Source organism: Strix aluco, chromosome 4 (genome assembly GCF_031877795.1).
Source record: "Strix aluco isolate bStrAlu1 chromosome 4, bStrAlu1.hap1, whole genome shotgun sequence".
NCBI lineage: Eukaryota > Metazoa > Chordata > Aves > Strigiformes > Strigidae > Strix > Strix aluco.
Window position 1 is genome coordinate 100,884,386 of NC_133934.1, and position 288,358 is coordinate 101,172,743.

General features: G+C 36.8%; 1 protein-coding gene and 1 long non-coding RNA gene across 5 annotated transcripts; one reads left to right on the plus strand and one right to left on the minus strand.

Moving 5' to 3' along the window:
• Positions 1–12,354: 12,354 nt before the first annotated feature.
• Positions 12,355–163,145, minus strand: PRKD1 (protein kinase D1). Of its 4 annotated transcripts, none has more exons than XM_074824539.1 (19): positions 162,810–163,145; positions 91,078–91,216; positions 62,633–62,764; positions 61,739–61,899; positions 58,581–58,604; positions 46,636–46,846; positions 44,952–45,029; positions 41,297–41,501; positions 38,620–38,743; positions 37,751–37,828; positions 36,517–36,796; positions 34,152–34,204; positions 32,722–32,794; positions 31,648–31,754; positions 31,076–31,237; positions 29,130–29,228; positions 27,712–27,979; positions 16,535–16,620; positions 12,355–13,334 (listed from the first exon to the last, which is right to left on the minus strand). In XM_074824539.1, exons 1-19 carry the CDS (start codon positions 162,999–163,001, stop codon positions 13,116–13,118), a joined length of 2,691 nt encoding a protein of 896 aa, XP_074680640.1. In that variant the 5' UTR covers positions 163,002–163,145; the 3' UTR covers positions 12,355–13,115. The 4 variants fall into 4 exon arrangements, with proteins under 4 accessions (XP_074680640.1, XP_074680639.1, XP_074680642.1 ...); XM_074824538.1 differs by lacking the exon at positions 162,810–163,145 and adding an exon at positions 102,102–102,359; XM_074824541.1 differs by lacking the exon at positions 58,581–58,604.
• A 4,836-nt stretch (positions 163,146–167,981) lies between these two features.
• LOC141922407 (uncharacterized) lies at positions 167,982–184,099 on the plus strand. Its single transcript, XR_012622978.1, has 5 exons — positions 167,982–168,930; positions 169,834–169,924; positions 170,608–170,735; positions 180,480–180,638; positions 180,898–184,099. It is a non-coding gene; the product is annotated as an uncharacterized LOC141922407 (long non-coding RNA).
• Positions 184,100–288,358: the final 104,259 nt, after the last annotated feature.

Here is a 288,358-nt window from a genome sequence, read left to right on the forward strand (position 1 = left end):
CTCATATGCTGTGGCATATGAGAAATACAAGTTTGACAACAGATATTGGTAACAAGAGATTTTTTTGTTCAACTGTTTTTTTGGCAGGAAGCAATGGGGGAGGCATAAAAAAAAAAAAAAAGAAAAAAGAAAAAAGCTGTAAACACTAGATCTATATAATGAATCTTTTAAACCAAAATACATGAAATTTAGCTCCCCGGGTGCTGAAGCAATGTATATGAGACTAGTTACTATGATTCCCAAAGAGCCATCTTGCCATTTAAGTACACTTTCAGCTACAGCAGCTGTTTTGATTCATAATCTGTGCTATAGGAAGGTTTATTTTAAAATACCAAGCAGGGGCAGGGCACTCAAACATCAATTACTTAACCCAGAAGATTCAAAACCTGAAGTGTTTGAAACTGAAATGAAACACATGGCAACTATTTTGCTTCCTGTCACACAAGGAATCCGATCCTGCAAGCTGCGTGAGTGCAATGCTCCAGTTTTTCTACAGTCAACAGGTGAAATTCTTATATTATGTCATTAACTGAAATCTTTCCTTCACCTTCCATGGGTCTGATTTGGCCACAGGGATGTTCTCTGGGCAGGGTAGGGTAAGGTCTCAGAGTCTTTAAATTCTTATCATTTTAAGTTGGATTCCCTACTGGCTTGTAAATATAAAATTGTTTAATGTTATTCTTTGGAGGTGTTGGAAAAATGACAAAAAATATCATACCTTCAGTCTCGAAGAAGGAGTGTTTGAATATTTGCATTCACCTCTTGCAACTGTAATTGGAGCCAGTCCACTCCACATCAGCGCTTCTCTGAGAATTTGCATTCAGTTCTTCATGCAACTTAGTTGCAGCCTATATATGGCAGAGTAAGATAAAAAAAAATAATAAAACTATACATATATATATATGGACATATATGTATCCCTATATCCCCTCAATCTCTTTTCCAAACCAATATGTAACTTATCAGGGAGGAAAATACTGGCCAGTAACTAGTCTCTTCCTGTATTTGGTAACTCAGCACAAGCCCTGATCTGCCGACCTGAGCAAATAAGTCACCAGTCAGACAGCGTGCAAGATGCTTTCACCATCCCTTGGATCACTCACATGTGAGGATTGCTTGGATAAATGATTTGCCGGATCGGGCTCAGAAAACACCTGGAATTGTCAAAGCATTCAGACATACAGATGGTTGAGAGAGACTTATATGTGGCACTCAAATTATTTTGTTAATGGTGCCATCTCCTGGTAGCAATTTGCTAAACTAATCTTTGCCCCACAAACTTGTTAAATACTTATACTTTCCATTTTAATACCATAACACGGAAGGAAGGTAAACAAAATAATTTAGATTGCTTTGTCTGCTAATTTTGGTTTTATTATTTAATAAGGCATATTCAAATAGGAAACAAACTCTTATTAAACAGTGGTGCATTTTAGAACATAACTTGCAGGATACAGACCCAGTGCTTTTTGAAACGATTTCATTTTTTCCCACTCAAGTTGCTTTCACTTACTTCTTTAAAACAATATAAAACCTAGTAAACATAGATGATACTCACAGAAGGCAATGGGTCTGCATACCAGTGCGGATCCTCAACCACCACATTTTGGGGAAGCAAGAGTGCAGTTCAGAGTGGACTCAGGAATGTTTGACAGACGAACAAAGGAACTATACACTGCAAGAGACTGATGGTATGTCTAAGTCAGTGAGGAATATGTCTTCAAATTTTGATGGAACTAGTAATGTCTGAATGCCATGTTCAGGGCCTTGCAAAGGCTCACTTTTCAGGAGATCTAAGAAATGAAGTGCTGTTGAATTTGGAAACACTAAGACATCACAGTGGAACAAGTAAAGTATCCAAGTAATGGATCTAGTTATCTGATATTACACTGAGGAAAAATGTTTTCCTGAACCTATCCAATAATTTCTTTCACTGATACAAAAGGATTAGTACTTTTGTGTTGTGGCAAAGATACGGTAAACTAATTTTCTGGAGCTCTAGATCTGTTTCTGTTCTGGTTCTGCCACAGACTTTGCTGTTACTGTGAAAAAGCTGCTTACCTGAGATACAATGTTTTTTATCAACAGAAAGAATTTGTAACAGGAGTGATGGTAGTTCATCTTTCACAAGACTTCTTAAAGATCAATAAAATAAAGCCTGCAAAATGCTTGTATACTAGCAAGTTCAGAACCACACAGTAGCTAATATAACTTCTAATACAATTCCTGTAAATAGGTAAACTTCTTATTGATGCTATTTTTTTTTTTTTTTTTACTGTACTTAGATTTGATACACAAATTTCTGTAGGATAACCGGTCAGCTACCTTTGCAGACACATACATATTCTCCTGAATGTATGGATAAGCTTCACTTACAGTCGAGAATGGACATGCATTCTGTGTAAGGACTTTGCTGCTGCAGATTCTATTTTGATGCAGTATTTGTTCTTCTTCACATTTCTATGTTTGGAAACCAGCACCAAATTTATTCTACTCTGCCCTTGAACAATGTTATCATACCCCAAAGTTTAAACAGCCAACAAACTTTAATCAGCCAAACGAAGCCTCTGTCTTTTCCCAACTGTGCCTCTTTGACTGGAGGAAAGCAGTCTTGTGTTTTCATTTGCCACCTCTTTGCCCATATTTTTTCATGCTCACCCTGTTGCCATGTAGTATCTTAATCTTCCCAGCTAAAGAGAAGGAGGAGATGCAAAGGTAATCCAGTACCAAGCGGGCCGCTTCAGAACTGTAGCCGGTTTGCACTGACAAATGTAAAGACCCTCTAGCAGAAAGGCTTTGTTGGAAACAGGTCTTATTCAGTAAATACATAAAGAAGCCCAACCATGTCCAGTTTTGGGAGAGCTCACACAAGAAACACACAGGAAGATATACCAGGGAAAGAGACCATTTCTATCACATGTGATGCCTGAGGTGCAGACAAACTGAATTAGGGAATTAGGGAAAGAACTTACCACAAGTAGTGTGTGGACTACAACACAATAATTTGCAAGGGAATGGAGGATTGAACTGCACAGCTACTGGGAAAAATCAAATTATATAAATGGCAGAATATTTACTTGGGGAACTCTAATGGTGGATAGATGTGAGCTACACACTAAATTGCTCAATAGATTTGGCTATCTAGTTGTTTTTGGAAAAACATAGCTGAAGATGGACTTTAAAAACACAGAATTAGGAGGACATTACAATCAAAATGGTGAATAACAAAGCAGACTGCTTTTCAACATAGATATACTAGAGGCCAGATACTGAACAGTTTGAAAGCAAAAGAGTGGTGGGACCGAACAGGAGGACTATCGAGAAGTATAAAGTAAGCAGGAAAAGGAAATCAAAGAGCAATAATCAACTCACATCAATTTTTAGGTGGTTTTATATCTTACCTTTCTTCTTATATCCCCAAGTGTATCTCATTACAGTTTAGCTGTGGTTTTTAATATGTTTTTCCACTGTGCTGCTATATTTCAGAGAAAAATCACTTAGATCTAGAGACAAAAACATTGCATTTGGCTTCTGTGGATATAAGTAAACCAGATTAATTTTTACTCTTATTAGTACATTTTTTCTTTGACCAACTGTTCTAAAGCACTTTCAGGATCTTATTTATATTCAAATCGTTTAAAGATTTTTTTATGCAAGCTAACCTTTTTACTTCATACGGACTCTTTGAACAATATGTTAATTATCAGTTAAAGGGCTAGTCATTTCAATGGATGTATTTGAGTTATATATTTTACTATTGTCTTGTGACTAATGCTTTTGAACTGAAAGTGGGGCATTCAGCACTCTTTCTATGCAGCATTATCTTAAAATTTAGCTGGAACTGGCTGCCTGTGAGTAGCTTGGCAGCACAGCACTGTGAACTCTGCTGACTAGAAGCTGCCAGAAGTACTATATTGATTCCTAGTTGCTGGGCATCTGCTTCTGTGTTTAAAAAGAAGTTATTGCTTTGCTATGGAATTTGAAGGCAGAGGGGAACCTTATTGTTCTAAAACACCATTAGCAGCAGTGGTGGAAACTGAAACATGCTGACATCAGACAGGAGGAGACTTAGTACCGATTTTATCATGAATGTCATAGTAGGCTGGCATATTACATACTTCGAATATGCCTAAGGCTTTGTAAAAACAGAGCAATCTCTGATTAACTTTGAGAAAAGCCTCAGGCCTTCTTATGCATCTCAGTTAACTCATTTATGCAGATATCCGAGATGGCCAGAAGGTGGCAAGGTACACAAATACACAGAGCTGCTTCTGTGGCTGAAAGGCTACAAATGGTATGAGAACTGCTTCGCAGTAAGCCTGGAAGGACTGTAACACCAAAAGCCATCTCTCTACTGATAGATGTCCTATAGAATTTCAGCATTTTCAGTTTTCTCTAAGGATGATTCCTTATTGACTACTACAGTTTAATAATAAAGTCTGCACTGAGTTGAAAGTAAGTTGTAAATAGTATCTATCTACTACAAAAAACAAAGTATGAAAATATATTGGGAATGGAGTAAAACCACACAGTCCCTTACTGCACAGTTAGCATGCAAATCAGACAGCACAAGGTCTGGTTACTGGATGGCTCAGAAAATTGTTAATACTCTGGCATTTCTGTGTTTGATCACTGGTTTAGTTCAATCTAGGATGGTAATAGTTACCCACTTGACTCAAAAGAGATAGCTTTGGTGGTTTCGGACAAATGCACGATTGTCCACATCACAAAATGATGACAGCTACTTGGTAAAGTGATTTGAAAAGGGAGAAGGCTTTGTTTGAACAGTGGAGTTGTGTTATGCAGATTTAGTTAAAGTGATATTATTTTCTGGATCTAGTCATACTTGTATACTTATTTCTGTATGAGTAGGGATTTAATCTCTATAGCTATAAGAGACTTTTGTGCTCATATAAATATGTCTACTCTAGAGGCTGTGCCGATATAATTTTACTGGTAAAAAGCCCCAGTTTAGCCAGCAAAAGAGTACAAATAATGAGAGATGATTAGAGTAATAAATTAATAATTTTGTCACTCTTAAGGCCATGAATAAGTCTGCACAAAACAAATTGGACCATGATTTAAATATCTGTTGTAGCAGAGTTATTAAGCGTTAAAAATACTGCAGTATTTATGATATTAGTCCTGCATCCTCTGCACTGCCTAGCCTTCCCACTCTGTTGTCTCCTTCACCAGAGACAAGGAGGTATTATCTTTATAGTCTGTCTGCTGTAACAGTGGAAGAGCTGGTAGGTGATCTTCTTCCTTCTCTCCAAAAGCTGCCTGAGCATCCTTTCAAGCAAAAGCATCTATCAGATCTGCAGTAAATCTGGAAACAGTGGAGGTTTGTGAGATGTAAAAGGAACTGGGTGGATGCAAGGGCTTGTGCAAGGGCAAAAGACCCCAAGGTTTTCAAAGGAAAGGCAGGGAGTGTCCCTTGCCCCAAGTAATGGAGCCTCAGTTACAAGATGGGTACAGGGTACAGGCAAGGTCAGCTTTGCTGGAAGGCTGGGAAACAAGAAGCAGAAGAAATAGTAGTCCTAGTACAGTCACTGACACCTCTATCCTCTTGATAAAAAGAGTAAATTATGTCATGCAACCATGGCTTTTTTTTCATACAGCACTGTGAAGGATTTGAGTGCTATCACCCATTGGTGACACACTAGTCTGTGTGTGCATTCTTCGTTGCATTGAATTGCAAGATTGGTTTCTCGATATTCATTGAGATATGCTCTACATTTTGCATAGGGATAGGAGATGCACAAGTGCAGTTTAATCTAATGTACTGTGAAACCATATCCTACTTTGTCATGGTACTTTGTCAGCAACATGCTAAGAGATTTGTGCTGAATGAGGTCAGAAACCCATGGCTCTGCCATGGCTATCTAGTGACTGTTATGAGGACTTCAAGGGCTGTGCCTTTACTCAGCATCTAGCATGTGGACACTGTGACCTCTGAGGCAACTGTGGTTGTAGTTGCAGGAAGTCTGTATATTTACAAGTTCTTTAAATGTCTGACAAAAAGATTTCTTTGCAAATTGATTGTAATTCCTACTTCACACACACAACTTCTGCCTTGTACAGAACACCTCATCTAAGGGTGCATATTCTTTGGATGCATCCAAGTTGACCTGGAAATGTGAGGAAACATCACCTAGTATGCCTTCCTTTTCTTGGCTTTGAGTTCCAGACTACTGCTTTCTGCTCCCAAGTCATTAATTTAGTTTCTTTGTGAGTTTGCCATCTACTAATGGAGTTAAATATAGAAACGTAATGGGGGACTGACTGAGAATATTGTACATTCCTGCATATTTTTGAATGTTGTATTTTCCAAGTGTCATTAATTCCATAAGAAAACTAAGATATAAGTCAGGATAATGTCTGCCTGTGAAGGTATTCTTGTTTTGAGAGTGCTTTTGAGGCTGATTTTTTTTTTAATGTGAGCTTGTTTTGAGCAAGCTAGTTCATGTATTTAAACCTATGTTACCCCAGCTGTGAAGCATGAACAGTGGAATTTGCCTACTTTCTCACAGACAAGTGGCTAATAGCCATAGATTTTTAGAAATGTAAAAGTATTGTGCATCTCAATAGTTGTGAAAAGGGGAACACAATTCTGGATATCTAGCAGTTTTGCTTTCTGCTCTTCCCATTTCTAAGTATGGATTCATCACCCTAATCCTACAACTTTCTCTGAATTTCCTGAAATGTTAGGACCTTGAAAACCAAGTCTGTGAAATTTTTCCTTCATTTTTTACTGAGTTCTGAGAATCAGAAGGGGTATTTCGATTTTAAACAGATAATGCTTTCTCATGACGCTTTGCATGTTTAATAGGAACTCTTCCAACTTTCCACTAACATATATGCATTTTTTAGGCAGAGGAGGATGTTTTCAGTCCAAAGTGAATATGAGAAGGCCGTTATCAGACTCAAAGCAGTTAATCTTGAACTGGCCCATTTTCCAGATGGAACTTTGATATACAAAACTTCCCATTAGGATTAAGGTAAAGTTGAGTTTAGCCCAGGAACTTATTAAGAGCTCCTTATTTCCCTGTGAAAGACTACAGTCACTACTAGTAGGTCTCATATTGCCTATTAGAGGTTTTCCAGTCTGGAGCTGTGAGCCAAATGCCTACTCTAACTTTTCACTACTTTGTGTCATGAATATGCTTGACTGTACTTGCTTTTGAACATACTTCCTTTTGACAGATTAAAGTATAAGGCCTGTGGATATATTTTACATAAGCATGGGTTTTTAACATCACCTTAATTATTTTTTTTTATTGAGATTCCTATTCATAACACTTGTAGTGATCATCTGTGGTAAGTACATGTAGAGATACAATGCCATGAGTAAAAGTGGCAGGGTTAGATACCTCAGCAGTCCTTAATTACTCACTGAGGACCTTAAATCCTTTTTCAGAAGAAATCAGGAAGCCTGAGACACCTAGAAATCCTTAGGGATTCAGGCTTGCAAGCTCATAATTCACTTTTGAAAAATGCAATTAAGGACTCTGACATGTGAATTCTGGCAAACCTGGCTACAGTAGTGCAATACTCTCACTCTCCCTCCTGCCCCTTCTCCAGATGTCTCCCTGTGACAGAGCTGGCAGAATGGAGCACGGCAGCTCTAATTCACAGTTGGACCAATTAACTTAAACATTAAGATAAAAATTGTGTTTAGGTGCTTTTGAGTGTCAACTAGAAAAGCTGAAATGTTCTGTTTTCACTCTGTTATAAGGCCAGTAACAAACAGCTGGGAGTTGAGACAATAATATCTTAAACTGCTGCAGCTGTTTACTTGGTAAGTGTGAGCCAGGTCCCTTAAGTCTATTTTTTCTTAAGAATATGTCAGTACACTTTCCACTTATTAAATTTAGTGACCTAACTGCTCAAAATTAACTCGTGTTTCTGTATGCCTAAGTCAACAGAGGAACCAGAATGAACTACTTGCTATTCAAAGGGTAGTTATTAGGACTTTCTGAAAAATCAATCCCCATTAAAAGTGTAAGAGGTCGTCACCAATAAGTCACTATTCATTTTGGAAGTTATAATGGAAACTATTTAAGTTATAGTTGGAAAATGTATCATAAATTCATATTGGAAAATAGTTTGTCTGGAGAGAAATACTTCAACAGAATCTGCCAATTTTTGTCAAACTTTGGCAGCACACACGTGCTTACAAATTTCGGTATTTGCCTTAAAGGCACGTTTTCATCGTGCCTGTTTCCCTTGTAGCTCCCCTGGTTGGCGTCTTGCCTGGCAGACTTCTACAGCATGAGGCCTCAGGCCCTCCAGGCTCACAGCAGAGATAGACACCCTAGGGTGTAGGACCTTAGTGCTTGGATGCTCAAGCAAAACATGGGACCTTTCAAAATAGCAACTTTTTGGTCTGAAACTTGAGTTTTCTTAAATTCTTAGTTTGCAGATGTGGTTAGTGAGGCAGCAAAATAGTTTACACTTCTCATAATGTATGGACCATATATATTATGAAGAACATTTGTTCTTCAACAAAGCAAAGCACAGCAAAGATTCAGGAAGAAGCACAGACAAATATTAGCTCACCCAGTAGACCCTGATTTCAGCATTCACTTGCTCCAGTTGCTAGGAACAAGCTAAACAAAAAGCAAGGTGAAACTCTGCATACCATTCAGGTGTCAAATTTGTCGCCACTGAAAAGTGCCTGATCTACCAAGACAGTTCCTCTGGTTTACATTTGATTTGGTTGAGGTCTTCCCCATCTGGCACATGCACAGTAAACCCCAGGAATATGAAACTTGGTTCAGATGTCATAGGTCTGGTCATGAGGTAGAAGGTGGCTAGTGCAGTATGTGGCTGGCTTCCTTTGTTGCTAGAATTTCTGGGGGAAAAAAAAAAAAAAAGGCATCTCTAGGAAAGTGATAAATTGAGCAAAGTTTGGGATCCTGAACAGCTACAGGGACAGGTCTCTGGCTTATCTGCATGAAGCAGACCTTTTCCAGGGTGTCATTATTTTGGTAGTCCTATCTGAGTAGTACAGCACCATAATCCATAATTACTGAACTCTGATGTTTCTCCCTGTGTTTTATGGACTGAAGTAGTATATGTGGCTTAATCTGCCTAGTGATTAATTCTTAAAATTTCCCTAAGAATTTTCCTTTTTTTTCCTTTCCCCCTAATTTCATGGGATGTCAAGTATCTGATCCCGTTAGTCCAGTAAGGGTTTGGGGTTTTTTTCAGGTTATTAGTGTTTTCCATGTCACCTCTGTAATTTCATTGTCCAGGATAAGTTCAGGTGTGCAGAAGAGGTGCTGATTTATTCAATAACATAAAATAAATAACTTGGTTTGTTTAACCTCTCAAACAAAAAAAGGACTGTTGACACAAAAACCAGATGGTTATTGCCTTGCCATGATGTCAGGATTTACAACTTTCTAACTAGTGGAGAGGTGAGATTCTAAGAAGGCTTTTCAATAGTGAGGTGTAGAGGGGAAAGAGGAGGGAAGAGGAAGAAAAGGGGAAGGCAGAATATCCAACTAGTTTTGAAGAGATCCTACTAAGCTGAGAACAAGGAGGTCTGATGTGGTGTCTGAGACAATGGGAGGCAAGGCCCACTGACAGGAATTCCCCTCCATCCTACAGTTTGAAGGTGTGGATGGATGGCCACACGTGGCTGAGCAGCTGTGTGACAGTTAAGCTATACAAGCTGTGCAAGTGCATGCTTTTTGCTCACCTTGTCTGCTGAGTTAAACTGTCTGGACAAGACACTGGATAAAGAAGAATGAAAAAAAGAAGATGGCAGAAGTGAAAATGGCAACTTAACATAAACCAGAAGTTCTAGCTTGCAAGTACGTGTTGGCTACTTCACTCCACAGCTAAGCTTTGACACAATAAACATGTCTACAGATGTATGATTATGTGTACAAATGTGCTTGATATGCATATGATATGCAGTAGCACACAGAAAAGGAAATACCATCATGTCAATTTAACATGATCCTCAAGTCAGTATTTATGTGCAGCATAACCATTGTTGGTTTTGCTTCTGTGATACATGTGCAGGAACTGTTGGCCTAACGGAAAATGTAAAGGCCATGGAATTATTACTACAGAACAGCCTACCATTCCTTTTTCCTGAGTAAAACAAGCAAAGGAAAATCATGTAGGACAACACAATTCCAGTTTTACTTCAGTACACTTTGATGCTGATGTGTCTGGAAGAGCAAGTTTCCATTTAGGCTTTGAGTTAGGAATCAGTGAATTCATCTGTCTGGCTGAACTGCAACAGTTCAAATTTCACAGTGCAACAGTTTTGAAACGCAGCAGGGAAAAATTTAATTTATTATATTGGCTAATGGCAGATTATTTTTTGAAAAGCAATGAATATTTGCACAACAAGTTCCTTAAAGCAATGAAGCAAGCCTCAGTGCTCAAAAAACCAGGCATGGGGAGAAAAAAAAAAAAGTATAATATGCCCCTAGTAATAAAACAAGAGTTCCTTTGAAATGATGTTTAGTAGCTAGTCAAAAAGTTTCTCAGAGTAATAATTTTACTTTTGTCTCTGTTCTGTTGGCAATTTATCAAAAGTGCTCCATGAGATTAAGTATGTTTACCAACAGAAGTCTGTCTAGTGTAAGTACTGTGTCCTTCTTTTATTAAAAGTTGCACTGTTTTTAGTTTTGTCACCCAGCTTTAGAGACGCCGGTGCTGCAAAGTAGTTTTACTTTCTCTTTTAATCTCTTGACTAGTGCCCCTGCTTGAGAACAGAGTGCCAGCACGCTATTTGATATTTTTGAGAAATATTTTTGAAAAAACTGTGTTGTTGAAAATTACCTTTCCTCAAGGGTCGGTACACTAATTGTAAATAAAACCAAGCCACTAATAAAATCCTGACTCACCTAAATTAATCAATATGAAAGCAGAGCTCTAAATATCTGTTACTGGTTAACATAGAGGAATGAGACAGCAAAATTAAGGCACTTCTATGAGGTTATGGCTCCTTATGAACAGTCATGGTACCAGCATTTGAACAAAGTCTATATGATTCCGATAATTTCCCTCAATTTAATTTTTTAATAGTTAATTTGGCTTGACTCCTTTATTTGTCAATGAACAGAATATAACCTTTATATATCCGTGAATCCACCACTCCACCTTTAAGTAGACTTCCTTTTAAATATATACACACATATACACTTTTACTGACAGAAATTTGATAATCAAATCAGCCTATTTTTATCTTTATTTTACTGCCAATTTAAGATTAAGGCTGAATGAAAAAGAAACAATGGCCAGTGATTAGCCAAATTTAGCCTTGTCGGAACATCCTGACTGAAAACACAGACATTACAGCATGGCAGAATAGTCAACACATTTGAACTCTGCCCAACCAGAGCTGTTTCAGAACATGTTACAAGACCAGCATTATCAGGAAGCTTCCTTCAGGGTCCAGCTGAAGTGGAAGATTTCTTTTTTGGCAGTGGGAGTTGGGAAAAGAGGTGCAGAGGAGGGAGAAGAGATTTATAAGTAATTTTTCACAATACTTTTTTATTTTCTATAAAATATAATCTTTTCTGTTTGAATAAAGGTGCCTTTTCTTCATTTCTTCTACAGTACAAACTATCTGATCAGCAGAGGAGCAAAATACCTAAAAAAAATTCTGCTGGCTTTGGCCACATTATGTATCTGGCATAAATTTCCTCTCACAAAGCTCTTCTTTGAGGAAAGAATGGATTTATGTACTGAGAAGCTCATGATTGTAACGTAAAGCCAAGATTTGATCAACAGAGGTTTGTCATATGTGGTTATTAGCTCTTATCATTGCATACTTCTGCCTCTCATCCCATATGTCCTTTCTTTTTTAACCTCAATACCTGTATATCAACTGTTTTCTTCAGAGATATCCTGTCGCATAGAATAATTTTCAGCTTGTCACTGGCACATATTTTACAGTGCAGCCTGAACCTCTCTCACAGTTAAAGCTAAATGGGTTAGTGTTGGAACACTAAGTTAGAAACGAAAATTAGTATCTTTAAAGTTCTGAAGGGAAGGAGAGCAGGAAAGATCCATATACCTTGTCAGTTCATTGGAACTCAGTGGAAAAGCAGAAGCAGCACATTTCTCTAAAAACTAAATTCCCATTAACGTGTCCTCAACTTCCCTACTCCCCTAGTATGTTTCAAAACTGATTGAAGTTACAATATAAAATCAGTCCAAGTAGGTTCTTACAAAATAGGTTTTACAAGTACGCAGGTTAGCTGGCAGCATTTTCCTGCCTACCTCCACATAGGCTTCTTAATGATGAACTAATTTATTCCACCTACTTTTGATATAATTCTGATATATATTTTAAACAGAAAGATTAATAAAATGAACCTATTTTATTAATAAGACTTTTATTGAAAACATACACAAAGTCAACAAGTTATTTAGCTTCTGAATGTACATATTAGAGAATATTCATATTAGAGAAGAATACTTTAAGAAAAGGGAAAATACAACTGACATGCTGCAGTTTACATTACTAAGGCATTTAGGCTTAAGAGCAAGTTATATTGTGTGTATGTGTCTGTGTATCTATATACACAAACACACAAACACGTGCACACAGGTTATCTGATTTGAAACTGTACAGTACTATGCAATTTGTTATTTTTTGCTTTTTCTATTTTTTCAACACTAAATAAAGCTTTTATCCAAATGGTGGAAGTTGTTCACAGAACAGCAGTTATAATCTACTCTTCAAGAGTTTGCTTACAATTACAATACTAACGATGCACAAAAAACCCCCCAGATCTTCATGGGAAAGTTCTCTCTTACCAAAATGAGGCTCAAGTAAGAAAAACACTAGCTTGCAAAGGCACCGTGGAGACAGGTTTTAATACATTAAATACAACATGAATCATTCACAATAACAAGTTTAGTGTTTCTGGGAACTTTTGTAAATACAACACAGTTGGTCACACAAAAATGTTTCTGTTGATTTGTCTTGGCAACTCAGATACATCAACAGTGTAACAGCATAACAGCTTTGTTCCCATCTGACAGAAAATAATGGCAGTTCTGCAAGGCAAACGTTAAACCTGACCGTATGTATTTATTAATTCCACAGTGTTTTGACAGATTATAGGGGATGCAACTTAAAGGATGCTGACACGCTCACTGAGGGCTTTCATTTCTGTTTCTTCTAGCTTGGTGTTTTCATTATGGTTAGTACTTGGACTGATAAGGTGTGCTGGATACTGCAATCCATGTTCTCCTGAATACTCTTCCCATCGGGAGTCATCACTTTCATGGGTGATGTAACGTTCCCCCATTTTACATTCAAGTTCCCTTAAATCTAACCAGGTTTGATAGTCCTGAAATAGAATAACAGTATTAGTTTTAAATTTCCCAAAATAAATGACATTCCCTTTTACTACCAATAATATGCAAAGTGCTATTAACTCGTCAGTCTAAAGGTCATGCATCCATATTGCTCCATAACGGAAAAATCTTATAATTAATAAATATGAAATCTGCCTATAGAGATAGGTTTCATCTCTAGATGATTGTTTGATAAATTAATTTTATTAAAGTCTGTCATAAGTATAGTACGAAGATATTACAGGTTGTTTTGCAGAATGTATGGATAGTCTACAGATTTCCGTAATATCTAAATGAGGCATGGTGGTAAAATGATTCCTCACACTAATCACAGCATGAGTAAAGAAGAAGAAACAACTTTAAATCATACATGTACATCCTAGTGACCTATATCAGATGGTCAAGACAGTTGCTTCATCTCAGTAGAATGGTGCAGGATATGAATTCAGCTTGGGCTAGGAAAAAATCTGCTTTTCCAAACAGGCAATTTACTGGTGTGCTCAAAGAGACATGTGCATCTAGACGTCAAGGTACATTTGAACTCCATGTTGACAGTCAACAATAAAGCTGGAAACTGGTTTGGTTCTCACGCTGTTTAGACCATCATGCTCTGCAGATTCTGTTCTGCCTAAAGCATATCTCAAGTTTAATAATTAATTTTCTTATTTCCACCCAAAGCATACATGAAACTGCAGTAATAAAGCCAATCCTAGCCCCATGGAGACTAACCTCTGTTCACAATCCTGTATCCAGTTGTCTTTTTTCTCCTTCACCTTGTCTCAACCTAAGACGCACTGGTCACCTAGCCAAAGCACCAGAAAGCCTGCACACTGTAAATGCACGCAAGCCTTCAACCTTAGTATCTCACATCCTTTGGTCCATTTCTTACACAGACATCCTCTCAGAAATCACCTTGAAGTCTCACTGCCCTGCACCACTGTTATCTTTCTTCAGCCCACAAGATTGGGCTCTTCTGGAAAGAGGACTCATCTCATCTGTTGTGCTAGAGCTGCTCCCATACTGCCTCACCTTGCTTCACCTCCGCTCACTTTTGCACAAGTGATAAAAGTGGATGTACATAGAAGGACCCTGTCCCATCATGTCAGACAACCAGCATCCTTGCTGCAGACCTTAGCCCAGATCACCTCTCTCCCCAAAGGCTCAGTCAGACAAATGCATTCTGCAATGGTTGCCAGGGAGAAGAGCAGTCTTGGAGAAAAAGACTGGAGAGTGACAGGAAATCTGGGAGGAAGAAAGCAAGCCCAGGGGAAATGTCCCTGGAGAAGGTGGGGTGCAGGGTGGGAAGTTGCAGCCCTTTTCCTCCTATACCAGCAGGTCACCCTCTACTTTGAGAAACAGTTGTAGCTATAAGGTACTGGAGTAGGACTCAGTTTTCAGTTTGGATAAAGACTCCTTTTGTATTGTGGATTATACATCTGATCTGTGCCATGATTACCTTCCTAGATGGAAATGTGGATACCTTGGAAGATCCTGCACACTGATGTCCCAGCCTGGCCTCAGCCTGTCCCTGTCCCCAGGGAGAGGCTCAATGCCCTGGCCTGGGGCTGTCCCCTGCCTGCCCTGCTCCCTGGCTGGGGCTGGTGGGACAGGCCCTGGCTGCTCACTGCACTGGTTCTGTGTGTCGGGTTTGTGTGTGGCGGGGTTTTGGTAGCGGGGGAGGGGGCTACAGTGATGCCCCCTCAAAGCTCCCCCGGCTCTAAGTCAGACCTGCCTCTGGCCAAGGCCGAGCCAATTAGCAATGGTGGCTGCACCTCTGTGATAACATATTTAAGAAGGGGAGCCTGGGAGGAGGAGTTGGAGTTTTGAGGGAGATACCTATGCAAATCCCAAGGTGAGTGGAAGACAGGAGGAGGAGTAGTGGGGGAGGGGTGCTGGAGCAGAGACTCCCCTGCAGCCCATGGTGAGACAGCAGCCCATGGAGGTCCATGGTGGAGCAGATGCCCACCTGCAGCCTGTGGAGGACCCCATGCCAGAGCAGGTGGATGCACCCAAAGAAGGCCAGGACTCTGTGGGAAGCCTCTGCTGTTGTAGTTTGGTGGTGAGAGGATTGTAACATGCAGGAGGGACATACACTGGAGCAGTTCATGAAGAACTGCAGCCTGTGGCAGGGACTCACGTCGGAGAAAGTTCATGAAGAACTGTCTCCTGTGAGAGGGACCCCGTGCTGAAGCAGAAAAAAAGTACAAGGAGCACTCCCCCTGAGGAGGAAGGAGCTCCAGAAACAATGGGTGATGAACTGACCACAATTCCCATCCCCTGCCTCCTGCACCACTGTAGGGGAGGACGTAGAGAAATCGGGAGCAAAGTTGAGCCTGGGAAGAAGGGGGATGGGGGAAGGTGTTTTTTAAGATGTGGTTATACTTCTCACTGTCCTACTCTATTCTGATTGTTAAATTAAGTGGTGGTGGTGGTGATGTTTGAATTAAATTGATGTTCTTCTTCTTCCCCTAAGGAGTCTATCTTTTGCCCGTGACCACAATGGGTGTGTCATCCCTCCCTGTCCTTGTCTTGATTCCTGAGCCTTTGTTTTATTTTCTCCTTCCCATTCCTGAGGCTGTGGGGTGACCGAGCGGCTGCTTGGTGCTCAGTTGCCCTCTGGGCTCAAACCATGACATTCTGGTTTAGGTCTTTAACTTGCAGTGATTTGGCTGCTGCCAGGATAAAAAAAACACCATATGAGGAGCAGAAGACAGTGGCTGTTAGCATCTCAAAAAATCCTAACAGTTCAGTTTTTAGTTGAAGATTTCAATTGAAGGTGGGTAATGTATTTTCCTGGAAGGCATACAAATTCACTTCTGATGACTGTGAAGTGAAAGCCCGTTGATTGGTTTTAATAAGAAGTGAATCAGGGTAGACTCCAGGCAATGAGATAATGTAAGTCAAATGACTATAGAGTTTATTTTAATATACATCAACTTCTCAGTGGACAAACAAGATAAAATATTTTTGTAGTGTATTTTGACAACGTGAGAGAGTTTAGTATTGGAATCTAATACTTCAGAAATTAATGAGAATCTACAGGTAAATTGGTGAAGGAGTATGAGGTTCTCAGGATCTGAAAACATATTCACATTTGTAGATTTGCTTAGATTCTACCATGTTTAAAAAAGAAAATTTGTTATATACTTAGACCCTAAATGCATAAGAAAAAACATGGAATTTGTAGCAATACCTGTAACCACGGATGGCTTAATGTTTTGTCCACACTGTAGCGCTTTCTCATTTTCACTTGCAACAAATTATTTATGAGATCAATAGCTGAAAAGAAATAATATTGGAAAATTTCAGTTTAAATATATTTATTTCAACTAGGACATGCAAACAGAGAGACAGACATGGCAGTTGTAGAAAGAGTACAGTTATGTCTTCTTACTCCAGCTTTTCACAAACTGCAGTCTGTTGATGTCCCTGAAGGTACCCATGCAACCCTTCCTCTTGGGATTCCAATTGTTTTATTAAACAGTTGCCAGCTAGCTAGCATATTGTCTACCTCTGTGTGTTCATTTGCAGGTACACAGCAAAGACTGAAGACAATTCTCACTCAGTTCCTGCTCAAGTGAAACAAATCTCATGTAAGTGAGGACTACAGTATTTCTTCAGGTACCACAGTAAACATATATATATATATGTATATATTTCTCTGAGACTCTCAGTATCACTTTTAGAAGACTGACAGCAGCACCTTCCCAGGCACTGAGTGGAAGAATCAGGTTTTGTAAGTCACTAAGTTGCAATGCTATTCTTTTGAACTGAGCATTGCTTTTACCTGCTAGTCAACAGTCACGTTTCATAAAGGCAAGACAAATGTCTTATTTCTATGTTTTTGAAGAGTCAATGATTCACTGAGGTTATAGGTATGTGTGCTGTGGTGCCTGAAGGGAAGAGGCCCATGAGTCAATGACCAGTGCATGGAGCTGCACTGAGTGATTCATTTGGAAAAATCTCTGGGATGAGATTGCTGAACTTAGAATGCATCTACTAAAGCCATTAAAAAAAAATTTAAAAATAAAAAATGACGGTATAATGAAAGTTTAAATTCTATTCTAGGTGGTGCTAAATGTTCAGCATGTGTTTTGGGGGAAGCTTATTGTTATAGAATAATTGACTGGCCACAACGAATTATAAGATCACTGCAATTTTCCCACTTCATCACAATATCCCTTGGCTTGTCCAAAGTATGCTGGTTTACATCTTTATTTCTTTGTATATATCATGGTGACAGGGAAAGTCAGTCTTGAAAGTAACACAGAAACATGGCATTACCAAGGGGAACTGGGTCTGAAACATGTCAGACGAACATTGTTGCCAGCTGGGTATTGAAGGAGCTGAATAATCGATCTTGTCTGTTTTAAGAGCAGGAGATGGGACAGAATTGTTTAAACTGGTCCATCTCTGAAGTTGTATTTTGTGCAGCAATATGGAAAAGCTTTTCTTTTTTTAACAGGGGCTTCCTCTCCCCAGGCTCAGTTTGCCAACTAGAGCCTTCTGTGTGTTTCTGCCATGCGACAGAGCACAATCAGCACAATGTGCAGGAAAATGGGACTGTATATGGCAGCCTATCTGGATGTATGCAGTAAGTTTGACAGACAGACCTATTCTTAGCAATAGTGGATGATCACTAAAGTAGCCCTGACTTTGTGGTGCTGAATATTATCTTGGAAATCAAAGCAATTTTGGTAATGAGACAAAACAAATCTCAGGAATTCTGACAAATAAGGCACTGCCAGAGGTTCTGAGCCATGCTTTACCTGGAGCAGATGGTCCTAATTTTACTTTTTCTGTTGTGGACAAACAGATTTTTAGCTACTGTCTCTTTTAGTGTGAAGCACAGTTCATGCTGAATTCTCTAACTCATGTTTATTTTGTGCCCTCTCAAATTGTCTGTGAAGTGGATGTGGGATCAGAAAGCCAGTGGATAGCCAATACGACCACTACTGATAGATGGTAGCACTCTGAAAACTCATTTGTTTTCCAAAATAGTTGGGTTGATCTTTTTCCTCTTTACTGGTAAGAGAAGTTCTCAAGTTCCAAGCTATGAGGAAGAGACAGAAAGTCAGTCATACACCACAGTTCAGTTACAGAGTGACTTCTGATATAACCTGGGAAAAAGTAATGGCCATTGTTTTTATCTGATGCTTGGAAGAGGAGAATATAGTCCTTATGCACTGCACTAAATCTGGGTATCGGCAAACATCAGCACCTTCTGCAACACTGTCACCTTACCCTTAAATTCAGCAGAATTACATTAAGACTTCAGTCTGGTTTTTGATAAATATGCCAGTACTGAATGTGAATTTAATAGGGTTTCCATTTGTTTATTATCTTCAGTGGTATTCAGGTGTATATGATCTTCAGAGATAATTTTTAATCATTTACTATGAATCTCAGTTTGGCAAATAGGTCAAGAACTTGATGAGAGCGTTGATTGTCCCGGGAACTGATTTCAGTCAGCCAGCTGTTGAAATATAAGGGCATGTTTCCCAAGATGTGCCTCTATAACTGCCAAGTACCTACTGAATATTCTTCCTGCCATGGAGTACTGATAATGTCTCTATTATGCATCTTCTGTCCAACCCACTGGAAGCAGATATGACTGTAAGCCTTACAAGTGATGAAGTTATACGTAACTATTCAGCCTCCCTCAAGTTACAACAGGATGATGACCCCTTTGCCCTTTTTTTTTCCTTCAGGACAGTGATATATTACATGTAATAACATATTTGTATTCTTGGGAGAAATTGCCAATGGCTTGTTGAACGGACCAAAAAGGCATTGGTGTAGAAACAATCACAAGAGAAGGTACACAAAGAAGGACTGAGAAGGAAACTAAGATGAACATGAAAAGGCAGCTTCACCAGATGGTCAGAATTGTCAATACTGAGCAATCATTTGTCCTTGAGAACAGTTTACACAGATAATCTGCTTGTTTCACCACTGGAATATTGCTGCATCTGTATCAAGTTTTGGTGTTTATTTTTAGTTCTTTATCTAGGGTTCTTTTCACCAGGGAAGTTTTGAGTATCACTTGCCTTTTAGCAATAAAAACCCACAAATGTAATGTGACTATTATGAAGACTTAGGACCCAAACTATCCGATACAATTCCATTCACTTTAACACTAAAAGTTTTCAAATGTAGGTGAAGAAAGAGATCAACCATTTCAACAGCAAAAAACATTTGCTATTTTTCACCAGGAAATCATGCAATTCAGGAAAAGTCACTTCTCAAGTGTAAGAGTTCTGAGTATCAGAAGTGAAGGTGCAATTAATACATATTGGCAAGGCAACAAAAGGACAGTGCTGTGTAAAGGAAAGCAGAAGCTAGGGAGTTCAACACAGACAGGCTGAGACAGGCTGAGTGCTGGAACTGAAGGATTAAAGGATTTCCTTAGGGATCTGGAATAGTCTGTTAATGAGAAAATTCTGAAGTTAGCTGGTGTTAAATTGTAGAGGTTCAGACACTGAGAAGTTCTGTGGGACTATTTAAAGGAAATGAGGAAAGATCCTGGTTATTCTCTCTGTTTCAGCTTACAGAAAAAACACCCTGTCCTGACAGCCACTATCTAACATAGTCTGGTTTGGCTACAATTCATAGAAGATGTACAAACAGTGAGATTCATGTTGACTCAATTTCTGAATTTAAAAAAAAAAAAAAAATAGTTTGATTATTACATTTTGAGTTGCACTGATTAAAACCACTGGAGATAAAAATTTGCAAGGTATTAACATTTAGTGTAGACATACAACTCACGTGTGATTCAGGGGACCAAATTAGGGCATCAACTGTTAGGAAATTAAATTTTCTGTCTAGGAAGATAAAGCAGTTTTGGGGAGAGGGTAGCCACTACACTGTATTTTAAAGTAAATTTTATGAATTTTCACTAGAGATTGATTTTTTTTTTTTTTTTTTTAAATCAGGTTTTAAACTAATCCTTGTCAGACATTTTAGGAGTTTATTAAGTCTGACAATGACAATGGTCTGCACATCATCTAGGGAATCCAGCAGGTCATCATCAAGGAAGCAACCTGAATGGAAGTTCTGAGAGGATTATGGTACTGCTTTTTCAAACACTTTTATGGGCTCCTGTTTACTTCCTATGATTTAAGGATAGGACAAGCAGCCAGCTGAGGGCTTATCAAGTTCCAGGAACTGGAGACTTTGTTAAAGGGGATAAACTAGCCAACTACTCCAGTAGCACGACTACTGGTCATTTAGATAGGTTTAGAATTAGATAGATTCAGCAGAATCCCTAACATGAAGATTCAAATGCAACTTTAAAAAGCTGTATGTCCCCTTGATTTTAGGAAAGATTGCTCTTTAGTTGCATTTTTCTGGAAAGAACCTCCAGAGTCAGGATGTTGATGTTTCTAAACTGCTTATGGCAGTTTATTAGTATGGCAAATAATTGCAGTAAAGATACAGTAACAATTTTCACTCTAACTATCAAATTAACATGATAATAACAGTTTTCATAGGAACGACTGCTTTAACTTGATTAGAATGTGACCCACACATTAACACAAAAGTTTACAAAATATCTCAAAACCCTATTATGAAGCTACCATTCATTTAGTCCTACCATACAGTCCTACATACCATTAAGCTTTTCACTTAAGTTACAAAAAAGAAATCACCTTAAGAATATCAAGAAAAACAGTCCTAAATTAACAATAAACGTATACTTGGTCCAGAATTTTTAAAGTACACCCATAATATTAGTTACCTTTACAGCCATCACTTGTAAAAATTTAAGCTGCTGCCATTAATATAAAATTTAGGACTTCCTAGACCCTGGATTTTTTTGAGTATAGCTCTATTGATTAGTGGTATAATTTTTTCATACATGTAAACTCCTTCCCTACTGCTGATTAATACAGATTTGTGACAAATGCTCTAGTGTACATGCAGTTATTCTGGCAAAAAGTAAACTTCAGCTGGCAAAGCTTATTATTTTCAGTGACATGGATTCTTAAGCTGTACTACTAAAAGAAATCCTTGGCAATTATAAGATACACCTTTACAAGAGAGGTTTTCTAATACTAATCTATACTAGCAAATGTGTAAATAGAGCCAAGTCTTTAGTTTAAACAGCTAGTTAAACATTTACTGAGGCAGAGAGCATCTTTGAGCTATAACATGCATTTGACCTCCTCATACTTAATGTTCATTCATGTGACTTTCCCATTAATACGTGAAACAGAGTTTCTATTCACATTATGCTGAAACAAGTCTAAATAAATACTGATTTGAAGGCAGCTGTGGTATTTATTTCTGACTCAGAAGCACTATAACAGGCACACCATGATCAAATTTAATGTATGGAAGAAACTGCATTATTTCTTCCCAAATTATTTAATATATGAAGTAATGTGAAGCACCTAATCAACAGTGTGCACATTACATAGCTCATCAGGCTAGTAGTAATAGCTGTGTTGGTAGCTGAGGAAAAAAGAATTATGAATACAAAGATTTATGAAAATTCCACAACATAACAAAACACACCAAGCTTGACATAGCACATTTTAGGACCACGCAGTTCAAAAGAACAGCCACCACAGTGAAGATACATGAGGTAAAATACACTAATACGCAGAGAGACAAAATCTTTAAGGGACCTCTGTCTTTATATTTAGCAGTATTTATTTTGTAGCCTGTAGCTAAGTCAAATTACATCTTTTGAAAAGATGCAAATTTGGTGGACTGGAAGGTCAAAGTCAGAAACAAACAGTAATGCTGTTGAAAATAGGCTCCATGTTTGACAGATTTGAAATTTAAAGCTATAAAAAAGGGAAGAATTCTGCAAGTAGATTCCTCTGTATGAGTATCTAGTAAAATTCCACAGTGAAGTCTGAATTAAGGTCAAGTTGTCATATAGCAATTCAATGCATTTGAAATGTAAGCTGGCTTGACAATCACTGAAAACCAATTAGAAATAGCAGATTGTGTGATGGAATGTTGAATGGCTGTGACAAAACCTGTTTTTTTACAAGACATCCAAAGTTTACCACAGAAACTACCTCTCTACAGTAATGTCTTACAATTCTATTTAGACATACAAACACAGTTTTGGGGAGTATTCTTTCAAAAGAGAGAAGCTATTGGAAAAAGGTAGGAAAATGCAGCCACTTAGTGGGGGTGGAAATCAGAATTCCCCATGGAGGAATCTCTAAAATTGTATGTCCACACACAATCTCTGACAAACCTTAAAACGTAAAGCAGTTGGGTTTGGTGAAGTTAGAGAAGGGATTTTGTGCATGAAGGCTAAGCTTTGGGAAATAACGCTCGTAGAAATGTTCTGAATGGATAATCAGTTTGGAAAATATACATTTCTGAGAGCTATAAAAAATTAAAAGGTCTTAGTTTTTATAGGTTATATTTTAATGGGGGAAGAGGACAGACAAATCATTACATAAAAAAGCTAGAATTCCTCAGCAGGAAGAGTTGATGAGATTAATCCAGATGTTATAACACCAAATAGACACATTATGGAGAGGAAAGAGTCATAGACAATGACTAGACCACAATCCCGAGTGGCAGAGAAGATAGAACTGTTGATAGCGGCTAAACGACAAAAAAAATTATCCTCAAATGGATTCTGCCTTCTTTCTTGGCTTGTGACTGTAGATTTTTATAATAAAAATTGCTAGAAAATGCTATAGAAAAAGTAATTCTCCAGTAAATAAACTAACAGAGACCACACTATTACATTCATGACATACTTTTCCTCCAAAATACATTTTTTTCCCATATGTTTTTGCTCTGAACATGCCAGACTTAATATTTTAAGTGTATTATTTATATTATCAGGCAGTTTAAACTGGTATGGGTCATGTGTTTTCACAAATCTACTACCTCATCAATGCAGTTTAGAATTTCAAAAGTTAACTGAATTTTACCTTAAGATCAATAATTGAATAAGGAACACAGAATGAGAACATTTAGGCTACTTTACCACTGTTGCTGCTTTTCCAGACAACAATGTTTAGGTATGACCTATCTCTTTTTTTTTTTTTTTCTTTTAAACTTTTGCTACCTTCTGCATTCCAGCTCCAAAATTAACATGCTGTTGCATGGCAATATCAGAAAAAGTATCTACTAAGTACTAAAACCAAAGTGGTGATAAACACAGCATCATTCACTCTAATTTGTGCACCATCCATTAAACGGCAAGAAATATGTGATTTTGCTAAAAAGTAAAATAGATGAGCTTTTAATTCTGCTCTGATTACAATAAAAATAGAAGTAAACATGGCAATAACTAAGTTTAGCTATTCTTAAACTTTTTACATGAGTAATGGTCTGAAAAAAGTGCTGAAATAACTACAGTTGCAAGTTTTACATCCAGTTTGGCTTTCTGACCCAGAGTAACAGTCATAAGCAAGAAACAAAAGGTTTGAGTAACAGTCGTAAGCAAGAAACAAAAGGTTTAAGCACTGTTCTGCTTTCCTCAGCATTGATTTTTGCCATAGGCATGCAAAAATTCCTAACACTGCTTTCATTAGCCATTCTGTGACAAATTATATGCCCTTTAATAAAATCCTTGTTGCACAGACATTGGCAATACACTTGATTGGCAATCACTTCCCTTAAACTAAACTGAAAATTGCGTAAGAAGATAAAAAACACACAACTTTTGAAATTTATGGTTCCACTAAAAGTACATACAACAGAATTTCAAGCAAATGAGTTCCTGTGATTTAAGAAGCAGCTAGCTCAGGTATATCAGCTGCCTATGTTTGTTATCCTAACCTGGTACACTTGTGAAGTAATCACCTGCCCCCCCAATTGTTTTAGGGCTGTCTGTCTTATCTGCCATCACTTGCTTTGCGCATCAAGCAGGACTGTTGATATAAACAGCAATAGGGTTGAATAAACATTTCCTTCTCTTCTTTTTTTTAGCTCAAACTGATATGGAATTTTTTCTACTACTTCTCACTGTTCTACAACAGTGTTTCTAGGATTGTTATGAACATTCATAGCAACCAGTACTGACAAATTTCAGCAGTAAAAAAAAGGAGAAACAGTCATGCATATTGCATTTTATATGGTCAGAGAACCAAGCATTTTTACTGGCATGCATAAATCAGAGTTAATATTAATTCTCTTAGATGGTAGCCTAGCTCTTCTAAGTTCACTGAAGTCTCAGTTTCTGCCTGCTATTACCGAGGCAAGTAATATAGCCACTGGATGAAGGTACCACTTTTAAAATCTAGCTGTAATGTAAAATTCATAGAACCCATTGTTAAAGAGTGCTTGGACCCAGCACTGTCTTTTGGATGTATGAGAAGAAAGCAGTAAGTAATGGAGAAAGAAAAAAGAATATTCATGTCAGTTTTACTTATGGTAACCTTTTGACAAATGGCTCCTATTTTTCAAATTCACACAGCATAACACTTTAAAAAGATCTTTCTTATCTGCATTAAAGATAATATTTATTTTGCCTGTGACAATGATACTTGTCTAATCAATTCTGGTTTCAATTTTTTAATGCTATAGCAATGCTGCAAAATTTTGGTTGAAGGCTTCTGTGAAGACTGTGGTTGTTTATTATGTGTTAAAGTTCTCTTAAATATTTGTAAAATTTTAAAATGTCAATAATTAAATTGAACTACCAGCTGGATCTTCAGTATTTTTTCTTTCTTACAAGAGAAAATCACTTCAACGATTTTGTTTTAATTTTAAAACAAAAAATAATGCTTCTTGCAAGAAAATATCTGTGTATATCCTTCACAACAAACAGCAATTTCAATCATATCAGCTTGAAAGAAATAGGCTGATCAATGTTTATTGACAAAGACCTTGCCAGATTCTGTGGCAGTATCACATTCCACACTGGAATATAACTCCCTTACAAGCTTGCATGGAAGAACTAGTTGATGGTAATTATTGTCCTCTTGGGAAAATTACTGTTATGATACAAATTCCAGGAAATAGTTAAACAAGAATCTACTGTGCCTTTAAAATAAATCTATTATGGATCTTTTTATATGAAACTTTAAAAAATTTTAGAAGTAATCATAGTCATGAATGTTAAAACTTCTGTTGAAAAATGTTCAAGGATTAAGAATAATTGGCAAAAAGAATAATGGAAAAGATATGGCAGGCAAATAACCAATTCATTAGTTTAACCTGTTTGGGAAGCTGGAAGAGCCTAATACAAGCTAAAGGAAGATTTTCAAGTGCACAAATGCAACTTCTTGGGACTGAAACTAATTATCTGTCTAAATTTTGTAGATTTGTAGGATTTAGTGCAAAGAAATCTATGAGCCCCAGTGAAACTGAAATGAGCTTCATGTTACCATAGTTTACATTTAAGTACACGTTCCTTTTCAAATTGTTTTTACTTGCCATGTTAAGTAAGCAACTTCATAAAATCTTTAAAATCATCTGTGTTTCCCCTCAAACGCTTCAACCATTTGTAGCATCAATTATCATGGCACTGTTCAGAACTGTAATCCAGATTAGACGTGTTAGGACACTGGATACGGATTTGCATTTTAACCATGCTATATGGTCACAGGTAACAGCAAGGGGATGGCACCGGCTGGTGCTCAGGGCCCATGCACCTGCCCTCATGTGACCTGCGCAGGAGTGTGCACCAGAGTAGCTGACCTGAGAAAACCGTTCCTTTATTTCCCCTACATAATCCGGAGTCTGAGTTCAATTTTGAGCTCTAAAAATCAGCATTATCAAGAAATACTTGGATAGAGATCTAGACTCCAACTCCCTGTGTTAAATAAACATAATGGATCTGTTCAGACTTTTTTCAGGTTTTTGTTTAGCACAACAGAATGGCTCATCAGATAGCAATTCAAAATACATAATAAAATCACAATGTATAAGCAGGCTTTAATTTAGTAATTTGTTAAAGTGTGTTCCTCCCCATCCTTCTGCATGCTTGCAGCCTGATATCTATTAACTCTTAATGAAGGCAGTGATCCTACAAAAGGAGAGATAACACCCCAGTAGGTGAGTTTTCTGAAGGTGCTCTACTGAATCTTCACCTTTGAATGTAGAAATTGATCTTATGTCTACCACAGTAGAAACTTGTGGGAGACAATTTCTTGCAGCCTCTTCTGTGTTGATTGCTGTTTGCTTATCTCTAGCGCCAGAGAAAGCATTGCTGCCAACAGATTCTGTCAGCTTACATATCAGAAGTGTGTGGAGGTTCAGGAGGACTTCAGTGTGTAATTGTGCAGATTCATAGCTTTTTTTTTTCCCCCCTCCAACAGATCTCATCAAACTTCATCTGCCACTAAGATAAAATAACAGACAATGCTCTCAAAGCATTTTTCAGCTGACAATCTCACATGGGTATAATATATATTATAGTAAGCAGGAGGCACATTTCTCTAAGCTACACTTAACATGCAAGTTAAACATGTCACCTGAAACCCAGAAAAACTGTAGTGTAAATAATGAAAATTGTAAATGCTAATATCTTTGGTACATATTACAATTCAGAAAAAAAGATAAGGATCTGATGTTTATGTTTCCTTTGCTTTAAGACTTATGAAGCAATCTTGCAAAAAGTTAAGGACAAAGATAATGATTAAAAAAAAAAATCCCAAAGAAAATCAAACTGCCTGAAAATGTTTGGTATGTACAGGAAAATGTTGGTGGAACCAGAACTGGTATTTTTGTTAAATGCCCTACTTTGTTGTGTTTAGAGACACCTTTAATAGAATTCATTTACCTTCTTTAAAGATGTTCATAGTGAATTATTCACATTGTTCTTTCACTATCAAAAGTCTTTGACGCCATTGACCAGAATTCTAGTTTCAAAAGTCTCACTGGTTTTCTCCAAGCCTTCCCTCCCTGCATAAAGTCTCTTCTATGACACATTCTCACACTGTTCTTGAAACCCCATCTGCTTGGGGTTTTTTTGTTCAGTGTTTTTTATCTTCTCCACAGAAAGACTATCAGGGTACAGCATCCTACTGAATGGAAACTAAATTACTGGCACAAGTAGAACAAGAAAAAGACTGCAGAGGCACTAGAGCTGAAAGAAGAGGTACAGAAGTAAATATAAGCAACACCAGTTCCACCAGCTGAGGTTTCCCACAAGGTTCTATAGCAACCCAATCTGTAGGTGGCCATGTGCCTCCTTCAACACCTCCTGGAGATATCCCATGCTAGAGGATTACGCCATATGCAGTCTATACATGCTCTGCAGGAAATGTCTAAAGCAGCTGATAGCACAAACCAGAGACATTACATTATGGTACATTACAGTACCTTGAAATTTCAAATCTTTTTTTTCCCCTTTATGTACAGGGGAAAAAAAAAAGCAAAACACAACTACTCTTTTTTAGCATTTATATAAAACCAGCCACAAACAGGTATTACCTTCATGAGAAATTTCTTTCCATGGATTAGGTGGGTACATGAAAGCGGCATTCTGGATTTGGTCATGTATATCTTCATCTTCATTGAATGGAAAGGTACCACTGAGGCTTACATAAATGATGACACCCACAGACCACATATCCAGAGATCTGTTATAGCCTTTGTTTCTCAGCACTTCTGGAGCAAGGTAGGCTGGTGTTCCTACAACTGAACGCCTAAATGATTTCTCTCCAATGATTCGGGCAAAGCCAAAATCACAAAGTTTTACCTGTTTAAAGAAAAACGCTATAGTAAGACAGACATTATTTTTATTATCAGATACATAGTTGAGGAGCTTTTATCACGGTTTAGTTGCAAGATGCATCTCTACTGTTCCTTCAAGGATACTTTTTTTTTAAGCTCCTCTTTGAGAGGAATACCCTTACTCCACCATGACATTAGACCAGATTACCAGTCCATTGCATCTCCCTCTATTCCTTCACTTCATGAATAAACCACAGGAAAATCAGTAACACAGGACAGCTTAGAATGAAAGAAATACTGTTTTGGATGGGCCTAACAGCTCAGGCTCCTGGCTGAAGTAATACTTATTCATTCATAGCACAAGAACATGGCAAACAGACAAAGTGTTTTATCTACAGCTGTTTCCTAAATCAAGCAACTTGACAAAATTCAGTTCTTGAACTTCCACCTTTATTTTACTGTGAACCTCGTTACACCCTGCCTCTCTACAAACTTCCTTGTCCGATTTCTTCAGAGGGACAGATTTAGCTGCTTAAAAATTCTCACTTAACACTTCAGTATAGATCCTTCCTTTCCAATTACTGATATTGGTATTATTTACAAATCATCTATAGTTCTCCTTTTGAATACGGGCAGTTGGAGGAGATCACAGACGAACTCTGCAGATCAAAGACAACAGGAGCTGATACAAATACCTTTAATGAGAAATACAGCAATGACCCAGAAAGTATATTTAAATATTCTGCAATCTACCTGGCATTTAAATTCATAAAAGTAAAGAAGCACCTCTTGAGCTCTACGCTAACTTTCAGAAAAATAACTGTCTTTCTGGTGACTGCTTGCAAATTGTCTCTTATCTGGACCAAATCAACCAGACAAGTAATTTGTGTTGTAACGGTGAGCATATTAGAAACAATCCACAAGTAATTGTGTCACGCTTGAATATCTCGTTGAATATTTTAGGCAAATGACAAAAGGCAAGGATTTTCAAACATATCTTCTTTGGAAAGTTTTTTCAATAAGTGATTAGTTTGTTCATATCTAAAAATTCTGTGTAGTTTCTGGGGGAGTTACAGACAGGCCACTAATCAATTTTTTGTTTGTTCATAAAATAATCATTGCTAACATTTGTTAATTTGAACAATTTATCTTAAGAAAGGGCATTTTCTACTTGCCTGTGGGAAAGGATCAGCTGATGCCAGTAACACATTTTCTGGTTTGAGGTCACAATGAACAATGTTTTTGAAATGAAGATGTCTTAAAGCAACAAGGATCTATGAAGAAACAAATCAGAAAGAAATTCAGGTTTAAATGTCATACTTTTGTTTGTTTTTTAATGTTTGGACAATATCAGCATTCAAAGAAGCAAGGACCAGTGTAGAGAGAAACAATGCAACAAGAATTTACCTTTTACAAGAATGACTACAGTGGAAAAAAAAAAAAGAAAAAGAAAAAAATATCAGCTACTATTTGCTGTGTCTCCAGTTTTCTTGATCACAGAATCACAGAATCATCTAGGTTGGAAAAGACCTTGAAGATCACCTAGTCCAACCATTAACCTAACGCTGACCGTTCTCAACTACACCATATCCCTCAGCGCTATGTCAACCCGACTCTTAAACACCTCCAGGGATGGGGACTCCATCACTGCCCTGGGCAGCCCATTCCAACACCTAACAACCCATTCGGTAAAGAAATGCTTCCTAATATCTGGTCTAAACCTTCCCTGGTGCAACTTGAGGACATTACCTCTTGTCCTATCGCTTGTTATTTCATTAAAGAGACTCATCCCCAGTTCTCTGCAACCTCCTTTCAGGTAGTTGTAGAGGACGATGAGGTCTCCCCTCAGTCTCCTCTTCTCCAGACTAAACAACCCCAGTTCCCTCAGCCGCTCCTCGTACGACATGTGCTCCAGACCCTTCCCCAGCTTCGTTTTCTTTCTTTGGACACGCTCGAGTAATTCAATGTCCTTTTTGTAGCGAGGGGCCCAAAGATGTTTCACTTTATGGAATATTTTTCCCTCTCGAAAGACTTTGTATTCTAAACATTTTTTTAAAACTGGGTTCTAAGTACCAGTTTGCTTTTTTGTGTGTAAACTCTTTGGATGCAGAAACATTTGCAAAATGACCTTCCAGATCTAAATTCACTCAAAAAATTTCACAGAAATATTATATGATCCAATTTAAGCATTTTTCTGAAGAGAGAAAGCATAAGGAGCATTGCATGTATTTTCATTCCATAACACACACAAGAACATGGCAACAGAGTGTAACAGATATCCATCCTATTCCTGTGGCTTTAACACCATTCCTTTTGTCTGGTCAGGGGCTCACAGAATTTCCCACTGTATTAGAGCAGGGAATGGCCCTGCTGAATGACCCTGGGAAGGCAAGAAACCAAATTCTGAAGCTGGTGGCAGTTTTGCCCATGAAATCCTGAAAACTAGGGAACCTGCTACAATCTACCCCAAAGAATAAACTTCCACCGTAACACTGTTGTTCCTCCTCCTGCTCCTCATTTCTTCTTCCTGACTGCTGAAACACAGGCTGCTCTAACTCTGGGGTGGCTCACTACTCAACTGTGTATCTAAATTTAAACCAGTATTATGGGAAGCCAAAGAAGCAATATGACAACAAGAAGAACAAAAAAAACCCCAGATCATATTGTTAACAGAAGTCATACAGGAAACCACTCATTTAATCAGAGGTAGTGCGGAGATCCAATCTCAGCACAGAAAATATGCACAAAAGTGTATAGTACAAACTGCAATGGTTAGGTATAGGGCAGTTCAAGAGGCTCAAATTTATTTGTGTGGGTCTTCAAGAGTTTGCTGTTAGTGCTTTGCATCCCTTTCTTGTGGTTCATTCTTCAAGCATATGAGAAACTGTAGCTTGACGGCCCTTTCATCCAGCAGCCAGACAGCTGTACATGTGTCTAGTTCTAGGTCCTCTTAATGGTTTACTACCTATCAGATAATGTACACAAAGCTGTCTTACCATCCCTGGTATTACAGTTCAGGCTTTCATAAGTCTGACAAGTAAATTATGCCAAAAACAAAACATACGAAACAGTGGTAATATTTGATCTCAATCTCCTTCTAGGCGTATTATTAATTTCTTACCTGTGTAATTAAAAACTTTGTTATTCTCTCTGGTAATCTTCCCTTTTCACTTGATAAGATCATCTCCAGCATGTCTCCATGGAGTTTTTCCATAACAACAAACACTCTTTCCGGCGTCTCAAACATACATTCCAGATTTACAACCCCAGGATGATGAAGATTCTATTAAAGATAAACACAGCACTAGATTTCCCAACATGACCAGTAGGTTTTGTCATTACATAGCCAGTTTTCAGACTCCCCTTAAACCAGACAATGTTTCAGTATTTCATAATTTAAACTGTGTGCCTAACCTGTAGGCAACAGGCATGAAATTTCTAGGGACAGTACAGGAGAATGGATGAACTTCAAATTAGTTTAACAAATACACATTTCCTTTATTGTGGCTGGTGCTAAAAACTACAGAAATTGTAAATCCTAATGTGACATTGCCAATACATTTGGTCATGGCTGTTTATGCAGATTTAGCAGCAAAAATACTAGTGATTATCAATTAAAATAATTATCATATTATCTGGTACTTATAGAAATGTATAAATGGAGTTAATAAAGTCAAAAGAATGAAAAAATACCTGTAAAATTGCAACTTCATTACGAAGTTGACTTTCCTGTTTAGTTGGAAACCTTAGTTTGTCAATTATTTTAATGGCAACATCTCTTCCTGTTTTGCGATGTTTTCCTGCATTAATACAACAAAAGGCCTCTATTAATTAACATGATTACTTCTGAAAAGTGTTCCACTTTCACTGGATTGTACAAATGGCCACAACCAAGTAATTCTCAGAGCAGGTTTACAGCAAATTAAATCATTAAGTCATTAATAAGTTTTCTGTCGTTTTCCTTCTTTCTACTCTTTGACAAGAGAACTTTTCTTATTATCACCTGACAAAGCTGTTTAAACACATAAGAAACATACACATATGAGAAAGTCAGCTCTGCATTTCAACAGTATAGATGCAAAGTTAGCTCTCTCATATATATATATGCTTGTTCATATACTTAACCTGCATGCTCTGCAACTGGCAGGTTGTAGGCTTAGTCCTTCGATAGTTGCTCCAGACTAGCAAATAATGAAATAAGTGATTGCCTTTAAGCATGTGAGTGCATGTCCCAAGATTATCAGAGAGCCATAGAGATTCTTCAGTGAGATATTTGTTGTTAGTTCTCACTTCACATTGTCTCAATCAACAGCTGTACCTAAATACACCCCCAAAAACTGCTGAAAAGGAGGAAAGAGAGGAAAAATGGGTAAGAAAATAAAAACCAGAAACAATTCTAACAAACTACTGAAAAACAAAGGAAAAAAGCTCACAAAAACATGCCAACAAAAACAGCAGGAAGAAGAATTTTTTTTTTTTTGGTCCATTATAGTTCTCAAAAAGAACCATTTTCTGTACTTCAGGGTCTTCTTTACTAGAACTTATAGAGCATATGAAGCTATTAATATGAACTGACCCACTACTGGGTACAAAACTACAAATTACAAAAAGACTTTGTCAACAAAAACCAGTTTCATTATTTAATAAATACTGCTTATATAAAATAATGGGCAGCTGATTTCTGTAACAAAACATTTCAGATTCCAAATTCACCATTCAAGAAATTTTCTATCTTAAGCATAATTGTACAACACACCAAAGTCTTACCTCCATAAACAATTCCAAACTGTCCTGATCCCAACACCTCATCTGGGAAGATTTGGTATACAGTGCTAATATCCTGTTTATATAAACATAACAAATATTAAGCCCTGAGATATGGAAAAAAAAATTTATATTTCATTTGTTTTTCTAGTGGCAAGTAACATACATTTACTATAGTACATTTCAAAACGTATTATCTGCCAAAAACATTCATATAGGTTTTCTTAAAAGCTACATTAACTGCAATTGCTGTAAAAACTGCTGAATCTGATAGGTTTCAGCCACTGCCATCTTCCAGGCAAGTAACCCTCAACGTGTAGCATTACACTTAAACTTTGTGAAAGCTGAAGATGAAAGTCTTGTCAGCCACGTTCTACCCAGATGTCACAGGATTCCAAATCTCAGAATTACTGCTCAGTTTTATGAAAAGAGAGAAATCACAAATTAAAAATTTTCTTGGAAAAGTTCCTAGGTCAGCTCATGTCAGCCATGGAAATGCAAGTGGTTTCTCAGTTTATAAGAAGCTTTGTGAGTATCAGCAGTTCTGGGCTTTGGCTTTTTGCGCTTGTCCACTGAGAGGGGTAAAATATTCCGTCTGTGCCAGAGGGAGTCTCAAGTCTCACTATTTCTTAGTGCCTAAACACAGGCTAAAGCACAAACTTAGCAGATTCATTTGGGAGACTCAAACAAACCTCAAATCTTGGAGCTCAGTTTCAGTTTCCTGATATTTAACCAGCAGCATATACAATGAAAAGTAAAAGAACGCAAACCAGTTGATAATAAAGGCTGTCTTGCTTTTTCTTAGGAAACAAATGGACACATCCCTAGCAGGCAACCTTTTTCTGGCAAATATCAGAGCTGCCACAAAGCTTTACTTGGCTGCAGGGAGTCCTGTTTATTTCCCCTGCCCATGAGACAGAAAACCAGTGGTGTGACTGTTTACCTTATCTGCATGTCCTGTGTCTAACAGTCCTAGCGTAAAAGAAACACAGAACTCTTTACGTATGAGTAACAAAACATGTAACTCTTCCTTTGGATAAAGTTCCATCTTCGTACAACAGAGACTATCTGATCTCTCAGTGATGACAGGAAATAGTATAGTTATCAAGGCTTGTGATTAGCTTTAGAAAGTTCAGTTGACAAATTCCATGAACTAATAACTTCTACATCTCACTTTTCCTTTTGGTAATTAACATCCTGCAAGGATCCATAGTTAAATTTTGTGTGAAGTGAAATTACTCATATGCAATTCTTGCATCTCAAGAAAAGGTGCCATGAAGATGACTTTTCTCAAAAGTTAGCAAAGCTCATTCTACAAAAAAATGAAAAATGGCTGATGAGAACTCCTCTAACATTCCTCTTTGCAAAACAGATCAATGACTTTGAAAGTTTAATCATAGCATGTCTAGCAACAGCATCCAGAGAACACTCACCACATTTTCTTGAACTTGGCAGTTTGACACAGAAATACTGATGGATATATCCCCTGGGGAAGAAAGTGAAATATACTTTAGATTGCTGTGCGTTTAGTTCAAACATGTAGTAATAGGAAATGACATTTACATTACATCAATATCTACTGACAGTTCTAGAAATTGGACCAATTAGGTCAGCTTGTTCATCTACCAGTCAATATAAAATTACACCAGTCCACAAATATGTGACTTGAACAGCAGTTTTGCATTGTATGGAAAAGAACAGAATTATACATTTCATTACTAATTTTTTAATAGTGGAATCTCATGATTCCCATTTATAAGTTTATTATTGTTTTTTTCCACTCTGTTTTGGAGCTTTATATCTCATGCAAGTACATAACTGCAACTAGGGTAAACTCTTTTTATTTAGTGGATTTGATAATAATTTTTATTTACAGTGTCACCTATGATGTATTTGATGCTATTCAGATGAAGGCCAATATGCATTCAAATTGGTCTGCATACTGTTAAAAGTAATACACGTTTCAACTGGCTTAAGAGACATCATTAAAACATATAATGGAAACAAAAACTTGCACTTGTGCTTTAATACAATAAACATCAGATCCAACCTCTACAAATTCAGAGCTTAGGATGCTGCCATAAGCATTTTGGACTGCAAACCTACCGAGGGGTTCAATAAACTTAAGAATATGCCTATTGCTAACCATATTACACAAAGACATAATTTTGGGGAGAAAAGAATGATTCTCTGGAGCATTGCTCCTTGTCTTCTACCTCTACCTAAAATCCTGTTCATGCTGACTTTTCATTTTCTTAGTATGGATTTCAGCCTCATCAAAACCAGTGTCTGCTATTATAAAGTCTGTACTACACACTGAAGACACTTGCTACTACCCATCAGCACCTCCCCTAGTGGCAGTAAGAAGCATGAGTAACTTCTGCCCCATATGCCCCCTTGTCCTTTCCTTAGGAACAGATTGGTTTTGGAATGGAATGTTTCAGTTATGTAGATGCTTTTTATCACTGCGAATTTGTTTTCAAATGTATGTATTGCTTTGTGTTTACATGAAAAAAAGCATGGACAAAGACATGGCTGAGTCTTACATTTTGAGCAGAAGACAGAAAGTTGCTATCATTCTCACTCCCCACAGGAATTTGTTCTAAAGATCTCAGTTGACCTTAATTTTTGCACAAAAAACCCGAAGGTAACTACTAACTTGTAAAGAAAATTTTCAAACTTCCCAAGAGGGATAGAAGTCAGCTGTCATTCCCAGTCCAGCATTTTAGGCGATTTGTCTAGCTATGCTGGGCTCAAACCAGGGACACTAGGCAACTAGCCTGACTGAAGTGACATCCAGAATTTGACACTATTTTATGCAGGAACCCAATCGAGAAAGCAAAGGACAGAGCTCATCTAGTCTGGTAAGTGAGCTGTTGTGCCTGGAGATGTAACGCCATAGCCTGTTGTATTACTTGGTTTCTGAAGGGCTTGAAGTCTCATTAGCATTTTGCACTGCATTAATAGCATCCAGATGTCAAGTGCTAAAGTGGGTGTATACTGCAAAAAAAGGTGTAATCCAAACTGTGTAGACATATCCAAATTTGCTTTACACCAACTAGGCGGAGTACAAGTAGCAGAGCAAACACATGCCTAGTAGTGGGGAATTGTTTGCTCTGTGCTACTTTGTTATCAGTACCTGAGCTAGATTTAAACAGTTTCATGTTTGGTTTATAAACTGTCATCTTTGTTAGAGAATTACCCAAAGGTATGTAAATTGGAGGCAAAGATATATTCGGTCCTTTTGGTCCTTGGTAACATCCATGCCTTGTTGTGCTTAGAACAGCTGTTCTTCACACTTGAGCTCATTTCATCTCAGCATGGGACAATGTGGCAGTTGTACAGCCAAATGTGATGAAAGGGAGCGTATCGTCTATGCTGCAGTAACCTAAAGAGTGAAGAGCTGCTTCTGCAGATAGCTAGAAGCATAAATTACAGTCATGATGGGAAAAATCTATCAATTCCCAACTGGAGCTTAGGAACTTCATGCCTCTGGCACAAGGAGGCTATTACTCATGTTGACAACACAAATGTGGATGAAATGCCTTTACTGATATAACAACTGTTTGTTCACTAGCAAATCTGCATCTTGCATATTAATACAGATGTCCTATTAATAACTGGAAACATAGATTAGAAACTGTGGTGTTTAAAATAATATGTAGACAGGTGCTAAGCCATGACAGAATAGCCTTTACTAGTTGTGCAATACTTCTTTTCAATGTGTACAGAAGATTGAGCAATGTCATTTGTGATACGACTCTACTTATCTGAAATGGAGGAAATGAATAAACTTACTGTGCAGGCTGGGTCCTGACCCAGTTGATGCCCCTTTAGGGATGACGGGCATCAGGGCGTGCTGTATTGCCATCTCCCACATTCGTGCCACATCGATGCCAATACCACTGGTGATAACACTGTTATTCAGTGGAACACTTGAGAGGTTTTCTATGTTTTCCCCAACATAATAGACTATATTTGCTGTGCTTATTTCAAAACAATGAGGATTGGCTCCTTGAGGCAGCAAAGTGAAAGTTTTTGCAGGTTCCAGAGACAAAATTTCAGACAATGGGATTTCCTAAAATGAAAAAAAATTTTACTTTCTGTGTAAAGATTATCATCATATAAAACTAAAGCATGAACTTTATTTAACTAATTTATGATATTACCCGTCGCTTTTAACCACATGCTTCTTGAACAAACAAAAAGGCTCTTGTAACCTGAAACTCCATGACACAGAGGACTGTTGATGGGAAAATACTACATGTTTCTTTCTAAGACCAAGCAGAACTTTAATTATTTAATTAAACTTATCAAAGAAAGCAATGAGGTGCCATCAGAAAAGAGCAGGACCATCCACACATCAACAGAACTCCACCAGAAAATGAAACCCTGTTGACTCCTTATTTAATAAAATTTATTTGCAATACATTATTTGCAGAATAAATCTATTCAACATTAAGATTCTAAATCCACCTTTCACATAGGTATAAACTTGATTGTTTCATCTTGAGTAACAGGGCCCATTTCACTGACATATTTCCCTGAGAGGAAGCCATATGAAAAAATTACTTTCCATTATTAAAATTTATTGCAGTAATGCCTAAGGAGTTTAACTGCCTCAGGTAAAAGGATATGAGCATTAAAACAATCTTTTACAATCAAAATCACAACATAATGTCCAAAGGACAGAATTAAAATAATATATACTATACCTAATTGTTTGGAAAGAATTTGTATTATGAATGACAGAATATCAGATGAGTTTCTTGGCAGAGTTTGTTGCTGGTACTGGCCCTGTATAAAAACCTTCCATCTCCTCAATATGTATTTTACAGGTCCTTGTTAGCTGACACCTTTTTGATCTGAGACTTGTTTGTGAAAGGCAAAACACACATATACAGCTTAAATAATGAAAACAAACATAGATTGAAGTTATACAACTAGCGTACTTTTAGAAAGTATTTATAAATTCAGCAGTTTAGTAATTATATTCTGCTGGTACAAAAAGAGATCAAAATATATTTCTTACTTTGTAATATTTGCTTCCAGTATCATTTTGGAAAAGTGTAATGCATTTGCTGTCCAGTCTCCAGTAGTGTCGTTTCCTCTGCAGTGAAAAACAAGGGAAAAATCTTTCCAGCGTTTTCCAGGTAAATTAATGAAATGTAAATTTCTCAAAAGCATCACTTCCAAAATGTTTCAGTTAAGTTTGAAGAAATGAATTGTGAATGAAAAGATTAATTTGCTATTACAAGATTTTTATGAGGACTTTATATTTAAGGATATAATAGGATTTACATGGCCACCTTCTGTTGTTTCAGTAATAACCTATCTCTGTTCAAATTGTCTAAGTTTTAAAAATTTAAAATGTATCTTCAATGTCTGCATCACATTCAGCACAATTTGCTACAGGTATGCCACTAAAATAATTAAACTTTCTTTTTGTATCAGTTGTAACACCCCAGCTCACTTTAGAAGGCCACATACTGAAATCTTTATTCATTTTAGCAGGTTGGAATGAAAATAACTTTGTTCTACACTAAATCTATTTTACAAAAGTCTTAATTCACCTAGCAGTAACATATCTAGGAGACTGCAGCTGGAACGTAAAGCTACTTTCCAGAACCGCTAACTAGAACTTCCTTGAGAATGTCTTCACATTTGGCTGCCTATGATAATGCAACTGACGTATTCAGACATTTTTTGTGTGTTTTAACTGTCTCCTGTGTTTTACAAGCAGTGCCAGTCCTCAGTTATGACAAGAGTCAGGACTTTAGGAATAACAAATACTGTAAACAATGCCTTACATAAGTGACTGTAAATTATTATTCTTAGGATCTGATTCTGTACTATCATATAGTATGTACAGTAAGATGGGTCTTCCTTAACATTTCTTACCAGCGTGTCCTTGCTTGTATAGTGAACCATCCAACCCTCCTTCATTACTGTGCTACTTCTCCTTTTTGTGTGCTTCACAGATTGCACCACTCTCATTAACGGAATATTGTTGCTGGTTGAAGGGCTTAAGAATAAATGCATAAAGGCTTTTAAAAAGAAGATAACTTTGGACAGAAAGAAAAAAATCCATTTCAATCATTATATATATATAATATATATACACAATATAATATATAATCTATTAGTACAATATATATATCCAATATCCACATTTGTATTTACCATCACTATCAGACATGGACTGGACTCTATTTTGTTTTGTCATTCCAAGTATCTTGAGATTACGAAGCAAAAAAATTGTAATGCTACACCAGGAGAATGTCACAGACCTTCTGAAGGCTTACACACATACAGACATGCACACACACACTCTCCCAAAAATACTCCTAAAGATGAGCTAAGAAGATGGGCAAATGACTACAACCTCAGCTAGGGTGTGGGAGTCATAGCTCAAGCCTGTGCTATGCATGATTCAGACTAGAACTTGATCTTGAATCTCCCATAACCTAAGTAAACATTGTCCATCAGATTACTGTCCTGTGATCTTTCTTGGGTTCAAACACACAATGGAGTGATCACGGTTTACAGAGCAGAAAATGTGTCAGCTGCCTAGCTGCACGTACCCTGGCAGGGCACATCAGATAATCTGCTTGAAACTCTCAGAGAAAGAGGTTTAAGCTAATATATCTTCTTCTCAAAGACCTAAAGCGAAGTCCCACTGCCTTGCACTCTGGGGTACACACACTGAAACTTTCCATGACTCAGCTGATGAACAGTAAGCCGGGAAGGCATAGAAACTTGACAGTATGCCTGATAGTGCCATCAGATAAAATCTGGAATATCTAGTTGTAAGAAGTAACCGTGCCCATCTTCCCACTTTCCTTGCTGTTAAAGTTAACCATTCCTAAAGCAGATTCTGCATAATGGAATATGGACTCACAATCTGCTTCAATCCTAAACCAAAATGCTTAGTTATTTCTGGCAGAACTTCAAACGGTGATGCTGTATTGTACGTGAAAACATAGCACAGAATGCTCATGTGTTCTGCCCTGCTGGCAAAACTATTGGTGCAACAACTCCAACAGAAAAGGGCAGAAACTGCACAAGAACAGTATCTTAAGTTTTCAGAGTTGTTGTGACTGTGGATATCTGCACATGGCCCTGCTTCACTGTAATAATGTACCCTGGAAATAAGAAACATTTTATGAATTGGCAGTTTCCAATCAAAATGCAAAAAGTGTGCTGTCTTAAAGTTTCATTAAGACTGTAAGGTACAATTAACATCTCCTTTTTGCCCAAAAATGATCAATTGAGCTGCAGTTCCCATTTAACTATATTTGTCTGTACTGACAAGAAGTTTACTTTTTTATTTGCCTTTTATAGATCACTTCAAAATAATCCATGGATATGGAGACTATCTTTAGAAATAACTGGGGAAAGGTATTACTGGAAATACAGGGATGCCCCTCAATTAAGCAAAATATGTACCTTGGTTATTAATGCTTTTATTAGTTACAATTGGGTATTTATATTTTGAAAACCTGCAATGCTGTCCATTTAGTACAACTTGGACATTCAAAATGTTATATGACACTGATTTTGTGATATAAGCACAGGCTTACATTCCAGTGATACAAGGTGACTATATATAGCGTCTATGCAGATGAATACGACAGTAGGAAAACCAGTTCACTGCTGCAGGAGGTAAAACTGTTGAAATGGATTGCTTTCTATTAGTGCAACAGGTATATGTTACTAACAGAGAGCTAAGGGAAATGTGTGACTGAAACAGACTCCTAGTAAGCAAAATAAAAGAGGAAACTGCAGGTCAAACTGGGAACTGTGAAAGAAAAATATTCTATAATTCTTCAAGGTACAGATCCCTTATATCAAGGAAATTACATATGAAAGGGTCTTAATTCATTTTAGGTTCCCTGAAAATGAATAATCCCTACTTTCTTCCCTACTATTCTGTACAGTTTCAATAAGTGAATAATGTTTTCTTCTCTTCAGACATTCCAGAGGTAAGCTGCACAACTCAATTACTATTTTCCTTCCTGATTAGTCATTTCAAACCACTACTCTGTTTTGTAACTTGCTTCAAACTATTACTTCAAGTTTGTGAAACTTTCCTTCATTCTAAAGGTACCTAAAAATGCAAACAATTCATCAAGAACCAATTATACCATAGACACTTGCACCATTTATTTTATTTTTATTTTTGTTCATTTAAATGACCAGGCATTGCACTATAAGTCAGGAAAAAAATGCTTGGGAAAATAAATAAGTAAAAAAAAATAATTGTTCTCTGTTGTTCATGCACAAATAGTTTCACAACATAATTTTCGTAAGAGAACAGACCTGTAAGAGTTACTTGTGCATCAGTTTTCAGCTGCTACTTCAATTTGACAATAATTTTTAAGCTTCTTTTAAATTCCTAATGCATATATTCAGTGAAGCAATCTCACTGCAATTTCAGAACCACCACATAGCAGTAGCTCTCTCCATTCTCAATGAGTAAGAACAGTGTCCGTGTAGATTCCCCCTTGAGTCCTAAACATTATACTTCAAAGCAAATACAAAAGAAGATGAAAGGTACACTCACTCCCCAGCTCACCTGATCATCCTGTTCGACTCATCGTGATCCGGATCAGCATCCTGCATTTCCCCATTGTCACTGTGGCATCCTGTCATTGACATCTCAGAATCATGAGCTATAGATTCTTCCATGTCATCTATAAAACCACTGTTTCTTTCGCTGTCATTGTCATCACTCCCTTCTTCCATGACCACATCAGACTCAGCCCCAGGACTAAGAAGATCTGCAATATAATTTCTGAAGTTATTATCTGAAAACATACAATACTCCAATCATAATATATCCTGACACACTTCGAGCTTCAGAAAAACTCAGGTTCTCTTTGTCTGGGTCAATTTCTACTCTACATGTATTGGTGAAGTGTGTATTTTAACCAGTCATTTAGAAAATCACTACAGAAAACTGGAAATGCATCAAACCAAAATATTTTCAGAAATACAACTTTCTATTAAAAAATGCCAAAGTCAAAGCAGAATTTCTTATCCATGGACTTTTATCAAACATTCTATACTCATGAGCTTTACTTCTGAGATCTTCCAGCAGATTTTCTACACGGCTTGAATGTTGTGTACTGGCTTGATGGCTGTTGGCAGGCTACAGCTGCAAACTGATGCTCGAAGAGCAGTAATTTCAAAACTAGGAATTTTGTAATATGATGATGACATGATGATGAACTACGAAAATAACTCCCAAAACAATTACTTATAATGTGAAATATATTTTTTCCCAAAAAATATATTTCCTTTGCACCAGTGTTCTCTGTGAAGAATGCACAATATGGCACAGTACTCCATACTATTGAAAAAATGCTCCTTGACTCTATCAAAAAGTCCAATGTAAGATAGCATAGAAAAAATATGAAGGTTTAGGATTTGAGTTATTTGACTATGGCATAGTATTAATAGTACCTGCCAGCTTCTATTTAAATTATGTTAAACTTTCCAGTTCCAAGATTAGATATACCTAAGCAAGATGAAAGTATTTTTATTATATTACTGCTTGTGAACGGATTTGTCTGGAAGACAGAAAGGAAGAGAAAATTTATTTACCTAAGGACTTACATTACAAAAACAAACAAACAAAATCCCAAGCCAAAAAAAACCCCACCAAAAAAAGACATTTTGTTGAAACTCAACCTGCTGCTACACAGGCTGTGATCTAACATGTCAAAATCATTAGTCCTGTCAGATAGTGACGACAGCATTAGTTTTTCTGGGATGTTTGCAGCATTTCAGAAATCTAAAGTAAGGTTAAAAAACATGGAAGACACCAAATATTCTCATCAAGAAACTTTCGCCTAATTCTGTCAAGGAAGGTTCTTGACAGTCAATCTAGATGATGCCCCCAAAGAAAAACCACACTGAACTGGCTGACAGCAAAATGTTTTGAATTGATGGCATTTCACTTAAATTGGAAGTGCACAGCTGAAAGGTCTGTTCCCATGTACAGTAGTCTTAAAATATTTGGATATAAGTTACTGATGTGTGATTAAGGGACACATTATACTTCATCTCTAGCAGAAACAGTCATCCAGTCATGAATGACACTTTACAGTGCAAGGCTCTCTCTTTGCTATTCCTATAACACTTTTCTAATCTCTATTTTTAATAAACACATAATCAGTTAAAAACAACCTCCTACATTTAGTATATAATGTGTTTATTAATGAGAGCATACTTGGAACTTTATTGCTTCAGCTCTTCCTTCACTATTTTGGGGAAGATATATCACACAGCAGATGGACAGAGTGAAAGATACTGTATTTTACTTATTAAGTTTGAAAATAACGTGAACCAAGTTACTGTAAAAATACAAATAAGATACCAGTATGAAATTGCCTTTGATAATCCTAAAGGCCCTATATCAGTCATTTAGGACACACAATTAAGAGTTCTACTTTGACACTATGGATACCATACTATGGATATTATCTGCTGGAAAAAAGCCAAATTCTACAAATTTTAAGATGGAGACCTTTGAGTAGTACACTTGGAGTAAGCTTGGAGTACATGTTCTCACCCCAAGTGGCTTTGCACAAACTTTCCTCACTCAGCTCCTCCTCAGACAAGCCATCACTCCTCATCAGGCCAGCAACAGATCCATGTGTAGGAGACAAGTCAACAAAAGTAGCATGTTGCTTGTGGGGCAAAGGCAGGGAGGAGGCACAGAGGGTGTGTTGGAGGGATGAAATACAGCTGCCTCAGATGGAAAGAGGGAACTTCAAGAAGTAATTCAGAAACAAATACAAATTTTGTTCATTTAGTCCAGCTGTCCAGAAACAAGGCTTGCCTTCCTGTCTTCTCTTGGAACTTTTGAACAATCTTGTTTTGCACTCCTCTCTAAAACTGCACCTATGCAGGAAAAATTTTAGCACTTATAAGCAGATTTAGTTACTTTCTCTGACTGCAAATCTCAGGGAAAACTCCATACTGTTATCAATGGAATGAACATATCGTGGTATATGGATATGAAATTGGATTTGAAAATCAAGCCATAAACTTCCATAAGCATTGTTACTTGCACTCCTGAAGAAATAGTTGTTATGGGATGGTTAATGGTTAAGTGAGGTATACATGGTGTAAAGATAAAAAAATAATAATAGTGACTCCAAGAGTCCAGTTTGAGGTGCATTAGAGAGGACATGCAGTAGGAATGCAACATCAACCTTCCAGAAAATCATGCACCTTACCACATTTCAAGGTGGATACTCAGCATCTGAAATATTTTTGCCTACACTAATTGCCATTAAACAGAAAAACTGCAGTAATGACTGCAGTCATACTACTACGAGAAATACTATGAAAAATACTACTTAACATTCCTAATTTTGAAAATTCTTGACATCTCTTCAATAAAGTAGATCACCAATTTAAAGTTTGAAAAAGGATGCCTAATAAGGCAATACTTTATTAACCTCAGAAGCAGTTTAGGCTGACAACTTAACATGGTAATATGCATTAGAAACTGAACATTCGCCACGTTTCTCATTCCCTTATCACATAGAAAAGTGACATTTTCAAGGCAATCAACAACTCATCTATAACCACCCTTTTTTTCCCCAGTACCGTCTGTCAAGCCTACCCATACATTCCTATACTTGACACAAAACCGACAGCACATGTATGGGAAAATCGGCAGATACTCAAGCCTTTATTTCTGCAACTGATATGATTGGTTTCATGCCAACAGTAAGCAGTGGAATTGTTTCCTGAAGGGCCTTCCCAGTTCTTCCAGGTATGCTCTTCCTTCTCAGGAATAGTATCCTAAAACAAACACTTTTGCATTTTCCCCAAATTAAAAATCAACTTTGTGCTTGTATCTGACAGGTGAATGCCAGCTTCTCATGCATGTGGCTTTTTGCTTTACTCTGGCATTCTGCATTCAACAGGCCATGCTCACCCAGTCATTTTGCTGCTGACACCACCTCTGTGGCACAGCTGAGCCTGAATAGTGCCACCTACTTGGAAGACACACCCTCCAAGCTGAAGGCATATGAGCCACTCATAGCATTCAATCCCACCTCATCTTCAACATTACAATAGAAATATTGAAGAGGAAAGGCCACTCCCAAGCAACAGAAAAATGTGTCTTTGTATATGTCACAGTTTTACACTTCTCTTTTATTTAATTGATGGTTTAAACAATGACAGACACAATTGTTAAGGCAACTTACCTCCATTAATGGCAACTTCCCCCAGACAGTTATTTGGCACTTTAGGAGCACAGCGCTTGTGACAGTTGAACCTACAGTCTGTTAAGAATAAAAGGGATACAGTAAAATTATTTCTGTCACACAGTTATATTTTTTTCTGCTATCCAGCCTATAAATGTCAAGCCCTAGCATGTCACTCATGCAAAGTTAACATGTTCAGAGGGCATTCCTTAGCCTGGCTGCACACCACCTGCCAGTGGAAGGGACAGGGTGAAAATGCTAGAAGTGGAATGAAAGCATTACCAAGGGCAGCTGGGTGGAGGCACTACCTGCAGCTGAAGCGTGTGCTCCCCTCTTCTAGGGGAGCAATCAGGCTGCAAAGCCAGAGATGCTTTTCTAGTGAAAGAAGCAGATCAGGCTGCAGTGTATCCACTGCAGCTTAAATGGCTGACTTCAAATCAAATGCTGAAGGCTGGAAGTTGAAACAGCAGAACCCTAGCCAACAATTGTAAGCAAGAAAATATTCATTCTTTGCATCGCAAAGCAACTTCTGGACAGCTTTCAGTAGAGGGGTCCTTCAACACCTCATTTTCCAGACATTTTTATTTCACTCTACCTTTACTTGTTTTATATGTGTAAGTAGCACTTTATTATATGTCATCTTAACTGTTTTCTTTTGGATTATGGACAAATATTACTTAAACTAAGAGCTGTAACACGCCTGGAAAAGCAAAGAGCCAGGAAGGAAGAAATATACTAAGGATCCTCGTAATTATTTAACTTCACATTGATCCAAAAGCCAACTGAGGTACAGCAGTGCCAAACTGTAGTAAATATTTTTTAAAAAAAATCAGGTTAATATTTGCTTATGTCACTGGGATTCAAAATGAACTGAAGCAGGTGATGCTTTCATAGAGATTTTGGTTTAGTAGAATCACATTAAGTTAAACAAATGCAACTTTGAATTTTTGCAAGGTGTTAGTTCAAAGAAACAACACAGAGTATACTAATTAATTCTATGGTAGTTATTTATTTTAATAGAAGGATGGTGATTTTAAGGATCTGCTAGCCAACGTTATCTAACACCACAGCATGCACAACTCTTCCTATTTATGGGCACTCTAGCTGGCAAAGGTGAACCAGTAATCTAGGCTACAATCTAAGGGGCTTGATTCACTTTGGCACCTGCTAAGGTACAACACCATAAGACTTGAGAGCACATTAGTCACACTGAAAAAATGTGTTTCTAAATTCTCATATAAGCTCATGTTATTTTATTTCCATCACAACTCCCCAAATCCCTGAATTGCTGGGACTCCGGCACATGCTTCAATTCAAGCATAAGACTGTGGATTGAAAACAATTAAGATAAGAACACAGTCCTTTTGTGTTAACTAGTCTGTTGTAACTGCCTGTAAGCACACGCTCACCCAGTGCCAAATACAAGATAATTTACACCTAATGAAAAAGATGTGAGCTACTGCAGATATACCTCAGGGTAAGAATGAACAGCCACGCAGCCAGCTCCTGCAGAACAGCCATTACTGTAATTTTGATTCCAGCTTAATCCAATGTAATTGTACTTGTGCCTACACCCAGACTTTAGTGAAGTAATCATGAGTAAGGCTACATAGTAACTACTCAAACGCTAATTTACTAATTTTATTATGCTTAGCTTTTATGTTCCTAAAGGGTGTTTACTTACCTTTGCACTGCAAACCCTGTCTAAAAAGCCCTTTGAGAAGCTTCTTACAGTACTGGCAAACTGTTGGCCGTGTGTAAGAGTGGATGACAAAAGTGTGAGGCACTTTAACCTTCGACAGTAAGATCTTGTCTAACTGAATAGGTCGTCCAATGTAGGACTGTGAATTTGATCTCTTCTCTCGCCCAGTGAATGATTCTGATGGTGTCTTTTGCTGTAAAATATATAAAAAGAACATTTGAAATAATCATGATTTATGCATTTTTAAAAGAGCATCATATTCATACACACTCACCTCTAGAACAGTAAGTCGTATGTCATAAAAAGTAATGTGCTTTTACAAATTAATAGAACACAGAACATACCCCTCTCAGACTGCTTTTGAAAAATTGGATTTGTACCAAACAACATCTTTGCCAACACTACTATAATACATTTAACATTGTGGATGAAATGGGGCTTTGTTTTTTTAAAAAAATAACATTTTTAATCAAAATATTCACTAAAGATTTCACAGAAAAGCATTTTGCATTCTAGTAAAAATCCAAGACATTTTTAACTCTCTTATTTTCTGTTTTGTATCACAGGTAACTTTGAAAGGCTGTATTTTTTTTGCATAAACATTAAGAAAATTATTACTTTAATCTATGTGCATGCAGGTTTTGATAGAAAACAGATTAGTGTTTTCCATTCCCTTTATTTATAACTTTTGCTACCGCTAACCTTACCACATTTAGAGTATGAACAACAGATAATTGGGTAATAGTAGGTATTTAAATGCATATATATTAAGTCTAAGGTATGGAATGCAAAGAATCCCTGAAAGAAACAAGTTACCTTATTTTCTCTACTAAATTCATTTAGATGTAAATATGGTAATTACCCTAAGGAAACAATTGACCCAGAAAACTGCCTTCCCCTACGAACTGCCCTTGAGAAACAACCCAACTACACCCACAGTTAACATGGAAAGGAGAAAAAAAGTGGCAGGTGCAGCCTGATCATTTAAAACTCAGCATCTTCTTGCCACCATCTGCAAATAATCTGAAAATTGAAGGCTAGAAAACGAGTCATTCCTTCCAAAGTTCAGATAGGTTTCTCACTGTAAAGATCAATTCTTTTGGTTATAATCTAGAACTGTCTTTCCAAAGAAGCATATGCGACAGATTTGCTGAACATTAGAGCTACCCTGCTAATTGACAACAATGCCAACATCACATGCATATCCATTGTACAAATGCAGTCCTGTCAAATCAAGGAAAAATATGCAAAATACATTGTATGAGACAGGTACATATTGTCACCATAAACAAACTAGATTGAAACAAGCATAAGAAAACATGTATTTTCTTTATCACAAATAATAGTGGAAAAAGTATGAGTACCTACTTTGGTAGTTTTAGATCTTCATACTCTGTAATACATATATGAAAAAAAAACCCCAACAAACTAGCCTCAGTTTACAATTAAATTTATTTAATATTTGTTAGTTAGCAATATTGTTTGCCTAGTATTTCCAAGGCAGATTGCATGAAGTCTTATTAAGTCAACATGAACAGGATAGGGAGGGCAGAAGCCCAGCACAAAGGAAAGGATGAGCCCACATATACAGCACAAACTGCATTGATCAGCTTGTGCAAACTACCTGCAAATGACAGCCCTCAGTACTTGTGGACAGGACAAAGCTCACAGGAGGAGCCAGAAATACTTATATGATCCTCTCAGTCTTTTATGTAGAATGAGGACAGTTTTGGCCCAGACTGATGCTCCTTCAGTCTTAGTGCAGTGCCTTACAAGTTACATCCTCAACCCCATGCTGTGGTCAGATACCTAGCTCTGAATTTGGTCTTCAGTGCTCACAAGAACAGTTATGTATGTGACATACCACATTTTAATAGAAATATTTTCTTTTTGAATAAAGTAATTCTTTAATGGTTTGCCTTAATTCTAATTACTCCCTGCAAGGCATTAGTCACAACACTTTGCTGTCTTTGTCTTGAATACGGACATTTGGTGGACTTTTCACATGTAGTGACACTACTCTCTTAAAATGTACTTTAATTGAAAAGGACTAAGAATTTCTTAAGGGGAAAGAGGTCTATTGCTTGTTTTCATTATGTCACTGCAACAAACTAATATATCCGTTTACTGTTCCTACCACTAGAGCTATTTATAGATCTATTGTCTGACATATCAGTGACAAACATCTCCTAAGATTATGATCTCTCTTAGAACCCTATCTAATATCACCTAAAACTACTTCGTGTTGCCATTCTTTGCCTTCATTTTCCAAATTACTGCCAAATCAAAAATTATTTTGGCAACTGAACACTGCTAAAAGTTTTTTAAAAGTCCGAATTACTTATACCTAGTTAACCTCATGCTCAAAGGATTTTAGGAAACTGGTTTGGCCCAGTTTTTCTCACCAAATGCCTTGCAGATTTTAAAAACTTCAGTAGTGTTGCTGTAATGTACTGAGACTAATCTTAGGCACTTATATGATTAACAGAGAGAGAAAGGCTTCCCAACAGCTTTGTCTTTGACCACTGACACAGGCTGCCTAGATGATGTCTGATCAAATCACAGGTGTGGTACAGTATGAGTGTGGGACTAATTATTTGCTATAATTTTTGCTTTTTCATCTTGATGGCAAGTTTTTCAGTTTTAATGTGCTAGTATATGCTTCTGGATGCTTCTGAGAAAAGGTCAGGTTGGACAAAAAGTGAATTCTAGATGCTCTACATTGAGTGAATCCTTTCTGAAAAGTAACTCTGCAACAGTCACTCATACCATGAGTTTTGATCAAATACGATGTTACCACTGATAAAGTATTTGTCCTACTGTTTATTAAACTTGTTTCTCAAAATTTCTATCAGTCAACGCACAGTTATAATTTTTGAAGGATTTACTTGAAGTCTCATTTCACATGGCTGCTGAGTAATGTTAGAATAGGCAATTAACTACATTTTTGCTAGTAAATTAGAAGTGTTCTCTACAGTTCAAGTGATAATGAATACTAAAAAGATAAAACACTGGAAGTCCTATCGCAGGATTTCAGTCTTCAAGACTGGTCTCTAATTTTTTAACATGACTTTAATATTCAAACTGTTGTTTGTATTTTTGTTAAAAATAATATACTGAGAATGCATAACAAGCTCAATAACAAATGAACACAACAATTTCACCACCTTCACCTCAAAATGAGTGAAACTAAATAAGTAGGCCTAAATGCGCTCTAACAAATTCTTTGTAGACAATATCTGTCATTTTTTTTTCTATTTACAGTCCGATTTACAGAAAAAGTATTTCAGCTTTTCTTTGTCATTCTGCAAGCACGCACACTGCGTAACACACCAGCAATTCTTAATTTACAGTGTCATCAGGTCAAGTAAGAGGTAAAGCTGAATTTCACCTTCTCCCACACTAGAAAAGACATCAGCAGTCCTGGATCTGGTCTCTCTCCTGCATGCCCAGGCCTGACATGCCAGACTTGCACTCCTTCCCTCTTCCAGCCAGAGGCAATGCAGCCCTCTGCTCCTGCTCAGCGGCAGCAAGGGAAGGGAAGGTGGTGACAGAACTCATGGCAGCAGCAGCCAGAGCATCACTCCACACCCCTCTGATGACTGATTAGGAGGAGGAGTACCTCCTCCCTCTTGTCAATGATGAGCTTCCCCTCCTACTATATTCCAAAACTCCTGTCAGTATCCCTCAACTTTAACTTCCAGCACTCCCAGCACCAGACCAGATGCCACAATTAAAGTCCCTGAAAGAAAAGTAAACCAGGAACTATCCTGCTTTCACTGCAACAGCAAGAATCTCTTCCACAAAGCACCTTCTTCTTCGGCCAGTGTGCCTGGTTTGTTACAAAGATAAATTAGTTTTTCCTGGTAGTCAGCCAGACTACTGACTCAGCAAATCTGGAAACTTCCCAGGAAATGATTGCTTAACTGGATTACACCATGGAAACTAACAGCCTGCCTCCAAAACACTAAACAGTCCTTTAGAACAATCACCCCATCAAGGTAATCTATACTTTAACAGCTCAGAATATGATTTTCTAAGTCACAACAAACATGAAGAAACACCTGCAGATATTTAACTGTATGGATGTCCAACCAAGCCAATGACACTGATCACATCCAGAGACTTCAATTCAATTATGCCTTAAAAGTATGAGAATACCTAATAGAACCCAGTGTTTGCTTACTCTTTTATCTTGAAAAAAGTTTTTTTTTCATTCCAAGAAGGGAGAGGTGCCAAGCTTTTCCCCAACATGGGGCATTCTGCATGACTCTTACTAGCTGATGCTGTCTGAAGCGACTCATGGTTTATCTGGTTAAAATCTATTCTGGGACACAACAATTTGTCTACAGTGGTCAGAAGCACAAAGACATTGTACATAACCCTGTCATTGCAGGAAGGAGATGGTCCTCCAAATAACTGCTACCCCAAAGGTAAAAATAGCTCATCTTTCCTGTTTTTTTTTACCTTGTCCAAATCTATTGCAAAATACAATTAAGAAACTGAAATAAATACTGATTCTCAGCCAATGGATTCAGCTGTTCTTACTACCAGGGTGATAAGATTGTCTTCTAGCACTACATCTATCCCTCCCAGGCACAGAATTCAAAGAAACTTTAGGGAGATGCTGAAGGGACTAATGGGAAGCAATAAAAGCTGACTGCCTGGATGCAGAATTGTCCTCTTGGGCACAAAGACAAGTAAGGACCAGCCCTGCAATCCAGCTGCACAGGCTAGGCTAAAACATAAAACAGACTGCTGTTTGCCTGACTTCTTTCTAGAGGTTTCAACATTCCCATTAAAAATGTCCCAGGGAGTCTGACAAAACTTTACTGAAGAGGCTCATGTTCTAGAAGAGTCAGAAAAGAAATACTTCAATTATGACATCTGATCATCTTACTTTAAATTATGCTTGCAGAAACACATTTAAATCAGTAACCTTCACTCAGAAGAGAATAGGCTACACATCCTATACTCTTCTAAATGTATAATTTTTCAAAACTGTTCACAAAGAAGTGCTAACTTTTTCAGGCTCAGTATCTAAAAAGTATTGTGACATTATTCCTGTATGTTACACTGAGATACTCAATTAAAAACAACACAGGTATTCCTACAATTTTGAAATGTTTGCCTTAAAAGAAACAATCTATCATGAGCTAGTTTTTTTTTTATTTACTTGGACAACCGAGAAAAGTGATGTATATTTAAAAAAACCAAACAGCAATAACTGTCTGCATGAAGTTTCATTTTCAGTGTTGAAGCATACTTTTGAAACATGCATTTCCTTCCTATATTGAAGGTAGAGGATAAAGACTTAATATGTTCATATACAATTTCTTCGCAGGAAGCTACTGTCAAATGAGATGCTAGATATCTATGTAACCACAGGAACTACTACGTTTTTAATGCAATGCAAATGTTGACTTTCTTTTACAAATTAAACTATGTGACTGTAATTAAGTGAATTCAAGGAAACAAATCTTCAGTTAAATATACTGAAATACCACACTTAGACTGCAATCAACTGTGTTGTCTTTCGAGGCTTCTTGTACTCTTCTTTTTAAGTCAAGAGTATGATTTAATCCTACAAGCACCATAGTTAGATAGCTATGGTCTGAAAAACACTTCAGTGTCACATGTGTAAACACATCAAAGAACTGAATTCAGTACAAGCTGTTAATATTAAAACTATCCACAGATGGAAATTATTATGTACCCTGCTCCTCCACTCAGACATCAATACCAGCAAACAGTGGTTTGAATGCTCTGTCTGTAACCTGCCTTATTTTGTAAAGTAACAAGAGAAGATTACTGGGTTTCAGCAGTCATTGTGTGCCTGCACTGACTTCTCAGAGTCAGAGATTTCCCAAAACAAAAGCCCTTTGTTGACAAAGGATTTGCTAGTGCCAGCAGGCATAGTAGGGCTTATATAGCACAGAGCTTTTTTCCTGCATCTTACAGACCCAAGTTCCTTCAAAAGTACTAGGTTTAGCTTGATCTTCTATTATGTGCTTCATAATTTAAGTATAATAATTTAAAGTAATAAATTATTTCCATGTAAGTCTTTTGCACTACTAGAATGCCCACATCATAAGCCAGACTCAGCAGCTCTATTGTGCCTAGTGCATAGAACTAATAAGAAAGAAAAAAAACAAAGACACATACCATGAAACAAAGGTGTCATAGCCAAGTTAGAATTCAAGGTAAAACCCTTCAGAAAATCTTTGCACAATTCTGGTTCACCCTATCACATATGAGTATTGCCTTTCGTTGGTTTTTTTTTTTCCCCACAATGTCTGTGAAACACATCCCATCTGACACTGTCTCCATACCATCCTTACTGAATCAGGGATAACCAGCAAGTCTTTGAGCTCAACCACAGGCACTGGTTTGGAAAAAGTTTTGGCATTGGACAGAGGAGGTCTAGACAAACCAGTTTGGTGAGGCTTGTCTAACGAGAGGAAGTTTAGGGGCAGTAGGATGTCACCAATGCATGCTATGCTGGACCGTGTTCTCACCAACAAGGAGGGGCTGGTGGGGAGTGTGAAGCTGAAGGGCAGTTTTGGCTGCAGTGACCATGAAATGGTGGAGTTCAAGATCCTTAGGGCAGCGAGGAGGGTGCACAGCAAGCTCATTACCCTGGATTTCAGGAGGGCAGACCTTGGCCTCTTCTGGGATCTGTTTGTTAGAGTACCATGGGATAAAACCCTGGAGGGAAGATAGGCCCAAGAAAGACGGTTAAGACTCAAGGATCACCCACTCCAAGCTCAGGAGGCCTGCATGGATGAACAAGGAGCTCCTGGACAAGCTCAAACACAAAAAGGAAGACTAAAGAGGGTGGAAGCAAGGACAGATAGCCTGGGAGGAATACAGAGAAATTGTCCAAGCAGCAAGGGATCACGTTAGGAAAGATAAAGCCCTGATAGAATTACATCTGGCCAGGGACGTCAAGGGCAACAAGAAAAGCTTCTATAGGTATGCCAGTGATAAAAGGAAGACTAGGGAAACTGTGAGCCCTCTCTAGAAGGGCATGGGAGACCTGGTTACCCAGGACATGGAGAAGGCTGGGGTACTCAATGACTTTTTTGCCTCAGTCTTCACCAGCAAGTGCTCCAGTCATACCACCCAAGTTGCAGAAGGCAAAGGCAGGGACTGGGAGAATGAAGAACCACCCACTGTAGGAGAAGATCAGGTTCCAGAACACCTAAGAAACCTGAAGGTGCACAAGTCCATTGGACCTGATAAAATGCACTCACGGGTCCTGAGGGAAGTGGCGGATGAAGTGGCTAAGCCACATCCACCATATTTGAGAAGTCGTGGCAGTCTGGTGAAGTTCCCGCTGACTGGAAAAGGAGAAACAAACCCCCCATTTTCACAAAGGGAAAAAAGGAAGACCTAGGGAACTACAGGCCAGCCAGTCTCACCTCTGTGCCCACCCAAATCATGGAGTGGATCCTGCTGGAAACTATGCTAGGGCACATGGAAAATAAGGAGGTGATTGGTGACAACCAACATGGCTTCACTAAGGGCAAATTGTGCCTGATGAATTTGGTGGCCTTCTACAGTGGGGTTACAGCGTTGGTGGATAAGTGAAGATCAACTGATGTCATCTACCTGGACCTGTGCAAAGCTTTTGACACTGTCCCGCTTGACATCCTTGTCTCTAATTTGTCCTGCATATGGGTTGGGGCAATCCCAAGCACAAATACAGGCTGCGTGGAGAATGGATTGAGAGCGGCCGCGAGGAGAAGGACTTGGGGTTATCAGTGGATGGAAAACTGACTATGAGTCGGCAATGTGTGCTCACAGCCCAAAAAGCCAACTGCATCCTGGGCTGCATCAAAGAAGCGTAACCAGCAAGTCAAGGCAGGTGATTCTTACCCTCTACTCTGCTCTTGTGAGACCCCACATGGAGTACTGTGTTCAGCTGTGGGGTCCTCAACAAAAGGACATAGACCTGCTTGAGAAGGTCAAGAGAAGGGCCACGAAGATGATCTGGGGGTTGGACCCCTCCGTTATGAGGACAGGCTGAGAGAGTTGGGGTTGTTCAGCCTGGAGAAGAGAAGGCTCCAGTGAGACCTTATAGCGGCCTTCAGTACTTAAAGGGGGCTACAGGAAAGATGGGGAGGGACTCTTATCAGGAAATATAGGGATAGGATGAGGGGTAATGGTTTTAAACTGAAAGGGACTAGATTTAGATTAGATATAAGGAAAAAATTCTTTATTGTGAGGGTGGTGAGACACTGGAACAGGTTGCCCAGAGAAGCTGTGGATGCCCCTTCCCTGGCAGTGTTCAAGGCCAGGTTGGACGGGGCTGTGAGCAACCTGGTCTAGTGGAAGGTGTCCCTGCCCATGGCAGGGGGGTTGGAACTAGGTGATCTTTAAGGTCCCTTCTAACCCAAACCATTCTACAATTCTATGAAAACAAGTTTATATATTACAAGGGTAAGCATCATTGAACATGTTTGGGCCAGGTAAGTGGAGATAAAAGGTTGCGCTGATTGCCTTTATTCCTCAAAATACAAATTGCACTTTGGGATCTTGTACCATTTCATAAGACCCAGTACTAACATTAATGATGTTTCAGAGATGCTATAGGAAAGTTAAATTTGTGCTGCAGGGTTTGCCACATTTTTTTATTACTTAGAAACTATAAGAACTTAGCTCTGAGTGTATGTTTGCTTAGACATACCATACACTCCTAAAGAACTCCTACTGTCACAGTCACAGAGCCTACAAGTCCTCAGTTTAAGTCATGGTGACTTATATGATGGATCATGAGCTGACAACTGTTATTATTTTATGTGTTTCCTAAAAACAAAATAGCGGATTTAAGAACAAGTGGCAATTACCTGAGGACAAGAACAACCTGAACCTCTCTCCTCTTCCAAGCTGAAGAATCAAATACCCATAAAAACTTTCCAAGGAATCACAAACAAGTTGCATTCAAAAACACCAGCAGACATGGCACATATGAAGTTTCAGAACATCTATATCTTAAGCTGCTTACCATTTTCTCTTCTACCTATCTTCCTGGATATCTGGAAAATATTAGGTGCAAAACTCATGCAATATTTAACGATTCCTAAATATACATCTTTTAACTTAAAATAATTGTCTTGATCATCTTTTAGATCTCATCTAGCTCTAATGAACTCCTGAAACGATCATATTTGGGCAAAAAAGCTCAGAAAAGCTCTAATATAGTTTGAATTAAGTCACAAGAAATCCAGTACCACAGTATTTAGTGCATGGCAGCTAGTACAGGGACTACTATTATTTTATGGCACAGTAGTGTGTATGGTAAGCCATTCCAAGTTTATTTTCTGTATCCCACAGTGTTTTAATTCAGGATTCAGTTGGACTTTGAATGTCACAGAGATGCAATACTTTAAGAAAAAGGGGAACTACATTTTAAATAGTTTTGGTTTTTACCTTTAATATGTTTTAATATTTTAAATAATTGTACAAAAGCAAAACTAAAAAATTATACTTAAAAGATTGTGGAATTAACTGAAACTCCTATTTAAATATTTAACTTTCAGTGTCAGGTTCACTGAGTTCTTGATTCTCAAGTTATGTTCAGTGCATGACCCTAGATTCACCTGGTGAACCTGGCACTAAATCAATGTAAACATTACTTAGGATTGGTTAAGTTCACAGCCTATATTTTACATTTTTTTTTTATTTTTAAATAACATGTAGATTTTTGACCTCAAAAAATTTCTAGGAGCACTCCCGAAAATAGTATAAGGCTTTTTATTAAACAGATGAGCACACTGAAACTAAGTTCCCATGAGACAGAGAGGAATGTCCTGTGTATATCACTGGAGCATGGAAGGACCATTTGGGGGTGACAAGAAAGAACCTAACTATGAGTGGTATTAATTCACAGTTAACTTGAGTGTCTGCCTTCAGGAGGAAATACTAATTTTGCCTCTGAGGATCTTCAGTCCGATGAACTTTAGTCTAGCCATTAGAAAAGGACTCCTACTAATTACAACTGGCTTAAGGGGCCAAGTTGCTCTCGGCTGCAACACCCTAGCTCTTCTTTAAATCCTACTTCAGGGGCTCTTTTTTCCAGTCCAGTAAGCTGTGGAGGCAGATGAGGCTCTATAGGCACTGAAATTGGGAAAAGGAGATGCATTTTCTGTCTGAGTGTGGAAAAAGGAAGCTTCGTAGAGCGGGAATTTTTGAGTCACTGGAAATGAGGGAGTCCTTATTTCAGCGGTGTAAGAGAAAAGAGCAGCTGTATTAAGAGCTGGGTACAAGGGAAGATAGAGAAAATGGCCACCTACAACTCAAGACAATTTCCTCCCAGAGACTTTACTGTCGTAGTTCTGCAAAATCACTCTTCTATATATAGCTGAAAAGCCTCAAGCCATCTCTGCTTATAACAAATCTACAGAGGCAGGCAACACCTGATGTTTTGTATCCTGTCAGTGATATGCAAATAGGCTTTTCAACTAAAATTATTTGCATTTTATATTCTTTAGTAAAAAATAATTCCTGATTCTTCATCAAAAAAGCAAAGATACTACATAAGTAACTCTGAGACACAGCATTCCTATTTTAAATGCAAAGCTCAGCTAACTTTTTCTGAGAATGACTTCCAATGTGTCTATAAAATTACCTTAACATATCAACATTCATTGTTTCTAAAAGAATGATTAAAACTTACTAAAATAGTGTAAAAATATATATAAAAATAGAAATAAAAGTCTACTGTGTCATATAAATGTATTTTAAAGTAAAACCATAGATGGTTAACATTTTCTTTTTACAAAAGAAACACTATTTTATTTTTCCTCCAATTACCTTTTTTTTTTTCATTACTACTTTTAAATACTGTTAATTTAGGGTAATCTATCACCATCCAGATTGGTGGATTCATAATTTTTCAGATAGCACATGCTTAGAATAAAATTATCTTAGATATTAAAAAAACCCTGTTCTATACGTGCTTGTTTTTATTCTTTTATGGGTATTCTATGGAGCTGTAATTCTGGTGCATACTACAATAAGAATCTATGTGCTTCAGAAAGAAATAAAGTTACTTCTTTTAAAGAGATATATGTTTGGGCATGATAATCTTGATTTCGGCATAACAAAATATTCCTCAGATTAACTACACAGTATTTCTAGAAAGGAAAACATTTGCAAAGCCTGCTCTGCTCTGGCTGCAACTCAAGTATATGCTGCAATGGAAAGATGCCAACATTTCACAGTTTCTGTAACTTTTGAAACTTTAAACATGAAACAAACTTCTTTGGAAAATCCATATTGAAAGCCAAAGAGGACCACCTCTGACATGAAACACCCATTAAAAACAAAATAATTGTTTTCTCATTTAGACTTGATACTCTTCTTATATATAGCTGTAACTTAGTTGTACACTGTTCATGTTTATTTCCACAGAAATACAGAATCCTTGGGGTTTTTAACGCAACCAAAAAAAAGCTACTACACTGCATTATGGTATTAGAATTTTATTGCTGATGATCACTTAAAAGTCAGCTTTTTTAGCTTAAAATAAAATGTTTATTTTCTACATTACTCCAGCAAATACCCAATGTCCTGAAAGTGAAGTTAAAATTTTCTTCCCATGTGTTACTACCAGTAAAAAAGGACTTCAGTCCAACCAATGATGCCTATGAAATGAAAAAGCTACTTTTGTATCAAAATATTTTAATGTTAGTTAATTTTATTGTTTAGTATAAGAACTACGACCTTCACTTTGGAATCTGAACTTTGCAGTTTCACACTCGGTATCCTCTTTCTAAAAGAAAAACAACAGTTCTTGAGTTCTGAAGATTCCAATATACTAATCTGATTAAATTCCTGAATTTATTCACACTGATACTGATAATCACAAAAAAGGATGTTCCTGATAGTATGATAGGGAGTAGAGTAAATTCAGTACATACCTCATAGCCAGGGCTGACAGGAGACTGAGATAGGAAGTTGGAAAGAAGAAAAAACAGAACAAAGAATAAGGGGGGGGGGAAAGATAGACAATAATGTTACTTTAGAAGCAAGCATGAATGTGTTATTATTTTATACTCTCATTCTATGTTATAGAATAGAATGCAAAAGACTTGCATTTGAGCTATGACAGATAAAAATCTGGGTTACATAGCATCCTCCCAGTTCTACTTGTTCTTAGCATTTCTGTTGATGAGTTTTATACTACTAAGTTAAGAATCAAAAAAAAGGATATTGCCCAGATTTTACTCTTCGGAGATTTTTAGATTTTTAAAGCTGTACTCAAATATAGTCCCCAGTCAATTTTCCACTCAAATGAAATACTTTATTGGCTAATGAAAACACTTATACCCCAACTGAAACTGTCTGTGTGTGGTGGTTCTCTAAGGAAGGATAATTAAAGTATCCTTTTCAGGATTCCACATTATCCTGTATCAAAATATTTTTTTGAATGTCACAATTTCATAAGTTAGGGCATAACTTCTTCATTTCATAAGTGGCATTCTTCCAGAAACCAGACTTACAAGCTAAATTCAACACCATGAGCTAAGGCTGGATTCTTTCTGGTTCACACAACATCAACAAAAAGGTTCTGAAATCATAACTTAGTTAATAATCCCATCTATGAAAGATCTCCAGGAACACCTTCTCTCTGAAGTGCTCTGACTCTACATAGCAAATAGGGGTAAAAATAACATTTGTTTTAGTCCTATTTGAGGAATTGATAGATAGCTGATTGAATTCAGTGGTCCCAAACATAGGTTCTATTTTGCTACCAGTGATTCAAGTGCCACATCAATACTAATAATGAATGATACAATTTTGTGAATGAGGATTATGTTTCTTAGTATATTCACACAGACTGTAGAAAACCGAAACACATTCCAAAGTACATGCTTTGATTGGTACCACAGTATAAACTGCCATAAAACTTATCTCACAAGCACTGCAGGAGAATGGAGTCCAAAGGACAGATCTGACACAGGAGAACTGACAAAGCTTATGCACACTTAAAAAAAAGGGAAAAAAATTGAAACACATTCAATGCAAAAAACCCAAAACAAAACAAAAGAGAGACAGAAGGCGTATGTGAGAGCACTTCCGAAAATCTGGTAAATGACACCATGATTTCCTGAAATAAAAGTGAAATCAGAAAATTATTTCACTTGTCTAGGCTAATGCCCATCCCTGTACCTACTGCAAAGGTATTGTTCACGCACTTGTGTGTGCATGTGTCATGTTCTGAATCACCAGCATGGGTACACTGATGATTACAAGTTCTTTCAGAAGTATAGCCTGCAGTACATATGAAATTTACTGTATTTCTTCACTGGCAATTTTACTATTTTCAACAGTTTTGAAATACGTAACTTTGCAAAACAGGTATTTCATGTAAGAATGTATCAGCAAACAATGCAGTCATATAATTAAAAGTGTTTTCGAATTGAAATTTTTTGCTATGTTGTAACTGTACAGTGCAGTGAATATTTATAGAGAGTATACCAGGGTGCTCACTCATACAATTTTTTCAACCCAAATTCAAGAAACAATTCAGAATTAGGGTCAGCCTTCCTCAAAATTTTCTGCCTTGGTCTGAATAAGTCAGCATTTTTGAAACAACCTACGAAGAATTATGAAGATTTCTTGCTGCAGTTTTTGCAGAACTTAAGCGCCTTACGCATTTATGCAGCTTTTCAATTAAAAATACAAATTCATAATGTTAACCTTAATTTCCAAGTAGCTTTAGGCTAATGATAATCAGTAGCATAAGTACATAATTATGGTTCATAGATGGTACTGCATATAGCACCAAGTCTACATCATTTGCAATAGTGTCCTTTTAGTATGTCAAGTTTAATAAGTTTAATATTCTAATTGAGAGGAAAACATGATAATTATTGTGTGTACTTACAAATTCTTTCCTCTCTTTTAAACCTTAAGGTTTTCAAAACTTTCACTTAGGAGTGGATTCATTTACACACACTGTAAATTCTTAACTATTCAAGTATATTATGACCATGAGTGTTAAAAGGAACAAATGTACCCGAGATAAAATATATGTATCATTCTAATTCACTCCAGTCATAGAATCATGGAATGGTTTGGGTTGGAAGTGACCTTAAAGATCATCTAGTTCCAACCCCCCTGCCATGGGCAGGGTCACCTTCCACTAGACCAGGTTGCTCAAAGCCCCGTCCAACCTGGCCTTGAACACTGCCAGGGAGGGGGCAGCCACAGCTTCTCTGGGCAACCTGCTCCAGTGCCTCACCACCCTCACAGTAAAGAACTTCTTCCTTACATCTAATCTAAATCTAGTCCCTTTCAGTTTAAAACTGTTACCCTTCATCCTATCACTACACTCCCTGATAAAGAGTCCCTCCCCATCTTTCCTGGAGGCGTTACATTTTGTTCTCAGAAGAGCTGTTTTCATGATGGAAAACTACTATATTAATGCATATAAAAGTATACCATACATTCATGTGTGCTTGTGTGTATGCTGTACATCTATATATATACATTTACACACCTACAGACATACATATACATACGCTCACCACAAAGGTCTGTTTAGGAAAATAATGGAGATTTCTCCTACTTTCTTCTAAACACTTAGAAATATGCTAAATACACAGGCTCCAACTAGTTAACTATAGCCTTGCCTGTGACAGATAACTCAGTTTGGCACCATGGTGTTTGGGTCACAGTGCTCCTGTGGCAAATCTTTTCTATATCATAAACGAATGGATATAATGGTCTGATACAGAAGAAATTCAACTTCTAGTTCCAGAGAAGACATCCTCCAAGATGCAACTACTCACATTAGCATGGGTGGCAGGTTTAGACCTTCAAAATAACCTAATTCTTGACAAAGGGAGGAGACTCCTGGGAGTATCAGAAGTGATACATACCTTAAACCCACATACTTTAAGCTGCTGACCTCCCTTTTACATCAAGATGCCTCTTCTCACAGCAATGCTTTATAATTTACATACCACCCTCCTCTGCAGTCTGTAACAGGCAAAACCAGATCCTATAACACCAAATGTCATTGTTTCTTATCAGCAACACCCATGGTGTCTATGGCTAGGGAATCCCATACCAGAAGGGCTTCATCCGGCACGCTGGGTGAGGGTTCTGCAGAAACTGTCCGAACCGTGCTGAGTCCTGTTAGGGACACATTTGACAGGCGCCTTTTACGTACGCCACTGCAGTTGTTAGGGATTTTAAATGCACATCTCTTATGGTAATTTAGACCACAGCCTGAAAAGATATGTAAAGCCATCTGATTATGGTTTATTACTGGAAAAAGCAAAGAATTCCCCCCCCCCTCCCCGCCCCCAAACCAACAAGAATTCAAAACTACCACCCTCATTTTTGATTAGACTTTTTTCTCCATTCTGCTGGTTTAGCTCCTATGTTCTACAAATTTTTAGAGAGATAATGTTATAAGCTCAGAACAGTTATATCTATAATAAGTGTTTTTTCTTCACTTTTTCAAAAATCTATGGTCTTAAAGTGCAGGAAATTTCTATGATCAGCATTTGAGAGAAGTCTTTCACTGCAAATGGTATATTCCATTGGATACAGTCTGCCAGGAGTCCAATAGTTGTGGCAAGATGAGAAAAGATAGCTATTGCAACATCATATGGACTGACAGTAATTTCAGTTAATGATCTGAATTAACATGATATACAATGAGATACAGGCTCAGGCTCATAAAGGAAGTGTAAGACACAGAAAGCCTTTTCTTAAAAATACATACAGACCAATTTGTTTGCACTTCAGGTTACAGAGCCATATCTAGGAGGCCTCAGAGCAGTCAAAAGGATCAACTCTTTAATCAGTTAATTATTTTGATAGTCCTTACTATCTCTACCTCCTGCCATTTTTTTGATGCCTAACCAATTTAAAAGCAGCATCAGAGACAACATACATAACTGGAATGGATAGGTCTCTTCCTGAGACTGAAAAATCACATTTCACTGCAGCTTACCTTCACATTTGAGTCCCTGACGCACCAGCCCCCACAGCATTTCCCCACAATGGTCACAAAAGGCTGGCGCTCGATATGAATGAACAAAAAGAGCATGGGGCCGGATTTGGAAGTCTTCAAATGTAGCAGAAGCTGTAACAACAAGATCATTCCAAAAATTAATAAAATTAGTAACATAACCAATATGCTCCATTTATGTGGTACTTCCGTCACAGAACAAAGCAAAACTCTGTTTGGTCACTATGATGATGAACTTTGAATTTTTTATTGGTCATTGTACTTTATTTTGAAGATAAAAAGATTGATGATATACCTTCATACTACAATGACCACTGGAAAAAGAATAAAGTTGCTTTACAGACTTGCAACAATAACTTCTCTGAGAATATTTTTCCAATAAAACACAGGAGGATAATAGTGTATAAAACATTTATCAGAAATTGCCAGAGTTCAGTCAAATGTTGGAAATTTTTCAACATACTCTTTTTACAGACTTGACTCACTACACCTGAAGTTATACATACATAAGATAAACTGAACATATCTAGTAAAGAAACTTTTTTTTTTAAAGACAAGTAAAGGAAAATGTATTAAAAATGGGCTATTTCAGATGACCATTCAGTGTACCGGCTCCAGCAGCCTATGTTGTTATCAGTGAACTGATTGCTCAAGTTGAAAATATACATTAGAGTTTTAAAAGAAAACATGTAATTATACACCAAATCATCAATAAAGACAAAAACCTTGCAGCGCAGTCCGGAAGACTGCTGTACTTTTCCTGAAGCACCAATCCTTTCAAAGTGATGTGAGCCTGCAACTAGTATAATGGTTGCAGAAGCTATAGGGGCTAGTTAAAGGCACTACTGTAAAATAAACAATGACAGTGTTTTAAGAACTATTTAGTACACAGAGATAGGCAGTACCACAATACTTTTAAAAATATACTTTAACAAAATCTTTGTCATTAAATATGTTAAGCTTGTATCAGATAAGCTAATGAAAACCAGTATCTGTCTAATGTTGTTAAACATTAAGCAGGTATGCAAACACGATCTCATTCAGACTGCCATTTAAACAGGTAATTTAAGTGTGTGCTTACTCTTCACAGATATGCTTACTCTTCACAGATATGAGTATGAATGAACCAGGTATGTAGCCACTTAATAAAAATGCTTTGTCTCTCAACAGAAATACACTCCTGATTTGCAAATGAGAGAAAAAAACCCTGTTTTTTTAAATGGTTCAGTTCAAATGAATTTCTAAAAGATCCAAATACCCTTAGCCCCTGGCTTGTTCCTTGTGTATTAATGAAAAGGGGATCAAAAATCTGTATACTGATCAAGAAAAGGTTTTTAACTGATTGGAGCAGAGTACCAATAAAGACCTATGCCCTGGACTTGGTTCCTTCTGTGCACAAAACTGCTACTCTTAGAAGAAACTTTTCCAAAAATGTCCACAGAAAAATATGTTTCTAGTCTCGACCAGTCTCGGCATCTTTTAACAGATGTTTTTGGAATACCATCACAAAAGTAGGATTCAATGACTTCAATGATATCAAACCTTCTTTTTTTAATTTTTATTAAAACAATCTAGATCACCTAAACAGTTTAATTCAGGATTTAACTTTCTTTTCCCAGAATTATTCTGTTCCTGGTTTTCATAATTAGCTATGTTAAAAAGCTTACTTAATTCATAAAATTACGACTTCATAAAACAGTCTGGCATGTTAGAACATCCTGAATCTGAAATAAAATAGCTTTACATTTTATTTAGCAATGTTAGACCAGGCATTTTCTTCAGCCTCAAGGGCTTCCAAACACATAAGGATACTTGTTCAAGTATGCTATTTTTCTATTTTTTTCCAGACTACAGCAGTCAAGTTCACTGTTACGGCAATGCTCACTCTGTAACAGCAATGCTCTCCTTGCTATACTAGAAGACAACTCATCAGAATGCATTTTAGATGTTGAACAATATGCTTATGGTTTTATTTTGTCTAGGTCTTACAGTCAACCATCTTTTCTGTGCATATAGTCAGATGTTTTTCTGCAGTTCCAACCAAATCAAAGAATACATTGGAAGGATCAAGCACTCAAAGTTTAAAATATATTTTGATGTTATTTAAAATATAAAAATACATATTTATTCTTCACTTGTACAAACAGAACAAAATACAGGCATATTAACTTCCCTATTCAATTTCATATTGAAGATAAATCATCAGAACTAGGACAACACTTCTCCAGTAGATCACTAGTTTGTGGAGTTCAAGAAGGATTCATTCTTCTGGGTGTCTCTATCACCAGCATGCAGCCACCAGGAGGAAAAGGTACCACTATCAGGCTGGTCCTACCACATACAGATACCAATTGAGCTATAATAGCCCAGAAGCTAGAAGAGATCAAGGTACAGATGAAAATCATACCTTGATACTAAAGAAAAGTTGAACTGGAGATGGAGGAGCAAGGAAAACAATTCCAGGAGTTCACAGCCATGCTGTAACCTTTCTGCACAGAAAATACTGTGCTGGTCAGCCTACAGTTTAGGAGGTTGGATCCTCCACTGTTGTCTCATATGGAAGCAGCTGACAGGGGTATTTTCTGTCATTTGTTCTCCTAGAGACTATCAAGGAGTCATTTTGGGTCTTGCTAATTCACACCTTCCTCTCCTCTCACCTGATTTATGAAATTGTGATATACACATGAAGACGTGGGTCTTAAGCATTTTGGAAACTCCAGTCATACAGCATGCTACAACAGAACTTCTCAGCAAAGTGGACTGCTATAAACACATCACTAAGCCTTCAAAGGTGCTGAAGGAGCTGGCTGGGGTGCTCGCCAAGCCGCTTTCCATCACTTACCGGCAGTCTTGGCTGACCAGGGAGGTCCTGACAGATTGGAAATCAGCCAGTGTGACGCCCATATATAAGAAGGATCGGAAGGATGATCCGGGAAACTACAGGCCTGTCAGCTTGACATTGGTGCCCAGGTGTGATGGTTTAGCCCCTGCCGGGGTCTGAGACCACGCGGCCGCTGCCCCTCCCCCACAAAGGCAGTGAAATGCAAAGCCCCGAGACTGAGATAAGGAAGGGTTTAATACAACAGAGCAACAGCAACACAACAAAAAATAACAATAACAGCGATAACAATGAACAGAGCAAAGTATATACCGATACAGCAGTGAGAGAACTGGCTGCGCCAACCCACGCGATCACCGATTCTTCCCGAGCTCGCGCCAGGATGTGACGTCAGCATGATATATGAATAACCCGGCTAGAGCTTCCCCCCACTGCTGGGGAAACTTAACCCTATCCTGGCTAAACCAGGACACCAGGACACTGATGGAGCAGCTCATCCTGAGTACCATCACACAACACACGCAGGACAACCAGATGATCAGGCCCAGCCAGCATGGGTTTATGAAAGGCAGGTCCTGCTTGACAAACCTGATCTCCTTCTACGACAGGGCGAACTGCTTATTGGATGAGGGAAAAGCTGTGGATGTTGTTTACCTTGACTTTAGTAAGGCCTTTGACACCGTTTCCCACAGCATTCTCCTGGCAAAACAGGCTGCTTGCGGCTTGGATGGTCCCACACTTCGCTGGGTAAAAAACTGGCTGGATGGCCGGGCCCAAAGAGTTGTGGTGAATGGAGTTAAATCCAGTTGGAGGCCGGTCACGAGTGGTGTCCCCCAGGGCTCGGTTTTGGGGCCACTCCTGTTTAACATCTTTATTGATGATCTAGATGAGGGGATTGAGCGCACCCTCAGTAAGTTTGTAGATTACACCAAGTTGGGTGGGAGTGTTGATCTGCTCGAGGGTAGGGAGGCTCTGCAGAGAGACCTGGACAGGCTGGAGTGATGGGCTAAGGCCAACTGTAGGAGTTTCAATAAGGCCAAATGCCAGGTGCTGCACTTCGGCCACAACAACCCCCAGCAGCGCTACAGGCTTGGGGAGGAGTGGCTGGAGAGCTGCCAGTCAGAGAGGGACCTGGGGGTGTTGATTGACAGCCGGCTGAACATGAGCCAGCAGTGTGCCCAGGTGGCCAAGAAGGCCAAAGGTATCCTGGCTAGTATCAGAAATAGCATGGCCAGCAGGGACAGGGAAGTGATCTTACCCCTGTACTCACCACTGCTGAGGCCTCCCCTTGATTACTGTGTTCAGTTTTGGGCCCCTCACTACAAAAAGGACATTGAATTACTTGAGTGTGTCCAAAGAAGGAAAACGAAGCTGGTGAAGGGTCTGGAGCACATGTCGTACGAGGAGCAGCTGAGGGAACTGGGGTTGTTTAGTCTGGAGAAGATGAAGCTGAGGGGAGACCTCATCACCCTCTACAACTACCTGAAAGGAGGTTGCAGAGAGCTGGGGATGAGCCTCTTTAACAAAGTAACAAGCGATAGAACAAGAGGTAATGGCCTCAAGTTGTGCCAGAGCAGGGTTAGACTGGATATTAGGAGGTATTTCTTTACAGAACGGGTTGTTGGGTGTTGGAATGGGCTGCCCAGGGAGGTGGTGGAGTCCCCATCTCTGGAGGTGTTTAAGAGTCGGGTTGACATAGCGCTGAGGGATATGGCGTAGTTGAGAACGGTCAGCGTTAGGTTAATGGTTGGACTAGGTGATCTTCAAGGTCTTTTCCAACCTAGATGATTCTGTGATTCTGTGAATCTCCCTACTTGATTCCTTCTGAGTTTCAACCTAAGTTCAGAGCCTCACTCCTGTTCAGGACTCTTGATTCTGGATTTTGCACAGCATATCCACCCTACAGTTTTATGAAGAATATTGTGATTAACATTTCCACTTCTTCACATAACAAAATGATCATGGAAAAGCAATGCATCTGGGAGCTTTCTCAAGGATAAGCACCAGAACTGAAACACAATGCCCCATTGGCTTCCAACAAAACTGCAATGTACACTTTTTGCTATTGTGTCTCTAGAGTCTGCACATAACAAAAAGCTTACTAAAACAAAATACTCAGTGAGCATGCATTTCTCCCCAAGGGAAAAGGCAAGGAAGACCCTACTGTAAGACTCCTCAGACATGAATTTTGGAAATATATGTTTATAAAAAATACTTCCCTAAGGTTGTTTCTAAAAGCATAGAGAGCACATAATCGGAGCAGTATTAAAACAAGAGTGATATGTAAAATAAAAAGTGTAAGTCTCAATCTAGCAAAGGATTTAAGTGTCTATGGAAGTATATGCCTATTTACTTGAATACCTACCTAAAGTTATGCATGTATTTAAATTCTATTTTGAGTGGGTAATGTTTGCTAAATTGTAAGATTGGAGAGAAGTTTTACATGGTTTTACTGGGTGTTTTTTCAAATAGTATGAAGAGTGCAGTAAAAACACAACTAAGCTTAGAAAAAGCAGTAACTTCAATTTAGCTTAATAATTTAGATAATGGATTAAAAACATTGTAATATACCTTTGTATTAAAATACTAGTTTTTGCGAAAAGTAAATATCAATATCTCTGTAGAAGCAAATCTGAAATTAAAACCTCCCACAAGCAGTTTTGCCTTAGGGATTTGATCATTTGGCTCTCCTTCCTGTGTCCTGAATTCAGTCCCACCTGAAGGTGTTAAGTGGATGGGAAGTATTTTCTTGTTGACTGTCATTCTACCAAGTCCATTTTTGTTGTACTGGTCTCTTCTCACCCCACTCCCCCGCCCCCTTCATAAATGGTGAAGAAATAATTGATATCCTTTCCATTACAGCTGTAACCGAACCTTCCTCTCTATGCAAATTAATGGGCTACCATGGCTCATGCTCTTGTAATAAAAAATGTTTCTACTCCCAAGGCAAAAAAAGTAATTTAGAAACAACTTTATTATATCGTTTGTTCAGTTCATGTTACAAATAAATACCACACTTAGCAGTAATAACATTAATGCAACTTTAGGGAGGCAGAAATCAAAGTTAGTTTAGGGAGGCAGAAACCAAAGTACTGAACATGAAGTTGTTGTACCAGTTATTGTAAACACACATGCAGTATTACGTATTTAGGGTTTTTTTTCATCTAAATGTCCTCCAATTTAAGTGTCCATAAAATCTTTTGTAGAGTTGCAAAACAGAGATGATCAATTTTCAAAGAAACTGCCTTTCAATGAAAGCTTAAATTTTGCCAAAGTGTTTGACTGATTGTTGAATTAACATCAGGATTTTTTTCCTTGACAGAAAAGTAAATTGTCTGTACTGAAGTATAGCTGGATTTAAATAGCTCTGCAGCAGGTTAGGCTGTCATTTCCATGGTGAACTGACCCTCCTGTATGTGTTGTATCTGCTACAACACTAAGTAAATATTGGAGTTAAAACTCAGCAGGGATGAGTTGACTGGCAAAACTTCACCTACCATGAACTGTGAGAACAACTGAACCATATTTCTGTGACGTTAAGGGAGCAGAAGCTAGTAACAAAGGGTCCACCTGAACTGAAGGGGTGTGAAAGTTATGCTTAAAAGCTCCAGAGATCAAAGACAAAGCGCAGAAAGGGAGGAAACAGTTTCAGGGAACAGTGAAGGATTGTTAGAGACTACCTGAGGCAAGTTCTAGGATGCTTCCAGCATTACCATTAGTATCTTTTTTTGGTAAAGATAAGCAGTGATAAATATCATTCTTATTCTACATTTCAACCCTCCTGGCTAAATAAGTGGAATTTATCATATCGTTTTATATAATGATATATTTTAAAAGCCATATCACTTTATACTGACATGATAAATATTTAAAAATAAAAGGTAGGGAGGAAAAATGCATTTTACTTTAAGAAAGCTTTAAATTTGGCAAGTACTGCAGAATACAGCAATAAGAGAATACAAAACATCATTCTTTCTCCTTCTTTTGAAACTTGTTTTGGCAATGTTCCATTCTGTTGAAAGGCATGGAACTGGTTTGGATTTTAATTTTTAGTGTAAAAATAGTGTTTTTCTAGGCTCCAGATTTACATGTTCTCATCAGGCCCTGCAGACAGCATTCTGTTTTCTTGTCTCATTAAATGTTATTCCAGATCACTATTCACTGAAACTAGTGTGTCATTAGAACTTGATCTGGAAGAACTATGTTAACCAGCAAATTACACAAATCTTTAGTCTGTATAAACATGGCTAATTCATATTTTTTGTTTTGCCACCTGTATGGCATAGCTGACTTTCTATAGCTAAACCTAGCACAGCTTAAATTTTCACAGCATGCAATTCCAGAAGCAGTCATATACAAATTAGGTTCTTCTAAACTTCTTCCATCATCTTGTAATTTGTTTCTTTTTAAAATTACACGTCTAGAAAGGCCTTTATATAGCCACTAACAATCAAAGTTTTAACTTTCAGAATACTCTTGTGTTAGTGACTGAAAAAATAAAAGCCCTGCTGCTGAAGAGAAAGATATATATTTTTTTTCAAATTAAATGGAGACCTTTCTTATTAACAAAAAAGCTTCTGTAATGTCAGGCTACCCTTTTGCTTTGACAGAGCACTGATGCTGTGAAGGCAACTTTCTGGCTGTACTTAAAATTGTACAGTAAAAAAAGAAGGGGTTCCAAATATGTCTACAACCATATCCTGAAAAACTTACTACTCTGCAGAAAAGCCTGCAGTATTATGTTCTTAATATGATACTGTTATACTGTTAACTCTCAGGCTAACTTGTCATCATCTATTTAAGCATTCTTAGTATCACCAAAACACAGACATTGAAACTACAACAGTTTTGACAAGACTGTTTCATCAAGTCTGTTAATGACTTGGCTGTTAATGGCTAGTACTCCTTGTTCTGGGCTCAGGAGCAGATCTATCATTCAGCACAGCTGGAAATGAGAACAAGAAGCCATTGCAACTCACAGAGGCAACCTCCTGCTTTCAGAAAGAGGCAAATGATTTACCAATCGTTTTGAGTTCCAAGTCCAAAAGGGCTTTGAACTATTAGCAGAGGTGAGATCCTGCTATTAAGAGCAACAGAGTTTCACGTAATGGAAGCTGTCATCTAGCATCCACGCCTCATAGCATAAGAAACCATCAACCACATGATTTGCAGTATCTTGCAGCTATGAAAGCAGACATTCTCCTGCTACCCTCTCCCATTTGGCTTGCCTTTAAGAGTAATGCATCCCGTTGACTTCCCACAGGCACTTATAACCGAGTCCTTCCCTACAAGAACTGCTTGGCATTCACCAATTAAAAAATAAATAACACATACATTATACACTATTCCACTTCAAGCACTGATTAAGCCATAACAATTAACGCCTTTCACTGGGCTAAGAGAAAAGAAAGCATTTTATTCTTTTTGCTATTCCATCCTGACAGTCTAAGACAGTCTGAGTTTTCAGAGTCCCATCAAAGTCAGCAGAGCTAGGGCAGTTCATACAAGCCAAGTATTTGATCTCTGATCATCTTGAAGTCTGATTTAAAAATTAAACTAAGATTATCAGGTCCCTAATACACAATAGAAATTACAACTTCCTAAAATCTAGACATGTACAGATTTATAATCACTCTGTTTCTTTATTTGTTCTGCTCTGAAATAAGGAAACCTGGATATGGAAAATTTGGCTCCAATGAGCTTTCTGGATGGTATGTAAGTAATTCAGCACTCTAAATTTTACATGCAGGAAAATCTTTCTAATCTAGTAAATTTTGTTTTGTTTTCCTTACTATTGCTTTATCCCAATGTTTTAGGTGAAAAATAGCTTAAATGATGAATACTAACAGTTAGGTAACTGGCTGAAGGAGGCAGGAATAGAGGGGGAGATAAATTTTCAGAATTTAATTTTGAACTCTCAAGCAGAAGCCTGCTACTTTCTAACTACAACTGGTACAGTCTAGTTGCTATTTTTTGTAACACCCAGACAAAGCAAAAGTGGCACGCCCTCAATCCTTCAGTGATAGATAGGAAACCAAACTACCAACTACAAGGATGATCACACATTGTGCTTCTGCACATGGACTATTTAGACTGGAAACACTGTGAGCTTGGGGATCTAGAAAGAGGGGGTGGAAAAGAAAGGTCCCCAAAAAGAAGCCATCATCTCAGAAAGAAGATGGGAGCTGGAAAGACAAAGGTGAAGATCCTACTTAGAGGTAGCATGCAGGAAATGGGGGAAGATCCCAGAGATCAGTGAGATGGAAGCCAGAGGATATCCTTGCATTTTGGTCAGTGATGCCCAAGAGTGGTAGCTGCAAGCAGAGGTACAGCAGGAACAAACATGACTTTGTGACCAGCCTTCCCTGGCCAGCAGCTACCTCCTTACTGGGAGGGGCACTGGGGAGCTAGTGAATGTAAGGCTTGGAAGGGAGCAAATGAGCCAGAGAAGGAGGCACTCAAGTAAGGTAAAAGCTCTGATCTCCTTGGGTCTTAAATAAACCCCAGTATCCAGACTCACTATGGGTTGTTTACATTGTCTCACCTGTGATGTGAGATTGAAGCAATAAACCATAGGAGATAATAAACCATTTGCAATCATTTTCCCAGTGCTAGCTCAGACTTGTACGGAAAGTTTTATTAAAAGATTAATGTTTATGAGTCAACATGCTTGATTCATCTGTACATTCTGAATTTTTAAGGTTAAATTTTAATGTGCTTCTATTCATTTGAGAATTATTCCACAGTTTCAAACCTACAAACTATACAGCACAGTAGGTTTTATATTCATTTGAAATCCCAGCACAGAATTTTTTATGAATTCACCCATTTTTCACCAAAGTGGAAGAACCAGCAATACCTTAGTTCACAGATTTGAGGCCTGTTAATCATAAAATTACACTGCAGAGGTATTAATTTAGCATAGGAAAACAAAATTAAATACTCCGCAAGCTTACTGGAGTTATTGACGCAGTGTTCAAAATTAACTCTGACTACTGGCAACAAGGAGCAGCTCCAAATTAAAAATAAAGCCTCTTGCTCCTTTTCTGTGCTCACACTGATGTAAATTAATATCATAAAGTAAACACTACAAGTCTTTTACATCTTTATGTCCTCTGATTTTGTTTTGTAAGTTCTTCACACAGTTCTTTTCCAAGGCTTCTGAAAAAATCAAGTGATGGATTACATGGTCACTGTCAGAATCATACATCTTAAAAAGAGGTGCTCAAAAACAATTAGTAGCACTTGTAAAACTTACCTAATTCCTTCAAGCTTCTTTCATAAAAGGTTAAGAAAATGACTTGTTATATGGTGAATAAATGCTAACAGCTAAAAGTATAATGGAATTAAAAATACAATCTTATACTGAACTCACTAAGGAACCTCTGTATATGTGAGACTATTTTTAACACACTTTAATGTGAGGATCTGCAAAAGTTTAGATATCTCTTAAAATTACCCTAAGAATTCATAAATACATATAATTATATACAGAATATACACAGGTAGAGGGTTTTTTGCATGGTATCATTGGATGTCCATGGGCCCTTGATGGGCTGCACCAAGAAGTACTGGGGGACCTGGCTGACGTCACTGTGAGACCACTCTCAACAATCTTTGAACAATCATGGCTGTTGGGAGAAGTGTCCAAAGACTGAAGGAAAGCAAATGTCACTTCTACCTTCAAGAATGGCAAGAAGGAGGACCCAGGGAACTACAGACCAGTCAGACTCACCTCAAGCCCTGGGAAGGTGATAAAACAACTAATCCTGTAAATATACAACTACTTCTGGCACGTACTTTAGTGTCTGCCTAATAATAATTTCTTCATGTCTCAGATCTTTGATATGGGACCGTCAGACACAAGGAACAGAAGCATGACTGTATATAACTGTTGAGTTCTCTTATCCCCACTTTAATCATTCTAGAAGAAGACTAGAAAAGGGGAAAGGGAACCTAACAATACTAAGTAAATGGGCAATTTACACATGAAATACCCAAGATGACATAACCTGGAAGAAATAAATGAATTATTGCTCTGAACCGTGGTTAATTTTTTTTAAATGGATTACAGCAATTCAAGAATAACTCATCATGGAAACATCTCCAGTGCCTGGCCAGGTAGATCTGAAAGTCAAAAAGATAAGCAAAATGTTTACAGAATATATCATTGCTCCACTAAAGATAACAAAAGAGTTCTACTGACTTAATAGGTTTACTTGGGATTTCACCCATGCACATAAATAAATGGAATTGAAATTAACATTGGGAAATGGTGATACTAACATTCCTCACTTGACATTCTGTGTTAATTTTCTGTGAGACTGACCCAAAAAGAAGTATAGCAAGCGAGAAGAAATGACGGATGAGAAAAACCACTGGAGGCATGGAAGAAACTTCCATATAAGGACAGATTAAAACACTGGAATTGTTTCATATGCAGAGGAAATGAGTAAGACTTTACCGGATTCAAGAAGAGGAGGAAGGCAAAAAAACAGACAAGGAAACAAACATAATGCTTGTGGTATAACCTTCTGCAGCACCAGAGTGATAGGAGTCTTCAAGTCGTAAGAAGCAGGCAAGCTCTCCAAACTTCTTTTTGGCAACAAGTTACACCTTAACTAGATTAACAGAAACATTCTTGGGGCCTCTTTAAGAGCCGGAGTGAGACAGATTTCAGTCAGCATGACAATGTCTCCAGGCTTGAGTCACATTACCATCCAGATACAAAAAAGTAGCAGATTGCAACCTGCGGCAGTTCCTGAGTCTCTTCCTCCTTAGTTTCCGTTTCAAACTGTTATATTCCCCAAGGGAAGGAGGTTTGCTTGTTTGTGCAGACCTGCTTTAGCTACAAACCTCAAGCACTTCCTAAAAGAAGATGTGTATCTTACCACAAAGGGTTGCAAACATCATTTACTGGAAATAACCACAAGACTGTATATTGTTATTTGCTCTTTCAGAATACCAAAGCCAGCAGTCAGCCAATGAAAGTAAATTCACTGAGTTTAACAGTAATATTGAAAGATATATTTTTTACATAAGCCATGTTTAATTTGAAACCTACTGGAGCAATGAGTTATTGAGACCGTGAATTCAGAGAGACTGAAAAAGTAAAGAGATTCTCCAAACGGTACATTTTTTTCCTGACGTATATTCAAGTAGTGTAGAATACACTGTTGAGAGGTTACCACCACTACTAGTCTGATGGACAAGTTATTCCAAGTGGGTTACCTTTTATTTTTCATTATGCTCCTTTACATTTAGAGATTTCATTTACAGCTGTTCCCCATCCAAGACTCACTAGTATCCATTAACAAAAACACTGATAGAAATGTTTGGTCAAGCATGTACTGGTCAAAGAAACTGTCAAACAAATGTATCAAATAAAAACCTGTATGACAAACCAAAGAATCTTCTGCTTAGCCTAGGCAAGGCTTCTTCCCCATTACATGCTGTAGCTAGTGAAAATTAAGTGGGAGAGGAAGTTATTTGATGGAAGGGTACAGAGTCTGGTGAGGAAAAGAGAAATCTTCAAGTTTTGGCAGTTTTATGATTAGACTCTGTGTTAGTAGTAGCAGCAGCAACTGAAAGAATATGAATAACTGAGAAAAGGAGAAAGAAAATTTAATTGAAGTTCTTACATACTCAAAAAAGGCAATTTAAATTTTTTAGAGGTGAAAAATTTTTTTCTAATATACAACTTCAAGTGAACCTATAACAGTGCTCTCCAAAGTGGGGTGCACACACCCCTGAGTGTGCACAAGACAAACCATTAGGGTGCAAGAAAAAAAATATTAGAACTTCAGCAACACATGTAAGTTATAAATAAATATGAATAAATATAAGGAGTTCCAGACAGTAAGTCAGCTTCATCAGGGGCCCAATTTAAATGCCTCTATGCAAACACACACAGCACAGGGAACAAACAAGAGGAGCTAGAGACGTGCACACGCCTGCAGGGCTACGATCTTATTGGCATCATGGAGACATGGTGGGATGGCTCCTATGACTGGGGTGTTGGAATGGAAGGATACAGGCTCTTTAGGAAGGACAGACAGGGGAGATGAGGAGGGGGTGTCACCCTCCACGTCAGTGACCAGCTGGAGTCCCTGGAGCTCTGCCTGGGGATGGATGAGGAGCTGACCAAGAGTTTATGGGTCAGGATTAAAGGGAAGACAGGGACAGGAGACGCTAGGGTGGGGGGCTGCCACAGGCCACCTGACCATGAAGACTGAGCAGATGAGGCCCTCTACAGACAGATGGGAGCAGCCTCATGTTCAGAAGCCCTGGTCCACATGTGGGACTTCAACTACCCTGATATCTGCTGGAGGGACAACAATGCAGCACGTAAGCAATCCAGGAGGTTCCTGGAATGGTTTAATGGTAACTGCCTTCTCCAAGTGATAGAGGACCCAACAAGGAGAGGTGCTATGCTGGATCTTGTTCTCACTAGAAAGGAGGGACTGGTGGGGAATGTGAAACTCAAGGGCAGTTTTGGCTGCAGTGGCCATGGAATGGTGGAATTCAAGATCCTTAGGGCAGCAAGGGGGGCACACAGCAAGTTTCAGGGGAGCAGATTTTGGCCTCTTCAGGGATCTGCTTGACAAAGTAGTATGGGAAAAAGCCCTGGAGGGAAGAAGGGTCCGAGGAAGCTGGTTGGTATTCAAGGATCACCTCCTCCCTGGTCAGGAGTGATGCACCCCAACAAAGAGGAAGTCAGGCAAAACACCAAGAGGCCTGCATGGATGAACAAGGAGCTCCTGGACAAGCTCAAACACAAAAAGGAAGACTAAAGAGGGTGGAAGCAAGGACAGATAGCCTGGGAGGAATACAGAGAAATTGTCCAAGCAGCAAGGGATCACATTAGGAAAGATAAAGCCCTGATAGAATTACATCTGGCCAGGGACGTCAAGGGCAACAAGAAAAGCTTCTATAGGTATGTCAGTGATAAAAGGAAGACTAGGGAAACTGTGAGCCCTCTCTAGAAGGGCATGGGAGACCTGGTTACCCAGGACATGGAGAAGGCTGGGGTACTCAATGACTTTTTTGCCTCAGTCTTCACCAGCAAGTGCTCCAGTCATACCACCCAAGTTGCAGAAGGCAAAGGCAGGGACTGGGAGAATGAAGAACCACCCACTGTAGGAGAAGATCAGGTTCCAGAACACCTAAGAAACCTGAAGGTATACAAGTCCATTGGACCTGATAAAATGCACCCACGGGTCCTGAGGGAAGTGGCGGATGAAGTGGCTAAGCCACATCCACCATATTTGAGAAGTCGTGGCAGTCTGGTGAAGTTCCCGCTGACTGGAAAAGGAGAAACAAACCCCCCATTTTCACAAAGGGAAAAAAGGAAGACCTGGGGAACTACAGGCCAGCCAGTCTCACCTCTGTGCCCACCCAAATCATGGAGTGGATCCTGCTGGAAACTATGCTAGGGCACACGGAAAATAAGGAGGTGATTGGTGACAACCAACATGGCTTCACTAAGGGCAAATTGTGCCTGACGAATTTGGTGGCCTTCTACAGTGGGGTTACAGCGTTGGTGGATAAGTGAAGACCAACTGTCATCTACCTGGACTTGTGCAAAACATTTGACGTTGTCCCGCACAACATTCTTGTTTCTAAATTGTAGACACATGGATTTGATGGATGGACCACTCGTTGGAGAAGGAATTGGCTGGATGGTCGCACTCAATGAGTTGCAGTCAATGGCTCGATGTCCGACTGGAGAGCAGTGATGAGTGAAGTTCCTTGGGAGTCAGTATTGGGACCAGTGAAGTTCAACATCTTTGTTGGAGACACAGACAGTGGGACTGAGTGCACCCTCATCAAGTTTGCCAATGACACCAAGCTGTGTGGTGCGGTCGACACGCTGGAGGGAAGGGATGTGCTGTCCAGAGGGACCTGGACAGGCTGGAGAGCTGAGCCTGTGTGAACCTCATGAAGTGTGAAGTTCAACAAGGCCAAGTGCAAGGTCCTGCACATGGGTCAAGGCAATCCCATACACAAATACAGGCCGGACAAGAGGAGATTGAGAACAGCCCTGTGGAGGACTTGGGGGTATCGGTGGATGGAAAACTGACTATGGGCCAGCAATGTGCACTCGCAGCCCAGAAAGCCAACCGCATTCTAGGCTGCATCAAAAGAAGTGTGGCCAGCCAGTCGAGGCAGGTGATTCTCACCCTCTGCTCCGGTCTCGTGAGACCCCACCCGGAACACTGTGTCCAGCACTGGGGTCCCAACATAAAAAGAACATAGACCTGCTCAAGTGGGTCCAGAGGAGGCCACAAAGATGATCAGGGGGCTGGAGCACCTCCCCTATGGGGACTGGCTGAGAGAGTTCAGGTTGTTCAGCCTGGAGAAGAGAAGGCTCTGGGGAGGCCTGTGAAGTAATTTATAGCCATGCCCAAGTTTCACACACCATAGAGTAAGGAAAGACTAAATAGATTAAATGAATTTGTAGAACAGTAAACAGAATTGATTCATCCTTTGATGGAAAGATGTTTTGTATTAACATGCCCTTTTGTTTTCTCCATCAATGCCCTTTTAATTATAAGCATTTCATATTGATTCAGAATGCTAATCAGATGATACCATCACATTAAAAGTCCCAATTAGCATAGAAATACCCATTAAAATATAGGACAATGTACCACAGACTCCAAGTTTCATTCATCACCTCCAGTCTTCTGAGAAAGCATCACTGAAGTGAGGACTGCTGAACTATATAATACTTGAATAATCTATTGAGCTACTGTTACTAAGTTGGTTGTGTTACAGAATCGCAGAATCATCTCAGTTGGAAAAGACCTTGAATATCACCTACTCCAACCATCAACCTAACACTGACCGTTCTCAACTACACCATATCCCTCAGTGCTATGTCAACCCGACCCTTGAACACCTCCAGAGATGGGGACTCCACCACTGCCCTGGGCAGCCCATTGCAACGCCCAACAACCCGTTCTGTAAAGAAATGCTTCCTAATATCCAGTCTAAACCTTCCCTGGTGCAACTTGAGGCCATCACCTCTTGTCCTGTCGCTTATTATTCAGTTAAAGAGACTCATCCTCAGCTCTCTGAAACCTCCTTTCAGGTAGTTGTAGAGGGTGATGAGGTCTCCCCTCAGCCTCCTCTTCTCCAGACTAAACAACCCCAGTTCCCTCAGCTGCTCCTCGTACGATGTGTCCTCCAGACCCTTCACCAGCTTCACTGCCCTTCTTTGGACACACTCAAGTAATTCAATGTCCTTTTTGTAGTGAGGGGCCCAAAACTGAACACAGTAATCGAGGTGCAGCCTCACCAGTGCCAAGTACAGGGGTAAGATCATTTCCCTGTCCCTGCTGGCCACGCTATTTCTGATATAAGCCAGGATACCTTTGGCCTTCTTGGCCACCTCGGCACACTGATGGCTCATGTTCAGCCAGCTATCAATGGACTCAGTCAAATTGATAATATCTAAAACCTTTTAAAGAAGGGTAAATGTGATGTGTATAATATTAAGAAAATTGAGTAAAAGAGGAAAAAAATTACCTCACCAAAATTTTTTTGAAGTTCAGAGGTTTTAACATATATACCTACTATATAACATAAAATGAACGCCAAGAATTAATTAGGTCTACTTTAAATCTGACAGGCATTTTTTTAATGCATTAACTGCAGTGAATGTAACTGTAATGAACTGTAATCAAGTTCAATCCCACCTTTCTTGGAAAGCTGGCTATACAGCTTATTGATGCATAATAATTAAAAATCATGTAACTGCTTATTCTACCTTAATCATAACAACACAGAAAATTTGCAGGCATTGAAATGGGTTACCACTGTTAAACTGACGTAACTTGAAAAATGTTTCTTTTCAGTGAAATCTTGTGGTAAGAATACAAAAGTGTAAGAATGACTGGATCAGACCAAATTCTACTAAGCCTGGAATCCTGTCTTTCAAATAGGAGTTCCCAAAACAGCAGCAGCATCTGGTGGTATTTCCCCAGACCACCACCTCAGATGTCACCTCAGAGGATGTCACAAAGACAGATGATACAAGGGCAGTGACACTACAAGTGTGTTCTGTTTTGTCTCTATTCCTTTCCTAAGAATTCCAAGACTTATATTTGCTTTTCTGGACTGGTACTGAGCACTAAGATGATACTTTCATATTATAACTTGAACTTCTCAATTTTTGGTAGTATCAACTAACTCAGAGCCCCTTGCTACAGAGATAAAAATCAAGACATTCCGCTGATGCTTTATATTGATCTATACTGAATTTCATCTGGAGTGACACTGACACTTTACCAGTCATGCTTTCCAGATCATTTATGAATGTATTTAACAGCACCGACCTAAGAACCTCTGGTAGTGACCTGCTTCCACTGTGAAAACAGCATGTATATATACAGTTTGTTTCCCAAGTCATAAATAGTTACTAATCCATTTGAGCATCTATCTTCTTCTTTCATGAAATCATAGTTTCTTTATGGGCCTTTGGAAAAGAAAGTGTTTGTATGACTTCTGGAAAACCAAGTATGCTATTTCAACTGAACAGAAAACTTGCTGTTTTCATTAAACAGCTCACAGATAAATTGAAAACGTATTGTCTCCAAAAATTGGACAATTAGAGGTGTACAACGTAGTATATCTGATCCATTTAGCTTGCCATGGAACAGTGACCTCTCATAAAAAGGACCTGTCATGACAGAAGAATTTGTGTAGCTTCTTTCAAGGAAAATTCATCTTCCCTATCAACAGTATTTTTTTCCAACATTTAGTTTAGGTTTTTTTATAAATAAAAAAATGACATTGTTTATGATTACCAAGTACTGAAGCTTTAAAATGACATCTAAATTCCTGACATCAGTGGGAAATTATTAGGGTTCAAAAAGCTTACTTAAAACTGTAAAGCTAATTTTGTTATTAATTATTATATAAGAAATACACTGCTTGTTTTCTTGCAATCCATGTTCACAAGAACTTACAATTATTTCAAATTCTCTGCTGCTGAAATAATCATTAAATACTAAAAATGTATAGAAAGACCCAGGGAAGAATAACTAGCATGGCCTGTATTTCTGCAAGAGGGCTAGAAGTAAAGTTGACACATTGACTGCTTCCCTACTAACATCTGCCTGTTGCATATCATTTTACTCAGTGTGTACTGTTGATGATGCAGTCAGAGAACATAAGGAAGTGATGTTGATAGGACAGCTATTCTTTTTTCCTATTTTTACCTACTCCCTCCTGCAGCGGAAAGGAAAGAATGGTAAGGCAAGAAGGGAGGGGGAGTTCAGAAAGATTCTGCTGATGCAGAAGAAAATACACATCTTGAAGCCTCTATCCAGAATTATAACAATTATGAGCTGAAGAAAAGACAGTGAGGCAAAACATAAACAAAGAAAAGAATCTTCTAGTCCTAAGAACTTCAAACACAAAGTCATCTATCTGAAATTCATGATCCAAGAATGATGTAGGCTAACGAACAGTGAGGGATACAAAATTACTCTACTTTAACCTAATCAGTAGTGAGCCTTACTTCTACAGAAACAAGAAAGATGACAGTTAGAGACAATTAGAAGGAGATAGAGGAAGAATAATTTTAAGAGATACCATCTTGGACAGGATAAAGATAGAAAGACACAAGAGGGCGTTAATGTAGCCATGAAGACACCAAGAGAATGATGCTTTTCAATCACAACAAAGCAAAGTTGCAAACTATAGCCAACTATATAAGTAATATAGAATTATGTTCAAAGATATAACGTCATAATGTTTATCTCAAGGAGCTGGCAGTTGGACTAACATTACAATCCAGCTGATACACGGCATTTGCTATAATTGTATAGTTATCCACAGCTTTTATCCAGTTCAATATATTTTATCATATACAAGACAGTATAAACTGTACTGAATACAAATACAACGTCCACATCTAACAATCAGATGGTGTACCATCTATGTGATATTAGAACAGAAACAGCTTCTTAACAAAAGCAGTGGATCCATTCCCGCCCTCATCAGTTCAGTAAGGGAACGTAAAATAGCTGATATTTGACTTTCTTGCTTCAGGAAACCTGTCAAGTTAAGCACAACTGCTCACATCAAGCAGATGAAGTACATTCCACTAATTCACACAAGATGTTAACATTTCATCATCTGCCTTCCAGTGGCTGGCAAAGATCTCTTACATCCCAATGTAATTTTGCCCCAGTAAAAATAGATAGATTTTTTTATAGGCAAACTCATATTAAAACCATAAATATATTTTTTTCCCCTCTATATAACATGAAAAGACAGGGCAAGTTTTTAATAAATTCTGATGAACCAGGTATAGCATAGCACATAAACTATGCTGACAAGAACAAAAGTCTGAAGGCATCTAAAGTAATTGTTTCCTTGAAGGCCTTGAAAAGCAGAACTCAAAAAGAATCAGAGTACAGAAGTACAGAGCCACAGTAGCTCTCATTTGTCATCTTGTTGAATAGTCTGTGTCTCCACTAAAGGGAAAAAAGGGAAATATACTTTTATCTGGAAAAGGTCACAAAAACACAGCTGAAGTGGTGGCGGTTGCATCTACAGACAGCTTGAAATAATATCACAACCTTTATTTTAGAAAGGAGTTAACTCATCTACAATCCAGTTCTCATGTAATAACTTCTTAAATAGTTAACTTCTCCAGAAAGAAAGGGTACGAAGGACTGTACTTCTTGATCTTTAGTATCTCTTTATTGGCATTAACAAATGGCAGTTGAAATAAGTAATTTTTAAAGGCTAGTCAAAAGAATACCAAACAGCTTCAAAAATTAGGAGTTAAGCTTAAAGAAGCCAAGTTTATCACAACAAACATATTCCATTCTGTTCAAATCTATTGTGAATTTTTCATTATGTTATGTTGGTGATTTGCACTTGCATCCTTTATTTCATGAGTGGAACATGAGTTATCTTTTCACAGATCCAGTTGAAGCTTGTAGCAAATACTACTTAAAGCACATCAAGACTGAAGAACACTTTTCAACTTAAGCTCACCTTACATAAATTTACTTCCTTTTCTTGAGCAAACAATAAGACTGCATTTTAGAGAGAAACACCTACAAAGGTGCAACCTTTGGTTTCTCTTCCTTTCAGTGTTTATGAAAGACTGGCTGCTCTTTTACAGCTGTCTTTGATTATAACCAACTGCAACTTCTGTAACTGCTTTGATTATAACCAACTGCAACTTCTGCAACTGCTTCTTCTTCCTGGTTTGGGCTGCCTACTATTTTTTCAGAGTAATCTAATTAAAAGTAACCCTTCCTACAAATACAAATTGATAAAATCACCTCTCCAAAGATTCGGACCCTTTTCCAGTTTGAAACACAATTTAATTAAGTAAATGTTAGATTCAATGAACACATTAGTAAAGAATTCCACAGCACTAGTAGAGGACTTTCCTCTTTTGTGCATCAGGAGACCAGATGAACTTTTCTAATATTTTGAAGATGAAATAGAAAATGCACAGCTAAGAAAACAGCAACACAGCAAGCAAGATATTACTGACAGAATGGTATTAGTGATACCGTTCAATGAATGCCCAAGAGTGCACCCTAATAAGGCAACTGGGTTCAACATATAAATTTGTGAGTTTAATACATTTCTCAAGTGTCCCCATATCTGCTATACAAACACTATCAGAATCTCATGTAGTCAACTGAAACAAACTGTTAAAACAGGCAAAATTTTTTAAATACATAAAAGGAAGACGACAATTTAAGAGGTAAAAAAAAAACTGTATTTATGAGGGCTACTAATGTTCATAACGAAAGTTTGTTTTTTCCTCTTTTAACGTGCAGCTGACTGAATCTGTAACTCAACATACCCTTTAGCTTCCACTCTCATAATAATGCCTGAACCTTCACTTCTAAAATGCCAGAATCTATATTGACACTATAATGACAATTCATTTGGCTGACTGCAATAGCCTGTGCTTATCTCCTCTAGACCCCTCGGTAGACAGACACATAACATTTGTTCAGTGAGTTACGCGATTCTTACACTTCAGTTAAAATTGGCGCATAATGCACCAATGCAAAATGCAAGTAATGTTCATTATGAATATAAAAGCACAGTAGGTGCTGCATTATGAGCTGATTAAATTTCCTGTGTTTTACCAGAAACCTCTAGCTCTACCACAAACTGTTTCACTTGTACAACATTCACAGGTACCATTTTCTTCCCTAAAATGGATTAAAGTGCTTCAGCTACAATGAGCAACGCCCCTCAACCATAAATTTTTCTAGATAAATTCTCATATCTAAAGAACCTGCAATATGAACTCTAAACTAGAAGACAATCGTATTTATTATTCCTTAAACTGACAAGAACATAAGTACAATAAGAAAAAAAAATTAGAAAATGCATATGAACTGATTGTATAACCCCACAGTACTAGGACTGACAGTTCAGCTTTCTTTACCCTGACCAGTATCGACATGTGCAATAAAAAGTGAATGCAGTAGATCAGTATAGCTTTTGACATCAGATATCAGTGCCTCAGGGGATGTTTACCCATAGCGCACAGAGTTTTCAGCAGCAAAGCCGTAGCAGTAACACTATGTTCTATTGCCTCTTTCAGACACGCCGTTCAAAAATAACAGCCATAATATACCTTGAATTTACAGAACTTTAGAATGCATTTTCTGTTTAGAATGTTTATAATGTAGGCTAGAACTAAAACAACCAGTTCAACATAAGCATCTGAACATATATTGCATTTCTTTCATCCTTTCCACTGCTCAAGTGTTCAATATCATCCACTGTAGTGCTCCTTGACAATCTCTCCTGTTTTCAGAGGGTTTTTTCCTCCCTTCAAAACAAATTTTCAAGGCATAGCCGAAACATTACATATCACAAAAAAACCCCTCATATGACCCTGTATCTAGGTAGACTTTTTTTTTAATTGAAAAGGAAAGATAACCCATCTTTAGCTAATTTGTGATGCAATATTGCCAAAATCTATAATAATTTGAAACTGTCTGAATATATTTCAATAAAAACCTGCCTGCATTAGTTTGAATACTTCCCCGAACATTACAGACTATTTATATAGTTCTTTCTCTTTGCTAGTGTTGCAGAACTGGGAATACTTATCATTGTGGAAATGAATTACTGCATTTAGTTAAGGTTCATCTGTGGGAGGACACGGATGCTGTGTTTATGGAGGAAACGTATTTAATTTCTTATATAACTTGAGACATCTGACTGAAGGTCTTCATTTACAATAGTGTAATCATCAGCCAGCACATGACATGTTACAAGTTTCATTTGCTGTCCTTTGCATTTAGATAGCAATAAAATCTTCTGAGCATAGTATTGTCTAGTGAAAAATACTGAACTATACAGCAGATGAGTCTAACTAAATTCAGAAATTTCTGCAATGTTAAAGTTCATGAGTAATTTTGGGGAAAAAATTCCCCATTCTTTAATATTAGAATAGGTACTGCATGGCTGATTTTTTATTTATGCTTGCTGTAGCATTTAGGAGTTGATATTACAGCATGTCAATATAGAAAATATGACTTAGCAATCAGTCTTCGCAGAAAACTCCTGCAGCAGGACAGGAGGAAGAATGAAAATAGACACAAGTTGATGAAAGCTGGGATTCCAGCTTCAGGAAATCACACAGAGGAATGTGATATGACAATGCAGCCGAAAAGGTGCAAACAACTGACTCACCCCTTTTCTTGGGCTTCAACTGTTAAACTCCTTGAGATATCACCAACTGATTGACTGAGTGTTCTCCACTCCTCCTCCTCTAGCAAACCTCAGTTGCTATCAAGGTTTCATAATGAGATCTCTTTACATAGCTAGATGGGTAACAATTTTGTTTGTTTGTTTTTTCTTTAAAAGCTGATTTCAGTATTTTATTAAGAAACAACGGTTGGTCTAAGAAGCAGGTTGCATCAATTAACTACATCACTTTAAAACCTCATACATTCAACTGTACTAACAGAAAGGCATTTATGTGTGTGTAATCTACAAAGACAAGCTGCATGAAGAGGTATGAGGAATTAAATGATATTTCTTGCTGAACTCGTATCATTGTAATTGGGGAGGGAAAAAAAAGGCCTCAATTCCAGAACTACATGAACTAGATACTTAAGCAGTGGTTCTCCATGAAGACCCATGTAATTTCTGGATTATCAAAATAGTACCAGAAGAAAACACTTTTTTGGAGAAAAAGAGGGAAGAAGATTTCTAAATAAAGTTTATTAGTCTATAAGAGGAGTTGTGACATCTTACCTTTTCTTTCCCAGTACCTTAGTAAAGTAATAAGCAATAGAACTGTTGCCTTCAGAACTCAAATTTGGATAAACTTTTAATGTATTCATTGCTTGAAAGAACAAAATCACAAAATTCCTAAAATTTCTTTGCGGTTTTGTTTGTATCACGTAAGAACCTTACAATCTTACACGCCAGAAAAAGCAGCGTATTTGAAAATAAACACCCATTTACATTTACAGAATAGTGTTCAAAGATGCATTATGCATTTCTTGAGGATCTAAAGTTCAGAAAGTAAGAGAAAACGAAATTTTGTGATTGCACATACTATTGCAATAAATACTGATACTGGATATAAAAAATTAAGATGCATATATTTTAATTAAAAACATTTTGTTGTAGATTGATAGATCTGTTATTAAACACTTATTTAATCTGATACTAAAATATTAAAATAGGTTGGGACAAGAAAATGAAATAATTTAAATATTGTTTCCTGACTGCTTTAGTCCATTCTATCTGAATGGTGTTTCTAATATTTATAAACTGTTACCTGCTGTAAAATCCTTGGCATCTGTTTAGGTCATGCACAAGAAATGTCATTTTTATGTGAAGTTCTAATAGCTTGTAGAAGATTTTATACAGTGATATTCTGAAACTCCTGAAGGATCACTGGCATACATGGTAGGCATATAGTTAAAAGAATCTACAAAGTGGTACAAATAACTTCAAAAAAACCCACAGGCATTCTTGTCAAAGAAGGGTGTTTATTTGTTGCAAAAAGACTGGAACATTAATGCACTAGTAGCCAGAAAAGCCAGAGGTATACTTTGGTCATCTGTGGTGATATGATGACTTGATAAAGATTAACTGAAATCATCCTTACAAAAACAATTTTTGGAATAAAAATGTGGAAAAACTGTTGTTAAAGGATATGAATTCTCTTTCTCAGTTTTGTTTCTTAAAACATAACAGGAGTGAAAAATGTAACTAATAACATACATAAATCAGCTTTCTTACTCATGTGAGCATACCCACCAAAGCAGAATAGTTCAAGAGCAGAACACTGACTCACACAAGAACTCAGGCAATGGGGGAGAATAGAGAAGGTGAAGAACAATATAAAAGGAAAACTAATATTTACATGCGTTACCACACAGACCTACTTAAAGCATCTGCGGCGCATGCTTGTAACCTCTTTTCAGTCCCATTTCACCATATTGTGCTATGATGATTTCCACAAGATTAACAGAGAATACCATTTGTTTAAATATGACGGAACAGTAAGCTTCACCTTCTTAACTAAAGCAGCAAAAGGAAGAGGAGGGAATATGTGGTCCCATTACTGAATGGGACAGACAACCTGGTGACAAAGGCTAGGGAAAAGGCCAAGGTAGTCAGTGCCTTCTTGGCCTCTGTCTTTACTGGCAAGACCAGCCTTCAGGAATCCCATATCCCTGAGACCAAAGGAAAAGTCTGGAGCAAAGATGACTTACCCTCAGCAGAAGACAATCAGATTAAGGAACATTTAAGCAAACTGGACATACATAAATCCACTGGGCCTGACAGGTCACACCTGTAAGTGCTGATGAATGTCATTGCACAGCCACTCGAGTACTCTGCACTGTCCAGCTCTGTACTGTGTTCAGCTTTGGTCTCCCTAGTCCAGAAGATAAATGGACTTAATCTAAATAATAATCTAATCTAAATCATAATCTAAAAGTAAATAGTTTTCTGTCTTTTGCACAGGGTCAAAGTACATTTCTGGTATGCACCATCAAACATACTGGATGAATATTGTGCAAACTTGCTGAGTTGAAAGCAGTATCATTACTTAGGGCATAATTTTTCAAGTACTCTGTACTGTTCTAAATCTACTGCCTCTGAAGCTAGTTTAAAAATAAATGATTTTAAAAAGAATACTTTGTCAGCTTTGCTAATATAAAATACTGTAAATACAGATTTATTTCCTTAAGAACTAGAGAACAATTTTTCATTGCTAAGAAAGGAAAGGCCCAAGGTAGAGTTTCAAATCTTTTCGCAGAGAAGAGAAAAATGATTACTTCAATTGTTCAATAAAAACATGGAAACAAAATCATAGTCTTTGGGCCATATGGAATTAAGAAACCAGCATACCTTACCAGAAGAGTTAAGATTCTTCAAGTCTGGCTTGTAAGTAAAAAAAGCCACTTTATTTTTGTGAGGACATGAGTGATGGTTGTAGTGAAGATTACATAAATTAGACACTCTCAAAATAACACATGAAACAACTTTTAGCACTGGACTGGTGGCTGGTCAAAGAGATAGTAATACTTCTCCCTTATATTTTACAGAAGTAGCTTTAGCTATACGGGGTGTGGGGGGGGTGGGGGGTGGCGAGAAGATGGGACGGGGCAGGAAACAGGATACAAAACTCAGAAACTAAACAAAACAAAGAAGCACGAAGAAACTAATTCTATTAGTAACTACTGCTAATAGATAAATGATAAATAATAATAATGATAAAACTGAAGCAAGAACTATTCTCAGGGATTAGAATTATTAATCACTTTCAGTGAAAAAAAGTTAATGAAATCAAGCATTAAATACTCAGAAACACTATGACCATGCAGGTGTGATCACACCCTATTTCCTGTAAAACTACAAAATGGTTATACTTAAAACTAAAAACTAAACTAAAAATAAAACTAAAACTAAACTAAAAATATAACTAAAAAATTGTTATCGTTAGTTCTCAATATATCATAATCTTACATATGTGTTTTGCATTGTAAATTTATTCAAGATGAAAATTATTTTCTTAATCTGTGAACTTCCTCCATTATAATGACCCCTCTATAAGATTTGGATACTCTAAATTCTCTATTTTTCTTTTTTTTTTTTTTCTTTTTTTAATCCATCGTGACAGACGGCTATAGTTCCACACCTTTAGCTACAATTGATCCAGTCAGGGCATTGCAGAAGTGAAATAGTCCATCACAAAACCAACATGAATCAGTAACAAGGTAATAAACAAGATAAATTTCTTTCATGAATTCATCATAAATAAAATCATATAAAATGATACAGCTGATCAATACTGTCAACAACTGTATAACACAATTATTAGGAAGTGCGTAACAGCGCACTTTGGGGATTTACCTTTAGCTAAAATTTGGTTACTAGAACAGTACAACAGTACTTTGTGATATTAAACATTCAAAGCCTTCAGCCAGCAATGTATACTCTAAATTGGAGGGTGAGAGGGAAAAAAAATGTATGGATCCTGGGCAACTGTAGGTACCACCCACACTTTCACACAATGCTGATTTAATAGTCTTCCTCTAAATATCGCAGAATTGCTTACGCTTGATCATTTTTGTGGAGAGACACTTCACCCAAAAAGTAAAACCATAAATCCTCTAATGCTCTTAAACTACAGTCCTCCTTTATCACTTACAAGTAGTACATAAAGTGCTGCTCTTGATTTAAACAGCTACTTGCCTAATTTTGGCAAAATGGAAGATATGGTCTCCATTTCAAAAGCATATAAACACATCAAATAAAGCACTAAATTCCTTACTGATTTTTTCCCACTGCATCTGATTTACTGATCTGGAGTGATTATCTTCTGGGGGAAATGTGAAATACTGATTACTGGTATTTTTTCTAAAGGGAAAAATTTGTTTCCTGATATGGAAAAGATGAACAATGACTTACAGGGATGAGTTGCATTATTCCTTACTGTACTTCTTCCTATTCTAATCAAACAGTATGGAATAGGGTCCTATAAAAGAAACCTATATTTAAAGGCTCAGTTGGCTTAAATTATGTGATCTAATTCTTAGCTCCACTTTTCAGCATCCATTCGGAGTTTGGCTTTCTCTTCACTAAACCTACACTCTTCTGTAGATTCAATTTCTGCTTTTATGAAACATGTGTCTTTCTATTTTTAAGTGCCTTTCCAGATGCTTTAAGTGCATCTTCCAACTGCAAAAATAAAGCCCTTCAGACATCTTCTAAATTTTATTTATCAAACACCACCTTTACATCTTTACAGTTCCATCATTCTCTGTATTGCATACCCTTGTAAACTTTGCACTAGTCACATACCTCATCCCTTCTTACAGCTAAGCTTTTGGCACCTAAGGGCATCCCCAGACTTCCTCTACATTCCAGTAACATAATTTGTGCTTATTTCCTACTTCAATTAGAATAACCCACTCTTTATGGCCAGTCTGCTGGCCAAACATGTTCCTTAAATCCATTTGTCATTTCATTGCCTCCAAAATTTGGCCTTTCACCTCATGAGTCACTCATACTACGTATCTTCTTACATCCCTTCACCTGCTAGTCACCATCAAACTATAACTTTCATTCTCTGGCTTTGCACAGATTTGTATTATCAACTTGTCTCCTCTGACTTTTGTATTTCCTAAGCCCTAAAGTTTTTTTCTTTTGTACCACCTTTTCACCTTCCATACCATCATTTATACCTGTCACACAATCAATAGCCCTGTACAAGAAGCATCCAGCACTCCTCCTGGACAGCTATTCATAAATAATATACATTTCTATAATTTTCTTTGCTTCCCCACCTAGAATTTAGATTTTTCCTTTTCCTTTCCTTTCCTATTTTTAAAAATAAATCATGTCAGGGGTCAGAGCAGTCCTGTCAGGCATTGTTACGTAGGGCTTTGAAAAAGAAGTTACTCTATTTCCAGTGGACATTTTCATGGCACTTCACATAAGGTAAAAAAGCTAAAAATCCTTACTTTCAAAGGAGCCAGGTCACTGTTAGTAAGAACGGCCTTGACAATTTCTCCACAGGTAATTATGAACTGACTGCATCAACTAATAGAAAATGTGCACTCTAGCCAATTAAATATTAAACTGTTGATACTTCATGCCAGACGTGAAGAACAATTCTAATTTTCAAGCTACTCTGTTAATGAAGTGTTAAAATATCTATTCTATTTTGTTTTGTATTGTATTTTGTCACTTGTTACATTTTGTTCTTACAGTGCTTCTTTGAAAAGGGTTGTGGTGCCACACAGGATTATTTTTTTCCTCTAAAAATGTAGAATATACGTATTTCAAATTGCTTTTTAAAAATTAACCCGTTGCTTAACTAGTAATATGGACAAAATAAAGTTGTTAAAAAGTACACAATGCAATAGGAAAAAAGAATTAATAGGCATAATATGCCTATATACGTCTAAGAAAGATTTTGACCCAGTGTAGGTGAAAGTCCATATGAACAAATTTTCTTTTTTCTTGAATCTTAACTGGGACAAAAATACTGTGGATATTTTCAATTGCAAAAGTACGACAGCAATTTTCATTGGTTCTTAGTTACCTGACAAGACAACTTCAACTAGGTCTCCTTCTTGGATATCTGCAGCTGATTTCACCAACTGGAGAATGTTTTCAGAGGTAGGGTCATGACGGAAGAGCAGAATTTTGTCATACATTCCGTAGAAACCACATTCAGGAAACTGCAAATACAAACCCATGAAAATTTAACTACACTGTAAAATACAAATAATATATAATTAAATTTTGAGGGCAGACTAGACCATTCCTCAGACTAGTACCAAACAGGATAAATATTTTTTCATATGTGACAATACTTATCACTATATTCTGAAAATGGCTTTTCCCCCAAGCAAGTAAGCTCATTTGCCTTTCTCTTCCTCTGCAAGCAATGGGGTATTCACTAGGAAATGAGACAGAAATAAGTGCATCCCTTAGCCACTGCTGATAACTTTTTCAAAGACAAGTTCCTGAGCAAGGTGATCTAATTAGACCCTCCTGGAGCAGGTGTTTGGACTAGATGACCTATGGAGCTTCCTTCCAGTCTATATTACTCCACGATTCTATGATCTCTCCACATACTACTGCCAAAAAGATGCCTTGAGGCCAGAAGAAATATTTTTCAGCTCTACTTAAGATGCAATGCCTAAATGATAGCTCATTAGGAAATACCTATTTCTTGAGACTAAAGTTACTAGACATATACTACTTTAAGCTACTAGACACATAAAACAATGTTTCCAAATTTAATCATTTATTTTGATGCAAAGAAGCTGGTGCTTTGAAAAGAGATTAAAACCTGTTTAAACTAAAAATGATTTTAAAAAACTCAAAAGTTACAATCTAAACTTGAGATTATTATTGAAGCAGCATTTTTTTTCAATTTTTTTTCCTGCAGCACAAAAATGTGAGTTTTTTTTCATGCTCCCATCTTAAAGAAGTAAGTTTGTTTTGAAAGCGCAGCCAAGAAATCCTTTTGCAATACAAAAGATTCAATTTAATTTTATATTACTGAACTACTCCATGTGTTATTTGGCAGTTTTATCAACATGCAGTGAAAGAAACACAACTCAAGATAAGCACAGCTCAGGATAAATTGGCAGGTTTTGAGGTTATAATTACTGTGAAAACAATATAGAATAGAAGGAACCCAACAAAAAGTACTTTAAAACAACGGATTCATTAGTGATTACTGGAAGCTTCAGAACCTATCCAAGTATCCCAAGAAATTTATGCTTTTTTTAAAGCTTTAAAGCATGCACTGAAAAGAGAGAGACAAAACAGTCAGATTCCTGGTTTGAATGAAATCTAAATCTCTGAAGTTTTGTCTGTCTTATTCCAGATTATACCGTAAATACCAACCCACTGCTAATTCTTGGTTGGCAGATTACCTGCCTGAAAAAAAGATGCTGTATATAGTTATTCATAGAGCTTTTATACTGAACGGAAAAAATTTCCAACTCCGAAACATAAAACATTCTCACAGAATATCTGCAAAATTCTGCTACAGTGCATGTGTTTAAAGATGCAGAATTTTTGTTCATGTGCACCGTGCACGATGTTAAAAATCCTAGACAGATCCCTTATCTATGTGACATGAGATTCTATTTCAAGGCCATTTCCTTGAGCACTAATGCTAATTATGAACCCAAAGAGTTGGCAATCTATTGCCAAACTTGGAGAAATTTAGCACCAACATCAACACCTGTACTTCTAAACAGGCATTACAATTCCATACATAAGAGATACATATTTGTAAAACTTTCCTAGTAATCAGTTAACCATTCATATTCACAACGTCAGTTGACTGGATAGTCACAGTAACAGCAAGGTATACTTTACCATGTTCATAGAGCTGAAAATGGCTTACTATGACATGTTCAATTCACATTTCCAAAATATTTCCCATTGATGATTACCATCTCTATGGGGACCAAAAATTTGCTCTCTAAAAGTTTGATCAGTTGCGTTATGCATGGTTTTGTTCTTGTTAAGGGGAGCAAAAAAGGTATTTTCTATTTTCATATTCCTCTGCAAAATAATGAACACTGAATAATCTAGTTCTGTAAAAGATATGCATTACCATATTCAAAATTTACAGAAGCAACACCAGGTGGAATAAAATTAGTCAAGATGGATACTGAATTTTTATTTAAAATAGAGTTTTCATATAGGTCACACTTTTAATGGAGCTGTTAGCCAGCCAAAAGTCACATTTTGTCATGAAGTAACCAGTGAAGCAATTAAATGCTGCTGTATTTGGATGATTCCACTGTGCAGGCACCTTCTCACTGTCCTTAGAAAAGTGCCTTTTCCTGGGAAGCCAGGAACCATTCTTGACTGTACACGGGCATTATTACTGGTGCTTACATATCAAAACCATTCATTTTTTATTCAATTACCAAAAGACATGTAATACTAAGGATCTACATTAAGTTACTTTGAAGTTTACCAAGAAGGCAAAACAGCAGAGTTTTAGAAAGAAAATTTAGACAAAACCAATTTTCATTATGCATGAATGTGAATCTGCGCCTTTGTGTCTTCCTGATACTCTATAGATATATGTTAATGCTCAAGTAATATCCTCTATCATCTTAACTAGACTTAAACTTTCAGTATAATTGAAATCAACTCCTAAATATAGTAAAAACAGTAATTTTCACCTAAGGAAGTAATTTCTGAGAAACAGTGCAAAAATCCTAAAATCAGTTCTCTTATATGGAATATTCTTAATCTCGCAGAAAGACAACATAACCTAGATGACATTTTCTCCCACCGTCCCAAATGCGAAGATGACGTATTTCAACAATAACATATTTAAGATGTAGTAAATATTAAGGATTAAAACTGTAAGAATAAGCCAAATAATGCTGAAGGGCCTTAATTCTCAAGGTATCATTGTTTCCAAATTTCATTAAAATAATGAATTATTCAACCTAGTGCCAAAAGCATTTTTCTAGTTCAAGAACAAACTAAATTCATGTCTTAGATGTGAAATAGTTACTCTAGTTTTTTAAGAAATTCGCTTTACACTAAGCATAAGTGTGAGTGAATCAAAGCTTTTGAGAGATGTAGTGGGAACTGCAATTACCCTCTTCATCCATACAGGTGCTAGCATAGCCTAGGTAATAGAAAAGCAGATGATGCAGGCACTAAGAGACACCCAAGTGTCTTACAGAGCCATTCAGCATCTGACCTAGAAGCACTGAGCTGAACCCAAAAGGCTGCTGGAGCCACCTGATGCCTGTGTCATGGCACTCCATGGCTGGACAAGCTCTTCCTCCCTCACTTCAGCACTTGAGCTGGCAGCAGGCAGACTCACTCTTCTCCTAAACATTTTAAATGTAGAACATGCATGAGAAAGTAATTCTGGTGAGATTATAACTTTAACAGATTCCTACCTTGCTACAGTATTCAAGCCTGATGGCATGTCGTAAGAATGAGAATTTTCTTTTACAGAGGCAGTGAAAAAATTAAAAATATCTTTCAAAATGGGCACTGCTGATCCTTTTCAAACACTGAAAGAATCTTCTCATCTCATTGGATATCAGAGATACTACAGACATTTCCCTCTAACTCATTATGGACTTGTTTATTCTCTCTTTATATTCCCATTCCATTTGCTCCTTTCAAATTAGCTTTATTTTTTCTACTTATAAAAGTATTTGCTACATTACATGTATTCTGTATGTATATATAAATATGTGTATTTTGAGGTATCATTTATTACATTCTGTATAGAAAAATAAATTCAATCACATTTTTTGATAAATTATACACAAGAATTATCTTCTGGGTTCAAGTTAGTTTCTCCAGATAAACTACTCTCATGCCAAGAAAGCCATTTTGATGGTACGATTCTCCAAATAAAACATTGTGTAAGGACCAACTGTTGCAACAGTGACAAAAATATTCCCTCAGCTAAGCTTATTCCTGCCAACAATAATGTTGATATGCACAAACAAAAGTAAACAAAAAGCAGCCACATTGCTTGGTACTACAACACTATAAATAGCATTTATTTTTGCAAAATACAGGACAAAATAGGAAATTCATACATGTTAAGCTATCTAAAAGCTAACTAAAACTAACTTAACTAAAAACGATGGTATTGGATCTAAATTCCCAGTGCTAATAAAAGCTCTTGTTTTGGTACAACAGCTGCTTAAAGTGGAATTGGTCATTGTAATTGCAATAATGAGGAAATTCAGTATTTCTGTAAGAATCAGGAGAGTGGAAAATTGTTTACTTGGGGTTCATAAATAGGATCTATTTCTGGATGCAAAACAGCCATCAATAGTCATTAAGACACCACAACTGTGTCCATATACACGTTGTTTGCCTACTCCAAGTGTGAAATAAAATTAATCTTAAACTGCTTTGAGTGTGGTTTAATTTAAGGTGCATTAGTTTACAACCAGAACAGGATAAATGACCCTTTACAGCATAACTTGTTAAACTGCCACAGTTTAGCTGAGTATTTCAAATCTGCCGCCCTCTTTTTTTCTTTTTTTTTTTTTATAAAGATCAACTCACTAACATGACTTATATCACTTACAAACAATTCTGGGTTCCAGGTTTGCAATTTAGCAAAATTTCTGTATTAATGTAAGTCTATCCCCAGTCTTGATGTTGTTATTTATTAGATACTTTCCAGTGTAAAGAGAAGAAATATTGCACAGCGTGCTTCTAAAAGACTTAAAACTACAAAATGCATTCGGTCTAAGGATGAAAGGTTCAGCACACCTGAAGGTAAGTTGAAAATTTGGTTCGCCGTAGACACTAAAGTTCTGGAAAATCTTAAGAGTATTTCTTAATAAAACCACTTAGGAAAAAATCAAAATACAAGTAAGAAGGAATGCAATTACTATTGAAGAGAATATCCAATGTGCAGTGTGAATCCCTTTTAAGAGCCTTATTTCTATTTTCCAAACCTGTACTTTCAACTTTGTTACTTAAGGTCAATTTATGAGAGATGTGTAAGACCATAAGAAAGATACAGCATATTAGATATATCCTCCATAAAAGGAAGGTTCTTTAGCCTAGACACATGCAGTCGTTGTCTCAGATCCAGGCATACATGACTACAGTCTTCAAACACTGGTGCTGACAGGAAGGGTATAATCTGTTTCTCCTCTGCATGGAACATTAAGGATTAGAAAATCTAAAACACAGGAAGGGATACAATACAGGGAATTTGACTGGAGACAAGGAAAGATTTGTAAGGGTAAGAATTAAAAAAAAAATTCTTATTGTTTGCCTAAGAAAGGGAATCTCTATTACTGGAGTGGTTTTTAACAGAACAAATTAAACAAATGTCAGAAATCTGACCGCTGATCTTTCTACGTTGGGATAGAAGGATAAAGTAGGTAATCTCATATGACCTAACAGTCATTATACTGAAAAAATTACTATCTAGTACAAATGGGGGCGGTTTTTATCAAAAGTATGGCTAAATGTGTATGAGAATTTTTATATTATTGATTTACTTATTTATTAAGTACAAGTCTCTCTGTCCACAAGCGATGTTAAATCTTGCTTGTGCCTATCCACAGTGTATTAGGCCAAAACAATGCTAACCTTGGCATGACTGTTCTCAATATAACTGTCATTATCACAGAGGAAACTCTGTATTATACATCCACAGGTTTTGTTCATTAATTTACTAAATCAAAGGTAACTGATGCAAGAAAATTTTTTAAAAAACAAAATAGAAACTATCCTAAGAAGATGTACAAGTATTAGCTTTGCTATAAGAGCAGTTAATGTTGTACAGCCTTGCTATGTAGATGCTATTCATTATTATGTTTGTATCAGTGCAACAGACTTATAGTGAAAGCACTGTATTGGTCTCTCATTCTACATTACTGGTAAGCAGTCTGTAACGTACCAGAGGGATATTACACTATGCTGTCAGAACACTGTTGCAAAGGTAATCTCACATTTAACCAACTACTACTCTCAAACTATTATCTAATCTATAACATGCTCTTCAGTAAAAAAGGAAATACACTACTGTTTTTCATCATACTGACAATGACATTTAAAAAAAAAATAATCACTCCCATGAAGAAACAAAATTCTGGTAGTGAATAAACTGACTGTTTACCAAGCTTAAAATTGCAAGGAAGATCTGGATTCTGTGTCCTGTAAAGCTGCACTGAATTGACTTACAATGTGACTACTACTGATCAGTGTGACTGTTTATGAAGCACACACATCTAAGTTTGCAGGATAAAAGGTTTCAGTTATTAGTGTAAAATAGCATTCATGTAGACAAATAATCATGTCACAGTAGAGTTAAACTGATTTCAGACAGCTTGAAGAGGAAAACTTGTAATTTAGAGATCATTTAAAAACCACTTTCACGGATGGCAGAGAGGGACTGTTTGAAGTTTCAGCAAGGTGATGTTTCTGGATCAAACTGCAAGTTTTTTTTTTTTACTCTTCCACTTTAAAATGGAAAATGAAATATTCTATTAGCAAGATAGTGTTCATTACTGTTGTTTGTAGTGACTACAAGTGTATTACAATTCTGAATACAATCCATTTCTTGTTGGGTAATAGTGATTTAAATATTAGTTTATTAGCTTTTAAGCTATTAACATTTACTCAATGTAGATACAGTGATCTTTCACAGACTGTGAATACTACTTTAGAATTACTTTAATCAATTACATCTCCACAAGAAATAAGATGTATATACACATACCTCTCAAGAGGTGGACTACCCTAAGATTTACTTCTAAAAATTTCAACAACAAAGACCTAAATGTCAGGTTTTCAGCATTTCCACTCTTGGCTTTTCAACGATGTTGGTCTTCTATTATGCCCATAGTTTCTCCTTACAGGTACTGTAATGTTACCCTAATTAAAGTGTATTATTTGGGAAAAGCATAACAGACTTTTATTCCAAACATTAAGCCTTAAAAAATTGCTGTCTAAACATTCATATAAAACATGTTTCATATGATATTGTAGCAGCTTTTATGGTAAAAACAGGAAACACTACTAGCATCTGAAGTTGCCCATAAGCAGACTGAAGTTGTGTGCTTTTTTCATTTCCTGAAAACGTCATGTAACCGTTATCTGCCCGTAAGACTTAAAAAAAAATTTAAAAAAAAATTAAAAATTATCACTTTTTTAGATGAAAAAACCTGCTGATCACGATCTCAAGTAATAATTTGGTATTGCCCAGCTTGCTGGTACTATGGCAGCAGATTATCCATAAAACACAGGGCAAAAGGAGGCTCGTCACTAACCTTTCCTCAGCAGATACCAAAGTGGAAGCAATCACTGAACTGTTTCTGCCCTTGGCAACTGTAAACAATCCCAAGAAAATCCACCAAAATATTTCACCAATAACTGGATAGAAGCCAAATGATTATGCAAATTCTGGGGTTTCACTTTAAAAGACTTCAAGTGATACTACAAAAAAATTGCAGACTCGTATTAAATTTCAACAACTAGAACCTCTAAATATTCAGTAATTCATTTAATCCATTATCCATTGTATTTGTCACTAATTTCAATGGCATATGTCCATCCACATGCAGACACAAGCTGAACTATGTATGTCCATAACCATGCTTATTAACGACTGCTCTCAATACAAGGTTCAAAGACAAACTGCTGAAAAAAATTGGTGATATTTAAAACTCTATCCAATTACTGTGACAATTGTATGGTTTTATTATTAAAGAAACAGAACTTTAAAAGACCTGACATACCTAAACATTAACATATTTCCAATATGAATCAGGAAGCTTTCAATAATTATTAATAATTAATCGTATACATAGTTATATGGATGTAGAACATATTCAGTCTCCCTCTTTGCTGTAGTAAAGCACAATTTCTAATAGAAGTTAACTAAAAGGAAAGGTGAGACTGTCTAAGGTGAGACAACTCTCTCACTAGTTGGGTTTAATAATTATGTATTTGGAAGATTAGCGCAGTAGATACCTCAAATGAAAAACTGATGAGAAATAAATTTCTTCCACATAAAGAACTTTATCTGGAAGAGCTGGAAAACACATGCTCTAAACATTGATGTTGGTTTCAATGTAATTCCTAACGTAATCCAATAGTCAAAAAAGTGTGTTGCTGTGATCACTTTGCAAAAATACTTCTTTCAACATACCAAAATTGTCATGTTTTTGTAACAGAACAGGTAGATAGATTCTCAGTGCTAAAGGTGCAAAAGAAAAAAAAAGTCCTGTTCTTGTGTCTGTCTTTTTGTATGTTACTACAGTTTTGCACATTGCCTGTAAGGGATAGTTTCTGTTTCTTTATTCTAGGAAGTAATGAGAGTTGTCTTTTTAATCGCAGTCCTCACTGATCTTTTTCTTAACATTACATTGAACTATGTCTCTTTTAGTGATAATTATTTTGTCCTTCTAAAAAGTACCTATTTTTTCCTTCAAAATTTGTTAGGTTCTTGCAAGCCTTCCTCTTAGAGAAGTCCTTAGTGACTACCATAACAGCAGGAGAACCCTGGTAAAACCTGGAAGTCTTTCACAGCACAGAGATAATGATCCAGCACACATAAGGACTGTAGGCTAAACAACATCTTCACAGCATGTGGAGAAGCTGAGTCACACTGAATGTTTGTTGACCTAACCTAACTTGCTAAAACAAAAGTTAGGTTGACCTAACCTAAACAAGGTTGTTGACCTAACCCTAACTTGTGTAAAAATAAATAAATAGTCTTACATTGATACAGCTGTTTTAAAATATATAAATGTACGAAATTTTTGAAACGATTGCATTCACCAAACTGAAACGTTCTTCTTTTGCATTCTTAAAATAACAATGCATTTTATTTTTAGAAGTCAGGATTTCCTTTCTCTACAGAGGTTACAACACAGCAAATTCATGATACTGAAAACCAGAGAATTTTTGGCCAAGAGGACTGCCTAAATTCTCACTTAATTGTGGCAGTCACTATTAAGTCACTTGAAACACTCAAGAGATTTTTAAAAGGCTCTATTTACCAAGCACAAAGCTATCATGAAAATATTAGTCTTTGCTTTAAGCATAAATAAAATATCACATCACAGTTTTGTTGTAAAAAACATGTTAGTATTCAAAGACTTTCTTCGCATACACCGTTAGTTACTACAAACTAACACAAACTCTGGAGTTCAAATAGAAGTTCATACTATGGCTATACAGAATATATGTTGTAACACCTGAGTAAGAACAGGAGCTGGTGCCTGCTCCGTCAGCAGTGGTATTTCCACCTCATTCCAGGATGTTTCACACTGTGCTTAAGACATCTAAGAAATGGTGACCCTGTAGACCTTTCCAGCAATTTCATCTGCACTTGCCAGGCAGCCAAACAGCAAAGGCAGGCAATAAACACCTACCTCATTTCCTTTCTTTCCTTCTTTCTATTTTATTTTCCCCAGGCAATCAGCTTGCAGTTGTATAGGAAAGAAAAGCTCAGAAAACATAAAGAGTAGTACTGACCATCTTGATACTGCTTACACTGCAGTACTACCCAAGACAGGCTTAGGTCAAGCCCACTTGTCACAGGCACAGAAAGGAAGACAAATGACTGATGAACAAAGATCTTGCACTAGAAAGGTAAAGAAGCAACCAAGAAAATCTTGAAAGCTTAGGAAGAGAGATGACCACAGCAAGGAAAATACACTTAGAACAGAGGCACAGGCAAGACACCAATGTCTTGCGAACCTTGAGGACAGCAGCAAGGAACCAGGTTTGCAAGGGTTAAAGCAGTGAATGGGAACAGCAGTATAGGTCCTTGCTTCCTTTTTGCCTTTGCGTTCCCAGAAAAGTATGAGAAGGTTTGCTTCTGATCTAGTTGCTCAGTGAAACTGAGAAGTTCCTAAGGTTATACCCACTAAACCAGCCAGGAGCCATTCTTTGGATCCAAGGCTAAGTGGCAGGGAAATGGCTCACTGCCGTATAGCTAACCTCTTTCCCCAGAAGCAGGGAGATGACATTCCCACTGCTTTCAACAGTCCCTTACACATGTTAGGAGCCAAACCACGTTTGGGCATCATGTGAAATAGTGTTATATGGTACAATTCAAACTGTATCAGGAAGCACACAAATAACTAAAAAGCTTAACATGATTTTGGGCCAGTGTTTGAGCCTGTATTTTTATTTTGGTTTAGTTATATTTGTAGATATAACTCCAGAGAACCATCACCATTTGGAACATTCCTAACATACTAACACTTTAATATAGGTGGCATCTTTCCCTATTTACAGTATTTATTCTTCTTTTTACTTTTTTACTACAATCCTTGATTAATTACGTTTTATAAAGCACAACATGATACCTGCAGCACAGAAGTTAATAAGCCTTTTACAAGTGGGCTATCAGAATGGAGCAAACCTTTACCATTAATCACATAAACAATATTTTAGATGACAAATATGCACATACAAATATTTATCTAATTCTCTTTGCTGCAGAAATCAGATTCATCTCTCTCAGATCAGGAACAGAGTACTTTACCCACCCACCCTGACTTGGACTGGCACCAAACTGCAACTTTTTCTGCAATTGCCATCCATGGAACAACGATGACCACAGAGCAAAAATACGGCTGAGCTCCCTCACAGAAATATCAGTGAAACAGATGAAACATGACCATGGTGAAACACAGGAACATGGGTATTTTGGAGAGTGACTGACCTCTGAGCAACCTTTCTGTCAGCCTCTTTCAGTAAAGGTTGTTCCCTGTAGCCATTCAGAGCAGAAACTGCTTCCTTTGCATAGTATCTATAAACAAACATGTTCTCTTGCTACCTATATCTCCTGTCACTGCATGTCAGCTTGCCTTCTGTCACTCAAATTGGTCACTGCCAAAAATGTTGAGTATACACCACATTACTCAAGTTCCTTGTATGCAGACTTTAAAAACTCCCATTCAGGGCAAGCAGTGAGAGATACAGGCAGAGAATCAAAATAAAAGCATCTTAACAATACTACATAGCATTATTTCAAATCTAGACTCTTTTACCAAACAGCAAATGGAAAGCAAACTCGACACATCAGAAACATGGCTCAAAAAGGTTGATAAACTTTACTTGTGTGGTTGCAATTGAATACTTCAGTAAAATCATGGTGACTTTGTAGATCCTGATTCCTGGTAATGTTGCTTTAGTGTTTTTTAAAAAATCTGATGACTGGCAGCTGGGGTAGTTTTCTCTCATTGCTCCTGAACTGAGTCTGGCAATTGGCTGCTGGATGGGGTCAACCCACCACAGCTCTATGCAATTAAACATGACAGATCTTAAATAATAACACTTCTCTCTCAAACAAAGACAATTTTAGCATAATTATTTGTCCTGGTTTCGGCTGGGATAGAGTTAATTTTCTTGAGCTGGGAAAGAGCACAGCTGGAGCATCCAATATGGAGTTTGGCTACGATAGAGTTAACTTTTCTTGAGCTGGGAGGGAGCACAGCCAGAGTGCAGGGCCCGGATTGGCCATTGGAGTATTCCATATCATGTGATGTAATGCTCGGTATATAAAGGAGACGGGTTCTCTCTGCTTCTGGTGGTCTGTGATGGTGGGATCTTCCTTCTGTCGGGATTGCTGCCAGGGGCGGGCTATGTATTGGTCAGCAGGTGGTGAGCAATCCCATTGTGCATTACCCATTTGGACTTCCTATTATTATTATTATTGTTTTGTTACCATCACTAAACTGTTTTTCCTTTTTGCCCCTCCACTATTTCCTGGGCCAGCAGGAAGGGTGAGTGACCGGCTGCATGGTGTTTGGCTGCCGGCCGAGTTCAAACCACGACATTAGTGTAACTTTATTTGTGCTACCACAAGACATAATATAACTTTCTCCGTTTCGATTATAAAGACTGGATTTTTTTTTTTTCCATTGAGACTTCTGTGGAAGTATTTCATTCCAAATTGCTGCATGTAATAACCAAAAATATGTTGATTACATCTTGGAAATTGATTTTCACTAATACCATGTAAAGACTAATTTAAAATAACCTGACTCTTAAATGTAACTTATCTTCTTCAAGAGTTAGCTTTTTACTGTTACTTCCTCAGCATTTTGTGAATATGCTATTACAGTTTCCAATGCAATGAAGATAACACAGTCAAACAGATGTAAAGAAAGAGTTAAGCCCAGTAACTCAGACACAGAGAAAACACTCAATTTTGTCTAGAAATTTGTGCCATCCAAACCAAACCACACAGACTATCATGCTGATTAAGAGGTTAATTTCACAGAAATACTTAGAAAAGTAGTAAACACACAACAGTGAGACTCAAAGAGAAACTGGTCTTCATGTCCTGTTGGAGCCAAAAGTATTATCACATATACCACACTGCATATGCTGCAGAATTTCCCTGAAAATTTTCACTGGCAGAAGCACCAAGGGAGAGCACTAACAGTTTGTGCCTTCTTGGTTATTTCATACTGAGAGTTTGGGAGCACTGTTCTACTAACACCGATCCATTAATGCCACATTTCTCTAAGGCAACACAGGGATCTCAGCAGAAAGGCTCCCACAGTTCCTGCATACATTCTCTGTGCAGCCCAACACTGTCCACCTTAGTACACAATTATGGAGCTTCCTGCAAATCGTTCAGGAGAACAACGTGACAACGACAGTGTCAGATTGTTGACAGGCATCCATTTATGTAGATGCTTCATGAACAGATTGCAGTTCTCACCAAGGAGGTTGAGAACTGGGGCAGAAATTTTCAAGCCCTTCAGGGAATAGGCGGGAAAAGGATGATGAATCACTAGCAAAACCAAGTATTTTTTTTTAGTTCCTTTAATAAAAAACCAAATACTTAAGACAGTGACTAAAGAGTCCCTCGCACAAATCCATTCACTCTGAAGCTGCAGTCTTACTAATTCTATGTCAAAACAAGCTCCTAAATTAAGAAAGATTAAAAGAAACCAATTCAAGAGCCAATTCTACACATTATTTAAACAAACAAACCCCAAACCCCCATTTCTTCAAGAATCTACCACCACCTGTGTTTTAGCTGCCTCTAAGCAAGCATTACATCAATTGAGGAGACTCAGTCATGTACATAACTCAATAGACTACACATAGAACAAGTGTCTTTGATCTTTTACAGATTGCACAGCACATGAACTACTTACATGCAAAGTTTCTGTGTATGAGGCAAGTGATCTAGACAGATCTAATAAAGGTTAGAGATCTAGAGATAATTCTCACTTGTTTATACCTCTACTCTGCTTCCAAAATACACTTCATTTCCTTCAAGATAGATGTCAGTTTAGGTAATTGCTTAAAGATAAATCTAAAACTTTTTTTTTTTTTTGCAAAGAAACAGAAAACAAAACAGCTCTGATCAAAACTACTGTTTTAATTAAAGCATTCCCAAATATGTGGTTTCTTCCTGAAAAAGCAGAACTCCCTTACATTTTGAATAAAGTGTTAAGAGAGATTTTGAAAATTACTTTTTCATCCACTCACAACATTCATTCTGTATTCCAGGAAATACAGTAAGAGCCATTTGAAAAATACCTGTAAAGGGCTCTCTTCCACTGAATTTGACAGAAATGTGAATGTTTTTTTAAGTATAAGCAGCATATTGGTTCAACTTTTAGTACTAATAACTAATTTGCTCCTTGGCCAGTTGTCTCTTTTACTTCCATTTATTATTAACTAGAATCCTTATTAATAAAGGATAAAGGAACACCACCAAATAACAGGATTACTGGTCTTCCTAATCCTGTAAGTAATATAATCAGGAGGGGATTATAGCAGGAGAAAAGGCTGAGGGTGCTTATGTTGGACACCAGTTCAGCATGAGCACACATACCTAAGAACCAGGTCTGTACAGGGAGTCCGATGTTCTTATAAATAAGAACTTGGAATATCATGTTATATACATTAATTCCCCATTCAAAATGCGGCTTAGAAAAGCCAAAATACTAAGAGGAACCTGGGCAGCACAGTCAGTTAAGAACATTAGGACAGAAGCATCTGTAAAAAATTGTTTTAAGCAAATTTAGCAGCTCTTTGCAGATCTGAGTAAGGCATGTCACAGGAGGTTTGGTATTCATTGTCCATGACATCCAAAAGGATCTTCCTTGCCAAACACCTGTTTGGGGATAGGAAAATGGCACAAAAAAATGGCAGCTTTTATAGAACACTACTAGAGACATATATAGACTTCTAGATAGTGAGTCACTCAGGAAGAGGCCATTCGGGTTTCTAGGCCTGTCTACCTGAAAGTTTCAAAGCTGGACTGTCCAACTTCTTGAATACTGACCTAATCATTAGGCTAGGACAAGATCACTAAAGAAAGAGAAACCACTGAAAGATGTATGGAATCACAAACAGATCACAACAAAGCTCATGTCGCCGTAATGGGCACTCAGCAGAAACTGGACAATGAAAAGATTAAAACCAAAAAAATCCTCCTGAGAGCAAAGGCCTAAACTAAGATTCTCCTCCTCAAACATCCTGTCAGCAATAGTTTCTTAACAAAAATGCTTGTAGCTGCTGTGTTTCCACACGCATCCAGTATGCCCCTTAATAACACATATGTACTGCAGAAAAATCTCTCAGCACACTCAGGCATAAAGATTAAACATTATGTTTAAGTTGTCTGTGAACCTAGGAACACTTTCACAGAACTAGGAAAATCATTTAATGATACCCACATGAATAAAACTCACGGTTAAAGGTTTTTAATTGATTTCAAAAAAATAAATGCACTAAACACAGAAATTGCCAGGTTGCAAAGGGAGCTTTAAAGTATATGTCTCATACATACAGAAGTTTAATGTTCAAAACAGAAAGTTGACAGCAACAGATATAAATAGAAACTTGAGAGTTGTAGAAAACCACTAAGGAAAGCCAGAAGATATGCAGAAATATCACTGTCAGCACACTTAAGGCACATTAAAAGTTTTGCTAATACTTGAGGAACAAAAAGAACTACAATTCTACCATCCATAAATATTTATCAATCATTTCCCTTTTTTTCCCCCCACATTTTGAGAAAAGGCAGTACTAATGATGAAACACTTTGTATTCTAACACCGGTTGATATGGATGTTGAAGAGGACCCACTGAAGCTGCACACTTACAACTTTAAAGCAAAATTAAAACAACTGTAAAGTCAATGGCTGAGTTCTGGAGCAATCGAGAGGAGAAAAACTAATGTGCTGCTTTTTAAAAAGGAAAATGGAGCTACCTGCACAACTGTAGACTTCTTAAAATAATGGAACAAAAGATACACAGTTCAACAAATGAAAACATGAAGGACAGTACTACTATTTAACTACCACCTTGGCTTAAGAAAAACCAGGTAACTTAGTAATGTAATGAGGAGACTGCACAAGCATAACTTAAAAGCGACACAAAATCAGACTTCACAAAATATTATGTAAGGCCCTGGAAACATGGAATGCAAGCTGCTCTGATGTAACAGGGACTCTATTCTGAAAAGCAACGATGAAATTTAGCTAATGTACTGGGTAATTAGATGAACATGCACTCTTAATGAATTGCTTTTGCCATAAACTGGGGAATATCAAAGAAGAACATGGATTTATTTCCTTTGCTTTTGGCACTGAGGCAACTGCAACTGGAAGTCTACTCATACCTAGCATTTAAAATTCAAAAACTAGTACACCAGAGAAAGGACTCAGGGAAGAATGATAGAATAATTAAGGAACCGAAAAACATGCTCTCCTGTACGTAGCAGCAGGGGATTAAACTGTTTAATTTCTAAAGGAAGGTCAGGATGTGATTTGATCATTTCTGATAAGCATCAGTACGAGAAAGTGAAATCTGATTATCTATTGATTCATCTGCCTTGCAGACAAAGAAACAGCAAGTTCCAATTTCTGACAGCTCAGGCTATGTAGAATTAGACTACACAACAATTATTTTGCTGGTCCGATTTCTTTTTTTGCTTACTTTAAGTAGCAAGAACAAATGTTTACTGAAGAGCAAATATGGTAGTGTTATTTCCATATTACTGGATTTTTATTTCTAAAAGAGACACTCTGTTTGAAAAGGAATTAGTTCAGACAACTCCTATGGCCTTTCTTATACAAAAAAATATCAGAACAAATTACCATGATGTCATACTCGGCAACAATACTCACAGTCAAGCTAAATGGAGAAAGCTAACAGCTTTCCCTGGACTCTTCTCAGAGCATCTTTTTCTTTTTTCTTTTTTTTTTTTTTTTTTTTTTTTTTTTTTTTCAGTCTCAGGATGACAAAACAGGTATTTAATACATCAGGTATCTGACATTATCCTGGCACTCATTTTGGCATTGCCAAGACCTCTAATGTAACACTATGTCTAGTTCTGGGTGCCCAGAGACAGTCCAAGGACAGCACCAAAAAAAGAGTTCTGTAAAATGATACAAAAGGAAAGATTTAAAGAGCTAAACAATGATTAGGGGACAGAAAACAGACTGAAGGAAACTCACAGTCTTTAGTTTTGTTAATTAGGCAGTAAAGAGTTTATACAAAGGGAATTTAAGTTAAATGTTAAGAATTAAGGATAGTTTAAAAACTGGCAATGAGTTTTTGTGGAGGCTGTGGCATCTCCATCACTGGAGGTTCTTAAAACAGGTTAAGCAGAGCAGGGTACAGATGCAGCTGATCCTGACCTGAAACTGGAGGAAAGCCTTTTGGGTCTTTCTATCCCTGTATCTACAAGTCTTCTGGAAGACCTTTAAAAAAAATTTATTTGCAGTTCAGAGTAAGAAAAATAAACTACGTAAGCCACATTCCTACAGTTTAATGTTCCTTTCTGTAAGCCACATTCCTGTGACTTTCCTGATTATCTAAAATTCCCATTGTAAGTTCAACTGGATAAATACTTCCCCATTTTTTATCCCGAACTGTCGTGTAGAGCTCCTCTGCAACAACATTACATAGCTGCCACATTTCGCAAGGGAAGTTTTTGCAACTCAGTGTGGGTGAATACATGTCCACCCCCACCCAACTAATACTGACAGATTATTTGACAGTTTAATTTCAGTTAGACCTATCTGCCTCAAGCATATTTTTAAACATCAAGACAAAAGTTACCTTAGAGTTTAATACATCTGGGATGTGCATCTGAGAAATTATATCTCTAACAGATTAAATGAACACACTGTCAACCCTAAATTCCTGCATGGGTTTCCCCGTCTTCAACTATCCACTCTCATCTTGCAATATTTAAGTGTTTTATTTTTCCAGTACCGAACCTCACACTCACTAAATCTCATCTCTTCTCATACAATGGGATCAATATTCAGCAGTATTGTTCTCAGGGTCAACAAGCAACTGGAACTTTTCTCATGGCTCTGCCCCTCTGATGTTGGACTTTAAATAGGTTCCCTATTGGTTTTGACAGGACTGAAGCTCTCCGGGTGCTAAAAGAAATTGTAAATGCTTTTGTGAATACATACTGTCTTAATCATGTCTCTGAATATTTAATTTCAAGTGCTGGCTCTTGCCTTCTTGCAAAACCAGTGTGACTCAAATTAAAAAAATTATTTTTTAATGTACTTTTTATTCATTGTTCAGTGCTACAATTTTGAGTTGCAGAACTGTGTTCCACAATTGATAATGGAATTATAAGAAAACATGGGGTTTTTTACAGTCTTCTTAACAACGGCTTAAACAAGGGCATAAGGATGTAAGATTTTTTTTTTTTTCTTACTTAAAGTCAGAACTGTTAACCTATAAATGCTGCAGAAAAGAAATTTACACTGAGAACAAAAAGGTAAATCAGCTCCTTGAAGCTCACAGGGTAATTTCACACAGAATACCATATTAAAAATATATTGCTTACAGCAAGGAAATTATCATTTCCTGCCTTTTATACAGAAACTGAAGACTTTGGCACAAACCACAATATTTTGAAGAGCACTACAAGCAAAGTCAAAATTCTGTTCCTGCCAGGGGAAAAGCAGCTGTCACATTAAACTAAGAAAACTTTTCAGACCTTCATCTAACATGTAAAGAAACCCTTCTAAGTTCAAATAACAAACAAGTCATTGTACAATAATCTCATTTGCCTGAAGTCTTAGCCATTTGGCACCCAGCCAGCTGGGGGTGAAGAGCCAGACACTTAATACACTAAGATCCTAGCAACTAGGAGTCTGCAGGGAGCAGGAGATCGTATTACTGGCAGCTGAGTGAACAAGATCTCAAATATTACAGAGGAATATACAGAATTAAGTTTTTGTGGGCCGCCTTAGTCTTTTGCAATAGATCAGAAGCAGGAAGATGGGCAGGAAGGTTCATAGCCAAAGGGGGCTGTGATCATAAAAACATTTAATGATTGCTTAGAAACATAGATCTAAGTGCTTTCCCACTATATGTTCAACTGTTTTGATTCTCTACAAGTAGCAGTGCTCTTACTATGCATCACCAAGCCATGAAATAATGGATGGATATGTTAAGATTATGATGAAGACATACCTTTCATTGCACGAGATCCTCTGTAACTGCAAAGAGAAAATTTGGGGTTTTTTCCCTTGCAATGTTTATGAAAGTACTTTAGAGATAATATTTGTGCTTCTTGAACAGCTTCTCTTTTTTCCTCACAGCAACAAATACTTTTACTCAACTATGTATTATCAGCAGGTAATTTCACCTCAATTATTTCTTGCCTCTAAAACTATGGTGAGTGCACAACTGTGTGAGAAGCTATAAACATTTCAAATAAGCACTGATCTGAGTACAGTGATCCAGCATGCTGTCTTGAACTGCCAACACGTATGACTTCAATAATAACAAATGACATTTCAGAACCCTAAAGCAATCACCAAAGAACGCTTCATGGGTTACGTCACCTTTGATTCACTTTATGCAATGTATCGTTAGAAGCATACATTAATCATTAATTCCTATGCTCCAACAAGGTAAATAAGCACTTGGAACAATGCACTGACAGACCAATCTGACTTTTTTGAATTTTTGACAGGGTAAAATGATCAAGGTTATGATTTTTAAAAGCATCTGGTAACTGCTCTTATGCGTGCTAAGTTAAAATTTACTTTTAGGAACCAGATTCTCTTGGTTCACATTCATTTCTTATTGCTATGCTGACCATTTGTAACCTGTACCACACTAAAACCTACAATGTAATAAGAAAGCTAAAAAAAAAGTGGAAAGAATCAAATATATAACTGTCCATTAAGAGGATGCATGCAAGCAGAAGTTCTGTTTGGTACAATCAATCATGTTTTCCTCACCAAATGATTCACCAGCATCATTTCCACCATTGTATCACTTACACAGATGAGAAAGGTTTTTTTATTATTCACAAATAAAATCAAAATCCAGTAAAATGAACAACAAATAGCAGAAAGAAAGCTTAATGAAGTAGAAATAAAATGTCTGTGTTATTATGGAGAGTCAAATCTGTATATAGACCAAATTACTGGGGCCAGAAAAAATTCTGCATGCACAGATGCAGATTTCATATCCACCGGCAGGTGCACATTCAAATTACAAGCAAGTTTACATTCTACTTACTGGTTTCTAACCGTTCCCTCCTTCCCGCCCACTGGTCCTTCTTTGGACCTATCTGATTAGAGACTGCAGATCATCTCAGCCCACAAACACAAATCTGGTTGTAGCAAGAAGCTCTGTTTACAGCCTGCAGAACTCTGTGCAGATACCCTCCTTCAGAAAGCCAAAAAATTCACCACTCTGAAAGTTACATTACAGAGAAAGCCATAATAACTGATTATTTCCCATGATAATGTACAATATACAGATATGCAAGGTGGGCCTTCTAATTTCAACCACTTACAAGATAATTAAATATGGAGTAGTCTAGAAATCTTCTTTGCAACCGTTTATTTTTATTTTCTCGTAAAGGGAAGAAGACAAAACGTTTAATGCTCTTTAGTGCAATGATAATACATCTGTCATTCCTCAGTGTCATTCAGTATCATTCCAACTTGCAAACTTGCCTGTATTTTGTTAAAATCGTTTGTCTGAAATACAGGTCAATTCCTTTTTTGCTCTAAAGTTTTTACAACCATGAAAGCAGAGGAAAATGACCACTCTGCAGTGGTTGTCTCAGAAAAAAAAGTATGGGCAAGGACAAATCAGCAGTAGCTTGGTCTGCCTACTGGGTATAAGAACCCAAGAGTCCATGCCAACTTACCCACATCACATCAGCCTCCTCCTCCCTTCCCTGTGAACTACAGCTGGCTTTCAGAGAAAAGCACTTGATTTCACCCAAAAGCCAACACAACCAGAACAATGGAATCATCTGATTCTGAATGGAACTGGTTGTATTTATGAAAAAGCTGAAAGGAAAAAAGAAAGAAAAAAAAAAAAGAACAAAGTATGTTGTTAAGAGGAATTTCTAAACAGAAAGAGAAGTCTTCACACTGGTATTTAAAAAAGTTAAAAAAAAAAAAAATCATTCTGCCAATGATTACTTCTGCCAAACTGGAAAAAATCCTTTGGGTTAAAATGAAATATGCATAAATATACCGGAGTGACAAAAGACTTTTTTTGCTTTCAGAGCACTATAATTTTACTTAAATGGTAGGTGTTCTTTCTAAACAGAATGGCATTTCAAAGAGACATCCAATCCTGTATTTCAAATGCAGCAGTCATCTTTGAAACAGGGTCTTTAAGAAAACTTTAAAATAGCAAGAAGTAAATTCGTGAAAAAAACTTACCAACTGTATTTTGAATAAAAACATAATCATCAGGAAACAAATGCACCTCTCCCTACCCCCTTCTCCTTCCTCCAGAGTTTGTGCCTGCACAAAGATACAAGAAGCCACTAAACCACAGAGTCCCACGCCTGCCGACCGCAATGGCTAAATAACTCACCATGTATCAGCATCATTTTGCATGAATGCCTTCCTTTGAGATTTGGAAATAAATAAAAATGTACATAGCAAAGTGGTCACTGAAATTAAATGAGAACATTTTAAAATCTACATCTTTTAACAATTAATTATTCTTTACTGAAAAAGGTGAATTAATGTCTTTATACTAGCATACAATGCATCTCTTTACAGTGGCTTGAGTAGATCATCAGGTCAAAGGGCTTTTTTCACTAATTACAAAAATAGCAAGCTTGCTACATAGATGATTTTATTAATTGATTCTAATTGTTTAACCTTCACAACTATGATTAGAGGCAGAAGAATAAGGAGGGAATATGGAAGATGAATTTAAATAAGAACAGTAAGTTTAGCCAAACCAGTGAACAAGTGTGATGAGAGGAGAACAGGGCACAAATTTCCTTGAACACTGATTCCAGAACTACAATGAAAGAGGATTTGGGTCTCATACCCAACTATTTCAATCTCTCCTATCCCTAAAGAAGAACAGAAAGGAGCATTTTAGACTCCCGTCTTCCAAACAGGGTTCTTTGTGAGGCCTGAGAGTGAAAAAGGGCACTTACTTCACATTTACATCCACAATTATAGTATATGAAAGGCCACTGATAGCAGTTCAAATTCAAACACTTCTTGTTACTTTTATTTACCTGTTTCATATATGTCATGCTTACTTTTTAAAAGTATCAGTGACTTCCTTTATGCACTGCTACCGAGTATAACAGCTAATATACCCCTTCAGCACTAAAAGACAAAATTTTTTTTTTTTTTTTTTTAAATATACTGATAAAATCCTAGCACACCAGACCTGGCTAGGCAGTGGTATATTTTATATGGCTTTTAGCAACTACAAGGTACTGCAAATATCCTAGGAATGGATGAGACAGTAAAGTAGAAGACAATCTAGTGGTGTTACAGACTGCTCAAAGGAAAAGAAAATGATAGGTTGGAAAACAGGACAGACACACATGTGGACTAAATCCAATGGCCAGCTGACCTCACAATCAACAGAAACTGGATCATAAAAGAACGTTTCGAACTAGATTTCAGAATTCAATTAACAAAAATACCTACTGAAATCAAAAGATTCGTGCTAATTTACAGCAAAGCAGAGCCCAGACAGAAACACCTTTTTTAAGATATGTTATACAAGGATACAAATATGATGTTAACTATGATATGATACGATATGAAGTACAGTGTTGCATTTGATCTTAACTAAGTATAAAACCTAAGTATGAAAATGGAGGTGTGCCTCAAAAAAAAAATTCTATACCTTAGGTTCTAGGCATATTCAATAGAGAGGGATCTGTTCATGTCATAGCCAAAAGAACTGGTAATACTTCAGTGTGGGTATGATGCATAACCCCTACACTCCACTGTCAATAAATAAATGAATGATCAAATTGACTATTTGGAAAGAAGATAAAACTACTATGATGAAGGAAATGGGTAGTTTATCTTACAGGATGAGACTAAGTTTTCTTTCGTTAATCTGTCTCAACCTGAAAGAGAGAATAATAGTAGCTTACACACATATCAAGATCTAGAACAGAAGGAAAAGAACAGGGAAAAGCAAGATATAGCCTTACAAAAGTGAGTATCAGGTGACCAAGAAGAAAGTCAGGCTGCATATTTAAAGAGGACTCCTCAGCTTCAAAGAAATTTATCTTTTAGATAGCTTTTCCAACTAAAGCCCCAGGGGCAGAAAGCAAAATCTTCTTAAAAGTCAAGTTTGACAATTTTATGACACAAGTTAAATGATATGATTGTCTGCAACACCAGACAGTAACACAGGAGATCCTTTTCAGTCCTAGAATCCTATTTGAATGTAAAGGAAAAAGCATGTCCATGTTGCTTCTAATCTTACCAAAATACTAAATTATTATTAATCTCTTAATCAGTTTTATCCTCTTAGAAGTAGGCATAATGAGTAAGCTGCTGAAGCAACACAAAACCTTTTGAACCAAGTTGATATTAAAGCCAAAATCTGCTGAAATCTCCCAGAGATAAATTTTCAGTGTTTTATACTATCTTGTGGTAAAGAAATAGTGTAGAAAGCATTAACTTTTACTAATGTGCAAATACTTTAATACATATGATAAATAATTCAAATAATGCAAGTTTTCCTTCAGAAAGTTCTTAAAGATTAATAGAAATATGAAAACAAATCCATTAATTCTATTTTGACCAGCCCAGAAATTTCTGAGAATTTCTGTAACTTTTTCCTATGTAATATACCTACCTGTATTACTATAATGTCTCTCTGTTGTTCTTATATCTGTACACATTATGAAAATTTAGTTTAGGTATTTTTATAACAAGCTACTTCTGTTAATGTAAATACCTGATTTATTTATGTCTCACAGGTACACTGGAATTACAATCTAGACTGAGCCACCAGTGCTGGCAAATAAGCTGCTGGCAAAAAGAACGGGAAAAAGAATAAAGTCCTGCTGCAGCTGTGATGATGTAGGAATTAAAATAATCCACAGCACTGCACAAGCAATAGCTACCTGTCTTTCTCTCTTACAGATGTTAACAAACTTATTGACGCTTCCTTTGCTAATATTTCTCTCTGTCCACAGGTTCCAACTCCTTTTCACTGAAACTGTAACACAGTCTTAGTGTAACTAAGACCTCAACTGTACTTAGTAAAGCCACCGCTTTTGTTTTAGCCCTAGTGAAGGGCTGGCATGATTTTTCCAAACATATCAGTTAACACAAAAAAACTTTACCTCTTCCTACTACAGAAGTCAAATATCACAGTTCTGAATGTTTTTTGTCTTGGTTTTGAGTTTTTATAATGAAACAATATAAACCCTTGTGCTTTGGAAAGCCTTCAGCCACCCCTACCACAGAGGCTACCTTCACTGGGCTTAAGTACTTCTTTCCAATAAAGCTTCATTGCTACCACTGGCATCCATGCCTTCTGTGGTGTTTCACATACCATCCAAATTGTCATTATTTCTCGCTTTAAGTTTTATAATCTTCTAGTCTGACAGTAGTTTAGTCTTACGGCTTTTTCAATGGGCTCGATATTGCAATTTCCCATATCTCTATGCAATTGCTACAAGACTTTGATTAATGCTCTCTTCATTCTTCTGCATTCTTCATGAGAGTGATTTCACCTGCTTATAGAATTTTAATTATTTTAATATTTATTAATTTATTTATAATTTTAATATTTTGTAATTTTATAATTTATGTTATTTTAAAATAATTTATTTGTATGTAATTGTTTTCATAACTGCTTATTTTGCATCTCCAGCAAGTCTTCTGACAACTCCCCCACATGCTTATCAACTTTAAGACTCACTGAAGCTATGCTTCCACACAATGCTAAATACTTACAGAGCTAGATCACCAGTTTCTCATACTATTACATCCAAGAAATTATTTCAAATCTAAAGCCATACAAGAGCACATGGTCCAAGCCTATAGTGTCGACAGCCCTACATCATATCCTTCTATAATATACATAAGTTTCCACGGGGATTTATGCTGCTTGGCACTTATCAGAGCCATCTTTTAACAGCATGACTGAGATATGACAAGACAACACTAAGCTGTGAGGTTTGCTGGGACCACTCTGGAAGGCTAGACTATTTAGAGTGCATCCGATGTTGGCAAGATCATGTCCACGCTTCATCTAGAGGTGAAACTCTACTTACAGAAATCTACTCTCCAACTGCCTTTCTAAGGGAACTATTGACAACAACACAGTGTTAAACAGTCAGTGAGAGAAGACATATCTGCACGTTAGATTTCACTCTAAGTCACTGTTTCATCGTAATATTCCTGTTTCCATTGGTAGCTGGGGAATGCATTTCTTACACCTTTTCTGTGTCAATGATATAGATTATACACCACAGCTGCAAAAAAAGATTTTAAGTCTCACAGCAGTATGAAATAGTTTGGAAGAATAAAGTTGGCTCTATTAGCCAATAGCATAAAACACGGACTTTCAAAACACAAGTTTTTAAAGCTGAATACACGGGCAACGCAATGTAAATACTCTGAAAAAAAAAATATTCTGATTTCCTTCACTTACTGAAGTCCCCTTTCAATGGTCTGACAAATGATAAAGCATTTTCTTGTTTTTAAAAGCACAGTTCAACACAAATTAGGCATTACATTGACTAATTCCCTGTAATCTTTCCCACTGTATTCCTTCCTTACAGATTTTAGCCTGATATTCTAACAAGATCAAGTCATTAAAAATATCAGAAAGATCTTTATTCCAAAGTGATGGATGAAGATTAAATTGTATCTTTTCTCTGTAGCAGTCTTGAAAAAACCTACACCATCTTGATAAGTATATTACACTATCAAATCTGGAACTTGACTAAATTTTCAGGTTTATTAAATTTAAGGTGGCCATATACTAAACAGGAATGTTTTATGATCAGTTACCACACTCCCTAGATATATGTTATGGAAAAATCATAAGCAATTTCTGAGTGTTTTCATGCAAAGACAAAATACACCTGAATATATACTCATAATCCCTATGAGCAACACAGATGTCATTAAATGTCTCTTTTAATGAAAAGGATTGCAAATTGAGAGGTTAAGTACCGCTAACTCAAAATTGTGAATAAATGACATATTATCAAGCCATATATCAAAAAACACAGCTGTTTTCAAGGCCCATGGTCTGACATCAGAGGCTTCTGAAAAACAAACAAACCAAACAAACCAAAAAAATCAACACCCAACCAAAAATCTACTTGAACAAATTATGTACATAATCCATAAATCTTTAAAAACCAACCAAATAAAAAACCCACACTGTTTTCTCAGAGGCCCATGGCTTAAAGTCTTCGCTCAAACAATCTTAGTATCACAACACAAATATTATCTTGTATTCCTGCTCTAAAACTGGTAAGAGAAAAACAAATTGCTAAAAGACATTAATAAAGAAGCACTATGTAAAATGTTAAGTAACTTTACAAGTTTTAATAAATATTCATGTTGGACTATCCCCTGCTACAACAAAAAGAAAAAAAAAATAAATATGCTTTCAGCATAAAACAATCATTAATTTCAAGTGGTACTTAATTAGTGAGTCTGGAACAAATTTACATAAATTCTCATTACAATATAAAGCACATTTATTTCAACCTTCTAAGTAAAGCTAACTGTGGGTAAATTAAGGGTTTGACCATCCTATGTCAGCACGGTGGTTAATGCTTCATCTCCTGTTTTCCAAAGTTTCCGTTTCCTGACACTGTACCTTCTGCAAAGACTCACAACCCTATCTAGCAAAAACCAGCTATACATTGACAAAAAACTGCCAGTGAATTCAACATCTTTTAACAGAAAGAGTAATTTTAGCAACTAATGATGATTTTATTAGTTACAATTTTCACAAGTTTGCATTTAAAAAGCTGCTGTGATGCCATGTAATTCCCACGTGTTACTCCCTCATCCAGGATAATTTACTACAATGGATTTGGATTTATGGCACCACAGCGCAACATTCAGTTTATACTTGCTGATGTTATCAGATGGAGGATTCACAGACATGCCCCGAATTCATATATCTGAGGCATTTTATTGCATGTTAATAATAATTTTACACAGGTGAGAGGAAACCTGTGTCTTGCCTTCCATTTTCTAGCCTGCAACATCAGTCCACCTTCCCCAATGTTTTCATTCTTGTTAGTCCATTACCAATTCATTAACAATTAGGCAGAGCTTTTCCTTGGGGATTTAGCATCATATGCCACATGTTTACCAGAACAGCACTCATATTCACATTTTCTGTCATGTACTAAGTCATGCCTGCATCTTCCTCTCAGCTGGGATCCCCCAGACTGCTGCTACTATGTGCCTTGACCAACCAATTGTTCTACCAAGCAGTTTTTTGCACTATATTCCAAAGACAATATATGCCCATGCAATATATACCATTATGTCTTTTTTCCTAGTTTCCAGAAGTTTAAATTTCAGTTATCTTCATGATACCATCCCATATTCACTGGAATATTTCAGGATATAAACTAATATTAAAGGGTAGCATCTTTCCAAACACAAGCATAGAGAAGGAGCACCAAAATCCACAGCATGGCTTTTCCATCTTTGCTGATCCACGAGGAGCAAATAACAAACAGCTGGAAATATAATAAACTGCCTGTGATTTGACATGTCATGGAAGTTGCCCTTACTTTAACTCCTACACTGCAAAAAGGGGCACAACACTGCACTTGTTTCAGATGCCTTCAATTTTGTTGTCTCAAGACATTATTTTACAAAAGACTCATATAAAAAGTACAAAGAACTTATCACACTAATCCTTATTTTGAAGTACAGGTATTATGAATCATTTAACTCATTTATTACTGCACGTGACTAAAATCCAAGTTTCATCTTTAGTGAAAGTATCAGAAAAAAAGAAAAAAACCCAGAAAACTAAACATACCCAAAAGTAAAAAAACCCAACCAAACAAAAAAAACCCACACCCACACCACAAATCTGATCTTTGTATTTCGTAAGATTGTTTGGGATTTTTCACTTGCTTTATTTTTACCATCTTTGAGTGTTTCAACAATTATATCAAGACAGCAAAGCTTTAAAATAAAGTCAAAGCTTTGAAGAAAAGCACCGCCACCGTGAAAAACAGCAAGCCTCTGAAAGAGAATGACAGCATAGCAACATGTACTAGGCAGTGATTAATATCAATTTACTGTAAGCTTTCAATGCATGAGCGGCTAGTTTACTGTCTGTACTTCGTCCTGTAATGAAGTAACTCAAAATTTTGTCATTTGTTTCCTCATAAAATTTTCCACTTCTCATCTAGCACCAAGGACAGCCCAAAATTTGATAAAATGTTTTGCCAGTTTTTGTACACAAAATCCCATCTTCACTGACATAGGTTTATATCGACTTATTTTCACCTCCTGTACAGCTATGCAGAATATGCTATAAATGTAAATGTATCTTGTGACAGTTTTACACTTTGGCAGATTGCAAATGCTGTCAGATTAGAGTTGGTGTCTTCTATAAAGTAAATAAGTTACAGGGAATCACTACAGGAAAGGGCAGTGGGTATGAATGCCCACATTAGTACTTGATGCTGAAGCTCTCAGCAGCTGAATATTCATGCCTAAAGGCTAGGTGTTGCTGCTCATCATATTCAAACTCTGCTTTACATAAAGCAGTGACATATTTAACTTTTGCTTTTATAACTTTTTTAACCCCTGTACAAAGGCTCCAGTAGTTCCCCACCAGGTATATAAAACGGAGAAGAAAAAAAACCCAACCCACAGTATAAAAAAAAAAATCCATGCACACAAGGGTGGGAAGTAGAATCATAAACAAGCTATTCTGAGGCTCGTTCCTTCTTTTAATACGAAACTCATTGTTAGCCCATAGCTGAAGCTCTGCAAATACTCTTGCAAACTGGCAAATTTTCTATCATTTCATATTGTTGTTAAGATGATGACAGAAATATTTATAGCAACAGACAGGAGACAACCAACCTCCTGTGACAGCACCAAGTATTAACTCCTCAATGGGTTAAAGGCAATAAAAATACAAAGAAATATATATATGTGTGTGTGTATATATAAAAACACTAAACATCTTGGGTGACAGTTTTCTATTTAATTTCTGACAAAGTTGTATGTAACAACTTCAAGCTGTTGCTTAAAGGTGGGTGCTATGAACATGTTCCATGCAGTTATCACCAATACACACCAACATTTACCTTCAACAAATGCTGAGGAATTCCCTTGACACCCACTGGGAGTAAGCAAATCTGCAGACTTAGAATATGGACAGATGGATGAGTGTATTCAGAAATTAGTTTCCTACACTTTCTAATTCCAGAAATGGTTGTACTGGCACACAGCAGTGCCTGAGAAGAGATCTGCATACAAACAAGTTTGGACCACCAGTTATCCAAGAAGGCCACATTAGGAAAAAAAGAGAGTTGTGAACATGTGGAGTATGAAAGGAAAGGGGGACAAATCCGTAATCCCCAATTGTTGCCTTCATGCCTCTTATCCCCCTCTACCTCTAGGGCTTTTTTGTTTTGTTTTGTTTTTCCCTCAACACCTAACATGGCTTGTTTCCCAGAAGAAAATACAAATTTATTTTCTTCATTTATTTGTACACTAGCTTAACATTTCTTACCACCCTATTCTCATCTTACACAACTCTTTTTTTTTTCTGCTTCGACTTCTCTTCTCAGATTTCTTTCAAACAGTTGCCCTCCCTGACCTGGTTCCTATCATTTTACCTCACTTAGCGTCTCTTGAGATCAATTTTCTTCTGTTCTCCACGAAAAGACTACAGCAGATGGAAGTGCCAAGCTCCAAATGCAGGTAGGTCCTCATACTATCACTAGGCTCTTTAATCCCATCGCCATTTCACCAGGGAGCTGCAGCACCACCACAGCTTCCACAAACAACATAGCTTCCTGCATTTCCACTTTGCAGAACTATCATTAGAAGGAAGCCTTGCTGATAGCGAGACTGGAGATGCTTCTAGTCAGTCACCTGAATTCTTCCCATAGAGAGTTCTGCTGTAATTGACCCATGGAAAGCATCTACGGAAATATTATGGTATTGCAGAAAAATATTCTACTGCTTATGTTATCCTCTTAGCCAGCAAGAGTTAAGGCATGAATCAGAAGATCATCTATTAGCCTATCCAAGGAGCACAATGAAAGTCACAAAACTTTTTGTAATGTGACATAATTGCAAACTGTGCAGTTTTTATACAGTTCCCCAAATAACAACATACTCCACTGAAACACAACAGTTAACAGGGACAGCTTACCTTAACATACACCTTCCTATTATCTACAGATCTTTTCTAGATCACAAACATCTTGTTACTGCTGTTCTGAAGTAACGAATTGTAACCTGCTGTTTTTCAATCAAGAAAATCTAATTTAGCTTAAAAATATACAGTTGAATGTTCTGAGAAAAATCAAGTGGAAATTATATCAAATTAGAGAGAAATCTATGTTTGGTCCAGACACTAGTCTTGAAGTTGTATACCTAAGGAAAACCAGGCGTGACCTGTATGAAAACAAGAACTTTCTAAGAACACATTAATTTTAATGCAAGTGTTCAGGCAGAGCTAAAATTACCATCAGCATTAATTCACTTAAAGACAACAACTGGACAGGAGGGAAGAACTAGGTGAAGTCACTTTAACAGCAGACTTTGTCACTGCATTAGCCAAATGTGCTCTCCAATGAAACCAGAAAGAAATCAGTTTTCACTTTATCCAAGTTTATGAATTCTCAAATACTCTCTCTGCAGTAGAATAAACCTCAGATCTTAAGAGTTTTACAGAAAGAAAAATACATTTCACACCAAAACAGCCTACAGCTGCTCATCAGCACTTTCAGAGGGTTTGAGAGCCTATGTTTTGGCTCTAGTGCTCCCCAACTCAAATTATAAATTTCAATTTGTTACTATATTCCCACAGTTTTTTTACAGTGCAATTCCTCCTTGTTGAGCACCAGTAATTCCTGGCTTTCTGTTTTCACTTAAAAAAACAAACAAACAAACAAACAAAAAACCCCACCACAACCTACAACACAACTCTGTCTAAATCAGTGTAAAAATATCCTTAAAAACAGATATTAGAGTGAAAAACCATCTGTCAATTATGGCACAATAACAGTTTGTATTGATAACTGCAAATAACAGTTCTGCTTTTGGGTCATTTTTCACACATTTTGATGGCTTCTATCACACACACTGGCAGGCTTGAAAGTTGAAAGGTATGATAGTGAAGCTTTAGTGAAATCAGAGCTATCTTTCATTCTGAAGTAGTAAATGCTGATCTCTTCAGCAAGTTCGTCTACTAATCAGGAAACTGCAAGCAATCTTACTGAAGTCCTAGTAGTCTCTAACTCATTTTTAGGTACAAGAATTTTAAGCCATTGTGAGTATGACAGGAGAGGTTTGGGGTTTTGTTCTCATTAGTAACTTCATTTGCAATCTAATTTCCTTAAGAGATAATAAAGAAAGCTAAACTATACTGCCAGCCATTTGCTAGCAAGAGGGTTGGCAAAACAGTTCTTGAATTGAGCATAACACTAATTCTAATTATTTTTAACTTCAATGTTAAATACATGTATAAGTAAAAATGGTTATGGAATAGTTACCAGATTTTAGACTGTAAGTTTACTATCCATTCAGTAATAACATTGAGAACCTTATTTAAAATGAAAATTCAAACCCAATGTTGGTCAGAAATCTTCCACGTTTCGAAACAGTGACTCTAGCCAACAGCTAGATTTTCTTAAAAGAAAAAAAGCCTATTCAGTTTACATAGAATTTCTCTCTTTGCCATGTAAAATCTGAAATATGTATGTACTATAAAAAATAAAAGCCAGGAAGCAAACCACGTCTATAAACATAAAGAAACACACCATAGAATAAAGAACTACTCAGTTTCCTTCACCCACAACTCACACCAATTTAGTGTCATAATCCATATTTATACAAAATGTCCATACTTGTAATCAGTAACTGTGAACCAGTGCTGAAAACCAAGTGACTCCGATTCTTTCTACATTTAAGGACTGATAATTCCTTGACTCTACCAGCATCTAAACTCATAGATTATACTCAAGTCAGTTTTCTCCCATCAGCACAGAAAGCAATCTAGTTTTCTGGATGAAAGATTTGAATAAATAATGCAGAGTTGTTTAACACAAAGTATTCATTACACTCAAAGAGCTCAGTCAGCACATCAAATTTAGTAACTTCAACAACTAGCAGAGTGGCTTTGTAACACCGTCTTTTTTACCCCCGTAAGTTTAAGAATGTGATCTCGTATCATTTACTGACAGTCATCTGTCCAACTTAAACATCAACCATGTAGTTTGCACCTTAACAGGAAAATAGGATAATCTATAACAGGATTCCTTCTTTAATTTCCAATTTCATTGTAATAATTAATTTTAAAAATAACTAATGCTCCTTCTTTAGAAACTGCTGTCATGTTGATAATCCTTCAATAAACAAATAAGAGTGCAAATAAGATCACTCCAGTAAAAAAAGATACAAAAATCTTAAAGATCTTACAAAAAGTTACCCACCATAGGCAAAACTGAGGATAAATTTAGCCATGGCAGCAGCATTCAGTAAACTGTCTGGTTTGTGTTCTGAGTTATATAGATAGTGTTTATACAGAAAGTATATAAAAATTGAACATCTGGACTATTAACTATGCAGTAATGCCAGGTTTTCGCTTTTTATTCAAAAGCCCATTCGCACCTGAGAACAGTAAGCCCATTTTTCTCCATTACCATTTTTGTTACACAATTAGTACTGAGCAGTGCAATACCAAATGTCTGCCTGTTCTCCATGAACTAACTTCCCAGCGTACACTGCAAGCAGCAATCAGAACGCGCACAGCTGGAAGTCAGCGCTCAAGGCACTTCAGTAGTTTAATCAATCCATGTGCATTTTAAGTGAGTTATCTGCAACAAGAACGGTGATATATTCCCAGCAGTTGTTACAAAGTTATAGTGTTATTCTAAGCAAACAACAGAAAGCAAAAAAATGTTTTCATATTAGGGAAATATGAGGTATGGGAAAAAGAACACAATCAATTTTTTTTTTTTTTTTTTTTTTTTTAAACATTCTTTAGGTGCTTTCAGTGGTCCACTGACACTTCATTGCCTCCAATTCCTCTGTGCATTCAACTCATGGTCTGTGCTGGATGTGTAAGTTTTAGCCATCAGAAGCATGAGACTACTACAAGTTATTAAGACACTTGGTTTGTAGGCTGACAGTACAAATCTGATATATCTGTATCATCAGTTCCAACAACTGCAGCCATGAAAATGCTGGACTGCTCAACGAATAGTGAAGCTTAGTCTTCAGGATGCTGATACTGCATAATCTTAAATTGGAAGCAGTGCAAAAATATGTCTTAAGTCACCTTTCTTTTTTTTTTTTTGGTTTGGAGATTTTAATTATTTTTTGAGTGTTTTGCTGTGTTCCAGATACTCAGCTGAAAAATCTCCAAACCAATACAGGCAAAAATGTCAACAGTACAAACCATTTCACACTCACATACAAGTACTCTCCGGTACTTAAAGGGTGCTCCAGTACTTAAACTGCGGCTACAAAGAGGACAGAGGTTTCCTCTTCACAAGGAGCCACAAGGTGAAGACAAGGGGCAACAGGTGCAAGTTGCCTGGGGAGAGGTTCCACCTCAATCTAAGTACTCTCTCCAGTGAGAGCAATCAATCACTGGAACAACCTCCCAGGTACATCATAGTCTCCCCATCACCAGAGGTTTTCAAGATGTGACTGAACAGGGTACTAATCTCAGCTAGGCTCCCTTTCCCACAAAAGGTTGGACCAGATGATCTTTCAAGGTTCCTTCCAACCTGGGCTGTTCTATAATACTATGACATAAAAATCTAGCAATCAGAAAAAGAAAATAAAAAAAATACACAAAATATTGTCAGTACTGCTAACAAACAACCAGTAATGATTTTGAAACTCCACAATCAGTTAAATCAAATTAATAAAGCATTTTTTCATGGTTGTCACTAGAGAAGGATAAAATTTTAATATAACAATGTTACTTGACTCTCTTGGGTTTATGTACATTTGTTTCTGTTCTGCCTGCAAGTCTGCTCTGTAGCTGTCCTCCATCAATGTGAAATGTACTGGAACCACCTGAACTCTACTTGTATTCAGCAAGGCTGTAATGTCGTAACATATGCAGACTCTTCTGACCATGTATGATGGAGAAGAGGTCCACAGAGATACAATTTTTATTAAACCAAACTAAGTTGGAAAATTAAACCATTACTGACCCGCCTGTCATTCTTGAGTTTAAAAAATATTTTGTAACATACTCAACTGCAGTACAGATAGCTCCTACAACAGAAGTAAGGTCTGTATCACATTGGACTGTTAGCAACTCGGACATAAGCCATTAAAAAGCCGGTTTGGGTTAGCTTTATTGATTTCTCATAAACTATCTGTGCAACTTGCTTGTTTGGAAGTAAATGCCTTTCATCAGAAAAGCCATTTAATAAACCTAAGTTTTTCTTCAACCTAAATATTTGAAGAAAAGCACACAGCTTCGAACTTAGTTCGCTGTAAATCAGCTAAATCAGGTAATGCAACAAGACATCAATTCAACAAGTACTGTTTGTTAATAAGAAAAACATTTTAAGACAACTATATAAAATTAAACATATTTTAATCCTATTTTTAAAGACTAACAATTACACATTGCAAATTATTTAATAAAAACATATTTTTGTAAGAGTTACAATTACTAAATTAAAGCAAATTGAAAATACCGTTCCAACTGGCAGTGAAGCAACCTATCTGCCAAAAAACTGTAAAATTTTGAGTATCTAAACAAACAGAAAGAAGTTCTACTTATAATTTAACTATGTTGATTATTGTCCAAAATTTGCTAATCAGTCCTCGGTGATAACAACTTGTACTGCCCTCCTACTGAAATAAACAAACAAAAGAGGCCTCTGATTTAGATACTCTTTGTTGTTGACAGAAATCACATAAAGCTTTTATTTATAGACACACACATATGTATATAAAATATTAATGAACTAACAGTGTTACATGCAGACGTTGCCTACTTTGTCTCTTTCACTTGTAGATACATTTTAAATGAGCTAATTGAGACAACACATTTGCAACTGCTGTGGCTTTTTCTCCAGCTTTTATTCACAATTCAAATCTTAAAATAGCTAATGTACAGCATTCTAGGGATAAACTATGGATACTGTACTTAAAGTGCATTGTCTGAGCATCTGGAAAGCTAAAAATCTACTAAACAGCCAATCCGCTAAACATATGATTAGAAAATAAAAATCTATCTTAGATCTGTTCATAGAAATGGCTTGAAACACTATATATTGCAAACTGTACTTATTTCTGCTGAATATGTTTTTTTTAAAAAGTATTGATTTCATTTAGTCTTAATTGAAATCTGGTCTGGAAAAGGACATTTGCCTCATCAAATTAACTTACTGAAAATTTAAATTATTCCTGTTAAGAAACTATTCAGGAAATGTGATTTTTAAATACTAATTTAGCTCCAAGATATCGTATATCAGTCTGCCTTAGTAATGTCTTTGTGCAACATCTGAATTAGATGCCATTCGAGGGGCATCAAAATATTAATTTCCAGACATTAGTCTATAGTCAAGGTTCAACTAGTTTTAAGCACTGTTATTATTCCAATAAACAACAACACATTACGGGTAGATTGTTTTAAGGTTGTTGGACTTTAAGAAAAAAATGTAAGATCTAATGTTTTACTCATTTTAAGCAACAGTGTTACTGCAATTACTATGAAGAATGGGGTTAAAACTGAAATACAACTGAAGAGAAAAATCTCTTCACAGAGTTCATAATGGCAAGATGACATGCATTTTATTTAAATTTTGCTCACTGGGACAGCCTCATGAGATGCGTATCGCATTTAAATAAGGACATTTGGATGACAATTGTAAAATTTGACTATGAAATGTAATGACTAAGCTCTAAACTGCATGAACTTAGAGACATAATTATTCAGCGTGTACCATGCAGTATAAGAAAATGAAGTGAGAAGACATATTAATCATGTTTAAATACAATGATAGTGTGGTACAAATGACATCCAGCAAGTGCTATAAATAATATTCTGCAAGCAGTAGAAACTAAACTCCTCTATGATCTAATATTTATTGAAAAAATTCTCGTCATTTGATACAACTGACCCCCACCACCAGCCCAGGAAGGCAACTACTTTAGAGGTCATATACAGACCATTAGGGCAAATCCAAACTTCAGTATTCTAAATTGCACCGTTCTTAAACTTACTTCCCCCCATCACTATGCAGGAAAGCCTAGATTATTTCAGGTATCTCTCTTCAGCATCCCCCCAACCCTTACAGCTGACCTGCTTACAGGGCTACATTTCTACCCCACCAGGATAGAAAACCTGTTAATTGTACTACCATTTATATGTATTTTAGCTTACTGCAACTTGACATTACAATATGATCTCTGCAGACATGGAAGGAATTAACTTCATACTAAGAAAAAATTCAGTTAGTCTCATAAGAGGAGCTATAGTATTGAAAGGCTTAGGAACACCCTTTTAGTTTTTCCTGTGTATTTTGATTCTAAAACAGTGGTTCTTGGCTTTCATCACACTAACTCCATGTTACAACAGATGAAAGCACTGAAGCCCTTATCCATTTAATCATAACTGATTGAAGGTCAAGAGGCTACCTATATTTATTATGTGTACAAACACATTTTTAAATAAAGTATACAAAAAGATTAGAAGACCTGCTGACTAACTCGCTGATCAAATAATTACTTGTTTACATAAACCAGGGGCAAAAGGCAGAGGGATCAACCAACCCAAAGCACAAATTTCTTAATCTGTGAGTCAACTTCAACTTCTGTAGCAGCTGGTTATACTTCCTGTGGAGATGAGGCTCCTGAAACAGACATGGTTTTCAGGTTGTAATACAATTTTAGGAACCAATGCTGCAGTTTACCTCATTTCTTTTTAAACACACAAATATCCTCATGATTAAAGTATCCTAAGAAGCTGTGAAATTAGCATATCTAGTTTCCACTGAAAACATTAATATGCAAATTGATGAATATCAAACGAGAAAAATAATGGAGTTCACCTTTGTGTAATCAAACATTCTGGGAAAGACATTCTTTTTCTCCTCAAAAACGGAAAAAAAAGGAAAGGCAACGTAGGAATAAGGCTACCATCAGTCTGTCAATCTAAGTAAAAAAAAAGAAAATTAAGTAAATTTACTACTGGTCATCTTTAGCTACATGTTATTTGCAAATGAGAATATCAAACGTACAAAATTTGAGTTCTGTAAAATACCTTTAATTTTCATGGTAAAATCTGAGGAAGCAGTTCAGATTGTGCATATCAGATATAAATGCAGTATATATTTGCAAGGCAACCTATCAGTAAACAGTATACTCAATTGCTCCTCGTCCAAATTTACCAGGACAAGCAACGGTGGCTCATATACTGTATTTGTCAAACTATTCCTTCTAGAAAAGTAGAAACAACAAGATATCCACAACACATCACCACACAAAAACCTAGCGAAATGTAAGCAAGATTTGGGAAGTCTCCATAGCATTAAAAAAAACCAACCAACCAACCAACCAAACAGTGAAATGTCTTGGAAAAAATCTTTTCATAGAAAGTTTGCACTGTAGAAGTAAAATTATATTGAAAAACAAAGTCTGAAAAATAAAACTGAAATTGATAAAGTGTCTTTGAATACAGATACGTATCTCCTTCCTGAATTTTGGCATTAGTGGTAGTTCAGGCAAGCAAATGTGCCTTTTAGTTCCATTTTTCCCACACAAACTTGGTTGACTATTGAGGTTCTTTTCAAGGCTTGGTGCACCCATTAATGTACCCTCCCAAAATCAGACCTGCTACTCCTATACTTTCATTGAACTAAGAAGATCTATGTGGACTAGACATAAAAACAAACTTGCATATTTATTTATTCTTGTATTGACATGGTAATTCCTTTCCTTAAATTCATTAAGAGACTGGGACTTCGGGACTGTAAGGAACTTGGTCCCTTATTCTTTTCTTATTTCTCCCCAGAATTTACACCAGAATTTGGCTTGCTGTATATGAATGTAAAAAAGTCACACACTATGAACTTTAGTTATAGGAAACCCTGTCTCTGTCTCTCTCTCTGTATATACATTCGTATAACGTTCTATCATTGTACTTTTACACTTCAGGAATCTAGATAGCACGATGACAGGTCTTCAGCAATATCTGAAATGGATACTCAGATCTATAATTTACCCATACCTTGTATAGGTACAATATAATAGGTGTGTACATGAGAAAAACTGTATTCCAAAACTATTTTCCAAGGTGATTATAGCCCAGGAGATGTAAAAGAATACTAATGAATCATTGCTTCCAGAAGAAAAAAAATATCATTTGCAAGAAAAAAAAAAATTGCTGGGAATGTTATCAATATTTAAGTAATGAAACTGAAGAACATCCAAAGTCCTCACTACCTACTGCATCTTCCATCATTCATAGGGTATGAACTAAAAATACTGTTTTGCCTGACAAGCTAATACTCACCTTTCAAACTTGTGTCACTTTTTAGGGAAGAGGGGAGCTGGAAGGGGACAGGAAAGAGATAAAATGAAAGCAAACACTGTCGCTTGTACACATGTTGCTTAGCAATGCACCGTATGAAAATAGCAGAAATGGTGACACTGGCCCCCAGTTTAATTTACATAAACACTAAACGTGCGTCACTAAAAGAGGTGCGAAGGCAAAGTGTCAGGTATATAACCTATAACGACAATAGAGACAGTAGCACGCAGATATGTGTTAGAATTCTAAAATATAAACAGAAATGTCACTTCTTTATAGTATAGAAATGCTTAAAGCAGCAGTCTTTCCCTTTTATGATTTGGGAACTGATATGAACTTAAATTCAAAATGATTTTCTTTTCCTGATAAGCACCATAATATAAGAAATTAATTGTATTCCTATAACAATTATTAAATACATATATTGAAAACACGCATTTCCCATAAATAAGCTCTGCCGTCATAGCATTAGCTTTTTCTACACACTTTATGAATCACCTATTCTTATTCTGAATAAAGTTTTAAAATAGTTAAATACTACTACTATTACCAGTAACACTTCTGTAAGCTCTGCCCACTGATCTCAAAGCACACAACTGTAAAAAGAGTGAAATATACTTGTCCTTTCCAAAGGTGAAAAAATAAAGGCATAGAGTGATGTACTGACTCAATCACTTACAGGAAAGTGTCAGAGTAAAACTTTCACAACAGAGACAAAATATTAAAAAGAATAGTAACTTAGTGTCAGCACTTTCATACCACATTTCACACCACAGTCCATATATAAGGACAGTTCTATGTACAGCAATATGTCAAAACACAGAGATCAAAGACTTAGGGGAGAATGGCTTACGTTTAAAAATTTTTACAGGTTTTAGACACACTTTTAAACACATTATCCACACACACATAAAACAAGTGTGTGTATATTCCCTTCTTCATTAAAACAAAAACTTTAGAAAACAGTTGAGGAAATTTCCTAAGCAGTTTCCTAAAACATACTATATAAATTAAATATTCTTTACCAAAGCAGAAGGAAAAAAAATTTAAAATATAAAAAAAAAAAAATCAGGAAAAAAACATTTTTAAAGATTCAATATGAAATAGTATATGTTTTGATCCCAATAACATGCAACAGCCAAAAAATGATAACAAAAGATACAATAACTTTATATTGTAATGCCTTGTTGCTACATAGCCAAACTTCTTAAGAACTACTTTTCAAGCAGTGATTGAAAAGTTGAAAGGTCATCATATGACACTAATTCTACATTAAATATACAAAGTAAGAATGTAATCTACACAATGAAAAAACAAATACCATTCTCTATCTGTAGATAAAGCCATTAACTTTTTTTTTTTTTAAAGCAGTGTTTGAGTAGGGGTTTGTATTTCATGATAATTAAAATTCATATGGTCTATTTCTATTTCCACTTACTGGTTTTCACATACATAGCAATTAGTTAAACAGCTGAAAACCAAAAAAAACCTGCCAGATTGTCTTTTTCAGCTGTGGATCCATATTTGTAAAGCACATGTCACTGAGTATTCAGCCTGGTAAGACAGATGCAATGATTATCGATGGTCTTTTCGGGAGGGTGGAGATGAAGAGAAATGCATAAAAATCCTCTTCCTGACAGCCTGCCCAGTGCCACTCTGAGTGACGCAGTCACTGGGACAGTCATCCTACCACCTTGAGAGCAGGCAATATCCTCACTGGCCTTCAGAAGGCAAATCCCTACATTACTGCAGAGCAGACATTCCCTTTATTTCCTCATCTGAAACAGCTGTAATTGTCCAAGCCACTCTCTTTTTCTGACAGCTGATCAACTGAGTTGGAAAAATGATGCAAACTTGAAATACATCAGGATATAAAAAATGCTGCAACTTGTGGCATCCTGAAACTTTTCTTCTGAACAATTTAGTCTCTATTCTTTACATGTAATAATAAACATAATTTTAAAGCAAGAATGTTTGCCAGTATTTATGTTCAAGTATACCTATTTCTTCCTCTTCCTCTGAATTAGGATGGCTCAAGGACACATAGTAACACTGAAAAACTTAAGGGAACCATTTCATTTTCTATTAATCACCCAGCAGAAATACAAAGTGAAAGTAAGATGTATCACTGAGTTCACTATATTAAAATAATCTCAAAATCATTACACAGTGAATTGGAAACTGTATGACACATACTCCCAGCTAGCTAAAAATGTAGGGAGGCTTTTCATGATCTTTTGAGAAGCAACAATTACAGTAAATATACAGGAGACTTCTGTATATGTTATCACAGTGAGGCATCCCCAGTATTGAGTTTTTCAAGCTTCCTGAAGAAAACTGAAAAGTCTAATATTCTTGCAATACTCAATTTGGGCCCAAAGAATCCAAGTCATGATGAATTTTGACTGATGGATAAACAAATGATTGATGTTTACATTGTGGCTTAAACAACATGTTTTACTTTGCAATTGGGATGGACTAAAAATACACCAAAGGATCAGTTACAGCATTAAATGTGATTGAGATAATCTAACCATGCCTTATTATCTGCCCTCACTCCAGCTAGTTCATACTAAATCAACCTAAGCAGACTTAAAGTAAGTGGTATCTAATCCTCAGATACATATGACCATCATACCCTAACCCTAACAGTAGTGTCCATCATGAGGCAGAGGATGACTGCATTTTTTCCCCACATGAAAACTGTACATGAAACTGTTGAATAGCTGCAAGGATCTCATGAAAGAGGGTGCAAGGCACAGTTACAATGTACCAGAACAACTGATGTGGCTGCATTCAGCACTCACTTTATTCAGGCCATAGTTCCAAAACCTTTTGGTGTATTCTCAGAACACAGTATAAAAGACTCAAGAAGACTACAAGATAGGAGAAAACTATCCTTGATGAGAGAACAAGATTTACACACACATCATCAGTTCCAACTGACAAGCGTAGACAGCCCTTTCCCTGTAACTGGAAGTAGCACTCTAGCAAGAAATGCCTCAGGTTCCTTAAGCACAGAGTACACAGATTTACAGAAGATTTGTAAGCTCTCTTTATATTGCATACAGGGATCTTCTGGAATTTATGGCAGGAAAGTGTGGAAGCAGAAGTATCAACAGGATCAAAAAGGCATTAAACAAATAAATGGACCACAGGTCCAAAACTGATCCTATAATAAGAATGGATGTGCCCTCTAAAATCCCTAATCAATGATATGGAGTTGGAGGGCAGTGTGGGAAATAAACTCGTAAAAGGGGCCAGGCTTGAGTTGCCTCCTTAAAGGGCTTCTCCCAACTACTACTGCTGAAGACAGGTGTACTTGGCTAGACAAACAACTGGTCTGGCTTGTGAGATTTTTGATGTGCCGAAGTCCTTATGTCCAAGACACAGACTGGTGCAGTATGGTGACCAGAAGAAAAATGAACTATCATGTTATAAAATTTAAAAAACAGAACAAACATTTTAATTGTTCACCACCAGGGCTACAAATGGGATGGTCATTTCAATCCACTTCCTATGTTCCTCCCTTAAGCAAAAACAAGTGATCGCAACTGAGGAGAAAGGAAATAGGATTTCTACTGCAGCTGTTTTAAGTAGGAGAATGTCAGAAATGGCACGCACATTTTATGTCCTTCGTGAGGCAGGTGATTTTTCAAAGGTTACTACCTTGTACAGAAAGTACTTGCCTCAGGGGATCCAAACAAAAGAAAATTCCAAGTCCTGCACATATTTGCAGAAGGGACAACACATCTAGTTGCCTAGAAGTAAAGTTAATTGCACCATGACGTTCCAGATCATTGGACTGGAAGAGTGATGAATGGACTTGATGTGAGATTATGGGGTTGAATTCAATTTACTCAGGCTGCTCATAAGCATTAGTTACCATATATAATTTGCTCCCATATATAAAATGCATTCATTTAGGATACTAGTGCTCTTAAACCTAATACACACAATATATTTTAAATTAGAGGATCTGAGCACAAATTAGAACCATTTCTGAATATGAATCTCATTAATGTAAAGAGTATAATTCAAAAGAACCATATGACTTAATTGCAAAGTCTTTGTCCTGGCCGTGATTTTCTTTAGCTATGCTGTTCAACAACTGACCCCGGAAAACAGAAACAGAAACTCTGATCACTTGAACTACGTACCCAAAACCAGTTTGGCAAAAATATTTAATTATAGCACTATGTCAGAATTTTTCCAAATGTGAAGTTTTTACAGGTATTTTCTAAACATACAATATTTCATCACTGAATGTGATGACATGACAAGCTGCAGGATGAAAACAGAAACATTACATGTATTTGTCTAGATTTTGCCAGGTCAACTGGCAAAACTGCAAGAAGGGTTCAAGGTTTCCAAGCCTAATGATAAAACACACGGACATCCATACAAATAATTTCCCTTTGTAAGTTTTTGAACTAGTACATCACACATCTGAACACACACAAAAATATTTTTAAGTTTGCAAAGCCAGACATTTTAAACTTCAGAAGTGCCACAATTAAGGCTGCCTATGAAAACGTCATCTGTTTTGCAGGACCTTAATACTGATAGCTGTTACAATTGTAATCGTACTATTTCTGGCCCCTCCATCACTCTGTGCCTGAGACCAAGTGGTTTGTTTTCTCCTTGCTGTTCAGATACAGCGTGGAACAACTCATTTTAAGATGCAGATTGGGTTTTTTTTAAATAAATGTTGGAATAAATTCTCTCAATTACTTTTGTATGATACTCATTGCTATAGTATATTAATCTTTCCAAAAATATTATTGTGACAACAGTCATGTGAAATAAGAAATACAATTAGGTCTGTTTGAATTATCAGGAACGTAGTCAAAGGAAGAGCAAACAGCAAGTAGTTGCCTGTGCCCAGTTTGATCTTACATGTATTTGTTAATTTGTTTTCCAAAATACTTCCCACTACACATGGCTGATATGTATAATGCAAACCCAGAAATGAAGGTGGCATATCCTCTGTGTCACAAAATATAAAGAAGGGATGTGATTGAAACCACAGCATGAACAGTGGGAGAAAATGCTTTTCACAGCACAGCAAGTTTTAGTGATGAAGGGTAATCAAGAAGATAAAGCCACAATAGCTTCTTCCCTTTTGCTCCTTCCCTACACCCAAAATAAGTCTGTATTTGTTACATGGTGTTCAGTTCATTCAAAATGAAGCACTCCATGTAGTTGTAGCTGCAAGCCAGGTCTCACGGTTTGACAGGATACACAGAAAGTGATAGTGCGGTATTAGTGAAAAGTTACTTGACTTGCTCCACAAAGCAATTCAGCAGCAGGTATGGGGATGAATACAATCCCCCAGAATGGCATCCAACTTTATAAACTATGCCATTACCCCTTCTCTTGTTCCACTTTTTTCTCTGCCTCATTCACCACATACACTTCAAAATTTGCAACAAATGAAGATGATTTCATGCTGGCAACCTCCCTCACTATTCAGTCCCAGTTCAACCCCAGAGCTACAGCCCAAACGTTCATACATATCTGTATTCCTCTGGGTGCATTCCAAGTTTTGGTTTAGTTTAGTACTGAAGTATGTGATACTCCTCTTCTGGAGACAGTTCAGCTCACCTTGTGTTCATTAGAAAAAAAGAAATGGGAAATGCTTTCTTTACCAGTGGAACAGCTGGCACGGACCTATCGCTTTAGATCTACTAGATCTTCAGTACTTCAAGGTATTTGTGCAGTGAGCCGTACAAACGTGATTTCCTGCTCTAGTATTGCAAATAAATTAGGGCATAGCATGTAAGTTGTTCCAGATACAGAGGTTGCATAGAGAACCAGATGTCAACAGTTTTACAGCTCTGCCCTAATCGCCTTTAGTATTTTTGCAAAGGTCAACCTTAGTTGGTATATTTTATAGAATACCTCATCCTCAGGTTAAAAAAGAAAAAAGATATTTTTCTAAAACGTAGAAAGGTTGGCTACACTTCTTCATGCTTGATTTCAGCCAGTAAATTTCACTATGGTCTTGTTCCCCATGTTTCCCTCAAAAACCTCTAGTCACTTATCAGATGCTGGGGAGAGGCTCTGAAAAGTTTTCTTCCAACGGTTGTGTCTTGCAGTTACACTAGTACATGCACTGACAAGTAAAAATTTACTCTCATGTTACTTACACCTCTTAAAACTGAATGTCTAAGTATTTCTACAGCTCTGAAAGAACTGCTGGGCTTCCATTGAAAGAATCCTAAAGGTAAAAGAAGAAAAAACATCAGGTTTCCCAGGAAACAGATTCCTTCTGTGGATACACAATCTGAAGTGCCCTCAAGTGCTGGCTGACATTCAGGGAGCTATGCAAGAAGCATGCATGTGCAAACACAGCATACAGTTGACGGAAAAACAAACACAGAATAGCCTAACACTGGAAGTGTGTGGCAAATTAAAAAGTTCACAGACAACTATTTCTCCAGGCTTGCAGATCAGATCTAAATGACCACTTCCATCCCGTCTCAAGTATTTATTTTATTGTTGCTTAACTTATTTTAAGGAATGCGGGAGACCATCCTTATCCTGACAGAAATGTAGAAAATCTGTACCAGTTACAGAGAACACTAAGGAAGTTAGTTGTTTGTTTATAATCAGTAAAAGAATTGTTCTGAAAATAACGATATTTTTAAAGACATACAGTCAAACCACAGTAACGCTTCAAACTCTAACCAAGCTAGAAGTGCAGCATGTTCTAAATCAGATTAAACCCATTTTGTTCCCCTTGGAAAAATGCAGTCAAGATTAAAACACAACATACATCCTGAACTAAAATTGTGCGCAGCATTTTCTTGCATGTTTTTTAGCACACTATTTCTGAGTTTAATTATACCTTGCACATTCCATGAAACTCAATATCTATGCTTGTCTACAGGAGTAAATTACATCCTCTTAACAAACAGGAAATAAAATGTAACTGATATCTTGTTATGCCCCTCAGCTTGAGTTTTAAAAGTTTCTTGACTTAAACTGATTTAATAAATTGAATCTTTAATTTATTGCAGAATTTTTCTTCTAGAGTCCCTTTGTAAAGACTACAACATAGACAAACCAATATGCTCCAAAACTCTGTATCTAAAGTAGACCCATACTTCTGTGGTTTAAAAATATTGCCCTTGTTCTCAGTTATAAAAATAAATATTTCCAAAACACAAATACAACCCCATCTATTTTTTCTCATCCAGCTCCCTACTTTTTCCTCTAAGTTACCTGTTCCAATTGTATCAGTCACTGCTAACTCAACTGACTGATTTCTCCTTGCATGAGAACAGTTTCTGCTTCACTATTACCCCAAGAAGGTCACACAAATTGTAATTCTTTTATTAATTGGAGAGAGAAAAAAAAAATGGGTGCAATCAGAAATGATTAGAACCCTAGTTCAGATTCCCTCCACATTTCATGAGACAAATAAAGACCAAATTAGGTTTAGTGTATGATGAGCAAAAGCACACCCCTTCAGCTGCAGCTCTTTTTTCACAGGCCTTCATGCATATTAATATCATAAAAACAAAATGCTAGAGTTGAAGACAACTTCAGAGTATCTGGGTTTTGTTCAAAAGATTTACTATTATAAGAGCAAGTATCACGACAAACAATCTTAAAATTACATTTTACTGCTATATTGTAAGGTATCCAATATACTGAAACGTGAACCAATTTGTCCTATTAAACCGTGGCAATTTTCTACATATTTTTAGACATGCCAATAAATTTAGGTCAGAAGATTCTGGAAAACCATTCCATCTTGTTGCTTTCAACCAGAAGGATTTTTCAACCTTTGAACAAGCAACCTCACAAATACTAAAAATTTAATTTTTAGTTTTCAACTGAAATACAGTATCTCTTCCAATGTGCAATATCTCTGCGCCCACTGTTTTACTGCTAAACCTAACCTAACAAGCCTTATTCATCTTGGAGACTTTAGAAATAGTTAGGCAAAAATCATGGCTGCACTTTTCTGAATCTTGTCAGATAGGAGAAAGGAAACCACTTAGAATCACATTTGACAATCGTAGGATGCAGGTGTCAAGCTGCCCGAGTAGGTATTGTTCAACAACCATCCTTTACTTAATAGTTCCTACAGAGATTATTGATGGATTAAAATTTGTGACTCAAATGTCTGCATGTTGTCTTGAAACTGACAGGTTTGTAAAATTGATTTACACTTTTTGATTTTGTGGAGGAAAGATCACCTTTAAATTTTTATATATGTATAGATATCTGTTGATAAATCCTATTTACATTCATCTATTTAAAAAAAAAAAAAAAAAAAAAGACTTCTATAGCGTATGTACCACTGCAAAAATAGCATATTTTCATGTTTGATTAATATGCAAAAAGTGCAGCCAAAGCTTACTGAAAAAACTCAGCAAGGTACAGACATCCTTCAGGGAAAATACAACTGATTTCCACATAATCCAGACAAGATAATCTACTGTTTCAGACGATCCATAACTTCACTCAAATCCATAACATAAAACCAAGTAGTGGAAACTCATGTGGGTAGATAAAAGATTCATCATCTTCACCTCTTATTAAATTTTTCAGACTCCTTTCTCTTGGTCAGCTAGGGTTGAAATACAAACTTTTTCTTAAGAAAAGGGGTCAGCAAGGCCATCATGACACTTTAAAAAATTGCAACAAATATTTGGTAGTAAAAATAATGCAAGATAAACCACTCACTCATTTGCTACCAGTAGCAAGCTGGTGTTTGCTGGTGGAAGGAAACTATGTACGTAATTTTCAAATCTTTAAGTGGGACCAAGAAAAGTAGAAAAGGAGAAAATTTTATTTTGAAAGTCATGATGCTACATAACTGTATAAACACTTTGAAATTAATTATTTGAATTTAAAGACATTTTTGAATAACTACACCCAAGATGCCTTCAGATTTATGAATCACTTGATTCACTTGTAGCAATCCATTTTAAAAATGGGTTGGAGAATGAACTGAGGAGCTGCAAGAACTTTTAACGAAATACAGCAGTGTACACATTTCTAATCCTTATGCTTTTTTACATACTATTAATTTACATGTTTGAATATTTTTCTCCTGTCTGGATAAAGTGATTACAGGCAGATCACTCTTTCATTCCCCCAGAAACAGTCTGATTAATTTTTAAAGCACCATTTTTCATTAGTTATGGATTTGACAGAAGCAAAGACAGCTGAGGCACATTAATGTAGTTTCAGAAAGCAGTGGGTGGAAGATAAACAGAGTCTGAAACTCTGGGACATAAGTGGGTCTGCACACAAGGAAACAGAAATGTGAAAATAAACACAGGTGAAGTGGTGGAAAGAGGTATTTACTTTTTGACTTTTTTCCCTGGCAGAAGAGAACAAATATCCACAAAGACAAATAACCTCATCCAAATCATGTTCTTGTTTCTACAGCTGCTAGCTGAAATTAGTCTTTGTAGCAATAGTGGCTCACTTACCTGGCTGTACTACAAACTTGCACATAATTGAAGACAGAGCAAATATATATATTCCATAAAGAAAACAAATGTGCCGCACTTTTTTTTTTTTAACCAAAAATCAACCAAAAAGTCCAAAACCCACTTTTTCTCCTGAAGATTAACTTCCATAAACATACTCAAGGATTTTTGTTTCTTTCCTGTATTTAACAAACATTATTAGTTGATCATTACCTAAAAACATGGGCAACGGTTGCCAATATGCTGTTCACTTTTAGTAACACAGTCAGGGAAGTCTCCAGTGACCATTTATCTTTCTTCATATAATTGCTGCCCAGTGCCTTCCTGGGCTAGAAGCACCAGACCTCATTTGCACTCGGAAGCCCTGGACCTGGCTAGTACTTGAACACCACTCAGGAATCCTTGACATCACACGTAACCTAAATAATCAAAACTTCATGAACATCAGCCTACAGATACCAAATACAGTAGTGGCGGGAGTGGGGGGTAAAAAAGTCTAAAAGTAAGACTGTAACAACTGAGAATGTTGCCTAGAACATTTACACATAGACCAGACACCAGAGAAGGAATATCAAGTGAGGAACGGAATTTAAAGTCCTTTTTCATTTTTCAGGAAATGGACAGCTATGTTTCTGCCATCTTAACTTGGACTAAATTCTAAGAAATGACACAACTTTAAGTGTAGAACAGAATGCTTTCCTTAATGTTGATATAACTCAGCATGAACAAGCAGATTGTTTATATTTTTGTAAGTGACATTTAATGGGTTTTCTGTCTCTCTGTTACACTTGCTTTTATATTCTATCTTTAGTGAATCACTAAATTAGATCTTTAATAAATCATGACTCCAGGTATGTATCTGGAAACACTGCTAAAATTCAAAATTGTTTCTGTAAGCATAAGTAAGGAAAATCATTTTTCTGATAGAAAGTAGAACTTTACCGATATAACCATTGAAAACACAAATGTTTACTGAAGTGCAACCACAGGTAGAAGAAAAGACACTGCCTTCTACATTTTTGGTGAACAGATAAAGTTGAGAGTCAAGATTACATCTTGCACATTTACTGTATACATTTACTTTTAGATGGTTTACTAACTTGATAGACTACTCTCTATATACCTCCAATTGGTATAAATTAATTCCAGAATTATAGTTTCAAATACTGCAGGTATCACAAAAAAGCTCAAAAACTCTATCGCAACCTGCAAGAAGTTATTTTTCATCTTTGCATCAGTGTACTATTCATAGAGCCAGTCCCATAAGCTGAATAAATATGCAGTGTTGGGTACAACAGCAGCATGGTCCCTCAGTAGCGTGGCCCAGAATTCCTTTTTGGACTATTCTCTTTGACCAGATTTAGAAAAAGGTTGTAAGCTTTGCATAAATCACAGTACAAGCAGACAAGTGAGTGCCAGTCCAAACATATTTGATCCCATAATAATAAATCAAATAAGTCTATCAAATTTGTGGACACCTGCCACAAATCACTCACTGAAACACTCCAAAAATGCTCAACACAGAAGTCCAGGCAAAATGGCTAAATTTCCAGGAGTCTGACTGTACCTCAACAGTTGATAACACTCCACTAGGATGGCACAGGCCACAGTTTTATACTCCTGTTCCTTATTTTCACAGAATCACAGAACAGTTGAGGTTGGAAGGGACCTCCAGAGGTCATCTAGTCCAACCCCCTGCTCAAGCAGGGCTACCTACAGCAGGTTGCCCAGGATCATGTCCAGGCAGCTTTTGAGTATCTCCAAGCATGAAGGATCCACAAACTCAATAGACAACCTGTACGAGGTCACCCTCACAGTAAAAAAAGTGTTTCCTGATGCTCAGACAGGATTTCCTGATTGATTCCTGATTTGAGTTTGTGCCCACTGCCTCTTAACCAGGCACTGTGCACTGTTCATGACTGAAAAGAGCCCGGCTCTGCCATTTTTGCACACTTCACACTGGTATGTGATATTGATATGTGTACATACCAATGTACAATATTCCCCCCCAGCCTTCTTTTCCCCAGGCTACAGTCCCAGCTTTCTCAGTCTCTCCTCTTAGGAGAGATGCCCCAGTCCCTTAATCGCTGCTGTGGCCCTTCACTGAACAATCTCCAGTATGTCCATGTATCTCTTGTACTGGGGAGCCCAGCCACTGGACACAGCACTTCCAGGTATAGTCTCACCAGTGCTGAGTAGAGGGGAAGGATCACCTCCCTCAACTTGCTGGCAATGCTTTGTCTAATGCAGCCCAGGATACCATTAGCCTTCTTTGTGGCAAGGGCACATTGCTGGCTCATTTCTGTTTAAAAAAAGTGAGGAAGTAGTGACAAAGCTCCACAGTGAAGATTAAACACGCAGAAACATGTATGAAACAGGATAGAGATGTCTACTCATAGTAACATTACAGGAGAAAAACAACCTGGAGACCTCATGCAAAACAGCTTAATACGCAGAGTATGGAGAATAAACCAGAAAACATGGACGTTGTAATGCATAATTGAGACTTAATTAGCTTGGGAAATGGCTCACATGATTCAAAAATGAGCCATATCTGTCCTCTAAATAGCCAGCAGATTAATTCAAAGCACAGAACTTAATTTCTTAGGGATTTGTGAGAAAAGTACAGCAGGACACATTTAGGTTAGCAACTTGGTCTACTGATGGGATTCTTTCAGGTGCAAATGCACCTTACATCCATTCTTGGAGTTACACAGTACACAGTGAAACACATCCCTTGTGCATTCAGCAGTTTCCCCTCCAGCGGAACCAAAGCTGAAGCGTGCACTGGAGCAAGACAGACAAAAGGTTAACAACTATACTAGAAAGAAAGTGTACCTTCTCAAAGCTCCCCAAGCAGTATGCTCCCTGTGCATGCACAGAAATCTGTATAGAAATCTGCTTTGCACCATTCACAAATGTGTGGAACACACCTAGGACTGACACCTGGTGCAAATTTCCCGTAAGTGATAAACATGCAATGTGAACGAACATAAGCTCCTAGACCTGTAACAGTCTGCACAAATAAAATCCTGGTTCCTTTCTCTTTGCATTTTACTAGTCACTAAGGCACCAGATTGTCCCTCAAGTTCTTGGAATGCATTGGTAAACATTATTAGAAGGTGAAGAAAGTAGTAAAAGCCTCTTCAGATTCTGAATACAACCAATACAAAGGAAATGACTGAGAAGGAGAAGATGAAAAGCACTTTGGCAAAGAGCAAGTACAGCATGAGAGAGTTCACATTCCTCAGAGAAGACAGGAATGAGAAGAATAAAATGAAAGCAATAGCCTTGCAGTTCTCAATAATCTCAGAGTTGAGAAAAGTCTAAGGAGGAACCCAAATCTGCAGTTCCATTAAAAAATTAAACAGGCTGAAGAAAGAAAGTGTACTAAAAGACTGAACTAAGCAAATCATGTGGTTTTGATGGACCTCAAACATAAAAAGAAGACTTTCAGAAAGTGGAAACTTGATTTAATTAAGAAGGTTGAGTACAAAACAACACTATAAAGGCCAGACCAAAAAAAAAGGCACAAGAGACTTCATTAGTAAAAAGTATCAGCAATACCAAGTAATAATTTGGCTACAGTCGTATAGTTTTAGACATGTAACAGAAGTTTGCCTGCTACTCCATGGAGACATCACAAAGGATAAATTTTCAAATGTTTTTCTTCATCAAGTGTCATTAAAAACATCACCAGAACAAAGATGACTAACCCAGGACAGAGAAAAAGAAATTGGAGTACTCACACAAAGTCGGTATTTCAAAAAAAGGATGACTCAAGAACTTCATCTAGCATTTTATAAAGCAATTCAAAGCAATTTTAGTACCCTTGGCAATTGCATTTAAAAACTCATGGATAAATGCAGTAAGGTAGGACTTAATGGAAGACTATTAGATATAAAAGTCAGGGGAAAAGAGAGGAATCTGGGAATTACAGACTGGTCAGCCTGCATCCTAAAAGTACTGGCTCTTAACTACCAGATTACTTATATGAACATGGAAGACAGGAGAGAGGTAGCAAACAATCTACATATGCTTAGAACATATTATTACAAAACAAATCTAACTTCTCTGACAGGATAATGTGAGCTGTAGAGTTAAAGAAGCAGCAGAAGCCACCTATTTTAACTGTGACACATCTTCAGATACTGTTTGATATGATATTCTTAGAAGCAAATTTGACATTACTTACCTGAAATTGTCTTAAAACAAAGACAAAACTGAATGGATAACTTAGACCCAAATGGAGTCCCTAGCACTGTCAAAAAGCAAGGACGTGTTGAAGAAGGCCGAGAAAGGCAAGTTACAAAGTGGAACCTAGTCTTGGTCCAGTTCTTCACAATGATTTCACTATCTGGATGATGGGTCGGAGCAACTTCTTACCAAATTTTCATTTTATTTGAAACTGAGATGGACAGCAAGCTCATTAAGAGACAGGATTAGAATTCAAAAATATCTCAAAAAAAAAAAATACGGAGAAGTGACTTGAAGAAAAGAGGATGAAGTTTTACAGGGACATGTTACTGGAGAAACAGTTTGAGACAAGTAAGCATGAAGAACAATCAGTTAACTAGCACTTCTACAGAACAGGGTTCAGTGCTTATATGCTGAATAAGAACAAAGACATAAATTTTGAAAATATCAAGAGTAATAGTAGGAAAACTGATACTGCTTCTCTAAAAACCATTTCCTGACATCTCAATCCACCTCCAAAAGAATCATTAAAGAAACAGATGCAGGCTCATGTCTGGAGGGCAGCTATTATGTCAGCTTATTCACATAGGCTTGTTTAACAAAGACTTTAATCCCGTACTCAATAGCAGACTAGCAAAACCAAATTAAAGATGAAAATTTTACACAGAAACAGGTACCTTTATCTATTAACTTCCTCTTAGCAGCTGAGAGCATTACAGAAGTCAGTTGATTTCATCTCATTTTTGGCCTTTGTCTCATTTACCTGCCAATTATGCAGAGTTATTTGGTTAGTTCATGGACTGGGACTTGGAGGGCCAGGGAGGGTACCACCAACTCTGTAAAAATATTTGATTTATTCAATATATACGCTAATTACACCTAGTTAGATTTTGCATGATCAAAACTATTCTATCATACAAAAAAAGTTTCAATTTCACACAGCATTGTAAATCTCTCCCTCTCTCTCACCCTAGAAGAACAGTTCCATCTGACAGTTGTTACAGTGCAAATCAGTACATACTAGGTAGTCAAAAGTATATTCATGTTTTTTAAAATGGTATTTTTGTGAACTCAAGTACAGCACATCACTAACTAAACCCTCTTCTTATCACAGACATATTTCCTTGTGAATGTCCAAGTATTAAGAACAACCTATTCCTAGAGGTCAAGTGTTAGGTTCTTCACTGCCTTTTTGAAAAAAAAAAAAAACAACAAACCAAAAAACCCAAACAACCCACACTGTCATGATTTAAACCCAGTTGGCAGCCAAACACCATGCAGCCACTCGCTCACCCTTCCCCACCCAGGCAATGGGAGAGAGAATTGGAAGGGTGAAGGTAAAGAGACTGGTAGGTTGACATAAAAACAATTTAATAATTGAAATAAACAAATAATAATAGAAAATACAAATAGGTAATGCACAAGGAGGTTGCTCACCACCCGCCACTGATGACCAGACCATTCCCAGCTAGCAATCCCAGAGGAGAGAAGATACCGAAACTTCAATCCTGGAAACGAGAGCTTCCCAGCCAACCCTCATCTATACACTGCACGTGAGATTACATGATATGGAATATACTGTTGGCCAATTTGAGTCCGGTGCTCTGGCTCAGCTCCCCCCTCAGCTTCTTGTACACCTGCACACTAGCAGGGCATGGGAAGGTGAAAAGTCCTTGATCTCTTAGCAACAACAGAAAACATCAGCGTATTACCAACATTCTTCTTGTACCAAATCCCATCCTGAATCCACAACACGGCACTACTCTAGTTATTAATAAAAATTAGCTCTATCCCAGCTGAAACCAGGACAAACATGAAAATTCTGTTTTCATATATTCTGTCAATTGTTTAAGCCCATGTCTTAAAAGACATTTTTCTTGGTATCTAGCTTACAATCTGTTACCTCATGAAAGAGCAGATATAATCCATTTGGCAAGCATCTTCAACTAGCAATCACAAAAATCTTGTATCAAAAGATGACATGTCAGCTAAAAAAAATTCACGTCTAACCTCAATGACTCTGTGTGATTCTGTGATATCTTCTTAAAATATACAAGAAAATAAAAGTATTTTTCTTAAAACTTAAGAATATCTTTGGCATCAACACAAATGAAACTGTACTATTAAAAACATATAAGCTAAGCAATTAGGTGGAACTGCTACCTGCAACTAGGTTTAGTTGCAGCTCTCTCATTAGGCTAAAACTAGCTTCTATTTGTGGTGCAAACAAACTGTAAAAATAAAATGTATGTCCTTATTTGAAATTGTATTTTTACAAATGTCCATGAGCAACAAAAACAACAACAACAACAACAAAAAAACCACCACAGAAATATGGTCATGATTACTTTTCTTTATCAAATAGTTTCCAGAGAGGATTTTTGAATTATTTCTTTGACCATAAAAAATTGATTCTGCTGGATCGTCTATACTATTATGGATGTTATAGTGAAAATTTCCAAAAGTCAAATGTGCACGGCAAAAGACAGCAAACCAACTTCATTTTTCATGCTCTCCAAGTGAGATATCCCAAATTCACTGTCTCAGCAGTATCAGTCACTTTTTCATTGAGCTGCATTAGTCTATGTAACAGGTATCACGTTCAATATATACTGTTGGGCAGGTGTGCTCCAAGGTGTGCAAGGGACCTCTCCAAGCACAGCCCATATTCCCAGGCCTCCACCCACCTGCCTCTGAAGCTGGGAAAGATTCCCAGTCTAGCATAGAAGAAACCTATGTTAATGGACCTTTTACAATGCACAAGTATCAGTGGTAACTTATGCACTTTCAAAATATTGCAAAATGTCTTCCACATGCATTTTACCTATATTCTGTCCCTTTATTGCATAAAGCAATATTATGCAACAAAAATTTAGAATAGTGGGAAGTCACTGACAATTTCTTTTAGCAATAATGTATTATTATGTAATATAATCTATTTGCTCATCTTTATTTATGCAGTATTTTTTACCTCATTCAAGATGTTTCAGAGAGTATTGTAATTAGCTATTTTGCCTTATTTTTCTGGAAAGTCAAGCTAACTTTAAAAAAAAAAATATGTAAAAGTCATCTTTAAGAACCTAAATTTTCATGTTTCATTAATATGCTTCAGGCCATGTCTTTGTTATTATACAGATTCCAAACAAAAATATATGCACACAGATAATTTTGAAAAAATGTTTTTCATTAGGTGCCCTTCATTTTTGTCCAGCTTTCCCAACCCAAGTCCCTGTATGACAGCCTTCAGTACTTACTTTCTAGAGGAACATTTACGTGCAGAATTCTTCCTTCACCTATTCATTGTTGTGTGATTTTTAAAAAGCACAAGTTGTCACCATGTCTTCACATGAACTACAAGAACAGGAATTGGACCTTTCATTATGAATGCTCTTTGGCCTGAAGAGGCGTTCTATAAAATACTATAGGTTCCATGTCCTGTATAACAGCCCTGTATATGTCTACATTCCCCTTACCGAAAGTCCCATTTTCCAAGCAATAAGAGAAAATTAATTCCAGAATGCAACTTGGCAAAAAAAAAAAAACAAAAAAAAAACAAAAAAACCCCAAAACCCTAGTTTAAAAATTTTATTTCAAAAGCAGTTCCATTAATTTCTTGGAAAAAATACAGAAGAATCCACATAGTTAATGTTTACAAATCTGACAGTTGTCCTGTGAATTTCAGTATGCTTATGAGATTTTTTTTGCACAACATCCATAGTAGTCCAAATGTATAATGCAACTACATAAATATTTGTACAGAGTTGTCCTCATATATAAATAACGCTGCACAAAATAAAAAAATGATCACTTTACTGTATAAAATAAGAGAATTAAAAATGAGAAGTAGGATTATTCTATTCTTGTGTGACTAAGCTATACACAATATATTCTAAAATTAACAAAGTTTTAATTACTATCATTATACTTTACCAAAATAATCGTAATAAAACGCTCCTATCAGAAAAGTGTAAAGACATTAAAGTGAATTGTAATCCAATCTAACCATGGTTTTCTGGAGCATGTGAGGTTGCATATATACCTGTAGGAAGAATTATTATAAAGTGTCTTTAAAGTGTCACAGATTTTTTATTTTCTGAAAACTCTTGTTTAGATGCACATCGATCCTTTATATGATATTTTCATTCAAATTTGACATTATGAATCTCAAAGTCAGCAATACTTGTAGCAGAATTTTAAGGGGGTCCATTCTTTTGAGGTTTTTTGTTTTGGTGGCCTTCTTTTCTAACAAAAGAAAAACACCAACACAAATTGTATTCTGTCTAAAACTGCACATTGGAACAATACAAAAAGATGCCAAGACATAAATCTGTGGTGAGAAGGGGCAAGAAAAGTGATCTTGCTCGTTTCAGAAAAATGTCTGTCCCATAAGAGTCATAGCCCAGATCCTGAGATCCTAGGAGAGACAATGTGATGAAAGATACCTAGAATAAATAACTAATTTAGGAAAGCTCATTAATATTCTATCAATATTTAAGAATTTACATATAACTAGGGAACCTACAAACAGCTCCTCTAATTTTGTCTGCGGAGGCAAATTAGAAGGCAAAAGAGAATCTAAGGATGCACAATGATTTGCATCCATTTAACCTAGTAATAATAAAGCTTGATTTCCAATGCAGTTGTCTCACGATTGTTTCTAAATCCCAATGTAAAATTTTCTATGCCTAAACTAGTTGAAATGTCTGCCTCCTGTATGAATTCTCTGCAACCTAATAAACCTGAGCTCCAGGGCAGCCTACCTTCAGTCAGGTTACTTGGCTCCTCATTCTACCCAGATGTTGGTCTCTTTGAAAAAACAGAAGAACTAAATTCTCTTTGATATTTCTAGTCTTCCATCACATGTAACTGAACCCAACCAATAGGAAAAAAAAAAAAAGTGGGGTGTGTGGAAGGGCTGAGATGACAAAACAACTAACACATAAAGTCTTAGACTTAGAAAACCAAGATCTGGTTTCTTTCAATAGGGTCCACTCCATCCACCTGTCATTTGTTCCCATTCCCCCGCTGACTTTCCAGAGCAGTTGTGAAGTAAGCTGGATCAGATGACCAACAGAGGAAAAGCTGAATACGTGCTTAAATGCTACATACATAATATTCAGTTCAAAATAAAAATTAAGTGTTGTGAAAACCCAAACATTTACATACTGAGCAACTACTCTAATCACTATTATATGAAATAATGAGAAAATGAATTATGTTTGAATCAGATGAAGAGACTGTCCGGATTAAATATCTCCATATATAGTATATATAGTTAAACAGAAACTCTTACTTACTGAACTGAAAAGCCTTTGCTGTAGAATTTTTAAATACCAAGAAAAATTGTAAGCGGTAGAGAACAGTAGAGTACCTCAGGGAATGGAATTATCTTTACAAATAACAGAAAATAATAATTTCTCTTTTTAAACATTTTTCCTCCTTATCTTTATAGGAAACCCAATCATGAAGATACAAATAACTTAGGTAACAACAATTTTATTCTAGCCTTTCCCTGAAGGTTTAAACAATAATTAAAAAAAAAATCCATAAATTATTTTTAAAAATATAAATCCATAAAATACTATTGAAAACCAGTAGTTTACTTCAAAAAGAAAGATTAAATGGCATAATAAAGCACTCAAGGGAAACTGCAGCTATTTGCAACTTGAGGGAAATTCAATATAAAATAGAAAAAACAGATTCCAATATGAAACTGCAAGCTGTGGTCTTCAATATTACCATCTAAGAAATTGCAAAGAAGGAGTAAATTTAAATTATTTCATTGCATAAAACTACAGACTGCTAAGCAGAAAATGTAAATTTTTACGTAATAAGGGAAATAACTCTTTTTTCAATTTTTATCCCTTGTAGCTGCAGAATTATTCAGGCTGGAAGAGACCTTGGGAGGTCCTCCAGTCCAATCTGCTGCTTAAAGGAGGGTCAACACTGAATTCAGATGAACTAGAAAGCTCTAAATTAGAAAACTAAAGGTATATAGGTCCAAAAAGCGGAGTCAACCACCACATTAAGAGTTTACAACAGCAACTTTGTGATGACTATAACAACTGTATGCCCCCTTCTGATAATAATGGGCAGCTAAAAATAATTTTCCAGTGAGGTTTTAACTATATGTACTTCCTCAACTACACATCAGCTTAAGTCACAAGAAATGTGAACCTGCAACTAAAAGGTTTTGGCCACTTTTTCCTCACACTGGCAATGTGATAGCATCATAAATAATCATTTCTACTGTTTTTTCCCCATCCTGCTTACTTAGGGGCAGATGTAGCAAACTCCTTGTTTCAATGAGCAGAACAACCTCTGCGATGTAAAGTCTTCAATAAAATATACCCTGTCACATAGTTCAAAACAATGTTTCACTGATCAAAGACCAAAAAGAAGAGAGGTCACCTACCATAATCATGCTGATGTTTCTGTATTTTTCACTATAAAAACTTCAGTGACATTTTACTCTGATAATACGAGAGCTACTTCTGGCTCCTTTAAAAATCAGAAAACTATAGAAATTTCCAGGGCACCAACAGCTGAAGCAGACTCTGGAAAAAAATCTATCCTTAAAATTAGGAATTAATTTGAAAAATTTTTTTAAACAAAGAAAAAATAATAAGGGGAAAAAAATCTTATTTTTCTACACAAACATAAAAAGTAAAATTTGATGTATTAACTTATTTTTAAAAAAAGTTATGTGAAAGCACCTTGATTTTTCCTGCAAACTGACATATTTTCACACTTAGAAACACCTGAAACAAATTTGTATATCCACATCCTGATACAATCACAAGAAGAAACAAGTTTCAAAAACGTCCAGTAACACTGTCATTTCAAAGTGTCTATACATAAAAAAAAAATTATCAATACAAGAAATGATTAATCTTTTCTTGAAAAGGGTAAGATATACTTTGTTGACATTTGCTTTGTACTGGCATTTTAGTCACATTTTTCTGTCTTACAAAAAAAACATTACAAAAGTAGTCTCTTCCACAGTATATCTCTGTCTTTGGAAATTACTGAAGAACACCACTAAGAAAATACAAATCAGAAAAATTTAACAGTATACTGGAATGAAGGACAACTGTGCTCCAGAAGAAACAATAATAAATACAGACCCAACTTTAGAATGAGTATTTGACCCAAGAGTTCATTCACAGAATTCTGACAAGACTTTCATGGTCAGAAATGTGCCTAAAAGTGTATTTTACACTCCATACAAATTTCTCATACAATTTAAAACCAATCTTCAATATACACTGTAGTTAATACTACTATAATTCATTGTAATAATTTTTATTTGTTATTTGCAACTAGCAAGTTATCTATATACTAACAATTATCATTTCCTAACATTTTAGAAACATTCTAAGGATATATTACATAAATATTCGTCAATATTTCTGGTTGTATACACACATCTTTGCACTGTAAATTCTAAGATTCATCCAAAATTACGTATTTATAAGCTTCTACATATGAAATTCTTAAGATATTTTACACAGAGTAAACAATTCTGTTAAGAATATTCACAGTCAAAATCCTGCTTTATTCATATTTAGTCCTCCTCAGTATCAACAAAACATGCAGAAATATGTTAGGGAAGAAGTGACTTGGCCAGTGGCATCCATGGCCAGCAGGAGTCAGAGAAATGATCAAATACACATTTCTCAGATTCAGTATTTTCTGTATCCCTTAACACCAAAGTTTGTAAAGCCAGCACAGAAATGCCTTTCTATACACCTGAAGATGCAAACTTCAAAGGGTTAATACTAGTGCTTATGCTTCTAATTCTAATACAAAGGATTATTTCCACAATACAGACAAAATAATGCCTGTGTAGCGAAAGCAAAAGTTCTTTCATAACGCTGCATTCACATACATAAACAATTCTTTTTACATCTAGAGAAAGAACAAAAGTACAAGTTATTCTAATTTAAAGCTTCATGTATTTTCAAATTGTTGCAGAGCTGGTGGATCATCTAATTCATGAGGATCTGAATGCAAACTTTGGAATCAAATAATAGCATCTGCCTTGGATTAAAAGAAATTGAATGGTTATCAATCTTTATAAATGTATTTGTAATTATCATGAGGTTCAGTCTCAAATTTTTTTGTTAAACTCTTGTCCTATTGTTTACCTGTACTCATATAAGCATGACATCAACATGGCAAGTGACATTCAGCATTTATTTCTGATTGAAACACATTGGGAAAAGAAGGGGGTAACAATCAAGCCACATTAGTGAAAGATTGTTATACACTCCCATTGAAAAGATGGAAATTAAGCTTTGACTTGCCCTTTGTGAAGCCTCTCTCTTGTTATATAATGATTTTTGTTGTTTTCAGAACCTCCCTGTTCTACTGCTGAATAGAGGGGGAAAATGGTGACATAAGTGCTCAGAAATTGATTTCTTAACAGAAAAAATACACCTCCTAAATTAAAGGTAAACAATGCAGCTTCACTCATCAGCAATGGATGAAATACACTCAGTATTTTAGGGAGACCCACGAAGGTTTGTTTTTTCTTTCAGATCTTTTCCTGAGGCATCTCCAGATACATTCTAGCAAGTTTTTACATATTATTTACCTCTCAAATAAGGAAGCAGACATTTGACAACCTTTTAAACTGGCTAAATCAAGTTTTTTGTTCTTAGGCCACCTTTGAAAAAACGTCTGATTTTCAGTAGCTTTAAAAGTTTAGAAATTCTTGTTTCGCACTTCACAGTCTTCAAAATGGATTTCATCCTTATTGTCTTATCTATGTTATACCCAAAAAAGTGAAGCTTGCCAAACTGCCAGCAAACTGCCACAAATCTGTTTTTCCAACAACACAGAGCACTTACTCATAGGCAAACCAAGGTATTTAACAAAATTACGTGACTGCAGTATGAAACAGTACTCTGAATGTTATCAAAATTTTGTTAACATTCTTAAACATACAACTGCACATACAATTATGTGCCATCTATGAATGCATAGCATGTTAAGATATGTTGAACAATCAGCAGCCAGATTTTAGCTTAGACTGTATGCCCTTAGTTTACTCAATGACTGTCTGTCAGTCCAGGATACTAACATTAGATGCCTAAATAGAAAGAGCCTGTAAAGAAGCAAGAACTAATACAACAAACACTAGCTTGCCATCACCTTGGCCTTCCTTCTAAGCCCTAACAGCAAGGTGGGGTCTAAATAATACATCTTTTTTTTTCCCCATGGAACATCTCTAACATGCACACGTCCTCCCTGTGAAGACAGATAAATCAAGCATGTCCTCATCAGTTCACTTCAACCAGTATTTCCTGCCTTCCTTGAAGCATTACACATTGTTCCACTTAAAGTAGTCTTTGCAGCAGATGGATATACTACTTCATTTTATCATTAGTCCCTTTCATCTCTGCAGAGACTGACCTTTCACCATTCCATGAGGACAGATAACTCAGCAGGCCCCTCCCCTATCTAACACTATTTTTTATTTCTAATCCATAAGAGCTGAGGTCTTTATTTCATATTGAAAGGGATGGTGGTTTTTACTAACAATTTTTGCTAACCACAGGTTCCCATGAGGAACTTTAGTCCTTTTGCCCACAACCTAAAGTGAATTTCTCATAGGGTTTTCTTCAGAGATACTGCTGATAATCTGCTGGTTTTAATGCTGAGATATCATTCCATGTGGTTTAAGATGTGGTGTAATTACCAGCTAACACCTTGTAATAACACCTTGACTGCAAAGTACTGAAGGGAGGAACTTCTTCCCTGTACACAATATAGCATATAAGATGACTCTATCATAATACAGGCTGCTTAATATCTATTAGGCATTAATGCAACAAATATACACACATAAAGATTCAAAAGCACTGTTAGAGATGGTGTTTTCCAGCTGTTCTCTATCTCGTCTTTAGTAGGTATATTTAACTATCAGCTATAACTTTTAATTTTTATCAGATATAACTTTTAGATATTCAAATCAGAGACTAACAAGAAACTACAGATACAACACACGAAGAAAAAAGAATAGATTGATTAAAGCCATATATAGGCTGTGTCAACTGCTGAATTTTAGCTGTGTCTGATTGGGGAATGCCGTTACTTTACTTTGAGTATTAGTTTAATTATTGACCACGGTGAACTGCATACTCTGAGCATCACAGAAACACTGAAACCTCTAGAAGTTATCTAGTCTGACTTCTCACTTAACAGCAGGACTAGGTCCAACACAAAATTTTGTTTGCCCAAGTACAAAAAGAAGGATGAAGTTTCCAGCACCTTCCTGGGTACCTGTTCCAATACTGCACTACTCTCCTAGCAAAATTTTTTCCTAATGTCCAGTCTGAATCTCTTTCAAACCATAATTTGCAGTCATTGCTCTTTATTTCAGCTTCTGTCACTAACTAGAAGAGTTTAGCTCTATCATCTTTGTAAGTCCTCTTAAAGTACTTAGTTCACATCAAGAACTAATTCAGCATGAGAATACAGGTCAGGACCTCCTCGGCTCTGACTGTTGTCAAATAAAAGAAGTCAAATGGAAGGAAGAAAGAGGAGGTTTACATTGGATGATCCTTTAACCTAGATTAAGAACTGAAAGTCAAGACAGTGGCATTTGTTTATAGGTTTGAAAAATGTGTCATTCTCTGGGACAAGTTCACATGGCATGAAAATAAAAAGCTTGATCATAAACACAGATTGAAGATATACTAGAGAGACATTTCTAGATGTAGAGCACAAGTTTTTATTTTCAAAATTATTTGATTTTGTCATATTTTCTGCCTAACGATCTGTTAGCTGGTTACTTGAACTCTCTCTGCTACAATGACTTACCAAGCTTCTTGTGACAAACAGGCCAGCAGACATAACAGAAGAGTAACACACAGACAGCAAAGTTTAATTTTCCTTGGGAAATGAGGATAAAAACACATAGTCTAGATAGAACGAAGAGATCCTCTCCCCTAATTTAATCCCCCCCCGAACCCCACACAAGCACACACACAGACTCTTACCAGATTGTTTCAATTTTCACTCTACTTTTTTTTTTTTTCCTAAATTTTTTGTGCAGGACAGCCAACTCTTTGGGAAAAAAATGCAGTGAAAACTATGTGGGTTTGGAACTGGACTGACTCCTACTCATATTCTACATATTTTGCTGCATTCCTTCTTTTTAGAGGTAGGTAGAATAAATGTACCAGAACAAATGCGTAAATTCACACATATTGCAAATATCTGAAAGGTTGCATTCTATTATTTTAGTGTAAAATTTTCGCATTTTTCTAGATGCAGTTGATTTTGGTGGCAATATGAAATCCTCAGACAGACAAGATCAGCACTTACAACATTAGAGAGCATGGTCAGCACATCTAGAATCACGTCATGTAAACAGACAGCAAACCTGTAATGCAACCCTTTAAAGTTCATGCAGAGGGGACTGAACTCTAGAGCAAAATGCAAAAATCATTACAGCTAGACTGAAAACTGTCAATAACTCATACTGTCCTCCTTATCAGTGGGGTTTCCTTCACCCCACAGACCCATGGATCAAAATCACAATCTAGAAGGTTTAAATCACATAAACAGCCCTTTGTTACCCAAGGATCTATGGGGCTTTCAGGACTGTTTCAGTCTGAATACAGACCCTACCCTAGCATCCATAAATTACATAAGGACATATGATGTTGCAAAAAGGGAGACCATGTTATAACTTTACTGTTATGGTCCACATACATTAGTAATTTCTATTTTTATATAAAAGGACTTCTCAGGTGGTAGGAAAAAGCTAATGCAACATGAAGGTTGCTGGTTTTAACGATAAGCATCTTTTAGGCAAATTGCCTCATAGCCAGAATGTTGCTCCCGGTGCCAGCTGTGTCTTGTCTGCGCTTTTGCAACTGACAGGATGCTAACAAAAACTACTTCTAACACTTGAAAAAAAAATATATTTCTCAAGGTTGACTTTTTTTTTTTTTTTTACAACTTAAGAGAGAAAAAACAGAACATACTTTCAGACTGCACATGACATGTTCACAGAATCACAGAATCACCTAGGTTGGAAAAGACCTTGAAGATGATGTAGTCCAACCATTAACTCAGATACAGTTCTTTTAAAGTGTACAAGATAAAGGTTTAAAGCTGGGAACTGTGGTCATGGTTACAGCTTCTCTTCATATACCTGCATATACCTTGTGCTTAAAATTACACTGGAAAGACCTTTTTATGCTGACCACTAATAAAAGCCTCTAAATACCTCCTTTCTTCTCGTAGGAAACAGCTGAGATCCAGATTAGATGAAGTACATTCATGCTTCTTACTTTTTTAAAAAAATAATAAAATTTGGTATTTGATAAATTTTGATCAAAATAACCAGCTATGTTCTAGCTTTAATGCCATAACCGTTTCTGAGCTGGTTCTGACTGCAGAAGAGGCACACACAGCAGGCTATGGCTATGTAAGAGAGACAATCACACCACCAATATACTTGTTGCATGGTGAGAGAAGTGAAAGCTTACCTCTTGACTGAGTTTTTCTCAGCTGAAGAAGAAAACGGAATTACAAGGAACAAATACACGGAGGAAGAGAAAACAAAAGACAGCAATATACACTGCAATTTATGTCTAGCAATATACACTGCAATTTATGTCTATGCATATACCACTGTAATACGTCAACACTATTACCTCCCCATTATAGTGTGATACACTACACTACCTTTCTAATCTTCACACATTGTTCCAGCAGATAAAACTAGAAGAGGATTTGGAAAGCAAAAATCTGTTTCATGAAGTAGCTGACTTGAAGTGCATACTTCAAGGTTTTATGCTTTAAAAGTTCAAAGACAGATATGTACAAGTTATTTTAATCTCATACACAGTTTTTGAGTGACGTCAAGTCTGTCATCATCTGACTATTATATGGATAGAAATATTTAAAAGGAAAGAAAAGGCCCCAAAAGCAAGAGATCATTTAGAAGTACTAGAATTCTTGTATAAGGAAGAAGAAAGTTGAAAGCCTGTGAAAGAAATCTGGTTTGGTCTGCAAAATCCTGGACACTCACAGGAATGCCACAAGCCGCGAGAATGTAAACAAAGGTGATGTCCAGGCAATGCACCGAGAAGTTCATGCTGGGCATCCAAGCGCATCCCAGTGAGCGGCCCACCAGTCAAGCATAGAAAGGCATTGCATCAAAAGTCTCCTCTCATAAAGTGGTAAAGCACAATGAACGTAACATGTATGGGCAGGAAATCACTGTCAAAGATGGGGCAAAGGATCTCTCAACTAAATGGGGATATTTTTTTTTTAGTTCTCATATAACCCACATTAGTTTGGAATTAATGAGACGTGATAACAAAATTCAGGTAGCCCTTCTAGTAGAACCTCTACAATCAACGCTGTGTAAGAGACACTGAAGTCTGACATTGAAAAATGAAACAACTATTTTATTGGAACACACGCTGAAGCAGATTTCAAATCTATCCCAAAACTGACAATTTGACATTATGCAGGAAGCATATAGTAGCTCCAGATGACAATTTGAAAGAGAAGTCCTGCTCCAAACAGCAAGAGCCAAACACAAGTCAACTGCTAACACTGACTAAAGACACATATATAGCCACATTGCTGTGTGGGGAGTATTAAATATTTCTAGAGAATAGATCACCTACACTCTGGATAAAGACTTGGGAGACAGATTTTATTTATATACTTAATTGCATGGGTATAACTGCAGCCATATTACATAATGCCAACATAAACCTGTCTGAAGTCAACCAGAGGGCAAAGTCAAGAAGTTAGTGATGGCCTGTAGCATTGTACTGAAGTAATTAAAAAAAAAAACCTATAAACAATGCATGTGCATATCACAGGTTACTTGAGACAGACTACTCTCAGTCTCACTGTACTTCATTTTTCTTTAGCAGTTGTAATTTTTAATTTCATATAGCCATAACTTAAAAATTCCACAGATGTCCTTGAAATAATTGCTAGCATAGTATAAAATCAAACATACATTTGGCAAAAGTTTTTAATTTAAATAGTTTCATATACAAAATACAGTAAAAATAAGAAACCAAAAGTAACAATACACAGACTTCAAGAAGTGTGTTTGCTGCTTTGCAGGCAACCACAGTATAACACACATGGTAACCACAGCCAGATTTCTCCAAACACTGCGGGGGGGGGGGGGGGGGGAGGAGCAGAAATCTGGATAAGAAGAACAAATAGTTTTGGTTGTTTGTGAGGGACTTCCAGAAATCATGGGAAAATACCTGTGGACAAAGTCTGCCCAAAACCATACAGGGATTTGACACACCAGGTGTTTCACACATAATCCACAGCACAGATCGCCTCCTTGGTACAAGCAGTACACCCACCACACCTTCAGGACACACTGGGCTTGCTGTGAGTTCCCACCTCATCTCTGTGGTTTATGCCTAGTAAGTCTTGTATTGGACAGATAGTCAGACCTCAGGTATTTCAAATTCACTGAGCACATGTCATACTATGTCCACATATGCACTTCTGACTGGGAAATGTTGCTATTTCAATAATAAATTCCATCCTTTCTCTGGCAACAGAGCTGCATCTCATTGGCAATGAGATCTCATATACTTACTTATCTTCTACTTTTTTTTGAATCATTATGGAAATGACGTATTTCCTGGGGGAGCCATCACTAGGACTAACACAAGATCAACACAAGACTCTTTTTGTAATTCCTTTAAGAATTAAAATGTCAACTGCTTTGGTTACAAGCTTTTCCTCTATCCAAAGCTCCATCTTACTCTATGAGAATTTATTTGGTAGCCTTTTATCTTTGGCAGGGAATTTCTCAAACGCTCTAGATGAGTTTGTAGCATTAGACCCATTTTCCTCATCTGGATCACTGACAGGACAGATAACAAAGTATTTCTTAAAAACCCCACAATTTCTTTAAACAAATTCAGACTGACTCCCTCTCATCAAAGTTATGCCTCTCCTAGTGTTTTCTCACACATGCTCCAAAAGTAATTTTAACTAATCTACAAACTAATGTTACATACACTGACTTAGAGTTTCCAGGGTGGAGAATAATAAATGTAAAGTCAATAAAAGATTGAACGATAAACACCAAAAGTCTCACTTGAGTTTGTAAGAGTGAGATTATTAGAAAAGTACTTTCACTTTGGAATATGCTTGTATGCATGACAAGGCACCTCGCATTCCTCAAATGAAACTTAACAACTTGGTGTTTTCATAACACAGGTAGAAGGAAGCATTCAGTGCAAAGAAAGACTCACTTCAGGGAAAAAAGTTTAACATTTTGTTTCCAGTGTACACCAGTTGAAGATTCCATGAGAATGTAACAGATAAACAGCACATCTGTACTAACTTTTCCAGAACACGTGAAGACTGTGACCACAGACAAAAATGTAGCAAATATATGAAATGTCTAAACCCGTTATGTATAACTGAAGGTGTATGAGTTTTGGTCAGCATAGTAAAAACCTGTCACAGTTTCTCTGTTTATCCCAAGGCTAAAAATATTTCTTTCTAGTACACTATTTACCTTGAGTCCCTATCCTGCTCCAAAGGAAATTATTTCATTACCACCAGGCTCTTATTTATTTCAGGAGAGTTTGTAGGTTTGGGGGGGGGGGCGGGGGATGAAATACATCATCTGTATAAACAAACCTGGTATGTTTTCCACAGCTGCTTGAAACCCTTGCAGAAAAGATTAAGCATATTTTCATGTCAACCTTTAGAAAAGCCCTTTTCTTCACTCAGACCACAAGTTTAGAGATTCCAGCCTGAGAAAACAAAACTAAGCTTATTTTTGTTTTCCTGTTTTAGTTATTTCAGAACAACTTATATTTCCCTTACCAAGTACAACCAGAAGCACAAGTGGATACATAACCTGTTCCTGAACATGTTTGGTTCAATCCTCAGGAATACTTTAAAAAAGCTCTTTGTTTGCTTTGTGTCAATTCTCCTAACTTAACACTGAATACCTTGTATAAAGATGAATCTGGGCTGCAGTATGCCAATCGAACCACATTTTCATTACTTTTTTTTCTGTCCTTTCCCCTTCCTGAAATGGCCTACTTTCTGTTTATTACTTTGGGTTTTTTACCTACTGTGAAATTTCAGAATTATCCAAAGCAGAGAACCATCTACAACACTACTTTTATGAATCAGTCTGAACTACACATGGCCTATACAGATCAAATTTTGTTTCCTGTTTCAGATCAAGTTTTGTTTCTTGTATTTGTTGTGTTCCATACTCCTCACAACTTCTCTGCCTTCAAATGCTGAAGGCCTAGGCAACATCATCTTAATGGCTGACCTAAGGGCTATTTTAAAAGACTCACATTCTCAAGTCAAATAATGCTGCACCATAGATTTACTTGAGAACTCAAAAGCTTTCAAAACTTAGCAATGCCACTACAGTAGCCCAACACATATGTGAGGTATAACAATGACAAAGAATTTCAATAATTAATTTCAATAAATAATAACCAGTTTCCCCTTTGAATTAAATTTTTATGAATTTGTATTAAAATTTGTATAAAAATTCATTCCTTTGTCTTTTGTTAGTCTTTGGTAACATGATAATTGCAGACAATTAAAAATATGCCATGTCCCTACTTCGTGCACTTTGTGTTACACTTTTGCCCTGGAGAAGTGGTTCTATTGTGTACAGCTAACCCAAAAAGGGCAATAATTCAAACTATTTATCTTCAGAAAACAAAGACTGTATTTTACAATATCCTCCCACTGTTATTGTGGGGGAGTCAGCCTAGAAGTCAAACAAACACACATTTTGCAGTTGATCCTTATTTCTTGTCAACCACATCATCATTTAAATGCTAAAATTCCATCTCAGCTGAAGAAAAAATAACCACACATCAACAAGTCTCAAGGTTTTCATGTCACTGGTTCTAAGAAAGACAAACAAAATACACAAACTCAAAGGAATCAAATTTCATCATCTTCAGAGCAGTTCTTAACAGATTTAAATGTGTCGGAATTTATGCCTGAAACTGGTACATACCATTTGATCTTCAGATTTGTTAAGAAAATTTACATACAGCTATCTCAGGATGAAATTCCTGAAAGAATGCTTCTTATGGACAATGGAAAAAGAGATGCACTTTGTTCATTCCATTTTTCACATCATATACATTAGATTATTAGTATAACTATACTCTCTACCAAAATTAGAAAACCTAACCTTGGCACTTCACTTTGCTGTTTAAAGTTCACTAGTGTAAATATATGCAAATATTTGTTTATATTGAAATCTAAACTTCTAAATTATACATACCACTAACAGTTTTATATATGTGCATGCACATGTATATTATTTATGTATAAAACCAACATATAAAGATATACAAATATGGTGGGTTTATACATATATACACACATACATAAATACATCTATATATACACACCCTCCCTCTATATTAACATCCTACTCAGGCTTAAATACGCTCCACTTTGCACACTCTGAGAAGCGTAGTTCAATTTAACATAAATTTTGAGCAGCACTAAATTAAGTTGGTGTATAAATCTGTGCAGAATATGGGTCATAAATATCTTGAATCAGGTAAATCCACATTATCATAGAAGAGGCTCTCTATAACAAATCATCTGACACTGCTACTGAAGAGAATTCAGCATAATCCTAAAAATAAAGTTGTGTACGAGATGACTGCTTAAATATTTAACACACACCACAGAGTTGATTTTAGCAGTCTAACATGACAGCCGAAGAGAAAAACAAAATCACGTTTTCTCATCTTTATATACTGCTTAAACTATCCAGGCCAAACAGAGACTTTGGGACAAAATTGTTACCTGATAGGCCACTACTTTACAGAACTGAAAGAAACTTGAAAAGAGTGTGAGTTCTCAATAAGAATTCTTTATAATCTCCTGACTGATTGTGATAAACAAATACATCTTTCTCATAAAATCAAGAGTAAGCAATGCTTCAAGCCATTTCAGAAAAAGAGAAAATCATGAATGTACAACACACAAGAAGTTACTTCAACGGTTCTTGACACCACATAATTTTTTTTTTGAAAAAAAATACTCTGCCAGTATGCCAAGTAACTTTGTAGATGCAAACCATCCCGTCATGTTTAGTGAAACGATGTGTTAGTGAAGTCATGTATACAGATATACTTGCAGGTTTAAGCTTAAAACAGAGATTCTGAGGACTACACAACATACAAATTAATCTGCAGATTGAAGGAGGTAGAGGCCCCCACCTCACAAGAAGAAAAAAAACAACCTAAACCTATCTTTCTTGCAGTTTTCCCTTTCTTTGAGCCACTTCCTTCTCAACAGCCTTGGAAAAGCAGACATTTGGGCTCTGAGAAACTGTGACTAGAAGAAAGTTCCTCATTCAAGTGTGCTCTGGAGAGAAGCAGCCAAACGATGCTCTCTTTTATGTAGGTCAGCAAACTGCAACAAATTGAAGTGTCAAAAACTTTTATGTCAATACTTACACTCAAGTAAGTCTGACTCCTTTGAGCTCGAGCCAACGCATTTAGTTTTCTTTAGACAATGGTACATTGTTAGGAAATTAGTATTAGACTCAAATTTATAGTAAACCCATGAAATTAATAAACTACTCAAGCATAAAAACATAAACAATGCATGCAACAATCTTAACGTTTCCATTATTGCTAGCACAATAACTTATGAATGGTGAAATATTAAAAGTATTTGTTTCTGATGTTACCAAGTAACAAGTTTTGGCCTAGCTTTGAAAGCAAATATGGTAGTGTTAAACAAAAAGTTACACCTTTCTTCAGAATTGAATTTAATAAAGCTAGTAACCATTCCTTAAACTAAGAAAACCACAAAATTTAGAAATGAAGGTGCGTATTTCAACACTTTTTTGAAAACACTTCATTAGTTGCTGTTCAAAAAAAAAGAAAATTCCACTCTTTAGTGAAGTTCAGATTGATGGGAGCTACAAACAGATGTAAGGCAAAGCTATCAACTTTAAAAAAAAAAAAAAAAAATCCCTGCCTGAAATTATTTTACCTCAGCAAAAACAAGGGGGAAAAAGCCAAACTTTTTCCATTATAACCATCCCGAATATTTAGCCTTTTTTTTTCATCCTTTGCAATCACTATGATACTTTTATGTGGGTCTTTCACACAACAAACACCGATAAAGTAAAACTTTATTTTAATATACAACATGACTGTTAGAAATCGGAACTGGCAAAGGGCAGCGGAGGTTCAGAGGCAAGCGCGATGGATTTTAGCGTGTTGCGCGCACTTCACCAGAGCCCTGGTGAGCTGTGCCTCGCACGGAGCCCTGGTAAGCTGTGCCTAGCAATGCGACCGCTTCGGAGGAGCAGCGGCGAGTGCCACCCCGCAGGCGGTGCCAGCCTTGTTACCCGCGGCCACCGCAGCGCCCGCCGCTCCCCGCCCCCCCGCCGCCGAGCGACCCACCGCCGCCCGCAGCAGCCGCCAGCGAGGGCAGGCTTAGGCCCCTCCTGCGCCGTGGCCACTTGCCAGCTCCCGTGCTGGTCCCCGGCCCCGGCTCACGGCCCCGCCGGGCTGCCCGGCACGGGGAAAGGCGTGCGAAGCGCTGCGCGCCGCTTTGAATCCTGGGCTCTCGGGGTTGGTTTTTCCTTGTTGCTGTTTGCCTTTTTTTTTTTTTTTTTTTAGTGGAAAGTTTCGTCTCCCGGCAGAGGCCGGGACAACGCGCAAACTGCCCCAGGGCGCCGCGCTGCCATCACAGCTGACAGGTTTCTACCTCTCCCCCTCCTTCCGCAGCACAAAAAGCAGGCAGATAGATCCGGCTGAGGGTTGTTTTTAATAACAGCTATTAGTACAGCTAATTGCATCCATCGGCAACAAAATAAAAGCCAGGCTTAGAGGCGAGCATCCCGCACAGAGCCTCGTCGGCACCGGGGGGGGGGGGGGGGCAGCAGAGGAAGAGCAGGGGGCCGGGGTGAGGGGAGCGAGGCCGGCGGTAGAGGAGGAGGAGGAGGAAGAGAGGCACAGGAAAGTTGCGATCGGTCTCGTTATCCTCAGAGCCGGGAGGCCGAGGAAAGTTCACAGCCACCAACAGCGCCCGCGGAGAGCGGGTCCGGGGGGGCGGCGGGAGGGCGCTCGGTCGGGGCGTTTCTTCTTACCTTCTGGTCGACGATGGAACAAGCCATTTCCCGGACGTGGGCGAGGCTGAAGTCCCCCGAGGAGTCCTGCAGCAGCAGCACCGGCTCCCGGCTCAGCCCGATCTGGAGGTGGAAGGCGACGCCGCCGCCGGCAGCAGCAGCCCCGGGCGGCGGCAACGGGCTGGGCGGCCGGATCAGCGGAGGGGCGCTCATCGAAAACTTCCCGCCGGAGCCGCGGGGTCAGGGACGGAGGCGCAGAGGCGGGCGCCGCAGCGAAAAGTTTGCGGCCGCCCCGGAGGCGCCGGGCGAGTTCCCCCGTGAAGTTTCAGGGAAGTCCCGCTGAGCTCCTCCCGGGTGAAAATGGCGAGGGGGGGGGAGGGGGGCGGAGGACCAGGCAGGATGCAGACAGGAAAAGGCGGTGAGAGAGACGCGCAGGGCGAGGGGGGAGCCCGGCCCAGCGCCGCCGAGGTGGTGCCGCCGCTCGGGCTGTTGGCGCCGTGCGCGGCGCGGGGGCGGGACGGGCCGCGCCCTCCGCCGGGACGGGCCCCGCCGCCCGCCTGGGCCGTGCCGCGCCGCCACAGCCGCCACCGCCACACGGCGGCCGCGTCCCGGCAGGCGGCAGGGACCGGCGCGGCCCCCGCGCCGCCCAGGCCCGCCGAACCTGGTGGCCCCCCCTGCGGCGGGGTTTCGCCGCAGCCGCCTCTGGTCTCCCCACCCGGCTGCGGTGCTGGGGAGGGGAGAGCCGCCTCTCCCCCGGGCAGCCCGTCGGGCGGTATCTCAAAGCCGCCTCCATCCCGCCTCGCGCGGTCCTCTGCGCCCTCCCGGGCCGCAGCAGGAGGCAGAGTCTGAGGGGAGCCGGGGTGTTCCCGCGCCGGCCGGCAGCGCGGCCTCTCCCGGGCAGGCTGGCGGCAGCTGCCCTCGAGGACGAAGAGAAGCGCCAGGGGAGCGGGAGCTGCGGCCCGGCCCCCGCTCTTCTGCCTGGCCTCGGCCGGGCGCTGCGGCCAGCACCGGGCCGCCGCCTCCTGCAGCCCCCGTAGGTTTGGGGAAGGAAGCAAGCGACAGCTCGCACCCACCTCTTCTCCAAAACAGCCTCCGGTTTCAGGTACAGCCTGCGCTAAGGAGGAGCTCCCTGCCACCGAGAACCAGGATGAGTTACTTTTCCCCGCTCTCGGGATCGGCATGAGCCCCATCCCTTTGCGCCAGCAGCACCGGTGGCAGGCAACGTTTAGTCCGAAAAGTCCATCCCTAACCTCCACTTGGAAATCTGTGATGGCAATGGAAACGTGAACTGTAAATATTTTAGATACTAACAGAGGAACTCTTAACCCACATATATGGCACCTGTAGGGATGGCAGTACTAAATGTATGTTTGTAAGTGCAGTGGTTGATCAAATTGACAAACTGCTTTTTTGACCAAATGTACAGCTGCAACGTTGTTTCATTTTGATCAGCTGGCTTATTAGGACTCACTTTACTACTGTCAGCTTGTTTCCCACCTGGGATTTGCACACATACAGCACCTTACTGTCTATTAAATTTTTGAATCTGTTTATTGTTTGGTGAATCTTCTTTTGAAATTGTTGCATGTTAGCATTTTCTACAGACTACCAAATCTGCTGAAAATGTCAGCGCTCTAGAATGAAATGATTACTAGTCATGCTTAGTAGAGTTTTTCTTATCACATCAGGAGTAATAATCATCTTCAACCATATTCTTTGGCTTTGCTGTTGAAAATCATACTTAATTTTGCTGTTGTCTTCAGTATTTCCTTAGGAATGAATCCGTCTCAGTGCAGTAGTGTACCTTGGTTATGCTGGTTAGCATTGTGATGGGCTGTTTCCTAGCAGCTCCCCATATACTAGATGTTTTGATGCTCAGATATTTTGGAGCATGTATGTTTATACACCCAGGTGAAACCCTGCTGTGGCATTATAATTACCACAAGCTTCCCACGATCCCACAGCCCAGCCAGCTATTCTGTATGGGATTCAGCACAGGAGGGCTGTGTGAATCTGGAGCAGGAAGAGCATGTCAGGTTCAGGTGCCATCCCCGAATGGCTGTTGTAAGTTCAAATGCAAGGACAGAGCCACATCAGGTAGCTGGTGGTAGTTTTTTTCTGAGCGCTGTAGTTCCTACTTCTCTGTTGAAAGAAGCATACTAGAAGACCTTGCAGCCTTGCTGCATTGTTCTGGTGGTCCTTGAATGCAGTAAAGTGTCATAATTGTCATCAACTACTCTGAGTGCTTCTTCCCGACAGCTCACTGTGGCAAAAGCAGATGTGGCTCTGATGCAATAGGGGTGGTGAATTGTCCCCCTCTTTCCTACCCTTGCCATATTTAATTATAGGGTCACATAAGTGAGCATTTCACATCATGAGTCACATGATGACATTTGCTTTCAAGGGAAAGAGTGGAAAAATGACAGCTGTATATGACCTTAGCTACTATACGCTGTGTTACAGCTCTTCTGCAACTGTTAAAATAACCAAAGAGGAGAGGTAGCAGTAGCAATGCTGAGAATTATATATCCTTGGTTTTCTCATCTATGTGAAATCTAGTGATAGACCTCATAGGCTGTGACTCACCCACAGATCTGCATGCCCTGTGCAGACATGGATGCAAGTTTCTTCAGAAAGATTACAGTATTTTCAAAAAGTTGTAGGTTGCTGAGTCGTTTGGTTAGTGTATTGGCCATGCTGAATACACCTTTGTAATCAGAATAGATGAGGGCAGGACTTCTTCAGCACCATGTCAGCCAGTCATATATAAATGCTCTTTATAAAAGGGTTCAGTGAAATTACATGATGTGATCTGGATTACGACCTGGCCTGTTGTACTGACTGAAATATCATCTCTTTCATGATTCTTCTAGATGGGAGAATTATTGCGCCGATGCCAGGGAGGGGAAAAGACCATCCATAGCAGTCTGTTCTCTTCCCTGTGAGCTGATACAGTGTGCATGCCTGGTTGAGCCAATCTGTACATGCAGTTGGAAAAACCGCTGGAATTTTAGGTTTCACTGCACCTGTACAGATCAATTAAGCAATAAATGAACTGCCACATGAACTTGCAGGGGAAAAAAATGAGTTTGCCACACATGGCTATACAGTTTATGCATCTAGCTATGTACAGGAAGAGGGCAATCAGCTGAGGATATCACTGTAATGTCACATTATGAAAACCTCTCCCAGCTGCCCCCAAGGAGCAGTTGCTGTAATGTTACTTCTAATTACTCTGGATTCCTACACTATGAAGGGTGAATAGTGGTCTCTCTATGTTCTCGTGGATTGTATACTTGACCATCCACTTAGATGCCTTTCTGAAACCGTTCTCTTTCTTCTTTTCTTTCGGCTTAGTACACTGTATAGACAGAATTCTATTCATTAAGAATAAGAAAATCCCCTTCATGAAGTTTTTATTGCTGTCTGCATTTCTTTATCTGTGATGTAACCGGTCCTTTCCGAACTGCCAGTTACCCATTTATCTTTCTGCTCTTTAACACAAGCAATTACATGGTGCCTATGTTTTAATTTTAAAAAATCAAACACATAGCAAAGAATAATGCAGAATATGCCTAAACAATGGAGAATATTCTATAAGGCAGTTTCTTTGACATAGATGGTGTTAGTTTTTAGGTCAAAGTTGTTGACCTAAAATTTAGTTCCAATATGTTTATGTAGCAAGTAGAACACAGGTGATTACAATGACATGATTACTACTGGTTTTGTGAGGCAGATAGTGGAATATCATATCTAGTTCTGGGATCAGTATTTTGAAAAGCAGGTTGCTTGACAGTGTACTCAGTAGTATAGCGTATCTTGGCAAGGAGAAAAAAAGAGGACTAAAGCAAAGAAAGAAGTAAGAAGAAGCAGTCTCTGGAAGCTGGATAGAAATTGAGGCTGGAAATAAGGCTCAAATTTTAGCTGTGAAAATGATTAGTCATTAGAATGAATAAGCAAAGAAAGTGACACATAACCTTTTTTAATGTTTTCAAATATAGACTGAGAGTTTACTCACACACAAGTTTTTTAGGCTCAGTACAGTGGTAACTTTGTTTTCCAAGGTCAGAGAGGAAGATAATTGCCTTTAGCTGTTTCTTACGTTCCAAAAAGGACAGGCAGATTTTTTTATCTGTGTCAGCACACACAAATTCAAAGATGTAAAGATAGTCATCTTTCTTTCTGCCTTGAAAGAAGTGTATCTTTTCTACCTCTGAAGGAAGGCGTCATCTGTCCAGGAAGAAAGTGAGTTGGCATAAACCCTTTGTTCCTTAGGTCACTTCCACTTGTTCACCTCTACTGGACTCCATAGGCTGTTCCATGCAGAGCATGAACCTGTGGAAGAGGGACTTTTCCAAGCTGCTGCTGAAAATAACAGCTTTCATCCTTGAAAATTTACCTCCTCAACCTGCAACAAAGATCAAATGTTAAAGTAGGCAAAGACACTTCTTATTGCTGAATCAGGCCGATACCCATTTTTGCATTCTACCACCAGAATTTTTTGTTTCCCTCATGTCACACATTCCTGAACCATGCACACACCTCTAGGTTCATTGCTTTGATCAGGCATCCTAATGCCATTTTTTCAAACAGTCTAGCATCTTGGCATACTGATTTGCATCCAGAGAACAGTCCATTATAAGCTCCAGATCTTTTCCTGCTAAGTTATTATTTTGTTCCTATTTCTGCATATCTGAAGTTGATTATTCCCGCACAAGCATCCTACATTGCACATATCTGTATAGAAACTTATCCTGTTTTTCCAGACTGTTACACATATTTGTCAAGATCATTTGAATTCAAATCACAAGTGCTTCCATGGCATTTGCTGTCTGGGCTCCTTTTTGTATAATCCACAAGTTTAAAAGGTATAGTCATTATTCAAGTCATTAGTAAAGGACTGAATAAACCAGGATGAAGTACAGACTCCCATGGAATTCCATCACACCCATGCTCTTTGAGTGTTATTACCCAACTAGGTTTGCATCCACTTTATAATATTTTCTTCCTAGCCTGATTTGCTCTGTTTACTCAGAAGAATGGTTTATGAGACTGTGTCAAAAACATCATCAGTCAGAATACATCACACCTATTGCTTATGCTTTGTAACAGGAGGAAATTTGATTAGTTTGGCATGATTTGTCTTTTACAGCAAATCAGTGCTGGCCTGATACTGATTCCACTGTTGTCTTCCAGTGTTTACGGGTTTTTTAATTGTTCTAGACTACTTTCACACGTCAATAATGCCCTAAACACATTTTTTCTACTCTGAATCGTCCAGTATCTCACCCATCCACTAATCTTCAGAGGTAAGTATTTATCATTTTGTAATTGCTTCAGCAGGGTATTTAAATAACCTGACATTCTAGGTTTATCAGACACTATTTGAAAAATTATCTAAATACTTTATAACTTGTTTTGCCCCCTACTAGGTTAATTTTTTTCATTGTTATTAACAATGTTACTGCACTAGCCACCTGCTTGCAAAAAAGGCATTATGGATGACAGCGTTATCCAATGTACCTTTTCTGTTGACAGTGTATCAATATTTGCAGAAGATACTTTTCATTATATTAGGATCTGCGAAATGCACGTAATGTATTGTCTATTCCAATTAACAAACTTGAGCAGAAACCTCAAGTTTTGCAAGAAGTAACTCTCACATCTAGATGTGGTTTACATATTCTTTATACAGACTTATATTTTAACACTGAACTTTCAGCCAAATCTGTTTATGTTAAGATATGTGAACTTTTCCGCTTTCTACAGTTGAGTACAGATTGTGGTATTTGCATTCTTACTAAGCAGCAAAACAGACTTTATTAAAGACAGGTCTACAAAAGCGAAACCATTTTTTCTTTCTGCTGTTTTCAGATGCTGAAATGATGTTTCAAGTGGACCACATGCTCCCATAACTTCTCTCCTGAAGCAGACACTGTTGGGGGGGAAGTTCTTTGGTTCAAAAGCAGAGCATTGAAACAAAAAATTAACCAAGGAAGAGAGAGAAAAACAGACTGATAAATACAATGGAAAGAAATTTGTGAAGAAATGTGGAGACTGTGATGGAAAGTAAAAGGACACTAGAGTTGGAAATGCAAATGTCACTGGATCTGGGATCGGTACAGTGTTAGGTGCTGAACTGGTAAGTTAAATGGAGCTGATATCTGAAATACTGGAAAATAGTTTTACAGATAAGCTCCTGGGTATTTATTTGGAGATAAGAAGCAGATGTTAGCTGTAGAACTGGTTAGGAATTTTCTGATAAGCTACTTATTTCCATGAGAAAATGATAACATTTTAAGTTATAACTGGTTGATGTGAATACTGTTAGTAAATCTCCCAAATTCTTTTGTTTGTTGTTTTGGTTTAGTTGTTTTTTTAAAAAATGTTTCCAATTGTTGAAGTTGCTTCAGCATTTCTAAAAGGAACGTTTTAGAGTATTATCTTCCATGACTTTCTGCTAAATGTTTTAGATAATTAGGACAAAACATTTAAAAACATTAAGCTTAAAAATTTAAAACTCAAGTTTAAAAATCTGAGACAACTCAATGTAGTATTTTTTATAAATGGATCACAAAAAGATATATATTTTTTTAAAATATTTTGGAAATGGAAGTTAAAATCTGATTTAGACTGGCAAAACTGTATTCTGCTTATGTAAGTTTATCTCTAGACAAACTGACCATAGACATACAAGGTAGATTAACATTAAAATAGTATCTGAAAGATTTCAGGATAAAGCTTTCTTATGTCAAATGTCTGCATACCCTGTTTCTTTTCTTTGAGCAAAAAGTGTGCTGGTTTGGAAGGGAAGAGGTTTTTTTGGTGGGTTTTTTTTTTTTTTTTTTCTCTGTGCTCCAAACTGACCTCACTATAGTTGAAAAATTCTGGGATAGGACAGGCTTCATTTATTGCAAAGTATGCTTTGAGGATGTTTGTTATGGCTTGATGATAGAATAACTGATGCATTCAGATAAGCATGAGTATCTTGGCATTGTTGGTGCATATTTGTGCAAATTGTCCTCACTAGCTCTCTGGTTCTTAGGAGCACAGTACTTCTGGAACAAGGCAGTCACTGCTGCTTAAAACTGCTATCTGAGAGACGTGCTTCCCATTCTGAGGATACTGGAAATGAAGTAGTCATTGTACCTTAAAGGAAGATGCAGCACAGGTTTTATTCAGAAATTTCATAATGCTACTTCTTAGATGATTTCTGAATAGTGTATGCAGTGTGAAGGACACTTTTTTTATCGCTTACATAGCACCATTTCACTAAACAGTCTCCTGAATGTCACTGTCATACAATTCTACAGAATTCTCGGCTGCAGTGACCTTAAATTTCTGGGTCTGAGAGTCAGACTTTGTAATAGTTTATAACAGCTGTTTCCTCTTCAGAAATGATTACATGATACTCACTATTTAGCTGGGGATAATTTTCAACAATCAGCTAGTGTGTTTGCTATATTTTGGTAATTTTCTTGAAACTAGATTGATAGTAAAATACGTGTGCTACTGAAAATCAGTTATACTGTATTTTAGTTAAATGTGGTTTTTATTATAGCAAAGTTCTTGAAGTACTGTTCACTTATGAATACATACAAGCATAACTGATTTTACAAGCTTTGTTCCTTTACACATCAGGAACCTGTTATACTGTTACTTAACACTAATATTTTTGTGGCTGCTGTCCAGGCGTCCATGTCATTTCCACAGAAATTCTTTGGCAGTTCAAAAAATAATCTAGGTCCTGGGAATGAGAGTACTGCCCATGCAGAATCAGATATGTATGTTGTAATTTATGCATGATTTTGACCTGTAGGAATGGGTGTCTACTACTTCTGGGAGCGGATACAGCCTAAAGAAAGAGATACAAGCTGTTAACTATCCATCAACAGCTGTCTGCAAAGCTTATGGAGTCAAAGCAGCGAACATGCAGAATGACCAAGGGTAAGTAAGGATGTCAGAGTTTATTTGTGATCTAAGCAAAGTATGGAAAGGATATAGGTTTACAGGCAGTTTTAAAATTGAGCTAGAAATTTATCTAGAAGCTAGATATTTCTGAAATGACTACTGACTTCCTACTCTGATATTTAAAAAGATGCTAACTGAGCTTGTTAGACTAGTTAGTCCCACTAGGACTAGTTTTACCATACTTCTGTGTGGTTTGGTATTTTTATCCACAAAATTTGGCATACAGTATAATTTGAATAAATTAAATTACACTTAACCTAAATTATTTAATGATTGCTGCATGAATACTAAGACCACATACAGGCCCAGGTAATACTTTGGTGGGATTATTGAGACAACAAATATAAGACAATTGATAAACACTGCTCCTCTATTGTTTTGTGTGAATTTCCTCACTTGTAATGATTTAATGAGTTAGGAGAGACTGCCCATAGGAACAGGGAATCAATAGATTTCTTACCTAAATTGTCATTGATCTTTTAATGTTTATTGGAGTTGGTTACTGCTGCTGCTTTGGTTTCACTGCATGAAACTGTAAAGCTAGAGCTAAGAATGACATTATGGGGGAACCTAGTATTTTACACAGGAGGGGAGAGGATGAAGAAATGGAATGGTGCAGGGGATCCCAAGGAACCTGCAGGAGAGAGGAAGATAAAAATGGAAAGAGGGAAGATTCACAGGAAAGGAATTTATTGCAAAGAGCACTACAATTGTGCATCACAGTTTCTTACTTGAAAATGTTCGGATTTAAAAAATTAACCTTAACAATTCGGCAGGCTGGGTTTTAAGATAATTAGAACTATATTCTCCTTTCTTTTACAGTCACGGCCTTGCAATCTTAACTTCATCTTATAGCTGAAATTCACATTAAGAAACATTTCATTTCATTTTCATATGCAACAAATAAAAGACTGGTAAACTATGTAACCACATACTACATACTGTATGAACACTAAAAGTTGTTCCATACAAGCTTTGTAAATGGCTTAATGAAACTTCACTCTTACACTAATTGCATTGTATTTTTATTTAGGATAACCTTGTAGAACTAAATACACACAGGAAACAAAACCCCTGTTCCTGTGCCTTGCTCCAAGATAGGAAAAATAACTGCACATAAAAAAGACTTAATTGCTGAATACATCCTTAAGTAATAAAAGAAAATGCCCTTTCATTTAAATCACATTTGAGGCTTAATCACTGGAATAAAAGTGTATCTCTTCGTTGTCATAGTAGACAAACATCTCAACATGAAGCCCTATACAATGCTGCAGCATTGCCATCCTGGGTTATATCAACAAGGAAATCATAAGATGGAGTAGGAAGACATTTCAAACATATTAACTGTGTTTGATTATGCTTAAATTTAATTGATCTTGACACAATGAAACATGTGAAGAGAGTCTTAAAGATAACTTGATTAGAATCATGTCTTTCAGAGGTATAAGAGAATGTAGCAATGTGAAATTAGATAGAAATATAGATAGACAAACAGGGCCATGTAAAAATAAGCATAAGTAATCTGATCTTGATCATGCTAAATATTATGAAGAATAAAGGATTTTTTAGAAGAAAAATGACATTAAAAAAGCCCTGAAATCAAACTTATAGAAAAAAGGCACATGTTTTCATCTTTCCCTTTGGAGTCTCTCAAAGAGAGTGGAGAAATTTATATGTTGATATCTTCCAAACAGAAGTGGATGATTTTCTAAAAGTTGTACATTTTGTACTACACATTATTAGGTTCAACAAGAAAGTATCAGGCCATAACATTCTGGGTCTGTGTTGTAAAGACGTGATAATATATTTGCCTCAGAAATCTCTCTTCTAGAGGTCTATAAAGCAGATTTGTTTCTCGTTTATCAAGAACTTCTTATCAACAATCTTCTGCTAACTCCAGAACTAGGAGAGAAAAATAGACAATTTAAGATGGTCTTTGTGAATATCAAACTCTTGGATGTATATATCTTTCTAACCACCTATAACCTATTTCGTCTTTTAAATACAAATAATAAATATTTTTATATTCCAAGTGTAGAACCCAGTCCTCTAATTAATTTTGCATAGATAGCAAGACAAGCGAAGAGCTTCACTGGATTCTTTGTGAGCACAAAGATCCAACCGTAGAACTTGAAAATGCTTTGAGGATCACATCTCCTAGAAAAGGAAGCATAAAAAGGAGCCTGTGGAGCCTAGAGAATTTTCCATGCAATCTTAAACTGAGACAGAGTAAAGAACTTAATCTGAATTTATTATTCTGAGAGGTGCTTTTAGTTGTTCTAAAGCAAGAACAACCTACATCTCAAGAAGTATTTTGATGGCTACACCTTCTCCAAACAGAGATAGTGGTGGAATAGCAACCAGGATCATCAGATCCTGAGAGGACGTTGACCAACAGCAGCATGCATTGATGACAAGCATCATGCACAGCCGTGTACCTGATGTCATCATGTCCCTCAAATCTCTGGTGTTCATCAGTGACCCATTCTGGCTGTGCACTGCATTCACTCTCCTACATTCCTTTCCTTCATTTTTGTCCTAATAGCTGTACCATTTGTGAATGAGTCATAGGACTACCTGCAGCTCTGCACCATGGAGACAGAGTGAAAAGCCGAATAAGAATGGCTGTTACTAGGGTATAAAATGTTTTGAGCTACAGATATGCCATTGCCTGCACTGACCCCCATGTGTCCATTTGGTTTTGAGATAGGTATTTGGCCTTAAATATAAACTTACATGGAATCTGTTCCTTCTGCCTAGAATGAATGAAGTCAAAAGTACCATTTTGAGTGTGTTGTTTATCCTCAAGGGGAAATTTGCTCTGTATTGTTCTCTGTACAACACTGAAGCAACTCAAATTTTCACCTGGAGGCTCAGCCAATAAGGCAGAGAACAGACCTTCGTTGGTGAGATTCTGCGGGGTACCAGGACACGTATGTACAGAAAGAACAATGACAAAGCTTTAGCTCCTGATATGGGTTGCTCTACTCCTTCTCTTAGTAGGTATCCACCTGAGTCAGGCAGTTTCCTTTCTGTAGGTTGTAGGAGCTGGAACTTGGTGTGTAAATGTCTATAGACAATCAGAAAATCTGGTCTTCAGGGGGTACCACCAGTGTCATTGTACCTTGATAGTTTCAGCACAGCTGCATAGTAAGACATTAGAGATGCAGAAAAGATTGCTAAATATTTCACCTTAGGATCTCAAATTTCTTTTGGTTTAATTTTTAACCTGATTCTGAATAACTTTTGTTTAAACAAATTCTTCTTAGTCACTTAAAAATGGAAAAAAACAGTTAAAAACTGATAATGCACCTGAATCAACAAGGGTATATCTGTAAATATCTATTCCCTAATACCAAAAGCATAATCACGGAATGCTGCGCTTGCACAGAAATGATGCTATGGTGCATAGGGGTCAATTGCACTGTCACAAGAAAATACTATTTATTTGTTAAAGCTTATTTGTTTCAATGAACAAACTATAGCCAACTTTGCAGGCTGATCATGGCTAACAAGAGTTTTCAACAACCTTTGTGATGTTAGGGTTAGTCTTCATACATTATGAAAGCAACACACAATACATCTTCAGGAAGTTGCTCCAAAACTTCTAAAGAAAAGCCACTTCCTATTACAGTTTAGTTCAGCAACTGTTGAATTATTTGAATTGTACAGCTGGAAAAGGATTTTTGCTTTCAGAAGGGCTGTAAGTGGGACAATCTGAATATAGGGAGCTTTTCTGTGATGTGGGCAGATAACCTACCTTTGTGATTTAATCCAGCCTATGGGCTATATGCTTTTTTAAAATACTGTTTGTCCCTTTGCCACCAGATTATTTTCATATAGTAGTTATGGGTCAGGGTAAAGACTAATCTTTAATATTTCTAAAAGTAGGAAAAAATATCCTTTTTCTTCATGCTTTTCAGACCTACTTTGAAGACATATCTTTGCTGAGGACACAAATCAGTGGACTTCCACTGGCTACCTTGCAGGTATTAGAGTAGCAATGTATTAGAATTCTTTGAGGTGTTCATCCCATGCTATCTGAATACCTCACTGTTTTTGCAGCAGCTTTGCAAAGCAGAGCAGAACTATTATTCCCATATTGAGAGTTGTGGAATGAAGCACCTTTGTAATTCATAACGCTTTGTGAAAACAAAGATAGGCAGTCTTGCTTTAAACTAATATACATATAAGCTTTATACTTTGCAGTTAGCCAGCTACAGGGACACAAATTTATTTAAAGCTTAATTTCATACCAGTGCACTGCACTTTACAGCTGAGACAATTTCTCATAAATTATGGAACACATTGTTCTGTGATAGAGCAGGGAACTGAATTCAGGTGTCACCAATATCAAATTAGCTCAATAACCACTTGCCCCCCATGTGCCTCATGCCAAGAAAGAATGAATACGCTTTCCTCTGAGGAGGAGAAGCCTGTGTATGCATGTGTGTTGGTGCAAACCTTCAGCTACTTCTTTCAGTTCAGACTTGAGCACACAGCATTGTGGAGAGCTCTTTATAAATATCTAGATAAATCTGTTACAAGGGGTTTTTTTTTTCATAACTCTGATCTAGTTGAAGAAATTTGATGAAATATTAGTTTTAGGTACCTATATCTTCTTTCTTTAAGGCACAGATGTGAAAGTCCTTACAGATGTAGCAAAGAGCAGGCATTTGGCTAAAGCTTGACTCATTAAAATCCTAGGTGGTCCTGTTTGGCTGGTCCATATTAATTGCAGCAATGACAGTTGGGGTCAGGGGATCATGGAACAGCCGGTCTGTATTACTTTGACTTAATCTCAGGTGATGTGGTCTAGGAAATAGTTAATTATATTTATCAGCACTCCAGTGACTCACATCTTTAATATTAGGGTGATTGATCTTTATGCTTTGTAGACCCTTGCAGCTATTCCTCATCATAAGCTTCCTCCTCTATATTCACCAAAACAGTCAAATACATTCATTTAAGTTTCATAAATTCTGTGAGTCTTCAACCAGCAAACAGTATCTCAAAGTAAGCAAATACAAATCATACTGGTACAAATCTGTAGTGGAAACTCTTTAGAGACTGTGGTGGGAAGAGAGGAGCTAATTATCAGAAAACATTTTTTTCTCATCTCAATCAATCCCCCCTCCCCCAGGAGCTTTAGTTAAAGCTTCGAATATGTTACCTTTTTAGACATTTTGCAGTAGACAAAACATACAAACCATGAACTGAAAATATCAGCTATTAATATATTTAAAGATTTGCAGTACATTTAAAATACAGCACTTCATTAAACTGAATCAATAGTTGGCAGATTACATATGTGCTTTCCAATGAAAAATCATCTGTTTTTCCAAAAGCCAAAACAATTCAGTGTGGAATGCCAAATATTATATTCATTACAAATATTTATGTTAATTCGGGAGGATGTGAACAGTATGCAGAAGTCAGGAAATTGAATTTTATATTTTTCACAGCCACTGTCACTTAACTGCATTGTAGCCACAGCAGCATATACTCACAGCATTGTTCTAATAAAATTTTACATGTCTGCAAAGGGGCTCAATGCCAGCAGCTGTGAGAACCTGCATTTTGAATTTCCTGAGTCTGGCATATTTAAATTTTCTTCTATAACACTAGATTAAATTAAATCTTTATGTTGAATATATGGTAAGAAGCTGGATTAAGCTCTGAATTCTCTAGTTAACACTCACAAAGTGCTTCTTGAAATAAGATCACTTGGATCATTTATCCTCTATACTGTTCATGAAGATAGATGTTCAACATTTCCGCCAGAATTCTTCGTCAAAAGTTTATTCTGCCTGAGATAAAGTTCAGCTGTTGTAACTGAAGTGTTTCATGGCAAAGTTTCTGAGCCTGCTTCCCTTATTCCTTTCAGGAATACAATAACACATATTTGGAACGATAGGAATCCCATGATGTTCATGAACATTATCCCACAGACTGCTATTTGCAGAAGAGAGACGGGTTTATGAATATTTTGAAAATGTATTCAAAGTATTAGCTGGGTGTATAGAATTTTTTTTATTTTTGAATTCAGTGACTGGTTTTAAGTCTCACTTAATTTTATTAAAACTTGAAAGCTCTACAGAAATATTTGACAGAGATTTAAAAAATATTTCTGAAATACATTTTAAACTTTAAATAAACAGATTTTCATTCATATGCATATATATTCTGTTCTTTTTCCACAGTACTATGTATTCTTAATGAAATAATATTTCCAGAAAATCAGTAAACTTGAACAATCACAGTCATATGTGCATATAATATCAATTACAATAAATTCATCCAATTAGGGTTTATCTTAGATATCACACTTAAGCAAGAAGTTTGGATAGCAAATGTTAATGTCTGCTCATGATAAACAGAAATTTAAAAAGTAGTTTGAAAAGAATCAGGAGGTGATCTTGGCTGAAGAATGGATTGAACTGTAATCTGCTTAAAGACATTTCCACAGACAGAAAGCTTTCTGCAAAAGGAAAACAAAAAATAATTTCATAATTCTTTGAGATCTTTTAAATAGTCTACATTTGAAAACAGCAGCTTTTATACCAACATGATTCTTCTGTAATGAGTTGCTGGTATTTGTGAACATTGTGCAGTTTTACTTTTAATATTAAAAACTTCTAAAACATTCTTTCTGGATGCAGTTGACCTTTTTTCTAGTTGAAACATCCATATTGCAAAGAACAGCCTACGCAGGGTAGCATTTGTCTGGCAATTTGTCCTCTTTTAGGTTCACTGCTTAATTTGCAGTGAATTAAACATCAGAGATATAGAATTAAAGGAAGATCCACCATGTTTCCTGATCAAAGTTTGATACATGGGTTGCTCTGCATCAAAAATCTTCATAATACTGGTAGAGTTCTGCCTTGAGGAAAATGGGGACATGATAAGGCCAGTCAGTCATCTGTTTTGCAACACACAGCTCTTTATTACGTGCAGTTCTTAATTAACAGACCAGAGACTTTTTTATTTTTTCTGACTACAACCTGACCAAAACAGAAGATACAAATTGTGATTTGGCCCAGTTCTGAAACATGATAAAAAATTCATCATTGAAACCTATGGACTGACAAATCATTGTATTAGAAATATCCAACTATGTCGCATCCCAGTCTCTGACACTTGAGACTCTATAATAGACACAGGATAATTTGTTAGCAGGCTTTTCTGCAAGAATTGCCTTCATGTAAGACAAGGCATGGCAGCTGGATATAAATGTCCTGGAAAAATTGGAAATTAAATTAGCCCCAATGAGGTGAAGACAAATTTAATAGGTTAGTTTATGTGCAAACCCTTCAGATTCCAGGTCTATGTCAGAATACTATGACCTACAGACAATTTATTGGACTTTAATGTAAGAAGAGAAATAGCTTCATTTACTTTATTTTACAAGCAATTAATTAAAAATTAAAACTATTATTTTCTCTTTCTTCTATTCCAGGCCTTCTTACTAGGTTCACCTCCCTAGTTAGAGTAGTTTTACTCAGTATTGAAGAGATCGTTAAGCAAATGTATGTTCCATAACAGTAATGGATCCATGGTGATGTGATGATTAAAGCAAGTAGGCTTTCTATTCTCAAAAGAATAAATGCATGGCCAGGATTATCTCTGGTTATTGTAACATCATCACTTCAAATGTACACTCCTTTCTTCATTCTGTTCTCTTTCATATGAAAAAAAAATGAAACCTCTCAACAGGGCTGAGAATATTTGTTCTCATTTGATGCTCACATTTAAAATTCCAGTCTTTGTCATATCAAGAAAATTATTATTTTTCTTTTCTCCTTTTAAAAATTGTCTCTATTCTGAAAAAGATTGACAGAGAGAGCCCAGATATCAAAGTCCGTGCACATTAAGCTGGTTTGTTTTTAATTTTTTGCTTTAGTGTTCCTTCTCTGTTCCAGTGCTATTGAAAAGTCATCCAAAATTCTCTTATTTGGTCCACACAATTGCTGAACGACTTTATATCCTGCCCCTTGGACTTTTTGAACTCATGAAACTAAAGATCCTCTTGTCCATTCATTCAGATGAATCCCATGGTTCTTAATGCACTTAAAAGAGGCTCCTAAATGAATTAAGTTCCTTAATCAATGGTCAGAGATATGCACCTCTATGTGTTTCATGAACTGACTCACTCTATAGAGCTGCTTGTCTCTCTCCATTGTCGGTACAGGGACATAGAAGTAAACATGTTTTCTAGTCCTGTATTGTACTATCATTATTTGGGGAATTTGTGCCAGCATTCATGCTTTTAAAAAGTTTTGATAGTGTTTTCAAAATGGTCTTGTTAGTCTGGTCACACTCAATTTCAGAGAGAGCTAGCTGCTGTATTTCAAATAATGATTTTGAAAATTCCAGTAAATGTCTACTTCAAACTTTTTTTCCTCACAGTTCAATGACTTAATTTCCTAAGACTAATGGCTCCCACTTCCATGCATGTGTTTGTGATTAGATTTTTGGCCAGAGCCTCTAGAGAACAGGAAACTTACTTTTGACATCTACAAGTAAACAAGAAGCCTTGGGCTGCTTTAGAGCTCTGACTGGGCAGAGCCTCCAGAGGTGGTGATACTCTCTGCTGCATTTGTCACTGAGCAAGGAGGAAAACTGATTAGGCCAGGCCTTTCCACTACACATGTGTAGCAGCTTGGAGCATTTCAGTTAAAGCAGATCTTGTTTGGAGAAAAAAAAAAAAATTTATTATCCTCTGCTGACAGAACGGGTGACAAAAGAAACAACTGAATGTGCCAGGGGAAAGAAGACAGTACAACTGTTTGTGCAGCTTTTCAGCAAAATGAATCTAAATACTGACAACCATGATTTGTTGGGGATTTTGGTTTTGGCTTTCGGATCTGCTTTTTGGAGTTTTGTTGTTATTTGGGTTTTTTTCCTAGACTGCTGCTAACACCGGACAGTTTCCCAGTGCAGTTTATTGAAACTACACAAACAAGATTTGTTGGCTGGTTATTTTTTTCAAATTTCAGGAACTTTGCAGTACTAGAACAATATTTAAATAATTTCGTCTTATAATATTTACTGATAATTCCACATAGCAGGATATTTACGTTGAATTTGAAGTACACAGGATATTCTCTAAATTAATTTGAATTCAGATATCCCTGTTCATCTCTTTTGTGTTAGTCTTTGTCATGTATTACTATGTATCTTTTTGGGGGGCTTGCTGCTTTATGTACTGGTGACATAGTGAAGATTTGCATTATAGGAAAATCTTCCTGCAATTTTCTGTGTTGCGGTCCTACTGAGTGGTAATGTGAAAAGAAAAAAAATATGTAATGGAAATGAATTCCTCAGGAATATTCCGCAGTTCATTGTGGCAAACAAAGGAAGAGCATGCCATGCTGCAAGAGAAGCATAAAAAAGTTATTGTTGTATAGTGTTATCCCTAAGTACACATTCGGAGCTTTAGTTCTAGGTCTGTTTGACATATTTGGAGCATGTGACAAGATCTTCAAAAATTTTCCACTTTCTCAACTAGCCTTCAACACTTGTGAAATAAACTGACTACAGAGTGCCATGTTAAAACTCCATTCTCTCTTCCTTGTCTTTTTTTAACAGTAATATGTTCACAGGGAATAGATTCAAGACTCTGGACTGAATCAGGCTTGCAATATTATTAAGTAGTGAACATTGTTTTGGCCTACTTCCTGAAATCTTTTATTGCTTACCTCTTTTCTATATTCTCAGGGAAAGATTCTTCTTCCCATGTGAAAAAAAGTGACCAAGAATATGGAAGACAGCTGAGGTTAATAGTGCTACTCGGTTCTAATGAAAAATCATGTATTTTCATCAGCATTAAGTATCTTTATTGTCCAAAAAGATAATGGTCCTTTTCACATTTGTATGGTAAGTGTAAATTTGTTATCTTGCATAACATGTATGTATGTAACATGTATATGCAGTAAGCCATTTAAATGAAAACCGATTAGCTAGAATTTTTAATGATTTGTGCAAACTCAATTTTTTAATCTAAGGAAGTTCCACTTTTAAAAAGCGCTAAATATTAATGACACATTTCTTGGAAAAGTGGCTCTTGGCTGAAGACTTAAACAGTTCAGGCTGATCTATAATTAGTGTCTCTATTTTTTATTATATTTATAATTAGGGGAAACCTCTCGATTTTTTTAAAAAATGTATCTAAAGATGGACAGATGAAGAGATTGTATTCCATGTTTTGTCTATGTATGTGAGAGTGAAGCAGCAAAAAGTGCCACAAAGAATGAAATGCTACAGAATTCCAAAGAAATGCCAGGAACCTGATCCTGTGATCCTCCAAATCAAAAAAAAAAAAAAAGTGTTGGAGCAGCTTTTTGTTCTGATTGCTATCTGCAGCATGACAACATACACAAAGATAACATCTCCTATTTTGTTCCTTCTGTGTACAAAAAAGAGATTTTTTGATAATAAATAAGACTGGATTAAAGACATAGTTGGCTTCACTAGAAATTCCTCTTCTACTCAAACCAAACCAACTCTTGTGATCCAAATTATGACCTCAGTGCAATGACCAAAGCAGGAAATAGGCAGACTACAGATGAAACACTGGGGAAGTTATGAGAAGGGGTTTTTTCTGTAAAGCTATTGCTACGCCATGTGCTTTGTATGAACACATATTAAATGAAGAGCTGGTATCATCACCTGTTAAAGTTTCCTGCTTTTTATTAAGGTTACTTTTCTATTATCTGTTGCATACAACTTTATGTAATTTATCCATTTCACTGAAATCTTTCATATTTGGCACCTGCATGAGAATTTATTTTGTTTTATTTTTTAATTCAACCAAAACTAATTGCATGGTTTCCAGGAATGAAGCAGAGGAAAATAAATCAGCGTGTAAAAAACCTTGCGCTTTTCCTTGAAAAACTCTACAGTTCACATATTTATAAGCAGAAAGGGAGATTTGACATCTTTCCTATTCATATGGAAGTCTTCTCATTTCCTTCAAACATGAGAATTCATTCAGGTAACAGGCCTTTAGCAAACTTTATTTGTACATGCTCAGTGGATGCTTCATAATGTTCAGTGTTGATTCCATAATCACTTAATCTCTCACGCCTCTTATTACTGACAAGATTGGACTTTTGCCATCTTCACAGTAGGACCGAGCAGGCAAACTTTAGAGTACGTGACAAAAGCCAGGCTTCCTTGCACGAGCTTTTCCATTTAGGAAGAGAGTCAATATTAGGCCCTGGACTGAAGAGCGTAATAGATATTGATGTGTTCATGATAATCTGTTACTGCTTTTTTTCATGATATAACATAATACCTTGTTTTGTGAATTCCAGACAATAGAAGAAAGGAAAGCATTTCATTCAAGGCTGGCATCTTAGAACTGCAATGAAGGGACTCATAGCACCTGAGTCTAGGAGAAATACTGAGGGTAGAAGAAGGGAGTCAGGTGTCTAAACTGTGAAACATTGAAGGTGGGCAGTGAATTGCTGTTAAAACCAAAACCAAAACTGATTGTGTAGGAAGATTGAAACAAGATAACAGTGTATTGTTTTCAGGAAAAGTTGGAGGAGGGATAGGAACCACAGAGGAACATTTGACCTGACTTAGAATGTGGAGGAGCAAGTAAAATAGTCTGGCAGATATATGGACATGAGAAGCCAGGGAGAAGGTTGGATGGAAAGAAAACAAAAAGGAAAACAAATTAATGCCAATATTGATTAGAGGACAGGAGGGTTAACTAAGGACAAAGATAAACCATCTGGAATGTAATGAGAGGTGGTTGGAGGATATGAGCTGCAAGGCAGGAAATAAGCAGAATAATTAATATTCATATAGTGAGTTTGAGCAGAGAAACCAAGATCAGTAAACACGCTTGTGGGATGACTCCACCACCTTCTTTCAGTGCTATGTGACCAAAGAGCAGATGCCTAGGGAAACCAGCTAGAAAGTAGGTGCTCTTCTGTTTTGTGCAGAAGCTGGAACAAAGCACAGAATAGAATGAACACAAGATGTTTGCATTATGAAGATGGGGAAACCTGCCTGGAAAATTGTATTTAGATGTTGATTTTAATGGCAGTTTGTGTGTGATGTTAGTCTTTTCCTTTAAACTATCGATCTCAGAAATTTTCACTGGGTGTGCAATTGTCTTTTTTTGCATTCGACTTGCACTTATGACTAAAATGAAAATTAATAAAGATTGTTTTTAATATATTTGTAATGCTATAACACTTAACATGCACCACCACTGCCAAAAAACGTCAGATAATTCAATGAACATTTGCAAATACTTTTGACCTTAATCTCAAAACATCTCAGTTTTCCCCTTTCTAAAACAGAGGTGATATCAGAAAGTCAACCCACCAAACCTTGGTCAAGATAAACTGGCATTCATGACATTATGAAACTGATGAGCCCACAAAAAATGCGCTTACAGAAAAGTACTGTCAGAGTAGTTTGAAGTTGTAGCAGTGTGCAGTGAATAAGGCATGGGGTCACATACTGACAATGGAAAGAAAATGAAAGGTTTTGTCCCTAATCTGTAACTGAGTATTAGTGATCCTGTGCTCTGAGAGAGGGGGAACTTCTCTGCTGCAAGTAGGATTTTATTACTCAATCTTGAAGTTAAAAAAAAAAAAAAAAAAAAAAAGTCATAATTTCTTCTGTATGTTGATTTTGGTTTAGCTGACAACCTCACTGCTGGAATCTCTGAATTTGTAAATGCATGACTGTCCTTTCATGGTTCTTCATTTTTCGGTGACACATAACAGAAAATTGAAAGTTCCTTTATGGAAAAAAATATATCCATTGCCTTAAAAAGAGGCAGATTTATGAAAAAGAGAAATAAATGCAAAGTTTCTTATTTCGAATTCCTATTTTAAGATTGCCAGTTGTTTTTATTTTATTGTGAATATTGTTCTGATCATTCCAGTTCTCTGTAAGTGTCATTCAGTGTGTTCTATTTTTATTACTTTATAATTTGCTTTTAGTATTTAATATGTTTGTATTAAACATTCCTTTTCTTCTTGATATATCTTCTATAAGAATATTAAATGTAAAAATACATGTATATGGAAAGACATTTGTATTATAAGCAAAATTTTGCAGATAATAGCATCTTATTGTTTCAAAAAATGAAGAGTTTTGTTGAGTTTTTTAAAGTTTGAAGTACTATACCTGCCATCTACTGGAAGTACAAGGACGATGCATTTAAGTTATATTATGTTAACTGTTCAGCCAGTAACATTTACTTACTTTATTATTTGACTTTTTCTGGTTAAAAAAAAAAAATGGAATGAACTTTAACCTGCATTATTTCGCTTGTTACTTTATTAAAAAATGGCAGTCTTAAAATTAAACTGAAGTTTAAACTTCTTAACTTTCACAGATTTTTGATTAACCCACAGTAAAATCTAAACAAGTATTAAGAATCAAGTGTAAGAAATATATTTGCCTTGTTCTTCTGCCCCATTCTACATGACCATTCATTTTTACGGATCTGTACATCTTGCAGTTGGAGTAGGGGTGGACTGTGTATGGAGAAGTAAGTTTTCAGATATTTATGTATTTCTTTGGCAAATAATAGTTACAATATTTTAAAATAACACCTTACATAAGAAAGTGGTTTTGTTGTTAAGGTTTTTTTCTTTTTAATGTGGGACACATTTTTAATTGACTGGTAAATTACGTTAGATTCATTTTCACCTCTTCTTGACTCTTAGTTCTTGTACCATAAACCACAGTAATCTCATTCCAGCATGGTCACTTGGACTGATTAAAAATCAAAGTCATGTAAAGGTGAAGAAGTCCATTAGTCTTATGTTGCCACTGAACTTGAGACAGTCTGATTTAAATATAATTTGATTTGGTTTAGTAATTCAAAAGTACTTGTCAACAGAAAGAAAATAAATTAATGATTAGTTATGGCTGCCAGGAGATATGAATTCCCAAGGTTGCATACAATCCAATAGAATCCATTTGAAATGAGAAACAGTATTTTGTCTGTATATTAACAGCAAAGGCTAATGTAGATTCTTTGGTAAGCCAGGTTTCCATCAGATCAAACTATGAAAAGGAAGAGAAATAATTAAGTGTATGTTTACCTTCTGAAAATCTATTGTTAACCAAACCAAGACAGGCCTAAAAGGAAAACAAAGAAAGTCACCAGTTGTCATCAAGGAAATATTGCTGAATTCCTAAGAGTTTATTGTGGAAATTAACCTTTTCATCCCTGGGAAGGTTCTTTTACAAGACTATAATACTGGATACCATTTCATTTTGGGCACTACTCAGCATAATTTTTATTGTCCATTATTAGACACTCTCAGAGTATTACATTCTGAGTAATTTATGGCTAAAATTGTTATCCTTTTCTAGAACAGTTGCTAACCATAAATTATATATTTATTCTGTTTGCTGTATTTTAGTTTATTAACATCTATTAGTAGATATCCTATCACTTACTAGAGAAAGAATGATTAGGCAGCTAAATTAATTTTCACTCGCTTTAAAATTGAATTTCTTCTTTCTCAGACTGGGCTAGGAATCATTTGAAATCTGTATGTCAAAACCAGGCAGGCTTGGACAATAGTTACTTTCAGTGGAAAATATAAATGCTTTAGGCAAAAAAGATCTTGAACTTTTGCCTTCTGTTTGAACTGTATATATGCTAGTTTAATTATGGAAGAGTACACAGTGTCTGGATTCTATAATATTCAATTTAAAATTGATTTACTATGGTAGGTATGTTATGTTGGCATTTTCCCATCTTTCTAGCTAATCAAATGTCAAGTCAAAAAGCATAACATTTCTGAAATCTTTTAAAGCAGTATAAAAAAAAAAAAAGAGATAATCCTTTTTTCCCCAAAATGGAATTTTATTGAAAACTTTAAATGTAAGAATAGTTATTTTCTTATTAAAATAAACTTACTCATTATGAATGATAAACATATTTTATTAGTGTAATTTATTAATAACATATGTAAAAAATCTTGAATAATGGCAAATTCCCTTAATCTGAGAGACGGAGTTAGGCTCCATGCTGAGGCTGGCATTCCTCTGTGCAAAGCTAGCCACATACACCTAAACATCTGAAAATCATAGACATCTAAGATACCTTTTTCATAAATTGTGTATGCTCCCCTGACAACCTCTAGCTCAACTTCAAACTCCATTGTAAGGTATTCCTGTCTTCCAGACATTCTAATACAGGTAATGCTAAGGCTGCTAGGCTTTTCAGTATGAGCTATAAACTTTTTACTTTCTTTCTCTGCACATTCTGGGAAAAAGATATTTCATGTAAACAATCTTCATATTTTCCAGAATTATTTTTTCACTCTCTCTTTGACTTTAGTGAAGAAAGAATTGAAGGGAGGTAGAGGGGTTTTTGTTCATGGAATTTTTTCCCAGAAATGCATAGCTCTAGGCCAGACCTGGTTAGCTATTAACAGTTTAAATTAAACACTTCACATGCATAATAAAAACCAGGTCTCTTGTGTTGCTGCTGAAGCAGAATGGCTCTTTTTATTCAATATGTGCTTTGATAGTATTCCAAATTCATCTTTTTGCATTTAGATAGGTTAAGTGGTGCCTGAAGGATGATTCTCACATTATTACAAACAGTGCAGCAGATAGTCCACAGCAAAAGAGGAAATATTAAAAGTTGTTTTTCTTTTTTAAGGAAAATGTCATCCAAAGTTTAATATCCATGTGGAGCAGACATATGCTCATTCTACATTTCCCCATCAGAATTGCTCTTTAACTTTATGTCAGGCAAATTTCTGTGCTATTGGCTTCCCCACAGATCTTCATCTACTGCCACCTGATAGAAAATATCTCACTGCTATCTACACAATTTATTCCCTCCAATGTTACTTTAAGGTTCTGTAATCTTTTTGTTCTATAAATCTCCAGAGTTACTTTTTCATCATGGAGATCTACTGTGTGAGATGTTCCCAAGCATGCAAGAGTCTTACCAGTTAGATTTATTAAAATCGGAGGAGAAGCAAAACAAAATGCTTCCATTAACTTAATCAATGCACATTTTTATTTCTACTGAACTAAACTAGACTAAACTAAACTAAAGTTAAACTGTATAAGCCTCTTTTCATTGAGTGAATGGTTTCTTTCCTTTCAGTATCCCAGGTATTCAGTATCTTCAGTAACTTTGGATTTGGATTCTAGAAACAAAAATCAGTAAGAAAATGCAGTTTTATGCACGTCCCTTTAACACTGTAACTCTATTAACAGCATTTTCCAAGTTACTTAACCTCTGAATTTTTTAAAAGAAGGTATGACTTCTTAAGGTTGCTTTTGTCATAGACAAACATTTTTTCCCACTTCTGTTTTTTTTGCACAGATTTTCTGCATTAAATCTTTGCAGGATAGAAAGAGAATAAATTATTTCATTAGTGTGTTTTTCTTTGTAGAGGAAGTTCAAAATTGAAATTTGATTTATGCATCAAGGTTTTCTGCTAGAAGGAACTATGTATTTGCTGGAATGTATGATCACACTACTTTTATAAAATGGAATGCTTGGAGAAGCTTTGAGAGCACACTGCTGAGATCTCTGCTACTTGCACTGAATGACTCCTTTCCTTATCCCTGACTGAAGATTAGAAGACTTCTCTAAAAATTACAAAAATACAAAAAGATACTTAGAACTAAGATTGGTCAAATTAAAAAAAAAAAGAGGAAATGCTATTTTTAAAGTATTCAAGCAGTCAAGAAGTCATAACTTGGTGAGAAACTTGTACGTAACAGAAGTGAAAAATAGATTAAAGGAATCTGTAATATCTTAAATCAGACTTTGGCCTTAGTTACGCCTGTAGAATAAGCATTCTGGGCTGACTCTACAGAAAAGATTTTTTCCTGAGGTGCCCAGTAGAACATGATCAGCCTTTTCTTTGATAGAGATAATATTGTTTCCCTTGTTGAGGCCATTCAGAACCAGATGCTGAGGATTGCACTTCTTTCTGGTATGTGCCATCTGTAAGATGATAAAAAGGGTAAAATCATTAATTCCATGTACCACATTTCACCAACTTGAGTGGGTGATAAAGGCTGGAAGAAAATTAACGACATGCTAAATGGTTTTTGGAACTAGCAATGGCATGCTGGAACAGCTGCATTTACCTGGTTAGTAAAAGAGCATAAGAGAAGTGGGAAGACAGCAGATGGTTATGTTTTGATTACAGCAAGAAGCCTATATGTCCAAACTGCATTTCCAGATCTCCCACACTTGTGTGACTTTGAGCATGTCAGTTAATCTTTCATATATGCTCCACCTTTGTACCATCAGTGATGATGATATTTTTCCCTATCTCCCCAGAGTTCGTGGGAGAACTTTCTGGCAAGAAGTTCTATGTAGCAATGACAAAGCAAAATTTTAAAGTTGCTTTGTGGCTTTAGCCAAATAAGAAGTAGTGCTCTTTTATGATATACATTTCATTTCCATCTAAAGCATTTTTAAATATAATGATAATAATCATCATCATCATCATTATCTTGTTTTGAATAAAACATTTATTTCACCACCTTAATTGCTAGTTAAAATTTCTGTTTCATTTAAGTTGATTATTCATTTAAGGTATCTAGTAATGTGGGTCATTTACTACAAAAAAGTTATAAAAAAGGAACCTAATGTTTTCTCCAAGTTATATCTGGTTTCCTAGAAAACCATTTCCCTCTTTAGAGCAGCTTTCATACAGAAATAAGGTTTCTTTCAGCAATAGTGTATCTAGGATAAATTACACTTTCCACCTCTGTATTTTGTTGGGTTCTAGGAATAACGTAGATATCCAGCATCTGTATTACATATGAACTCTTACAGAGAATCTCCCAAACACAGTGAAAAGATCATTAACAGCCCAGATTTCAATCTTCTTTATGCAGCTTGGGTACCAAATGAGTAATTTGCTGTCCATATCTTTGAGAAGCTCAAACATAAAAGCTACAAGAGACAGGGTAATGGTATCTTAGTGATTACACTGTTTTTCTAACTACTTCCCAGGCTTTTGCTTTCAGTTCTGCCTTAACATAAAAGGTAAGCCTGAAAACAAGCCAGGTCCTTATTAAAAGCATAGCATATGTCTAAGAAAAAGAGCTCTTGCTGTTCAGATTTGTGTCTTTTGGCAGATTTATAAGGTGTTTATGTCTAGTAGATGTGATCCTGTGGACACGTGCTGAAGGCTTTGCTTAATTTCATTAAGTGTTTAGAAATTCTGATTAAAAGAAGTTCTTGGTAATAGATTTAATTCTTAGTAATGACACTTTTCAAGACCAAAGAAGGTGGTGCTTTTACCTTATTACAATAAGCATGTTTCACGACCACAGCTGGAAGGGGCAACCAGTGAGGAAAGGATGGGTTACACGCTGCATCTGTCCAAACTTTGACATACTCTTGCTCTAGCAAACATATAATTTATCATCATTTTTTATTCAGACATATGCTCAGTAGGCAGTGGGATAAGATCATGAATTCCAGACATTTAGCTCTTATAACTAGCTTTGTTATAGGCAGGGATTTATAACAAGTCTCTGCCAAAATAGGTCATAGTAATTAGGTCATAGTAATTAAACCAGAGTCAACTATAAACATTTCTTCCAGATACTTTTAGTTAAGAAGAACAGTACTTCAGGGATTTATATTCTAAGTATACATAATCTGGATATCACAAAGTATATGCATGCTCAAGTGAAGTAATTCTGAAAAGGAGAGCATATGAAATGTATTAATCCTGTGATGTACTGCTTTTGCTTGTTTGCCATAGGGAACTGTTTTACCAGTATCTTTGGTAAAGGTCGTGGAACATAGGCTTAATCACATGGTTAAATCTTTGCTTGTGACAAAGGATAATCAAAATGACATGTTAAAAAGGATCTAACATATCTTGCACTGAAGATTTGCTACAGCTCTAAATGGCAGGTTTAATATTTTTGAGGAAATCAGAGACTGCTTTGTAGATCACTTTTTATTCTGTAAAGACCAGAGAAAAAATGCTTTTAGATATTACTGTTCTCACATTGCTACACAAGTCATTACTTTTTGTTCATTTGGTGAACTTGCAGATGGATTGTAGTACTGCAAATAATGGGGATGTTTGAAATAAAATGTAGAATCATCCCTGGAATACCTAATTATTTTAAAAAGGTTATATATGAATATGAGTTTTCAGGTATGATTTTTCTCCTGCTGTCTTTGTTACGGTATTTCTTTCCTCTTATTGTTCTCTATATGTCTACAAATAATGGCATAAACCTTGAACATTTTCAATATGCAATTTTTCAATCTTAATAGTTCTATCACCACTTAGAAAAAGAATATGTGGAAAAAGCATTCAAACGCCTTTTGTCGTAAGACTATGTTAGTATTTCAAATAAAATTCATGGGGAAATGCACAATAGAGATGGCCACTAAGGCAAAATAATTTCACCACAATGTTATTCCATTATATTTTTGTCAAAAGCTAGCATTCTTTATCATGCAACTAGAAAAAACAAATCAAGTCACTCTTCCTGTATATATTTAAATGTTTGTAGAGCATTTCAACATTTAAAGCACTTATTTTTCAGTTTTCTTTTATCAATAAAGAACAAATAATGACAGAAAGAGTGCTGTCTAACAATCATTTTTAAGACTGGGACAACACTAGCTTCATAAGCCTTCCTTTTAGAGTTTTTATTGAACAAATCTTATGATATCAGTAAGTTGTATCTAAAACAGTGTAAAATATTCTGTATTTTGCCCCTCCCTCTGCTAACCCTAAAATTCTCTACATTTAGTCCACAGGGTTGGTAGAATGGCACTCCTACTCCTCTCTCCTCAGACACCATTTCTTGTCATCCATCACCAGTTTATGCATTCAGTTGGCAATGGTTTCAGCTTACAAGTCTGTGCTCCACTGTGATGGGAATCTACAGAAAGCCTGAAGTCTTGTTAACAAAAACCATGTAATATCTCAGCTTAATCTAGTGCTCCATGTTTGATTTCTCTGGTGTGATGCTGTGGACATCTCTACCGGTTTCTGTGCAAAGCAGGTTGTTCATTTAGAAGCAACTGAAAATGTGCTCTGATGAGAGAAATAGATATCTCTCTGCTATTCTAAGCAATGTTATCAGGGCTTTTTAAAAATTATTTTCTTTGTTTATGAATCTCTAAATGTCTCTAGACTGTTAATGCAATTGTGTGGAGAAGTAGGAAGAGAACACTAATTCTGATCTCAGTGAAGTCAATGAGAATTTGGAGGGTTTGCGGAAATGCAGATTATTATGTTTAGCAAAAAAGGTACTTTTATGAAGGGAAGAACATTGATAGTTGCTTAGTGACAAACTATGGGCCTTAGAAGGCAAAGGTAAAGTCAAGATAAATAAAGCTGTGTAGTTAATTAAAAGTGTACTCAGCAATCATAAATCACAGTCCTACTTTCACAGGTGCTACTACTTGTAACAGAAACCAGGTATATGAAATCAAATATAAGGAAAAGGATGAACCAGAGACATCAAAAAAACTGCTAACTGCTCTTCCTGCATTTTAAATGTGAAGGGCACATAAGACATACAGAATGTCCCAGTTCTTTCTTCTGAGGAGAAGTATGCTACTTCCCGAAAAAAGCTAAATGAAGCATCATGTTTCTGTTAGATATATGTAGTATACACTTATTTTTGCAGTGCATTTTTCAAAACTATGTGGCAGATTGATAGCTTTTAAAAACAAAATAGAAAATATTTTGATTTTCTAGGGCCCTAATTTAATGTGAAATAAACCTACATATAGCAATAAAATTGCTGTGATTTACTACAGAGTTTTCTGAATAATTTTATGTCTTGAAGTCTGATGTTTTAGAGGTACCACATTTCTTCTTATTACCTGCATCATCTGATTAACTTTAAAATCTTTGTGATTTTTTCTAAATTGATATAATTTTAAAGAGAGGGTTTTGTACCTGTAGGTTACATTTATAAAGCTTAAGAAATAACAAGGCGCATAATAAACCCAGACTTCAAAACTATGTTTACAGATTTAGAGACATTCACCATAACCTCAGATTGTGAATTTTTCTTGGGTTGAAGAACTGAATACTCATCAACAGTTTCCTTATAAACTATACCAAGTAACAGGTGAGCAAAACTTCAGGGACTAAACTGAGTTAACTTCAGCTGTGTTGTTGGTGGTACCAATAACAACATTTATTAAAACAATTGATGATTGATTATAAAAATACTCAACTAAATTAATCAGGCTAATAATCACCAGTGCCTAATATTGTAAAACTTACTAATAATTGTACAGTCATACTGAAATTTAATCTTAGTTTTTAAACATCTGTAAATATTTTGTCATAAACACTTCATGTTTCAGCTAAAGCAGTGTGCTATTTCTTTTTTAAGCAATGCAAGTCACAAAATTTATTGTGCATGTTCAGTGTTGAGTGCAAACAGTTGGATTTCCAATGAAAACTACATGCTGGAGTTTGCAAATTAATTCCCTGAGATGTGAAGTCTTTTATTCGTGGTGAACTAGGTCCCAACCTCTGGGTCAAATGTCACTGTGAATTATAATAATTGCAATTTATGGTAAAGACTAGAGTAAGGTTTGAAACCTGTCAGTACATATCATGAAGCAGAAATAAATTACAGCTTGTCATAAATGACAGACTTCTGTTAGGTGCTTTCTTTCACTTTGACTGCATCAGACCTTTATCCACCCAGCAATTAACTTTATTCACATTAATATTCAGCAGTGTTGACAAGACTGACATAGTAAAACTCGGTTTGTATAAAAGTAAAGACAGTTTGATGTAGAGTTATTATATTGTCTCATAATTCACTGTTGAGAAGTAGATCTTGATAAATGAAGAACAAAGCTATTGACTCTGGTGTTGACTTACTGTGCCAATAAGGACTCTGATTTTCTGTTTTTCAAGGTACACAATTTTTTGTTTGGAAATAAACAGTAATTTTATCTAAAGCGTTAGTAAAAGTAATATTAATACACTGGTATCATCATGTTTATTATTTCCATATATTCACTGGTTTATTATTTCCATATATTCATTGGTTCCCCAGATATTTTTTGAGTATTGAGAATAATTATAATTCCATATAATGTTAAATAAGGCCAATCATATATTTTAAAGCATGTAGTACTGCTACCCCTGCAAAGGTTATGGCCACACAAAAGGAAAAAATAGCTTTTAAACTAAAGTGGAAAGGAAATAACTACTGAAAACAAAAAAGTCCCCAACAGTTGGTGTATCCATCCTGTATAATATTACCCAACAAGAAGTGAAGTTATTCATGAGAGAGAGCAGGTTTCCCTATGTATAAAGGAAGCATTACAGATGTCAAGAGATTTAACAGCTGGTCTTTTTAAGTTTATAACGTTTACTCAAACTGCATTTACAAAATTGCTGATGCACAGTTGAAGCCATTACGCAGACACAAACTTTAAATTAAACTACAGATACGAGCTTTCTTTTTGTACCATTTTACTTTCACAGAGTCTTTTATGGAAGAATCAGAAAGTCGTTAATTAATCAAGCCTTATCTCAGGCACAGCATTTGAATTAGATAAATAAGGTATTACATTTCAGGAGTTGACAAAGAGACTTCTGTACAGCTTCTTGCTGAATATGTCAATTTCACAGCACCTTTCTCACCAGGGTCTCTGAATGGGATGGAAATTATAATAATCCATACCAGCATTGCCTATAAATTTAGTCATTTTCCTTCACTGTTTTCCATTGAATCTGTAGATTTAGGTGGAGGAAATTTACATAAAACAAGTCTGAGTCTCTGTTGCGTGATAGCCTTCTATTACTACTTCAGTTTAATGAGAGTGCAAGACAGGTAAAACAAGAACATATTGGAGATAACTCATGAATCCTCCATAGTATATTTTACTGTGTACTAAACAAAAGGGAGGTAAATGTTATGGCGGAATGACTGAAACCTAGCTTATTGTTATTTCTTGGTGTCAAAAGGTTTCCTGCAGCAAGACCAGCTGAGAGCAAATTGGAGCTGCTCCTAAGATGTTGTAACGTACACCAACAGATTTGTGTCCTAATAATAAAGGAAGCATTAAGCTTACTTAAAAACTTGTTTCTCCTTTCTACTTCTCATTGTATCCTTATTAAACAAGGAACTGAGTTCATTTTCTGTACCTTTTAAAAGACCTAAGGAAGGTTTGTCATCCCTTCAGAGTTAACTTGGCCACTGAATCTAGGAGTTGCTGATCATGCTACTCCTGTTCAAACACCCAGTCCTCTTACCCAAGTGTGGTGGTGCTTTGCAGCCTGGACCACCAACCCCTAAAGAAGAATTTGATATTGAGGGGAGGGTGCTGTGGTGTCATTCTTACCTCCAGGACCCCAGGATGAACATGAAATCTTTGTTCAGAAGAAATCTGTCCCTTTGTTTGCCACATACCAGACTGTTAAGCAAAAGAAATATATCATCACTCCTCATCAGTCTTGTGAATCTAAGATGAAATTTTATTTTGGTTAAACTGTTTGATAAATTTATAAGTAGTTTTATGATTAATTATATGAATGAATGAATGAATGATTATATTTTTCAGATAAGCCCTTTACTACAAATGCTCATGAACCTGTATTCCTCTGCCTGAGGTTGCTATGATTTCATTTCATGGACAGAAATAATTTTCTTGCTATTTTTAATCTCTCAGTCTTTGGCATTATGTCATACTTACTTATTCTCATTTCTCTTACTGAATTTAATCATAATTTTCACCAGTACTGAAGACCTTCAGAACCCACTAGAACTTGTTTGGAGACGTAGGTTGTGAAAATGAGACTTACAGTCACAGTAATGAAGGACAGACATAGGCAATTGCAGCCTTTAGCTCTCAACTGTGTTCAGCATACAAGAAATCTATGTAGTACGTAGTTGAACCAGATTCACAAGAGCCACCAAACCAATCTTGGCTACTTTGGGGACATTATGAGCCACACTGGATCTAGATATTTATAGAAGTTCTGGTCTGCCCTGAGGTGATTAGATTTGATCAATCCTTTTTCAAATGAGGAAAGATGAAAGGCAATGTTATATTATTACCAATGCTGCATTCAGGGCTAGGCAACGTATTTTTAAATCTCCATTCTGCACATTTTGGAGGAATACTTTGAATACAGGTCTCTAGAACATGGAGCAATTGTGAAGCTCCTGGGGACTCTTAGATGAAGTTCTCTTGGTCATTCTCTTTTTCTCTTTTTTGATTTAATATGGATATATGTTCACACCTGACTTTCAATAGCACTGCAAACACTTCTGATCGCTAGAAGATAGACTTAACCTTCTGATTTTCTCTTCTTGGTCCAACAACCACAAAACTATTGATCCACTATGAAAGTTTGACCCAGAATGCCTTATAATCTCCGTGGGTGTTCTCTCTGTGCACAGAATAACAGAAATGAGAGCAGGCTGCTTAGATGCAAGGCTGATCTCAAGCGTCTTCTGTCTGCTAAGTGAAAGTCCTAACCACACACTGAACAAAGCAGGACAACCTCATTACCTTCACAGATCTTGTCTTTTGGCTTGAAGACTCCCTTTTCTGTCATTTTACAAATGTCCTTTACTGTCACTTTAACTGTCAAGTTCCACTTTGGATGCAACATTTGCGTGTCTTTCTCAGATTAACAGGAACAGGAAGAGAGAAATATTAAGCACTGGACCAAAGCACAAGTATGAAAAAAACCCAAGGAGATGGCTTGGCTGGGCTAAACTACTTTCAAATTCTTTATAATGTATTGGCTATTAGAGCAATCCTTTTAAACTTCACACAGCCTATCCTGTAAATCTTTTTATAATTTTCAAGACTAGTGCATGTGAAAATAGCTATGAAGGAAGAGCACTTTCATTTTTATTTTTCTCTGTTAGCAAAGTTATCATGATTAAGTTTCTGTGAGTATAAACTTTCTAATTGTTATCCAGCTGTTATGCCAACAGTGTTGACCATATTGTAATCTGAAAAGCATTGTTGGTGTTCTGTAACAGTGTAAACATTAGAGTATACAGTATGGTTCTTAAAGGGTATCATGAGGAGTCATTCAGTTTTACCCTAACTTCATTAACATTAAACTTTCATTTACATATTAATCTCTGTTGATTCAAAACCACTTTTTCTCAGGTTTCTGGCACCAGTATTATACCTTCTTCTCTTTCAGGATTTGAATGATTTGCCATAGCTTTCTAAATTTATTGATTCCCCTACAGGGGGAGCCTTGGAGCATACTTGTATGAGCATTGTCTGCCTTGCTGCTTCCTTTTCCACATTGAGGTAACTGTGAATCAACAGCAAGACAGGCCTCTGTGACTTTTTGTGTCTGCTGGTTGATGTTATGCAACTCTCTGTTCACCTAGAGAATGGTAGAGTTCTTATTTTTTTTTTACTCACTACTGTCAATGGCTGGGGATGGCTGTTGTAAAAAATCATCTCTAAGATCTTCTCATCCATTCCTCCTGCTCCTCCTTTACCATGAAGATATTGTTGGCTAGAATTTGTTTTTTAGTGGCAAACTGATTAAACTGTAACTTAGTTAAATTTCATAAACCACAAACTGGCTGCAAGCCTGGAAACACTGAAACTTTTGCCTAATTGGAATCAATTGCTTCTGTATTTATACTGGATTACAATGTTATTGGCTCAATTCAGTTTGTGGGAAATAAATTGTTGACGGTTTGGCTGAGCAGCTGTAACAATGAAAAACAACAAAAAAAAAGATGTGAAGATAACAGGCACAGCCTGTTTAGCATTGCTAAAGCCATTGACATTATCATGGAGAAATGGCTTCAAGCCAAGAGAAGCTCATTTGGACAAGATGTAAGAGAAGAATTGTGGAATGTTACTGAACGTTGCAGACTCAAAAGATATGTTTATGCTGTCACATTGGCCCACTCCCTGTTTAATGCCAGGGTCCTAATCCACTATTGTTCACGCTGCATAGATGTTAATGTGCACACAAGCTCCATTCTGGGATGAACTAAGTGTTTCTTTTGAGGGGAAATCCTGCCCATGTGATCTCTGCCATAAAGGCTAGCGTATGCTGATTTCTTAACCCCGCAATATACACTAAGAACATAAGACATGCTAGCTACCCATAAAGGACCTCTTCTTATGACTTTGGAGAGATCTTATGATCTTTCTAAGAGTATTAAACCCATATGCCCCATTCCCTGCATTATGTTATAAGAATAAAAACCTAGCAGCCCCAGCAAGGAATAACTTTTAGCAGCTTACTAAAGGAGTCAGGTTGGCTTCTTCTTTCCCTCTTCATCTCATCAGCACTCACTAGAACTCTCTTTTCCTGCAGTCCAGCAGAGCTCTGCAGAAAAATGAGCACTGATCTCAAGGCTCTGCCTTCTAATTTAAGTCCTTGCACACTTGCCAGTATGTCATCTTGGACCTTGGACCTCTTTAGTAATTCTTCTCAAAGGCTGCAAAGCAATAGAATTATCTGGGCCTAGGCAGCCACTTAGACATTTGTGAAGTTTGCTCAGGGTTGGGTATGGGGCATCTGTTGCATGTCACACACATTGCTTTCTGAACAGCAGTGCAGTACATCATGTGTTAACAGGCATATCATGTGTCATCAAACACTACCAAGAACTGGTGTACTTGTTTGTTTTAACTCCACTTACTGATAGTGGAGAGCCTTGAGCTCTGAGTGTTTCAAGAGTAACTTTTATAGTAAAATGCAGGATTTTGCATTAGTAGGCTGCTCACTGTAGGTCTTGAGATGGAACAAGGGAAGAGCAAGAGAAATCTTTCACACCCAGGCTAGGAAGGACTGGGGTGATAGAGACAGATGTGGACAGACATCTGCAAAGAGTGCAGAAAAAGTTACCTATGTGAAGGTGGCCTGAAAGGCAGTGTGATTATATGTCTACACATGGTGTGAAATCTTTCTTGAGGCAGATTGTGGAGAGCACAGCAGGCCAAGTGATATGGATAGCTTCGAGTACAGTGTCAAAGCCATCCTTGAGGACCTGCCTTCCTTCTGCCAGGCAGCTAAGTTCATGCCTGATGTCTCTCCCTAGAAGTTCCAGATTAAGTATCTTAATGGAGTGCAGTCCTGCCTCTGATGGAAAATGCCAGTGCTTTGGAAAACTAGGAGTGTTATACATCTGACATGAATGTGGTAAACCAAGGATTTTGGACTATTACTGACTGGGGAAAAAAAGAAAAAAAACAACCTACATCTCTGGCTTGAGCTTTCAGCTGAGAAAAATCAGAAACCCATCCTACAGGACATACGTGCTTCTTTGCTTTGCTTCAATATTGACGCAATGGTATATTCAGATTTCATAGGTTTTAACCTTAACCTTAAAAAGAAACCCAAGCTGTTGAGGTTCTTTCAAAACATAACATAAAGTAATGCAAACTGTGTTTGCAGACAGACTGAAACCATGACTGCAATATATGAGCATTTCCCATCTGTCATTAATCTCATTGTGATACTTAGCTCCAAAGCCTGATGATGTTCTGTTAGCAATCATATTCACTGTCTTAGGAGTGATTATTTTAGCGTACAAGTGCAGAAGGAAAGGAAGTGAAACCATTGGGAAATATTAAGACTTTTTAATTGAATAAAATATAGAGGAAAGGACTGAATTAGGACAGAAACGAACATGAAAGAATTGAGAAAAGGAAAAAAAAAAAAAAAAAACAGAGAAAACTATAACTCTTAAAAGGAACCCTTTTTTTCACAGGGATCTTGCATGTGACATAAAGGTACTGAACAAAGGTGATGACAAAACCTCAAAGTCTGATATCTTCCTTAATCACTAGGTTTGTCACTGGTATCAGAAAGCATTTCCCTAAGAATTGAGAGCAAACCTGAATTCATCCCCAGCTGACAGGAAACTCAACTATCCCCTTAGGAAAAGTTTAACATTCTTGTCCTAGTCTATCTGAAACAATAGCTCTGCAAGAGACTTAGGTTTCCCCTGTACAAATTAATGTGGTGTTCTGTGAACTCTGATTATAATTACTTAGCTCCTAATACTCTTAATTACTTCAATGCTGAAAGATGCAGCAGATGTATTTATCAAATGTTTTTATCCCTCACATATGGACAGACCTGCCACATCTTAGAATTCCACTCACCTGAGCAGATGTTGTAGAGAAACATGCAGCCACCTTATTTAAACAACACTGAAGAAAGCTTAAAAAGTGACAGGGAAGTGCCTCCTTTTTGCTCTCTACAGCTATCTGAGGAGGGGAAGTGGAAAGGGAGGTGCTGATCTCTTCTCCCTGGGATCCATCAAAGCTGTGCCAGGGGAGGTTTAGACTGGACAGTAGGAAGCATTTCTTACCAAGAGGGTGATCAAACACTGCAACAGGCTTCCTAGACAGCTGGTCAATATCCCAAGCCTGTGTTTAAGAAGCATTTGGACAATGCCCTTAACAGCATGCTTTAACATTTGGTGAGCCCTGAAGTGGTCAGGCAGTTGGACTAGATGATCATTATAGGTCCCTTCCAACTTAAATTATTCTATTCTATTCTATTCTATTCTATTCTATTCTATTCTATTCTATTCTATTCTATTCTATTCTATTCTATTCTATTCTATTCTTAGTTTTTCTCTTTTTTCTGAGACATTCCCAATTTTCTCTGTAAATGACTGTTAGAATTCCTAAATCCAAATTTGGGCATAGCACTGAAATGAATACAACTATATCAGTTTACCCAGATAAAAACATGAATATGGATATCCATCCATTTTCAAGTGTATTAACGTCAAGTGTGATCATGCATACACATTGGTTCAATAGCACAGTGGTCAAATTATCAATTTTTATTGTACATTTTTTATTGGCCAAAGTTTTACAAAAGATGGGGAAGGCTTTTAATTTTATTGAGTAGCATTACAACTTCTCTTTACAATACATGTCAAACAAGAAAATAAAATTTGAAGAAGTGTAATGATAATAAAGTTGTGACCAAGAAATCTGAATTTTTACTTCAAATATCAGTTTGAACACTTATTTTTCCAAACTCTAATGAATATGTTGCCATCTTGAAGATGCCAGTTCCCAAAGTACTGCAGGAACAAGAATGTACAAACAGATAAATTACATATGTTTTTCTAACACCTTCTCACTAAACTGATTTAATTTACTATAATTTAAAACTTCTTTTTAATAACTTGTATTAAGATGTACTTTACCTGTTGGTTCTAGTGCCTGTGCATTTTAACAGCTAAGTGATAAGCCTCTAATGAATCATTGTCACACTAATGATTATTGCAGAAAGGAAAGAATTGGACAATGCCATGAACACTTTCCTCACTTTCCTCTTTCTTCCTTCCCTCTCAGACAATAAACATGTCCTGGAACCTGTTAAACAATTATATATATCTCCACTGCTTGAAAAAGACATTTAAATGACAAAACTGCAGGTATATGCTAAACATTCTGTGAACAGTTTCTTACTATTTATTTAAGAAATTATTACTTGTCACAAAAGTGAAAACTTATCTACTCACTGTGTACCTTTACAATTTCAACTATGTAGCTTGTGCCAGGACCCTAAATGGTCTTGCGGCTCTGTCACATGTTTACTTAAAACTCTTCAGCACACTGAGGATGCTCATTTTTGTATCCAGTAAAACTATGTTTTGTTAGAATGTTAGAATTAGCTTTTGAGACAGAGAGGACTCATACCTGCTAGGTGACGCCTGAAAGAAACTTTAAAACAAACGAAGAGGTGACACAAATCCCTCCCTGTGAGGCCGGTTCACGTCCCCCGTGTCCATGCTGCCCCAGCCAGGTGGACAATCTCTGTGGCAGAGCTAAGTGACAACAGGTACTAGTCCAGCAAATGAAGCATTCCTGTTCTGCAAGGTTTAAAGGGTTGTTCACTGGTGGGATTAGGCATTCAGCACATACACTGTGCTTCAGAAAGAGATATATTTCTTTTCCTTGATTGTCATGATTTATGCTGTGGTTCTCCTTACAGTTTAAATTTAAATTTCTCTGTAGTCAGGAGACTGGTGTCAAATACGCCAGATTATCTGTTGCTGCTAAATCAATTTGAAATGTAAAAATCAAAGGTACTCCACCATTAAGAATTGCTAACCATCCCAGTGAGTTAGCTGGTAAGATGTGGGGCTGAGTTTCATAAGAAGTGAGGAATAGAAGTTACCATGCTAATTTTCAACACCCAGCTGCAACCAACCTCTATAGGTTTTTATTTTGTGCTTGCTTTATCTAAAAGATATTTTTTAAGTCAAAAACTCCACAAAGCAGTAAAAAATACAATTCTGGTACCTTGTATTCTTAAATTTAAGAAAAGTGAGAAAGCCTTAGAACATTAGAATTTTTGTAGCAAAAAGTTATTATGCTGCAGTTAGAGACTGCTGGTGGGAATTTTTTTTTTTTTTTGAGTGCTTTTCAGTAACCATGCACCAAGCACAATAAAATTACCTCTATTCAATTGAATATTTGCTCTTGTCAAAGGTTAATAGAGTAGGTTCAAATTCAATCAGTGTAAGAGGCCTTAGCTTTGATGGGTTTCAAGGATACTTTCAGCTTGCCAATGGAAAAGTATGAATCTCACTTTGGCCTTGAAGTAGCATTAGGAAATTTTTGTTCAAACTTTTGTGCTTAATAAAGTTCTTTGCATTCAAAATGTCACATCTTGACATCTGTTCATTTTCCTTTTGTGTCGCTTACTTTTTCTCCTCTGCAAGGCGTACACAGTGGGAAGAATAGTTGGAACTTCAGAAGATTTCAGCTGGGATTTCAAAATTATGAGACCAAAGTGCATCTGTCAAAACAAAAGCTTTGAGACCAAACTAAACACATTGCAAACTTGATAATGAGTATATGTTGTTATGAATAACCACTGTGAATTCACTGAAGCTGTATAGACTAGGTGTTTCATGTTTGCTGCTGTTATGAGTCATGGATAACAACAGGGCCTCTGGCCATTGCGTTAAGCTGGCATATTTGTTAAGCTGTTGTTTTCCCAACTGTCCTCCCTATCACAGCCAATATGAATCCAGCATGATCATACATAGTTGTGTGCAATAATATGCCATATTTGCATTTGATTCCTGCACAGACTTTTTTGAATCTTTAATAGATTAAATACTGTTTGTCTTTGTGTTTTTCAGAATACAAGTATGAGAATTGTTTATTTGACTGACCATCTATAGCTGAACATCTTTAGAGATTTTTTTGGCTGGATTCGATCTATTTAAACTTCATTTACAGTTCTGAATCACAAAGACTTATTTTTAATAGGGCTGTAAAGCAGATAAAAAATGAAAGCAACCAGGGTTGAAATGGAAATGCATCAGAGCATAAATAATCTTCTTTTCTGTGTAAACTGAGCAATGGCAATTTTTATGCATGAATTTACGTAGGAAGATATTTAGTTATGTGAAAACAACAAAACAAGGCAGAAAATGTTGCAAAGTTGGTAATAGATTAATTCACTGTAAAGAAACAGCATTGAAAAGAATAAAAGGAATAAAAGTTCAAGTCCTTAACTGAGTTCTGAAGCAACTGTAAACACTCGGGAAAAGCTTGGGTATCATGACAGACATTGCAGTGAAAATCTTTTCTTGTATAATGTTCTTGTTTCATGTATAAATGCTCAAAAAAAAAAGAAAAATGCTAGAAACAACATTTGAAAGGTAAATTCAGACTTAGTCTTATGGACAGACAGCTAATTTTCTGTTTCCCAAACTTCACCTCAACTTCTCCCTTTATTTTAAGGTGATACTGCATAAGACTTTACCTATCACTAGAAAGACCATCAAGATCATGGTATATATAATGCTAAACAATCTTTGTTTTTAATGCAGTGTTTCCCACGCATGACACATCTGCATTTGTGTGGGTGGATTTCTTGGCAGAGCTGGCTTTACATGGCTATAAATCTTATCTCAATTTAGCTGTCGTTTCATGGATCAGTAATTTATTTTTAGGAGGGGCTTTTACCTATTCTGAATACATAGGGGCATACCTTTAGAACAATCTTTTAAGTAATGCTGAATGAGGACACCAAATGTGGTAAGAACTGGCATTTTTGGTGTGCGTATAGATAAAGGATGATGATGAAGTTCTCAACTGTAGAAGACAGAGGGAAGAAAACGAACATCCAGTAAGGATCCCTTGCTATCCAGAAGTCACAGATCTGAAGTCATTGTACCTATAGTGGATTACTTAGTGTTTGCTATTCAGTAACTGCAGAGTGCTTTGTTAACGTTGTGTGTTGTGTTTTGATACAAATGCTAAGAAAGCTCTAAATATCTCAATTACCTGTGTTAGCATGATTAACATAGGCTATTTTAAAGCTGTGACACTCTCTATCAGAATGAAATCTTGCAGAACTGAAAATGGGAAACTACAGTATCTGGCTTTTGTATTTTAAACATCCTGCTATCTTTCTAAATCTACAGAAACATGAAAAACTAGATACCTGCAAATAAATAAAACATTTTTAACATTTACTTGGATTCAGTGGGGAGATTCCCCTATTATTGCAAAAGGGCAGATTTTTTTTCTTGGTTTCTTGTTTTAGATTAACCATACACAAAAGGTCCAAACCAATCCATGTGAAACAGGTTCATGTGAATATCACTATTATTTTATTTTATAGATTCCAGAAGACTGTAATAAGATTATAAGGGCAACCTAATTTTCTTATTTGGCATTGTAGACTATATTTAAGGTTTATTTTATCTATTAGCTGAAATATATAAAGCAAGTATAGGAAGTATTGGTAAGCAACCTTAGAGAAGAGCATATGTGCTAGAGAGGCTTGAAATCACTCATGAATAGTCTTCTGCTGAAATCTGGTACATTTCTATTTAATTTCAGAATGGTTTCAGACAATCATAAAACTTTTTCCTACCTGATCCTGATCTATAATTCAAGGAATTTAATATATTATGAAAGATACCTTCTTGCAAAGCTTTAAAAATGGCATGCTGTTTATCAGTTTAATTATTCTTCTTTCATATGATAAAATTTCATTTTATCCTACCCTAGAACTTAATGATGAAAGATGTATCTTAAGATTACAGTTCTTTAATTTTTGCTGGCTTTTTAAAAAGCTAGGACGTTTTTATCATAAATAAAATGTTACTAGACTAGTGTGAATAAAATCTGACTCAAGAAACATCAGTGTTTGAATAACTCAAGGGAAGCAAAACCAGATATATAAAAATAGAGAGTTTTTTAATACCTGCAGCATTATTTTACATACCACAATCAACCACAACTCAGCTCCATCAGAAGGCAAAGTTAAGTTCTAGCAAATGAACTACATATGTAATCATTTCATCAATTCCAGAAACAAGTGTAATTGGAATCTAAAACCAGCAAGGGACAAAAGATTAGTTTGTTAGAGATTCACTGACTGAAAAAGTCAGATAAAAATCTTTTGTCTGATACAAATGTACCTCCCAAGCACTATCAGTGAACAACAGGCATGTTGCTAATCACAAGGAAGAGGTGTTTGCATTATTAGACTTATAAAACATGACCATGGCCACCACAAGGTTTGAAGGCACAGATCATCAATTATTGCACTAATTGTTTGTTCTGTTTGTGTCTCAGGCTAAAGGGAAAGAGTCACTGAAGCAAAAATGAGACACACAGAATTGCTACTTCAGTGACAGTTCAGTTTCAGCATCTCATTATTCATTATTTGTTTTGTTGTGCATATGTGACTTTAAGTTGAATGTACTCATGTATACTCCAAGATGCATACTGTGCAACACTTGTGAAATCATTATGTACATATTCTGCAACTCCAGGCATGAAAGCTGCTTCTTAAAGTTCTGCCAGCTTCTTGCTTAGCTTTTGTTTCCAACACAAGTAAGAAATACCAAAGCTACGCATTTTAGGGTTCGGATATCTCTATTTAGATTTGAAATCCAGGTGTTAGCAAGTGCATCTCTAGGAGGAAGATACCTCCATCTAAACAAGGACATCTTTTGATACATTCTAGAAAATAGATTTTTTTTTAAGCCTTAACTCATTCATCCCTATATTTCTCTTCTGAAAAGGACCCAGCTGCAAGATCTTAACAGTAGCATTGTCTGAATGATAAAATACTGATCTAAGAAAGTTCAAAAGATATATTATTGACAGTGGAAACTTCCTTTATTATGACTACTTCTTAGAATGAAGCAAGAATGATAGCATGCAGACATGAAAATTAACAGTCATATATTTAACTTTTTTCCTAAGTTTCTAAAATTTATCTTTCACAATATAATGTATTATAAACATTATAATATATACTAAATACATAACAAAGCATTGCTCTGGTAGCAGATGTACCTGCTTTGCTATCTTATAGCTAGAGAATTATGGTCCACCACTAGCAGCACATCATGCTGCTCTTAGCTTATATCATTTTCTTTAAAGTTATACTTGGCTTCAAATCCTACAATTTCTTTTTTCTTTCCAAAAAATGGGTCAAATAGATGATGCCTATAGAAGAAAGTATACATACCTAACTCTAAGATATGTTTTCAATGATATGTGATAGAAAGACCAAGGGTTTATGCGAACTCATGTACAAGAGACCTTCCATTTTTAAAAAAGCAGGGATTCTTCTTGCCTACTTTTATTAGAGGAATGAATGTCTGATTTTGAAGAGTGGGTAGTAATACATCTGTATATAGAATCTTTCTAATTGTCCCGTTCCAGCACTAACAAGCCTTGCTTGAAAAACATCTGAAAAATACAATTCCTATCATATTCAAATTATATTCAGGCTCCAAAGTCTGAAGAAAATATTTTCTTGCCTCTAAGTTCCTGTGGTTTCCTTGCAGAAATTTCTTGATAATTAATTTCTAATTTAAAGAAAAAGTATAGAGTTGCAAACATACAAAACTGTTACATTCATTTGGTTTTCATTTCATATTCAGCAACTGCATAAAAGTTCTAAATGTTTAATTCTATAAAATTTTGTGTTAAATGTTTGTAATTAAATTCTCATTGTACAACTCCAACTATGGAATACATAAATATTTTTATTTATAATTTACTTTAAAATATACCAAATAACGCAGACATACTGGTTATCTATATCTATGTAGTTACACAGAGATAAGTATTACATTCAATAATAGCCTTACATTTTATTATATATCATGGTCTGATAACATCAGAGATATTACACATATCACTTGAATGTTCAGAAAGAATTCACACTTTGAAGAGGTATCAAAATTAGCTGATATTTTTTATGACAGTAAGTTAAACTTTTTTGACAATGCACTTGCATTTCAGTGGTGAATTGCAAACCAATCCTACAATTATCTGAAAGACTATTACTCTTTAATATTCTGAAGTATACCTTTAAAAATGGCTTCCTAATATGGATGAAAACTCTATGTGAAATGTGAATCTTCTTACTAATCATATTTTATTTCCTCTCATTTGAGGTATACACTCTGGGGTATTAGGTGATTATTTTTTATCTCCCATGTGCTTTTTGAAACAAAACGTAGATTTTTTTTTTTAAATGCACAGAACTGACACTGTTCAAAACAATATTGAAAGACTGGTCATACTGATTCAGATCAAATTTTTATCTAGTCCCCTTTCCCTGCTTCTACCCGGACCTGCACAGCAACAGGGGTTTCAGACAGTCATCCTGCTGCTGAGTCCAGGCCAGACTGATAGACCTCAATCACTTATCAAAAGCTCTGACCAGTCAATATCAACTGTTAGAAAACAGACTGAGCTGGTGGGCTGCTCCTCCAGGAGCAGGTCAGGAGTCTTTAGACCCAGGGTCACCTGCCTTTTGCTAGTAGAGGCTCACTGATCTGAAGGGGAAAAAAGGACTGGCTATAAATGGATTTTGGGGGGAAAATAACAGGGCAAGCATGTATCCTCGTAATTCCCTTCTTATACGTTCCCAGGCTGAAAATCCTCTCAGTTTAGGTGATTTCCTGAGCATTATGCAGTTTGTCACTGTGGTGTGGTTTATCAGTGACAGAACAAGAGGGAATGGCTTTAAACTCCAACAGGAGAGGTTCAGACTGGACATTAGGAAAAAAATTTTCACAGAAAGAGTGGTCAGACAGTGGAATAGGCTGCCCAGGGAGGTGGTGGAGTCACCATCCCTGGATGTGTTTAAGGGTCGTTTGGATGTGGTGTTGGGGGATATGGTGTAGGGGAGAACTTGTAGAGTAGGGCTGATGGTTGGACTCGATGATCCCAAGGGTCTTTTCCAACCTGAATGATTCTGTGATTCTGTGATTTACAGAAGTGCAAATTCACCAATAACAGAAAGTTTGTAGAGATGTCTATGACAGTGTAACTGGATCAAAGAACCCTGCAGAACTGAGAGCAATGTCCAAAGAGGAAACTTATCTTTATGTTTATAAAACTGGAAGTTCCAGGAAAAAACACTTCATTTGTAATGGATCATGTTTTATTTGGAAGTCATTCTACTCTTGTAGGTTTGACCTAGCTTAATAAAATTCTTAAATGTGATAGTAGATAATGTAATTTAGATTCTTTTCTGAGTAAACTAAGTTTAAAGACTCATCTACTGTATGCATATCAGAATAGTAGTAATTCAAGGCATAGTTTATCAGCATCAACTTAAAGCTTTTTTCCTTTTAATAATTGTATATTTGAAAAAAAAATGAGCATAAAATAGTAGCATAGGTTGTACAGGTGATAGTGTTTACCTTTCCAATGAAATGCGACATTTTCTTTTTTTTTTCCTACATTTACCAGTGACCCTGGGTAAGGGTTGAAAAAAACAGCATTTAGAGATGGTTTTGTTGATCTCTTAAACATAATTTTCTGAGAAACTCTAACTCCTCATAGTTTTGCTATATGTACTTGTAGTTTTGTGGTGAGAGCCAATGTGGTAAAAGTCATGTGACTTTCATCATCCATATATAAAGGCACTGAAATCAGGCCAGTGGCTAAATCTGTGAAAAATCTCAGTTCACAGAAGTTCTGCAGAGAAAAGTTCTTAAAGTTTGTCTGTACAAGGAAAACTTTTGTATTCACTTTCTAAATGGACAGTTTCACGACACTCCTGAAGGTAAATTTAAAGTCATGACAGGAAAAGAAAAATTGACAAAGCAAACCCAGAAAAGATCTAGGGGTTTTGCTGGTAAACAGGAAACTGCCTTGGTGCAGCTTTCATACAAAATTACTGTTCTGCCTTGTTTACCTTTAAGCACATAATCAATGCATCTGGGTACACTAGGTCAGACATGAGAGACTAGTCACGCTCTGTAGCCAAAATTTTCAGTAGTGTTTGGGACTGAGATGGCTGTTTCCAGCAGCTAAAAGTGAGATTTCTGAATTTTGACTGACAGCTTTCATCAACAGTCACAAGGGGACTGAAGTTTCCAAATGGGAATGGGAAATAATTGTGCAGAGAAAGACAAATATGCTGTTCCTCATTTTAAAAGACACGAAAGTGAGAAAGAAAACGTGGTGATGGGGGACTATAGGCAAGAACATTAAACTGGTGCAAGATCAAAAAATATTAAAAGCAGGAAGAGTCTCTGTGATTCTATGCATAACTGTTTCACTAGCCAAAGTATTCAACTTCTCTGCATTAAGTAGTTGCTAAATTTCCTGAAAACTCTTTCCAAATAGAGATGGGCAAGTACTATAATTTGGAGCAGATTTGTAATAGCATACTTGGGCACTGATAATGCCTCCCTGACATTTTATCATGCTTCAGAATTCCCCTACAACATGCAATACAATGAAAACACAAAAAAGTAGTGAAAAAAAGTTGGTAGGAAGTGTAAAGAACAAAACCAGAATATATTGAATTTATTTTATTGTTTAGAATTCTACACTACTTAATTTTGTTTAGTATATTTTGTGCATTGTCTTATATAGCTAGTTGACTTTTAATTGTCCAGCCACAAATTGTCAAATAAAACATTATGTGTCAGAGAGTTATAAATAAATACCTGTTCTTGGTTTGCAACAAAATTCAAAAAAGCCCATATATAACCTGAGAATCACAGAACGGTCGAGGTTGAAAGGGACCTCTGGAGATCATCTTGTCCATCTTCCCCCATTCAAGAAGTCTGCAAGAAGTATATTCTGCTCTCCCCTCATAAAGGTGTTCAAAGCCATTTCACTGACTTACTAGAACAGTACTGTAACTAGCTAGATTTGACTTAGGGATACGACCAGACACTCTTATGGACTGAGTGATCTTTTCATCACTCTTAAAATTTTGTTGAGCTTTTAAGTATAACTGATTAAAGCAGTGAACCTGACATGTTTCTAGTATGTCAAATGTCTTCATTTGAATTCCCTTTCTCTAACTCATTAAATAAGTAGTACCTGCAAGATAGAGCAAATAGGTCAGGATGAGCAAATGAGATGAATGAGTCCTTACAGTACAATATAGTGGACAGAACATATTGATGAAGTCTCAGAAACCCTCATGAAGGGCCTGAGGTTTTCCATGTTTCATGTAAGAGATTTATCCTTTGAATGGTTAAATAAATGACAAACTACCATCAGTAGAATAAAACTATCATGTAGTATTTATTGCACTCTGAAAATTAAATGTTTAGACAGTTCTTTTGCTTGTGTTTTGAATTTAAGTGTTGTGTCACTTCCATTTCCTCTAAAATTGACCAGTAAATTTGAATCAAATGTGCTGAATGACTTCATTGCCTTGATTATGCTTTGAAACAGAAATATATTTTACTCAGAAGCTATGCCCTTCTCTAACGAAAATGTTTATTCATGTATTTTTTAAATTATGCACTATTGTTACCATTGTAATTTATTGTTATTTTCCACCTGCCATATTTTTTGGTTACTCTTAGAGGTATGATTTCAAGTGTACAGAGCTAAACTAAAGGAAAGCCTCTAGCTATGATTTTACTAGGCCTGAGTAGTTTCACAATTTCAGTTGTTATCCTTCAAGAACAACAGTATCACTCACAGTGATAAAAATAATAGTGCAGATAAAAATCTAAAAACATGAGATCAGTCTTGGTTCTGGTTAAATTCTGTTAATCTGCCACACTGAGCTGGACATTTCATAAGAACACAATATTTCTGCAAAGTTTTAGTAAATATCACTTTGGCATAGTTTTCTGGCATTTCTATTTACAATCTTGGCTATAAGCAGTCCATACAGAAGTATAGCTGGGGAAAGGAAGAGAATTAAATCTTTCTCAAACATATCCATTTGTTCATTTAGGGGTCTATAAATATCAGTGTTACACTGATGTGAATTTTCACCAAGTGCTCTTTTGCAAACATTTGACTTTTTTATTTTGTTGTCCCTTCTTTAGTGCATATGACAGTTTGAATTCTAGCTCTTGAAAGCACATATTTCTGTGATTTACCACAACAGAAAATGGTCTTTATTCTGCCAGTAGGGCAAGAATTATACCATTTGTTTTTTAATTTATTTCTGCAACAATGGAAATGAAGCAAAATACGTCAACTGTCAAAATAAGTTCTGATAGTCTAGGATGCAGGCTAAGAGACAGCACACGCAAATCTTCAGTGTTGTATTTCTGTTAGATTTACATGAATTCTGAGGTTATTATAAATCAGTTTTAAGGCTTATTAGAAAGTAAAGCATGGTATCCTCAGATCACCATATGGGCACAACTTAACAGAAAACACAAGCTTTTCAGTAAATACATTGTCTTTTGCAAACTGTAAATCATCTGTGAGCCACTACTGTTCTACTAATTACAGTAAGAAGCTGTGCTCATTAGCTGTTCTCATCTGGTTCACTGCACGAGCTAAATAGTCCGTAAATGAGCCAGCAATTATTGCTGTACTACTGCTACTAGCTCTGTTCATATCAAAATGTCTTCACCAAATGTTGTGCTTCTTGGTATTATCACATTAAGAATTTCACAATTTCATGTTGAAGCAGTTAATTAGGAGATTGGTCTTGGAAGATGGAGGAGCTTCTAAAACTTCTATGAATGACTGGCTGTCATAAGTATCTTCAGACCATTTATGACAACCTCTTAAACCAGGCAACTACACGAATAATGTGTTTAATGAACTAAGAAAGAAAATTCACACCTTGTTATTTATCCTCAGTTCTTCTTCTAATAGTAAACTTTAGTAAGGTACTAGATTTAAACATTTAAATATGAAGGGAAAGCTTTATGGATTTGGTAGCATTCATAGGTGGTGTGATAAATTTATCATATAAGAGTTGTTAGTTTATATACTGTTTTAATAGAAAAGAAAATATGAACTTACTGTTGAATTCCCACTGGCACCTTCTGCAGCAAGATTTTTAAGCCAATAACCTGTGTGCCAAATCCAGCCTGTATTTGTATATAAGTCCCATGCAAATGTCCTGCAGATGAGTTTGCAGACAGGGAAGTGTGCTTTAGACTCAGAGGGAGAGGTAGGAGATATGAGCTTCCCTTTTCTTATGTCCAGTCTCACACATATACTAAGCTGTAAACACTTGTCCCCTGTTGGTTTGGGTACATCTTCCTCTGTTTCCTGACTTGCTCACATTTAAAAAATTCTGAAGTTCCTTGCTGTGGTATTTATACTGAGTCTGCTTAGGTTGGTTAAAAGGCTATCCATTTGCTCTCCCCATTTTTTATCAATGAATTTCAGACTTTGCTTTTATAGTGCCTGTGTGGTTCAGGAGAGTTTTGCCACAATACATAATTAGAACCATTTTTCACATGGGACACTTTCTGATGTTGCTGAGAAAGAAAGCATTCAAGGAGGAAATAAATATTGGTCTTAAAGATATGGCTTGTCTCTCAGAAAGTCGAAAAGGCATGCACTAGAGAAGCAATTCCTAAACTACAGCACATTTCATGAGCTTTGTAAATTTGAGGATTTAAATAATGCAATAGTAGCAGGATTTTAAAAAGTAGTTACAATTTCCATGATGTTTCTATAAGAATGTAAGAAGTTGTGAAAGTATATGTCCTTTAATATGCAAGAACTGCTCTATACAACTTCAAACAACACAAGCATCATTAATTCAACTCAATTGGCACACACAAACATCTCTCACTTCTTAGTTCTGGGCTTAATCCTGCTGGGCCAAGGCTTAGGAAGATAGGAGCATTAACACAATAAAGCAGAGACTACCATGAATAACTGGATAATTACAGCTATCTATTTTCAAAACAAGCTCCAGGATTGCAGTGTGCTTCCCTGAGGTGCCTTTATTACACATGATCAGTGACACCTTTCCCTACCTGGAAAGTAGGGCCTGCCTAGCAGTGGTTGCTATCCTCCTGTGGCTGCTTCTCAGCGAGGGATGTTCAGCATCAGGAGCACTTCAGGTGAGCCATGAGACAGGATTGCTCCAAAGGACCTCATGCTGAATGAAGAAGAAACAGAAGAGCATCAGGAAGTGGTCATTTGGAAAAGGAAGGAGGAAGAAAGCATTTTGAAATACGGTGATGGAAATACTCAACTATTGAGGTTTCCAGGATTCCCAGTTTATTAGAATATTTATTCTCTTCTTTATATTTTGGCAGCTATGAGCCAAGTAAACCAAAGGAAGATTATTTAATTATATAATTATTAATTCATTATGATAAATTTATTATTATAAATCGTTATTTACTTATTAATTTATTATTAATTATTTAATAACCGCACTACACTTGGGCATCATTTTAATTGAGGATTAACAGAGTGAAAAAACCCAACATTCTACATAATTTATATTTTTCATAATGTTTTCCTAATATGCACTTGCAATAGGATTATATGCTATACATATTCTGAAGCCACAGAGTCTCAGTACATATAGGAGAATAGGTGGAAACTGTTCTCTTGAATAGCATTCAAGTGTATCCTATGTCTAATATTAGTTATACTACCCTAATTCCCAAACCCTCTGCTCTTATTCCCATTAAAATACAGCAAGACTTACAGATTGGTGATCAACGGTCACCATCATTTCTTTCTGTTGTGATCGTAAGTGATTGTCCACATTATTTTCTTGGCAGTTTCTTTAATACTGTTTTAAATCATGACCTGTCCGTAAATCATACTTGTATTTTTCAGATAGTTCTGAAGCTTGTAAAACTGTTTTCACCCTGCATTAGAATGAAAGCCAACCCTTCCAGAAATAGCACGAAAAATAGAATGGGAAAGGAAGAGGTGTAACGCAAAGGAAACAGAGCTCATAAATTAGGGCACCTGTCTGGATATGGGAGTTGTTATGGAAAATCTCATATTTAACTCTCCTGAAGAAATTATGTATTTATGAAATCATTTACATTATACTGAAGATTATATTTTTAAATTTAAAGCTTTGTTTTCAGTGAAACAGTTTTCTGATGATAAACATGTTGTCAAAACATTCCAAAACAGCTCTGGTTAGGACTTCTTCATATCAGGTGATTGTCATGGATTGTTAAACATTATTAAACCTAATGCGGTGGGTAGACCCTGGCTGGATGCCAGGTCCCCACCAAAGCCTCTCTATCACTCCCCCTCCTCAACTGGACAAGGGAGAGAAAATATAACAAAAGGCTCATGGGTCAAGATAAGGACAGGAAGATCACTCAGCAATTACCGTCATGGGCAAAACAGACTCAACTCGGGAAAATTCATTTAATTTATTAGTAATCAGGGTAGGATAATGAGAAATAAAACCAATTCTTACAAACACCTTCCTCCCACTCCTCCCTTCTTCCCAGGGTTAACTTTACTCCCCATTTTCTCTACTTCTTCCTCCCCAGCGGCACAGGGAGATTGTGAGTGGGGGTTGTGGTCAGTTCGTCACATGTTGTTTCTGAGACTCCTTCCTCCTCAGAAGGAGGACTTCTCACGCTCTTCCCCTGCTCCAGTATGGGGTCCCTCCCACGGGCTGCAGTCCTCCATGAACTTCTCCAGCATGAGTCCTTCCCACGGGCTGCAGTTCTTCATGAACTGCTCCAGCGTGGGTCCCTCCCATGGGCTGCAGTCCTCCCAGTAACAGACTGCTCCAGCGTGGGTCCCCCACGGGGTTGTGCCTTGTGCCAGCAAACCTGGTCCAGCGGGGGCTCCTCTCTCCACAGGCCCACAAGTCCTGCCAGGAGCCTGCTCCATCATGGGCTTCCCATGGGGTCACAGCCTCCTTTGGGCATCCACCTGCTCCAGCGTGGGGTCCTCCACAGGCTGCAAGTGGGCATCTGCTCCACCGTGGACCTCCATGGGCTGCAGGGCACAGCCTGCCTCACCATGGTCTGCACCACAGGCTGCAGGGGAATCTCTGCTCTGGCACCTGGAGCACCTCCTCCCCATCCTTCTTCACTGACCTTCGTGTCTGCAGAGTTGTCGCTCTCACATATTCTCACTCCTCTCTACTGGCTGCAATTGCGCAGGGCTTTTTTTTCCCCCTTCTTAAATATGTTATCACAGAGGCGCTACCACCATCGCTGATGGGCTCAGCCTTGGCCAGACGTGGGTCTGTCTTGGAGCTGGGTGGCTCTGGCACTATTGGACATAGGGGAAGCTTCTAGCAGCTTCTCACAGAAGCCACCCCTGTAGCCCCCCCACTACCAAAACCTTGTCATGCAAACCCAATACAGTTAATATATTGAAACATTTGATATGGCATTCCAGAAAAAATTCTAAAGTACATATTATGACAGGACCTGGGGTTCTGTTTGGAAAATGGTATACCTTTCTGGCCTAGCTACACTCTCAAATTCTTTTCAATCCCTTATCTACTCTTCAAAAGAACATGCTTTATGTAGAAACTATTCTGCCTGGAAAAATGAAGATCCTGCCCGTTCCTGGGTGTTTGTGCAAAATCATATGAGTTCAGTGGGAAAGGACTTAGAATGATCATCTAGTTCAACTGCAACATAGCATAATCTTGTTGATTTTGATAATTGTGTGAATCATATCAAATGAGTATTGAGTTTATTGAACTATTCACATACAGAAAGCATATTTTTATATAACATCAAAAACATTCTAATAATATGATGCTGACATCAGATTACTATTTGTGGTACCTTGATTTACATAGCAGAAAGGTAAGTAACACAAAATCGTGAACCATGTATATAGAATGTTCCCCTGTCACCCCAAATGGTAACGTACCATTTTCACTCTAGTACAAAGAAGACTTAATGCTGCATCTACCTCACCTTTCAGCACATCAGATGAATGATATATTTCATAACAGATTTACATCTATGATAGTTTAGTGATTTCAAGTGTGAGCGTGATCAGGAAAAAAATAATTGAATTTGCTTAAGACTGTCTGCAGTACTGGAAAACCTCAGACGCTTAAACAGCATTGTGTAAAGATATGAAGAAAATATTTATAGCACTTCACACACATCAACAGACAAAACCAGTTCTTGTTGCTTCTACAGCAACAACAGGAGACAGCCTTAATTAAAGTTTCATCTGATTTTTATTATACTACAGTTGCAAAATCCTGCTGAAGAGAAAGGATCGTTATAGGTGGGCTTGGTGTCCTGACAATTAACTCTTGTTACTTCTCTTATTTGTCACATTTGGAACTTATTTCTGCTCTCAGGGAATAAGAATTTTTATCATATTTCATGCTTGCAGTCCCTGATGGAATTGTTACCGATAAATTTGCACAGCATACACAAAATATTGAGCCATCAGCATTTTATATGACACACATGAGAAGAGTATAACACCACAGTGGAGAAGAACTCTTGTTCATAGATCAATGAGGCAGATGATAAAATATTATTTTCACTAAAATTTAAAACACAGTATTGCTGATATGGCATACTGAATTCTTGTGTTATTACATAAATAACAATTAATGGAATCAAAGGAAGTTCAAAGTCCACACAATGCCACTATTTCCGTCGTTATCAGATTAGCAGGAGGGATTTTTCTCCAGTGTAAGTAGGATTAAAAGAGAGAGAAGTCAGATCAGGCAGTACATGTGCATATATGCAGCCAACATAAAATCAAAACATTCTCCTACAATGAAGACAAAAGTCACATAATATGCCTAATATATTATTTGTTCTGTCTTCTTTCTTTTTCAAGGGCTTCTCCAAATAGCTATACAAAACAAAATTCCTACACTTTCACACAGATGACTACACATTTTTGCCTTCCACTTCCAATTACTTCAGAAACAATAGTCCAAGCTAAATTAATCAGTAGCAATACCCATATGATACATATTTCTACTGTATCTTACTAAAATACTTGTTCTAAGTTGTTCTTTTCTGCTACTTCATCTTACTGCCACAGAAATCGTGATAATTTTATCAATAATTTCTATAGTGAGGTGAGTAGTTTTTAAATGAAACAGCAAAAACAGGACTCAGGAGGCACATACAGTGCATAAGACTACATAATAAGACTTGTGGTCCAGGGTGGATCATGTGACAGACCTACCCATCCTTTTGACAAGTCATGAGATTGAATAGAAAAGTTGCCTTCTCAGTCAGGATCCATCTCTCTCTGTGGAGGTTCTGAGATTAATTAAATGACAATTCTGTTCCTTGGGAAAAGTGGCAAGGACACACAGATCTGAAATTTTGCAGAGGTAATACATCGTTTAGAAAATTTGCATTAAATGTAATTGATCTTGCTTGTGTATCTTCTGCATTTCACTTTGCACAAATTGTATATTTTTGATGGATGTTTTAAAACTCGCTTGTACTTTGTGTGTATGTCTTAAAGTTTCTTAATGCTCATGTTGTTGCTCCATAAGTTAGTTGGCTCCTGCCACTTAGATGTTGGTGCATTTCAACGTTTCTCCTCCTGTACAGCTTGCAAACATTTTGAGGAAAGCAATCCTGGTGAGAGAAGCTGTACACTAGTAAATGTCAAGTATTTATAAAAAACAGCTCAATATCTTTTCTCTCCGACTTTAATTATGATTCAGAATTAGATGCTGGTTTATAAGCACTCTGAAAAAAGCAGAATATGCCAATCTCACTATCTGACAGAATGCTACTATTCCCAGTTATAGTGGCAAAATCCATTATCCTTTGGGCTGTGTATTTTAAAGTACCCCTGTTTTTTGTTCATTATGTTGTTTAGAAAGATCTTCAGTCTTCCTGGTTTAACATTAAAGGCATCTCTTAGTCTCTTATTTGATTGCTATCACCTTGATAAGCAGGTTTTTAGGTTCTGATTTGAAGTCTAGTTATCAAGGACAGTTGTCAGTCACATGTGGACAACTGACTGCTGGTCAACAGCTTCTGTATTGTGGTGTTCAGTTGTGACCACTCTTCAGCACATAAGTTAATTATGCATCAGGAAACACATTTTTTAAAATACCTTGAAAATCTGCAGTCCAACTTGTCATTTTACAGTTAAACACTTACCTACTGACCTAACATGTACACTTACACTGACCTAACATGAGGTTAACAGCTCATGCAGAGTTCTTCCCACAGACTGAAAAAAACCATCCTTGCCAGAAATTAATACTAAAGGCATGTCTCTGAGAGACAGGCGTCCATAAACATATTCTATACTTGTTTTTTTCACTGGCATACTTTGGGATGCTGGTTTTGTGCCACAGAAGAAACAGCAGTAGCCAGCCCCCATGCTCCTGGTACTTTTTGCAGGTCACAGAGTTTGAGGAGCTCTAAATTTCATTTTCAGTTTTGGTCAGTCAGAGGATGAACATTCAGAGTCAGTCAGATGTTTCCTTGATCGTGGCATGCTAGATTGTTTCAGTCCTCTGAAACAGAATACAGAATTCATCCCATTTGAATCATCTATCTAAACTGACCTACCTATATTTCATGTGAGCAGAAATAAATACCTGATTTTCTCAACTAACCAACATTTTTCCCATTCCCCAGCAACATTGCTACCACTAGGAAGTGGCTTTGTTATTCTATAAGGTTTTTTCCATTTCAGAAGATCAAGAGTAGAAATTTTGTGTATATACGTATACATTATACATATTCTAGCATGCAGATTTCTGTTGGAAGTTAATGTAAACGCAAATGCCTATTTCCCATCCCTCTCAGACCTCACAATGTATCATAACATTTAGTTTAAGAGAGGCTTTCTTTCTATACTAACTTAATTTATTACTTCCACATGAAAAAAAAAATTGTATCAGAATTTAAGATTTTAACGATAATTATTGAACTTTTAAAAACTAAAATGCCTTTGCAGCACTTCATGGATGTTACTCTGAAAATGCCTTATAGTCCCATTCTCTTCTAGAGGAATTGTTTCACAGCTGAATTTCACCAAGAGGTTATGCTCTATCTATTTTAAAAATAAGTGCGTGCCTTACTTTCAAACTTTTTGTGGAGATGTTTTCCTCCATAAATTTAAAAATGAAGCCACAGGTAGTGTTTTGATGTGGAAGGTACTCCCAATTTATATCATTCCTTATCCCATTAGTTGTTTGTCTTAAAGTACAAATATCCTACCAAAATAAAAAACTAATTAGTCCTGTCTAGACTATTCAGTCCTGTCAGGAGTAAAATATCCTATCAGGACTAAAAATATCGACAGTGAATCTGCTGCTTCTTTAAAATCTCTGGAGCAGCAGCTGCCAAACTACGGTACGTAATACACAGCCATTTTACCCAGTACAGAAGTAAGAGCTGGTCATGGCCAGGGATATTAGTGACTACAACTACTAATGGTGGCTCCTGTACACAGAAAAAGTTATAAAATATTTATAATATTTATAATTGTAGAGTGAATTGTCAAAAATATTTGTTTATTACAAAATGCTTAGGAATATCACAGGCTTCTTTTCAAAAATTTATTTGAAAATAACTTATACCTACTGCAGACTTCATTTAGCAGTCTGAAAGATTCATTACTACATAATTAGAAAAGGTTGTACTTTAAATATAACAAGATCATTTATTTATGTATCTAAATGTCATATTACTAGTAAATCATTATATTAATTGGGAAACTCTCTGGTAATGTGGTATATTTCACTGACTTCTTTACAAATTTGGTAAATGCAAAGTAAGTTTTCCAGAGTTTGCTAAGGAGATGTCATAGAAGACCACCTTAATGAAAAGATTTTCTTTCTTATCCTTGGGTCCTGGGGAGGTCATGGAGCAACTCTGTACTGTACCTACTAGAACCAGAAGAGAGAATGTCACTGAATGATACACATACACAGGCAAAAAAAATGGACTGAATTTTTTCTAGAACACTTAAGAGGTTTCATATTAGATAAGTACTTCAGAAAAATTACAAGTAGTTCATGTTAGCCCCATACCCTTAATTTCCCTGAAGATCTCTGTGAAATGACACGTGGATTCAAAGACACTAGTAGTATTCCATGCCTGAAATGCATTAGAGGAAAAAAGACCACATAAATTTCATCCAAAAGGCCAAGTTTAGCTACTCCATGAGTAAATCAAGATGACAAGGTAATGTCATGTCATTAAAAAAAATCATTGTTTTGACATGTTTAATTCAACCTACAGTACTCTGATTGGCCTTCAGAGAGTAGAAAACCTGAAGCTGACTTGGTTTCATCTGTTTTGGCACTTAAACTATGTATTAATTAATGATGTGAACTTTAAACATATAAAGGCAGTTTTCATCATACCCTAACAAGCAGTCTCAGATGTCTCTTCATCAACACTAGCTTTGTGTTCTACTTCCACAACCTTTCCAAGCATTTTGAAATGACACTCTAGGTTCTTCATTCTTCTTCAACTGTACTTTTTTTTCTCCCAGTATGACATGTAATAAAACCAAGAATGAATAATTACCAGTTTTTGTCATTGTTGACAAATTCTTAGAGCTTCCAGCAATAGTGTAAATTCATTCAGTTTCAGAAGCAATACCATTTGTAGGAACTGAAAAGTCACACAAATGCATTGTCTCAAAGTCCTCATGTACTAAGTTTTTTTCCATTTACACATTGCATCGTAACTGCAAAGTTCCTGCCTGTCCTTTAACTCTGCACAGAAGCACAACTGTGAGGATGTAACTGTCTTCTAACAGGGTTCTTATTGCTCTGGCATATTGATGTGTTTAGATGATTGCATCCATGTAGACAGGCTGTTCTGCCTTTCATAATTTCACAGGTGTGTAAGCAGCCACATGAAACGCTTTCAGAGTGCTCATCTTCAGAACTGAAAATATAAAAGTATTCATATTTTTTTCACAGAAAAACAAAGGTTTTTCTGAAGTGACCAACAGAGAATACCGAATGGTATGGGAAATGAAGGTCTGTTGAAGCAAGGTTTGTCCAGGTTATGCCCAAGAAATCTTACAGTGTTTAATCTTATGATGGCTGTGCTCCATAGAACTGCCAGTCACTGTGTTGACAGTTGTGCCTTGACAGTGAGAAGGTTTTGGTAATAAATTTGCAACTTTACATTGGAATAGCCATCTCCTTTAAAGTCTTTAAGACAAATGCAAGATGCATTCCTCTGACATCACTTTTCTGTGTTTCAAAAACATCAATGTATATGATTACGGTCTTCCTGAATTCTGTTGCATGGACAGTCAGCAAGTTGCTGATCCAGTCGTGTATCCCTAGTGCTTCTAAGACTAGTGAGCCTGAACAACACTCAAGACACTGAATTTGTGTCTATCTTGTCAAATGCTGCCACAGCTACAAAACCAATACTGGTTGTCCTGGTTTGAGTGAGTGACAGGGTTTTTGGTAGTAGGGGAAAGGACTACAGCAGTGGGCCCCCTGTGAGAAGCTTCTTGAAGCTCCCCCAGCTCCAAGTTGGACCCGCCTTTGCACCAAGGCTGGGCCAATTAGCTGCACCTCTGCAATAATGTATTTGAGAAGGGAAGACTGGGAGGAGGAGTTGGAGTTGTGAGTGTGAACACCAAGGTCAGTGGAAGAAAGGAGAAGGGGGGAAGGTGTAGCATAGCAGAGACTCCCCTGTGTCCTGTGGTGAGGCTGCCTCCCCCCCCCTGCCACCCATGGAGGTCCACAGTGGGGCAGATACTGATTTGTGGTCTGTGGGGGGCCCCATGCTGCACCAGGTGACTGCGCTTAAAGAAGGCCAGGACCCCATGGGAAGAAGCCCCCACTGTTGTAGTTGGTGCTGGGAGGACTGCAACACGCAGGGATGATGCACACACACATGGGAATGACTCATGCTGGAGTTGGTTTGTGGAGGACTGTCCTCTGTGAGAGGGGGACCGTGCTGGGACAGGGGAGGAATACCAGAAGTTTCCCTCCTCCCCGAGGTGGAAGAAGTGGCAGGACTGACTGCAACCCCCATTCCCTGCCCCCTGTGCTGCTGGGGGAGAGTGGGTAGAGATGTCAGGAGCAAAGCTGAGGCTGGGAAGAAGGGAGGGTGCTGCAAGGTGTTTTCAAGATGTAGTAATGCTTCTCATGGCCCTACTCTGTCTGTTAAGTGTTGTTGTTGTAGTGTCTGTGTTAAATCTATGTTCTTTTCTTTCTTCCCCTAATGAACCTGTTTTTTGCCTGTGCCTTAAAGGATGAGATCATCCCTCTTTGTCCTTATCTCAAGTTCCTGGGTCTTTTGCTTCCCTCCTTCCCAGCACTGGCAGGGAAGGGGGTAGTGAGCGGCATCTTTACTTATTTTTCCCTTCTCAGCACTGGAGGAGAAGGGGGGAGTGAGTGGTTGTGTGGTGCTCAGTTGTAGTCTGAGCCCAAACCATGACACTGGTGCAGAAAATGATGTAAACCCCAAGATTGACTAGGAGCTTAAATGTACTCCCTCACAGGATCTCCACATTGCAGAACTCTGGGTAATATTATTTTATGATTGGTGAAGTAGTTAGCATTATGCAGACAACAAACGAGTAATATAAAGCTTTAGAAAGACACAAAATCCTGATTTTTTTTGAGTCCTTGTGCAAGAAAAGAGAAAAGTAGTCCTCAGGCCTACTGGACTAGGTCACCTATGCCACAGAGAGATTTTAGAACCGTTCTCTCTTTTACTCATCCTATTCTTTCCAGTTCAATTTTTCATTTGTCAGTAAATACTTTCCTCTGAAGTTTTTTCTCTGATACTGTGTATTATCAAGACCTTGCCTTATGGTTTCTAATAGTAGAAGGGCAATGATATTGTGTCATATCTAGTTCCTAGTGCCTATTCAGTGCAGGGATGGGAACCCAACAGATGCATCCTCTCACCTTAATACAGGAAGGATGATCCAAGGACACGATGAAATATACTTAAAGAAATAGTCATTCAGATGCTTTTTTAATAGAAAATGGAAGTTAATTTCCAAACTAAGCCTAAGATTCCCTGGCTGAAAAGAATATGCATTAATTAATCACAGTTTAGCAAAACAAACCAATGATTCTTTGATCTACAGCTACCTAAAAATCTTATTTAAGGAATAGTGGCCTTTTATTATTTCCTGGAGTTACATAATTGAATAAGGTTAATTTGTATAAATAATTTTTAAAGTCAATTGGGCAATTGTTGATTTTTGGAGAAAAAAAAAAATTGGAGAAAAATTTCTAAGTTGCTTTTAGGTACTTGTACTCTCTTCTAGGACATTCCATACTCTGAAATGAAGCAATGTCTACCTCAGTGGATCCAACTCAGATTAATTTGGTTAATCTATATCATAAAGAAAAATGGAGGCATGAGACAATGTATTAGAGCGTTCACTGAATATGAAAGAAGGATACAGAATCAAAATACAGTTTTTTCACATTTTTGATGTTTTGGTTATCAGGCATTTTCATTAAAAATCTTGTGAAAGATGTACTTTCCAGGTGTAAAATTTCATTTAGGTCAAACTGTGCTTTCTTTCTAACAGTTTGAGAAGAAAATTTTCAACCAAACATTTCTGGCAACTTTACTAATTAACCCCTTCATCCTGCTTTTTGATCATTATGTCCCAGAAAACACCTTACTCTGAAGTTGTATTTTTATGTCAATGGCATTTGTAAAGTAGGCTGACTGACTGTATTGTATTTATTATGTTATCTTTTAAAACTGACTCAAACCCTTTTGGAAGAGAATTAGAAGCTTTCAGAAATGCCAAGACTTAAACAATAGGGTGCTGTCTGTATTACCTTGACCTGAGCCACATTAGCATCACTGATTATTTTGCTGAAGAAAAGGAACTAGAAAGATCAGACAGGGCACTCTTTTAAATAAAAATAAAAAATAAATAAAAATAAAAATAAAAATAAAAATAAAAATAAAAATAAAAATAAAAATAAAAATAAAAATAAAAATAAAAATAAAAATAATACACACACCCCTTAATTCCAACATCCTTTCTTGTGGTTTCTTACTTTCTCCTTACACAAACGACTTCGTTTAGAAAAAAATCAGTTCTTTATTTTTGAATACTAAAAAGTTTCTTAGGTTCTACTTTCTGTTCCATATTTCAGATAAGACTAGGATAAAAACCAAGGTTCCACCAGAACAATTTTTTTTCCAGCCAAGATATAACCACCCCTTTTAAGAACTGACTGAAGTGTTTCCATCTGCATTGAGTGCTGCACCTGAAGCCTGTGTTGGAGGTTTTATCCTGCCAACATTTATATGCTGATTACTCCTATAAAACTTGAGAGTCATTTCCCCAGCAGCACCTGGAATAATTGCAGAGTGACTGGCAAATGAATCATGAAGGTACTGTTAAGTGTGCCAGTCACTGTGCAGCTAATAATTCTCCAGAATCAACACGAAACATCAGCGTATGACCTTTTGCTTTACTGCAGTCCTGGTTTTATATCCCTCTTGCCTTGATTTGTTTCATGGCTGCATATAACAATGACAACAAAAGGAAGGACCATCCATGGTAGATCCTTTTCCATTAAAATGAACTATGTTAATTAAAATGAAGAATGAGTGTGAAGGCTGCAAAATCCAAAGGGCCTTTTATCAAAATAGATGACTATTTATAGGCTGAAGATATCCTTCACATTGACATGCATGAGTTGTGCTTCAGTTTTTCTGCTGAACAGCAATTAGTTAAAGGTGTAACGCAGTTTAAAAAAACAGGTCAAAACTCCTCATTGTATAAAATGTGGATCGTAAGTTCTCAAAGAACAACATTTACATAATACATTCACCACAGTTGCTTTTCTGATTAACTTTTTAAAAAATATGTCAATGTGAGTACTACATTGCATCTGTTTTTTTTCATCTGAGAGAATAAATTATTCCAAAGCTATCTTTACATCCCTTCATGCCAACAAATCCCTCTTAAAAGAAAAATCAGGCTACTTAGTCAGTTTGAGATGGTAGTAGTTTGTGATAGTTTACTTTTGTATTGGGTTTGCATGACAAGGTTTTGGTAGTGGGGGGGCTACAGGGGTGGCTTCTGTGAGAAGCTGCTAGAAGCTTCCCCTATGTCCAATAGTGCCAGAGCCACCCAGCTCCAAGACAGACCCACGTCTGGCCAAGGCTGAGCCCATCAGCGATGGTGGTAGCGCCTCTGTGATAACATATTTAAGAAGGGGGAAAAAAAAGCCCTGCGCAATTGCAGCCAGTAGAGAGGAGTGAGAATATGTGAGAGCGACAACTCTGCAGACACGAAGGTCAGTGAAGAAGGATGGGGAGGAGGTGCTCCAGGTGCCAGAGCAGAGATTCCCCTGCAGCCTGTGGTGCAGACCATGGTGAGGCAGGCTGTGCCCTGCAGCCCATGGAGGTCCACGGTGGAGCAGATGCCCACTTGCAGCCTGTGGAGGACCCCACGCTGGAGCAGGTGGATGCCCAAAGGAGGCTGTGACCCCATGGGAAGCCCATGATGGAGCAGGCTCCTGGCAGGACTTGTGGGCCTGTGGAGAGAGGAGCCCCCGCTGGACCAGGTTTGCTGGCACAAGGCACAACCCCGTGGGGGACCCACGCTGGAGCAGTCTGTTACTGGGAGGACTGCAGCCCATGGGAGGGACCCACGCTGGAGCAGTTCATGAAGAACTGCAGCCCGTGGGAAGGACTCATGCTGGAGAAGTTCATGGAGGACTGCAGCCCATGGGAGGGACCCCATGCTGGAGCAGGGGAAGAGCGTGAGAAGTCCTCCTTCTGAGGAGGAAGGAGTCTCAGAAACAACATGTGACGAACTGACCACAACCCCCACTCACAATCTCCCTGTGCCGCTGGGGAGGAAGAAGTAGAGAAAATGGGGAGTAAAGTTAACCCTGGGAAGAAGGGAGGAGTGGGAGGAAGGTGTTTGTAAGAATTGGTTTTATTTCTCATTATCCTACTCTGATTACTAATAAATTAAATGAATTTTCCCGAGTTGAGTCTGTTTTGCCCATGACGGTAATTGCTGAGTGATCTTCCTGTCCTTATCTTGACCCATGAGCCTTTTGTTATATTTTCTCTCCCTTGTCCAGTTGAGGAGGGGGAGTGATAGAGAGGCTTTGGTGGGGACCTGGCGTCTAGCCAGAGTCAACCCACCACATTCACCTAGCTGGATCCATTCTCTCGTAACACTTGTCTGGCACTGTTGAAGGCGAGAACTGATGAAACAATTGTTTGCAATCAGTAGCAAATGTCCCTTTTCTATGATCTTCTTGTCCTTCATGTGCTGGGAGAGTTTTGCTACTGTTAAAAAAATAATAGATTAGGATGCTGAAAGTACCTAGTAAACCTAATAAGTACCCACTGATCTAAACTGCCCAGTAGTCTCACTGGTTTGAATACTGATACTTTGGGTGCATCAGCTGTTCTTAGGAAAGGTCACATCAAATTACATGTGAATTACTCTACATTACAACCAATATTTCTCATCTCTCAGTTTAAGCTTTATATAGACTTTAAGGTTGCATCACTTACATGCCACCACCACCACCACCTGTCAGTAGAAAGATTCCATTACACAGAATGTAAGAAAATCTTGGTAAACTCTTACTATTTATTTACCTCCAAAGGCTATAGTCCAAGTGAAATATCCTGAAATCCTCAAGAAAATTTGTGTAGGACCAAGTAATAAATAATAAATAACTAATAAATAGACCACCTAGAGAAGATTGACTGGAAAACTGATTACACTTAATCTCTTCAGCAGTTAAATTTAAGACCAGTTTACCTGCAACTTGACTGTAAGTCTAACCAGTAAAAGACCATCCATTAGGAGTATAAGTAAACCCCTCCAGTTGCTCAACATGCACTTAAAGGGTCTGGAATGGCTCTGATTTGAGTGCCTCTTGGACCTGTGACTCTGGCCTCCTGTCATTTCATCCTCAGTTCCCACTCATCTTCTGACCAAGGTCCTCTTGACAGGTACATTCTTGACTTATTCCTTTCTTGATCGTAGGATGATCTTAACTGTAACTTTTACTTCCTTTTTTCTTTTTTTTTCAGTCCTTTCTGGAAGCCTAACTCCATGTCACTACCCTATACAGTTCATGAAATAATGCTTTAGTATATTGTATGTCTTTGAAGATGGAGCCTATAATAATAAAAGACACAGAACATGAATGTCTCTGTCTTTAAGATTTCTTTCTGTTATTATGTTTTGTACCACTCCATTTTTTGCAGGTCTTTCACTTAAATGACACAAGCCCAGTCAGCAGAGTGTGTAGACTGCGTTATTTGAGCATTATATGAGTATTATTTGAGCATAAAAGTTGGTTTCTCAAGGACGCAAAATTATCAGAAGACAGACATTCAGTAACTGCTGACTGCAGATGGTTGACATGGATATTTGCTGATTTCTCTAAAAGTCAGCAAAAGGCAAGTGGTGTTAGACAAGAAATAATCACTATGCAAAATGGATGATAACACACTCCCACACTATTTCTCCTGGCATTTTACTGCAGTTTCTCTAAACATTCTTACACTAACCAAGGGTTTATAAGAAAGTGGATTCATACTTACTTAAACAATTACATGGTTGAGTCAATAGAATAATGTGTTTTGAAATTAGCTTAAGTGTAGCTCATATTAAACTATAATATAAAGTATCTTTCCATGTTGTTTGCGAGCAGTCAAACACTCCTGGATGTTAGCATACTTCGGGTTACCAACATTTGATGAAAGGTGGATAATACTGTAGCATGGGCACAGTGTCCTGTCAGTGATGAAAAAAACTTTGAGCTTATGCTGCTGCCAAAGAAAATAACAATTATAGCTTTTTTATGTAACATAGTATGTCATGCATAAACTTACAGACTCTCTAATATATAGGTTGAAATTTGGACGTTGCATACATCAACCAAACCATGGAAGAAGTGATGATGGAGAAAATCAGTCAATCAGCTTACTAGATGAGATTCTCTTTCATAACAGGAAAAATAAATCTGCTTTATTTACTTATTGGTAAGTTTGATAATGTTTTACTTGGTTCCTTATTATTATGGTTTACATTACACTCGCCTTCTGGGAGACTTTTGTTAGAACAACATCCCCAGTGTAAATGACATCTGATATCACAGATGATGTATTACTGCTTAAATCAATATAGCATATATAGTTTCTGTTTTTCAAAAACTCAACTGTTCAGATCTATTGACTCAAACTCAAATAATTTAATAGACCCCTGACACACTCTTTCTCAGGCAGACAGAAGGCAAAGCACAATAAAAAAAAGGACAGTCTATGTACTTTGCCAAAGTATATGTTTTACTTTTGGGAATTTCTCCTCTCTACTTAGTAGCTGTGGAATATCCATGTTTTTCCTCTTGTTAGGCTTTGCTGACAAAGCTGCTGTACCTGCATCACAAAAAGTAGAGTAAACAGCCACCATGTATTCCTTTCCACAAATAGTATCACCTGTCAGGTCTCTGATATCAAGTATTATTAAATTGAATAGTTGCTTGAGGGTATCTTTTAGAGTGCAAGTACAATGCTACAGGAAGGTTGTTTTGTGTTTGGTTAAACACTTTTTTTCCTAAGTGAGCTCTGTACCATATTGTCCGTTTTTTAAAGATGCCTTCATCCTTTCTACTAAGAAAGGCTACGTATGCTCTTAAATTCTTGAAGTAGCTTTAAAATTCTCCCCTGTTATTAGGTTGTTTTGATATCTGAGGGGAGAAATAAAATTTTAAGTCACAGCAACTTGTATTACTTACAAATTCTAACATTGTTAATTAGAACCTGTCTAAAGTAGGGAAAAAATTCTGGCATACCCATACAGAACAGTAATGTAGTCACTTTCTCATTGATTTAAGCCCTTGGTTATGATAATTACATATTGGACAAGTCTCCCAGGGAACATTGCTCACTGTTTTTAACCGGACCTAACCTTGGGAACACTTGTGCTTGTCAAGCTGGGTGGAATTCAACAGACTCCAGAGATATCTCTAATTCTAGCCTCCCTAACACAGTTAGCAAGCAGACATTATATTTAATATCATTTCTTGTAAAATTGCAAGGTGTGATTTTAAAGGTAAATGACACATAAAATGAAAAATGTAAGCCTTGCATATATGCTCAGCTGTTAGGAAGTATGAAATAGTTAGGGATATGCACAAAACAACACAATACAGTTTCTCTCTCCACCTTTGGAAAGCCTCCTTGAGAGATTCTACCATGTCCTTTGTTTCAAGGCCTCCCAACTCTAACTTCGTTGATCCACTCCAATGTTTGCTTTCTGCAAAAACCGCAAGGTCCAAGTGTTCACAGATTCCAATACCTTATATTTTTCTCTGATTTTGTTGAGAATGTCAATATTCCAGCATGCTATGTTGATAGAGGAGAGTGATCTCTTCAGCAGTACTGCCTGAAGCAACCACATTATTCTACCAGCCTTCCACATTCATAGATTCAAGAAGGCTCTGCTTCTGTCTGCAGCATGCAATGTTTTCTTCATCTGGAAATTTGTAATCGTAAATGCTAGTAAAAAAAAGGAAAGGAATTGCATTAATTGCCATATGTATTCTCTAGTCATATGCGGTCATAGTTTTCATTTTCTTTCTTATAACAGAAGTGAGGAACAGTTCATTGAATGTAGCCTGCAGGATGACTCTCTCTGACTGCTACATTTGCTTCTGAGGCATTAAGAAACAGATAAAATAGTGAATGAACACTAACAACTTAATGCTTCCTGCATTGTCCATGTATGGCCAAGCATTTAGAGGCAAAAATAGTTATACTATTTCTATATATGTTTAGTCCATGAGAGGCTGCCATACTGGAACTCAGCCGCCTTTGCAGAAAGGATGGAGAGCCTTGTTTTGTGAGATGAAGTGATTTGGTTTTTTATGGTTGGTAGGCTTTTTTGAATGTATTTCTGTTTCCTCTACTCTCTTTTCACATTGTATTAGAACTTAGGGATTTCAGTTTACTTTGGCCCACATTTTGGTTATAAATAATTTCATTCTAATTGGAAACCATCAGCTGGTACAGCTGCGGGAATCTGAACAATAGCAGCTCATCTCTGAGAGTCAGTGTCATTTATTGTAATTCTGGGGTTTATTTTCTTTACTAAATAAAAACAGGCAGTACACATCTCACAGCTATTGCTTCACCTCTCTGCTAACTCAGAAAGGCATTTATATTGAGGCATACTTTCTCAGTTTCCTTTCACAACTGTTTTGTCTAAAGACTGATTAAAAATGAAAGCTTTGATGCCAAGTAGCCGACTGGCTTGTCCATATACCCACAATGTCATCTTGCCTTCCAGATTGTTCTTTGCAGTCCTTTAGATGGAAACCGCTCCTATTGTGGGAGGTCCCATTCTACTGAAACTTTGCATCACATAGCATATTTTGCTGCTGTTAAATGTAAACAGCATGCACTTTTCAGAGTTACTGGAAACATGTCCATGTCTCCTCTAAGGCTCACTTACAAATTTTTTTCAACACATTAACTTTAACATAACTCCACATTCTTCCAAGATATACTGTCCCAGCTGCTAGAAAACCTTAGTAAAGACAACTGAAATTATGCCTTTAGTTTTGGGTACTTAATTAAGCAGTAATTTAAATCTAAAATATAGTCTGGTGACTTTCCACTATAGCTGATAACATAATCTGCTAGACCCACAGTGTATACATCTGTTCTCTCTATTTAGAGGATTCCTGTAAGAAGTCAAGTTAAATGCTTTAAATACTAGTTTATTTCTTTTCTGTATGCATGTGCAGCTCCTATTAATTGTAATGGGTGCTGTGTGCAGTGATCATGGGTAGAATATTAGACAACTAATATTTTTTAACACCACTTCTAACACCCACTCATTAGCATTTGCTTACATTTACACACATGGGCACATAATCTTGGATTCTTATAGACAATCATTTTAATGTTATTTAGGTTGGAATTGTCTCTAAAGGGATTTCTGGTAAAAATTAATATAATGGAGGAGAGGACAAAGTGATGGCAATTACCGGTGAATGATATGTGATATGGCATATCACCAAATATCTGCTATTTATCTCCAAAACAAGTCCAACTTGATAATACTTAAATTTGATTAAATCTTATGCAATTTCCATTAAAATAAATACCTACAAAAAGTCATATTAAAGAAATTGCACTCCACTGATTGAAAGCTTCATATTACTATGATGGAATCCCAAGCACATGACCACACTGACACAGTAGTACTTGGACTCAATATTGGTTTTTAAATTATTTTGCATAGCAATATAAAATCCATTTACTACAATTTCAATAAAGTTTTGACACAGAAATCCATCCATTATACTAGATCTTAAATGCTGGTTTTCATCAAAGAACTCAAACCATACATAACATTTCAGCCATGAAAAGCTGAGGTACACAGAGATATATGACTTGTCCTGGCTGACACACAGAACAGTGCCAGGAACAATCAGAAATTTTTTGAGTCTTTGCCTGGTTTCCTTACAGAAGAATATTAATTTCCATGAAATTATCACCTGAATTTCTACATAATCTAACCTCTGTAAGAGACCTTCATTACGTCAGAGATCCCTCTCTGTCTTCCACATACGTAAACAGCATTGAGTAGGAACCTGATTTTTTTTATACTATAGAATTAATTCTTGAACATATATTGCTGTCTCACACACTTTTGAACTGTAATTCATCTGTGTGTCTCTTTCCATCTTAAAAAGAACTAAATTCAATCAGCCCCTTATGTTTGCACCCTCAATAAGCATGACACCAAGCTGGGCAGGAGTGTTGATCTGCTTGAAGGTAGGAAGGCTCTACAGAGGGATCTGGACAGGCTGTATCGATGGGCCGAGGCCAATTGTGTGAGCTTCAAGAGTGCTTAGTGCTGGGTCCTGCACTTGGGTCACAGTAAACCCATGCAACACTACAGGCTTGGGGAAGAGTGGCTGGAAAACTGCTTGGCGGAAAAGTACCTGGGGGTGTTGATTGACAGTCAGCTGAATATGAGCCAGCAGTGTGCTTGGGTGGCCAAGAAGGCCAATAGCATCCTGGCTTGTATGAGAAATAGTGTGGCCAGCAGGACTAGGGAAGTGATTGTCCTCCTGTACTCGGCACTGGTGAGGCCATGCCTCAAATACTGTGTTCAGTTTTGGGCCCCTCACTACGAGAAAGACTTTGAGGTGCTGGAGCTTGTCCAAAGAAGGACAACGAAGCTGGTGAAGGGTCTAGAGCACAAGTCTTATAAGGAGTGGCTGAGGGAGCTGGGGTTGTTTAGTCTGGAGAAAAGGAGACTCAGGGGAAACCTTAACACTTTCTACAACTACCTGGAAAGAGGTTCTAACAAGGTGAATGTTGCTCTCTTTTCCCAAGTAACAAGTGATAGGACAAGAGGAAATGACCTCAAGTGCACCAGGGGAGGTTTAGACTGGATATTAGGAAAAATCTCTTCACCAAAAGGGTTGTTGAGTATTGGAACAGGCTGCCTGGGGAAGTGGTTGAATCACCATCCCTGGAGGTATTTAGAAGACGTGTAGACATGGCAATTAGGGACATGGTTTAGTTGTGGACTTAGTAGTGTTAGGTTAATGGTTGGACTCGATGATCTTTAGGGTATTTTCCAACCCAAATGATTCTATAATTCTATGATTCTTCAAAGATATACTTGTCTCAGTTACTGTTTTTCAGTTACACATACAGTAATACTAAATAGCTTGCTCTTTCCCTTACTCCACTGTATCCTTCCTTCATATACATACATTTGCTGTCACACTGCTAATACATTTCACGTATCCCCCTCTGCCCTAATGGGTACATATGCCCTGTAGAATTACTGGTTACTTTTACTCCAGCCACGGTTTGGGCACATAGATGTGTAAGTAGGATTTGAGTGTTCCCAAGATGTTCAGAGGGAAAAAAATCTTCAATTTTATTCTCTCTTCCATGCAACATTTCCGACTTCTGTTTGGTTCCTTTGTGTACATACACGGAGTGCTTCTGGTTGTTTACCCCCTTGTGCAGCCCCTTCCTGCACATACACACATTCCACAAATGTACCATAGCTTGGTGAAAGACTGTAACAGGAATAATTATGTGGACATGAAAAATTCTAAATGTGATTGTTTTTATGGAAACACTATTCAACAAATATTGTGTTTGTAATAAAAGTGCGGAGTCCTATCCAAATAATTATTTAAATAACTTCTGAAAGAACATTACAGCTGGTTAAATAATGAATATATATATTCATGAACAACATATGAATACAAAACTACTTTGATCATATTTGCAGATTGTGCCATTTGAGTGTCCAGGATGGAAGCTTGAATACCACATGCAAACTAAAGTACTTTTTAATATTCATAATCCCCTACTTATTAACTCCTGATTAAATGAATCTTAAAAATGAGACTGCTTCATAGAGCAAAAACCTCATATTTCCCCCGCCACTGGTTGCCCACACACTTGCTGAGATTTCAACTAACAATTTGTGTGAACTTTTATCATGTATAGTTTTTGCAAAGTATTAATTTACTAGATCTAAATAAGAAGGTATCTAGATACCTACGCTATCGTAAATACCGTGGCGCTTGGCCTGATGCTCTGAAAGATAAACACGTTACTTCCAGGCAGCGCACATTCTTCTCACCTGCATTCAGAAAGCAGCCTGGCTCTGCATTTGTTAAGAACCTTGTTCTTTAAGTTTAACTTATGGTTACCTTTTTTCCCCCTTTTTTTTTTTTTTTTTTAGTTTTAAATGTGCAGGCCGTCGCGGCAGGGTCGCTGCTGGCTGGCCGGCCGCCAAGCCCCGCGGCGGCGCGCGCCCGAACCGCCGTCCTGCAGCGCCATCTGGTGGCGTCGGGAAGCGCCGCGCGCGGCGGCGGCGGCAGGCGGGGCCCGGGCAGCCGCGGGGGGCCGCGGGGAGCGCCGGGGGCCGCCTCGGAATGGTTTCCTTTTGAAAAGAAAAAACAACCGAAATAAAGGATTTTACATGCATTCTACATCACTTATATCTTCAGCAGACGTGTGAGTGGATGAAGCTTATACTCACTGTCCTTGAGGTCTTAGGTGTCACCATCGGAAAATAACAAAAAGGCGATTTGGGCCAGGTTTAACAGGCAGATGGTCACTCACCTCTTTGAGATGGTTCTTCTCTGTGTCACTTCCCCCGTTTACTTAATACTATCTTTAAAAATAATTCTTAGAAATAAAACATCATTACTGTTAAATTTTCTCAATAAATAATTATTTTTATAAGTTATTTATATAAATAACTTTTACTTTATATAAAAAAATGTTTAGGTCTAACTATCAATAAGTTTACAATCAAATTGAAATCTAAATTACTTAAATCAGATTTAAGTCTTTTTTTTTTTTTTTTTTTTTTAACCAGCAGCCCAAGCTAATTTGGCTGTGTTTGATACTTTGTTCATGAAGTATGACTGGATTTGCATCCCATACTTTGCTATCCCCCCCAGCAGAAGACATAAAATGAAAAGGCTTTTAAAATCCAACAAGGTAAACACAATTCCACTTCACACTAAGCAGATTATTCATGTGGGGAAGAGCTTTTATTTTGCTCCATTTTCCTTCCACCACCCTCTCTCCACTCTTAACACAGTAAGCCAATTCCTTGGAGAAAATCTCTTTAAAACACACATGCTACTGTAATGCAGAACACGCTCATAGGAACATGAACACATAAACCTTGTCTTTGCTTAAAAAAAGAAAGCCCGTTAGTGTCAAGCATCATCATATCTGTAAAAACTATTGTAGCTGGTTACCTACGTCGCAATTTTCTAAAAATACATATATCAGCCTCCTCTCAAATGTTTTCCTCTGTTTTGTACTTGGCTCTCTGGAGATTTGTTTGTTTCAGCATACTTGTAAAACAGTGTCTCTTAAATATGAAGAAACTGCCATTTTGCTTCTGTAATATTGCATTGTAAAATTAAAATATTTTAATTTTTATGAACAGTTCTGTAACAGATATTTTGCTGTCACAGACTGCTGCAGAACTGGTTGAGCAGAGATTAATAACATACCTGAAAAAATAGTCTAGAATTATATTAATCTTTTTCAGTGTCTGCCATTTGGAAACCATGGGAATTTTCTTAAAACCCAAATTACCTTCATCACCAAAACTCTTGAAATATGATTCCAATTCACAGAATAGCTATGAATTGTGAAGATTTAAGCAGAGTCTCAGAAATCTTCCTGTAAATTGACAATCTAATGACATGGAGATTTAAATTCCATTAGAGCACAGATAATTTTTAAATCACAAATGAACACGCAAATATATGGAAAATAGCAGAGAAAAAAGTGAGGAGCAAGACAATCACTCAAGAATACTTCTGGTTCTGCTTCTCTGGGGTGAGATCTTTCAACACAATCTGAAACCACAGAAAATTTGCTCTCTGTAGTGATGGGTCACGTGCTGCAGTATCTTTGATCTACCTGTTATTTGGCTCTCAATATTGTGTGAGAAAAGGAACTTTACACCAAGTTATTGTTATTCATAATAATAGATTTCAGAGTATTGGAATCATGTAATAATGATGCACATGGAATGAAGTTTTTTTGCAATTTAGAAAAAGTAAGTTAAAGCAAGAAAGCCAGGGATACTGAACTCTAATTTGGAAGAGAATAGAAAATGAGATTAATTTAAGGGTCAAGTATGTATACTAAACCTATATCATTAAGATAGAACCTCTAGAAAATATTTGTCAGTTAATTCAAACAGACTCCCTGATTCTTTCTTGCCATCAGAGATGAACTAGAAAGATTATCTAAGAATGATGAAAATAATTTTGCTCAGTTTTACATAGTCAGCTTATATAGTTAAAGCATTTGTTTTTCTAATACATAGCATAAACTGATGAAGAATCAGAGAAGTCTGAGGAATAGAAGTGTACTCAGCACATTTCTTTGGTATAGGATACATACAGGATTTTTCCTGAAGCACATTTCTTTTTGTCAAGTTCAGTTTAAAAATTCTCTTTTGATGGCATTTCCCAGGAAATCACTCCACTGGATAGTGTTTATTTTGTCAGGGAAATTTTCTTATGATCAACTTAAATATTTTCTCTCTTCCCTTGGCTGAAGGGTCTAGGACGAAACTGGGGAGAACACTGTTTTCCACACACTCTGTTTTGCTCCTGTATGATGCCACAACCTCTCTTCAAGTTTCCATGTTTTGAATGTAATGTTTGGGAGGAGCTACATCAGGCATATAGGGCCTCAAGTTACAGTGAAGCTTGGTGCTGCTTGTGTTTGTGTCATGGCACTACTCTCAGAGGCCAAAGGCTGAAGGTATGACTCTTGATGTGCCAAGTGTTAGAGTTGACAGAGATTGAAGTGAAGAAAGGACAGAGAGAACTTACATTCTTCTGTGCAGGAATGCAGTGGTGCCCCAGAGAACATACTGAACAGACAGGGCATACCTGGATTACTACTGTTGTGTTCCTACTCAGGGCTGTGGTACCAGATGGCTCAAACCGCTAGTCCGTTTTCCAAAATGAGTGGATCCAAGATTATTAGCTCTGGAAGCATATATATGCACATATGCAAACTTGCTGTGTAAATGTACAACGTGTTTGAGGCATCCTGGAAAAAATTTGGCACAAACATAGGTGAACTTATTGCGTGTGTGCTGTAGACCTGATCAGTTCGGGATATATTCAACTCACTGTGGAAACAGTATGGCCTTTATGCATATATGCACTGGTCATTCATTATATACCCACAAACCCAGTAGATCACCATCTAAATGGCTAAAGTGAAAGGTTAAAAGCAGAAGTCCATTGCCAAAATTGGTATGACTGGCAGATTTTTTCCCTTCTTTTGTATTTACCCTTCATGGACCTGATTGGTTTTGCGTGCTTCTCTTGTCAAAGACCCATCTGGGCATATTACTTCTGTGAAGTGACTCTTAACATGAGCTTTCTCACCTGGATGGACAATTGCATCTCCAGCTTTAAGCTGTATCTTACTGAGTCATGAACCATAATTTTACTAGTAGTTATCTCGCTATGTCTCCTGTAGCGAAGCAATACCTTCTGTATTCAGAAGTGGTGTTTTAAATATATTTTAGATAAAATATATTTGCTTTACTGCTTAGCATACCATCCCTTTTATAACTATTTGGAAAGATGTAACAGAAAATTTGAGGAACCAAGCTTTATATAAAAAAACCATTTTTTACATTGCAAGGCTAAAGATTAGGTATATGAATTGATGATTAGCATTTATGACTTTCACAGATTAAATAAAAATATAAATGTCCTTTAAGATCTAAGCAATCATTTAGAAGTCTTAATAAAATGTGTCATCAGGCTCAAATTAGATTATATATAATAGGAAGCTACAGTTATGATATTTTCCATATATATCCAAAGAAGACATGAACAGAAGTGAAACAGCTGGAGAGGAAAATGAAATGTGTATTTTCTCTCAAGTGAAGGAATATATAAGAAGTTTCCATTTACCTATCTGCCTATTTATCATATGGTAATATTAGTGCCTCCAGAGATAAAGATGAAGCTTCTTTCCTGGGAGAAAGGACTATATTTTCAACCTCATAGATAGAATTTCCTTGGAAAGATGTGAAAATACTCATCATAATTAAGTTTTCAAAAAGTGTGTAAAGAACTTGGAATATAATATCCCATTGTCAGTAGACTTAAGAACCATAAGAAACACTGTGATATTTTGGGTTTGTAACATTTTGAGACTAAAAGCAGAACTAATAAAGTCAGAAAAAGGAAATTTGCAAAAGTGCTTTTATTTCACATGTGTAGTTCAATCTATTAATTTTGCCAATCCAGCAAAATGTTAACAATAAACATATGAATAAACCCATTATAATCAGTTAAACTATTTGTGTGCTTAAAATTAAGCGTATACCAAAGAGTCATGGATCTTGACCTGTAAAGCAGATGTATCCCCAAATATTTAAAAAATGCAGCATCCATAAAAGGGCATCCATTCTGATGCTCTTTTTCAGTTCATTTTCAATAGCATCTCTGGCCATGGGCAATTCAGTATTCTTTTAGATTTAGGACACTGTAAAATACACCAGTATTATATTAAGAATCAATATTGTTGATCTTAATGTGTACTTTACAACAATAATAAATCTGTAGCAATAACAATTTCACTGTTATGAGCATCAAAACAGTAATATCGTGTGTGTGTGTGTGTGTGTGTGCATATGTGTGTGTGTGTTTTCTCTCTCTCATTTCTGTTAGGGTTCTGCTATGGCATTACAATTGCTTGGATTGTCCTTTCCTGCACAGTTGCAGAGAGATAGCCTTTCTTCTCAGTACCTAAGGAAATGGCATCCACAAATTTCAAAAGTCATATGATATCTTTTGTTAAATTATCTGCATGTTTTTCCTTTCAAAAACATGTTTTCAAAAGCATGTTTTTCCTTTCAAAATAAGAAGGCAGGAACATCCTACTTAATTGAACTTATTTTTAAAAATAAGTAAACAAAATAAATCACTTAAAAGACATAAAATAAGTCAACTACAAAGAAACATACAGCTAATAAATAGATGATGACCGCACAGATAAATGTTACCAGATTGGTGCACAAGATTGCTCTTGTCTGTGTCAAGTGTTGCACACAGAGATCGAGAGAACACATACCAACATTGCATTAAACACATTAAGGTGTTCTACTCTCTAAGAAATCAACCAGAAATAAAATTAAAAAGCAGATCGTAGTTGTCTTCACCATCTTTTTAATGAGGGCAAACTCCAGAAAGTGTCTTCAAAATACAAATGCACAAAGCCATGTCTCCGTGTATACTACGCCAGTAATTTGCCAAGAATGGAAAGTAAAGAATTTAAGGCCTAAAGACTTCCTGTTAAGAAGGCCTGAAATGTTTGTTGTGCGTGTTTTGGTTTTTAAAATAATCTTTGCTTTTTACTTGAATCCTACTTTTTATAGATTATATTAATTGTAGGGACATGAGGGTGACAGTGTTGGGTTTTAACAACCAACTCTTGCTGCTGCAAACTGTAACCCAAACTGCACTTATACCTGCATGAAATTGAGTATGTCAGTAGTAACATTGATGCCAGCATGGCTACCTTTTGTTTAAAATAAATTATTGCACTAAATAAGGAAGAAGCTGTAGCATTCCCTCAATAGAACCAAAGTATCATCCCTTCTTTCAGGATCAGAGAATATGAAGAATGCAGCAAATAAAGGTTTTTCTTTCAAATGTTTGTTAGACATTTATGATAAATGCTAACAAAGTTGAATTAAATAGTAAGGGCCTTTAAATAGTCTACCAGTACATTACCTTACTCAGTTTGACAGTCTCAACTAAAAACTTTTGCTTTACTGTCCTGGTAGCTGTCCTAAATTCCTGTTCATCCCATCCAAAGCTTACAGGGGCTTATCAGCTCAACAAAATGAATGCAACCATTCCCCTGAGGGGTGTGACATGGCATGCCATCCCTAAGAAAGGAGAGATCTACCTGTACCACATTCTGGAACACCCAAAGGTCAGACTTACATACCTTCAACATCTTTGGCACAAATGCTGATTGCCCTTCATTAACTCTTACCTCCCTAGGTGGGGTCTAACTACCTGTGTGAGAATTTACTGAATCTGTCATCCTCTAAGTGGCACAGAGTCCCTTCTGTGATGTCATGCCACCCAAGAAAATAATGTTTAAGATTAGGCAGTGAACTGGGAAAGTTCTAGTTGACTGAAGGACCAACAAGGTTGTCTGACTGTTGTCACATAGAAAATTGAATCCAGCCCTTAGTAAACTTTCCTTCCCCATACTGTCCATGCTTGTTAATGTCTTGGGTGTCTGTGGGCACACTGTTCTACTTGGAAATTCTTATAGAAATGAAAAATGCCCTTCTGATGTATCTGTTTTACACAGAATCACAGAATTGTCTAGGTTGGAAAAGACCTTGAAGATCATCTAGTCCAACCATTAACCTAACACTGACCGTTCTCAACTACACCATATCCCTCAGCGCTATGTCAACCCGCCTCTTAAACACCTCCAGGGATGGGGACTCCACCACTGCCCTTGGGCAGCCCATTCCAATGCCCAACAACCCATTCGGTAAAGAAATGCTTCCTAATATCCAGTCTAAACCTTCCCTGGTGCAACTTGAGGCCATTACCTCTTGTTCTATTGCTTGTTACTTGGTTAAAGAGACTCATCCCCAGCTCTCTGCAACCTCCTTTCAGGTAGTTGTAGAGGGTGATGAGGTCTCCCCTCAGCCTCCTCTTCTCCAAACTAAACAACCCCAGTTCCCTCAGCCGCTCCTCATACGACATGTGCTCCAGACCCTGCACCAGCTTCGTTGCCCTTCTCTGGACCCGCTCGAGTAATTCAATGTCCTTTTTGTAGTGAGGGACCCAAAACTGAACACAGTAATCGAGGTGCGGCCTCACCAGTGCCGAGTACAGGGGTAAGATCACTTCCCTGTCCCTGCTGGCCACACTATTTCTGATACAAACCAGGATACCATTGGCCTTCTTGACCACCTGGGCACACTGCTGGCTCATGTTCAGCCGGCTGTCAATCAACACCCCCAGGTCCCTCTCTGACTGGCAGCTCTCCAGCCACTCCTCCCCAAGCCTGTAGCGCTGCTGGGAGTTGTTGTGGCCGAAGTGCAGCACCTGGCATTTGGCCTTATTGAAACTCCTACAGTTGGCCTTAGCCCATCGCTCCAGCCTGTCCAGGTCTCTCTGCAGAGCCTCTCTACCCTCGAGCAGATCAACACTCCCACCCAGCTTGGTGTCATCTACAAACTTACTGAGGGTGAGCTCAATCCCCTCGTCTAGATCATCAATGAAGATGTTAAACAGGAGTGGCCCCAAAACCGAGCCCTGGGGGACACCACTCATGACCGGCTGCCAACTGGATTTAACTCCATTCACCACAATTCTTTGGGCCTGGACATCCAGCCAGTTTTTTACCCAGCAAGTTTTCCTGCTTGCTTAAACCTAAATGCCAAAGTAAACCCCCATTAAATTAACACAAGAAGGAGAGCCACTGTTCACACTCATCCTCATCACTTCCATCATTCTGACATAGTAAAGATGTCTTTTAAAACCAATGGTCACTAATAATCTGTCACAAAATGACCTAGCAGGTGCCATTGCCAGGTACAAGCTTCCAGAAGAACCTTTAAACACCCAATTAATATTTTTCTATCCAATTCTGCTCCTAAAGTCACGGCTTTTCTATCTCATAAAATCAGAGACAGGATTCACCCAAGCTAGTCTCCAATTTCAGATACACAAACCTGGGTGCCAGACTTACTTTTTTCCTTCTTCTGGAAGAAGATGAAAACCCCTTCTTTTCCTAATGTACCTCTGATAGCCAGAAATACAGCTGAAAACTATCATGCTTGCTAGTCTCAAGCTTGCCCGCAAACAGGTAGCTGTCAAGATCATGAATTACCCGTGACTCCCAGCTTGCCAGACAGACTCAGCCTCTTTCAGCATTGTGCTATGCCACTGAAACATTGAAATGAAAATGGAAAAGCATAACCTGATCAGAAATGCATTGACCCATAAACCTGTAACTTAACACATTGAAATTGAAAGAATGAGCTGGCAGGAACAGAACTAAATACGATACTTTGTAAGACACATCCCAGATCTTGGTCATGACGGAATCAAATGAATAATGTACCACAGCTGTGCACCACTTGTATCATTTACCAGATAGTAAATTACTGGGGGAACAAAAATGATAAATCAGCCTACATTCATCTGGCCCTTTTTAACCATCAAACCAATAGAGAAGACTCATGCATCTTGGATTGGTAACTTCTGAACACACCAAGAACCTTCCTGTGGTCCTAATCTTCTAGAATTGGGGAGAGTGTGTAGGGGTCCTAACACCTTATGGCTTTGTAATATGGATTGATGGTTCTGTCTTGTAGGACTTCACTTCCTGCACAACCTGCTGGGCACACAAACAGCCACCTATTAGCAAGTGTGCAGTAGACTGTAATAAGGTTAACCATGGGTTCATGTGTTTAATTTGCATTCTCGGTCCAAATTCCATGCATCTCAGACCTAGAGTTTTCTCTCAATATACCTTGCTAAACATAATTTTGTCTGTTTTCTAACTAAATACATCATATGAATTAAAAAAAGACCAATAAATGACTGATAAAGAAGACTCATAACCGTTTGGGGGGGTGATGCATACTCCACTTCCTTGGCAAAAGTAGCAAAACAGCCTATTAATCTATTAATCTCTGTCTCCTACCTGCACATTCAGATAATATCAATATGGCTGTTCCTCAGCCCTTGAAGCTGAAGTAATCATCAAAACCAAACATCTCTTCTAGTCCTTTAATAGTAGAAAGAGAAATCACTGCTCTTTATGTCTCTCATCCTATCTCATAGCCTCAGATGTAGAGTTTTATCTTTAGCATTGGGGAACTAAAATCAGTTAACACTGCTGAGAAGTCTTGAGCTGGCTCTGAGTCACTTCTGCCAACCTCTCTGAATTCTGTTCAGCAAGTCCCCACTGACAGTAAGCCTATTTTTTTAGAAGCATTACAGACCCCAGAGTAGGAAGATGAAACTGCAGTGATGATGTGATGTATTTAAAATAAACTTCTTTTGCTCCTCCTGTCTTTTTACTTCTCTCCTAACTTGTGTCCAAAATGTTTCTTCCCAAATTTTCCTTTGATCTGAGAGGCAAGAGGAAATGCCTGGAACTTTGAATTGTTCATCAACACTGCCACCAGTACCTGGGCTGCAAAGGTTGCTGTTGGATTACTTCTGCTCCTACCCACAGTAAACAAAACAGAGAACATAAAGAACTCAGTCTGAGTCTCAAGGGACTAGTAGAAATCCTGCGTTTGTGCCACATCATGCAGTGCTAGGTGACTGACAATTGAATTCCTGCATCCCGGAAGAAAACCCCATGTCAGCCCTGCAGTTTCTATGAGGAGTTAGCTAGCTCTTTCAGCATGACATCTGATCCACTCCCAGGATCTCTATTGGGATCCTGCTCCTACCTCAGCTGCTGTGTTGAGTCATCTGAGTGCCCTTCCCATGTGGTGACCTCCCGTTTGGTTACAAACCTTAATAACTGTCTTCTTGGTGACATGATGACTCCTGTCAGATCTAAATATGGACTGAATTCTGGCCCATAAACTTTACTGTTGACTTCTTTTAGACAAAAAATAGCCACTCAAGGGTTCTCGGGGAAGTAGAGCCGAGGTAGTACATCCAGGACATTTCAACCTTTATGTGTTTGCTTGGGTCCAGCCAAATCTTATAACTACAAAGGGAGGTGAGAATTATCCACCAGTCATAAAACTTTCAGGAAAAGAAGAGACAATTCCACAGTTTTTCCATAAAATATAGCGGAAAAACTAGCTACGAGAATAAAAAAGAAAAAAAATGTTCCTCAGTTTTGTTTATATCATATACAGAAAAGTCAAAACAAATAAAAGTGTGCTTTTTTTTTTTTACTTTAACCGGTCACCTATAAGCTACAATTTTATTTTTAATCCTCTTCTGTTTAAACAGCAGACCTATTTTTATGTAGTACTTCTGTTGGCAATTTTCCTCCAAGTGCTTTGAATGTGTTCGTAATAAGAGTGTTAGTTTAGTGATTGCTGCACTAATGTGATGTAAGGAATGAAAAGAATGATTCATTTCTTATTCTAAAGCTTTAAATACAAATTAACACCAAAAAAAAAAAAAATCCCCACTAATCTTCTTGTGGGGGGATTTAGATGTTACAGTATTACACAGACTACTTAAAAGCAATAAAAGAAATAACCTTAGAAAATTAAGCAAAATGAATTTTCAATTAGTTTCAGAAACCACGACAAATACATTTTGAAAGGAAAGAGTAAAATGCAACTTTGTTCAGTATAAATTGAAATTGCCTTTTGTGCTTAATATAGTTCACTTATAATTAGCTGAAGATTTTGTTCTGGTTTGAAACAAAGTTCCATCTTGAGATTACTGTGTACTGTGTACACAGAACTTTTATCAAGAAAGGCTGGTGCTGCAGGGTTTGCTTTGACAGCCTTTATCATAGCTTTATAGAAATGAAAAGTGAAAGAACACAGCTGGTTTTAACAATGGGGCATGTTCAACATTAGACCAAAACACATTAGATATTGCAAAATATTGCACATTATATTTATAGCTCCATGCAAGTTTTTGAAATTCATGCTGATGCTGCTTTAATCCAGCTTCTTAGAACAATCTGTCCCCTAATGATGGAATTAGCTTTCACTTTGAGAAACTGCTTTTTAAACTGGTAGCAGGAGGGTTGGATTCAGAGCACTGATAACAAAATAATGAATTTAAGCATATTCGAAAAACACTTTGTGGTGCAATTTGAAGGTCTCTCAGACTCTGAAACTACATTTGCAGTGCTCTGCTTGTCATTATGCCTTACTTGTTTTGAAAATGTCATTCTGAGAACTTCCTGGCATCCAGCCATGAGGTCCTTTGAATTATGCTTATAGGAAAAACATTTAGGGTGAGATTCCCCAAATATATTTAAACAGCAGGTCCAACATTTAAGCACCACTGAAAGCTTCAGAAACCCCACTCATTGCTTCATCATCCTTGAATAATATAAATTACATAAATTCTGCCAAACGTGTACGAGGTCACTTAAATCTTGAGGTCCCCAATCGGTGTAACACCTAAACCTTTGCAAATGGACTAATCAGTCAGGCATTTTTGTTTGGTTTTGGGACACGGAGCCTTTTTTTAGATACTCAGAGAACACCAGAGACATCAGAAAAGAGAATTATTTTTTCTAGCGGGCTGCTGGTTACAGCCTTCACCAAATGTATGAGAAATTGAGAATCTAATTTCAGATCTCCCTGTTTAAGAGAGAATTTCAACACAAATCTACATTCTACAGACCATTCTTAATATAATAAAAAAGAAAGAAGGGCTCCTAGAAGAAAGCAGCTGTATGGCACTAAAGGAGAAGCTTTGAAGTACATCAGTGCATGAAGTGGTTTAAGCAATAGAAGGTCCTGGTCTTTATTTTATAAACTCCTCTGGTTTATGTATTTATAAGACTGTAAGGCTGAAATAAAAATGAAGAACTATACCCTTGCCAGTGAGAAGGGTCATTTAAGTATGAATTTGTCCCCTAAGAACTCTTGGACAACAGAAATAATGGAAATGGTAGATCTAGAGGATATTACACCCTCAGAGAATAGTATTTTCTTTCTGTCCTCTATCCTTCCCTCCCTTTTTCAGAACTTTCACAAAGCTGTTAACTCCAGAGTTTTGGGACTGTATTAGACCTGTGACATGGCAGAAAGGAATTGCCACTATCCCAAGACTGATGGCAGTCTCAAAGGTTGACATACCCCAACAGAAAAACTATTCTTAGGCACCTGAAAGGAATTAGAAATGATAGGGAAGGGATTCTGAGCTGGTCAGTCTGTTTACACATAAAATAATGGCAGAGAAAATTGCTACCCTGTAGTACCTTATCTGTACGCTTGTAGCATTCAATACTGGAAAATCAGAGATCAAGTTTGAGGGAAGAGGTCCAGCAGCACTTTATTTCGTATGTTCTAGATGAGGTAACTGTATGAAACATTAAAAAGGATTAGTTAGAATTGTCTCTCTTCTTGAAGGTGTGGTTCAGTTCGACCATATATATCTGCTCGTAATGATTCTCTATCATCTTTAGTGGCAAGATGCAAGTGTGGCTAATGCCCACAGAGCTAGGGAAACCCTCCTTCTCCCACTGCACAAAAAGGGCTGATCCCTTCTGTTGCCCTTGTAGAAGTCTCCTGAGAACAATGCCCAGCCTGTCCCATCCCATGCACCATGCCTGCTCTTGGCAAGGAGAATGCCAGGTGATCCAGGCCAAAAATATGCCGAACAATTAAACGATGTGGATGATCACATGAGAGTGCCAGAACTCAAGCCCTGAATGGTTTAGTTAATTAGTATAAATTTAGCCATTGCTTGCGTAAGAGATTATAGATAGGGCTGCTTTTGATTTACTATAGAAGCAAAAGCATACTGATACCTAATGTGGAGCAGGTTGCTTTTATGATGTTTGGAAGCGATTGCAATCTGCTGCTGCAAAATCAAACTCATTCCAGATTGAATCTTTTGATCTCATTGTATGTGATCAAAAAAAAAAAAAAAAAAGCAGTGAAAATAATGAAAAATTGAGATAATACTCCTGTTTTTCAGTATTTTTGCTTATATTTGTAGTCAAGCTTTGAATCCATTATTGTGAGCCTGACAATAAACAACAGCTGAGACTGAAATAACCAGATTAGTATTTATAAATGCTATAAAATATGTTTGTCTACCCAGTGATGTACTGGATGTAGTTGCAATATCAGAAGGCAATCCTATGTCATTAAGAATAAAATGATGGATATTTTCCATACCTAAAGAATACATTGCACTGCTGAGCTGTGGAATGCCATCTTCATGTGCTCTAGCTTGATTCTACTGATGTTAGCAACTCAGACAACCTGGCAGGCAGTCTGGTGATCCACTGTGAAAGTTTAGTCTCTTTAGAAGCATGAGTATCAGAATTCTGCTGATATAATTGGCTTGACAAAGACTTTTTAATAATGAAGTATTATATAAATATTTAAACCCATTTAGTATTAGCACGAGTACTTGTACTCAAGGAGTACAAATACTGGGTGTAAAGTTATTTGATCGACTGTGAAGGCATAAATAATGGATATTTAAGACACTCTGTGTTTCAAATCAGAAATTGCTGCTATTAAGATAGTCAGGATATACCTTTGGTTACATGAAATCGTTAAGCATGGCCTCTTTTTTTTTTTTAATTCCATGTTAGTGGAGTTACTGCACTAACGGTGGCATATGGAAACTTAAAAAATTTTAAATCTTACATTTTCCATCACCATAATTACTAGATCAATTTTGTCAATGAAAGGTAAGAGTGTGATTTCGGTGGTTGCTTAACTCAGCTGTGGGAAGTTGGGTCTTAACAAGAAAAAAATACTAAATACAAGAAGGCATGAAAGCTGGATATTTAGTGTAGTCAAGCTCCCTAGTTCAGATCTACAATCAGTCACATTTCTCCAATTTGTGGCTGATGTGTATGTTTTGAGAACTGCTTGGTAAAAATGGTAATTTGCTTATTCCATGCACTGTGTAGTTTGTTTACTTATAATACATGTTATTTCTACACAGAGTAATGTCTAGCTATGTGAATGATATGATATGCATTTTTAACTGCATTAGTTCATCATGTGTTATTAAAGTTCAGAAGGAGAAAATGTGTCTTCACTTCTGTTGGTTTTCATTTTCTAAAGACCGGTTTTGTCTTGGCAGAGACTTTATGCTGAACTGTGTCTAATAATAATACTTCATTTAGGTGTAGTATTTCACATTTATGGATGCAAAATGTAGAGCCCTGCACACCTTCAGGACTGATTTAGCAGTAACAGTGTTGTTGTTCTTCATAAAAACAAGCATCACTTACTGATTGTGGGAACAAAATCATCTATTTTTCCTGGGTTTTGTTGTGTTTTTTTTTTTTTTCTTTTTCCTTAACTTGTTGAACAAAACATGTTGTGTAATAAATTAGGCTGATGATAACATTCTACTTGAATGTATGTTGTAAATAAATTATTCTATGACCATTTTATATCTTAGTCTTATGAAACCTTTTAGAGTTTGGTTATAGCTAAAATATTACATTGGTTAGTCACACCCCATAACTACTTTTTCTGGCATAAGCATTTATGAAGACCAAGGCAAAGCATGAGGTGGAAATACAGTTAATGAATCTAATATCAGGAGTCTACTTAATGGAATACAAGAAATATAGATGCAACACACTGATATGGTCAGATGTAAATCTGATGAAGGCAAATGTGGCATTTTTATAATAAACTTGATTGGACTGGGATTTTACTCAAAGTCCCCTCTCCCTACTTTGGAGATAACAGTACATGTCTGAAATGTTTGGTGTCTGGATAATGACATTCTATCCTAATCAAGCTAAAAAAAATTTTCTGAAGTGTGACTGTGGCAGAATAGAGAGGAACAGTAACAGCAATTAAAAAGATTGACATGCGGAGAAATTGCAGCAACCGTTATCATACATCAGAAAGCCTTCCTACAAGTTTCTTATCACAGAAAATGAGGGATATATGTGTTCTTCTGGTTTCCTAACAACTCTGTCTACAAGTGAGGCTCATGATTGTGAATGTGAAGACATGCCCACCAACAAAGGTTGCAAAACATTGTTTCAAGTCAGTGTAGTTGTCAGATATATGATAATGTTGTCATTTAATGATACAAGAGCATATGAAGTTTGAAGTCCAAAACATCAAACGGTTATGAGTATACACAAAAGATCTGAAATGCTACTATTTACATAATCTCTCAAGATAGCATTAATCTTTATGTAAAGCATTTCATTATAAAGTTCATATGTAAAGAAATATGTGAAATACAAATTTTTTGCATTGAGGTAGTACAAGTTTATGATCTAAAGGGGTTTTTTCAAATCAAAGCTACAAAAAAACCAAGAAATTTAAGAAGCTCACCTCTGAATATTAAAGCTCACCTATTTTATATTAAACTATTAAGCACACAAAGAACAATTTTACTGAAAAAAAGGTTGCATTTTGCTGGAGATTTTTGAAACATGAAATATCAATACAAATTTACATATTGTTTGACAGTTGCAAGTATATAGAATTTACCACTATGAGGCAATGCCATTGATCAGTTTGCTGAAAGAACTGATCATTTAGTTACTGAATATTCAAGTGTATAACTGAAGTAAATAATGCATTACAAATGCATAACTGAATCCAATAAGTTACGACATTCTTGCTAATGTTCAATCCGTTTTAGCCAAAGTCGAATAAATAAATAAATAAATAGCTGGGCTTTGAAGTGGGCCTTGTAAGCCAAGACAGGATGCCTCCAATTTGGTAAGATACACACCAAGACATGCGCTGCTGGGGTTGGACTAGTAAATTTGGCCATCCAGAGCAGTATTCTGTCTCCAATGACAGCAATAGGAGATGGTATTTACTAAAAGCACACAAGCTTGGCCACTTCCTGCAATCCATTCCCTTCGTGCTCCCCAGCATCCACAGTTGTTTCAGGGGGTGTTAGAGGGTACATCCTTGTTTTCATTAGTATTTGTTTACGGACCTTTGTCTGTGAATTTACTTAATTCTTTTTTGGATTAGACTTTTGTACTTTGGAAAGATCCAAGTTATCCTCATTGAGCCCCTTCATGTTTACACTAAATTTCTCAGCTGATCTTAATTCCTGCCAGTAGAAAGAACAAAGAGAAAAGCAGTTGCCTAACATAGTCAAGACCAATTATTGAGTAACTTAGCAAATAAATTGTTAGATTTTACCTGAAAGCAAATAGGAAACCAGTGCACTTCACACATCAGCAAAGGTATATGTTACTACAATACTAGGGGAAAAATGTGTAATGATCCAGAGCTGTTTGAGGATGCTGTACTGTTACACTTTACAGTTGACAAAGAAGTTATAGGAGCATACAGACTCAGGATTATATACAACCCTATACTGAATACTCAAGGAAAAATACTTGAGTGCTGATGCACAGAAATTTAAAAAAAAAAACAAAAAACAAAACAAACAAACAAAAAACCCAAAAAACAAACAAAAAAACCCAAAACAAAAAACCAAAAAACCCAAACAACTGTTACATTTTTCTTGAGTGAATTTACTGGATGTGGAATTCAGTTTGATGAAAAATATTAGTATAGATGATGAAGTATGATTCAGGGTAGGTCAAAAATGCAAGAAGCTCAATTTATTTCACATCTCACAGTTTCAGTTTTGGAAACTGTGTTGCTTAGTAAAACAAACTGGTATAATCAATAAATGCCTTCCAGTTAGCTGTAGGATGGTGCTGATTAATGTAGAGGTTGTTTAAATATGTTCGTATTTTCCCTGGGATACCTACCAGATATGAATTTAAGCAAGAGCATATGTGTGTGAATGAGACTAAGATCCTTTTCTACTGCTGAAACAGACCTGCTCTTCCATAATTTTATGTCAACTGTTTTCAGGAAAGTTCAAAATAGCAGAATTAATGTAGATTCTGCCATCAGCAGTTGATGTAGAATTAGCTAACTTCCAATTTGGGGTATTGGTATGGCTGAAATGATAAGGGTTTTGAAGGTGGGAAGTTGTCACGCTTTTGTCAACATTGCATAAGTTGATGTCTTTGTTAATAATATATAGTTATATTAGCTATATATTTATATAATGATATTTTATTACAGTGTGTAGTATATATTTATATGTTGATAATACTAAAACAAGACTTCTGAATGAGGACAAGGAAAATAGTTCCTACTTTTATAATCTTTCCGTAAAACATATGAAGTAGAAAAACATGTTCAATGAATGAGACAGGTGTCCACAGGAGCAATTTTGTATAAGTGATTTGGTGAAACTGAGAAACTTGCAATTTCACTATCAGAATAGCAAAACCAGTAAAGACTATTAGAACAGTAAATTATAAGAAAAACTGTGATCCTAGTTAATAATTTTTTCCATTTCTTTGTCCTCTCTAAGAGATTAATCTTACTTACTACAACTTTGCGACAGGAAGACAATGAACTACAGGCAACAAAGTAGTATTAACATACCTTTTAAATGTACATGTGGATATGATGTAGGACAAGGCTAGATTCAGAAATTAAAACTCATTATGACTTTAAACAAAATTGATTGGGTACTTGCATAGAATATTTCATCCCATTACTTGAAAAGGATTGCTTCATCATCTTTAAAATACTGTGAGCCATTCATTTTCAGAGAACGCATTAAGAAAAAAATATTCTTAACCTTTGTACTTACGTTTATTATACTCTTTCTAGTCTTACAGTCTTACATATAGTCTTAGAGTCTTACTTATAGTCTTACAGTCTTGTATTTTCTGTTCCTGTGCTTACTTTTAACTTTTGCAGCACAATCTCTAAGTAGACAAAACCTTCCGGAAGTCTATATTAAATCAGTCAGTTACTAATTACAGAATGAGTTTGATGGTATTTAAAATATATCAGTTCTCTTCTGTTTAATTCTGTGAAGCTCGTTGGTAAAACACGCATAATAAAAACACTTTGTAATGAATTGTATGACGTATTTCTTCATTTCTTCCTCTTCTGCCTTTTTGCACTTGCATTCTAGTTTGCTGATAAAAATAACAGATTCCAAGTTTGTAAATTGTAATAGCTTGCTTGCAAATCATAAGAAAGATATTCTTACCAGTCTTGTACTATTTAGGAAACCATGAGACTGATGGCCTTGAAATCTGACCTTTTCCACCACGAAAGGATGGGGGTGGTGGGAAGAGGGGGAATTTGAATTTCTCCACATTCTCTTACAAGCATTAAATCACAACACATTTGTAAACAATGCTTTAAAGGACAAGCTCACAGCCTTTGAATCTCGGCAATCTGTTGCTTATAAGACCGTTGAATTTTGCTGAAAGCCATGAAAAATGAAATAGAGAAATTGAGCAATGTATTGCATAACAGAGTCTTGGTTAAGTAGTACTGCCCATATGTGCCCGAAAGTTCAGGATGTGTGGAAAAGATAATGGAAGGAAACTGTACAGGTTATTTCAGTCCTTGTCTTTTCCATTAAAAATGTCTTTGATCTGTATCTCCAAAATTTCATGGTTCATTAATGGTACATTAGAACACATACAGAATTGGAAATGTTTTTTCTATTAAATATCATCAAGCCTTTCCTGCAAACAACAGCACGTCTATTATTAGCTGTCCTTTGTACCACTGAAATTTGTTGTACTAAAGGATTAATCACCATTTATGCCCTCGGTTTGCCTTTCTACAGTAGATTTTCAGACTAACACATATTTACTGTAACACAGAGTCCTACTGCAAAAAGAACTAAGGCTGCTTTCCTACGTATTCCTCCAGCCCTACAGAAAAGGATCAGTCGCTGTACAGAAAGGCTGGGATGTACTATTACTCTATAGGCCAGAAGTTGTATAGGCCATTTTTATTAGGCAGTGTTAATAATAAGCCATTAGCTTAATGGAGAGATACTTAATCTTCACAAGTTCTCAAACTTTTTAAAGTCAGTTGTGAAAATTTCTCATTCAGGTAATTTGTCCTCACTTCTCACCCCATTTTTTTGTGGTGGTTTTTAATGCCTATGTTCTTCTAGTGTATGTATACTAAAGATAGGGTCTGGTGGGGGAGACTTTGAGGGAGGGAGTAATGTCTGTATAATCCTTGTTATTATAGCTAAAGTGATAGTTGAGGGCTAGGAGCTGAAACAATATTTTATGAAAGTATCATGTTGAAGTTTTTGCAGGTTTCAAAATATTTAAATATGTAAATTTCAATGAAGAGACTTCACATTTTTTGATAGCCTAATGATTTTAAGCATCTCATTTCTAGTCAAACACTGACAAAAGATGTTCAGATTGCAGTGTGAGATGGTTTCTATGGTTACAGTTGTTTCCTAGCATTTTAGTGACATCTTTTGTGAGCATTGGCTGCTTCACTTATTTGTCACTAATGTATGTGTAGAACTATAGTTAATAGCCTTGGGCGGACAATTTTTTTTTCTCTGAATGGTGGTATTGTTTTTTAGCAGCATTTTTCAATAAGGTGACAATGCACTAGAATACTAATGGTATGTATGGTATTTTAAGATGTCAAGTTTTCAATAAAATGGTAATGAAAATTTTGCATTTCATTTAATAGCTAAATATTCATGAATTTTTCACAGCATGATCAAGTGAGCAAAAAAATAAAGAAACTGTATAATGTGTAATACTAAACATCATAAATTTAACTTCTTTTGTATAATATATTCAAGACTTTTTAATAAGTAGCTCTTTATAGATTTAAACCAGCTGTAATAAAGGTATATAAAACTGAAACTTTAAATTAATTTAAAATATTTTGATATATCTTGTTTATATTGTAGTGTGAATGAAACATACATTATGAATAATATCCTACATGTGCAGAGAAACTGTTACGACCAAAGACTGGGCACTTATGTGTGATAAATGAGGGTAAGCAGTTATATATTCAAATGCAAAGACCACTCTAGTCAGAGACTATTTTGTTAAAAATATTTGGATTTATTTAATCACAGTGCTAAAGTGTGAATTATGATCAGCTGAGAAGAAATGGGTGCAGCATTATAATTCTTAGAGCATAGTGCTATCAATTCCTCAGCATATTGAGTTCGGTTCTGTTTCTGTGTTAGACAGTGGCAGTTTGCTGTTGTCTTTAACAGAAGTAGAATTAGGTTAACAGGTGAGTTAATTCCCTATATATTGTCAGTGCCAGTAATCATACGTGCAGTGATTTATGACATGATTTCCCCCTTTAGTCTGTACTTACAAAGCTCTCTCTTGATGAAAGCTAGCCGCTTTATGCTGGACATTTTTTGTCAGCCAAGTCAGTATTTTAAATGTAGATTTTTAAAATGCAAGTATAAAATGCATTATTCAGCAGTAACACAGTAAAGGAACACTGGGCTAAGAGTTTGTCCTCTGCATATGAGGGAGCTTCCTATGGATTCAATTCCAAATCATAAGAACCTGTACCATATGGTACCATCAACTCCATCACTGTTGCATGATTGCAAGGCATATTTTTCCTTACCTCTAATTTCTTTTTTTTACAGGTTGTGTATTATTTCAAGTTATTCATTCTACATATCTCTCCCTACAAACCAGTACAAGTAAATGTACATACAGCATCACATCTCCCAAAAGACATGCTTAAAATACAGACATGCTCTAGAGCAATGGAATGTATAGTCAGTTTGCTCCGTTACCTGTCAGTTGGGCTGAATTCAAGACCTACAGCAAAATATGTGAATAAATATCTGGAACAACTTAGGCAAAATAAAAGCAGGAGACAGACAGTTCAACTATATATGCATGTAGGTGATAGAGTAATGTGCATTATCTCTGTAGAGAAATATTAATGACATGAAGAAGTCTACCATCCCTATATAGGGTATCCATTTGCACTTCCATGACATAGTCAAGACAGCTAAAGGGCCACAAAAAGCCAAAAACCTCTTGTTACCTGGTGATTGCTTCTGACCAAACTGTTTGCTCCAAGCTACTCTCCAGACTCTCATTACATGCAGCTGAACTGGATTCTTTGCACAGATATGGCCTGTGACCACCATGAAAAAAACATTATGTTAACATGATTTTATTTTGTTTTTAATATTCCTGAATAAAGACAAAAGAGAAAAATCAAGCCTTTAATCTAATTTAGATCCTGACTTCCTTCCTGACCTTTAAGAAATTGTGAAATTTTTCATCTTACTGGGTTTTTTTGCATATTTGTTTAGTCTCTTTTTCCTGTCTCTTTTTAGGGAACTGTTATTTATTAAGATGTTTAATTGACTGAGACTTTGATTTGAGTGGTAGAATTATCCAAAGGTCTCTTGCTAATTTGCTCCTAATAGCAACTGTTTCAGGTTTAGCAGTAAAACAATTAGGTCACATTCCTATCAAATATGTCTACTTGAGTGACTCAGAAATTCTAAACAGAAGAATCAAATCCAGTACTCACAGATAGGATTGGCTATATATAAGTCCTTATAATTTATGCAGCAGTATGCCAGTTTAAGCCACAGCAGTGGTTTATGCCAGTTTAAAAGGAGGGTTAATGTACTGGGGTTTTTTTACGTACTCCTCATCTGATAAATGCACCTTCTAATTTCTAACAGAAATGGAGTAAGAATGCCTCTTAATGATTATACCTGCAAGAAAAGAAAGCTCACTTCCTACATGCTTTAAAAAAACAGATCTTCATGGGTTACACTCTAATACTGTATGTACACATGTCATTTTGATTTTCTGTTTTGCATACCAAAGGAACTGACTAAACACCATAGAATAAATACCCCAAACAAACTGTACTTCACAGGATTATTGGATGAATAATTCTGGATTTGACATACGTTCCTCATTAACCTCTTCATTCAAAGATCCTTTTGTTTTATTATAAGATCTCTTCATAAGCATTATTTTGGACTAGAAGTATAATGCCCCATTATTGTTAAAACAGTTCAGTTCACTTTTAACTTCTCAATAACATGGATAATGACAGGCATGGGAGGAAACTTAAAATCTAGGAGTAAATGTAATGTAACTGGGACGCAAGTGCATTGTACTTGCATATAAGATATGCGCACTTTCACTGGTAGAAGCTTAACTATAATCTGTCAGCCATGTCACTACAGTTACTTTAAAAGAAAAGAGTTTGGCTTTTAAGAGTGCCTTAAGACGTGTACAAACCTAAAATGAAAAATCCACCTTCCAGCAGAGGCAGCACAGTTTTGGTTTTTTACATGTAACATAGCAAGTGCTGTAATGAATGCAAGTTTCTATCTGTAGTTCAAAGCATCTTACAAAACAAGGGATAATGGCCCATTAATGTATTGAGTATACTGCACAAAAGTAATATCAGGTTTCTGACTGAGTAATCCTTCAGCAAGAGGCATGTTGTCAAAATGTCCCTGCAAGGATTTCCTCTGTAGAAGGATATGCATACTGATGAATTGTATGCTGACAATATATTATTTGTGGGCCTGAGAATAAATTTAAACAAGCATGTAACCTTTTCTTTTCTACAGTGCTGGAAGTTTTCTTAGTCCTTTGCATCTAGATTGTACTGAGAGTGCCATACTTCGTATATCTGTTGCCGCAGTACTTCATAGGACATCCAGGTTGCCACTCCCAACTTACAAAACATTGAATACAGGCAAAGGTGCGGTGCTGAGGCTTGAAGTGATTTTTTTTTTTTTAATGTCTCAAAGCACAGCCTGACCCTAAGCTGATGCACATCATGTGTTCTGTAGAGATAGCCTACCACATGCCACAACATGACTCCTTCTTTTAAGGTGTTTTTCTTCCAGGTGTTCTTCCTGGGAATACAGTGAAAGTTTAAGTGTAATTAAATTGAAGACAAGCTTCTGCTAAAATTGAAGAATGTTGCCTCCTCCTCCAAGCTGCTCTTTGGAGAGAGAGAAATCTTTCTTGAGAATTTATATTAAAGCTTCACATCAGACAAATTAAGTTTTTGACTCTGGGAAGATCAACACGCTTCTCCAACTCATTATACTTAATAGAGGAGCAAGTGGTATGTGGTAGTTCCTAAAGATCAAAGAATCCCCAAACTACTGAGGCTGTGTTTTTTAAGCACTCAAATTGAAAAACAAGGCTTCTTTGTTGTCCATTTTCTATGTCTTCAGAGATGTATCTAAGGTAGTAGTACAACAGAGGCCGTCAGGGTGCAGCAAGGGCTGCTGCTCCTTGTGGGACGGGCAGTGAGCACAGCCTGGCCCTATCAAGGGCAGCTCAGGTGCCTCCCCAGCCAGGGCCCAACCCCACAGAACCAGAGCCGGGCAAGCAGAGCAGAACCATAGAGAGCAGCTTGTCCAGATCATCAGGTAAATGTGTGCTGACAAGGCAGGTCCAAGGCCAAGCCAGGAAGTCTATCTGCAGATCAGGATCAGCACTAGCAAGGGTCACCTGGCTAGGCCTAGGCCTAGGCCTCCAGCAATCCTACAACACAGCTCAGGCAAGTAGTGAAGGCACAGGCCTGAGTTTAAATGGAGCCCCTGGGCCCATAGGCAGAGGGTGTGGGTAGAGATGCCAGGTGAGTCTACTCAGGGCTATTAAGGCCTGTTACAGTGTGTCAGGGCCCTGAGGGAGGCTTCTCCTCATCTGCATGGGATGAGTGTTCAGAGGGGTATCATGTTACCTGCTGGTCCCTATGTACAGTAAGAATTCAGACTGTGGTCTTTAGGATAGGCTAAAACCCCCCAAATTATACATGACCTCAGTAGAAAAAAAGAAATCTGATGCACTTGGAGTAAGATTGAATATTTGAATGGTCTATGTACATGAAACGCCACATCTTCCATGTCACAAAATGTCTTGCAACCCTAGCAGTAGTATTACAGCAATATCAGTCACAGCAGTATTAGACATGAACTCTGTGGTATACAAAATATAAAGTAAAAAGTATATTTAAGATGTCTTCCAAAGTATTTTATTTTCATACTTTTATTCAGAGTAGCTGCACTTTGGTCATGGAATAATTTTTGCAGATCTGTATTTCTTTGTGTATACTGCCTTTGTAAGAAAAACTGTAGCTCTTTTTATCTGAAGCAGTGTCCTTTCTTCAGCAATAATATCTTGCATTTTGTAAATGTTTAATGACAATAACTATTGTACTACCGAAGCTGCTAGTAGACAGCCTATGAAATTTTGTAAGATGCAAGTAATACCTGAGAGTATGATCAGTGCTTAAAAAAGATTGGCAATTAGTCCAAAAATCTTGGAATAAACTGTGGAAAATCATGAAATATTTCTAGAAAGTTGCCTTTCTCAAATGTGCTGCAAGTCCTGTTTCTGCCAAGGATTATTTTTTGCAAGGCAGCTCTCTACTAATGAAGAGGCCCTCCATGATGCTGTGCATGCTACTGACTGCTAAGGGTTGGTTTTTTTTTCCTATTCACTATTCATAGTAGATTCTGAGTTGTTTTCGTGCCCATGAAACTGAAGACTAACGGTCTCTGGAGCCAAGCATAGTCTCTTTGTTGGGTAGAAATAAAGCCTACAGGAGAGGATGGATGTGCTCAGCGTCCCAGCAAGTGGCTTGAGATGAAGTGATATTGGCAGGATTCAGACTGAAATTATTACAAAACATGAATGCCACATGTGCAACTGCTGCCTGGCTGTTTCTGTGCTTCTCTCCTTTTGTTAAAAAGTGCTATCTTAAAAAAATAGTAATAACCTTGATCTTGTGCCATTGCTATCTGAAAATTGCAGGGTCTTATAGATCCCAGAATGAAGTATCAAGGGGGAACATGATTGTTCTGCCAAATATGAAGCTTTTGTAATGACAGTATTGTGTATTGCTTCCACAGAATAAGCCTCCCATTTAGCTTAGCTTGTAAACTAGCCCTACCTAGAAGTTTGGTGACATGTTCCTTCCCAAAACAATCTGAGAAACTATTAACAACGGTTATTATCCAAGTCTGGCAGTTATGAATAGTAGATTGGCATATTTTCAGTTTTATTCATTTGAGTTGTGCTAATACAAAGTTATATGGGATTTCCTTTAGGTTAGATAATCACACTAGATTTTGTGATACTAAAATGAAGACAAGCGCTCTCTCAAGTTAGTTGCAGGTAGGGTCCCTCAATCCTGCCAATACTTCTCAATCCTAGTTGTGTTATCCCTTTCAGTCAGTCCTAGGTTTGTCAACAAAAAATCATGCCAGCTGAGTAGTGGTTTTGTGATAAGAACAGTTGGAAATTAGTATGAGATCATTTTCACCTTAGAAAGAGTTTGAATCTAGTTTCAGAAGTTAAAAGCTGGTACTTACATCATTGTCTCTTGTTCCCATTTTGTTAAATATCAGGGTCTTCCACCATAACCTTCATTACTCCCAGTATCATGTGCCACTCTATTTTTGCTAGTACAAGAATAAGATCATTATAAGCATGTTAATCCAGAGTCATGAAAGTTAAATTAAATTTTTGACTTTGCTAGAAATGTTTTAGTAGTGGTGCAGATGAGAGAAGATGAATATATCTTAATAGATATCCTGTGGTCTGAAATTAGAAGCAAGGACATTACTGAAGCCCAATTGCATTCCTTGATCCATTTAATAGGATTCATTACTGAACTGGCATCTTTATTAAAGCCCAACTGCATTCCTTAATCCTGATACTCTTCAGGAGAAAGAACAGGTACTATTATTTCTTTGGTAATGTACTCATTTTGGAATTACTGTCCATGTGTCCTTGCAAAATCTCAATTTTACTCACACGCTCAGGCATGACCCTCTAATAAACTCACTGTGTTAGGACAAGACTGGTAATTGTTCTAGAAAATGTATTTTCTTTGAATTACTCCAGAAAGCCAGGCAGTTGGAACTTGGCCTCTCAGTCCAACCTGTTTAATGTCCTATTCCTTCTAATGTAGTAATATCCTTTGACAGATCATGACAAACACAAACACTGAAACTCTTCTGTTAATGAATTAGATTTCAGTTTCTCCACCATTCTGTGTTCTTAATCTTTCTTAGTCTTTTCTCTCTGAAGATGGCTTCTCTCCTAGTGCACCCTTTTTTGACTTGTGCCTTCCTCATAGGTAGCAGATGGAATAATTTTGGTAGGCAGATTCCCTTTAATACCTTCTTTCCATTTCTTGGCTTATGCAAAATATAGCCAGTCTCGGTCTTTAGTACAGTGCCATGCAGACACTGTACTCAGCTACTGTCTAGCAATGGTTCATAGAATCTGAAGAAGCTAAATTTCTGTCATTCTGTCCCTTCATATATTGGCTTAACCAATACAACAGTATATCGCCTTGATTCCAATTCACCAGAATTCAAGATGAGTTGTAGTCTGTTAATGTTCAAATGCTATAGAATCTTTAAGTGAATGTGAAATGCTTGGGTTTTTAGCATGTCATTTGCAGGGAAAAATAAGGACAGGATTACTAGAGTAATCTAGAGTAACATTTTTCACCTTTTTTGTTGTGAAGTGGTGAGAATATATTTTTGTAATTTTTAAATCCTGTCCTTAGAGCAATGGATGTGATCAGGCTAACATGTGAATAGGGTATTTACTAAATGAATTCATTTAGCTTTTATACAGTATAAAGAACTAAGAATCAGTTTTCATCTTTTTCTCTAGAAGTTACTGTCACTTTACAAACTCATACTGAAAACATCACTGTTGGGTTTCCAGCTGCTGTTTGATGATCATCCTAATTTTTCTTCATCTTTAAAGGCTGTTATCAGTCTAGAGCAAGTTTACAGAGATGTGTTGGAGGTTTTTAGTTTTTTTTCATTTGTTAGACCTGCTTTGGATTAATCTTGTTTGCATATTTCCAAAAACTATGTTTAGAGGAAAATTTTGTTCACAGCTTTCTATTGGAAATTTTTGTTAGTAAGAATCTTCTTTTTCCTTCTTTTCCTCTAATATATGAATTTCAAATTGCTTTTTTATAATTTTACTATTTTAAAAATTGTAATCTGAAATATATTGGACTCTGTTACTCCTTTGGACTCTAATGGTAACCACACGTTCAGTCTTTGAATTATTTCCACCTGATTCTAAGTTTTGACCATAGTTTTAAACTTACAGTTTCATCTGACTCAATTATCTGTGCTATAATAGGATATTTTACATTCTAATATTGCAGTATATCTAAGAGTAGTTCCTATTTCTTTATAGCTCTTGCTAAATTTTACGTTCATGACTCTGCTTCATTCCGCTCAATTTTACCTCTACTGATGATACAGAAATGACTCAGAGTCTGTCACCAACACTTTTTAAATTGAAACCAAAGATAATTTACGTCATTGACAATACTAGCACAATGTGGTTTTAAATTATTCTATGTTTTCTATAAAGTGCTTGTGGAGAGATGCTGTAGAATATCAAGTGCTAAGGCAGACATTTTAAATTTATTTTATTGCAGTTTCTGATTTAAATTACATAAGCAATATACAGCATTACTAGAACACAGTTGTGATCTGAAAGGCCAGTTTGGTATTTCTCCTGCAGCACTGTAATAATGACAATGCATAGTTTAGGGGCTGAAGAGGAAAATCACTGCATCGATTTAGTACATGACTGAATTTACAGTTGTAATTTTGAGTGAGGTGATCTTCCACAAGAACATTTTCAGCAAATATGAAGAAAACAAGAAATACTGACTTTCATTTCTGTAGCCTTTTTCAATGTGTTTGTATTGAATAATTTTCAATTTTTTGACAGGTCATGAGAAGAAATGTTTGTTATGGTAGCACATATTTTAGATGGGTTTTATCCAAGGGGATAAGCTCGTATAGTTCATTTGACAGAGGGGACAGTGAAGGGACAAAGGGCCTGTTTGATCTTGATATGACGTTGATTTTCACGTAGTAAGTCATCTGTAAGATAGAGAATGTAAAGTTAAAAAAGACAGAATTTGAACTAGTAACTTCTGTGCATTTCAAAGATTCTATAATTTCATTTCCAGTGCCCTACACAGACATTTTACCAAGGGACAGCTATTCCTGACCTGATGTGACCTAAAAGCTGCAGCAGTCACAGCTCATTTTTAATCACCATTTCTATTTTGGGTTTTCAGAAACTACTTTATTAGTATATTTTATGCATCAGGGTAGATTTCTAAAATAATACCTTGTAAGAAAAATAATTTTAAGTCTACAGAGAGCTGACCATTATCAGAGCAGTCCTTCTTTTACTTTTTTCTTTCTGCTCACTGAGCTGAAGAGGTGAACATACTTAAGAACACTAAATACTACTTTTCATTCAAGCAGCTGCTAACTGCCTCATCAGAATTACGGGAATTTGGATGCAAGGTTTCCAGAGAAGTTGTGGCATGTCCGTGCTTACGCATGTTAAAAAATTTGACTGGATATGTAACTCAGAAGTTGGATCTGACTTCAAAGTTGATAGTGTTTTGAGCAGAGGATTGGAATAGATAACCTCCAGAGATCCCTTCCAACATAGATTATTTTATGATTCTGAATATGCATGATTAGTATGGAAGGAGATATCTTCTGACAAAAAAAATCTCAAAATAGTCTCAAATTTCTTGTTCAAATTTTCTAATTCTAAAAATTTTAGTTCTGCACTCTGAATTTGGGTGATAATAACTGTATAATGCATAATAGTAGTAAATATAATCTTCTTATGATTATATATATGATTAATGCATCAGGTCAGCATTACAGTGCACTTAATTTTGAGAAACATTTTTTCCAATCTTCTGGCCAAGTTTAAGATTTTATAATCTTGTAACTCTATAAGAGGAAGATAAAGTTCTTGCTGATTTCTGTCTTGTGTAATTGATTATACAGTGACTTTATGATGAGGTTCTATTCAGATATAAGCTTTGCCAAGAAGGTTTTATCTAGTGAATGTTGAATACCTACCTGTTCAGAGAAAATATGCCCAATAGCAAAGCAAATCTAGATAAACTAAATTCATGTTTAAATGTGGGTAAATATTCTGAGGTACATATCCTCTGCTTATTCCGTTTGTGCAAATGAAGAGTTGCCTTAACATTCCCAGCAAGACGTCAATTCTAGCTCTTCATAGTAGATGTAATATGGTTTAAAATGATTGACTATCATAGGGATAGCATTTTATCAGAGCATAGGAGTAAAAACTGCTCTGTTATACTGGACCATTTATTTCCTTTAGCTAACGCTTCCCTCTAAGACACTTGCCATGCTGAATTCTATATTAAGGTAACTGAGTGACAGTTTGTATTTTAAAGAAAATTTTATAAACTGTAGAAAGGATTTTTTGGTTTTCTTTAAAAAGTGCCTATGGTTTTGTCCTAACAGCATTCAAATTCAAGAGAAGCTGTTACTGTCATCCTCTCAAACTGCAAACATGTATTCTATTTTTTTGAGGAATATGACTCATTTTCCAACAGCCTCAGATTATAAATCCATATTTTCTGAAAAACTGGGGTCTATTTGTGTATTGTACACAGTAGCCATGTATTGTTCTTCAGAACAGTTAGAAATCTAGAATTACTCCATGGTGGAGTTCAGTACAGTTCCCTCAAAATTTAGGTCAGAGTTTGAACCGGTAGCTGTAAAACTTTTCTTATGGGGGAGGAAGGTCTGTGAAAGCTAATGCAAAGATTACTGCACATTTTTCATGGCAGAGAAAGATCTGTCTTCTACTCCATAACAGCCTCTTTGTAATTTGCAATATTTTGATTTTAACCTTCTCTTATCTTCTTAGTATGAAATTTTGCAACAAAACTTCATGCTTTGAAAATATAGCTCACTTAATTGAGCAATCTCCAATCTATGTTACTGAAAGAGTTTTTTAACTCAGATAGTGTGTCATTGTTTTCTACCAATCAACTTTCAGAATGGACGTTTGTTTTGTATTTGTTTTCTTTTTAAACCAAAGTGCCAAATTATAAAGCATGTCAGGGCTCAGAATCTGATAGTCCCAGGAATGGGAACTGTGGCAAGAACTCTTCCACTATGTATTGTAGTAAATCATCTTCTGATTTCATTTAATTTTCGCCTCTATTTCAGTGTAGCATCTTTCAGGTGGGATTGTGGTAGGAATGTCTTTAGGAAGCAGCTAGACTCCTTTTGTTAAATCTTATTTGCTGAAATAGCTAAGTATATGAAAGCTGATGTGATTGTAATATTTTTGTCCACTTAGTGGAAGTCTGTAAAAAGTCTGACATTTTGTGTAGTATATTATTATTCTTCATCATGTAGATTCAGTAAATTTCTTGTTACAGGACTGTTCCAGAATTCATTGATAATGCTGGTAACGCTTCTTTCTTTGAAGAGAGAAAGAGCATTTAATCATGTGTTTAAAGAAACCCTTCAATAAGTAATTTCATGGTCTGTAAAAGCACCATATTAAGGAAAAAAGGGATAAAAATCTATCAATTTGAAACTTTTTCCATGAAAGTTGGCACTCAGTTCTGGGAGTGCTCAGTAATTCTAATTGTTTAATAGTGCAGCAAGTTGTGCTTAGAAAATCAGTATGTATTACCATTTTTCATATTACAAAATAATTGTTTATTATATGCATAAAGAATTATTTATCATATGTTTATGCACATGAGTTTATTCTTGCAATTTTCATTAACTTCCACCATCAGAAGGTGAAAATGCTTTTGCAAGCACCAAGTGATGGCCAGTTTACTCCATGGGATTTTTTTTTTTCTTCAGTCTTTTCCAAATAACACACAGAAGAATATGTTATTAAAATACTGATGGCTGATTGAAGTATTTTTATATATGCTTTTTATTTTTCAATTCATCCATATGATTTTTTCTGTTCTCCACAGTGATGCCACACAATCAACGTCACAGTTTTTAACAATATCATTGTGATAAGTAAAATATGGTTGAAGTCACCCATTCCAGGCCAGTCAGTAAGAAGCAAGGTAAACTCTCTTACCTCCACTTACTCTATACTGTAGGGGTGTTCCTTATTCAAAGGTTAACCTAATCTGTTATACCTCACAGTCATTCAAATAAGGATATTTCATAATACATAGATCTATAAATAAAATAGTTAAGAGACTGTAATGCTACTATTTTTATTCTGAATACTTTGTGATTCTTCACTGATTTCTTCTTCCACTATCATTAACAGTTTTCTGTTCATTCTTTAAACACAAAGTACTTCACAGAAGACTTTATTGATGTCATTTTACCCATGTTTACACAGCATTGTTCTTAGAGAAACGAAAAATTACATAAGGATCTAAGTGTTAACAGCTGCTTAGGCAGTTATGTTACTGTTTCCTAACTTGAACTGCAGTAACTCCTGCAGATCCAGTGGTAAAATCTGGTCACAAAACACGATGCTAATACTGTAGGAGCAAGACCCTGACATAATTATTCCAGTTCAGTATCTGTGCTTTTTCTTTTTGCATTAAGTTGAAAAATCATTGAGATAAAACTGTGTATTATATCTTTTGCTTTCATTTTTCCCACCAAAAAATGAAGCAAGGAATTTATTTAAAATCTTGTATAATAAATATCCTTAAAAAGTAAACAAATATTGTAGCCCTCAATGGACAGTTTTGCAAAGTCTGAAATAGATGTAAGAAACTTGACTGATTCAATAGGTTCAGGAAATGCTTTGGACTTCAGAAATGAGGTTAACTATAGAAAAGATCTTTGTAAGTAAAGATCCTCAGATAAAGGTTATTATGTATGTAAGACTATACTGGTGACTAGAACCAAATAAGAAACAGCACATTTTCAGCCTTGCAACTCAGCCCAGCAGGCTTTCTAGAAAGTGATATTGCCATTATGGACTGGCAGAAATGCATTAAATACTTTTCTCAAAGTTCAGGTAGCATGGATATTGCACTTTTGAGTCTGTTTTCCCATAAAGAGCTGTCTGGAAGAAAGGATAGTGTTTCAAGGATGCTCTGTCTTGCGCTGTGAAAATAGTAATGAAAGTACTTCCCTTATTGTGTCATTATAACAGACAACTGATGAGCCTTATTGCAGCCTAAAGACTCACATGTTCACATCAAAATGTTCTTTGTATTTTTGTTTGAGAAAATTGTTCAGTATTTGTGTATTGATAGCCATAAACTGTATATTTTTAATTGATACATTTGAAAGATTTTTAGAAATGAGGACCTAAAATTGGATTTTTCAGGTATTTAAGTTTGAAGCCTTTTTGCATTATATTTCGCCTTTTTAGTTGATAATGTAAAAACTGAAAGATGGTACTTGTTATTTCATTCTTATTTTGGAAAAATTTTGAAATTCCACAATGTTCCGTAGTAGGAAATGCATAGAAATGTAATAAGTAGAACAATAGATACTGGTAGGAACAATAGGACAATAGATACTCATTCCCAGTAGGAGAAGCAGCAGCCCTAACATGAATGGGAAAAGGAAGAGGTAAAAGAACTCATGGCTTGTGAAAGAAATGTGCTGATCACAGTGGCATGACTGAGCAGGGGGTGGATTACAGCTCTGTTAGTTCTTCTGTCTGTTCATCTCATTCAATCTGCACCTAATAAAGGTGCAGTACAATAAAGGGACCTGATTTCCAGAGGAAATCAGAATTTTCTGAAAATTTGGCCTATCATAAGAAGTATCAACCTCCATTTGAAAAAAGACGTTAAAAATTTGTATCTTGGCTTTTTTGAGCCTAAAACCAAAGTTAAGCCAAAATATTAACTAATTATAAGATTATTTGTGATCTCAGCAGTTAATCTGCATTCTTTTTGGATGCTAATTTACATGTCTTGAGTCATGTTGGTTGTGTAAATTAGTGGTATGAGGAAGACTAAACTAATGTCTCAGGAGCTGCCATTGACAAGTGAGTCTTCCTAAGGCTCATTTGAAAGTTACTTGGCCATATATACTGGCTTTGGCATCAGTTGTTGAAAAGGCCTGTTGTCCTTTTTCAAATGCCTGTGAAAGCAATGCAGTCAAGTGATGAAGTACACTAAAATTAATATTTTGAAAATTCTAATTTAAAGTCTAGAAATATATATGAAGATAGTATAGCAAACCTTAAGTCTTTCTAGTGGCATACAAAGAAAGATGGGAAACTCATTACGTGCCTTGATTCAGTTTGGAATGGCAAATACTGTGATGCCGTAATGATATTTATTTGGGCTGAGGTGTTTGCTGTCAGGGTCCCTAAATGGTATTTGGAAGTACATCTTTGTAATAATTTTACAGATCAGTGAGATTTGTAAACTCCTAAACTTAACTTAGATTGAAGATAAAAACAAACTGTGGTATATAGGAGTGGCCAACATAAAATGAGGGAGACAGCATTTGAGGGCAACAGAGTGAGAAATGAATGAGAAACTTAAGTTAGTTGCTTTGTGGATTCTTAAGCATCAGTTTTATATGGACATACTTAACATTTATTTTCTGATTTTTTTTTCTAATGCCTGTTTAAATAATAATTGTTTCTATAACTGCATATCAAAGCTGTATACATTCTGTAACAGCCCAATTTATATTAAGAAATTTGAGAATATCCTATCCATTATCATTACAAAAATTTGAAGTATGATTCTCTCTTTTATATAAGGTCTTTTGCCTGAGCGAACAGTAATTTTTCTTCATCATCATACAGTCATGTTCTCTTTGATACTGATACTCTGAAATACCAAGAAATCTGCAGGTGTCCATTCCAGTTATCATGAATGCTAGGATAGAAAAAATGGGGAGGACACAATATTTTAAAAAAATATTTCATTGTTTTGGCTGCTACTTGAGTAAACTTGGAAATGTTTTAACCTTATATCAGCAAAATATACTACTGAAATGACTTAATTATTTGCAAGACTATATATATTTGACATTGTTAATATGGGTGTCACATCTACATTAGATTCATTAGTCTACTAATTATATGATCCTATTTTATCTAAACTATAAACATCTCTCAATCCCTCTCTAATGAACAGAACAGCCTTTAGGATTCTTGATGCCGTTGTTACAGCAGTATCAAGTCCTAGACAAAGGTTCTACAGTTTTCCTCTGCAGCTGAAGTCCCTTGATTTTAAGGATTTACAATATTTAAAAGCAAGTGAATTCAAACATAAGTGTAATAGGGTTTAATAAAAAGCCTGAATTTTACAAAATGTTGAACATATTTTTCTTTCTATGACAGTCAGCATAGACAGTGGGAGTAAAGGTTGGTGGACAGGATCCTGTTACAAACATACAGTTCAGCTGTACTATTTAAGTGCCATGGGCTATATTACTTGCTAACTGCATCAGGTAAATCTAAAGTAGTCCAGCTATGTGGTATTATCTTATCATATTTAATAGCACAGTAGAACTAATTAATTTTAATCAAAAAGCATAATTTATTAAAACAAATATAACAAAAACATGTCACCTCAATAAATCTCAGTGGTCAGATATTCAGAATAATTAAATGCATAACTGTATATAGCATGGTGGCTGTGTAGGCACCACATTTCCATATAAATCAAATTACTGGTGTGTCTGAAGAGATTTTTTATTTGGCTTCTACAATCGAATTTATTTCTTAGACTTTCTCTTTATTCGAGAAGTGAGAAAACTTAATGGAAAGTCTAAGGCAGCTGAAACGTTTTAAAAATATGTCATCAGAGGTTTTTTCTGATCATTAATCAGAAATTGTAGGAAATACTGTTTTCTATCACTTTCCTTTGCATCATGTGAATCAGTCTCACAATGGCTCCTAAATTGTCAAAGTCTAAATCCACAAAACTGTTTGGGGGTTTGGCCTGGGATTTAATATACACTTTAAATCTACATGCATGAATATCATATAGTGAGCCTTGAAATTTTCAGAGTCTTATCGTGTAAATTCATTTTTAAATATTTAAATAAGTGAGATGAGCTGAGGCTCTGTCCCCAAGATGTTTTTACTAAACAGTTTCATATATGACTTTTCTGGAATAGCAATACAGAATCTAATAGCAATTGCCTCATTTTGATTTTAACTCATAAGCAGTCGGAATGCTTTGAACTATTTCTACTAGAGGAGAGAAATTATTTGATAGAGTTTGTTCATTTACAAAGAATTTACAAAATCTTCTTTCTATTAACACAGCAGGAATCAAGTAACTGCAGACAATTTGTCTTACATTTCTCAGCACTTTCCCAGGATTCCTCTCCTCAGAGACATTTCCACTCTTTCTTTTGCTTAAGGGGCATTTTACTTTTATGTCTCTATGACATTTTGACAGTTTTTCTGACTTTATTTGTCTTTTTCTAGGTGATTTGTACACAGATACACCCACATCCACTTACTGACAGCAAAGAAACTCCTTACAGCCTTATATTTCAGTGAGGTATCAATTTTTTAATGTTTCTTGTTCAAAAAACAAGTAGTAAGAGCTTGCTACATCTACCCTGAATAAAGAGTGACTGTCAGCTTTATCATACTACTTCTCCCCCCCAAATAAAAACTTATGTATTTTCTGGGGATGAACTGGTTACATAGTTATTTTAAAATCTGTTGAGACAATAAAATATATTTCACATGGAATTCCTAGCCAAAATGTGTCCCCAAAGGTCTTAAGGAAGTACAGTGCTTAAGTTGTTTTGTTCCTGCACTGATGAAGTGTGTGAAGAATTTTAACCCATAGTCAAGGCCTATGTCAGCTTTTGAAGGAGTTTTATTCATGTTCCTCCTAATCATTTTTTGTTCCCTCAACTGACAGGAAGGGTTTAACAGAAAAGGATCACCACTAATGCATTGTATTTGCCAGCAGATCCTAGCAGAGTCTGTTTAGAATGTCACAGTAAGAAAGACAATGGAGAGTGGACATAACAAAGTGCCTTCTATTTACAGGGATCATAACCTGTAATATACAGTTTCAACATTCAGATAGACTGCAGTAAGCCTGAGGATTTCTGATGTTTTCACAAAAACTTTGAATGATTCCAAGGGCTTGAGATCTCTAGCTTTGAACAATTAATCATTGATTAACAACAAAATGTTATTCTTGTTCCCTGAAATATTAATACAAATTGCTATGTATTCTGTCAGATTCTCTTGTCTAGAGCAGTGAAGTTCACAACTGTTAAGAAGATCCCTTAACTGAGTGGATAACAAAGGACAGAATTTCTTTTTTGTTCACTCTGTCCTAACTAAGTTTCAGACATAATCCAGTGAAGATCAGTGATGTGCAAGAAGTTTTCTTCCTGAGAATAGGAATCAGAGAGAAAGAAAACAAAGTTAATTAGCATAAATAAAGATGAAGGAAATTATTTGTATAATTTGTGAGTTGCTATGCTGTGCCAGCCATTGTGAAAACCATGTCACATACCATGCCATTAACAATCTTCTCTGTAGAGCCACCAACATGGGCAGGCGTGTAACACCTGACCAATTTATTATAACAGGTCTTTTTAGACTAGACTGATTGCAGAAAAAAATAAGGAGAATGTTGCAGATTACATTAAAATATAGATGCTACATGTGCTAACATTATTCCAAGTCTTTATTCATGCTGAATATCACACCTCTCTCAGTATAGGGGACCACATAGACAGACATAGATAAGGATTGAGCAGGCTGTCAGAATTTTTCAGATAGCACATGGATAGACCATGGCAGTTAATTTTGCCCAATTTACAGGGCATTTGTGTCATTTTCAGGCTGCCAAAGGCATGTGTAAACTGGCTTGCAGTGCCATTATCCACACTCTTGCTGATCAAGAAAGAAACCATGGTTTATTATTACACTATATACAGACTCATTCCTTAATGCACTAGTTTTGGCGTGTTCACAGCAGATCATTCCTGCTTGCTCACTGAAGTAGTTGTAACTCTCCCTGTTTCTTGGTACTATATCTGAGAGTATTAAACTCATGAACTGAACCTCACTTCTTGTGCAGCTGAGAAATAAACATGAAGAACAGTATCTGTTCGAGTGGGACATAAACCTACTGAGCTGTAGTCCAAAACAGTATCAGTCAGAATTTTCTTCCTTCTGTACACATTGAAGCCTTTCTCTCTCAGTTTGTGATCCACAAAATCTGCATAAACATGAATTTAGAGGTTTTACAGATCTGTAAAGAAAATTCAAGACCTTCAATATATGGTATTGATTATATAATATATGGTAATCTTTCCTCAGGTTCCTTATAGGTGTAACTTCCTGCCTTGGTATCTTACTGTCAGTTACTGAAATACTAGGCATGCCAACTTGTGAATGATATTTAGAAAACTCTTACAGTCATTAAGAGTCCTATGATTTTTTTACAAGAGCATCAATTTTGGATGAAGGTCAGCTGGAATTTTGCCTGCCTCACACTTCTTTTGTATTTTAAATTAGTCTTCATAATGTTCAGTCTTAAATTATCATGTAGTTTACTCAGCACTTCTTGAAACTGCTATATTTCACACTAGTATCTGTAACGTAGCAGGTGAACTGATCCCTGTTATGTTTTATATGAATACTACCTTTCCCAGCTTTTCAAAATTATAAATTCCCTAGTTTCTAAAATAATAGCTATGGAGTTCTTCTGCTAAGGTGGTATTATTATTTGTTTTTAAGTCTATTTTGAATTATGCTCTAGATAAATTAATCTGCATGCTCATCTTGTTTATATGAGTTCATATGCTCATGCCCTTTAGAAAGAGGACATTGTGCACACTTTCAAATGTGTGACGTGTGTGAGAAGGCACAGAAGCCAAGCAACAATGAGGTAAAATGAAGAGAATAGACTTCTTAGCATTGCAAGTACCATCTGTTCTGTAGAAACGCATCCTCTGTGTTGGCATTGCCACAGTGGTATGACATGTGTTATTACTTTTAATCATACTTTGTGCTGAAGAAAAGTCTGGTTACATGACAGATTCAGAGGTTGCAGACTCCCTCAGACTTAGTGCCTAGAAATCCAAGACTGCTTAGAGTGTTCAATATTTTTGTTTCTTTAATATAATGACCTGTGTAAAATTATGCCACTGGGGACCAAGCTATTATTACATTTGTGTATGAGACGGAGAAAGCAGACAGTATTTACATGAAAATCATAACATTTTCATAATATTCTGGGAAATTGTATGCTGAAGATTTTGTCATAATTTTCATGGAGTAAAATGTTGGAGTATTACAGGATAACACTAGACAGAAAAAATGACGGACTTCTGTCCTGACTCAGACTTTTTTCCCAGATTTACTAATAACAATGCTTTGTTTATCAAAACAAGAAAACAGTTCAAAGGCATTACATAAACCAGTCCTTACTGAGACATCTGTTGTGAGGTCCTTGCATATGTAAGAAGGAAAAACTTACAGACCTAAACAATGTTCTTTATGCATCATAATAACTTTGTATAATACACAAAAACAGGTGTCTATTTCTTGTCTTATTGCTGGCCACTGTCAGCTAAGGTAGATGCAAGATGTCTTTATGGGTTAAATAGAGATGCAATCTGTAATTAATATGGATTGTCTTTTTTACAGTTACTGAAGTATTAATAACCCCCAGTTCTGGAATCACACATTCTAGTTCTGTTTGCAATGGCAACCAAATGATATCATATTTCTCTCTTGATTAAACCTTACTTTTATGTCACCAGTGACGGTGACCTTTCAAGCACAGACATGCGGGGATATGTAACTTCTGGCTATGTGTTGTCAGGAGGCTGTTACTAATATCTGGAGCCCAAGGTTTTCTGAAACAAGAGAAACAGTCTTTTGGTCTTGTGTTAGATTCAAACAGCATGGCATCTAACTCATGTTATACAGTTATGATGGCCAAAACCACAGAAGCTTGGCAATTCACTTAGGAACTCAAGTACATTTTGGATGAAAATTGCATATCAGAGACCTATTTTATTTGATAAAACATTTAAATCACTGCTGTTTTGAATATATTCCCAAAATATCTTTTCCATGGCTATTTTTCCACATAATATTTGTTTGGTAAAAGTCTGTGCAATATTTCAGTTTAGATGCTTATTTCTATAACATTCTAATTTGACCTGTCATAAACCTTCATACTAGATGCCTATGGTGTGTTCTTTAAAATTCTTCAGTGTCCTTTAGTATTCTAGACTATATAGAGTTAACCATAACATACAATTTTCATTTTATAATATTGATTGCAAATGATTAATTAAAGAAAATTAGATTATGTAAGTTTTTGTAATCATTTTCACTTGTTACTAGGACAAGCTAATAAAACTGTGCTCAGAATATATGCCTTCATAGTCCTCATGGGTCACCTGGGAAAGGACATTATTGATTAATATTTGCATTTAGGATTTTGTCTTGCACTTTATTGAATCTGAAAAAATGGTTTTTGTAATATATTTATGTATTCTGTTCTAGCTCAGTCTTCAGAGGGGTGGATATTAGAAATACTGTCGTTTGCATGCATATTAGAGCAGATGTCAATGAACTTGTACCACTAAAAGAACTACATGAAATGTGCAAATCAAAATGTGTTCATCACAATCACTTAATATAACTGCAGATATAACATATGCCAAGACCCATTAAACATGTATTTCTTTGAAAATAAAACAACATTCTACATTCTTTTAATCCAGTTTTCATCATTCCGTTGAAATCCCTGGAATTTTTACCCTGAAGAAAATAATCATATAAATTACAACACACTATTATCCATATGATTAGTCACATCATTCTAGTCTTTGGAAGACATAAGAGGGAAGTACTAAAATCTACTGATTGTTAAACACCAAATATATTGATTTTTTCCACTTAAGATTCTCAAAAAGTAACAACTAATACAGCAATATCAAATATCTATTAATAGACAAATAGATAAGTAAAATGTCATTTTCTATCATTGTATTTCCCCAGATATTTTCAACAGGTCCACTGAGTTGAGTCCTATACAAATATCAGAAAATGGTAACAGAGAGGATGATATGTCACAGTTTTGAGAAAAACATGGTCCAAGTCCTCCATTGCAATGCTAGCTTTAATTCTAGACCGAACAGAAAAATGTAAATTCATCTTATGATAAGCCTTTCTAAACATAGAGATATTCAACTGGTTCAGGACCCTCTCATTTTTATTGTCTGGTTTTCAAATAAGTTCTTATGAGGCTTTGTAGCTGCAGCTGAAATTTGCTGGAAAATAAGTTAAATATTGCAAGCTACAGACACATGTGTACGCATCTGAACATTTTGATGGTGGCTAATCACTGGACTTCAAGAACTGATGTATCTTGGTTTTGAATAAGTTGTCTTTTACTTAGTTCTAGAGATTTTGGAGTTGCAGAAGCAGGCTCTAGACTTCCATCTTACTTATGTACGATTAAAGTTCTACTTAATTCCAAAGTGTGAAGTTTGTTCATGGGGTGGCGAAAAAAATCTTTCTTAATGCTTAAAGAGTTCCCACACCAGTTTACTCTGCCATAACAATCTACTGATTAAACAAAAACACACAATCTGTGAAACTCTGATAGACATTTATAGGAAAAAGATTCCTAGTTTTTGATTCCTACTCAAAATGAATGGCTGCTCATCCTGGTATCGGAAGTTTCAGATACTGGCACTGGGAAATAGGAACTCTCGTTTCTCATGGTGGCTTAATATTATGTCAGAAAGGAAGCACTCAGTTAAGCAATCCATACCTCTACACTTTCACTTGCTACTTTAGCTGAGCAGTTTCCATAGAGTGAAAATATTAGATGCTCAGCTTGACCTGCAACCTTCTCTGAAGTCAGGCCACCACATTATGTACTAGCTGTAGCTTTGATATGTTCCTCATAGGCTTTCCCAAAATACATGTAGTACAATTATTCAGTCCAGAGTCTGCACATCTCCCTGTGCTGTCTGTTTCCTCCAGCAGTGCTTGAAAATGTGCTATTATTGAAAGAGTTAAAAAAAATCCCCTTGGAAAAGCTAATTATTGCATGCAGATACTTCTTTGTGTGATCAAGGAGGGGACAATTTAATAGGCTCTGTAATACAACCAAGAACAAAATTGCTTTAAAGGAAGTCTCTTGTTGAGTGACAACTCTGTTGCCTGAGCCAATTAGGTCCCAATAAAGAGTGTTGAATTGGCTCCTGCTTTCTCATTAATTATGTTCTGTCACAGACATGGGGCTTGATTTAGCAATTTTGTATTACATTAAGATACTGAAAGGAATGGAACAAATGGCTCACTCTGATAATAGGCATTCTATACACGGTGTGACATTTACTATCCAGCTGTCCATAAGGCAGCCTAGCACTTCAGTTCAGGGGTTTATTTGTCATTGCTTCAAAGGGACACTCAGCTTTTCACAAAAAAGAAACAGAGAGGCTAATAGATAGGACAAAATGTACTGCTGATATGCTTTATTAGAGATAGGATGCTAGGGTTTTGCTAACAAGCTCATCCGTTGGGACTAAGCCGAGTTTGCTGTCAATCATCCTACACACAAAAGCACACTAGTTAACAAGGAGAAATGAATTACAGACACTTATTCCTGCCTGTGGGATCACAAATACACCAATCTGTGAAAGAGGCACAAACTCAGAAGACAAACTACATATTTGTCAATAACCTCCTAGAAAGAACCCTAGTAATTCTTTGAAGACCTTTGATTTAGCTTCCCTCTAAAATACACGTATAGGAAATGTTTTAGTTACCATGACATTTTTCCTTTGTTACTCGTACAATTTTTCATCACATTAAAAATACAAAACTGAGGAGGTCTGCAAATGTTGTGCTAGGTATATACACTGCTTTTTATACCAAGCCACAGGGGGCAGCTGCAGTTGTAATATTCATTAATAGCAACAGAAAATTAAATCTTACAAACTTTAGGTTCAGGCTATGTTGTGTCAATGTGTAGAGCATAATCTAAATTCCAATTTATGTCTTATATAATAATTAAAGTAGCAGGATTTTTTTTTTAGACTGTGCTTATTTTGTTACCCTCCATTGTATATTTTCATGGGGAGTTTTGATCTATTGCTTGCATAGCTCTTGCAGGTTCAGATACAATGTGTATAAGTAAATTTGTTTATATATGTAAGTAAATATTATTTATACATATATGCACATATATGAATTTAGACATAACTATCCGAACCTGATTTCATCTTCTTGTCAAAGCACTGCCATTTATAATGTAACATGTCCAGTGTAACTGACTTCATCTAGAAATAAGAATCCTTAAGAAACTGGGAATTTATTTTGCAAAATGTTAGTTTCATTTGAAAGAAATTCCAAGAACAAACTCTAGATATGAAAGAGCAAAGAAGAAAAGAAAATGTGTGTGTGCTACTGCAAAAGGAAAGCTAAGGTTCATTTTCCAGACAGAAATGTGCAGTCAATAGAGGCTTTACTGGTATGTGTATAATCCTTGCCATCAAGGTCTTATCTAAATTTAAGTGATGATTTCCACAGTTTTCCATGTTTGGAGGATTTTCTGAAAAAAATATTTGTTGTTTCAGAGGTATGGAACAGTATTTCTGAGACTTTACTATTAGCCAGTGACATTACCTATTTGGGAGTACCTTATTGTACCCTATTTTGATATAGATATCCTGTGGATAAGTCCTTCATTACCTCTTCTGATGCACATGGATCACCCTGAGAGATTAGAAGGAGTGGAGTGGGTCAGGATGTTCATTCTAGAACATTGGGTACAGTCCCAGATGCTACAGATCTGCAAGCACAGGGAAAAGCTAACATCTTCTCAGAACTGTCAGGGTTTGGTGCTCTTCCACCAAAACAAAAAAAAATCCTTTAAGCTTCCCTTGCACTTGCTAATGCTGCAGGCTGGGAGTGTGAAGGAGTTACCCTCTAAGAAGCTGCCAGAAGTGAAGCTAAGATGTGCTGTTGGTTCTTGAATAATTGAGGAAAGAATATACAGACTTATCCTAGTGATCCACTCAGGCCTGGTTTAGGGTAGATGAGCTGGTTCATTGACAATGCTAGCAGGGAAACATGGGGAGACTTTTCCACCTGAAAAACCTGGATAACAGACTTGGGAACCCTCATGTTAGTTAACTGAAAGAAACAGTTCCCAATCCTTAACAGAAGTATTAGTGTACTAGATATAGGAAGGAGGGTTAGTAGATAAGTAGGCAAGAAAATATGCATTTCATGAGTTAGGTAGAAAGTTCACAGGTGAATTAAACTACAAGCTAGTTAAACCACTTTTCCAAACTGTAATTTTCTTCCTGAATGTCTAAAGCTGTGAGTCTCTGCACAGCATCCCCCCAACGAACATCTTCCAAGGAACTAACAATATTTTTTTTTACTTTTTGCTTCTCCTTTACAGCCCTTCAAAATAATCTGAGAAGTTAATGTAATAGTCACCTACTGTAATGGATAAATACGGGCTAAAGAAACAAACTCTTAACCAGTTAGTTGCCTAATGCTACTTCTGACCCTTAAAGGGGCAGTCTGAACCTGGTTACTGTTTTGTAATATTGTTATCCTTTGTCTTGCTTTCCCACTCATTAAGTACTGTGCTAATTCTGTGGTGACTTTGCAAGCTTAGAAAGGAAAGCAAACACCCTACAAAACATACTTCAGGATTACTGTTATCAACCCCATCATGCTTGTCTCCTGTTGTGTAGGTGGTGAGAATCATCTATCACCATTATCTTGTCAGGTCTCGTGCTTGCTTTAATTTCAAAATGGCTGCATCTCTTCCAGGTTATAGATATTTTTAGTCAAAATTTCCATTAATTGCTTTTATTGCTATAATTGTCTCCAATTTCCTTTTCTAAATAAAAATGGAGCATTAGAAATGTGTAACTTGGAAAAGAAGCATATCCAGAGTCATAGTCAATTGAGATTCAATAGCTTCAAAAGCAGCTGTATTTGAAAAGCATTAGCCATGTACAGCTACGGAGCTTTTGTGCAAAATAACTTGACCCAGACGGTAATTTAGGCCACATTGAATTATTTCAAGAGTTCTTACCTTGGTTTCCTAGATCTTGAAAAAGTCTTCCCTCTTCAAATACAGATTCACTTTGATATAAAAGTCCTAATTCTCCAGTCCAGTGAACACAGGATCTGAAGGATTAGAGGGATCACACTGAAATTAACCTTTTTCTGAAACAGACTCACAGCCCTAGATCTAGATAATACTAGTCTGGCATGTGTCACAAATTAGGCTTGAGATTGCTTTTCCTTGCACCCAGAGGTAATAAGCCCCTAAAGAGCAGTTATAGTAGTAGTAATGTCCCATCTATGCCCTCTCAGTGAAATATAAATATGAGACAAACACCCTCTTCCAAGATGTGGTTGCAGATAAGAGTGAAATAAGCCAATTATTAGAAATCATCACTGACCAAGATTTCCTCACAACATACTGCTAAGGGATTTACTTATCTGGAAGAGGGCAAGTGGGCTCTACTATCTGATGACAAAATTGTTACTTATAGTTCCTGTTTTAGGAGGACATTTTCCATATGTTCTGTGTATAGCGAATGAAGGAGAGATTCTTACAGAGGACAGCTCAGAAGGCTGTTACGAATTCTCAAAGGGGCCAAGCTGTCTCCATTGACTGTGCAAGGAAAATGATGGAGACTACCTGATTTATATGACTTCAGATACAAAGCGTGGTCTTCTATTAATCTTCCAGGGTAGATTTAATAATTTTAATGATTTTTCAGGATATATGACAGCAGAATTTGGGGTTTCTTTCATGTAAGTTCTTACATTGTATTCAAATGTCTCTTTAAAGTGGTGTCTATCTCTTTAAAATGGTGTCTATCTCTTTTGGAGAATGTACTTTAGATTGGTGTGGTATCATGAGAATCTTCAAAACAAATTTGTTTTTACCTGAGAAACTAGTTCATCTGGTGTGTTCCATTTGACTTGTCAATAATTTTATGGCAGTAGGTGCATTGATCTGTGGTCTTCATACAAATTATAGTTTTTTAACTACCACAATAATAATTACAATAATGCCACAGGAAGCAATGCAATATTGGTTCAGGAATTTGGGGAAAAAGCAGTGATTCTTTGAGTTTTCATGGAAATTGCTGAGGGAATCTATGTTTCCAGTCATCTGTACAACATAGGCTCATTGATAAAATTATTTAAAATCTGTTCCTCAAAAAGAGACTATGAAAAAGTTACATTGTGGGGCTAGGTTGGCAGACAAAACCTAAAATGTGTTCATTGTTGGAGATAAAGTTGCTGTGTGATGACAGATGTAAGACTGACAGTATGTCCAAGCTGAGACTGAAGTATCCAGGAAAAACTATGCTTACATTTTAGTATGGACTACTTGTATATAGTTTGGGGATGTTCGTTGTAACTGGCATGTTACTGATGAGGTGATTTCCATAATGATATTCTCAGATACAGTCCTTTTGTCTTGGAGGAAGTGGCTTTTTGGATGACAGTAAGTTTGAGGATGCTTTTGACAGTCCTAGTACTTTATCAGTGAGAGTTTTGTGGCTGGATACTACAGGACTCCTTGACAGAGCACTTTGGAGAGCATCTAAAAATTATCCAGGGAGTGGACAAAAGCAGGATAAGCTTTTGAGCTTCTTGGAACTGATGAACCAATTCCTCTGACATGAATATGCTGAATCAACTTTGGCTAGGATAGCTCAAAACCATGTTATTTAAATATATAACTAGAAATTAATTACTACCAGTTTTGAACATATTCCTGATTGATTAATCACACTCTGGTCAATTTTCTTTTTACATTTGTGCCTCTGCTTCAACTGTCCTGTACTGTAGCTTAAAGAAAAGGTGACTTTACCAAGGAACTTTCTACTTGGTCTTTCATATCAGGAAACAAAACCCTATGCAACTCTCTAAGATAATGCATGATCATGCAGCCCAACTTTGAAGGCCATGTACTGCCAAGCTTAGAATATCCATTTCTGTGCACTGACAAATGAAGTCTTCCTTCTTCACAATGAACCTCATTTATTTCAATATTGCACAAGGAAGCAAATTCCTAATGATGTTGATCATTAAACAGTAATCTTTGAGTTTACCTTAATATTCCCTCAGTCCTTTCCTCTCAGTTCAGTTTACAGTTATGAGTCCTCCTCAGCAGCTGGTAGTATTTTCCTTTGCCTACTTGTCTTGTTGGTTCTAAGTAATTTTGTAAGATTTATTTTAGTTAAATATATTTTTTATTTTAATTGGATGTAGTTTCAGCATTTTTTTTCTTGTCTATAATGTCCATTTCTACTAATAGCTAATCTTAAAACCTTATCCAAAAAAAAAAAAAGTAAAATGAGTCTCCAATTTTACTTTTATTGTAATCAACCTGATGCATGATGTTGTCTTTCATCTGGGAAATACTGAAAAGTGCTCATAAAAAACAATTAACATGCGTCTTGGGAAGGAATTTGAAGAATCACAGTAAGATCTCAGAAGTTTGTCTGGGAGGTTACCAAGACCATCTGCAGCACTGTCACTGAACACAAGGCACAAGACCAGGAATTCCAGATATTTTCAAGATTAAATACTTAGGAACTCTGATAAAAAATTAATTATCTTCTGTCTTCATAAGCCATAGTCACAAATGATGACATGTTGGGAACAGTTTAATATCCACAAATGCCCAATGACAGGTAGTATTCTGACTTAAAACAGATTTCCAATTATACTACATTTTTGACAAATACTGTCTTTTGCTTTACAGAAGTTCAGACAAATGTTCGATGTTCCTGATGCTTCTGTAGTCTAAAATCCGTTGAACTTTGGCCTCACAAGTATCGTATCAAACATCACTGACACATGAGTCAGTATTCCCTTGAGATTTTTTAAACATAAATTTGTCCTTTTTCTTAGAAATAAATTTGATATTCCGCCTGATTGCAGATGGTATCACTTTTTTATGAATTTTCTTTTCAAAATCCAAAATTATTTTACATTTATAATGTAACTATCTTTTCTTTCTTTTTTCCCTGTTCTGGTTTCTGTGTTGGTTCTTCTGTGACTATTTCAGAATTTTGCCTTGATCAGGAAATTTTAGATGATGGCTAAAATCCTTTCATCCTTTTTCTCCAGGGGTCTGGAAAACAATGTAACTAAGATGTAGAGATAGTTTATGAATATTATTAAATGATCCCTGAATCTCTCAGGCCTTACTGTTTTATTGTTGAGCTTAGGGATTCTAGTGGAAAGAAAGTATCTTGAAATCTCCACTGACTTCAGGGAGGATGTAGCCAAGCATTGTATGGTATGTTAAAACTAATATATGAATATAAAATTCTGATATCAGTCAGGCCCGAGTTATGGATCATTGTATACTATTAATTCACATAGAATCCATTGATGATCAAATGGTTGCAGTTAACCTGTTTTGGAGCAAGATTCTAATGACCAATTAAAGTCTCCATAAGAAGTTGATTTTCCTGTTTAATTTTTTTTAATTCAAGAAAATATTGAGTCTGGAAAAATCAAATCGTTCTGTCTTGCTCTGTTTAACTATCTCAGATTTTAAACTCAGGCATTTTAAGTGGAAGTGGTAAGAATAAACTAGAATAAGGTAGTTTTTCTTATACATCCAAGTAATCATAAAGCTATTAAAACATGAAACATAAATTTGGTGCAAATGTTTAAGTAGACAGTGTTGCAATGTAATATATGAAAAATGAAAGGTGTGCCCCAATTGCAGCATAACATTTCAGATCTGAAATCTGATTGACAGCATTCTTAGGTTGGCTTGGCCATATTATAAAATCTCAAGGAAAATAATAATGCATAGGAAATAGTAGCTAATTACAGGTTTTGTTTATGAACTGATTCAGTGAAACACGTTAGATTGTAGATCTTCTCTACAACTACATTATGCTAATTAGCTAATAACACATCTTCCAAATGATTTTTAAATAGCTCTGTTTAGATTCTGACTCATACAAGTAGCAAGCTGTTACTTTTTTTGCATGAGCTACAGTGAGTGATTAAAAATTATGTGCATGACTCAAAAAGAAAAGTTCAGGTTTTATATAATCATAAAAAATGCTTAGGCAGTCCAGTTGAAATAGAAAATGCAAAAGGGTTGCCATTATTATAGGGGCGAACAAAATTAGATTTATATTCTTTCTGTTTAAGTATATGAAAACAAGTTCTACAGTTTTAACTAGTGCATACTTAAGAAAAATTAATACAATCAATAAAATGCATATTATTGTTTTATAGTTAGTATAATCTATAAAAGGGCAAAAAATAAAGATACATTTCTGTAACTGTTTTAAGCCAGAATTATCATTTGAAATTTTCTGGTTTTCTCCCCGCCCATGAATCAGAAAAAAGTTACCAAAGAATGTGTTCAGATTGTCCGTGTAAGACTACAAAAAACCCTCATGAAATATAGGTGAAAGCAAAACATCTTGAAAAAAAAAGAAGTATGATGTCGTAGAGCTTTAGACACTTCAAAGAATTTGTTAGAAAATAGCTCAGTTGTTTAAATCACTTAAGGAGATATCAGAACATCAGTGAAGAACTTTGTATATTAATTTTTTATTTAAAAGCATTCTTGTCACTATGGTTTATAAAATGAAAAAGAGAAAGAAATCCCTGCAGATTCAGCTTTTTCTAAACATTGCCCAAGAATATAAGACATACTAGGAGTAGACATCTAGAAGAACTCAAAGAACTAGAAATAATTCCAATATCTTATGCATAATAATTGATGTTTTAAATAATCAGTATTGAATTCCAGTCATTAATACTGGTTTCCCTTTTAGTGTGACAGTGTGCTTATAGATATGTTTCTTAAAATAAAGCCTACATAGAAAGGGGAATATTCTAACCTGTAACGAACATCACATAATATCCTCATTTTGCAAATTTGTTATTGAAGGATAAGTAAAGGGATCAAAAGTGCTCACACAGCTAACAAGATTCTTCACTTTAATTTTCTTCAGTCATCTAGGAGTGTTTTGAATCAATAATATTTTGGCAATCCTTCCGAGATCATAATTTTCATGTTCTACAGCATTTCAACTCCAAGGTAATACCCACATCAGAAAAAAATTAATATTTCTTCTTCTAAATAAACCTACATTTATAGATATTGCTGAGAAATTTATTATTAAGAATTCTAATTTACAAATCCTATTTACATGATTTTATGGGCACATATGCAGCACACTAATTAAGCTACCCTTGTCTTCACAGAATTTTCCTGTAGAGCAGACTTGGCTGAGGAACTCTTTCTGAATCTCATATGTCTGGGTTAAGCTCAGAAGTTCTGTTGATCACTGGTTTACTTTTGCTATCTTGATTGAGCAAAACCAGGCAACAAACAGTTTTGATGAAATACTGTAGTATTACTTAGTAGAATGGTCTCATCCTCATTCTGTGTCTACATGGAAAGGGCAAGACAGAAAAAGACAATGATAAATTACGCCTTCTAGGAAGTGTCTTTCTAAACCTCTTGAATGTGCTTTTTTTTTTCCTTTTCCAAGAACTATTAAGAGTATTCTAAAACTCCAAGCAAAAAGTCCATCAAAGAACTGACCATTTCATGGCTTTATATTTCTGTAGTCTAGATGGAATTTTAAATTCCAAGACAGTAGGAAATGTCTGGATATGCTTTTAGCAAAAGTTAAAATATATATCATTTTCCCAAATTCTGTTATTCATTTGATACCAAATACTGAATTAAGTTTTTTCATGGTGAGCACACTAATGTTTCAAATTCAGTTCACATTTAAAAATTAATTTAGATAGTCTGCTAATTCCCCTTTCTTCCATTCATTTTAATTAATGACAGGCCCATAGAAAATACAGAGAGCTAACTGTGGATGCCAGAATCCAAAAGTCCTTCTTCCCACCCAGCAAATCACTGGGCCAGAGAACCACACTCTTATTTCCAGGCTTTTCTGGATCCACTGAATTTTGTATTCTTTCCTGTATGGCATCACAACTTTAGAAAGCTGGAAAATATTCCCTAATAAATCTTATCATAAGCTAAGCTATCTTGGACTTCTGTTGCAGAGCTTTTAACATCGGTGTACTTTCATATTTAGGAGACAGTGGTACACTGTTTCCACATTAGCTGAACAACTTCAGCTCATGTTCTGATATTCTGCTCTAGGTAGACAAATCTGCTCTGAGCATCTTAGCAGAACTTGTGGAAGCATATTTCTGGGGGAGTGCCAAAAGGTTTCTGGCAGCTCAAGGAAATTATGGATAGATAGAGGAACTTACCATAATTCTTTGGAAAACCTCTAAGAAGTGAACAGATACTGACAACACATGCTAGACCTTTTCTCAAGAAGGAAACTAGATAAATGCTCTGATGTTAGCTCTTGCTTCAAACTCAGAGTCTGAAAAGCAGCAGTAACAACACAACTGCAGTATGTCAGCAGAGGCAATCCTGGCAATGTGTATGAGGAAGCAGAGACGAAAGCTGTAGCTGATAGGAGCTATTGCCATAGCAGTTCCCCATCTGTGGTAGGCGCTATGCAGTACTTGACAATGATGTCACCTAAATGGAACATCTTTTTTAGACCTAAATATTGCTCACAGACTGGTGGATCAGAGTCAGATTTTCATTCTAGCATGTGTCTATCCTAGATACATACATTCAAACTGAAGGAAAAAAAGCTTGAATACCTTTGGCTTAGTGACCTGTAACACTTACCGTGTATTGTAATCACAGCAGTAATACTGTTGCCTGCAAGTGTGACTGTCTAGCTGTGAAAGATAGGTATGAAAATGTGAGAGCTATTGTTGATCATTCTGACATGCTTCATCTCCAATAAGCCTAAGGGAGCTTCCGCATTCCTCAATGTGTAATAGCAAGAAGGGATAGTGGTTGGTATTTACAGGTCTTTTTTTTGTCTAAGTCTGGCAAACTTCTAGTCTGCATTTATTTTCTTTCCAGGAAGAGCGTGTAATGCCAGAACTTTAAAGGCCACACACAACAGGACTTATTTTCTCAGTTTACTAATGCTCAGGTTCCCAAGGGTCTGCCGCTTACAATATTTCTCTACTTTGATTGTCAGTTAGGCACTGTGGTTGAGTTACTAGCCCTATGACTTTTAAAATATTGGTCTGTTGTAAACTAGGTACACTGCTGAAGCATTTTTTGATCTGCTAAGAGAAAAATGAGTCAGGATCTAAGTAACAATTGCTTGTGTCTTGATAATTCTTGTTGTTCAAAGGCTTCATTATCTCATTTCTGATAATGAACTTAGGCTTCATCATTGTCTTCTGAAATCTGAACTAATTTTTTTTTTTTGTCACTTTGCTTTTGCACATTTTACCAGTGACTATATGTAAGTTATTCTGCTGCAATGAATCCTTTTCTGGGGTTTCCATATTGTTAATTGACAATGCAAAAGAGACAGAGAAAAACAGACAGGTGAATGTTCACTGATGGCAATACACCCATGCTCAGAGGCACCAAGGAATGCAATGAAGATTGCAGTTGTGATTCTCAGGTATTTTCCCAGTCTTTTTCTCTTTAGAAGTGAAATGGAAACATAAAAGTTTACAGAGTACAAGAGTTTTACCTTAGTACTTTCAAATAACTCTACTAATAAAAAAAAAAAAATAATTATTCAAGAGGCAGAAAACAAGAACATTCTTTTTAGGATTTTGAAAACCAGAAATCAGTGTCTGGATTTAAGTGAGGGATGATGATTCATAAATTTATTTGGAAGTATAACACAGATTGTAGAAACAGGATTTTAGGTATCCGTGTAATTACTTAACCTCAAATTTGAAAACATCACATCATTTTCCATATATGTTCCATAATCACTTCCTTGTTCTCTCTAGTGTTATACTGGTTTGGGTATTTACTACTGAAATGAGAGGAATCATTTTTGCTTTCCATACACTTTTGTACAGATAAAATCCGCCTTGGAAGGAGGTCTCCAGAACTCCAGATTCCACTGAGCTTCAGCTACCCTGTATAAAAATATTTTGCAATCCATCTGTGAGCATAAATTATTAATATTTTAAGTAAAATAAATACTTCTTCAAAATTATGAAATGACACACATAAACCAACACAGGTAAAATCATGTAAACACATTTTGCAATGTCTCGGTCAATAGTGTCATTCTTTGAGCTGGAATTTGCAGAGTTAATAATTATGTAGACCTGCAGCATGAGCACTCTCTAGCACAGTTTAAAAAGTGACAGGCTCTAACCCATCCCTTCAAAGAAAAGGGTTGTCACTAGCATCCCTGACTTGTGAATGTCTACATTCCCTAAGATAAACCAGTGTTGATTATATAGGGTCTCCTCCTCACCATTTAGCGAGGATATTTTCTTTGCTTCATTCACCAGCTCAGAACAATCACATATCTTTATAGTTGGTGCTTCCGCAAAAATTGTTGCTCAGAGTTACTCTAATATGTGCCAGTGAACCTGTTGGGCTCATACGTGGTTTTCCTCTGCATCTTCACACAATTCTTCTGCTCATAAGACTTCTAGACTGATGGCAACTACAGTGGCTGTTGTCCAGCCTCTAGAGATTTCTGTTTCTGCTAATGATAACCAGGAAAGGTAAGCAGAGGGCATATACTTTATACATTCATTGAGTCACAGAGTTTTCCTTTTTCCCCAAATGATAAGTGATTATGTCTCTTCTGGACACAGTAATGCTTTTCCAGAAAACAGCTGTAGACATCCCGCCTATCTAGACAGTGATGGTCCCCAAGGTTAGAAATTTTGAGTTGTTTTCAGGAAGTTTGTGATGTGAAGCTTCCACACATCAGAACAATAGTATCAGAGGTGTCAGCTGAAGACTTCTACAGCCAGGTAGTCTTTTAGATAGCAATGTCACAACCACCTTAGAATTAGCTCCAGAAGAGATGGTACGTGCTTGTTTCTTGCTGATATTCCTCACTGATAGCAAATGCCAATAGCTTTTTATTTTGCAAAACAAAGACTTCTCTATTCTGGATCTCTTGGAGAGAACTAGGACTTCCTTCTTCTATTTATGACAAACTTTACTAAACACTGGGGGGACCTTGAAAACTTGATCTTGGAACAGTGAAGAACTAGAACTCACATTTTAAGATCTAGCAAGACTGAAGGAATCCAAACTATTTGCTTCTTACAATCTAAAACGTACCCTGTAGCGAAAATCATAGTTTATTTTTTAGGATACCATGTTCATGAAACATGCAGCTCTTAAGAGTGAACAATAATTTGTAGAAAAAGTATGGGATACACAGTGTTTGCAGATTTCTCTATCATTAACTAGATGACTGTGAATATTTAATTCCATTTTGAAGGAACCACTTAGAGCTGTGTTTCCACTAACAAAGACTTTTTTTTACAATTTTAATGTAATAAAAGAAACTGTCTCAGTAAAACATAGATAGGAGACACTGTGATCCAGAAAAGCGCTAACCATCACTAAACATCAGAGCACTAACCTTCCTTATCCATTTTTAAAATAAATCAATGCTTATTCCAGCCACACTGTTTCACCATATGACATATAAGCAGTGATGGTGTTGCCTACTATGTAACCTAAATATTAAACACATTTTATGCTGTAAAAATAACAAAAATTAGTTTTAAAACAATATTTTGAAACTTTCCAAAATAAAAATTTCTATGGTGAGAATTAGCTACTTCTTTCCTAGCTAGCCACTGTTCCTGCCTGAGCTGTCAATTTTTTCCCTTCCTGTCTCCCAGGATTAATATTTTTGCCCTTTCAGTTCCAGTCTGAATTAAAAATTTCTGTTTTCAGCCTCTGTGTACTTGCGAACTTGAAAATTTTTTTTTTTTTTTCACCTGGGAATTTGGCTAGCAGACGGAATTTTATTACATTTCCCAAATAATAGATTTTACCTGATATCAATAAGAAATTATATGATGTTATTAACCACTGTAAAATGAGCAAGAGGAATTATTCTTCTAAGCAGTTCTCCTTATTAATAATATAAATTGCAATTATTGGTTACATGATTTTTCCCAATTTCAGCCAATCACAGTAAATATCTTTGTTTTATGCTCACATTGACGGTTAATTTTCATGAGTATATCAGTGTTAATTGAGCCAAAAATACCTATTTCAACTGGATATCAAAAGATAATCACCACTGGGGTGCCTGAAAACATGAAACATTGAAAACTAAGTAATTCTGTGTGTCAGGAACTGTGATTATTATATGAGAACCATACAGTTAGGGTGTCCTTTTTAAAAAACATGACATACCAAATTGCTGAAAACTGGTGTTTACCACTGTAGCATTTCATTCTTACTTGTCATGTTAAATCTTGTCACTTTTTGTTATGTTGTTTCTCATCATATCGCAGTTGGATGTGACACATTCAGTTACATGACATGACTCATTGCAACTTGAGAAATCATAGATTGTTTGGAAAAAAATGTTACTATAGAGGAAGAAGCTTTTCAGAAGCCTTCTTAGTGGAATATATGTTAGTGACATTGATTTTTTTTCTCTCATAAATGAGTAATCTTTTACATGCCTTACACTTCATTCTGATCCCCTACCCTTGCTTTTTTATTGTCAGAAGTTATTTGTGGTTTGCACCTTTAAAAAGTTATACTTTTAAGATGTAAAATACATATAAAATGAACCTTATATTTTTACTTTATGGCCATAATATCATGTATCACAGTAACTCTCTATCATGGGTCTAGTTTGACCTAGTTTTGCAGAATGTGATCTGCAGAATAGGAGTAGAAGTCAGGTACACTTGAGTTCTTGCTAGTAAATTTTTGCTGAAGCTGTTTTTCTGGAGTAAATTGCATGTACGCTCGGACAACCTAATAGGCAGATTGTAGCAATTAAGCTGACAGATCACAGAGTTATAGAATCACAGAATAGTTGAGGTTGGAAGGGACCTCTGGAGGTCAACTGGTCTAACTGCCCTGCTCAGTCAGGGCCACCTAGAGCAGGTTGCCCAGGATCATGTCCAGACAGCTTTTGAGTATCTCCAGGGAGGGAGGCTCCACAACATCTAGGGCAAGCTTTGCCAGTGCTCAGTCACGCTCACAGTAAAATAAAAGTAGTTTGTTGTGTTTATATGGAACATCCCATGTTTCAGTTTGTGCCCATTGTCCTGTCACCAGGCACTGCTGAAAAGATCCTCGTTCCATCTTCTTTACACCCTCCCTTCAGGTATTTATATGCTTTGACAAGATTCTCCCAAGCCTTCTTTGCATAGTCCCTGCAGATACTTCTACACATTGAGTCTTCACCTGAGCTTTCTCTTCTGCAGTCTAAATAGTCCCAGCTCTCTCAGCCTCTCCTCATAGGAGATATGCTCCCGTCCCTTAACCATCTTAGAGGCCTTTCACTGGAATCTCTGCAGTAACTCCATGTCTCTCTTGTACTGGGAAGCCCAGAACTGGACACAGTGCTCCAGAAGAGGCCTCAACAGTATTGAATAAAGGGGAAGGATCACCTCTCTCAACCTTCTGGCAGCACTCCTCATGCAGTCCAGGATACCATTAACCATCTTTGCCTCAGGGGCACATTACTGGTTTATGTTCAACTTGGTACCCACTGGGACCTCCAAGTGCTTTTCTGCAAAGCTTCTTCCCAGTTAGTAGGCCCCCAGCATCATACTGGTGCATGACATTGTTCCTCCTCAGGTGCAAGACTTTGCACTTCCCTTTGTTGAACTGCACAAGATCAGTGACTTCCTGTCAGCCCATTTCTCCAGCCTATTGAGGTCCCTCTGGATGGCAGCACAACCCTCTGGTGTATCAGCCGCTCCTCCCAGTTTTGTGTCATCAGCACACTTGCTGAGTGTACACTCCGACCCATCATCCAGCTCATTAATGAAGATGTTGAAAAGAATCATACCTAGTGTCGATCCCTGAGGTACACCACTAGTTACTGTCCTCCAACTAAACTTTGCGCCTCTGGTTGCCACCCATTTGTTTAGCCAGTTTTCAATTCACCTCACTGTCTGTTCATCCAGCCCATACTTCATCACCTTCTCTCTGAGGATCTTATGGGAGACAGTGTTGAAAGGCTTAGTGAAGTCTATGTAGAACAATATCCATTGCTCTCACCTCATCTACCAAGCTAATCATATGTAACTTCTTGAGTGTGTGGAACTTGAAAGTTGCAAAAAAATAAAAGGGCTATGACTTATGCCATTTCTTTCTCATCACTAAGGGCCTACATGAGTTCAATAGAGCTCCTCCTGTGAAGCAAGCTGTATGATAACCCTTCCTCTGATCCAAGCTAGTTATGTAGAAGGCATCACTTATTTAAAAAACTTAAGGTCTGCGGTACAAATCAGAACTTTTGAGTTTTTAATGTTACCACAATACCATTGGCAGAAAAGTCATGGCACGGCTACTTTGAGCCCACAGAAGTACACGTGTCAGCATCTGAATCTTTTTATGAATGTCAGAAGTGCTCTCCCTACCTTTTTCATGAATTCCCTGGCACAGCACTCAAAATATAGTCTTTAAAATCTGATCTAGAACTAAAACACTGAAAGTTTCTGCTAAAATTATTAAATACATTTTTACTTACGTTTCATTCTCC

Excerpts from the sequence above, each read along its gene's own strand:
- PRKD1 (XM_074824538.1), bottom strand. The coding sequence starts at position 102,299 with ATGTTTAATTGCATAGAGCTGTGGTGGGTTGACCCCATCCAGCAGCCA. Across the intron at positions 37,829-38,619 it reads ATACAAGCAAGGACACGCTG|AGGAAACGACACTACTGGAG; the intron begins GTAAGAAATGTT and ends TTTTCACTGCAG. Across the intron at positions 16,621-27,711 it reads GAAAGAAATTTCTCATGAAG|CTATTGATCTCATAAATAAT; the intron begins GTAATACCTGTT and ends ATTTCTTTTCAG.